Source organism: Diabrotica virgifera, chromosome 9, assembly GCF_917563875.1.
Source record: "Diabrotica virgifera virgifera chromosome 9, PGI_DIABVI_V3a".
In the NCBI taxonomy this organism is placed as follows: Eukaryota; Metazoa; Arthropoda; class Insecta; order Coleoptera; family Chrysomelidae; genus Diabrotica; species Diabrotica virgifera.
This window is the reverse complement of record NC_065451.1, coordinates 192,939,575-193,207,395: the sequence shown is the minus strand read 5'-3', so window position 1 is coordinate 193,207,395 and position 267,821 is coordinate 192,939,575. Positions and strand designations below refer to the sequence as shown.

The following is a 267,821-nucleotide window of genomic DNA, read 5'->3' as shown; positions in this document are numbered from 1 at the left end:
ACGCTGGAATTCGGCCGTTCAAAGATTTCAGAACCCAGTTCAGATGATTTCGTGGATTACGCATACGTTATATTAACACGAAACGCTGTCATAATATAAATATAACCTATTTTATTGTATAAGCCTAACGATAATTAAACGATAACATTATTTTTGTTTTTATAACATTTATTTATAATTATTAAAATCACTATTTGACTATAAATACCTAAATTTAACTTTATTCAAAAACAGCATAAAAAAGGTCGTACACAATGGCGATAGTTTTTTACCTTTTACCATCCATTGACATATCTCGAAAGCTGTAGAAAGGTGCACGGACAATGAGAAATGCATTCCAAACAAAACCGAAGTTCACCGATGAACCTCGGTCAACTGAACCATCGCAGGTATGAGAAATCGACCAGAATAAACTGTCCGCGTGAAGTATCGTGAGGGTAACCATAACGAACACGGCAAAAGAAGAAAGAAGGAAGAGACCCAGATAGAAATATAAACTTGTTTCAAACTTGCAACAAGTTTGATACATCAAACATGAAAGCTTGCTGCAGGTTTGCCATGGCAACTTTGCAAACTTGCAGCAAACTTAAATCAAACTTGCTAGTTGGAGTGTGACAAACTTGCGTGAAGTTTGTTTTTTCAAACTTGATACAAACTTGATGTAACAAACTTGCTGAAGGTTTGTTTTTGTTTTGTTGCATGAAGTTTGTTTTTTCAAATTTGATACAAACTTCCTTAAGGTTTGTTTTGGCATACTAGCCACAATTTGAATAAAACAATGTGAATAAAAAATACAATACCATTTTATATAACTTCAGTAATCACTCAACTAAAATACAATCTATTGTCTAAAATTATTTATTGGAACTTACATTAAACTCGCTAGCTTCAGATTCCGATGATGTTTTGTCTATCGAGATAGACAATAGCGAAATGAGAGCGAAACGTATTACCTATGAACCAGCTGGAAGAAAAGAAAGTAGAAGTAATATCGAGATGTGGGAAAAAAGTTGCTCAGAAAAATCTTCGCAGGAATACAGATGGCGTAGAATATTTTTTTGTTGAATAGCTACAAATAAAGAATTGGGATGTATGGAAAAACAATAATTAGGTACAGCAAAAATACGAGCCCAAGAGCTTGCATGACGCTCCTTATACGAATGCCAGAGAGAACCGGAATGTTAAAAAACAATACTGTAGTGGGGGGAAAAGAGGACATCCAATGAAGAAATGGTTGAAAGCAGTAAAGCAAAACTTGTCAGAATTAGACGCGAGAGATTGGAGAGAAAAATGCAAGGGAGGCAAATGGAAATGCAAGTAAGGGACAAAGTTTTTGGAAGCAGTGGCCTACAAGTCTTGTAGCGCTGTTGGATACATAGGGTGATCAATTTTTATATGTTACTTTCGAATATATATTTACCAAAAAAGTTATTTGCAAAAATAGTATAGGTAGAGGTAGGCAAGTGAAATAAAGAAAATATAAATATACTCACTACTTTTTAAGAATGAATTTAGTTTACATGCAAACAATTTATGGTATTGTATTCATTTACAATATATTTATTTCAATTTGTAACAAATTTAAAAATGGCGGCATTTTGTGAATACCATTTTTTATGAATAACTGTGAATAACACCAAAGATAACACGTTATGACCTCATGACTCATGACATTTGACAGTTACAAATTTTTAAATGTCACTTTTCTTTTGTGATTGTGTGTAGGAGTTAATTTTTTTATAGCTTTATTTATAAAATTAAAATTAAGATAAGATCTTTTATAATTATCGAGAACTCTAGATCTCGATAGTTTTAGCTGGCAAGAAATTAATTCGTAGAAAATGGTAGATACGGAGAGACTTAGGACTTGGCTAACTGCTGTAAGTTTTAAATTTATGTTCAAGGTTTGTTTTACTCCCAAAAAGTTTATAGGTTTTATATCATATTTATATTTAAAATAAATGACTTCATATTTGTGTTTTCAACTGTGTAATAATGTTATTCTGTGTTTCACCTTTATTGTTTATAAATATGTCTGCAAGGAATGCAATGTAGTTACATTGTTAACTAAATTATTTAGATATATTTAACTAGAAAAAGACAATATTTCTACTTAAAACTACATCAATGATAAGTATATCCACTTAACAAAGCAGTACAAGTAAAAATCAATCAATCAATAGTTATAAAAAAAGTAGGTAAATAAAGTTACTAAATGTGATTCCACAGAATATCAAATGTGTCTCCTTTTCCTCCAATAAAAATATTCAGAATTGATTATAAATACAATATTTGAAGGCTATAGATGAATCATTCAAGGATTCTTACTTCTTCCAGTTTACCAGTATCAAGTAATTTACTCCAGTATTTAATCCAGTTTACCAGTATCAAGTAACAAACATCTTGGCACTATTTGAATAGAGGACTTTTGGCATACTTAACCCTTTGACTGCGGGAACCTCATCCCGCTCGAGGCACTTTAGGTGGGCGGTTCACGCCCATTTATTCAGAAACCATCTGATGACATTATATTTTATATTTTGTTTACGTTATATTTTGTCTATACGCAAATAATCGCTAACCGCAGCGAAGCGGTTAGCCCTGTTGCATATATATGTGTTTCCCGCACATCTTGTGCACTACTGAAATTACGCAAATATGCAGTTCCCGCAGTCAAAGGGTTAAGTAGTGCATTATTCTGTAATATTTCCATTAAATTTAAGAGGCCTCTAAAATTTAACTTTTAACTGCCTCTTAAATTTTTAGGCAACAAATGTTGACATTTTATAAACACATATTAACACAATGCCCATCTTGAACAAGCGCCATTTGGTGGGTACCACATACTTAAATTGTTCAGTTAGTAACACACTAATACTGACTCCACTTATGCGTCATCGGCACCTTTGATAAAACCTTCGTGATGCTACTTGTGCATCATGGGCACCAAATGTGCTAAAGAGGACCACTTTTTAGTTTACTTAATCCTTTAACCCGGCATTGGTCACTAGCTAGATTATTATGCGAGTGGTCGCGCATGAGATTTTCTCTCATATATCCAAATTTTGCCTTTTTTTACAAAATAAAATTTTTAAAGCAGATTTTAAACTTTTTTTATTAACTAATAATAAGAATATAATAATGTAACATAATATATATAATAATATGATGAAATACAAAAAAATAATCAGAATTAAACCAATATTAATCAATCTCCGTATCTTCACAATTTACGGCACAGCACACAAGTATAACAAGAATCCTCTGGAAAATTGGTTGATGACAATAATTACAATTTTTTTTACATTATTTCAGGTTTTAAGTGAGAAAATAAAATAAATTTTTTACACAGTTGGTGGCGCTGGTGGTCGCTCGATAAGAGAATCTCACATGAAGCGCATTGACTCAGCAATCTGGTAATACTATGTCAACTGAGTCACTATCTGAGAGGACGAGTCTATTAGAGTGTCGAGAATTGATAGATAGGAGACTAGAAGGAACCTCAGCACATAGAATTTCCCAGAAAAAAGTTGAGCTCAATTTTCATAAACCGTGAGAGAAAATCTCATATAGCGACCACTGCCGGGTTAAAAAGTTTTCAATTAAATATGGCAATGTCGCAGGCTGATGGTGTTTAACCCACTCACTGCCGGTCACACCACTGTGGGGTGCTTAACTATGTACACCAAGTGCCGACCAATTCATAGGTGTGTGGTGTACAGGTTTGTGGACAACTATGTTTTTAACTAGTTGTCACCGAGGTTCTATTCAAATTTTACACCGGCAGTGAACAGGTTAAACTACTTTTAACATAAAAATTGAGAAAGAAAAAGAGATTTTAGGTTAGCTGAAAATAATATTTCATTTTAATTTTGTTCGTTGTTTATTGATATTCGTCTTCTTCTTTCGGTGATAACATTGTATTATGTCTTTTGCTCCAAGAACCACGAAATCCCAAAAAGAATTTTTATCAAGTTAAGGTAAATGCACTAGTACTTGACACTGTACCAGTAGTTGACATTTTCCATTTTAAACATAAATAATAAGCTTTTCCAATTATTTTTAATATAATTACTTCCATCATAGTTAACTAGTGTCATCTATACACCTTCTCTGTAACTATAGAATTATTTAACCTTGAAACAGAAAATTCCCACCAAATTTTTGTCAGAGTGTTGTGTGAACTTCAAGTGGCAACAAGTTTTCTAAACAAAAGTATTAAGAAGGTAAGTTTAAAAAAAATCTATTTATTGATTAAATTATGAATGACTAGTTTTAGTTATATCGATACATTTTTGGCAAAGTAACGTAAGTGATATTTTATGTTTTTCCATTAAACTAAAGCTATTATTGTTTACAAGGTACTGCCAAAGTGTAGTAAGCCTAGAATTAATTCAAACATAATATGTCTAGGCTTACAACACTCCGGCAGTACCTTCTAAACAATAAGAGCGTTTGTTTAATGGAAAAACATGATTCGCCAAAAATGTCACTTACGTTACTTTGCCAAAAATGTATCGATATCACTATGTTATATGAATATTAAGGTAACACCTTGCTAATGTTTTAAGTGTGTTTTATTCTCAAAACAAAATTTAGGCTTGGTGTCAATTACTAACACACAAATACACAACAATACTAGTAGTTGACATAGGTGTCAACTACTAACCATTTTATACTGAGACTGTAAAAACATAATATTTTATTGTGATTTTCATTGTATATAATGTGTATACTTATATTTTAAATATCACGTTAATGTATCCACCCTATCTAGTAGTTGACACTATGTCAACTACTGGAACACTTTGGATGTCAACTACTAAAACAAAAATTTTCAGTTAAAAACATGCCTCCCATAAAAGGACAAATGTTCCGATATACAGAAGAAGCTATGGAGAAAGCTATCGAGGAAATACTATGTGGAAAGCCAGTTTCAACAACAGCAAAGAAGTATGGTATACCCAGAGTGACTTTGTTGTACAAGTCAAAAGGCAAAACTCCACGCAAAAGAAAAATGGGCCCAGAACCATACCTGAAGGAAGATCAGGAGAAGATTTTAGTGAAGTGGATTACTCATGTATCCAGAGCCGGTTTTCCTATACAACAACAGCAGCTTATGAGCAGTGTTCAGGTACTAAAAGTTTTAATATTATTTCAAAGAAGAAAATTTTTAGTTTTCTTCTTGTTTCAGGTGCTTATGAAGGAATTGAATAAACAGAATCCCTTTAAAGATGACAAGCCAGGAAGAACATGGTTTACTGGATTCTTAAAAAGAAATCCCGAAATAAGTAACAGAGTTGCTCAAAATCTAACATCCACAAGGTCAGCGGTAACAAAAGAACACATTCAAAAATGGTTCAGAGAAGTTTATAATTATTTTAGAGAGAACAACTATGAAGAGATTCTTAATGACCCAAATCGAGTATTTAATGCAGATGAAAGTGCATTTTTCCTTAACCCCAAAGGAAACAAAGTATTGGCAAGAAAGGGTGACAAAACTGTTTACCAACAAGTTAATCCCGATGAGAAAGAATGCCTAACAGTACTTATAACAGGTAATGTTGCTGGTAAACTAGCACCACCAATGGTCATATTTAAATATGAGAGAATTCCAAAAGAACTGGCACTTAGTGTTCCTGAAGAATGGGGTATTGGTAGGTCAGAAAGTGGATGGATGACAGGAGCTACTTTTTATGAGTTCATTACAAATATTTTTGATAAGTGGTTGACACTAAGCAAAATCTCTCGCCCTGTATTTCTATTCATTGATGGACATTCATCCCATTTAACATTACACACTAGTAGATTTTGCGCTGAACATGGTATTATATTGGTAGCCCTTCATCCAAATGCAACACAGTTGCTTCAACCAATGGATGTGGCTGTATTTCGTTCTTTGAAAGGGGGTTGGAAAAATGCAGTACACCAGTGGCGGATTGAGAATAAGGCTTTCCCAATTTTAAGGAAAATTCACTTCTGTCCTCTTTTGAAAAAAGTTCTAGAGGAAAGATTAATGCCATCAATTTTAAAAAATGGTTTTTTCGAAAATGTCGCTTGGTTCCCTGGGATGTTGGTGCGATTAGGTTTCACAATGAGAAAATAGACATTTCAAAGAAAATACAGGAACTACAGGAAATGGAACAAGGGAAAAACTTTATAGAGAAACATATTGATAAAGAAAAACTAGCTCTTTTCAAAATAAGCCTAGAATGGAACAATGACAATGAAGATTTATCTCTTTTTCACTTTTACAAAAACATTTGCATAAAATACAGTCTTTTAGAAGAAGAAATAAACAATTTGAAAGTGAAACAAGGTGCCAAAGAACCAGATGATGAAGACAACATTATGGACGATGCCACTTATATTGAGGACATACCAAATGATGAAGACAACCCTAATGTTGAAGGTGATAAACCAGCCGAAGAACAGTATGAAATAGGTGAGTTATTAAACCAATCTGAGGCTGAAAGAGATATAAATATTTCGGATATTTTGGAAGGTCACACTAGTCCAACTTGTGCTTCTTCATCAACACAATCACAAGTTCCTTCTTCAGCAATGGAAGAATTACCTACTCCTTCTACATCAAATGAAATTATACCCTCTCCTTTTAAACGAATACTGTTTTGGCCTGAACCCAGAGTATCCTCAGTAAAAAAAAGAAGACTGGAAAAAGTGCCTTCAGTGGCTAGTTCAAAAGAATGGCAAACTTATCACGAAAATAAAGAAAATAAGAAGATCAAGCTACTTGAAGAAAAAAAGAAAAGAGCAGAAGAGAGGCAAAAGAAAAGAGAAGAAAAAAACTTTGCTAAAAATCAGAAACCGAAATTGATTAAGAAAAAAAATAAAGTTACTAACAAAAAGGAAGAATCATCATCAAGTGATGATAATGAATCTGGTAGCAGTCTTGATGATATATCTTTTGAAACAGGTGATTGCAGTGATAAAGATAATAGTGATCATGTAAATTATATGGAGGGGGATTATGTACTTGCAAAATTCCCTGGAAAGAAAAGAGACTATAAGTTTGTATGTGTAATACAAAAAAATTTCAATAATTGTGAAGCTGAAGTTGTGGGTATGAATTATTGTGATGACAGCAAAACTTCATTTCGAATTAATGATAAAGATGTAAGTGTAGTAACATTTCATCAAATCATAAAAAGGTTGCCCCAACCTCAGATACTCATTTCAGGAGAAAGAATAAAGTATCAGTTTCCAGATTCAGTAGATGTAGATGGTTGAATTTCTGAATTTAAATATTTTATTATACTATAATTACATAACATTAATAAAGTTCATCTCTTATAATTACATATTCTTAATAAAGTTCTCAATACATATTTAAGTGTCAATTACTAAACCTTCGACGTGTCTACTACTAATTTTTTTTCATTTTGTTGTGTCAACTACTGACACTTTTGCAACAATTTTTGTAAAATTTATAAAAAATATTTAGAAAGCACAATTGTCTAAAAATTTATTTGTTAAATATTCAGGAAGGATTAGATTACCTGAATATACATATATTTTTTAGTAAAGTTCAACCACATCGGTTTGAGGCTAAATAATGGTTTTTTTTCTTCTTATAATGTCAACTACTAGTACATTTACCTTATTATGAATTATTTCAGTATCTTCGTCAATGCAACAACTCATGCTTGGTTGACTTAAAGCAAAATTGTATCCTTGTCCAGAGGATAATTGATAGCTCCCAGTACCATAAAAGTTCAAAGCTGCTAAAAGGTTTATTTCTTTAGGAATTGCAAATAAGCTGTGCCCTTCTTGTATATATGAACTAATCACAGCAATGATGATCCTTGAATGTTAAAGTGGTTGGCTGGAAAAGGATTGCTCATATCTCAGATTATCCCTTTTTGCAATCTGAAATGAGGTCTACAAAAAGAAACAAAAATTTGAATTTTGTTATGGATGTAGTATGCTGATTGTACAGCAAACTGAGACTTACTTTTCATTATTATTTATTATTTCTTCAACTAAAGCCTTGCTAATACATCCTAAAAATTCATTGAAAAACTGTACTACATTCGTTCCCAAGATAAGATTGAGGTCACACTTATTGGTGGGTTGTCATGTTGTGATAGCTAGTCATTGGTTTGAAATTAATTTCTAACCCATCGCAAGCTGCAAAGACATGACACACCCACTGATCATATGTCTCTTGAGCTTATTTTAGTAACAAAAGTTTGTAGTATATTTCAGTAAAGAGTGCCTTCAAATATCAGAAGACAATTAACACTAACAAATAGGATTACAAGGATCAAATAAGAAAAATGAAAAGAATAATATTCTTGTATCCTTCTATTTACATACATATTATGTAGATAGAAGGAAAGGAAATATCTGGACCTCAGAGGTAAACTACTGTGACGCCTCACAACCCGGCCTAGTTATTCTTGAATCTTCTCGGCGTTACGAGTAAAGGCCAGACCTTCCACGGCGATTCGAGACGACCGCTGTCAGAGTATTTAAGAACAGGAATTCGAGCACAGGCATCAGTCAATGAACGAGCCGCGACGCGTGATATAATTGTATTCGAATCGGATTTAGTGAAATGTATTTATTAGTTATCGTAATTATTATGTTTAGTTAATTAAATCATAAATTTGAGTTTGTAAATAAATTAGATGTGTTAGTTGGTGTTATTTGTAATTATTAAAATAAATAAGTGATGTAAATAAAATAATATAAGTAAGTCTTCCTTTATTTAAATTAAACTTAGTGCCTAAAGATATAAATAAATAAAATAGTAGAGTCAATCGCGTAACAAATGGTGCAGAAGTGAGGATACTTTAAAAATAAATAAAATATAAATCGTAATAAATAAAGTGTGTGATCATGTCTACCTTGTGTAAGCTAAAAATTGCAGACCAGAGACTTGAATTGGAAGAAAGGGACCTGAGTTCTACTGGAAAAAAGGCTGATCTGGTCGAACGTCTAAAGAACGCTCTTCAGGAAGAGGATAAAGATCCAGAAACCTACTTGTTTGAAGACAAGCATGCTGCTTTAATTTCGTCAATAACATCGTTAGAGAGCAAAGTTTCTAGTGAAATCTCCCAAGTTTCGACAGACATTACATTGTTAGAGAACAAAGTTTCTAGTGAAATCTCCCAAGTTTCCTCGGATGTTTCGAAAGTTTCCTCGGATGTTTCGAAAGTTTCCTCCGATGTTTCTAAAGTTTCGACAGACATTACATCGTTAGAAAAAAAAGTTTCTGGTGAAATCTCCCAAGTTTCCTCGGATGTTTTGAAAATTTCGACAGACATTATATCGTTAAAGAACAAAGTTTCTAGTGAAATTTCGAAAGTTTCGGGTGATATTTCATCCCTTGACAGCAAAATGACTAACGAGATCTCTAAAGTCACTTCGGATTTTGACGACAAGATATCGTCCATAAAATCTACTTTTGAAGAAAAGATCAAGGAAATAGAAAAGAAAATAGAGGAAACGGAAAAAGTAGACAAAGGTATGGAACCCATCTTAACAGACATTAAAAATGATGAAACCAAATACAAATTGGAGCCACAGTCGATAGTTGAAGGGAGTGTGAGTCTTGCTCGTGTTAAGGTGCCAAATTTCGACGGAAAGTCGTCATGGAACAGTTATAAGGAACAGTTTGAAACAGTTTCAAGAGCGAACGGATGGTCTGAAAAAGACAAAGCTGTAAATCTGGTTATTGCTCTTCGAGGAGAGGCTTTGGATGTACTCCAGACCATAGCTGTAGAGGAGACGAATGATTTTGAACAACTCATGAAGAGACTAAACATGCGTTATGGGCACGAACATTTGGAGTATGTCTATCAGGCGCAGCTTAAAAACCGACGACAAAAGAAAGATGAAGCTCTTCAAGAATATGAGCTAGATATTGCCAGGTTGGTACGATATGCATATCCAACAGCTCCCGAAGACATGATGGAAATATTGGCTGTTCAAACATTTATGGATGGTCTTCGTGATGTTGAAATGCAGAGAACACTGCGATTAGCTCGTCACAAGACGCTGGTCGATGTATTGTCCGCGGCCCTCGAGTTCGAATCAGCTACGCAGGCCTCTGGTGAGTACAGTGCAGTTCGAACTGTGAAAGAAGAAGAGGATGAAGACAAACTTGACCAGCTGGTAAATATGGTGAAAGGCTTTACATCGAAGAAAACAAAGACCATGAATTGCTGCAATTGTGGTGAAAAGGGGTACGCACGGAGTTTAAGGAAGAACGCAAATCAAGAAACTCGCCAGCAGGAAATAAGAGAACGCACAGACCTTAGGGGGGCAGCCTCGACTCAGAACTCCTCTAAAGACCATCTAATACTAATAGCTTCTTTGAAATGTCGTGAAGATAATGTATATGTACATGGAGAAATAAATGGTAAAAAGTATACATTGTTGGTGGATACCGGAGCGACCAGGACCATTATACGACCGTTAGTTAAAGATATAAATATATCTATAATTAGCTAAAGATATAAATAAATAAAATAGTAGAGTCAATCGCGTAACACTACACTATGTCGACATGGTGTTGTTTTGAATAAGTTTCTTTAGTCGACTTCTTTTATTAGTTGGATTATACAAATTGTTTATATTATTATCATTAAAATATGGTCATATTGTCTTTCAACCAATTATGGGATATCTTCTTCTACTTCACTACAGCCCAAATTGAGCCTTGCCTCCTTTATTTTTTGCCTCCACCCTTGCTTGTCTGTGGCTGCTCTTCTCCATACACGGACTCCTAAAAGGGCTTGTGCATCGCTGTTTACTGTGTCTTCCCAGCACTTTCTTTGCTTTCCAACCAGTCTCTTTCCCTGCATTCTAGCATTCAGTGCTCTTTTTGGTAGCCTATCCTCTCCCATTATTATCACATGCCCGGCCCATTGCAATCTTTGTATTCTAATGAAGTCTGACAGGGGTGTTTCCTTATAGAGTTGATAAAGCTCGTTGTTCGTTGTGGGATATATCAGATTTTTATTAACATCTTAAGTGCTCTAAACTTTGTTGCAAACACACGCTAAACACAGTTGCTCTAAATGACATAGTGTAGTTTATCTCCGAGGTCCAGATATGTACTATCAAAAAGTATTTCACAAGCTTCAGATATACCCTTCATGATATGGTGCCCTACATAGTGACTTCTTTTAACAAACAATACAGCAACAGTTAAAAACGAATAAAATAGGTAAAAAATGAGGCAAATAAGCAAATAAACTAAATAAATAAAGGCAGAGAGGGAGACCCTTTATCCACAGGGCTTTTTAATTTGTTACTGGAAGGCATTATCCAGTTGTTAAGCAAAGAGATCATTCAAAAAGCTACTTGAAGGAAAGTATAAAAGAGAGAGTGGCAGATTTTTCACAAAATACACTAACCACATTATTCTTAACTAGTGTTCTGACAGATATCATGATACCTATAATAGATTAGCAACTAAAAAGATACAAAATTTATCTAAAGATGTACACAGAATCTAAAAATACAATAATATACAAAATGGTCAATTAAAAATAAAGTTGATCGTAGCTTTAAGTTATAATATCAAATGATTGCTGTAAAATTTTTAGGTGTGTAGATTAGCTAACTAATGTCGAAGAACTAGTTTTTGGATTTCACATGAAAATTACCTTTTTAAGTAAATTATTATCATTATCAGTTGCCTTCGTGGGTCTAGGCATGCCTCAAGATATCCTTACCTTTATCATCATCAGCAGCAGCAGCAGTCCATAGTCGTCCACTGCTGAACATAGGCCTCCCCGAAAAACTTCCATTCAGATCTATCCTGCGCTGCTGCAATCCAGTTGGTACAAATCCTCTTTATGTCGTCAGTCCATCTTGTGGGTGGTCTTCCAGGGTTTCGTCTATCCGCTCTCGGTCTCCACTCCGAGATTTTTTTGGTCCACCTATCATCTCTCATTCTAGCAACGTGTCCTTCCCACTTCCATTTAATTTTGGCTATGTGCCTTATAATGTCTTCTACACCATTTCTTCTTATCCTTACCTTATTTCATTATAAAATAACCTTCTCTCCTTACCTGTCGAGTGTCTGTCTTCTCTAGACCCTGTTCGTTAAATTATTATTATATACATACTTAGTAAATTAAAAAGAAAATCCTTATGAAACACATGTCTTTGTTGAAATAAATGTGTTTAACCATAAAAATTATTACACATTATAAGAAGAGACCAATACACTTCACTCAAATCACTAATTTTTCCATATCAAAATGACTAATACATAAAATTTTATTACCAAAAAAATCAGATGGTTTAAAATGTAGATTACATATAAACATCTCTTTTTATTATCATAGTTGACATGTGTGTAATTATAATTCAAATAAAATATACTTATTATCGAGATAAGAAACATTTAAATAAAAAATACAAGGAGGTGATAGTGATGAAGTTTTATTCAGACTGGTTATTCATCCTATATTTTTAGTAATAATTATGGCGACATCAAAATTAATGGTGTATCTGAAGAAAAAGGTATACATACTTGTTCAAATTATTTTATATATGATAGGATATACCCTCTATATTATTATTTTAATACAAATTTAAGATCGAATGGAATATGATAAATTGATAAATTATTTGTTTGTCATTCTTGTCTAATTTTTTAATGTTTATAATAATATAGTTTTCCATTGGAACTGGATTTAATTTTTTTTAATTATATATAAATACATATTATTATAAAAACAGTCAATTTTTTTTCAAATAGATAATTATACATTTTTTAAAATTACAATAAATGAATTATAGAAATATATTTTACCGGGACCTTTCCCAGTAGGCTGGTAGGGTAAAATGGTATATAATGTATAGTAGATGGCCGATATAGAGAGGGCTGATCGGTCCTCCCTCTTAACATTACGGGATCTGGTGCTGCTAGTATATGCTAGCTACAAACTTATAGGATAGTTACTTACATTTTTAGAAATAACATTAATTTTTTTTTTCAGTATCACAATCCTGATGTAGCTTATAGAGAAATAATCAACATCACCACACAATACAGAGGTTTACATCCAGAACAGAGTGTCTACAGTAAGTTACTACTTCACTTTAATAAACTTTTTAATGCACTGAGATATGACAGGAAAAAAGGTATTCTTCATTAAAAGTTCTTAGACTAAAAGTTAAAATGTAGCCAAAGGTTTTCAAATTATTTTAGTCATATTCGAGGTTTGTCAAAAAATATGAACCTTTACATGTTTCTCATGTTATTACCGTGCCATTAACACATTTTTGAATAGCACATACTGATGTAGACGATTTTCTGTACCATTGTCTTTTTTTCAGCTATAATGTTATTCTTCTACCAGAACCTAGAATCTTTCCCTGAATCATCAGATCCAAAAGTTCTTATTTTCAGAGTGGCTTATAATGTTACCGAAGTATTCCAACGTCTCTTCATTATATTGATCAGTTGTCTTGTTTGGTTCCGCTATCTAAGGACCTCCTCATTTCTAACTCAGCCTACGAGTCCACGCTTCGACTCCATACAGTAGCACTGGAAATATATAGCAATATATCATTCGAATGTGAAGGTCAATAATAAAATCGTAACTGTAAAGTATGTTCCCCGTTTTTACAAAAGTAGATTGGGCTCGTTTTATTCGGTTTTTAGTTTCTAGGGTTGGATCCCAGCTCTCATTGATATTACTGCAGAGATAAAAGAAGTTTCTCTACTCTGTCCAGTACAGTATTGACTTTTATACTGTCATCCTATATAAAATTTCGTTTGCTAACTATAATGTATTTAGTATTTTAATGTTTAGTTTTAATCCATACTGCTCACAGGTTTGTTTTATTTTGTTTATTAGATTTTGAAGGTCTTCTCCACAATTAGCCAGCACAACGTATCATCGGCATATCTAATATTGTTTACCATTCACAATAATATCTTCTGTTGTCTCCATTAAGGCTTCCTTAAATATTTCCTCTAAATACAATTATAAAGGAGATAGTATACAGCCTTGTATTACTCTTCTTTTTATATTTATTTTATCTGACAGTTCTTGTTCAACTTTTATTCTTGCCACTTGATGCCAGTAAAGATTTGTAATTATTCGTAAACCTTTATCGTCCAGCCCAGCTGTTTTCAATATTTCTAACATTTCGTTATGTTTGAGCTTGTCAAAAGCCTTTTCAAAATCGATTGCACTAATGTACACATTTTTATTTATATCTTTGCATCCCTGAATCAGTACTTGGATACTGAACTTAATGGTGGTTTAATCCCATATAAACATAATATTTAACTTTGACATGTCACAAGAAAACAATTTCATAACCTTGTTACACTAGCGAATGGGCACCAGGGCGCCATTTGTATAATAGTCCCACGAATGGAAGCCGTTAGTATAACACCATTATTATTAATACGTTAAATGCCAAATTAAACAAAATATAAAAATATACTTGGTGCTATTTAACTTTTTGATGTACCTCGGTAGCTCTAAGTCTTCAGAGACCTAGGGGTGTGGATTCTTAATAGATGTTAAATAAAATTGAAACTCAAATGCTCGGGGGGCGCCATAATTAAAAAAAGAAGATATGATTATATGCTTACTTATAAAAAAAATATAAAACTAAAAAGGCCATCATTCATTCTCTCTTTGCCTTATCCCTATGCGGGGTCGGCTTCCCTAATTGCATTTCTCCACACAATTCTATCTTGGGTCATATCAATGTTAATCCCCTTTACCAACATGTCCTGCCTTATCGTCTCCCCAGGTCTTCTTTGGTCTTCCTCTCCTACTCCTTCCAGGAATCTGCCCTTCGGCTATTCTTCGTATTGGGTGATTAACGTCTCGACGTTGAACATGACCAAACCATGTTAACCTATGATCTCTCATTTTGGCATCAATTGGTGCCACACCTAGACTTCCCCTAATATACTCATTTCTAATTTTATCCTTCTTTGTCACTCCACTCATCCATCTAAGCATTCTCATTTCCGCCACATGCATTCGTTGTTTCTCTTTCTTTTTCACTGCCCAACATTCAGTTCCGTACATCATAGCCGGTCTTATGGCTGTTTTATAGAATTTTCCCTTCAGCTTCATTGGAATTTTTCTGTCACACAATACACCATTCGCTTCTTTCCACTTCATCCATCCAGTCCTAATTCTACTGCATGCATATCCATCTATTTCTCCATTACTCTGTAATACCGATCCTAGGTACTTAAAACTATTGCTTTTCACAATCATTTCACCATCCAAAGATACCATTTTATTTGTAGTAGCTCCATCTTTAAATGAACATTCCAAATACTCTGTTTTTGTCCTACTAAGTTTTAAACCTTTTTCCTCCAGAGTTTGTCTCCACTGTTCCAGTTTTTGTTCTAAGTCTCTTTCACTATTTCCTACTAACACGACATCATCAGCATACATTAAGCACCATGGAATGTTACCCTGTAGTTTCGCTGTTATCTGGTCCAAAACTAATGAGAATAAATACGGACTAAGCACAGAGCCTTGGTGCAATCCTACTTTCACATGAAATTTATCAGTCTCTCCCACACCTGTCCTAACACTAGTCGTTACTCCCTCATACATATCCCTCACAATCTTTACATATTCACCAGGGACTCCTTCCTTATTGAGTGCCCACCACAGAATCTCTCGAGGAACTCTATCATATGCTTTCTCAAGATCAATGAATACCATATGAGCGTTTGTTTCTTTACTCCTGTATTTTTCCATCAACTGCCTTATAATGAAAATTGCATCTGTTGTTGATCTACCCTGCATAAAGCCAAATTGATTCTCGGATATTTCGGTCTCTTCACGTATCCGTCTATCAATTACTCTTTCCCATATTTTCATGGTGTGGCTAAGCAGTTTTATAGCCCTGTAGTTTGTACATTGTTGTATATCTCCCTCGTTTTTGTAAACAGGTACCAGTATACTGCTTCTCCATTCGTCTGGCATTTGTCCAACTTCCATAATTCTATTAAATAGACCTGCTAGCCACCTTGTTCCTGTCTCTCCCAATGCTCTCCATACTTCCCCAGGAATATCATCTGGCCCTACCGCTTTTCCTTTCTTTATTGTTTGAAGCGAGGAAGTGGCTCAAGCGGAACCAGATGATATATATAAAACTAAAAAGGCCGGTTACTTGAAATATCTGTACTTACCATAGGCTACTTTCATGCGTGATTACTTTATAAGGATAGAGATTGGTACAGAAAATCTAATAATTAAACACAATTCTTACTTTATTGAAACAAATAAAAATTTAGCAAAGTTGTTAAAAAAAAGTCTAACCATTTTACCGATTGGTGAGAAAACGTAAGAGTTCAACAATTAAAAATAGCGCAAGTACCTTGTTGTGTTCTTTATCCGTGGGTGATCCATAGTCCATGCATGCGGCAGTTAAGGTGTTAAACATTGTCCTGATGTTATGGCCCATTTGTTGTCACGGCACATAACGACACTCATTTTGACAGATAAAGTACAGCTATTAATTATATTAGAGATGAAATTCCATTGTTCGTTTATTGTATGCAACACTTGGATACTATTATTATTGATTAAACTTATTAAAAAAAACGAAAAACTTTTCGACAAAAGGAAACCAATGATCAGTTTAATCCATCACTAGAAATACAAAATACGGTCGAGAAATTACATTCTCTACGACCACAGCAGCCACTTAAGCCTACTTCGGCTCTTCGTCAGCAAGGCAAAGAGCCTGCTGACGGAAAGGCACCAGCTTCTTACTCTAGACTCTAGACTCTCAGAACTGATCTCGAATATCTCCAGAACTCCCTCACAACCCAAAACTCATTCCATCTCCCCATCCTTCTATCCTACTCAACAATGTCTGGTTTTATTAATCAAGAAATTCGCCAATTTCCACTCTTCATTTCAAAACGAATAGAAAAGATTTAAGCAAATTTCAACCACGCACGCCTTCAAAGACAGTAACTCTTTCTCTCGCAAATAGGATTAAACCAAACGAAATTCTGATAGCTATATCTCAGCTCAATATTTTCCCAAGCTTTTTCGCAACGTTGGCAATATTGCACGTGCGAACTTGTTATTTTACATAAAGAACTCAGAACCACTTAGTCTCTATAAGATAAACATTTCAGCGACATCCTGGCACCTTCTCACGAAATAGCTCTTTGAAGTTAACACCGCATCCTCTGTAGAATATAATAAATAATTTGAGGTATTTACTTATGATATCTACGCCAAATTTCAGAGAACATAAGTTCGATAAACAGCACAATATTCGATGTCCTGAGAAACGGAAAGAACCACAGATGATCTAACTCGACAGTCCCTCAACGAAAAAACATTATATGTATCTGCCATACTGGGAACGATAAATGTATCGAATACCAAGGGCGTACTCATAAAACCAAAAAAATAAAAGTTAAACATTAATGGTTTCGGCACCGTTTCAACCTTTATAAAATTATTAATGATGAAGATATCCTTATAATTTAAACATTACATTTTTTTAGCCTTCAACGATGGCACAAGAATGGATCTCATTAACTTAACTGGTACAATTCCTGTGCGTTACAAAGGCAATATTTATAATATTCCAATTTGTATATGGTTAATTGACACACATCCAGAGAATGCTCCCATTTGCTATGTTAAACCGACTTCCGACATGTCCATAAAAGTTTCCATGTTTGTAGATCAAAATGGAAAAGTTTATCTGCCATATTTGCACGATTGGGTGCCGGTAAGTATATTAAACCACTTTTTTTTTCTTAACTGCTCTAACAACACAAATGCACATGCTATTTTTGACGTATCAAGGAAACTTAATCTTCATCATGTAATAGTTTTTGTAACTCACATGAGTTAGGGAACATTTAGTTAAACTTGTCATTTTATTTAGCAGACTTTTACTTAATAGCAAAATACTTCTTTGATGCAACAGTAGGTACTCCTCCTCATAAGTGCCTTCTCTATTGAGGCGACCAATATGGCAAATCTCTATCTGTTCTGGGCTTAATACATTAAGTCATTCCCTGTTGTCTAATCTGTGATGTTTCGGAGCCAGGAATTTTTTCTTTCTTCCTATACCTCTTTTACCTTCTATTTTGCTTTCTAATATTACCTGGAGCTGTTCAAATTCCTTATGGCGCATTATGTGTCCTAGATATGACGTCTTTCTAATTTTGATTATTCTTATGCATACTCTATGCTTATTCTTAGCATTCGGCGGTACAGCTACATTTCAAATGAATTCAGTTTGTTGAACGTGATACTGTTTTAATGTTCGAGTCTCAAATCCATATACATACTAATAGAGACCACACATAACACTTTAGTGTTCTCATTCTTATTGTGATTGATAGCTTGGGGTTACAGACCATTTTATGCATGTTCATGAAACCAGACCTTTCTATTTCAATGCGTCTTCTAATTTCTTGTGAGTGCTCTAGCTGACTATTTAGCTCTCTGTCCAGGTATATGAAGCTTAGCTTTGGGAACTCTGAAGGGTGATACCATTTATTTGTATGTTGGGTGTAATTTGTTCATGGGGGTTCTTGAGGATTCGTAAATCATTACATGTAACATCATGGACGTCATATGAATGTCCATAAGACATCCATATGACGTCCATGATGTTACATGTAATGATTTACGAATCCTCAAGAACCCCGATGGACAAATATATATGATCAGATTTAAGAACAATGGGACTATCCATTGACCCAAGTATCATGGACAACCATTCGAGATGGAAGGGAGTTGTGCAGACCCGCCCCTGTGTGGGTCTTGGCCAGTATGTAACTGAGAAATATTCAGCTGGGAATCCCATATAATTACAACATATGATATAAAAACTCCTGATTCAAATCATGTCCCAGTGATAATTTATGCCTTCATAATTATTCACATGGCTTCTCTCGAATGTCAACTCAGGCATCTTCTCATATTTTGTCTGTTTTTGAAAGGAAATAAAATATATTATTGCTAGTATCTAATTTATGTTGTCAAGTATATGTTTGAGGAATACATAAGAGAACAAGTCCGCACGAAAATAAATAGAAAAGATAATGCAAATTAAAACACCTTGGCGCTTCTCAGGTGCTGTGTGAATACTTAAGTGTCAATATATACATAGTGGGCCAAAGAAAACAGTCCATCTCGTTATTTGTCAGTAGGTATTTATTAAATTTTAAGGAAATGACGAAACAAATCGATTTTTGATCTAAGTGGGACACATTTTTACGTTACATACATTTGTCATTTGTCAACCCCCTCTCGTCCACTTCCCCCACCCCTTATTTTTAAACGGGGAATAGGGGTCGTGTGCTAGCTCATTTGAAAGGTGCCTAATTCAATTCTCTATTTAGTAATATAAACATTAACATAATTATTTATACAGGGTGTCTAAGAAAAAAATATTTTAATTAAATTAATTGACACAAAAAGAAGAATGTACTTATGTAATTTATAAAATACATTCTACTGCTGTCACAAAACAGAAAAAAATGTTTTTTGATAAATAAACATTGCTTTTCGCTTAATTTCAATGTTCAAGCTGCCACCCATCTGCCTTTTGGTAGGTTGAATATTGAATTTAAGCGAAAAACAATATTTATTTGTCAAAGAAACATTTTTCTCTGTTTTCTGTCAGTAGTAGAATCTATTTTGAGTTAAATACATTGAATACATTCTTCTTTTTGTGTCAATTAATTTAATTCAAAATAATTTTTCTTGGACACCCTGTATAAATAATTATGTCAATAAGAGGGAAAAGAAAAAAGAAGTTTTCACTCTAATGGCACATAAAACAACATAATGCTATTCTACATCCCACCAGAATGAAAACAATGGGAACCTTCTCTGGTTACACCTCTGAGGCTTCTACAATTTGCAAGCCATACGGATGCTGAGACTAAGGAAGATGAGGGAATTCTACAATTTACAATTCACGTCCCATCTGCTCAGCGCGGTAAAGTTCCAACGCGAATGGTTCCCTTTGTACTCTAATCAGAGTAAATGTAAATAAAAAATGAATAACCATTTTCAATTTCGTTGCAAAACGAAAATACAGCCAAACCATATTCTAGTCTAATCATAGAGTGCATCAAGCACCTCTACCGGTTTCGAAACTTATTAGTCTCTCATCAGGAGGCACATATGCTGCTTTCCCTGATCCAACCAAAACAAACCCCAGTGTGCAGTCCCGGACTGCAAATGGTTATTCATTTTTAATTATGTCAATGTTAACATTACTCGATAGAGAATTGAATAACTTTTCAAATGAGGTAGCACACGATCCCTATTCCCTATGTAAAAATAAGGGGTGGGAGAAATGGACGGGAAGGGTAGAGTATGTATCGTAAAAATGTGTCCCCCTTAGATAAAAAACCGACCTGTTTCGTCATTTCCTTAAAATCTAATAAATACTGCCAAATATCGAGGTGGCCTGTTTTCTTTGGCCCACTCTGTATATGATAATACTTGTTATTTTTGTTATCATAGTCATAGTGCCTGTTTTTTTTATTTTATATTTCTGTATTGCTTATTTTTCAGAATGAATCAGATTTGCTAGGATTAATCCAAGTTATGATTGTTACATTTGGCGAACAACCTCCAGTGTTTGCTAGGGCCAAAGACAATGAATCGTATCCGTCAAATTGTAAGTATCACAGTTCTAATCATATAAAAAACAATTGTCGGATTTTTTCGGACTTAATTATATCTTTTCATCGTCTAAGTTACATGTAAATGGCAACAAGTGAGGTTTAATTCTCCAAAAAATTCCAACCACGTGGGAAGAGGCCTGTGATGCCCTGGATAATATCCAGGCATATTTGTAACATCTTTAAACTTTTATTTTAACATGTAACATAACATTTAAAGGGTTTTTACCCAATACATTTTGGTGGCTTAGGCATGCTATTTTTTGGCTTTTAGAAACACTGATGATAAATTTATTAATCCTAAAACGTTTTGTTTTAATGTGACCCTTATTTGGGGTATTTTAATATATACCTTTTACAAAAAACTTGGTATTTTTGTGATTTATGGTATACAGCCAGATACAGGAAGTTTATTTTCCTCGTGGATTTTTTAAAATATATGATAGTTTTTGTAACATCTAACTAATAAATAAATAATAAAATTCCTTTATACAATGTTAAAAATATTATAACGTACCTCTATAATATAATTTGTTTAAAATATTTATACTTAATAAAATTATTAGAGAGATATCGCAAAGGCATTTTTACCGCACGCTACTAGCGGAATACGCTATTTTGACATGTACGCAAGCGCAGAGTGAATGTTACGCTAATACCGGATAACGTGTCCCGCTATTTAGGTCGAAATAAGGGACGGTAATAATGTTAACGGCAATTTGACATTTAGGATGAAACATAAAAATAATTTGTAGAATACAAATTTTATAAACTAAAACTTGTGAATCATCTTATTTCCTGTTTGACAAATACTTGTGTTCTTATTTTGTGTACAATATACTACTTTTTGTGCTTAGGATATTAGTTATTCAGATATTTTATTTTATTTTTATACTGATTATTTATATTTATTGTTGGTTAAATCATTAAAATTAAAATGCATGTCAACCTGCTCAATATCCAAATTCATTTTTCAATAAAAAAACATTTACAGTATTCCTCAACATTATTTTCTAGGTTACATTTAATTTCAAACGTCGGTTGTCATAATAACGTTTAGCCTCATAGGCGTAACCAGGATAATCCTAAGAGGGGGTTATAACTACTGGAAAGGGGGGTTACAACTACTGGAAGGTCTCCGACGGGTATGGTGTTAAGCGTATCGAGCTCACCCAATGGGGGGGGGGGTTATAACCCCCAAACCCCCCTGGTTATGCCTATGTTTAGCCTCGCCCCAAAACATTTGCGATAACTCTCTTGATGCCTGTGTTGAAATAGACCGTTATCCATTATTTACGTCTTGACCCGTTATTAACGTTAACCTTTGCGATATCTCTCTATTATCCGGGATATAAAAAATAAAATGACGTTTATTAAACGTCATTTAATGTTTACATATCTTTAAAAGCACCGGACAGATTGCGTGACTTCTCGCATTAGGGGTTTTTTTAAGATTCGATTATTAGACGACCACTTACGTAGCCGTAACCAACTACTTTACGTGCCTCCAAAGCATAAAGCAACTGTATAAAGATGAAAATAAATAGTGTATATAAATAGAACGGTGTAAATTAAATATAATTATTACAATACACTTATTCTGTTTCAGCATTCATGCCTCAACCATCTGGTGGTTACATGCCTCCGTATCCTACCCCCTACCCACCAGCATCAGGAGGTTTCGGCGGGTATCCTCCATATCCTCCAACCAGCAACAATTCTTTCCAAGGATATCCACCCTACCCTTCTTCGCAACCGCAGTATCCATTTAATTTCCCCCCTGGACCTCAGGCCGGAACAGGTACTATAAAAGAAGAACATATCAGGGAATCTCTGATGACAGCTTTGGAAGAGAAGCTGCTTAGAAGAATGAAGGAACAATTCCAGCAGAATCAAGCTGAACTAGAGACGCTCAAGAGGACACAGGAGGAGTTGAAGCAAGGAAAATTGAAGTTGGACGGTATATTGAGCCGATTAGAAAAAGAAAAGGTATGTATGTTTTTTTATTTTTATGCTTTGGTATTGAATAAGTTATTCCTTCATAAGCATAATTACTCCAGGGGAATAAGGCAAAAATATACCATGTTCGGGACACATAACTAGCGCCATTTTGAAACGCAAGGTATATAGTTTATGTTCAAAAGTTTAAGTAAACTTTGAACTTCAACAGAGCGGTTAATAAATCTTTAAAAATGAAGTCCTAAAGAAATCGGCTCTGGTCGAGTGGAGGGGAATTGTAACATCCGTTTACTCAAAAATTAAATTAGTTCTTCACACATATACTGCGGTCAATATCTCCGGAACTTGTTGATGCATTTTAATCATTATTTTTTAAATTTTTATGTACTCTTACTCTCGTAGAGTCATTATGTACATATATTTCCAACTAACATTGCAAAATGGGGGAACCCCTCTTATCACTCAGTCCCCTTAAGTGAGAAAATATTGCATGAGTGAAGTATATCAGTATAGACCATTGAAGGTCGCTGTTTCGTGTATACAACACTGTGTATCAGGAATGGACCAAGAGCTAGCAACGTCGAAAAAAAATCATTTTAAGATGGCTGATTCTTTCATATAGTGTTCCCTATGCTTCCTCGAACACCGTACCGGCCATCTGGTTACTGATACAGGTTGCGTTCATTACTGAGCAGCACACTTGTACAGGTAAACATATCGAATTTAAAATTATTGTAAGACGAAAAATTTTTTTGTCATTACTTTTTAAACATTATTAGAAATATAAACTGTAATTGCCAGTCATTTCTGTGGTTTAAAAAGTAATGACAAAAAATTTTTCGTCCTAAAATAATTTAAATTCAATATACAGGGTGATTGATGAATGTGATAAAGCTCAGTAGATCCGCTATAGTAATAGATAGCAATAAAAGTTAATAATAAAAATTGTGGCCAACTTTCAGCTTCACATTACGAAATAAGTTAGATTGTTACAGGGTGTTCGATAACATAATGGCAGACCAAACTTATGTTTTTTTTAAATGGAACATCCTATATTTTCTTTTATATTCGAAATCCTCTTAACTTCCCCATCACAAAAATATAAAGGTTTGTTATGTTATATAGGGCTTTTACAAAGTTATAACCAATTTTTTATGAAAATCGTAACAAGTTCAGCTCCCTGTATAAATAAAAAAAGAACAACAGCGATGGTTTATTGGTGCCATATTTTTTTGTCGATTGTGAAAATTTTTAAGAATTGTTGATATTGGTAGTTTTCCTTATATCGAATACAGGGTGAATCAAAACGCAAGTACATTCTTTTCTCAGAAATTTTAAATGGAACACCCTTTATTTTATATTACTATCGAAAAATATCATTACCGTACTTTAATTTTTGTATAATATTCCCTATGCCTAAATTTGTCAGTTTTCGAGATATTTTCATTTTTCAGAGCAAGTTATTAATTAGGGTGTTCTATTTAAAATTACTGTGAAAATAATGTACTTGCGTTTTGACTCACCCTGTATTCGATATAAAGAAAATTAGCAATATCAACCATTTTTATAAATTTTGACAATCAACAAAAAAAATATGGCACCAATAAACCATTGCTGTTGTGCTTATTTTTATTTATACAGAGAGCTGAACTTATTGCGATTTTCATAGAACATTGGTTATAACTTTGTAAATACCCTGTATAACATAACAAACCTTTATATTTTTGTGATGGAGAAGTTAAGAAAATTTCGAATATGAAATAAAATATGGGGTGTTCCATTTAAAAAACAAAAGTTTGGTCTGCCACTATGTTATCGAACACCCTGTAACATTCTAACTAATTTTGTAATGTGAAGCGCAAAGTTAGCTACAATTTTTGTTTTTAACTTTTATTGCTATTTATTACTATAGCGGATCTACTAAGCTTTTTCACACTAATCAATCACCCTGATTTTGTGTTTACCTGTACAGGTGTGCTGCGCAGTAATGAACGCAACCTGTATCAGCAGCCAGATGGCCGGCACGGTGTTCGAGGAAGCATAGGGAACAATATATGAAAGAATCAGCCGTCTTAAAATTATTTCTCGAAAACGTTTCTAGCTCTTAGACCAGAACTCAGGATAGATGCCAACAAATCCAGATGCTTTACCTGATTTTATTTCTTTCAGCTCATGTGTGATTTCATAACGTTACTCTTATTTGTTTTTTGCTAACTTAAATAATAAATTCAGTATCACCTTTGTCCTTTTCTCTATGTCACTTAGTATACAGAGTTGGGATAAAGTATGGAACCAAGCAAATATCTTTGAAATGAAAAGAACAATATTTACCTATATAACTCTGCATGCAAGTACAGTGACGCAAAAGGCATCTGATGCCATATTTTTTTACTACTCCACTTCCGGTTTCACCGCAAATACCCTTAACTTATTTACTTTAAATGGGACACCCTGCATATTTTTGCAGATTTTAAAAGAACTTGTTATTTTTAATTCCAAATACATACCAAATTTGGAAGAAAAAACTATTAAAACAAGAAATACATCTCCTTACAGTTAAAAAATAGGTTAATTTATTTACGTTACACCAATGATATTAAAAATAAAAAAAAAATAATTTCAAATGTTGAAAATGTTTGCTGTTCACCTCCTGACAACGTGCAAACCCATAAATAAATTCGTGAGTCACTTTTTGCAAGAATTCTCCACATATTAGTTCACGTTCATCAATTATTCTTTGTCTCAAATCCTGTAAGCATGTTGGTCGCCTAACGTAAACACGTGATTTTAGATAACCCAAAGAAAAAAATTTAACGGGTTGAGGTCCGGAGAACGAGCGGGCCACTCTATGAATCCTCTACGTCTAATCCATCGATTTGGAAAATTCACTTCCAAAAAATGAAAATTCACCATAACCGATTATCATTAATATTTCAATACGACCTTTTTCACTTAAATGAACCATTTTTAATACAACTTATTTCTGTCTATTAGTTCAGTAACAGTTTTACCTACTATACTAAATTCAAATAAGTCATGCAGTGCATAAAATCAACTATTTTAGTCTACAGTACAATATATAGATGGCAATCGTTTATTTCCTACTACGTTGTATTAATACAAAAAATTATCTACAGACACTTTTTAACAAATTTTTTCTTAAAGTTTGGTATGTATAAATTAAAAATAACAAGTTCTTTTAAAATCCGCAAAAATGTACAGGGTGTCCCATTTAAAATAAATAAGTTAAGGATATTTCCGGTGAAACCGGAAGTGGAGTAGTAACAAAAAATATGGCAACATATGCCTTTTGCGTCACTGTACTTGCATGCAAAGTTTCATAAATATTGTTCTTTTCGTTTCAAAGATATTTGCTTGATTCCATACTTTATCCCAACCCAGTATACAGTCATGAGCGCGCTAATAACCGGCAAAATCACACAAAAGGTGAAAAACATAATACATTGTGCAGTAAAAAGAGATGAAATTAGTATAGGTGGAAATTATCGATATAAACGTATAATTTAACATTACATTACATAGTTTCCCACCTTCAGACGTGACACTGTGACAGGAGAATTTTATAAAATACTCCTGTCACATACGTCTAAAGGTGGGGAACTATGTAGTGTAATGTGAATGTATACGTTTATATCGATAATTTCCACCTCTACTAGTTTATTAGTTATTAGCACGGTCATCACTGTATAAGTATTCACGGTATGTTGTTTATTAATTGTTTTTTCACATTTTTAGAATGATCTAGACAAAAATATTACAATGCTACAAGACAAAGAACAAGAACTAAATAAGGCCATAGAACGAATAAGTAATCAAGAATCTATAGATGTAGATGATGCGGTAACAACGACAGCTCCTTTATATAAACAGTAAGTACTTATTTATATAGTCCTCTATCTTCTAAAAGCATGTTTTTATGCAATAGGTTTAGAAATAAAAAGAGTCAGTATAACTGACAACATTTCCTTTTTTCACACAATCTACTACTTCGAGTTTTTGATGTGATATTCTCATAATAATGCTTATCGAAGAACGCCATGGTGGCTCTGGTATCTACTTATAGATATTCGAACCTTTCCCCATAAATATTTTGTTTGCATGTACCATAAATCCCATCTTTTGACAGAATGAAATATAGGGTTGTACATTTATAAAATGTGAGAAAAACGTAATTTTCTTTTGTAGTTCAGCCTATTACTTGTCAATAATTTCTGTTAAACTTACTTTTGAAAACTAGAACATATTGTTTACCTTATATAAAATGAATACTTATTTATTTATTTCTTCTCTATATAAAGTGTGTTCATTTCATAGCGATTTCTTTATAAAAATGGTCATAACTCGTCAAATACCTTGTATCGTAGTGTCAACCCCATATTGTAAGCCAGTGACCATGATAAGAATCTTCATACGAAAAAATATACAGGGTATCCTATTTAAAACATTTTATGTTTGCTTTTACCACATAGTTATTAATCACTCTGTAAATTTCGTCAAATTATCCAAGCCTGAAGAATATCATTGCCTACATTTTTTCTAAATAACTTTTTTGGATATTCTGTACCAAAATGGAATTATTGAGCAATGTCGCAGTAAAAGCTCACTCTGTATACTTTACGCTTTTTTCATCCTTTTTTGTGAATATTTCCTTTCTTAGTGCGTTTCTGTGAAAAATAAGTGTTAAAACAGTTGTCTTGAAAACTGCTATGGTCGAGAGTGCCGTCGAACTTCAGCATTCATCAAATTTAAATAGGCAGCAGTTTATACAGTGTGTCTACGTAACTTGGAACCATATGGGAAATTTCTTTATTATTAATTTTATGAAAAAAGTGAATGATCTAAAACCTAAGATGCAACCATCAAATATCAAATTTTATCAATCTAGGAGGTATGCCAAAAAATAAGAATTTCACTCAAGAATCAAATACATACCTTTATATTTCACAATATCGAAAATTATTGTTATGAAAAGTTGTTTAGAATTAAAAACGATGCTATATGCAATGCCATCCATTCAATGACACTACAGCCCACACTGGGCCATGGCCTCCTTCAGCATGCTTCTCCAGTCATCTCGATTTACAGCTGTTCTTTTCCATGAACGCGTTTTAGGCGGTTTTTGGCATCCTCATCTACTTCGTCCTCCAATCTCTTTTTTGGCCTTCCAACAGGTCTTTTTCCTTGCATTCTTGCATTTAGTAATTTTCTGGGGATTTTGTTCTCATGCACGCAGACCATGTGCCCTGCCGCATATTTACAGATGCTCCTATACTACGGCACCAGAGTGCTGAAATCGCTTAGCCTTTGATATACACTATTACACTACAAACCCTCATTGATTTTGGCACCTATTAAATTATAAGACATCTATTCAATTTTGGTGTCTAAGTTTTTATTGCAATTAATATTATTGTAATTATTGTATATTTATATTTCAATTTATTGCTTGAAAAACAGGAATAAAAATATCTTTTCTTTTCTGAAAAATGTCTTTGGCAGAGCCAATTAGCCAGACTTGTTTGTGATTGATAACCTAGCATATTTTAGAATGTGTTTTTTTGACCCTAACCCGAGAAACAAATCAAACAAAAATTATAAAAAAACGCCACTGAATAAAAAAGAAATAAATATTTTTCAATCGTATACAGTGCGTCCATAAAGTATCGCATAAATTCATTATTAGCTAAATAATCAAAAAATTATTAGAAATTACCGAAACAGGTCGAGTTTTGATTTTACTTTATGATATTTGGCATATATATCATACTAGTGTCGTCATCGGTCTGAACGTGATGACGTAATCGATGATTTTTTAAAGAAGAATAGGGGTCGTGTGCTAGCTCATTTGAAAGGCAATTCAATTCTCTATTCAATAATATAAACATTAACATAATTATTTATACAGTGTGTCCAAATTTTTTTCTATTAATTAATTGACCCAAAAAGACGAATGTGCGTAATTTATTTAATTCAAAATACATTTTACTGCTGTCATAAAACAGAAATAAAATTTTTATTTGTCAAATAAACATTGATTTTCGCTTAAATTAAATGTTCAAACTGTCAAGAGGCAGGTGGGTAAAAAATAAAGTTTATATTTGAAATAAATAATTTATTTCTGTTTTTTGACAGCAGTAAAATGTATTTTGAATTAAATAAACTACGCAAGTTCTTCTTTTTGTGCCAATCAATTTAATTAAAAATTGTTTTTGTACACCCTGTATAAATAATTATGTTAATGTTTGTATTACTGAATAGAAAATTGAATTGCCTTTCAAATGAGCTATCACACGATCCCTGTTCTTATTGAAAAAATCATCGATTACGTCATCACGTCCAGACGAATTACGTCACTGGTCTGATATATATGCCAAAAAATCATAAATTCAAATCAAAAATCGACCTGTTTCGATAATTTCGAATAATGTTTATTTAGTTAATAATGAATTTATGCGTTACTTTATGGACGCACTGTATACGAGTAATTATATAATCTGTACTTATAAATAAATAATAATAAAAAAAGAATGTGTGTGTACTTTGTACGCACGTAAGAAGTTACACTTCTATTATAATATAATTTCATCGAAATAAATATACCTACTTAACAGTTACAATACAAAAAATTAACAATAGTTACCAAAAATGAACCAAAACTTAACAATGCCAAATATTAAAAAAAAAAGAAAAAAATATGAATCGTCCGGGATTTGAACCCGCAATCTCGCGATTTTTTTATCTCTGGTCCAATGCTCTACCAACAAGGCCATCAAGCCACATGGTACTTACCTTTCAGATATACATAATTATACATCACGGTGACAAGTGAAATATAAAAATAGATATTTTATTATTTTACGCCCAAGGAAGACAAATCCAAAGACACAAAATTATAATAAAAAACCTTTTAAACCACCTTTTTCAAATTGCGCAAGTTGTATTATTAATATTAATGTTAATAAATGAAATATAAATATTTTGACGTTTCACAATTTGACAATTCACTTTTAACTGCAGTGCCTTAAAAATTTTAAAGCACTAGTGCCTTAAAGTAGCATTTTTAACGCTCCTATGGAGTCCTAAAAATTGCATTTTTAACACGTTTGTAGAAAAATATATTTAAAAACACTAATATATTCTTTCCACACCTTTTCTGGACTGATACATACATAAATTAAAACATTTTGAAGTATAACTTCAAAAATATAATATGAAAACTATTTAAAAAGGCAGTATAACTATTAACTAACCTTTGTTTGTTGTTTCTCTTCCCACAAATTTTAAAACGCAACAACCATACATAACCAAACCGTCAACCGTCCAAACCACATCTGCGCTACAGCTGCCATATTGGATAATTTTTGACATGTCATTTGAACATTAAATCGGAACAAAGTTATATTGCGCATGCGCCCGGATCATAGGTTTTAACATATAAAAATTCACCCTCATATCGCGCGTAAAGAAGTATAACTTCAAAAATATTTATTTGTTTCTTATTCATTGGCGTTTTTGTTTTAATTTTTGTTTTATTTGTTTCTCGGGTTAGAGTCAAAAAACACATTCTGAAGTACCTATGCTAGGTTTATTGCAGGTTCGACATTTCTATTTAAATAGAATAAATTGAAGTATACAATACTTACAATAATATTAATTGCAATAAAAACTTAGGCATCATAATTTAATAGATGTCTTATAATTTAATTTTATGGACAACTTCGATAGAATGGACTGTAATAATAATCAAAATTTCTTATATTTAACTAAAAAAATTACTTACAATTGCTAAAAATTAAAATTATACTTGGGCGTTACAATCGAAAATAATGGAAGGCAGGACAAAGATGTTGAAGAGAGGATAAGTAAAACATCAAAACTATTTCATGCAATAAAAAATAGCTTCTTAAACAAAAAGGAAATCACAAGAAAAACCAAACTAACTGTATTCAACACCATATATAGACCAGTGCTCACATACGGCTGTGAATCATGGATACTAACTAGAAAACTAAAAAGCAAGATACAAGCCCTAGAAATGAAGTATTTACGAAGAGTTAGAGGAGTGACAATGAGAGACAGAATAAGAAGCACAGATATACGCACAGATCTTAAGACGAAATCTGTACTTGAGTATATTGAAGAAAAACAACTAAGTTGGTGGGGACACATGAAAAGAATGAAAGACAACATACCGGTGAAGAAAATATGGGAAGCCAGGATACAAAAGAAAAGAAGTAGAGGAAGACCTAGAGAAGATTGGGATACAGTAGTCGCTAAAATCATCCAAAGGAAGGGGAAAACAATAGCAGAAGCAAGCCGATTAGCATACAATAAGAAACAATGGTCAACATTTGTACACACGTGAAAGGATGTGCCAGTCCCGACACTGAAAAGTAAAAGGGACTCAAAAGACTATATATATATATATATATATATATATATATATATATATATATATATATATATATATAACAGGTATATAATCTTTGCTGAACAGTTAGGAAACAAGGTTGAAATATTGGGGTAGCAGCAATCTCAAAGAAAACTCTTTATAATAATTCCAAGCTTTCGATAATGTTTATTATCATCTTCAGGAAACTACAAATATAAATATACAGTATTTAACAATTAGTCTAACTAAAATCAATAAAAATTGAAAATAAATAAAATAACTAAAATCAATAAAAATGAGAGTATTAGCTCTGCATTTCTCAGAGCAATATTTTGTTATTTTTGTGTTTCTGGGGATCCTAGACACCTAGTTTAGTGAGAGAAAACTATGGTGTTTTGGATTTTTGATGGCACAAAGATAACAATTTTTATTGATTTTAGTTAGACTAATTGTTAAATACTGTATATTTATATTTGTAGTTTCCTGAAGATGATAATAAACATTATCGAAAGCTTGGAATTATTATAAAGAGTTTTCTTTGAGATTGCTGCTACCCCAATATTTCAACCTTGTTTTATATATATATATATATATATATATATATATATATATTTATTTTTAGCATCTTATGACGTCCCCCCATGTTAAACCGTAGTATCTCGTGGCTTCCAGGTCTTCGTGAACTCCGATATACGGTTGCCACGAGGACTTTCCCTAAAATGTATCGCAAATGAAAGGTACCACTTCCTACAATGCTTACGCAAAATATTGGCCGGACGTCCTCAGTCACGTTATCTGTATAATAATATACACATTACTTGGAGCAATTGCCGTCAGGCGCGCCATGTTCGCTTGCTGTATATCTAAAACCACTTTAACGGTTTTGATGGCATCCAAATATATATTTATTCAGTTTGCGGTTGTAGTGGTCTCCGTATATTTGAGTTTATGTCCTCATGGCTTCCACTGCGCTGTTGTCACCTCAAATGTTGGAATTTAGACTTCGGATATTTTTATAATTGATTATTTTAGTATGTTGAAAAAAATATTGTTGTGATATATTAATGATATTTTTTTGTATAATTAACAATGTATTAATAAAATATTTAAAATATAGTAGTAAGTCTTAAATTTCACATTACATAAAGTAGTTAAGTCTGCTAGTCTACAAAATTAAAAACAAATAGAATACATACTTAAAAAAAATTAAAGCACTCATGCCATACCAAACGAACTACATTCTTACATATTTTAAAAAGAAAAATCTTTAATTTTGCCCAACCCGACTAAACTATCGGCAGGTAAAAAGTCTGCAGTATGCGGGGGCCCTACTGTTGAAATAGATTAGAAAATTAAAATAAACTTATCTACCATTATGAAATTCTAATTTGACACAAAAAACTGTATCCTGGATTAAGAACAAGTGTGTAGAATACTCTCGTGAATTAAGAAGCGTTTCTACTGTAGGGTGACCATATCATAAATTAGAAAAAACGGGACACATCCAAGCAGCAGTAGCGCACTTATAATTTTTCTCTGGGGGGAAGGGGGTTGGCTTGGGCGTCGAAATTTTTTTCTATATTTTGTGAAAGACAAGTTACATTTTCCTGCTATTATTTATATATTTTTCATATGCCCTGGGGGAGAGGGGGTTTAACTCCCAAACCCCCCCCTGGGTGCGCTACTGCCAAGAAGGGTTTGGAGCGATAATACACAAACAGGGATTGAAACACCGTCTTTTAGCTAATTTGGAACCTATAAATCCTTTTCAATTTTAAATGTGTAATTTACGTACGATCAAGACTGCGAAACGCAGAAAACTAAAAAACTACGCTAGAATGACGTGGATAAACAACCAATCCGTCAAAACAAAACAGGGAAGAATAAAAAATAGCGAGAAACACAGCAAACTCAACAAATAAAAAGAAGAAAAATGACGGGTTTCGCTGGAGGACATTAAAAAAAGACAGAAAACCATCAAATATAACAATTTTACAAAAAAGTCAGATAAAAAAATACGTCCAGGATTAAAACAAGAGTACTAAAAAACAAAAAAAAAGAGAAACCCTGTTTGAAGACAAACAGATCGGCAGAATATGAGAAGAATATTACGAAAAAATGCTATTCGGTATGAAGGAAACAGATGAAGAAGAACAAGATAACAACGAAGTAGAAATTTTCACAGAAGAAAACGTACAAAAACAAATATTAAAAACATAGAAAACGGAAAAGCAGAAGAAGAAAATGAAATAACAGTGGAAAAAAATACAGAGGAAGAGAATTACATTAGGAAATAAACCAGCTAATACAACAAAAAATATGAACAAAACAGACTACCAGCCGATTGGAACGCAAATATTATAGTAGGTACCTATATACAGTAAAACCCCGCAAATCCTAACTAATTGGGGGGACAGCCTGTTCGGATTCCGAAAAGGTCGGATTATCCGAAAGTTAGCCTAACTTATAAATTGAAAGTTTACTTTGTCGTTGATTTTGAGTCGCTGTGCCTGTCTCTCTCCCTCTTCCACCCATCTCAGATTGATGTCACTGATGCAGAGCCAGTGTCATCATTTGTGCTTAGTCGTTAACTCCATGGCTTGATTTCTAATTTGAATAAGCTCCATTTTTCCCCGTTCCCCTATACAAGATGGATCAGAAAACTAAGAAGAAAGTGTAATTACAGAATGGATTGAAGCTGACGACAAAGGAAGCGAAGAATTTACGGATGAATACATTGTAGACTTGGTTCAACCTCAAGGCAACCCTAATGACTAATGAAGATGAAGAAAGCGAGGAAGAAGTTTCCCTGTCATATTGAGTGTCACACGCAGATGCCACTAAAGCTCTGGGTGTGGCTCTACGTTACGTGGAGCATAACTCTGCTGCATTACCAGTAGATGTAATGTTTATGTGTAAATAGAATTAGAATTAAACAATGGTTTCGAATTCACCTGTATAAGTTGCAAGTTGGGAGGGTCAGGTAATAAAAAAGTTACGAATTGGCCGGTGTACATTTTGATTTGAAAAAGTTTGTCATTAAGAGTTACGAGTTGGCGCGTGTCCATTGGAAGAAGGAGAATGTCACGGTTAAAGAATTTAAGGGACTGGTTTAGATGCAGTTCTATAGAACTCTTTAGAGCAGAGGTGGATAGATTAAAGATAGTGATGATGATATCCAACCTCCGATTAGGAGACGGCACTTAAAGAAGAAGAAGATAATAGATTTTACTGATTATGCCGCCCCCTTGTGATGCCGCCTGATGCGGCTGCCTCACCGCATCATAGAACGGCACGGCCCTGAAAATTACAGTCTTTTCGTTTAAGTCGCTGCAGGTAAAAATAAGTAATTAAATATCTTATATCAGATAGAGTATTCATTTTTAGTAGATGAACAAAGGTTTAAAATGGCAGTTTTTGAATTTTGGTACGATTATTTGTTGCTTCGAAAGTTGCAAAAATAAACTTTTGCAAAAATATACTTAAGACTGATATTACATGAAAAATTGGGTCAAACAGTCCATGTTCAGTCCAGATATAACAAAAAATTTCAAGGTGATTCGTCAATTAGTTTACATTTTATTCAATTTGTTTAATAAAAAATCCTTTTCTTTGCAATGATAAAGCATGCTTTTCTTCATAAAATAATAATGATACAGCAATTTTGTGGAAACTACATGAAAGAAGAATACTTATGTTTTCAAAGTTTTTTAAAAAATAATAAAAACTCATTTTTATTATTCCGAAAATATTTTAGTAAAGTAGAGTCATTTTTGGCTTATAAACAATTTGAATAACTTTGTTAGTATTGACTGCAAACTAAATTAATCGACTAAGGGATGGAAAAAACCTACCGGTTATAACCTAAACCCAGTTTTTTTAATTCGAAACAACCGGTTTTACCGGTTGTTTTTTTGTCCCGGTTATAACTAGTTTTTTTCTTTTTAAAGTAATAAGCATTGAAAAACCGAATAAGTTGCCTGTGGAAAAAAATTAATTTAGAGAAAAATGAAGAAATTTCTATATATTTTCGATCTTAATCATATAATATTATAAATAATAAATGCGAAGTAATTAACCCAAACAACCATAATTCAACTTTTATTTACTAATAGAGAACTGGACGAAAGTGTCACATCAGCTTTTATGAAACAATTTTGAGAATAGTTATTTATAGATTAATAAATGTTTCAAAGACTGGTGAAATGGTGCATGTGATGATAATATTTACATAAAAGTATGTGATCTGCTTGAAATCGATATTCCAACCATCATCAGCTAAAAAATTGTTTATACTTGAGTACTTGAGACTTGAGACTCTTGTATAATGTGAATACCGAAATACGATTAGGAATCTCCATTATGTAATTTTTAAACAATAAATAATTCTTACGAAATAAATGGTAGGTATTATACAAACGTATTAAAAAATATTACCTACTGAAATTTTTTGATGGCAATAGAGAAGTAAATACTGAATTGGTTTATCGAATTTATTTTGTAAAATACCTATAAGTCATTTGGACATTTTTTAAAACTTGATAGATCCAAGGGACATTTTGATAGATCGATAGGATCATCACTTTTGGGAATATCCCAATTATTGACAACGCAATATACGCCGACGCCGTCTACAACGAGCGACGAATCAGAGATTGGGGTACTCTGGCCCATTTTTAGGGTAACTTGAAAGCGCCTGGGAAAATTTTTATAGGTTGAATTGGTTGGGGAATTTTTCGGGAGGAAAATTGAGCAAACTAAAGTGCAATATAAATGTAACATTATAACTTATTGAGTATTTGCTTTTGATTAAAAAAAACCGAAAACCTGTTTTTGGAACAACCGATTTTTTGACCGCTTATAACCGCCAGGATAAACCGTAAGTTAAAAAAACCGGTATAACCAAAAACCGGTTTTTTGTTCAACAAGCGCCATCCCTAGACTTTAGGATTTAAAAAGCTGGTACTTTTACATTATTATTATATTATCGGTTTATAACGTTCTTCGTCTTCCGATACCCGTTCGCCATTCCTCTCTGTCCGTACATTGATCTACTTGCAGACCTCTTTCATCCATGGCTTTGTTTATTCCTGCCTGCCAACTTTTCCTCGGTCTACCTCATCTTCTTCTATCTTGCAGTTTCCATTTTTGCCCTTGTTTTGGGATTCTGTCTTCATGCATTCTTTATACGTGACCAAACCATCGTAGTTGTATTTCGTTGGTTTCGTCATTTATTGTATGTGTGACCTTCATTATTTCTCGTATCCGTTCATTGGTGACATGTTCTCTTCTTGATCTTCCTGCAGCCCTTCTCCAGAAATCCATTTCGGTGACCTCTAACATTCGTTTTGATTTTTCCTTCATATGCCATACTTCGCAGCTGTATGTTATAACGCTTTTCACTACGGCGTTATAGATCTTTTTCTTGTTTTGGTTGTTTACCTGCTTGTCCCAGAGTACTGAGTTTAGGAGCCTAATTGCTTTCCTGCCCTGAGTGTTTCGTTCTTTAACGGCTCCGTCTAGTGTTCCATCATTCGTGATTTTCATATTCATACCCAGGTATTTATATTCGTTACATTTACTGATTGTTTCTCCTCCTTCTATAGTCGAGGAAATGAAGCATTTTGACTCGCAATTTTTTCGTCCAGCATGGATTTACTTGAAATTTTCACAGAAGGTAGGGCGTAGGGAATAGGCCAAGGATCATTTTCTATATCATGCCGCTGTACGCTAAAAGCTTGGGGTGGTTGCCACCCCATCTCGGGGACGGGAAATTTTTATTGCATTTTAACCATGTAAATCGATGTAAAAAGTAATTCTAAGAAAGAAATGTTTTTTACATTTTCTTCGTAAAACTAATATTTTTCGAGTTATTCGCGCTTGAAAGTAACAGTTTTTCGACGAAAAAATCGACTTTTTTAGAGGGTTTTTTGAGAATACCTCGAAAAATATGCATTTTATCAAAAAATACTGTAGATATGAAAAATTTATCTTTTAGTAACACAAATTACCCCTGTAGTTATCACATTGTTTTCGATGTGTACTATTACATAAATGTCAAAAAAAACTTTTACCTTGATTAATTACGGTCAAAGTTAGGCACTTTTTTTTATTTAATTCACAACTAGTTTCTTTATAACAATTAAGAAACCTAACTAGCGCTATTTTAAAGTTCAAGGTATGTATATAGTTTATGTGTAAAAGTTTGAGTAAACTTGAACAGAGTTGTTAATATATCTTTAAAAATGACGTCCTAACGAAATCGACTCGTGGTCTGTGGAGCGGAATTATTAAAATCCGTGCACTCAAAAAATGAAATTAACTTTTCAAAGATATGTTGCGCTTAATATCTCCGGAGTTTGTTGATGGACTTTGATCATTATTTTTTAAATTTATATATACCTGTAGTTTTGTAGAGTATGTTATGTACACATATACCCACCTAACAATACAAAATGTTATGTATACATATACAAGTATATGTATACCTACATATATAATTTCATAAAAATCGTTCAAGCGGTATCGGAGGATTATGGCAACTAACATTACGACAGGAGAATTTTATAGATGTAAATAAATAGATAACTATTAAAAAATAGGGGTTGGTGGTAGAAAGGTGAAAATTAAGGGTTGTATATATTTTTAATGGTACATAATATAAAATGAAGGTAGACAATTTTCTCCAAAACAATAAAAAAGTGGCAGGGGGCAACCCCCCTTATAACGTATGGGTGTAAATAATAGATTACCACCTATTTTCAGTCCTACAGAATATACGTGTAAAATTTCATAAAAATCGGTCAAGCCGTTTCGGAGGAATATGATAACTAACACTGTTACAGGAGAATTTTATGTACATAGAAGTAACTGTGAGTTAAATAAGTAATAAAAGTGGCTAACTTTGCTCGTAATTAACCTAGGCGAAAAATTTTTTTTTGGAAAATTCTTATAAAAATATCAGCTTTTCAAATCCCAACGCAGATTTAGTCAATATGTTAATATGGTTATTAAAATTGTTTAGAAGCCAAAAATGATTCTACTTTCGTAAAATGTTTTCAGAATGCTAAAAATGACTTCTTATTGATTTTTTAAATAAGTTAAAAATATAAGTATTCTTCTTTCCTGTGGTTTCCACAGAATTGCTGTATTATTATAATTTTCTGAACAATAACATTGCAAAAATCTCTTTGTGATAAGCAAATCGAATAAAATTTAAACTAATTGACAAATCGTCTTGAAATTTATTGTGCATTATGGACTGTTTGACTCAACATTTCATGCAATATCAAAGTCTTAATTTTATTTTTATAACAATTTTTTTATAAGTTATAACAATTTTTTTATTTTCGAAATTTAGTTTTATTTTGCAATTTCCGAAGTAACAAATAATCGGATCAAAATTTAAAAAATTTTAAACCTTTGCTTATCTACTAAAAGGTGAATAATCTAAATAAGATATTTAATTACCTTATTTTTACCTGTAGCGATTTAAACGAAAAACTGTCATATTTGACCCTTATTTGTTAATTACTAAAATTCTCGTCCGAACTGTGACGGGCATTGTTGTATTTATAATGTAATAGGTATAACTCCAAAAAACCCATTTGCAACCTGGCTGGTCAAGTGTCCCGACAAAAACCTTATTTTTCTGGACTATTGCAACTAAGAGAAGAAAGAAAGAAACTTAAAAAAAAATGTTACAAAAAGAAGCAACCGAAGAAGGAAAAAGCAGTAGAAAGGAAATACAAAGAAAAAATATAGCGGTTAAAAAGCAAGCCAGGAAAGACAAAAGATACTATGTATATGATATGGTAAAAATGTCAGAAAAAGCTGCGCAAAAAAACGACCTGAAGATACAGTACAATATCATCCGAAATTTGACAGGGAAAACACTAAACAGTAATAAACAAATCAAAGATAAACAAGGGAATATAATTAAATCAGAACATAAAATAATACAAAGATGAAAACAACACTGCGAGGAAATATACTCCAAACACCAGATATAGACGAAGATAACGTAATACAGGAAATAAACATTAGAACAATTGAAATTACGAAAGAAGAAATACAAAACACACTGAATCAACTAAAAAAATGGCAAAGCCGCTGAAAGCGACAACCTACCGATAAATTTAATAAAGGCCGGCGCAAACAAATTAGTAGAAATGTTACACAAACTCAAGATATGGGCCGACCAGGAGCTCCCACAGAAATGGAACGAGGGTGTAACCATTAAGACACCAAAAAAGGGCGATTTAAATAAATGCGAGAATTGGCGAGCAATAACACTGCTAAGTGCCACATTCAAAATAATGTCAAATATCATATTGAATAGACTGAAGCCAGAAATAGACAAGAAACTAAGACTAAGAAGCAACCAAGAAGGCTTTCGCGCAAAACGCTCCACTATCGACCACATTTGTACTCTATCAGCACCTCTGTATCTTGTACCTGTACCGCTGTATCTCCTGTACTCTACAATTATCTTGGAACAAGCTAGTGAATGGCAAAAAAATATAAACATAATGTTTACTTTGACTTTGACTTTGAAAAGGCATTCGATAGTATAAACAGAGAACAAATGTGGAAGATTCTAAAACTATATGGACTACCGATAAAATACATCAACTTAATCAGACTATTTGACAAGAAATATACAGCCAGACTAGAACATGCGGGAAAAATGGTAGTAGATGTAGTTATACAAAGCGGAGTTAAGCAAGGATGTGTGCTATCCCCGACATTATTTCTAATAATAACGGACTGGATCATGCAGAAAGTAAGCAATAATAAAACAGGTATTAGATTGAAATTGCATGACTAGTTGGAGGATTTGTAGTTCCCAGATGACATTTTTCCCCTAACCGAACATAGCAGCCATAAGCAAAAGAAGCTTGCAAAATACTCCAGGGTAATGAACCTGAAGATAAAGACAAAAAAAAACAAAACTTAAAAAACAGCAACCAAGAAACTAAAATTAAAATACAAGGAAGACAAATACAGGAGGTAGATAACTACATATTATCTGGGATCAACCATGGAAAAAAAGGCGCTAGTAGATCAGATGTAGAAAAAAGGATAGTAAAGGCACAATATGCACTCATTATATATTCATAATGCATTAAGGAAAATCTTGAACACACGCGATATATCAGAATTAACCAAAATCAAAATATTTACAGGAAGAGACAGGAAGAAACAACTAGCAAAAAATTAAAAACCTTTATAAATAAATCGTTGAGGAAAATCCTAAAAATATACTGGCCAGATAAAATAAAAAACATAGATCTACGGAGAAGAACAAAACAAGAGAAAATAACAGTCACGATTAAAAATAGGAAATGGAAATGAATTACACGGACTCTGAGGAAGGATCGAAATAATATAACCAAACAAGCACTCGAATACCAACCAGACGAAAGAAGAAGAAGAGGAAGACCTGATAATAGCTGGAGAAGAACTGTAATAAGAGATCATGAAAGAATTGGCCTGAGATGGAGATAAGTCAAACAGAGAGCGAGAAACAGAGAGCAATGGAAAATACTTGTATAGCAAATTTCGAAAGAATAAAACAGATAAGGATGCGCTGGGAAGGGATTACAGGAAGAGAGAGAGAGAGAGAGAGAGAGAGAGAGAGAGAGAGAGAGAGAGAGAGAAACAGTACCGATTATTATCAAAATAAAATTTAATAATATACCTAACCTAACTTATCGAAAGGCCCATCAAACAATTATTAACTTTAAAAAATAAAAATTTGTCAAGGGTATATAGTGGTATTGTTAAGTATATTACAATATAACTTATTCCATCGAAATCTTCCGAAATCCATAATCTTCTTCCGTCGAAATAAAATAGAAAATCTAAAAGTTTAGAAAATACATCATTCATAACTACACCCAAGAAATAAGTTTTTCTAACCTGATTTAAGAGTATAAAAAAACGAAAACAAACAATTTACAGCAAATCCTTATCGTATATCCGAGCAAAACCACCTAATTGGCAAAAGTTATAAATAGAATTTGTCTGGGTTCTACAACTAAATTTGCACTTAAACACGACCAAGGTTAAATATTTTACTTGATATTATAAGTACGTTGTTGCCAGTATAACGGATGCCAAAGCGAGCGCTAACTGTATGAAATTATTCTTGTTAATATACACGCTGTATATTGATCGGAAGTCACGAAGAGTCAAAACTATACAGAAGCCACGAGGGACGCAAATACAATATATATATATATATATATATATATATATATATATATATATATATATATATATATATATAATATAATGACAATCAATTTGACAAAAATTATAATTTAATAGGTGCCTAAATCAATGAGGGTTTGTAGCGAAATAGTGTATTTCAAAGGCTAACCGATTTCAGCACTTGCACAGTGCAGTGGTATAGGAGCATTTGTAAATATGCTGCCCTTCCAACCGTAATTTCTGCAGCCTAGTGTATTGTGCTAGTGTTGGTTTGCTATATTGTGCGTAGATTTTTTTATTACACATATCTAATTCGTCAGTTTTTGCTTTCACTTATTGTGCCCAGTATGCTATGTAATATTTTTCTTTCGAATATATCTAATACATTGACAGATTTCTGTGTTATAACCCATGTTTCACACCCTTAACTTACTATGGGCTTGATTATATTTTATAGACACGGAGGTTTGTTTTCCGGTGTACGTCTCGTTAATGTACTTCTAATTAAAAAAAAAAAATTGGAAATCTTTCTCAAATTACGGATACCCAAACATTATTTTTATTCATTACAAATGATAAATCTTCTTTTCCCATAAAAAATGATAAGGACATTTTTACAAAACAAATTAGGTAAGTTAAAAATCTAATGAACATCATCATCATCATTCTCTTTGCCTTTATCCCTACGCGGGATCGGCTTCCCTAATTGCATTTCTCCATACAATTCTGTCTTGGGTCATATCAATATTAATCCCCTTTACCAACATGTCCTGCCTAATCGTCTCCCCCACGTCTTCTTTGGTCTTCCTCTTCAACTTCTTCCAGGAATCTGCACTTCAGCAATTCTTCGTATTGGATGATTAGCGTCTCGACGTTGAACATGACCAAACCATCTCAACCTATGCTCTTTCATTTTGGCATCAATTGGTGCCACACCTAGACTTCCCCTAATATTTTTTATTTTTAATTTTATCCTTTTTTGTCACTCCACTCATCCATCTAAGCATTCTCATTTCCGCCACATGCATTTGTTGTTCCTCTTTCTTTTTCACTGCACAACATTCAGTTCTGTACATCACAGCCGGTCTTATGGCTGTTTTATAGAATTTTTCCTTCAACTTCATTGGAATTTTCCTGTCACACAGCACACCACTCGCTTCCTTCCACTTCATCCATCCAGCCCTAATTCTACTGCGTGCATCTCCATCTATTTCTCCATTACTCTGTAATACCGATCTCAGGTACTTAAAACTATTGCTTTTTTACAATCAGTTCACCATCCAAAATCATTTTATTTGTAGTAACTCCAAATCTAATGAACATCGAAGAGTTAAATAACCTTTTTTCTATCGGAACCGAAGAGTTATCATATTTGTAATAAATAAAAGTTGTGATCGGTATCAGTAACTTGAGAAAAATTTGCAATATTTTTTTTTCAACCGGAAGGATGTAATTGCATATTAGTATAGTTTTTAATTTCAAACAACTTTTCATAATAGCAATTTTCGATATTGTGAAATATAAATGTACTTAAATATTGAGCGACATTCATATTTTTTGGCATACCTACCTCGTATAAGATTGATAAAATTCGATATTTGATGGTTGCATGTTAAGGTACGTATCAGGGTCTAGGACGTTTCATCGCCGCCGTTTCGATGCCGCCAGTTCGATGCCGATGCCGGCCGATTCATCGCCAGTCAATTAATCGCTATCTGATATATTTCCGGATTTTCGACAGTTACAATTATTAGTTATTTTGAGTATTAATTAGAAATTCTAGGAAATGCGAGATATGACGGCGATGAAATGGACTGGCGATGAACCGGCGGCATCGAAACGGCCGGCGATGAACCGGCGGCATCGAAACGTCCCATTCCGTACGTATCCATACGTTGGTGTTCCGTGGTCCGTGTAGCAGCTCCACATAGTGGATACGTTGGTGCTCGCCGCTCGACACTCACCCTCTTCGATTCAACCGGTTTCCCGTTTATATGTAGGGGAGCGCATGCCGTATCCATTTTAGCAGCTACACGGAGCACGAAGCATCAACGTATGAATACGTGCCTTTAGATTTTAGACCGTAGAGAGCTTTTTATTAGGAATCACTATTTTTCAAAAAATTAATAATAAAGTTTCCCATATGGTTCCAAATTACGTAGACATACTGTATCTTGTGTGTAAGAAGGTGTAAAAAGGTTAATATTTTTTAATTTATAATTCAAAGAGTCTTCACGTTTTTTTTAATTTTAGATTATTGAATGCATTCGCTGAAGAAGCTGCCTTAGAAGACACTATTTATTACATGGGAGAGGCATTGAGATGTGGAGTCATCGATTTAGAGGTGTTTTTGAGACAAGTGCGAACCTTGTCCAGGAAACAGTTCATGCTCAGAGCTTTAATGCAAAGATGTCGCCAAAAGGCCGGTTTGTCCGTCTGAAAAATGAATCCGAACGCGCCATAGTTTGGAGAGATATGATTGATGTTTTTACTCAAAGTGTAATATATATTTTAGTTTTATGCGCAAAATTAAGGTTTTTATTGATTTGTACACTGTTTATCGGCGATATGTAATCACAAATAAATATAAAGTAAATGTTAATTCGTTCATTTATCTACCCTGTCTAAAAAAATAACGAGTTACAATATAGCTTACAACATAGGTATTTCGATAGAAAATGCAGAACTCAACTGTCAGGTTTATGCAAATCGAAATACTAGCTCTACCTGCTAACTATCAATTCGAGTCACAGAGCTCTCCAACTAATAGGGAACTTACATAAAATTTTAAATTCGAAGAAAATGTTATAAATCACAACAGAACATAATTTGAAACATGTATCAAAGATAAAAAAGTTTTGTTTTGTCTTTCGTTTGGCCCCTAAAGACGATTAAAAATTCAACTTATACCAGCCAGCCCAAAACGCGTCGTGACGTCATCCGGTTATATGTTTACATTCGTAAACAAAATTGTATATATAATTTTAAATCAGACATTATAAACATCAGTAGAAAATACAGTTATGTGACGTTACAAGTGTTTTTGATCGTTTGAACTATTCATAGAAAACTTGTACTTCTACAAAATGGTTTTATTTTCCATAGTAAACCTTCTTTCCTTTCCTTCAAAAACTGTATCAAACTCCAATCTCAACAAACTGGTATATATTATTACAATGACATACGATAAATGTCATTAGAATATAAATATTTTCCTTTATTACGCGACGACGGGCTGGACAAATACCCAAGTAGCTGGAGGCCAATAAACTAAAGAAGAAGAAGAAGAAGAATATACCCAAATATAACCATAAACGGAACCATATAGTTAAACTCTGTGACGCACGGGTCATTTGAACTATTTTAAGATACAGAAGACTTTAAATTTGTACTTCTAAGTTATTATGAGTTTTTGAAGCGTGAAATTTTTAAAATCTCATTTTTATACAAAACTGAACATTATTATGTAATAAAAAAAATTTGCAAGTTCCCTATTCTGAAAGTGACAGGTGCTACGAACTGTACTGATATCTCTTTAAGGTCAGCACACAAATGTGCCTTCTGCGGTGGATCAATACATCAAAGGAAGAACTGTCTTACTCATCTGTAAATCCTGTGATAAAAGGGACTCTTTGCAGAGATTGGCCGCTTCAAGTACACTAGTGCGTCTATCAACGCATATTTATTTTAAGGCTAAGGACTGTTTCACATTATAAGAATTTTGAACGTGCGAGCGTTTTCCGTGCGGTAGTTTTGACGCACCTATCCTTTTCACAAAATAAGAATTGAGTCGCACGAAGATATTTTGCTTTGTTGTTTGGCATATTATTTTTATTTACACTTTGTGGCTGAGGTAGGTACATGATACGATGTCTGATATGTACCATTACGATGTATCATTACAAATGGTTATTTTTTGTCCTAATGTACTGTAATGCGTATTTAATTCATTTGCAATTTCTATTTTGTCAGTTATTATTTCTTACGTTTTTAATTAAAAGTCTTAATTTGTTTTTATAATCGTTGTTCTACTAAGTTATTTGTGGGATCTTGGATTAGCTCATCTAATTAGGTCATACAATATATGTAATAAACTATTCTAAATGGGAAATAAGCCACAATTGAACTAAAAAAATGATTTTATTAACGTTTCGACATCCGATTTGGGCGTCGAAACGTTAGTAAAATTATTTTTTAAGTTAAATTGTGGCTTATTTCTTATTTAGAATAGTTTATTACAAAAATTCCACAAGGAACAGCTTCAGAACAACAATACAATCTATGTTTTTCATGTACAGAATTTAAAAGACCCTCTGTCATCCACTCTTTTTTAAATATTGTTCCCTTCGTTTTAAATGTTGTTTTTAGATAATTTCACACAAGACGTGACCGCCGCCCTACTCCAGTCTTCACCGAGTCGTTTACCCTATAAAACTAAATATAATTTCGTAGAATAAAAGGTATAGTTATATCACATGGAGCGAAATCAAATTATAGCGTTGTGGTGACTTTATCGTCGAAGAAAGAGAAATAAGAGGAACCGAATTCATTGGGTCCATCCTATTAAAAAAGATACGATTTATATATTTTTATATTGACACATATTGATGGAACACCCTCTATACTCAACGTTAATTGCAACTAAGTAAAATAAAGTTTATTATAATATACTTAGCAGTTTTAATTATTGTTGTTAGCAGTAACATATAAATAATTTTGCTGTACTTACCAAATGCGTTTTTTATCACCTAATTCGTCAAATTTACTGTTAAGTGCACGGCATACACCATTCCGAGCATTTTTTGTCAAATTTCTATCTTAATATATTTCTATTGTTTTGCCCCAAAGAACAGGTCTCGCTTCAATTAATGTTATTCATATTTCACTATCAATCTAAGACATCATAATATAAAATATATGCACCTACTTCAAACAGCCACAAAGTGTAAATGAAAATAATGTACCAAACAACCAAGGAAACTACCTTCGTGCGATTGAACGGCAGTATCATATGAAAGAATGCATTAAGTCCGCTATATTGCTGGGTGCGTAAAGACGGCACGGCTGCCGTCTGTTGTTGTAAGCGAGGGACGGCGACTTCACCGAACGTTCCAACCACCGTTTAGTGAGAAAGGCTCCATATGATTACATGAGCCACCATTGGAATGTCGTCGTGCGTTCTAACCCTCGCACGCTTAAATTCTTATAATGTGAAACAGCGCTACGACCACTGCACAGTCTGCATTATTGCTGCTACTCCTGCTTCATTAAAGAAATATATGATGTCTGCGTTTATGAAAGGCCTTTGTGCTGATGCTCTTATAGGTACTGATAGCTCCGTCAGTTTTGTCATGGAAGACTTCGCTAATTAGTGCAGTCCCTAAGAAGCCCTATATGCAAACTGTTTCTATGGCTTCATTATCACACACCTCTCAAAACAAAGGTGCAACAAGTCAGAATATTAAAATTAGTGACCCTCCTACGACAACATTAACGTAGTTATAGTGAAAAATCTCTGCGCTGATATGATATAATTGGTCATGATGTTCTCTCTAATCACTCAAGTCTAGTTTCGATTTGGATAACCTATTGGATTCAAGGTATGTAGTGTAGGTGAAGACTCAATTTCTGCAGTTCCTTTATTTTATAACCTGGCGTCGAACTGTAAACCGATCGCAGTAGAATTACGCAGGCACAGTGCTAAGGATCAGATTTTTATTACAAATGATGCGAAGAAACGATGGCATTATTGAAGAAAGTCAATTCCCTTGGAGAGCGCAAGTTCTTATCGCTAGAAACGAAACTACCAAGAAGTCACTCAAAGCCTTTTACAGTCATCACTGATTAAAAGCTTGTAACATGTATCTTCAACGCCAAGCATTCCAGCAAGATCAAGAATGAAAAAATACCAAAATGGTTTTTCGAGCCATTTAAATATTGAATTGGAAAAGACTGCAAGACTTATACACACTTCTAAATAGGTCAAAACGGCAAACAGGTGTATGTTTTCAAAAAAACTTTTGATAGTGTGTAAAAAATATTTTATTATCAGCTAATAAATATGCTGATAATAAAATATTTTTTACACACTATCAAAAGTTTTTTTGAAAACATACACCTGTTTGCCGTTTTGACCTATTTAAATATTGAATTAATTGTCTTGTCCGAGGGTTCACCCTGTATTCGGAAATCGTTAATGTATTAGGAGTTTAAGGCGCTAAATAGACACATTCTTCTGCTCACATATATATATATATATATATATATATATATATATATATATATATATATATATATATATATATATATATATATATATATATATATATATATATATATATATATATATATATACGTTTTGTTTTGATGAAAATTTTTTGCTCAATTAGAAATCCAATGAAATTAATTAATTTGTGGTCATCTGATTGAATACAACCAATAAAACCAACATTATACTGAAAACAGATCCCATGGGCTGTTTTCACTCAAGATACCTACATTTCGTTTCATTTCGATTTTGACATTTCAAATATTCAATATTTCAAAATGTCACGATTTGGTTGTAATACTGATGAGAATATTAATGAAATTATCGAATCAAATATACCAAAGAATATTGTTTACAGTAAAAAATTTGTATGGAAAGCGTTTATGGACTTTTGCAATGATAGAAAATATGAATTAGATGGAAATCGGACGGTGGAAGAATTGTTAATTGCACATTTAAATAAATTGTTTCTGCTCTGTATTTTTTTTTCATAACCAGCAAAAAATTTTCTATCCGAATAACCCTCGAACATTGATAAATGCTCAAAAATTTTTTAACAACTTTCTCAAGCTTGTTGCTTACAGGCAACAGACCTCCGCCTACGGCGTCGGTCTGTTTCCAAGCAACAAGCTTTCGAAATCTGTTATAAAATTTTTTCGAACAATTATCAATGTCCTTGGGTTATTACTACTGATAATTATCTACTTCAGACGGAGATCATGTCATGATAAGTGTTTTGCTGCGTTAGCGCAAACTTTGCCATATAGGGCTGGGAAGATTTTAACCTGGATGTAACGAGAATTTCGGTCAGAGAGTATCGTGAAAGATTTTTTATTAAGACCTATTTAAGATACCGAATGAACAGCATCGGCCGGAGTAGAAGCTTTTTAAAGTAGAAAGACTTTTATTTAATTTTCCGAACCGGGGGTGTTGTTAACAGCGGGTAGCTTTTCAAAGCGCCCCCACAATGGTCAGTTGAATTGGCACCTTATAATTATGACGTAGTATATCAACCAGAAAAAAAGCAAGCAGCGGATGATTTGTCGCGCATCTGTTCTTGCGCTGCTATCACAAAGGCAGGTGCATCAAAACTTGTCACGTCATACAGCACTTTGTCACCCAGGTATGTTTCACTGGAGTATGTTTCACTGGATAATATCAAAGAATTTATCTTTCATCCTCGATGAAGTCGAAATACTGGATAAACCAGGTAAAGGATCAGTGTTGCTAGAGGACTCACATGAGTTAGATTCGACCTTCAATGATCTACAAAGGATTTTCACAGTTTTCATTGTATTCCTTCACTCGAGCGTTCTCTCCACTTCTTTCTGTTTTGCCAGTCCCATTCCTGCAGATTTTTTCTTTCCATTGCGGTGGTAAAATATATTAGACTGCATCTGGATCAAAAACTAACTTGGAGAGATAAACAGCTGGAGAGAAACAACAGCTATTAAAACTATACAAATGAACTGGATAATCTGAAGACAATCACAGTTATCAACCGAAAGTAGAATAATCATATAGAAAGCGATTCTAAAGCCTATCTGGACAAATGGTAACAAATGGAACTATGGGGCTGTACAAAGCCAACAAACATAAAAATACTACAAAACATATCAGTCTAAAACACTGAGTTCTATGATCAATGCACCATGGTGCGTTACGTCTCAAATAATTTCTTTTTGATATTCATATCGATTTTTTCAGTGCGTTCCTTTAAGGTATGGATTTAATACACAATTTAGAACAAAAAAGTCCTATAACATTTTTTTCTAAAGTTAACCGTTTCCAAGAAAAAAGTTACATTGTTCTTCATATAGGTGAATTTTTATTTTCATACATTTGAATGACGTGGCAACGTAGCCTAGAAGAACTTGCTGTGACTGTGGAAATTTAACCTAATAACCCCTTGTTTATTTACTTTGAGGTGTGATTTTTGGGGTTCTTGACATCGTAGGTACCTACCTGCAAAATAATGGATATGGGTTTGGTTGATATTTACATTATTTTACTTACCAGATGCAACTGATCTAAAAACCTACTTCTTTAATCTTTAGATTTTTGAGTTGCGCGTTGTTGCCAGACTTCAATTTGCATATCAAAATGTATTTTCGTTTTTTGGTCAAACGAATGAATTTAGAAAAAAATGTTACAAGACTTTTTTGCTCTACATTGTGCCTTCTACTTGTACCTTTAAGGAACGCACTATTTTCGGGGACACCCTGTATAATAAGCATCCCATTTCTATTTTTTTGGCATTCAAAAATCTAAAAACAGCGGCACCCATTATTTTTGTGAAGAATAATTTTAACGTGCTATGTACTAAGGGCCGGTTGTTCGAACGCTAATCAAAACTGATCATTATCAAATATTTAATTACAATTATATTTGATTAAGCGTACTTCTGACAGATGTCGCATTTTGAGGTTATGTTGACTGATTTATTTTATTATTTTGGTTTTAATTTAAAATAAAACATAATTAAACTCTTTCTGATGTTAATTTCTTGTTTTTACTTACACATGAATAATAATAATAAGCAATTTTTAATGATTTAAGAGCTGCGTCTATATTTTAATTACTGATTTACCTACAATCAATAACTGATTAGTGTTTTACATGTATTTTTCATGTCGCGATTTGATTCCCATCAAGAAAATTGATTACAATAAATGATTGATTATAATCAACTTCTTGATTAGCGTTCGAACAACCGGCCCTTAGAGTATAAGTCATAAAAAAGATTTTTCGGGATTCTTCTATATTTTGAATTATATAATTAATAAGGTATTACCAAAGTAGAAAGTAAAATAGTTAATTACTAATTTATTAATCATATTTAGTCACCATTTTCATATTTAGTTGTAATCGTTATTTCATCAGTGGCAAAAAAGACTGAAAAGTCCTAATAAAAAATGTTCATTTTTGACTTATACTCTTAATACATAGCACTCTAGAATTGTTCTTTTCCCTTTTCTTTTTGTATTATTTTGTATATGTTTTTTAGCTTGTTTCTCACCTCACTAAACGACCCCGCCCAAATAAAAGACTCAAATCATTCAATAATCGTTTATTCAGTTAAGTCGGTCCAATGAAGTCATTTACATGGACTTGTTTTGCACCTATATTTTCTCTCTGTACATTGAATGACTTCATTAAACCTTTTTTTTATAATTAACAATAAAATATTAAATCTGAATAGCGCACAGCATAAACAATATAAACATTAATCATATATAACCAAACAAAAACAACTGCCCATAAAATATTTTACTGAAAATAACAAAAGTATTTCAAAATTTTTTAAATAATAGTCGTCTTAGGTTGTTTGTAGATTCATTATCAGTATCACAGTATCCTCATGTAGCTCAAGGTAAAATTTGTGCTGAGTTTCGTTCTTAGGTCTTAGGTTTACTTAGCTCGCAATTTACAAAGTAATATCAGCACAAATCTAAGTGAGCTCTTTTTTTTACATATGTATAATCGAAAAAGTCATCATCAGTATCAAAATTCTAAAAATAAATGTCCTAAAATCAGTGAATATGTACATCTCTAAGAAGAACCGAAATTCTTCTCGTTTACTTAAATAGTTTTGTCGCGTAACACCATATACGGAAGAAATATTCGTCTTTCTTCAGTAAAGTTCCCTTGGAGTAGGAATGGATGTCGGCGTCCATGCTGTTGTCCCGTAACCAAGATGTAGAGGTTTCAGTACTGTAAGACGTTGGCTCTTTGTCTGTTGCTTCTTTGAAGTCGTCTTGATCAGTATCTAAAACAGAAAGTTTTATAAGTGAAAATCACATCAAAATTTTGCACAACAGTTCTTGATTCTTTAAAAATACTCGATAGCGGAAAAAGGTCTTAAGATAAAAGGACCACTTTAATATAAATGCAAACTTCAACAAACATTGAACATTGAACAAATTTTGGAATAAGAAACGAGATAACCAGATACAATTAAAGTTGGTCTGGTTACTAGCTATCATTTTCTTTCTTCGACCAAAGCAATTATTATCATTATCAATGGCGTTACAACTATTCGTGAGTTTTTGCCGCTTGCCTTCCATTCTTGCCGGTCCTGTGTTGCTATTTCTCATTGTCTCACTCCCATTTTCTCCAGATCTTCTCGGACAACATCTTTCCACCCTTTCTAGACCGTCCTTATAGATCTGATCTGATCTGAAAAAACATATTGTTTATATGGGGATTGTCATTACTGCGTATCACATTTCCTGCCCATTTTAGTCTATTGGCCTTTGTATATCTCACTCAACAATGTAGACAGCGGATCTTCCTGTCTCAGTTCAGCATTAACGCAGAAAGCAATTTATGTTATTCCTCCTATTCTCATTTGTACAAAGCAGTTAATTACACAAATTCGCCTTAACACAGCTAGTTTCTTACTAGCTCTTCACTCCGTAATTTTAGACGACTAATTGAATCATACGCCAAGCATTTGCCTTATAGTGAATATTTGATGAATACTCGATCTTCCAAGCCTGAAGCACTGGTAGTCACCAACTATTTCTTCGGCGTATGATAGTAATCTTTTTAGCAATACCGAAGCCAATATTTTATACGTAGTATTGATTAGTGAAATTCCTCTATAGTTCATCCATGAGTCCTTTTTTCTTTCGTATGCATTGGTACAATAATACTGCCTATTACTTCCAGAAATATATCTAGAGGTTCTACATTAGACAAATCTCTTATCATTCCTTGTACATCTTCCCAATGTTTGGATCTTTTGCGATCTTTTACGTCATTATATATTTCTTAATGTTGTTCCGAAGCTACTTCTTTGTGGCATCTTTGTTATTAACTATTCTAAGTGGGAAATAAGCCCCAATTTAAATTGAGGCTTATTTCCCACATAATATAGTTAATAATATATTTCTTCCAGCATTAAGCTATTAATTTCTGCAAAAGGTGTTGGTCCTCTAAAAGTTGTGTAATTCGTCATCAGTTTCGTTTCCCTATACTCCGGTATATTCAGAAATCCGTAGGTGGGTAACTTAATGTTCCCTTTACTTCACTTAATTTCTCTAAGCATTGTTGTACTACTTTAGTGCTGATAACATGTGATTTCAGTGCTTTGATTAGCTATCTATTGGACTTTATGGAAATCTCTTGTCCATGATTTTGTGGAATTAGAGCATGGAGAAGAGTTGCCAGAGACAGGGGCGAATGGAGGATTGGTCTGAAGAAGGCTTTGGCTCATAAAGAGCCTTAGCGCCACTGATGATGATATTTTTTTTGTCCAATTTTAACTGGCCGCATGTTCCAATAGCGTGAGTTTTTGCTTGGAAGACGCTTGGCATTTGGCCAGGTTTTTTGAGTGCTTAGTTCCATTACAGCTCCTTCTGATGTTTTAGAGCAGTCTAATTATCATTTTTTGATAGCATTTTTTTAGATTATCAATGGTGTATTTGCCCTATTTATCATTGAAATTTATTTTTGTAGTAAATTAATTCACAAAGTTATACTTCTTTGCCATATCATCATGGGTCATGCACCTGTGTTGTGCACATATGCACTATTTACCCAGAACAGTATCATGTAAGTGATGATTGATCTAACTATTGCTGTATTTGTATTGCTTATTATCTCAAGATTTTGGGTTCCATCTCCAATTTTTTCTGCCAAATGTCTGCACATTATTAAGGCTTTTGTGATCTTGCCTATTATCTCTTTCTCAAGCTTGTTCTAGATGAATTTATATGTAAGATGAGGCCTAAGATGAGGAACTGTTTTCCTGTTTTTTACTCAACTGTGCTCCTATCTATTGTGATAGTTTTAGGTTGAATTTTCTTTTGTTTGTAAAAGCTATCAAGGTGGCTTTGGTGTGGGAGCTCTTAAGTAGCATCTTTTTGCTCGATGTATTTGGAACATTACTGAATTCTGCTATCAGTACCGTTAGGACACATCCCTGTGTAACTGTAGGTATATTCATTCGGATACGGATTGCCATTGTAGGATCTGATGAGACATTCCTCCACTAAATGCTTAACCGTTTGTCTTTCAGCGCCACAATCGCAATTTGGAGAGGGTATTTTTCCCCATTTAAAAAGTGAGCCAGCTCACCTACCACAGTTTGTTCTAATTCTATTCAGCGTTGCCCAGATTCGCCTTGGTTGGTTGAAACCCTCTGGCTTTCTTGTAATACATGACATATTCGGGGTGTCAGGCGGAGCATTCTTCTCCCAATCTTCTCGCCAACAACGGTCGGTGATCTTTAAATTCCTTTCAATTAGTATTTTTGCAGCATCTAGAGGGTTTTTTCTTGAACGAAGCCTACTTATGTCTCTGTCGTTGATACCAACGTGAGAGCGGAGCACAGGATCGGCTCCGGCGTTAATTTTTCTATACGTTTTCAGTACGTTGGCGTGGCCACAGTTAATATAGGTTCCATAGTAAAATCACTCTTCTGTCGGCGCTTTGACCTAAGGAAGTAACACCGGCAGTACGCAATTGGTAATTCACCAGTGGTGGATGCGGGTTTTCCCTGTTAAATACCGTACGTTTCTATGCGAATAGCAATGCGAGAGTGGGGCAAAAGCGACTGCTAACATTGCGCGGTCGCCATGCGCGACTACAGATTTTACTTCCAATTTTTCGGAGAGTGGTTCTACTGTCCCTCTTTATACTGTGGCGTGGCCTTGATTATGTCTGATATAATACACAAAGCCTGGAGCCTGATTTAGTTGGGCATCAACACGTTTGGTGTGTGGGCTGTTAAGCCATACCGGTGCACAGTACCTCGCAACAGGATGCAGGAGTGTCAGCGCTGTCGACCTAAATGTAGTCACTGAGGAACCCCATGTGGTACTGCATAACTTTTGTAGAATATTATTTCATGTGCCAAGTTTTGCAGTCGGCTTTGTAAGATTTTCTTTAAAGCTTAGCGTTATGATTATAATTCGGCAATGAAATCTCGACTTTATGTTGTGTAACGAGAAGTTTTCATGGATAAAATGATTAAAGAATCAAACTAATAGTTGTGATTTCGAACCTTTACAAGCTCATGTAGGAGGCCAATTTCAATATTATTGGTCGTCTCAAAGACCTTTTAAAAGATAAGAAAAAAATACAGATTGGAAGTGCGGTTCTGAGAATAGTGTAAGATTACTCCTAAAAGATTAAAATTATAAATTTTAAACAAAAAATATTTACCTCCGGATGGAAGGACCTTAAACGGTTCATCGGATTCTAAAGGATCACTCAATCCAATTTCGTTCTTGGCAAATATCCTAATCATATACTCGTGGTCTTCTTGTAAATCTCTGATTGTGAATTTCTGTACGCCCTTTTGGACCCTTCCGATCTCCATCCACATGGTCTTTTTGGTGTCTCTGATGGCAATGTTGTAACCTAGAAGCGGTGAGCCTCCGTCTGATTCTGGGATTCCCCATTCCACAACGATTGCGTTGGGTCCTATGGTTCTTATTTCTAGTGGCGGTGTTGGTGGAGAAGGTACAGCTATAAATAAATGGTAGTTCATTAAGTTACTTGAAATGAAATAATTTGTGGAATAAATTGTATCAACATATTTTAGATCTTGTAATGTTAGTGTTCCGACAGTTCCGTGAGATTTAGAAAAGTACCTTGACGAAAAAGAAGAAGTATTAAAAATTAATGAATTTATTAATGAAAACTACGACATTTTTGAATCCGAGAAATCTAAAGGGCGTATAGTCCAAGAGGTAGCGCTGAAAAATCTCTTTGAATTTACTAAAGCTAAATTTTTCACAGTTGATTACTGTGAGTGTGTAGAGAAACATACTGCGGTCGGTCAAGCGAAACGTAGAACAGGGCTTACTGAGAGGGTATCAAAGTTGCTTTCCTGCGAAGGTAATTAAATCCATTTACTAAATCAATACACACATTTTAAATTAAATATAAATAAAAGTTATTATAGTCGGTCAGCTGTATGACGGGACAGAGCCGGTCGGTCGGCCCCAGTGAATGTACAGGGTTATTCACTATATTTTGACCCCCTTGTAAACTGCTTTATTTACAGAATTAGAAAAAAATGAAAAATACAAAAGTTATTCGATTTTTAAATTATGATTTTTTGACATATATATATCTTACTAGTGACGTCATCCATTTGGGCGTGATGACGTAATCGACTATTTTTTTAAATGGGAATAGGGGTCGAGTGCTAGCTCGTTTAAAAGGTTATTCAATTTCCTATTCAGTAATATAAACATTAACATGATTAATTATACAGGGTGTCCAAAAAAATTTTTTTAATTAAATTAATTGTTTAATTAATAATTCAAAAAAAAATTTTGGACACCCTGTATAAATAATGATCTTAACGTTTATAGTACTGTATAGAGAATTGAATAACCTTTCAAATGAGCTAGAGCACGACCCCTATTCTCATTTAAAAAAAGTCGATTACGTCATCAAGCCCAGATGGATGACGTCACTAGTACGATATATATGCCAAAAAATCATAATTAAAAAATCGAATAACTTTTGTATTTTACATTTTTTCTAATTCTGTAAATAAAGCAGTTTACAAGGGGGTCAAAATATAGTGAATAACCCTGTACGTTCATTGGGGCCGACCGACCGGCTCTGTCCCGTCATACAGCTGACCGACTATAATAACTTTTATTTATATTCAATTAAGAATGTGTGTACTGATTTTCAGCCTTAGTAAATGGATTTAATTACCTTCGTAGGAAAGCAACTTTGATACCCTCTCAGTAACCCCTGTTCTACGTTTCGTTTGACCGACCGCAGTATGTTTCTCTACACAATCACAGTAATCAACTGTGAAAACTTTAGCTTTAGTAAATTCAAAGAGATTTTTCAGCGCTGCCTCTCCGTCTAGTACTAGTCTAGTTCAACATAGAATTTATACTGGAGATGCAAAACCAATTCGGCAAGCCACGGAGATTACCATGTGCTAGACAAATAGATGTTGAAAATATAATAAAAGACATGACAGATGCAGATATCATCTAAGAAGCTTCGGGCACTTGGTGTTCACCAATAGTCTTAGTAGTTAAGAAAGACGGATCTAATTCAGGTTACAGAAAAAGACAGTTATCCATTGCCATAAATAGATGATTATAAGTGCTAAACGGTTTGCGACTCTAGATTTAGAAAGCGGCTACTGGCAAGTAAAAGTGCATCCTGATGATAACGACAAAACAGCTTTTCCAATTGGTCGTAGTCTCTACAGGTGCCAGATTCTACGATTTGGTCTTTGTTGTAAAGCTTCAGCTCCATATGAGTGGATGCGATTGGTTATATAAGAGAAAGTGGAATATATTATCATGATAATAAAATGAGTATGTCCTAAACCTTTGATGAGCATCTGAAAAACTTAAGAGAGGTATTTGACAGATTGAGAAATGCCAATTTAAAGCCAAGTAAATAAATTGCTGGTGTGGGAACGTAAAATCCTTCGACTGATATATGGCCCTTGCAGAGACAGCGTGACAAACGAATGGAGGCGCAGATACAATAACGAGATAGAGTCTCTATTCGGAAAAGAAAATCTAGTCAGATATAATATAAAGGCTAATAGACTCAGATGGGCAGGGCATGTGATACGCAGTAACGACAATCGCCTTATAAACAATGTGTTCTGGGAAAGGCCAGATGGAAGAAGGTCTGTAGGGCGGCCTAGAAAAAGGTGGAAAGATGTAGTCAAAGAAGATCTAGAGAAAATGGGAGTGCGACAATGGGAATTAGTGGCACAGGACCGACAAACATGGAAGGCAATAGTAAACACGGCAAAGACTCACGAAGAGTTATAGCGCCAATGATGATGATGATGAATTTAAAGCTAAAAGAAATATTCACTATTTCAAAGAGTGGCGTACTATCTACGACATATCGTTTCAGTAGAAAGAATTAAAATTGATCCAGAGAAGATTTCAAAACCTTCCAGTAACAATGAAAGAAGCAGGATAAAGGAAGAATAAACGTTTCAACCTTAGAAGGGAGAGTAGCCATAAACAATTTCTTATTCAGAATAAGACTTTAAACTGAAACCCCACATTATTAGGAAGGAAAAACAGTTTAAATAGAAGACAGTTTGTTTTATTATTATAATATTAAGATTATTAGCAATGCTTAAAAGAAATAAATACTCACTGGCATGTGTTCGCATTTGCACAATCTCAGAAGTAGCTGGCGGACTGAGTCCAACGCTATTTTCTGCGAACACCCTGAACAGATAATCACTCTTTTCTTTCAAGTTCTCGAAGGTGTATTCCAAGGAGAAGGCTTCCAATGTGAACACTTTTTCCCATTTAGGCATGTATTCAAGTTTCTTTTCGACGATGTAGCCCGTAATTTCGGTTCCACCATCGTTTTCTGGTGGTTCCCAAGTTAGCGTTGCGCTTCTGCTGGTCAAATCTTTGACCTTGAGGTTGATTGGAGGTGATGGTGGTGCTATGGAAAAAGTTAATATGTTATTAGATGTTTCTAAACTTGTGTAGGTAATATGTTAGTTTGATTTTAGCTACACTAGCAACTAAAATGTTACTTGCATGGTTTAAAAGTGAAATGTTACAATCTAGTACAAAAAATAGTAGCATTTTATTTTATATCTTTCTTTTTATCAGAATATTTTCGAAGTTTTGCAGAATACTTACTTTTATGTTCGAGTTTAGCTGGTGGGAAAATACCTAGCAAGCAATATAGTGTCTCATCGGTTTTTGCAAACTGATAGTTAATTCCTAAAGCAAAAGCAAAGCGTAAGCAACAAAACTAAAAATAAAATGCAAATAAAAAATATTTATGTGAGCGGTATTGAAGCCGTTAATGTACACAATAAAGAAATCAAATTAATTGAAACAGTTCTCATACTTCTTTACAAAACAAACAGTAAAGTTTAGTCTTTATTATTTAAAACTTTTTGCATTTTATGGGTAGCATATTTTATGTCCCTTGCTTATGATTATGGTAGAGATATCATTCGACCAACGGTGTAACCAGGATGATTCTAAGGGGGGGTTACAACTACTGGAGGGTCTCCAGGGGGTATGGAATAGTAATGGTGTTAAGCGTATAGAGCTCAAAGTACATCACAATCACATCTTTTAATCCAGCATTACTTTAGTTCCAGCACTAGCTAATTTTGATAAATATTCCAAAATCGTGCAAAAACTAAACATTGATTATGGTAGGGGAGCCCAAGCGGGGATTTTTGCAGTAACTCGAGCGCGTCAGATTATCATATGGGGAGAAACCTGGTAGATGTACCTCGACCATATATTGGCTGTAAACACAGGGGCATTCGTTAAGGGGGGGGGCCGAAAAAAAAATCTATCCTTAGAAAAACTCGAAATCGTCAGATTAAGATAAGGTAAGTTAAGTAGGTACATGCAAAACAGTGTATATTTCAAAAATCTGACGATTTGGGCGGGGCGTAAGGAGTGGGGGGTAAATTTAAAATTTTAAATACGAATCCCGCGATATTTCGCGAAATGAACATCAGATCGAAAAACTGAAAAATACACTTATTCAATATGTTTAAAAAATCTATTGGATGGCACCAAACATGACCCCCACGGAGGTGGCGTGGGGGGTTACTTTAAAATTTTAATTAGGAGCCCCCATTTTTTATTGCAGATTCAGATTCCTTACGTAAAAATAAGTAACTTTTATTTGAAACATTTTTTCGAATTATGTATATGGCGCTATAATCCAAAAAAACGTGTTGGAAATGGAAAATTAAATTAAAAATGGAAAGTCCCCACTAAAATGGGAAACTTTACTTAACTTTTTTTGGTTTTAGAACCTTCTCTTCACAGCCCAATAGGTCCCCAAAGCGCAGTGACTGCACATTTAACATACTTTCCTCCCCTACTATTATCAATAATTAAGATCTTCAAATAATAAAGATTAGGGATATTTGGGTCAAACGGCAAGAATAAAACGCGAAGACTCTTTGTCAGAAGACTGTCAGAAAAAAGAAGTATTCAGAGGTGTGTACAACAGGAATATATTCCCTCGCCAAGGCTGTTCAATTTAGACAATTTATAGTCCGAATATATTTTCCGTGAAGCATCGGAAGATGAGTCAGCTGATTTTTTTTTATTAAAAAAACATCTGAGCGGTGCCTTGGTTATTTACAACAGCAGATAAAGTAATGCACCTAAAACACTGCCTTTGGCTGCTCCAGTACTTATTGTTCTCAAGTTAGAGTAACAGTCTTCATATTTTATTCCTAACAATCTTTCACTATTATACGATTTTATTAATTCTACGTTCTTTAGGCCAAAACAATTTCAGTTCCTATTCTAATCCATCATGCCAGACTTTATCAAAAGCCTGGGTAATATCCAGAAAAACTGCCGAACATACTTATTTTTTTCTCTAGAACTTTTTCTATTTGATCAGTGATTCTGTGGACCTGACCTAGTGCTGCGTGATTATTTCTAAACCCAAATTGATGTACAGAGATAATGAATTTTGATTATATTATAGGTTTTAATCTTTTTAACAAGAGTTTTTAAAAATTTTTTTAAATCTCTGGCAACAACGATATTGGTCGATATGATGTTACCGAAACCATCAGATGATACTCATGTGATGACTTCCCAGGTTCATAGGTTTATAGTTATTTCCGCTATCTTTTAGCATTAGACTTGATAGCGTGACTATTGCTTTTCTGGGCAGCTTTTTCCAGATTTCTCCTGTTATAAGATCATACCCCGGTGTCTTTTTTGGATCCTCCGCATATAACCTCCACAGAAGACGCTGAATACAAGAAGAGGATTCCAGGATGAAATTCTAAATGATAATTTAGGAAGACGAAACATTCTTCTTCATGTCTTTTTGTCTAGTTTGTTCTAGGATGTTCTTTGTTAAGTTTTTATAACATATATCTAATTGGTCTTTTGGTAATTTAATGAACGAGCAAGACCAGCAAGTAGGAAAGTAGAAAAAATATAACCTTTACTAATTTCTCACTGATCATTTCAGAATATAGAAGGCCAAAGACCAAGAGGAATCTCCAACTCGATAGGCAGACCAAATGAAGGCTCTGGTGGGACATGGGACAATCCCTATATAAAGCCGTATATCTGGCACAGGTTAGCAGCCAACAGAGAAGCTAACAATATTTAGAGTGTCACTAGGCTCTGACGACTGCTCAAGAAATGAGGAGTAGGTGGAGACTAGAACATTTTGTTCTTTAGTCCACCATATAATAAAACGCGATTTGTTTACCCCGAATCGTGTAATTGAACCTGTTTCAAATAATTTGGAAATAATAATAAAAAAAGACTTACTCATTCTGGATCCTGCAATGATCGTTTCTGATGGAAGATAAGGATCGCTCACACCAATAGCATTCCTGGCAGTAATTCTGTAGTTGTAGCCATGTCCCTTTTCCAAGTAGTTAATGGCGAAGTTGGTTATGCTACCTTTAGTAGCACCTAGTTTCTTAAAGACCTTCTTGGTCTTGGCTTCTTTCATCTCAACTATATACTCGATGATTTCAGAACCACCGTCACTTTCCGATGGCTGCCATTGAATTGTAAATGATGTATCTGACATTCCCGATATTTCCAGAGGACCTCTTGGAGGAGAAGGTTTATCTAGAACAGTAACAACATGTTAAACGTAAGTTAGTTATCAATTTGTGGAATTTATTTATTTGACTACTCAGACTAGATTATTATTACTCTGGGCTAATTACCAAAATACAAGCAAAAGTTATTTACCAGCAATTTCATTGCTGGAATCGAATTATAAGATCCTATATATTAATAATATAGGTATGCAAAGTCCGCAGTTAGTGTGCTACTTTTTTCTGGCAAAGATATTCAAGAATATCGAGACTAAAAAGAGCAGGAATGTAGTACAGACGTTAATCAGAATCAGTAAAGAGCATTTACTAAATCAATAGTGAGCCGAAAGAGGTATAAAGAATGAAGTCACTAATAGAAACGAAGATATATTGGGAGATATCTGAATCAAACAATTTATTAAGAAAATAAAGAAAATTAGTACTTACCGCCAATTTTAAGTTTGGATGAAGTCTTCAGTTGGTACTTTTCAACCGTACAAGAATATTCGTATTCATCTTCTATAGTAGTTTTATGTACAACCAATCTTCTTACCCTACGATCTTCAAAGATAGAGTACCTGGAAGATTTTTCTATGCGTTCATTCTTTCTGTACCACGTAACTTCAACGTCTTCCTTGGAAAGTTCAACTTCAAATTCAGCGTCGGTATTAATTGGAACGATGGTGTATTCTGGTAAAGATCTGATGAAGGTACAACTGGGTACTTCCACCGTAAGTCTAGCTTTGGATGATTGAGTTCCAACTTCACAAGAATATACACCTTCATCTTCAGGTTCCGTTTTGTAGATTTTCAGTTTTTGCCTCTTTCCATCAATAGACAGTTGAACGTGTTCTGAAAATTGGATTTCTTTACCATCCTTATACCATCTAGCCAAGGCGTCGCCTTTAGAGAGTTCTATTTCGAAGACAGTCTTGTCGCCTTTGTTAACCACTTGGTCTCTTAGTGGTGTTATAATTTCTGGAGGTAATTCTATCACTGTTACATCAGCTCTACATTCTTCGTCTACAAGTTTACAGCTGTACTCTCCTTCGTCATGGATTGAAGTACTACGGATTAGAAGTCTTCGTAATCCACCGTACCTCTCAGTATCAAATTTGTCTTCTGTTTCTCTCAGAGGAGTACCATCTTTGAACCACTCTACATTAGCTGTGTCAGAAGTGATTTCTACTTCAAGCACAGCTGTATCTTTTTCTGTTATTTCTAAATCTTGTAATTTCTTAACGAATTCTAGTTTGCATTGTTGAACCTTAACCGTGGTTTCCGTCTTTTGGTTCTTTACTGTACACTTATAGCTGCCTTGATCATTTTGAGTAATATTTTTGATGATGAGTTTGTGGGTACGTCCATCTTGTACTACAACGCGATGGTCCATACCACTAATTTCCGTGTTGTTGTACCACCATTTTGTTCTAACTGAGTGGGATGTTTCACATTCTAATTCGATGGTCTTTCTTTCTATTGTTTCGTAAACTTCTTTCAGTTCTTTAGTAAATTTGACAGTATCTACCTCAATAGATACCTTGGCACCATGCGAGGCTTTGCCTGCTGGATTCACAGCAATACATTTGTAGTCTCCAGAGTCAAGTTCAGAATTGGTTTCTTTAATAGTTAGTTCAATGTTTTCTCCATCGAAGGTGATCTTTACCCTATCGGATGGTTCCAAAGGCTCATTATTTCTAAGCCAGTATACTTCAGGAGTAGGATTGCCAACCACTTTGGCTTTGAGGGTGAGAGGAGACTTTTGTGGTACAGTTTGCTCTTCAAATCGTTTGACGAACAATGGTGGTTCCTGGTTTTCTGGGAATTCTGGAAATTATAAAGTATATATGAGTAACAATTTCTATTGTTTTCAACGATAATTATACAGGGTGTGCCAAAAGCAGCGGGATGGTCAACTATTTCGTGAAATGAACATCGGATCGAAAAACTGAAAAATACGTATTCAATATTTTTCAAAAATCTATCGAATGATACCCCAAACACGACCCTACACTCCCTCCCTAGATGTGGGGAGGGGGTTAAACTTAAAAATGTTAATAGGAACCCCCATTTTTTATTACAGATTTGGATTTCTTACATACAAATAAGTAACTTTTATTCGAGACATTTCTTAGAATTGTTATTGATAGATGGCGCTAATAAATAGTATTTTTCCAATTACAGCAATTTCCATCTATCAACGATTCTAAAAAATGTCTTGAATAAATGTTATCTACTTATTTTTTCATGAGAAATACAAATCTGCAATAAAAATGTTAAGATTTTATAGCTACCACCAGAGGGTGGAATGGGGGTCGTGTTTAGTCACATTCCATAGGTTTTTGAAAAGTACTATACCTACACGTGTTTTTAGTTTTTGATTTGGAGGTGTATTTATCGAGATATTAGATCATTTCTATAATTTACCTAGAGTATCACGATAATTCTTTTTTCCGATTGTAGCGCCATCTATCCACAATTCGAAAAAAAGTTACTTATTTTTACGTAAATAATCCAAATCTCCAATAAAACATGGGGGTTTCAATTTAAGATTTTAAAGTTACTCCCACCCCACATCCAGGGGATGGAGTGGGAGTGTCATTCGATAGATTTTTGAAAAGCATTGAAAACGTATTTTTCAGTTTTTCGATCCGATGTTCATTTCGCGAAATATTCGACAATCCTGCTACTTTTCTAACACCCCATATAAAAAAAATAATAGTCCACTGAAAAGTTACATTTAGGCTTGCATTTTTAGAGGGGGTTGGTGTAGGCTTAATTACAAGTTTCTGGGGTGTCACCCTTTTGTCCCTCGGCTGCCATCTTGAAAAAATGGGTGCAAAGAGTCTTGCGCTGTATCACATAGACTAGCAACCCCATAGAAAATTTTATCAGACCTTATTTTTAGTAGATTAAATTGTCTACCAACTTTATTCATATTACTATTTTTATCCTAAAATGAAAAATAAAAAGTTATATATAACATTAACTGAATAGTTGGAACAAATTTGCTTTTTATTGTTCTAAATTTTCTTTTGGGACTTAAAAACTTTTTTTCTGGTCATTTCAACAAATAATTGTCAGTTTACGAGATATAGCGCGAAAACCCTTTACTCATTTCTCCAAGATGGCGACCGGGGGACAAAGATGACGATCCCACAAACTTAAAATTAAGTTTATATTAACCCCCCTACACTTCAAAAAATTTAACTGCGTCCTAACTGTAAATGTAACTTTTCAATGGACTAGCACTTTCGTTAAATTTTTGTATTTAAATGAAACAGCTATTACTAAATTACAAAATATATAGTTAAAATTTTCGCAAAGCTTATTTTGAGATAAATAGTTCCTTAACAGCACAAGCTATATTATTAAAATCTAATATTAAAATGTTATGCAAGCCTTTACTTAATATTAGGTACTACTTAGCCTATCTATAAAGCGAATTAAATAAGTTAGCTTGATCAAAATTTTATATTTTCTCAGATATAATCAAAATAATGTTAAAGTTGGTTCTGCAAAGCCATTGGTAATCTATCCTATTCGCATACTCTAATGAATTGGTTCTGTTAAGCCTTGGCATGTGTTAACTAAGCATATAACTGCTGCATCCAATTCTTCTTCAGGTATCTATAAGCAAAAGCCATCTATTCTATTTCATTGCAGTTCTCCATTTTAAAATTGGCTAAAGCATCATGGTGGAACTAGAACATTATTAAACTATAAAGCAAAAGCAAAAATTGTTTTCTATGATACATACCTTCAACAGTTAGGTTTGCACTTGTTTCTATTGTACCCATAGAATTGGTAGCTCGAACTGTATATGTAGCAGTGTCATCTGTAGATGTCTTGGGAATAGTTAAAGTGTATGTGTTTCCGTCTTTTTTGAATTTTGGTCTGGTTAAAGGTTTACCATCCTTCAACCATTCGATAGTAGGTTCCGGGTTTCCAAATATAGTAGTGGAAAGTGTAACTGGTTCTCCTTTCCTTACGGTAATAGATTCTAGAGGTGATAAGACCTCAGGTGCTTCTTTCTCTGAAGTAATTACTTTCAGAGTAAATGTTACTGAGGCTTCTCCTTCCCTGTTCCTGGCGACTATCTTAAACTTGCCTTCCTGAGTCTTCTTGATTTTCTTGATTTTTAGAGTGGTTTTGTAAGTATATAGCTCAGAAGTTGACACAATACTGACGTTTTCAGTTACACGTCTACCATTACAGAACCATTTTATTTCAGGTTGTGGTACTCCTACTAATGTACTTTCAACTACGACGTCTGTTTCTTCAGGAACACACTGTGGTAGAGGCTTCTTAGCGAATGTTGGTGGTATACCTTCTAATATATCAGCCAAGGAAGATGTTCTTGATAGACTCTTCCTTGAAATGGAAGTCAATTCGGATCCATGAGATGACAACGGACCTTCTACTATGAGTTCTGTTGTACTGGAGGCGAATCCTGCTGAGTTTTTAGCAACGCAAGTGAAAGTTCCAGCATCTTCTGGGAATACTTCCCTTATAATAAGGGTAGCGACGTTATCTTCATCGTAGTAGATTTGGAAATCTTTGGAAGTTTTGATTATGTGAGTTTGTCTGAACCACGTAATTTGGGGACGAGGGAATCCTTCTACTTTGCATTCGAATTGGACAGTGTAACCATCTGGGGTTATAATAGGCTTCAACTTCTTGATGAATTTTGGCGCAGAAGCTTTATCTTTGGATTTTGGTTCTGAAATCGCATAAAAATAATTATTAAATATAGAAACGAGAAACAGCTTAATATTTAATTTGCTTCAGGGACTACCACCATCCGTTGACGACACAATATCCCTAACAACACAAAGCATTCCAGGAATGTACTATCAAAGTTCTATTAATGTTTGAATGTCAAGGAACATTCGGTGAACATCTGATTAAATTATTGGTGGAATATTACCACAAGACATTCTATGAACATACTACCAATGTCCTATATTTTAAGAGAGGCCATTTACTATTCAATTTGCGTTCATTTTCAAATTTGTCGCGCGTTTTTCTATGTAGGGTCGTGTGTTCATCACATTTCATGATAACCTAAAAATTTCTGATTGGAAAATGCATAGATAGATAAAAAATATTAGGAAAATGGAAATTAGTGGCTTTTTTGCTGTTCTGTCTGTTGGTTTTGCTCTGGCTGGATCTCTTTTGTTTAAACAATTATGTAAGTACATATAAAATCCGTTTTAAATTTTCTTTATTCTTTATGAAACGAATTATTTATGCATTATTATTATTACCTGTAAATAGTACCTATTTCTTTTGATTTTTAATTGTAAAGAATAGAAAAATTACCATTCATTTTAATTTTTTTTAGAATCAGCTCAAAGTGGTCTACAAAAAAACCAGGAAGGAAACTTATATCCTTTTGCCTATGAAAGGCAAAAGAAAGATATAAAAAGTGTATTGACTAGTTGGAAGAAACTCCACATTGTCGATGCATAATAAGTTATTACTTTATAAACAAATATTAAGACCTGTATGGATTTATGGATGCCCACTATGGGGGTGTACTATAGACCAAGTAATATAAAAGTTATACAAAGATTCCAGAACAAAATACTGAGAAATATTGTAGATGCTCCTTGGTATGTGACAAACAGTGATCTCCATAAGGACCTAGGAATGGAATCTGGATATAATCATCAAGTAGATGGCAGGAAGTCACGAGCAACAACTTCATAAGTACGAGAATATTGAGGAAATCCAGCTCCTCGATACTACTGGGCAAACTAGAAGATTGAAGAGGACAAAGCCTTTTGAACTAGTTTGAGTGATAGGTGATAGTGAAAAGCAGAGCATAGTGCTTGTGTGCCTGTATATGTTAGAATAGTGCAGGATCTTGTTAGATTAGATAAGAGACGCTATAGGGTAAGCTCTTCATTTTAAGGAACAGTAGTAATTTAGGTTAAATTAAAATTGCTCATTGGTCAGTTATGACCAGATTGTAATTGTAATGTACAATTCAATACAATGAATCATCATCGTAATGATGATTATGGAAAAAATATATGACAAGATTTTGTGCAATAAAAATGTTTATATTTATCAAGGATGTATTATTTGGTATGGCCACATATACTTCTGGTATATCGTCGGTAATGTGACCATACCTCCTATCTGCTTTTTCATAAATTTTGTAGGAGACGAAAAACCATTTTTAGGGTCATCTCCTGATTTCACATGTAAATTTTGACATGTTTTGTAGTAAATAGATAATTGAATATCATATGAAAACAGGAGGTGACTAAAAAAAAGTTTTTAATCTCTTACAAATCTCAAATCAAAACAAATCGGATGTCACATCAGCGACTATATCCAGGGAATGTCTAAAAAATATACTGTGAATGTCCAAAGAACATTCGTAGACATTCATGTAATGTTCCAACAAGACATTCAAGGAATGTTTAAAATGCTGACACAGAACTTTCCGGGGACATTAGGAGACGTTCTTGTGCTTTTTAGGATATTCCAGGAATGTTTTAAATGTCCTGTGTGTACATTCTAGGAACATACATGTAATGTTTGGTGTTATTAGGGATGTTTCTTCCTTTTTGAGTCCTCAGAACGATCTGTGGTGTACCCTGAACCAAAATGAAATCCAGCTGTCTAGTAAGCCAAATGATACATAATTATTTGCTATTACGCATTAGCGCATATATTTAAACAAAGAGAAGTTTAAAGTACAGAAGTACTATAGATCTCTTAAAAGCAAATTTTTGGTAACAAACTTTAATCTGAGCCTACTACAATTTGCAAGACGTGTAGACCGATAAATATTAGATATGGGAGAATCTAACAATATGCATTCTACACCTGTCTACTTCTTCTTCTTCAGATGCAAATCCAGTAATGGATGTTAGTGATCACATTTTCCATTAAGTCTCTGTTTCTTGCAATGTGTATCAGAGATTGTATGTCGTTAATCCCTGTCCATTGCCTTATATTTCGGATCCAGGACATTTTGTCCTGGATCCGAAATAGTTGAAGGATCTGCTATTTTTCGTTTGGTATGATGTGACCCAGATATGCCGTTTTTCTTTTCTTGATGGTTTCGAAAAGTTGGCGTTCTTGGTTGATTCTCTTAAGAACATATACATTTGTGACTTTCGCCGTCCATGGTATCTTTAAGATACGGCGATAAAGCCACATCTCGAAGGCTTCTAATCTTTTATATCCCTCGTTTTGAGTGTCCAGCCCTCTACGCCACATAGCAGCACCGACCATACGTAGCACTTAGTAAACCTTAGTCTCAGTTGAAGATCGAATTCTAAACAGGTAAGTACCTTCCTGAATTTTACGAAAGCTTGTCGAGCTTGCTCAATGCGACATTTTACTTCCCAGTCTTCAAAAAGCCACATTCACAGGTATTTAAATTTGCTCACTCTTTCAATGGATTTGGTATTATGTGAAGTTCAGTGTTATGGTGAAGTTTTAAAGTTCATCCAAGTTTCTGGAGATGATCATGCATTTTTTTTTTGGTATTAATCTCTAATCCCATTCTCATTCCCAATACAGTAAGACCTGTCTATTTCTCTAGGTAAAAATTGAACAAAATTTATGCTTCCTAGTGCTCAGAATATGATTAAAACTGAGGTAACGAGAGACACGATTTAATTTGTTTCAGGAGCTACCACCATCCGTTGACATATGTTTCTTCCTTTTGGAGTCCTCAGAATGATCTGTGGTGTACTCTGAACCAAAATTAAATCCAGCTATCCAGTGTCTTTATTATTTTGCTTACTAGAAGTTCTTTTGTCAGTTTTCAATTAATCTTTCACCACTTTCATCATTTAATATTAAATAGTTTACACGTAATATTAAAAAAACACAATAAATACCAAAATAGATATATAAAAAGTCACTTACTTTCAAATACAGGAAGTTTGTCAATCTTCTCGTTCAATTTCTTTTGTACATACTGCGCATACTGTTCTTCATTCATCAAAATTTTCGCAGGCACCCAGCCCGTTTCCTCAGTCAAATGTTTTTTCACCAGCCACCATCCAGAATCTGGATTTTCCATAACATAAACCTTTTCTCCTTCAACCATATCTATAGCTTGATCTGCTTCGGCATCATATATAGTAATAGAATAGTATACATCTCCAACTTCCACTTCTTCTTCATGAATGACGTCTTCTACGACCTCCCTTTCTTTTGTAATGCTGAGAGATACTGGTTCTAAGAAAAAAGTAAATAAAGAGGTTATATTTTTGCACATAAAACTTAAAATAATAACAAACCTGCGTCAAAAGTAACAGATGGCTTCCTCTTTGGTTTAACCGTGAAGCTTCCTTCTTCTTCAAAATCAACTTGTTTAATAGGTTTCTTGAAGCTGATTTCTTCTTCATTCTCTTCGACGACTGAGTATTTTCTGGATGGTCGTCGTTTAAATGCAATGTGGAAACTCTCTGAGACATCATCATCTACAGGAACAACTTCATCGTCCTCATCAATAATTTCTTCGATGACTGGTCCGTCGTCATCGAATTCTTCAGTAATTTTTACAGTATCTTCAGCAGTTTCTTCCGAATAAGTCAAAGGTTTTTGTTTCTTAAGTTTGACTTTTGTAGAAAGATTGATTTCCTCTTCTGCGTATTGATCCAAAGATATCTTAAATTCTGTTTCGACGTCTTCTTTTGTTTTTGTCGTTTTTGGTCTAAATGTAACAGTTTCAATAACTTCTTCCTCTGGAATTTCTGGTTTGGACGCTTTTCTTACAGGTTTTAGCCTTTGAACGGTAATTTCTTCAGATTGCTCTTCAACAGAAGGCTCTTTAGCTAGTGGTTTTTTAACGATTATCTCAGCTGTTTCTTCTGTCTCTTCAGGTTCTTTTTTCGGTTTTAATCTAATTTCTGCTTCGACATCTTCCAACTCAGGTGATTTTTCTTTTGGTTTCTTCTTTATAGTTACTTCAGCTGTTTCCTCAGTCTCTTCTTCAGGTTTATCGTCAATAATTTCATATTTTTTCACTGTTGCCTCTGCTTCATCCTCATTTACAGGTGGCTTTTTAGTAGGCTTTAATGTTAACTCGACGTCTTCCTCTGTCTCTTCTCTTATTTTAACTTCATCTTCATCGTCTTTTACTGGTACGTGTTTTTTAATTGTGATTGCGTCCTCACCTTCATCCTCAACTTTGGGTATATCTTTAGTTTTCTTAATAGTGACCTCTGCTTCTTCTTCCACCTTTGGCTTTACTTCTACTGTAGCTTCAACCTCTTCGTCTTTTTGTACCTTCGGTTTCTTTTTTGTTTTGGGTTTCTTAATTTCGACCTTTACTTCCTCTTGAGTTTCAACTTCGGGTTCAGGGACAAATTTCTTGATAGTTATTTCTGCTTCTTCTTCCTCTTCCACTTTTGGTTTCGGTTTTGGCTTTTTAATAGAGACTTCAGCTTCTTCCTCAGTTTTAGGTTTTATTGTTACTTCAGCTTCAACTTCCGTATCTTCTTCCTTATCTTCTTTAGGCACAGGGACTAATTTTTTAATTGTAATTTGGTCCTCACCTTCATCTTCTGGTTTCGGTTTAGCTTTGGTCTTAGTAATAGTAACCTCTTCTTCTTCTTCGGGTTTGGGCTTTATTGTTACTTCAGCCTCAACTTCCGTATCCTCTTTATCGTCTTCCTTGGGCATAGGGACTATTTTTTTAATTGTGATTTCAGCTTCACCTTCATCCTCTTTTTTCGGTTTAGTTTTGGGCTTTTTAATTGTAACTTCCTCTTTCTCTTCAGGTTTAGGCTTTATTGTTACTTCAGCCTCAACTTCTGTATCTTCTTTCTCATCTTCCTTTGGCACAGGGACTATTTTTTTAATAGTAATTTCATCTTCCCCTTCATCCTCTTTTTTCGGTTTAGTTTTGGGCTTTTTAATTGTAACTTCCTCTTTCTCTTCAGGTTTAGGCTTTATTGTTACTTCAGCCTCAACTTCTGTATCTTCTTTCTCATCTTCCTTTGGCACAGGGACTACCTTTTTAATCGTAATTTCATCTTCAACTTCATCTTCTGGTTTCGGTTTTGCTTTGGGCTTGGTAATGGTAACCTCTTCCTTTTCTTCAGGCTTAGGTTTAAGCACAACCTCTGCTTCTACATCTACTTCTGACTTTTCATTTTCATCCTTCTTTTCTTCTGGTTTGGGCTTTATCGTTACTTCAGCTTCAACTGCTTCTTCATCACCTTCTTTGTCAACAGGGATAGGTTTTTTAATGGTTATTTCTACCTTCTCCTCATCTTCCTGCTTAGGTTTTGGTTTACGCTTTTTAATTTTAAGAGTCTCCTCTTCGACTGTTTCCTTTGGTTTAGGCTTTAGTGTAACTTCTGCCTCCACTTCTTCCTCCTCCTTTTTATCTTCTGGGACAGGTATAATCTTTTTGACGGTAATTTCAACGCTTTCTTCTTCTTCTTCTTTAGGTTTAGGCTTTTGTTTCTTGATGCTAACAGTCTCCTGTTCCTCTTTTTCTTCAGGCTTGGGTTTAATTACAATTTCTGCTTCAACTTCAGTCTCTTCTTTTTGTTCTTCTGTTGGAACAGGAATAATTTTCTTAACTGTCACTTCCGCTTCATCTTCCTCCTCCTTTTTAGGTTTTGGCTTAGGTTTTTTAATTGTAACTTCTTCCTCATCCTCAGGTTTAGGTTTAATTATGGTTTCAGTTTCTTCGACTTCTTCAACTTTAGGTGTGGGCTGTACCTCTTCCTCAGTTGGAGGTACTTCAGGTTCTTTAACTTTGTCTTTAGGCTTAACTTTCTTTTTAATTTTAACCGAAATTTCTTCTCTTTCTTTTGTTTCGGTTTCCTCTGTAACTTTGGTTCCAGGAATAGTGATTTCAATTTCTGGTTCATCTGTGACTTTACTGTCCTCTGGTTTTTTACTTATCTTCACTTCTTGTACAACTTCTTCTTCAGGTTCAGGTTTGTCTTTTACAGGTATTTTGAATTTGACTTCTGGTTGCTCTTCTGGAATAGGTTCTTTAGGCTTTCCTTTAACCAAAACTATTTCTTCCTGCTCAACTTCAGGTTTCTCTTGTTCTTTTGGTTTTGGTTTTGTTTTCTGCTTTTTAGGTTTCTCTGGCTTTTCTTTTTCGATTTCAGGAAGTTCTAACTGTTCTTTTTCTGGAGATTCTCTTTCTATATCAAACGGTTCAAAAGGTATTCTTTCGGGAGATGATTCTTTTCTCTTCTCATCGACTTTGCTATCTTCAGGGGTGGGTTTGACTTCTTTAACAGTTTCTTCAACAACATCTTCTTTTTGTACAGAAGGTTTGCGCTTAAGTTTAATTTCCTCCACCTCTTCCTCCTTTTCTGGTACTTTGCCTTTTTGTTTTTTAAGCGGAATCACAGTTTCTGGTACTTCAGGTTTCTCTTTCTCTTTCTTTTCATATTTGTATAAATCATCCACTTCTTCTAGCTTCTGCTTCTTTAATTCATCAAATTCCAAATCAAGTTTTTCTAAATCAGGCATTTCTTCTTTGGTGTCTTTTAACTTCCTTCTCTTAGTTTTAATTATTTTCTCAGCTTCTTTAATGTTTCGAGATATTTCTCCATTACCTCTGATCGTATTCATTTCAGTAACTTTGGGAATATGTAATGTAGGTGGAAAATCTACATAGTTTATTCTACTCTTTAGTCTAGGCTTAAAGTCCTTCTTTGCCTTAGGTTTTTCGACAGGCTTTGGTTTAGGTTTAGGCTTTGTCAGCTTAATTTCATCTAGTTTTTCTGGTTTTTTAGGAGTTTCTTCTGTTTCCGGTTTCAGGTCTTCTTTTTTATCTTCCGGTTTGACAGGTTCTATAGGCTTTTCTTCCTCAACAACTTTTTCCGGTTCTTCAGGTAGTATTTCTTCTTCTTCTTTTTCAATAACTTCTTCAGGTTCTTCTGTAGCTAAAGGCTCTTCATCAATTTCCTCAACCGAAGTCTTTTCTGTATCTACAGGCCCCTCCTTTCTCTTCTTTATTTTCTTTACAGTTTTCTTTTTGGGTTTTTCTAGTTCTAGTTCTACGTCACTTTCTTCATCGTCGTCTTTAATGTATATTACCTTTTGTGTCGGTTTCTCCGGTATATATTCAGTGATGGTGAAAACTTCTTGTTCGTTTTGTTTTTGGAATGGTTTCAACTTAATACCATCTGTAATATCTTCTGGTTTATCTTTTTTAGGTATTCTAAATTTAACATCTTCAGGCTCTTCTTCTTGGGGTTTCTTGGGTTCACCTTTCTGTAAAATAGTTTCTTCAGTTTCTGGAAGAGGTTTGGTTTTCTTTTTCTTGACATATTTTGGTTTATCTTTTTCTGGTTTTTCTGGTTCTTCGTCTTCTTCCTCAGGTTTGACGTATTCTTCTTTTTCGATGTCATCGCGATCGATATCAAATGGTTTAAAGTCGATTTTATCTTTAATTTCTTTTGGTTCTATTTTTTCTGGTACCAGCTCTTCTTTTTCAAGTTTCGGTTTACGTTTTTCTGTTGCTACTTCTTCTTCTGGTGTAGGTTTCTTTGGTGTTTTCTTTAAAGTAACATTTTCTTCGGGAGTTTCGGGGACAGGAACTTTACCTTTACCGATTTTAATAGTAATAGGTGTTTCCTCTTCTTGTTCCACAGGTTCTTTAGGTGTTCTGGTAAATTTAACCTGTTCTGGAAGTTCTTCAGGTTTAGGTTGTTCAGGTTCGTCAATTTCGAAATCAACTTTCTCAAGTTCGATTTTCTCAGGAGATTCTTCTTTTGTTTTAGGTTTGCGTTTGATTTTCTTTAATTTCTTAGCTTCTTCGATGTTTCTAGAAAGTATTCCATTTTCTCTTATAGAGCCAATTGATGTAATTTGTAATTGTTGTAAGATTTCGGATAAAGGAGGAAACTCTATCCAGTTTATTCTGCTTTTCAGCTTTAGTTTTGGTATTTTTACCGATTTTTCTTCTTTCTTTTCGGGCACTCTGGACTTCTTCAATTTGATATCCGCAAGGTTAATAGGTTCTTCTTTTATTTCGATTATTTTCGGTTTTTGTGCTACCTGCTCTACTTTAACTATTTTCATTAAGACAGGTTTAGATTTTTTCTTCGACTTTGGTTTTTCTTTGAATGCATCGTCAACTTTTTCAAGTTCAGATTTCTTCAATTCTTCGAATTCCTTGTCTAATTTCTCTAACTCTTTGATTCTTGTAACTTTCTTCTTTTTAGGTTTAACCTTTGCTGCTTCTTCCATAGTTCTAGATAATACCCCATTTTCTCTATAAACAGGCTCTAACTCCGTTATTATCGCTTTCTTTTCTGTTTCTGATAATGGTGGAAAATCGACGTAATTAATTCTACTCTTGAGCATAAATTTAGGCATTACTTTTTCTTGTTTTTTCTCCAGCTTAACCGGTTTTGGTTTTTTCAGTTTTATCTCAGCAAATTCTGGAACTGTTTCAGTTATTACAGGTTGTTGAGGTTTGCTAGCTTTATTACGTTTTATCATCAACTTTATTGGTTTTTCTTCTACAGGCGCTTCTGTAATTTCAGCAGTCTCAGGTGCTGGTTTTTTCGTTTTGGGTTTCTTTACCTTTACTGTCTCCTTTTTAACGACTTCAACAGTCTCTTCTGTAAGTGTAGGTGTTGGCACTTCCTCTTCTAATTTTTCAGGTTCCTCTTCTTGCTCAATTTTCGGTTCTTCTGAAATTTCTTCGGTTTCTTTAGGTGTTTCAATTTCACTTTCTGTAGGAACGTCTTCTATTTCCTCAGTACTGTCAACTTTCACATCTTTAGATTTCGGTTTCTTAATCTTTTTAATCTTCTTTTTGATTGTAGTAACTTTTTCTTCTTCTTCATCTTCCTCTTCGTCAATCAGTAGTACTGTGGATTTTAAGGGTTCTTTTGGTTCTTCAACAATTACTGTATATGTCTCGTTATCATCTTCTTTTTTGAACGGCTTGAGTCCAGGTTTTTCAACAACTTCCTCCGGTTTTGGCTTCTGTTTATATTTCTTTTTAATTTCAGGGGTTTCTTCTTCTTCCTTTGGTTTGCCTTTACCCAATTCTAAAGTGATTTCTTCAGTTTCAGGTTTTGGTTTTACTTTGGGCTTTTTAGGTTTCTTAGTAACTTCTTCAGGCAGTTTTTCATCTGGTTTTTCTTCGTCTTCTGCAGGTACATACTTTTCAAGTTCTACATCATCCTTTTCGAAATCTTGAAGTTGATATGGTTCTAGTGTCGGACTTTCCTCATCTTCAATTTTGACGGACTTTGGTTTGTCTTCTTTCTTTTTAGGCACTTTTTCTGGCTCCGACTTTTCCTCCTCAGAAGGCTTCTTAGGGATTTTCTTAAGTTTTACTGGTTTTTCTTGTTCTTCTTCTTCAGGTAATTTTCCTTTTCCAATTTTTAGTGGTTTTGCTTCTTCTTCAATTATTTCTGGCTTTTCTTTTGGTTTCTTAGGTGCTTTATATTCATCATCAACCTTTTCGAGTCCCTTTTTAGAATCTTCGAAATCTTTGTCCAGTTTTTCCAGTGATTTAATTTCCCTTTCAATATCTTTAACCCTGATCTTCTTCTTTTTGGGAACCTTTTCAGATTCTTTTAGATTTCTAGATAGAACTCCATTGTCCCTGTATACAGGAGGAAGTTCCTTGATTACAGGAATAGAATTGGCTTCATTTTCTGGTGGGAATGGAACGTGAACTATCCTGCTCTTTAATAAAAATTTGGGAGCTTTGGTTGTTTTTGGTTCAATCTTTCTTGGTGCTTTTGGTTTCTTTAATTTAATTTCAGCTAGATTGACGGGCTCTTCCACTACAGTTACAGTAGACTGTTGAAGTTTACTTGTGGTTTCATCAGCTACAAGTTCTACTTTTTCTTCTGTAATGATTTCTTCTTCTTCGACTTCTTGAACTATTCCTTCGGAAGGTTCTATGTCTTCCTCAGTTGATTTTAAAACATCTTTCTGTTTCCTCTTTTTGATAATGGTCTTTTTCTTTATTTTGTCTATTTGGGTATTTTGATCTTCGACTGGAACTTCTTGTTCCTCAGGCTTAAGCACTTCTGCGACTTCTTCGGTAATTTCTGTTTCTAGTTTTTCTATAGTAACTTCTTCAATAACTTCCGGTACCGTATCTTTCTCTTCCTCTTCTTGTTCTTCTTCCTCAACAATTATCTCCTCTGGTTGATCCCCTGGAACATCAGACGTGGGTTCTTTTGATTTAGGCTTGATCTTTTTAACCTTCTTTTTGGTTGGTTGTTTAATTTTTACCGTATCATCAGTTATTTCTTCAGTTGTGGGCATTTTAGGAAGATGGATTGTATCATCTGTTTCTGGTTTTAATACTTCTTGTTCTTCCTGTTTTTTAAATGGTTTTAAAGTAATATCTTCTGGAGCTGGTTCAGGCTTAGGTTTTTGTTTGTATTTAAGATTAATATCTTCTTCTTCAGGTTCTTCCTTTGGCTTTGGAATTCCTTTTATAATTGTGATCTCTTCTGTTTCTGGAGTAGGTTTAACCTTTTTCTTTTTAGGAATCTTTTTGGGCTCAGGTACAGGTTTTTCGCCATCTTCTTTTTCGAATTCTATTGGCTCTGGTTTTTCTAATTCTACCTCTTCTCTATCAATGTCGAATGGTTCAAATTTAATTTTGTCTGGTTCGTCTGTCTCCTTTTTCACCTTAGGCACACTCTCCTTTGGTGGTTTCTTAATCTTCGGCTTTTCTGGTTGTTCTTCCTCTTCTACCGGTTTCTCTGGAACAGCCTTTAGTTTAATTACCTCGTCAACTTCTTGTTTTTCGGGTATTTTTCCTTTCTGTTTAGTAATCTTTTTCGGTTCTTCTTCAGCGACTGATTTTTTTCGTGGTTTACCTTCATATTTGAAAGCATCATCAACTTTTTCTAATTCTTTTTTCTTCAAATCATCTAATTCAAGATCCAGCTGTTCTAGATTCTTAAAATCGTAATCTTTGTCTTTAAGCCTTCTCTTCTTAGTCTTTGGAGCCTTTTCAGCTTCTTTGACATTCCTTGATAACACACCGTTGTCTCTATAGACAGGTTCCAGTAGTGAAATTCTTGGTAGTCTTTCACTTTCAGTTTGAGGAGGGAATTCAATCAAGTTTATCCTGCTCTTAAGTAAGAACTTTTGTTTTTTGACTTTTTGTTCTTTTCTTTGCACTACTTTTGGTTTTTTCAATTTAATATCTCCAAATAGTGGTACATCTTTACTTTCAACTATCTTAACTTTTTGTGGTTTAATCTCTTTTCTTTCTATAGGCATAAGAACCGAAAGCTCTCTTCTTAGCTTTTTCTTTTCTGTAGGTACTTTGTCTACTGGTTGCTCTTCTTCGGGTTTTTGTTCTTCAGGCTTATCCTCTTCGGCTTTTTCCTTGGGTTTCTTTTTAATTTTTTTGATTTTTACTGTTCTTTTCTCTTTAGTTTCTTCTCCCTCTATTATTTCTTCATCTTCGGGAATTTCTTTATCTATTTCTTCTTCTTTAACTTCCTCTATTTGTACATCTTCTTCCTCTTCTACAGGTGTTTCTTTTTTATCGGGTTTCTCTTCACTCGGTACTTTCTTCTTCACTTTTCTGGGTTTAGGTTTTTCCTGTTCCTCTATTACCTCTTCTTCCTCAACAGGTTTTATTTCTTCGGGCTTCTCCTTTTTCTTAATCTTCTTAATTTTGGGTTTTTCTTCTTCTTCGACCGGTATTTCTTCTTCTAATTTTTCTTCCTTGGGTTTCTTTTTCTTTATTTTCTTTACCTTAGGTGTTTCCGGTTCCTCAAATTCTTCCTCAATTACTATGCTATATTGTGGCGTTTTACCTTCCTCTTCAATACATAAAATTTCAATTATCTCGTCTTTATCTCCTTTAGGTTTCTTAAATTTCCTTTTTACTATTTTTGTAATTTGTTCTCCTTCTTGAACCTGTGCTTTGGTTACAATAACTTCTTCGGGAAGTTCTTCTATGTATGATGGTAGTACAGGTGCTATCGAAGGAATTGTTTCCACCATCTCACTCGTTATTTCATGCTCCTCAGTGATCACTGTTGTTTTTGGCAATTCTCCTTCTTCTATCACAGTAAATATTTCAGTTGTTTGTTCTTTATTGCCTGTTCTCTTCTTGATAACTTTCTTTTTAGAAATTTGTTTTTTAGGTACACCTTTCTTGTCAATATGTTCTATCACTGTTACTTCCTCAGGAGTATCTTCGATGTAAGTGGGTTCTAAAGGTAAAGTTGTTTCTTCAGTATCTATTTCTTCAATTGTTACTGAACCTTGAGGCTTTCGGTCTTCTTCCTGTACTATTTCAATCTTAATAATTTCTTCCTTACTGCCTTTCCGTTTTTTAAGAGTTCTTTTTTCTACGACCTGTTTCTTAGGTTTTCCGCGTTTATCGATTGTTTCTACAATCTTCACTTCAGTTGGTAATTCCTCAATTACTACCTCTGGTATAACCAAAGGTGCTTTTGGAATTTCTTCAAATATATCGTCTTCTTCAATAACAACAGATGTTTGTGGTTCCTTTCCTTCTTCTTCTGTAGTTATTAAGGTTGTCGTTTGCAACTTACTACCTCTACGATGTTTAACAGTTCTTTGTTTGACCGTACTCTTTTCTACACCTACTGGTGTGACCTTTTCTATCAGTTTTACATCCTCAGGCAGTTCTACAATGTACTCTAATTCATCTTCAGTTAAGTTTTCTTCTGGAACAACTATCTCTTGAATTACAACTGATGTCTGTGGTTTCTTGCCTTCTTCTTCTCTAGTTACTATTTCAGTAACTTCTTCTTTATGACCTTTACGTTTTTTCATGACTTTCTTTTTCACGATTATTGTCTTGTTATCCTCTATTTTAGTTTCGATTTCTTCTGGCATTTCAATAACTGTTGCCACTGGCATATACTCTGGTTGTTCTTCTTCGACAAGATATTCATCGTTTGGAATTTCTTCGATCACAACAGAGGTTTGAGGTTCTTTGCCTTGTTCTTCCACGGTACGTATTTCAGTTATTTCAGTTGTATCGCCCTTCTTCTTTCTTAAGATTCTCTTTTTAACAGTTGTCTTTTGAGGTCTGCCTCGTTTGTCTTCGGTTTCTATTATCTGGATGTGTTCTGGCAATTCTTCAAGCACTTCTGGCTGTCCTATAATTACTACTCCTTCCCTTTCATCTCGGGTAACTTCTACTGTTGGTAGAGCTAAAGCCTTTTTCAAAAGTTCAATTTGAATCAATTCTTCCACCCCTTCAGTGGTATCTTTTTTAGCAAGTGTAGGAACAAACAAGATATTGTCTTCCGTTATAAGTTTTACCTCTGGTTCTTTTGGTTTCTTCTTAATTTTCTTCTTTGTCTTTACTTCCTTTATTTCTTCTTCATGTACGACCACTGATACTTGAGGCTCTTTGCCTTCTTCTTCAACAACCAAAATTTCTGTCGTAATTTCTTTGTCATCCTTTTTCTTCTTTAACGTTTTCTTTTTTATTGTTTGTTTCTTTGTACCTTCTTCGGTGGTAATTTGGGCTGTTGTTATTTCTTCCGGAGTTTCTTCCACAACAACGGTTTCTGTTATATCATCCAAAGGAATTTCACTTGGAGCTATTATTTCAGTTACAGTAATGCTAGTTTGCGGTTGTTTATCTTCTTCTTCAACAGTTAAAATTTCTGTTACTTCCTGTTTTTTGCCCTTTTGTTTCTTTATTATACGCTTTTTGGCAATTGTTTTCTTAGGAATTCCGTCTTCTATCGTTTCAGTTACAGTTATCTCCTCTGGTAGTTCGATAATTATGGGTTTAGTTTCTTCTTCAGCAACAGGTTCTTCGGTAATAGTTACTGAAGTTTGTGGTGCTTTGCCCTCTTCTTCTACCGTTAATATTTCTGTTAATTCTTGTTTATCTCCTTTTTGTTTGCGCAATACTTTCTTTTTAATTATTTTCTTTCTAGATCCTTCTTGCGTAACTGTAATTTCTTCGGGGAGTGCTTCTATTATGGCTGCTTCTGGTTTTTCTTCTAGCAACTCTTCTTCTGGTACTTCCTCTTCTACAACTGTGACGATAGGTTCTAAGATCTTACCATCTTCTTCAACAGTCACAATTTCAGTAGTTTCTTGTTTCTTGCCCTTTTGTTTTTTGATTATACGTTTACTAACCTTAGTTTTCTTTAATTTTCCGTCTTCAATGGATTCAACTACCTGAACTTCTTCTGGTAGTTCGATAATTATTGGTTTAGTTTCCTCTTCAATAACAGGTTCTTCCGTAATAGTTACTGAAGTTTGCGGTGCTTTGCCCTCTTCTTCTACTGTCAATATTTCTGTTAATTCTTGTTTATCGCCTTTTTGTTTGCGCAAAACTTTCTTTTTAATTACTTTCTTTCTAGGTCCTTCTTTAGTGTCTACTTGCGTAACTGTAATTTCCTCGGGAAGTGCTTCTATTATAGCTGTCTCTGGTTTTTCTACTAGTAATTGCTCTTCTGGTACTTCCTCTTCTACAACTGTGACGATAGGTTCTAAGATCTTACCGTCTTCTTCAACAGTCACGATTTCAGTAGTTTCTTGTTTCTTGCCCTTTTGTTTTTTAATTATACGTTTACTAACCTTAGTTTTCTTTAGTTTTCCGTCTTCAATGGATTCAACTACCTGAACTTCTTCTGGTAGTTCGATGATCATTGGTTTAGTTTCTTCTTCAACAACAGGTTCTTCGGTAATAGTGACTGAAGTTTGTGGAGCTTTGCCCTCTTCTTCTACCGTTAATATTTCTGTTAATTCTTGTTTATCTCCTTTTTGTTTTCGCAATACTTTCTTTTTAATTATTTTCTTTCTAGATCCTTCTTGCGTAACTGTAATTTCTTCAGGAAGTGCTTCTATTATGACTGTCTCTGGTTTCTCTTCTAGTAACTCTTCTTCTGGTACTTCCTCTTCTACAACTGTGACGGTAGGTTCTAAGATCTTACCGTCTTCTTCAACAGTCACAATTTCAGTAGTTTCTTGTTTCTTACCCTTTTGTTTTTTGATTATACGTTTACTAACCTTAGTTTTCTTTAATTTTCCGTCTTCAACGGATTCAACTACCTGAACTTCTTCTGGCAATTCTTGCATGTAAGTAATTTCTTCCGTTGGTTTTTCTTCTTCATATACAGTAATTGATGTTTGCGGTTCTTTCCCTTCTTCTTCCACTGTCAAAATTTCTGTTGTTTCTTTCTTTCCCTTTTTGTCTTTTTTGATAACACGTTTCTTTACAACGGTTTTCTTTGTTACACCATCTTCAACCTTTTCTATAACCTTTACTTCTTCTGATTCTTCGACTTCTTCTGGAAGTACGACAGATTCTTGAGATTCAATTTCTTCTTCTTCGACGAAAAGAATCTCTGTCGTTCCATGTGTATCTCCTTTCGGCTTTTTGACTATTTTCTTCTTTACAACCCTTTTCTTTGGAGCTTCTTCTTCTATAGTTTCAACAACCTCATCTGCTTCGATAGTTTGTTCTGTGGCTGCAAAAAATAGTTCATATATTATTAGTTAGATTATTTATAACAATATTCGGTATGAAATCCTATTATAGTTTATCTTCATGTATGAAAAAATGTAATACAGGATAAAGAAAGAGGAAGAAGATGACAGAAAAATTATAGTAATGTAATAAGTTCTAATATCAGAAAATTTGCTTTTGGTGTGAATAGTACTTACCATCTTCTGGTTTTGGAATTTTCGGAATTGGTTTCTGTGTTTGTACTGTTTCAATAACTACAGATTCTTGAATATCTTGTATAACCTTAGCCTTTTCTGTAGTTAAGTCTGTTGAGTCTTCTAAAATGTTAATGATTATGTTAAAATTTGTTTCAGGAGGACCATTACTGACACATTCGCCATCTTAGAAAATTGAGTTTCCAAAAATGCATACATATACCAACCTTAAGGTGAGTATAGAAATAAAGCAAAACAGCAAAAAGAACGTCATCGTGTAACTTAGTAACACACAACTAGGCGGGGCAATGAAGCTTTAAACCCACTAAATTTTTGCAGTTGGAATTTCAATGAAACTTGATGCATTCAATTCGTAAGAGCCTTAGGAAATTTTGTGAACTAAAGTGATGATGACGAAATGAAAATTGCATTATTGAACAAGGAAAATGCATTTTCCAATAGCGTTTCGAAGGGATGAAAAATGATAAATTTATAATTTGGAAATATTTGTTGGAAAAGGGTTCAATATTACTACTCTGGAGTTTTTGGGCTCGCTGGACTCATTACTCGGAAGATTTTGGGATCGCTGAACACGAATATTATATCGACGATGGTCTTCGAGACACCTGGTCCTGGACTCCAGGTACCTCAGATACCATCGCCGACATGATATTCGTGTTGAGAGACCACGAAAACCCTCGTGTAACCATCTTGCATTGATTTTGTAATGAATTTTCACAACACTCAAGGAGACGAGGCCAGTCGTGGGTACCAGGTGCTTTGAAGACTATCGTCATCATGATACCTGTGTTTAGTGAGCCCAGAACCCCCGAATAGTAATATTGAACTAATTTCCGTCAATTATTTCTGAATTACTAATTAATTATCATTAATAATAATAATATCTTATGGCATTTTTGCCGGGGAGATCTTTTCGGATTGTTCCGGCGCCATTTACATCTTTAACCCTGTTTCAAGTAGCTAGTGTCGATGTACACTAGCTCAGGGGGACCGACGGCTTAACGTGCTCTCCGAGGCACGGTGAAACGGCTCGTATCATTTTTAGAAATGAAAAATTGATTGTCGTTGGCAGGGCTCGAACCCGCGGCTCTGGCGTATGAGACACAGTGATCATGCCGTTGAGCTACGGCCGTTTACACAAATTTATCATTTTTTTTTGCACCCAACCGCAAAAATTTAGTAGGTATTGGGGCTTTTTAATGCTTCATTGCTTCGCCTAGTAGAAGAGTGTTGGTTTTCTGTAATCGTGTTGGGAAAATTGACAAACTGGTTAAAGTGACGTTTGTTTCACTTGTTTGTTGCATTCTTGTATGTACGTTTTATTTTATTATGTATAATCAAAATATTCAGTTATTTTTAATCTAAAAAGGTCGTAACAGACTCTTAAAAATCATTCTTGTTTTCTACGTTTCAAATAAAAAAAAACAGAACAGAAAGAGAAAGAAAACTGGCAAATTTGTAGTTGTACAATAATTACAGTAGGAAGAATGAAAGAATACCCATGAACGAACATATAAAAGACGCTGTATTTTCCTACCACCGTGTCACACACAAAATTGGCCAGCGCAAGTACATGTAATATTTATTATTACATGTACTTGCGCTGGGCAATTTTCTTTGTGACACGGTGACAGGAAAATACAGCGTGTTTTATATGTTCTTTCATGGGTATTCTTTAATTTTTCCGACTGTACATATTATGTATAATATCTCTTGTACAGTCGTTCCAGAAATAAGCCTTAAACAGAAGTAAAGATAAAAATATTTATAACGAGGTCAATGAACAACAACTCCAAGAAGAGACTAGTTCAGCAGTGAAATGGTTTAAAAATTAATTGCTGTATCTACTTATATCACTATAAATATTAATGCACGATCAAATATAAAGGAAATAAGTAAGAAAATACATAAAAAACAAATTATGTTGAATAAACTATTCGATATCCACTTCAGAAATCGTTATCAAAATACAAAACATTAATAAATGAAACAAATTTTATTCAGACAATGCAGACATACACTCCTGGTCAAAAAAATCGGGACACCTTAAAAATGGGTCATTTTTTATGTCTCGAATCTCCTAAACCTGTTGTCCGATTTTAGTGATTTTTTTAATATGTTACAGCCTTATTCTCTAAGAATATGGATTTAGTAATAGTGTTGCTGAACAGGTAAATGTCATTGTATACCGGGTGTAACAATAATACTATGTTTTTTCCTAAAAGTTCGTAACACCATGTGGAAAATTCTAGCAATTAAAAAATATTGAAATTAAAATTCAATTGTAGCCTTAGCCTTTCTTAACATTCTGCTTTATGACTCATTCACTTATGTTGGATAATGAAAAAGTTAGGTACTTTGACAATTAGCCACGTTCTTCATCAATACAGGGTGTTTCTAAATAAGTGCGACAAACTTTAAGGGGTAATTCTTAAATCAAAATGCTTCGTTTCCGTGATACCGGATGTTGAATCTTTTCTTACACACTGACGATTTATTTTTTGCTCTAAAATCGGTTGAGATATGCAAATTAAATTTGGTGAGTTTTAAGATACAGTTAATGCGCATTTTTTGACATACCATGATGTAGTTTATATTCACCATTGGCGTGCATACGGGTCATATTACCCGGTCATATTGCCTGTATGCACGCCAATGGTGAATACAAAATTTTTATGTGTATATCAAAAAATGTGAAATAACTACCTTTTAAAACCTACCAAATTTCATTTGCATATCTCAACCGGTTTTATAGCAATAAATAAATCATCAGTTTATAAGAAAAAATTTAACATCCCGTATCTTGGAAACGAAGCATTTGCAGACATATGTTTATACAGCAAACTGTCATTATTTTTTCCTGCAAAATTAACCCTTAAAGTTTGTCGCACTTATTTAGAAACACCCTTTATTGATGAAGAACATGGATAGTTGTCAAAGTACCTAACTTTTTCATTATCCAACATAAGTGAATAAGTCAAAAAGCACAATGTTAAGAAAGGCTAAGGCTACAATTGAATTTTAATTTCAACATTTTTTTGATACTAGAATATTCCACAGAGTGTTACGAACTTTCAGAAAAAAACACAGTATTTATGTTATACCCGGTATACAATGGCATTTACCTTTTCAGCAACACTATTACTACATCCATATTCTTAGGGAATAAGGCTATAACGTATTAAAAAAATCACTAAAATCGGACAACAGGTTTGGGAGATTCGAGACATCAAAAATGACTCATTTTTAAGGTGTCCCGATTTTTTGGCCAGGAGTGTATATTAAACATTTTAAAGTAGGTGAGTTTAAAATGATATTGCTAATATTTATGAGTTGCCTTTCTGTGACGACTTTATTGGAAGATAGTTCATTCGAATATACAATTCATACATAATATATTATGTATGAATTGTCAACACGAAGGGGTTAAAAAAAATAAATTAATAGAAGAATTTTTACCAGGTAAAAAAATAAACTTTGTTTAGTTTATTAATTTTTTGTATTTTGATAATGATCAAACGTCAAATAAAATCAATTTTTAAATAAAATTGTGGTGTATTACCACCAAAAATAGTAATTGTATCAAGATGACAATAAAATAGCTTCAGAACAATAATATGTGTAGTAGGCCACTAGGTTTACCTAAACATATAAATTCAAGAATTATTTTTAAGATTATTTCAGATTGAGGCGATTGTGTCCTTACTGATCCTTAAACAAAAAATAGAAAATATTAGCTTACCTACTCCCACCTCCTGTGTATTTTCGGAAGTGTATACCTCAGTGATAGTTTTAGATGTGAATGGTGTTATTTTTGGTGTTAAATACTCTTGAACTACAAGTTCAGGTTCCAGAGTACTGACATCAGTATACTCGTGTACGTACACATTTTGTATTGGTTCCTTGCCGTCTTCCAAAATGGTCACAATCTCTGTAGCTTCTATAGTAGGTCCAGCTTTTTTCAAGAGGGTTCTCTTTTTGGTGATCTTCTTCGAAGGCTTTTTACCTTTGGTGGTTATTTCAATAATGCTTACATCTTCTGGTAGCTCAATAAGAGCAGCAACTGGGTGATGCAAATCTTCTGTTTTTGGACCTTCAGTTATTTCAACCTCAGTTTCAGGTTTCTCTTCATCTACTTCATGAGTTGTTATCTCAATTACTTCTTGTTTACGGCCCTTTGGTTTTTTCAATGGTCTCTTTCTTATTACTTCTTTCTCTCCAGTTGGTAAGACATGCGTAACTACCTCTTCCGGGTATTCGTAAACAACTGCACAAGTACTCAAAGATACATTGAGCTGTAACGGTAACTGTGGTAGAGGGTGAGCTAAATGTTTCTTAATTAGTTCTATTTTCAGTATATTCAAAATTTCTTCATCTGTAAAATCGCTCTTTGCTTCGTAAAGTGTAGGCACAAACAGAATTTTTTCCTTCGGACTTTCTTCAACAGTGACTGTTGTTTTTGGTCTTTTACCTTCTTCTTCTATAGTAACTATTTCCGTTTTTTCCTCTTTGCCGTCCTTATTTTTCTTAATGACGCGTTTCTTGATGACTTTTCTCCTTTTATCTCCCTCCTTGGTAACAACTTCAGTTACCTGGATCTCTTCTGGCAATTCTTCGACAATACTAACAGGCTTATCGGGTTCAATTTCTTCAGGTGTTTCAATTTCTTCAACGGTAACTGTCGTTTGTGGTTCTTTACCTTCTTCTTCAACTGTACAAATTTCAGTTTTTTCTTGTATTTGACCTTTTGGTTTTTTAATAATCCTCTTCTTTATAATAGTCTTTTTTCGTTTTCCTTCTGGAGTAACTGTTTCTACAACTTCATCGTCCAGTACTTCCTCTGTGACTAATTGAGAAGGTTTAAATATATCCTCAACCTCAGGTTTGAATTCCTTCGATTTTTTGTCCTTTTTAAACGGTTTAAGATGGATTTCCTCTGGAACATCTTCAGGCTTAGGTTTTTGTTTGTATTTTAAAGATATTTCTTCATCCTCTTCTTCTGGCTTAGGTTTAGGAATTCCCTTAACTAGACCTATAGTTTCAGTCTCGGGTGTAACTTTTGTCTTCTTCTTTTTAGGCCTTTTCACCTTCTCTTCTTTAGGCTGGACGCCACTTTCTTGATCAGTAGGTACAATTTCAGGTTCCGATTCCTCAGATTCCTCTCTTTCATACTCAAATGGTTTAAATTTAAGTTTGTCATTGTCATCTTGTTCATCTGTACTTTCTGGTCTCGATGGCTTTGGCATAGTTTGTTCACCAGTTTCATCAATCACACCTTCATCTACCTTTTTAGGAATAGGTTTTAATTTTATTTGTTCGTCCGTTTCTTCCTCTTTTGGAATCTTTCCTTTCTTAATAGATAATTTCTTTGGTTGTTCTTCAGGCGAAGGCTTCTTCTTTGGTTTTCCTTTATGCTTAAATGCGTCATCAACAGCTTCCAATTTATTCGCCTTCAAATCGTCCATTTCAAGGTCAAGCTTTTCAAGTTCTGATAAATCAATATCTTTGTCCCTCAATCTCCTCCTCTTAGTTTTAACAACCTTCTCAGCTTCTTTAGCATTTCTAGATATTATTCCAGTTTCTCTGTAAACTGGTTCCAGCAGTGAAATACGAGGTAGTTTTTCTTGTTCGGGTTGAGGAGGGAATTGAACAAATGTTATTCTACTCTTCAATAAGAATTTAGGCAACTTTCCAGCCTTTTCTTTCTTTGGTAAAATTTTGGGTTTTCTTAGTTTAACATCAGATAAAAGGGCTACTTTGTTGCCCTCAACTATTTTCACCTTTTGCGGCTTGATTTCTTTGCGCTCAATAGGCATTAGTACAGAAACCTCTTTTCGGCCTGCCACTTTGGGTTTAGTTGGTTCAGCCTCAACATCGGAAAGTTCTTCGACAGTAACGGTTGTTTCCGGTTTTTTACCTTCTTCCTCAACGGTCACAATTTCGGTCTTTTCTTGTTTTCCATCTTTATGTTTTTTAATTACTCTCTTTTTAATGACCTTTTTCTTTTTGTCTCCATCTTTGGTCACTACCTCCGTCACTTGAACTTCTTCTGGCAATTCTTCAACAGTGTATGTTGGCTTTTCGGGTTCTTCGAGTTCTTCGACAGTAACTGTTGTTTCTGGTTTCTTACCTTCTTCCTCAACGGTCACAATTTCGGTCTTTTCTTGTTTTCCGTCTTTTTGTTTTTTAATTACTCTCTTTTTGATGACCTTTCTCTTTTTGTCTCCTTCTTTGGTTACTACTTCTGTCACCTGTACTTCTTCTGGCAATTCTTCCACGGTGTATGTGGGCTTTTCCGGTAAAATTTCTTCGGGTTCCTCAAGTTCCTCGACAGTAACTGTGGTTTCCGGTTTTTTACCTTCTTCCTCAATGGTAACAATTTCGGTCTTTTCTTGTTTTCCATCTTTGTGCTTTTTAATTACTCTCTTTTTAATGACCTTTTTCTTTTTGTCTCCTTCTTTGGTCACTACCTCCGTCACTTGAACTTCTTCTGGCAATTCTTCAACAGTGTATGTTGGCTTTTCTGGTTCTTCGAGTTCTTCGACAGTAACTGTTGTTTCTGGTTTCTTACCTTCTTCCTCAACGGTAACAATTTCGGTCTTTTCTTGTTTTCCGTCTTTTTGTTTTTTAATTACTCTCTTTTTAATGATCTTTTTCTTTTTGTCTCCTTCTTTGGTTACTACTTCTGTCACCTGTACTTCTTCTGGCAATTCTTCCACAGTGTATGTGGGCCTTTCAGGTAAAACTTCTTCGGGTTCCTCAAGTTCTTCAACAGTAACTGTAGTTTCCGGTTTTTTACCTTCTTCCTCGACAGTTACAATTTCGGTCTTTTCTTGTTTTCCATCTATATGCTTTTTAATTACTCTCCTTTTAATGACCTTTTTCTTTTTGCCTCCTTCTTTAGTGACTACTTCGGTCACCTGAACTTCTTCTGGCAATTCTTCAACAGTGTATGTTGGCTTTTCTGGTTCCTCGAGTTCTTCAACAGTAACTGTGGTTTCCGGTTTCTTACCTTCTTCCTCAACGGTTACAATTTCGGTCTTTTCTTGCTTTCCGTCTTTTTGTTTCTTAATTACTCTCTTCTTAATGACCTTTCTCTTCTTGTCACCTTCTTTGGTTACTACTTCTGTCACTTGTACTTCTTCTGGCAATTCTTCAACAGTGTATGTAGGCTTTTCCGGTAAAACTTCTTCGGGTTCCTCAAGTTCTTCGACAGTAACTGTTGTTTCCGGTTTTCTACCTTCTTCCTCGACAGTTACAATTTCGGTCTTTTCTTGTTTTCCATCTTTATGCTTTTTAATTACTCTCTTTTTAATGACCTTTTTCTTTTTGTCTCCTTCTTTAGTGACTACTTCGGTCACCTGAACTTCTTCTGGCAATTCTTCAACAGTGTATGTTGGCTTTTCTGGTTCGTCGAGTTCTTCAACAGTAACTGTGGTTTCCGGTTTCTTACCTTCTTCCTCAACGGTCACAATTTCGGTCTTTTCTTGTTTTCCGTCTTTTTGTTTCTTAATTACTCTCTTCTTAATGACCTTTCTCTTCTTGTCACCTTCTTTGGTTACTACTTCTGTCACTTGTACTTCTTCTGGCAATTCTTCAACAGTGTATGAAGGCTTTTCCGGTAAAACTTCTTCGGCTTCCTCAAGTTCTTCGACAGTAACTGTGGTTTCCGGTTTCTTACCTTCTTCCTCAACGGTTACAATTTCGGTCTTTTCTTGCTTTCCGTCTTTTTGTTTCTTAATTACTCTCTTCTTAATGACCTTTCTCTTCTTGTCACCTTCTTTGGTTACTACTTCTGTCACTTGTACTTCTTCTGGCAATTCTTCAACAGTGTATGTAGGCTTTTCCGGTAAAACTTCTTCGGGTTCCTCAAGTTCTTCGACAGTAACTGTTGTTTCCGGTTTTCTACCTTCTTCCTCGACAGTTACAATTTCGGTCTTTTCTTGTTTTCCATCTTTATGCTTTTTAATTACTCTCTTTTTAATGACCTTTTTCTTTTTGTCTCCTTCTTTAGTGACTACTTCGGTCACCTGAACTTCTTCTGGCAATTCTTCAACAGTGTATGTAGGCTTTTCTGGTTCCTCGAGTTCTTCGACAGTAACTGTTGTTTCCGGTTTCTTACCTTCTTCCTCAATGGTCACAATTTCGATCTTTTCTTGTTTTCCGTCTTTTTGTTTCTTAATTACTCTCTTCTTAATGACCTTTCTCTTCTTGTCACCTTCTTTGGTTACTATTTCTGTCACCTGTACTTCTTCTGGCAATTCTTCAACAACGTACGTTGGCTTTTCGGGTGCAACCTCTTCAGGTTCCTCAAGTTCTTGGACAGTGACTGTGGTTTCCGGTTTTCTACCTTCTTCCTCAACAGTTACAATTTCGGTCTTTTCTTGTTTTCCATCTTTGTGCTTTTTAATTACTCTCTTTTTAATGACCTTTTTCTTTTTGTCTCCTTCTTTGGTGACAACTTCGGTCACCTGAACTTCTTCTGGCAACTCTTCAACAGTGTATGCTGGCTTTTCTGGTTCTTCAAGTTCTTCGACAGTAACTGTTGTTTCCGGTTTCTTACCTTCTTCCTCGACTGTTACTATCTCCGTTTTTTCTTGTTTTCCATCTTTCTGCTTTTTAATTACTCTCTTTTTGATGACCTTTCTCTTCTTGTCACCTTCTTTGGTTACAACTTCTGTCACCTGTACTTCTTCTGGCAATTCTTCAACAGTGTATGTTGGCTTTTCGGGTTCCTCAAGTTCTTCGACAGTGACAGTTGTCTCCGGTTTTTTACCTTCTTCTTCAACGGTCACAATTTCTGTCTTTTCTTGTTTTCCATCTTTGTGCTTTTTAATAACTCTCTTTTTAATGACCTTTTTCTTTTTGTCTCCTTCTTTAGTGACTACTTCAATAACCTGAACTTCTTCTGGCAATTCTTCTACAGTGTATGTTGGCTTTTCTGGTTCGTCAAGTTCTTCGACAGTAACTGTTGTTTCCGGTTTCCTACCTTCTTCCTCAACGGTCACAATTTCGGTCTTTTCTTGTTTTCCGTCTTTTTGTTTCTTAATTACTCTCTTCTTAATGACCTTTCTTTTCTTGTCACCTTCTTTGGTGACTACTTCTGTCACCTGTACTTCTTCTGGCAATTCTTCAACAATGTATGTTGGCTTTTCCGGTGCGACCTCTTCGAGTTCCTCAAGTTCTTCAACAGTAACTGTTGTTTCCGGTTTTCTACCTTCTTCCTCAATGGTCACAATTTCAGTCTTTTCTTGTTTTCCATCTTTGTGCTTTTTAATTACTCTCTTTTTAATCACCTTTTTCTTTTTGTCTCCTTCTTTGGTTACTACTTCTGTCACCTGCACTTCTTCTGGCAATTCTTCAACAGTGTATGTTGGCTGTTCTGGTTCCTCAAGTTCTTCGACAGTAACTGTTGTTTCCGGTTTCTTACCTTCTTCCTCAACAGTCACAATTTCGGTTTTTTCTTGTTTTCCATCTTTGTGCTTTTTAATGATTCTCTTTTTAATGACCTTTTTCTTTTTGTCTCCTTCTTTGGTTACGACTTCCGTCACCTGAACTTCTTCTGGCAATTCTTCAACAGTGTATGTTGGCTTTTCGGGTTCCTCAAGTTCTTCGACAGTAACTGTGGTTTCTGGTTTTTTACCTTCTTCCTCTACAGTCACAATTTCAGTCTTTTGTTGTTTTCCATCTTTTTGTTTCTTAATTACTCTTTTCTTAATGACCTTTCTCTTTTTGCCACCTTCTTTGGTTACTACTTCTGTCACTTGAACTTCTTCGGGCAATTCTTCAATGATGTATGTTGGCCTTTCGGGTACAACTTCTTCGGGTTCTTCAAGTTCTTCGACAGTAACTGTTGTTTCTGGTTGTTTACCTTCTTCTAATACAGTAACAATTTCAGTTTTTTCAATATGTTTACCCTTTGGTTTTCTGATAATTCTTTTCTTGATTGTTTTTCGTTTTATACCTTCAGGTGTTATTTCTTCTAATATATCATCATCAGGTATTTCTTCGCTTAGTAATTGTACTGGTCTCAATATGCTATCTATGTCAGGTTTCATATCTTTAGATTTTTTATCCTTTTTAAAGGGTTTTAGTTCTATTTTTTCAGAAGGCTCATCAGGTTTAGGTTTTTGTTTATACTTTAATGATATATCATCACTATCCGGTACATCTTGTTTTTTCGGAACTCCTTTTTCAAGAATTCGTTCGTCAGTTGGGAGTTGAACTTTAGATTTTTTCTTTTTAGGAGTCTTTTTCTGCTTCGGCGTTATGCTTTCCTTATCTTCTTTTTCAGATGGAACTGATTCACTTTCGGATTCCTCAGATTTGTCAGTGGTATCTGGGAATGGTTTAAAGGCAAGTTTCGATTCATCTTCGCCCAAATCGATCTCTTTGGGTTTAGATAATTGTGGCATTTCTTCTTCGGTCGCTTGATCTGTTAATATTTCTTTCGGTTTAGAAGGAATTGGTTTTAATTTAACTTCCTCGCGCTCATCTATTTCCTCAGGTAGTTTTCCTTTCTTGATCTTTAGTTTTTTAGGTTCATCAGGAGCCTTGGACTTGTCTTTAGGCTTTCGTTTATATTTAAATGCATCATCCAATTCTTCTAATTTGGATTTCTTCAAATCATCCATATCAATATCTAGCTGTTCTAATGCGCTCATGTCAATATCTTTATCCCTTAGTCTCCTTCTTTTAGTCTTTGTAATCTTTTCTGCTTCCTTTGCATTTCTGGACAATATTCCATTTTCTCTATATATTGGTTCTAGGATTGATATACGAGGTAACTGCTCATGTTCCGTTAGTGGAGGGAATTTCTTGAAGGTAATTCTACTTTTCAATAAGAATTTAGGTAGTTCTTTCCTCTTTCTGACTCTTTCCTCTTTCTTGGGTAACACTTTACGTTTTTTAAGTTTTATATCTGATAAAAGTGGTACGGTTTTACTATCCACCACTTTCACTTTTTGAGGTTTGATTTCTTTTATTTCGATTGGCATTAAAACTGATACTTCCTTCCGTGTCTTTTGGCGATCTTCTTCAGAAACAGTTACAGATATTTGCGGTTCATTGCCTTCTTCTTCAACTGTAAGAATTTCTGTCTTCTCTTTCTTATCTCCTTTATCTCTCTTTATGACGCGTTTCCTAATTGTTCGCTTTTTCTTTCCCTTTGGAGTAGTAATTTCTACAACCTCGACTTCTTCAGGTAATTCCTCAACAACAGAGGATATTTGTTTTGGTTCTACGTCATCGGGAGTTTCAATTTCTTCCACGGTCACCGTAGTTTCTGGCAGTTTGCCTTCCTCCTCCACGGTAACGATTTCTGTTTTTTCTTGTTTTCCGTCTTTATTTTTCTTAATAACGCGTTTCTTAGTACGTTTCTTAATTTTCTTTCCATCTGGTGCAGTAATTTCCACTACTTGTATTTCCTCGGGCATTTCTTCCACTAAACATGGCCTTTGCACCGGTAATTCTTCTTCAGGCTCTTCAGCTTCTTCAACGATTACAGTAGTTTCAGGCTTTTCACCTTCTATTTCAGTGGTTATTATTTTGGTCTCTTCTTCCTTTCCATCTTTAACTTTTTTAATTGTTCGTTTTTTAACCACCTTTTTCTTTTTACGCCCCTCATCATCAGTAACCTCTGTAATTTTTATTTGTTCGGGAAGCTCAACGATTTCATAAGGAGAATATTCAGTTGATATCTCATCTAATTTTTCGTTTTCCTCTACTGTTACGGTAAGTTGAGGTGTTTCTCCTTCTATTTCAACCGTGACTATTTCAGTTTTTTCTTCCTTTCCGTCCTTTTGCCTTTTCAGTATTCTCTTTTTAGTGGTCTTTTTCTTCTTTTGTCCATCTGGTGTAATGATCTCTGTAACGCTTTCTTCTGGAATTTCTTCTACAACGCTTGACAACTCTTCAGAAGGTTCTTCAGAAGGTATGTCGTCGTCTTTTTGTTTGGGCTTCTTTTTGATTTTCGGCTTCTTTTTTAATTTGTCTGGTTTATCTTCATCTGGTTTTACTGAAATTTCGTATTCGTATACGATAACTGATAGTATGGGCTTTTTGGAATCTTCAGTAATAATTGTTATTTCTGTTGCCTCTATCTTGTTACCCATTTTCTTTAACAGCTTTCGTTTTCTTGTTATTTTCTTAGATGGCTTTCTTCCTGTTCTAACATCTTCTACGGTAATATCTTCCGGCAGTTCAATTAGAGCAGCTATAGGATGACGCATCTCATCTGTTTTGGGCCTTTCAGTTATCTCTACAGTTCTTTCTGGATTTTTCTCTGGTATTTCCTTGGTATCAATTTCTATTATTTCCTGTTTGCGCCCAAATTTCTTCTTTAACTGCCTCCTTGTAACCACTTCATCATCATTATCTTTAAGTACTTGTTCGGGATACTCAAACACCACTGCACATTTACCCAATGAAACATTAAGTTCACGTGGCATTTGTGGTAATGGATGTCCTAAATATTTCTTAATCATTTCAATCTTTAAAATGCTTAGTATTTCCTCATCTGTAAAATCACTCTTATCTTCATGTAAAGTAGGAACAAATAAGTACTTTTCTTCAGGAACACTTTCACTAGGGGTGTCAAATTCTTCTACATTAACCGTTGTTTCTGGCTCCTTGCCTTCTTCTTCAACAGTTACAATTTCCGTTTTTTCTTCTTTGCCATCCTTAACTTTCTTTATAATTCGTTTTCTAATAACTTTCTTCTTTTTCTTACCATCGACTGTGACTACTTCGGTTTCCCGGATATCTTCAGGCAGTTCTTCGACTACATATGTCAGTTTCTCAGAAGTTACCTCCTCGGGTGCTTCTAGTTCTTGTACTGTAACAGTGGTTTTTGGTTTCTTGCCTTCTTCTTCGACAGTGACAATTTCAGTTTTTTCTTGTTTTCCATCCTTAATCTTTTTGATAACTCGTTTTTTAATAACCTTCTTCTTCTTTTTACCATCGATTGTGACTACTTCGGTTTCTTGGATATCTTCAGGCAATTCTACGACTACGTATGTCGGTTTCTGAGGAGTCATTTCCTCGGGTGATTCTATTTCTTGTACAGTCACAGTTGTTTCTGGTTTCTTGCCTTCTTCTTCAACAGTTACAATTTCTGTTTTCTCCTCTTTGCCATCCTTAATCTTTTTAATAATTCGTTTCTTAATAACTTTCTTTTTCTTTTTACCATCGATTGTGACTACTTCAGTTTCTTGTATATCTTCAGGCAATTCTTCGACTACGTATGTCGGTTTTTCAGGAGTTATTTCCTCGGGTGCCTCGAGTTCTTGTACAGTAACTGTTGTTTCTGGTTTCTTGCCTTCTTCTTCAACAGTTACAATTTCTGTTTTTTCCTCTTTGCCATCCTTAATCTTTTTGATAATTCGTTTTTTAATAACCTTCTTCTTTTTCTTACCGTCAATTGTGACTACTTCGGTTTCCTGAATATCTTCAGGCAATTCTTCAACTACGTATGTTGGTTTCTGAGGAGTCTTTTCCTCGGGTGCCTCTAGTTCATGTACAGTCACAGTTGTTTCTGGCTTCTTGCCTTCTTCTTCAACAGTTACAATTTCTGTTTTCTCTTCTTTGCCATCCTTAATCTTTTTAATAATTCGTTTCTTAATAACTTTCCTTTTCTTTTTACCATCGATTGTGACTACTTCAGTTTCTTGTATATCTTCAGGCAATTCTTCGACTACGTATGTCGGTTTTTCAGGAGTTATTTCCTCGGGTGCCTCGAGTTCTTGTACAGTTACTGTTGTTTCTGGTTTCTTGCCTTCTTCTTCAACAGTTACAATTTCTGTTTTTTCCTCTTTGCCATCCTTAATCTTTTTGATAATTCGTTTTTTAATAACCTTCTTCTTTTTCTTACCGTCAATTGTGACTACTTCGGTTTCCTGAATATCTTCAGGCAATTCTTCAACTACGTATGTTGGTTTCTGAGGAGTCTTTTCCTCGGGTGCCTCTAGTTCATGTACAGTCACAGTTGTTTCTGGCTTCTTGCCTTCTTCTTCAACAGTTACAATTTCTGTTTTCTCTTCTTTGCCATCCTTAATCTTTTTAATAATTCGTTTCTTAATTACCTTCTTCTTCTTTTTGCCGTCGATTGTGACTACTTCAGTTTCTTGTATATCTTCAGGCAATTCTTCGACTACGTATGTCGGTTTTTCAGGAGTTATTTCCTCGGGTGCCTCGAGTTCTTGTACAGTTACTGTTGTTTCTGGTTTCTTGCCTTCTTCTTCAACAGTTACAATTTCTGTTTTTTCCTCTTTGCCATCCTTAATCTTTTTGATAATTCGTTTTTTAATAACCTTCTTCTTTTTCTTACCGTCAACTGTGACTACTTCGGTTTCCTGAATATCTTCAGGCAATTCTTCAACTACGTATGTTGGTTTCTGAGGAGTCTCTTCCTCGGGTGCCTCTAGTTCATGTACAGTCACAGTTGTTTCTGGCTTCTTGCCTTCTTCTTCAACAGTTACAATTTCTGTTTTCTCTTCTTTGCCATCCTTAATCTTTTTAATAATTCGTTTCTTAATTACCTTCTTCTTCTTTTTGCCATCGATTGTGACTACTTCAGTTTCTTGTATATCTTCAGGCAATTCTTCGACTACGTATGTCGGTTTTTCAGGAGTTATTTCCTCGGGTGCCTCGAGTTCTTGTACAGTTACTGTTGTTTCTGGTTTCTTGCCTTCTTCTTCAACAGTTACAATTTCTGTTTTTTCCTCTTTGCCATCTTTAATCTTTTTGATAATTCGTTTTTTAATAACCTTCTTCTTTTTCTTACCGTCAATTGTGACTACTTCGGTTTCCTGAACATCTTCAGGCAATTCTTCAACTACGTATGTTGGTTTCTGAGGTGTCTTTTCCTCGGGTGCCTCTAGTTCATGTACAGTCACAGTTGTTTCTGGCTTCTTGCCTTCTTCTTCAACAGTTACAATTTCTGTTTTCTCTTCTTTGCCATCCTTAATCTTTTTAATAATTCTTTTCTTAATTACCTTCTTCTTCTTTTTGCCGTCGATTGTGACTACTTTAGTTTCTTGTATATCTTCAGGCAATTCTTCGACTACGTATGTCGGTTTTTCAGGAGTTATTTCCTCGGGTGCCTCGAGTTCTTGTACAGTTACTGTTGTTTCTGGTTTCTTGCCTTCTTCTTCAACAGTTACAATTTCTGTTTTTTCCTCTTTGCCATCCTTAATCTTTTTGATAATTCGTTTTTTAATAACCTTCTTCTTTTTCTTACCGTCAGCTGTGACTACTTCGGTTTCCTGAATATCTTCAGGCAATTCTTCAACTACGTATGTTGGTTTCTGAGGAGTCTCTTCCTCGGGTGCCTCTAGTTCATGTACAGTCACAGTTGTTTCTGGCTTCTTGCCTTCTTCTTCAACAGTTACAATTTCTGTTTTCTCTTCTTTGCCATCCTTAATCTTTTTAATAATTCGTTTCTTAATTACCTTCTTCTTCTTTTTGCCGTCGATTGTGACTTCTTCAGTTTCTTGTATATCTTCAGGCAATTCTTCGACTACGTATGTCGGTTTTTCAGGAGTTATTTCCTCGGTTGCCTCGAGTTCTTGTACAGTTACTGTTGTTTCTGGTTTCTTGCCTTCTTCTTCAACAGTTACAATTTCTGTTTTTTCCTCTTTGCCATCCTTAATCTTTTTGATAATTCGTTTTTTAATAACCTTCTTCTTTTTCTTACCGTCAATTGTGACTACTTCGGTTTCCTGAACATCTTCAGGCAATTCTTCAACTACGTATGTTGGTTTCTGAGGTGTCTTTTCCTCGGGTGCCTCTAGTTCATGTACAGTCACAGTTGTTTCTGGCTTCTTGCCTTCTTCTTCAACAGTTACAATTTCTGTTTTCTCTTCCTTGCCATCCTTAATCTTTTTAATAATTCGTTTCTTAATTACCTTCTTCTTCTTTTTGCCATCGATTGTGACTACTTCAGTTTCTTGTATATCTTCAGGCAATTCTTCGACTACGTATGTCGGTTTTTCAGGAGTTATTTCCTCGGGTGCCTCGAGTTCTTGTACAGTTACTGTTGTTTCTGGTTTCTTGCCTTCCTCTTCAACAGTTACAATTTCTGTTTTTTCCTCTTTGCCATCCTTAATCTTTTTGATAATTCGTTTTTTAATAACCTTCTTCTTTTTCTTACCGTCAATTGTGACTACTTCGGTTTCCTGAATATCTTCAGGCAATTCTTCAACTACGTATGTTAGTTTCTGAGGAGTCTTTTCCTCGGGTGCCTCTAGTTCATGTACAGTCACAGTTGTTTCTGGCTTCTTGCCTTCTTCTTCAACAGTTACAATTTCTGTTTTCTCTTCTTTGCCATCCTTAATCTTTTTAATAATTCGTTTCTTAATTACCTTCTTCTTCTTTTTGCCATCAATTGTGACTACTTCAGTTTCTTGTATATCTTCAGGCAATTCTTCGACTACGTATGTCTGTCTTTCAGGAGATACTTCCTCGGGTGCTTCGAGTTCTTGTACAGTCACCGTTGTTTCTGGTTTCTTGCCTTCCTCTTCAACAGTTACAATTTCTGTTTTTTCCTCTTTGCCATCCTTAATCTTTTTGATAATTCGTTTCTTAATTACCTTCTTCTTCTTTTTGCCATCGATTGTGACTACTTCAGTTTCTTGTATATCTTCAGGCAATTCCTCGACTACGTATGTCGGTTTTTTAGGAGACACTTCCTCGGGTGCTTCGAGTTCTTGTACAGTTACTGTTGTTTCTGGTTTTTTGCCTTCCTCTTCAACAGTTACAATTTCTGTTTTTTCCTCTCTGCCATCCTTAATCTTTTTGATAATTCGTTTCTTAATCACCTTCTTCTTCTTTTTGCCATCGATTGTGACTACTTCAGTCTCTTGTATATCTTCAGGCAATTCTTCGACTACATATGTCGGTTTTTCAGGAGATACTTCCTCGGGTGCTTCGAGTTCTTGTACAGTTACTGTTGTTTCTGGTTTTTTGCCTTCCTCTTCAACAGTTACAATTTCTGTTTTTTCCTCTCTGCCATCCTTAATCTTTTTGATAATTCGTTTCTTAATCACCTTCTTCTTCTTTTTGCCATCGATTGTGACTACTTCAGTCTCTTGTATATCTTCAGGCAATTCTTCGACTACATATGTCGGTTTTTCAGGAGATACTTCCTCGGGTGCTTCGAGTTCTTGTACAGTTACTGTTGTTTCTGGTTTCTTGCCTTCTTCTTCAACAGTTACAATTTCTGTTTTTTCCTCTTTGCCATCCTTGATCTTTTTAATAATTCGTTTCTTAGTTATCTTCTTCTTCTTTTTGCCATCGATTGTGACTACTTCAGTCTCTTGTATATCTTCAGGCAATTCTTCGACTACGTATGTCGGTTTTTCAGGAGTTATTTCTTCGGGTGCCTCGAGTTCTTGTACAGTCACCGTTGTTTCTGGTTTCTTGCCTTCCTCTTGAACAGTTACAATTTCTGTTTTTTCCTCTTTGCCATCCTTAATCTTTTTGATAATTCGTTTCTTAATTACCTTCTTCTTCTTTTTGCCATCGATTGTGACTACTTCAGTTTCTTGTATATCTTCAGGCAATTCTTCGACTACGTATGTCGGTTTTTCAGGAGATACTTCCTCGGGTGCTTCGAGTTCTTGTACAGTTACTGTTGTTTCTGGTTTTTTGCCTTCCTCTTCAACAGTTACAATTTCTGTTTTTTCCTCTTTGCCATCCTTAATCTTTTTGATAATTCGTTTCTTAATTACCTTCTTCTTCTTTTTGCCATCGATTGTGACTACTTCAGTTTCTTGTATATCTTCAGGCAGTTCTTCGACTACGTATGTTGGTTTTTCAGGAGATACTTCCTCGGGTGCTTCGAGTTCTTGTACAGTTACTGTTGTTTCTGGTTTTTTGCCTTCCTCTTCAACAGTTACAATTTCTGTTTTTTCCTCTTTGCCATCCTTAATCTTTTTGATAATTCGTTTCCTAATTACCTTCTTCTTCTTTTTGCCATCGATTGTAACTACTTCAGTCTCTTGTATATCTTCAGGCAATTCTTCGACTGCGTATGTTGGTTTTTCAGGAGATACTTCCTCGGGTGCTTCGAGTTCTTGTACAGTTACTGTTGTTTCTGGTTTTTTGCCTTCCTCTTCAACAGTTACAATTTCTGTTTTTTCCTCTTTGCCATCCTTAATCTTTTTGATAATTCGTTTCTTAATTACCTTCTTCTTCTTTTTGCCATCGATTGTAACTACTTCAGTTTCTTGTATATCTTCAGGCATTTCTTCGACTACGTATGTCGGTTTTTCAGGAGATACTTCCTCGGGTGCTTCGAGTTCTTGTACAGTTACTGTTGTTTCTGGTTTTTTGCCTTCCTCTTCAACAGTTACAATTTCTGTTTTTTCCTCTTTGCCATCCTTAATCTTTTTGATAATTCGTTTCTTAATTACTTTCTTCTTCTTTTTGCCATCGATTGTAACTACTTCAGTTTCTTGTATATCTTCAGGCAATTCTTCGACTACGTATGTCGGTTTCTCAGGAGATACTTCCTCGGGTGCTTCGAGTTCTTGTACAGTTACTGTTGTTTCTGGTTTCTTGCCTTCTTCTTCAACAGTTACAATTTCGGTTTTCTCCTCTTTGCCATCCTTAATCTTTTTGATGATGCGTTTCCTAATAACCTTCTTCTTCTTTTTACCATCGATTGTGACTACTTCAGTCTCTTGTATATCTTCAGGCAGTTCTTCCACTACGTATGTCGGTTTTTCAGGAGATACTTCCTCGGGTGCTTCGAGTTCTTGTACAGTCACTGTTGTTTCTGGTTTCTTGCCTTCTTCTTCAACAGTTACAATTTCTGTTTTCTCCTCTTTGCCATCCTTAGTCTTTTTGATAATGCGTTTCTTAATAACCTTCTTCTTCTTTTTGCCATCGATTGTGACTACTTCAGTCTCTTGTATATCTTCAGGCAATTCTTCGACTACGTATGTCGGTTTTTTAGGAGTTATTTCTTCGGGTGCCTCGAGTTCTTGTACAGTCACCGTTGTTTCTGGTTTCTTGCCTTCCTCTTCAACAGTTACAATTTCTGTTTTCTCCTCTTTGCCATCCTTAATCTTTTTAATAATTCGTTTCTTAATTACCTTCTTCTTCTTTTTGCCATCGATTGTGACTACTTCAGTTTCTTGTATATCTTCAGGCAGTTCTTCGACTACGTATGTTGGTTTTTCAGGAGATACTTCCTCGGGTGCTTCGAATTCTTGTACAGTTACTGTTGTTTCTGGTTTCTTGCCTTCTTCTTCAACAGTTACAATTTCTGTTTTCTCCTCTTTGCCATCCTTAATCTTTTTAATAATTCGTTTCTTAATAACCTTCTTCTTCTTTTTGCCATCGATTGTGACTACTTCAGTCTCTTGTATATCTTCAGGCAATTCTTCGACTACGTATGTCGGTTTTTTAGGAGTTATTTCTTCGAGTGCCTCGAGTTCTTGTACAGTCACCGTTGTTTCTGGTTTCTTGCCTTCCTCTTCAACAGTTACAATTTCTGTTTTCTCCTCTTTGCCATCCTTAATCTTTTTAATAATTCGTTTCTTAATTACCTTCTTCTTCTTTTTGCCATCGATTGTGACTACTTCAGTTTCTTGTATATCTTCAGGTAGTTCTTCGACTACGTATGTCGGTTTTTCAGGAGATACTTCGTCGGGTGCTTCGAGTTCTTGTACAGTTACTGTCGTTTCTGGTTTCTTGCCTTCTTCTTCAACAGTTACAATTTCTGTTTTCTCCTCTTTGCCATCCTTAATCTTTTTGATAATTCGTTTCTTAATTACCTTCTTCTTCTTTTTGCCATCGATTGTGACTACTTCAGTTTCTTGTACATCTTCAGGCAGTTCTTCGACTACGTATGTCGGTTTTTCAGGAGTTACTTCCTCGGGTGCTTCGAGTTCTTGTACAGTCACCGTTGTTTCTGGTTTCTTGCCTTCCTCTTCAACAGTTACAATTTCTGTTTTCTCCTCTTTGCCATCCTTAATCTTTTTTATAATGCGTTTCCTAATAACCTTCTTCTTCTTTTTACCATCGATTGTGACTACTTCAGTCTCTTGTATATCTTCAGGCAGTTCTTCGACTACGTATGTCGGTTTTTCAGGAGATACTTCCTCGAGTGCTTCGAGTTCTTTTACAGTTACTGTTGTTTCTGGTTTCTTGCCTTCTTCTTCAACAGTTACAATTTCTGTTTTCTCCTCTTTGCCATCCTTAATCTTTTTGATGATGCGTTTCCTAATAACCTTCTTCTTCTTTTTACCATCGATTGTGACTACTTCAGTCTCTTGTATATCTTCAGGCAGTTCTTCCACTACGTATGTCGGTTTTTCAGGAGATACTTCCTCGAGTGCTTCGAGTTCTTGTACAGTTACTGTTGTTTCTGGTTTCTTGCCTTCTTCTTCAACAGTTACAATTTCTGTTTTCTCCTCTTTGCCATCCTTAATCTTTTTGATGATGCGTTTCCTAATAACCTTCTTCTTCTTTTTACCATCGATTGTGACTACTTCAGTCTCTTGTATATCTTCAGGCAGTTCTTCGACTACGTATGTAGGTTTTTCAGGAGTTACTTCCTCGGGTGCTTGGAGTTCTTGTACAGTCACCGTTGTTTCTGGTTCCTTGCCTTCCTCTTCAACAGTTACAATTTCTGTTTTTTCCTCTTTGCCACCCTTAATCTTTTTGATAATTCGTTTCCTAATTACCTTCTTCTTCTTTTTGCCATCGATTGTGACTACGTCAGTTTCTTGTATATCTTCAGGCAATTCTTCGATTACGTATGTCGGTTTTTCAGGAGTTATTTCCTCGGGTGCCTCGAGTTCTTGTACAGTCACCGTTGTTTCTGGTTTCTTGCCTTCCTCTTCAACAGTTACTATTTCAGTTTTTTCTTCTTTTCCATCCCTGATCTTCTTGATAATTCGTTTTTTAATAACCTTCTTCTTCTTTTTGCCATCGATTGTGACTACTTCGGTTTCTTGTATATCTTCAGGCAATTCCTCTACCACGTATGTCGGTTTTTCAGGAGTTATTTCTTCGGGTGCGTCTAGTTCTTGTACAGTCACCGTTGTTTCTGGTTTCTTGCCCTCTTGTTTAGTGGGATGAATTTCGTCTAGTACTTCTTCAATTATGACATCACCCTCACCACTCTCTTGTTTAATTTTTTTGTTTCTTATTACTGTTTTACGCTCTACCACCGTAATATGTTCTGAACCCTCTGGTGCTGACCTAAATTTGGTAATGATTTCTTGTGTCTCTTCAGTGTCTGTATGTTGTTGAATGTTTGGTGTCAGATGTTCAACAACATTATCCTCTCCTCTTACAAATGTGTGTCTAGCTTGTGTTTTGTGTATATCGGATGCCTCCAGTGTTCCTGTAATTTTTATGTGTATATAGTAACATGTATTAAAAGAAAGTGTTTTAAGTGTTTTGTGTATGATATGACGAACCTATTAATGGTCTGTTGTGCAAACTTACCCTCATGTTCGTGAAGTACTACTTCGCTTATCTGTAGGCTAGGAGATACTTCATCCATTACAATTTTCACAGTTTTTGAGGTAGGCTGTGTACTTTCAATGTAGCCTATATCATCTGAAGAAACTTGGTCCGTTACAATAAGTTCATGTTGAGGAAAATCGGTATAGTTTAAGTGACCTTTATGGAAAATAGGTTTCATTGAATCTATTGTATCATGAGACTGATACGAAGTAACTTCTTCAGTTATTATAGATCTTTTGTGCTCGATATCTTTGGTAGCGGTTGTTTCGGTTGCAGAAGATTCTACAATTTCTTGGCCTGTTTGTCCATGAGTTGTTACTTCTGTTATAGTTATTCCTTCATGCAAACTTAATGTCTCACTAGCAATTTTAGATTCTGGTAATTTAGTTGCAATGTCATCAGTATTTGCATGTGTTAACACAGTTGTTTCCGTAACACCATGTACAACATCTCGATGCGAAGTAGCTTGTTGGAATATTACTTTTTCCTCTACCGGCAGATCTGATATATTTTCTAGTGTTTTGATGCTTCTTCCTTCCGCTACGGTTTGTTCAATTATAGAAGATGATGCACGTGTTTCATTGTATTTATCATGAGTTAGAGGTGCTTCACTTTGACTTGTTAAAACTTGTAAAACTTCAGCTGTCTTGCCAGGTTTCTCTAAAGTTATATCTATAGACTGCTCATAATCAGGTTTACTGACTTCCAAACGAGATTCCGTTTCTGTAATAACGGTTTCTGTAATGTTAAGGGTATTTAGTGGAATATGATCTTTGGAAGCATATTTTTCCTCCGCACTAGGAACATCTAACTTGTTTATTCCCATATCTGTTCTTACTTCAGTAATTTGAGCAGCTTCCTGCGGAACAAAAGATTTTTCAGCTGCCGATGTTATAGCTGGCTTATCTGTAAACGTTTCTTCACTTTCATTCACTACTATTTCACTTACTGAAACGTGCTCTCCTGGTACTAATTCGACATTGGCAGTTTTATTATCTACCTCCTCTCTACCAAAAGTTGTCTCAGATTCTTGAACAACATTCTCAGAAATAGTAATACTTTCGAAATTATCTTGGGAAGGTACTGCAGTATCTACAAGGGTACTTCCAGAGTCAAATTTATTTGCTGTATCACCAGTTACAACTTCTGTCTGTGTTAGAGGTTTCATGGGTACTATACTAACTTCAGATTTTTTCTCGTCGAGTTCTTTAGGTTGCAGAGGTACTTCTGTTTCACGAATCATTACTTCAGATACAGCTATACTATCTACTTCCGGAAGTGTTTTGCTAGCTGTTTTATAATCAACTACAGGAGCATCAGTGAATTCTTTTTCGGCTTCGTGCACGATATTTTCTTGTAAAATAATACTTTCATGCTCATCATGTCTAACTTGTCCTATAGATTTTGTTACTTCTGGTACATGTAAGTCTGTTATATTTTCAGAGGTTTGCACTTCTGATGCTTGTAGATGTTTAACGGCATCTAAAAGAGGTTCAGCCTTACCGGTAGGCATATCTGTTCCAACCTTGAATTCTGAAGCTACAGCCTCTGTATGTGTCTCACTTACTGATACTTCTGAAAATACGTCGAGTTTTTCTTGAGCACTGACAGTATTTAGCTTTAGTGTACCAGTGAAGTCATCGATGCTTTCAACCACTATAGGTTCAATTCTGGTAAGTCCTTCTGAAGGACTATATTCTGGTAAAGCTGTTGCCGTTACAATAACATCGGACTTAACTTCACCAGTTACTTGGTGTGTTAGTACTTCTGTAGTTTCAGCAGTTTTCTTCTCCAGAATTGAAGGTATAGCTGTAACGGTTTCAGGTCCCTTAAATTTGTCTAAAGTCTGTTCAGTTTCAGCTGCTATAATTTGCGTTGCTGATACCGCTGACTCTGTATCTATTTTGGCTTCAGCTTGTTTTCCTAACAATTCAATTTTTTGATATTCTCCTTCTTTTTCTTGTACTTGATGAACTGTTTCAACTAGACCTTTATACGGTATAGTTTCTACATTTGCAATTGACGAATCATCTGATACAGTTACTAGCTTCTTAAACGTATCTTCCGTATATGTTTCTGATTGTTCAGGAACTGTCATTAAATTATATTCAAGATTTGCTATTTGGCCTGATTTGGCAGCAAAATTCTCTAAAATGTCCTCGCTATCTTGAGGAATAATTTCAGTTACAGTCAAACCTTGTGATTTTTCTTCTAAACCAATAGTAGCTTCACTTGTAAATGGCTTAAATTCTCCTGTAAATTCCGTTTCTTTTTCTTGAGAAAGGTTTTCGCTAACCACAAGAGAATTCAAAACTTCTTCTTTTTCTTTGGCAACTAATTCCTCTAATACTGGAGTTTTGTGCAAACCAGTACTTTCCACAACATCACTTAAGTTTTGCTCAACGACTTTATGTACAACGTCAATATATGGTTGTGCCTGTTTCAATTCTGGTAAACTGAATTGGCTAAGTACATCTTCTTTTAGACCTACTATTTCTTCCCTTGTAGAAATTGATTCTTTTGTCTCGAAGTCTACTGAAGCCAAAGCTTCAAGTGCTTTTTTAGGTAATACAAGTTCCTCTTCGTTATCAACCGTTATCTGTTCTTGTACTGTTACGTAATCCAGAGGAATTGAAAGTTCGGCAGCTTTACCATGTTGCGATAACTCTGTAACAAGATCATCTAATGCTTCTTGAGCAAGAGGTTGTGATTGAGATACTATGCTCTTCGCGTCAGTAATATTCGCAGCTGCAAATTTCTCATTTAGATCTAGTTTGGACAATTCTGTTTCATTTTCATGAACTGTCACTGTTTCTACGGTAACAGACTCACCTTCTCTTATAGATATGGAGACCTCTTGGCTATCAGGTTTCTGTAGAACGGGTGAATCACTTTCCAACTCAGAAACTATAGTTTCAGATTGTACTGCAGTGGGTAATGTGGACAGTTCAGTAGTAGCACTGACTGTTATAGGCTCTTCTACATCAATATTTTTTATACTATCCATTATCTTGTGTTCGGTTTTCAAAGGAATACTATGAGTTTCCCAATCGGTAGATGCCAACATTGCATCTGGTTGAGATAGTGGTTCCAACGAAGATTCAGCTTCATTGGTAACAGTCTGGGTAACAGTGACACTTTGATCGGTAATAAAAGTCACTTCCGCACTTTTAGAAGCAAGCTCTGGTTTATCGAAATATGTCTCTGATTCTTGAACCAAAGTTTTTGTTTGTACCACAGCTTCAACAGTGGTTTGCTCAATATCTGCTTTCATTGGAATACTTTCCTCTGTTTTAACACTGCTCACCGATTCTTCAATCTCCGTAACTGTAGTTTCTGCCACTGGTTGAACATCTATTGCTGACGTTGCTGTCTTCCCTTCGCTAGGTTTGACAGATTCGTACGAATCTTCCTTTTCAGATGGAATTATCTCGGAAATTTGAGATATTGTCAAATTTTCAAATTGAACATCCGCTATGTGTTTTAACGGTTCTTCTTTTTCTGCTAAAACATTTTCACTTTCACCAATAACAGCTTCTGTACTAATTAAGCTTTGGTGCTCTAATTGTACTTTGGTGGCCGAATGAACATCAGTAATTTCCTTAACAAACTCACTGACGTTATCGTGTGCTATAGTTTCTTGAACCTGAATGATATCTTGAGGAATTAAAGAAGAATCAGCCGCTTTTAAGTCAAGCGCTTCTTTTACCAAGGGTTCTTCTTTCTGTTCCGATATAACGGTAGTAACTGCCAGACCTTCTGCTGGCTGAAACTCAGAATGAGCTTGTTTGGTGGATGGTTGAATTTCAGTAAGCTGGTTTTCCGTTTCAAAGGTAATAGCTTCTGTAGTAATTAAGCTGTCGACTGCTGAAAAGTCTTCTTGTGCCTTTTCTGTAGTGAAAGATTTATCGTCAAGTTGACTCATAGTTTCCCCAGATAAAATTTGTTCCGTCATAGCACTTACATATGGAACAATACTTGGCTTTCCTTCAACACCTTGTGGCGATTGTGTTTCATCCAAGACATTTTCCTTGTCTTCTGCTGTAACCTCTGTAACATTCACACTTGTCGTTTCTGAAATTTCTACATGTGCATGTTTCTTATCAGGTACGATATCGTGAAGCTTGTCACTTTCTTTCTCTCCAATTGTAATTTCCGTTTGTATCAAAGAAACTGCTAAATCCTGAGTAGTAGCTGCAATAACAGACTCTGGTGTTTCTTGTTTTAAAAGACCTGGTTCAACTCCTGTGAACAATTCTTCTTTAACTGCTAATTTCTGTTCGTCAAAATTAACAAGAGCCGAAGATGATTCAACTTCGGGAATTTTTAAATCGCTTTCTTTCTGGTCCACTATTGTTTCAGTGACAGATATCGCTTGTCCTGGCAAAATATCTACATTGGCCTGCTTTGAGTAAGGTAACATATCAGGGGCAAATACTTTTTCCACATCTGTTATGTTAGTTTCTGTAACTATGAGCTCAGTGAAGGGTTTAGTGTATTTTTTAGCGCGACCTGTTGGAATTTCTTCGTCTTCTATAAAGTCAGCATGGACGACACTTTCTATTTCTGAAGTTACAATTACTTCTTGAAGCTCCAACGCTTTAGAAGCTAAAACTTGTAACGGCTTTGGTTGTTCATCACATAATTCTTCTTTTTCATTTAGTAGAACCTGTGATACATTGGCTCCTGTAAGCAATTCTGTTAAGTCAACAGTAATATTTTTAGTTTCTGGTTTAGTTTCGACATATTCCTTTTCTTTTTCTGCCGTCTCGTACTCAGTAACTTGCAAAGTACTTAAACTCTCTTGTTCTGTATTAGCTGTAGCTGGCAGAGATTCAACGATCTTTAAATCACTTGGTAATTCGTGAGTCTCCGTTATCAGATGACTAGCAACTTGTTGGAAAGAAATATCAAGTGAAGCTTGAACACCAGCTGGTAGTTCTTCTGGCAAATATTGTTTTTCACTATCTTCCACTCTTACTTCAGTTATATTTATAGCCTCATTTGGCAAAAGAGTTTGTAAGGCTTGCTTAGAATCAGTATCAACTGATTTTATGGCTTCTATATCTTCAGAAGCAACTGCTTCAGAAATAACAACTTCTTTATGTAAAGCTTGAATACATTCTGCTCGGCCTTCATCAGTTTTAAGAGCCTTCAGAATGTCGATACTATCATCTGTTATTGTTTCTTCTGTTATTCCTGTCGGTAGAAGATTTGTTGGGACTTGTTTGACATGATGAGAATCTGGTAATTCGAATTTACTTAGTTCTTTCTCACTTTCTAAAGATTGAGATTCTGTAACTTCAACTTGTTGATGTGGTGATGTTAAGGAAGCTTCCACAGTAAAACTTTCTTTTGGAGAAGTTTCATATAGAGCCTCAGATTCAATTATATTAGCTTCTGTAATTTTAGTAGCTTCGCTGGTTTCAATATCAACTAAAGCTACATCTGTGGTGAACTTAGGATAGTCTTTAAATGTATCAGGCAATTCGCTTGTTTCTACTTCTTCAATATTTAGAGGTTGATTTGGAGAAATATATTGTTCTGCCTGTATTTTCGTTGGTTTAGATTCTGTTGGTAATTCAGCTTCAGATTCGTGAACAGTTGTAACCGTTTTGCTGGTAGTTTCTATTAAACTGAATGAAGAATCGGCAGTTTTACCTGCAGGTTGTTCTCCTTCATATTTATTTTCACTTTCATTATAGAAAGTGGTTTGCGATACAATTGACTCTAGCGGAGAAATCTCTACAGTACTCTTTTGATAATTAAATTCTTCAACAGTAAGATCTCTTTGTGGTTGTTGCGAATCTGTCACACTTACTGTTACTCCTTCTGAAAGAATGATATTCTCTAGTGCTTGTACACTTTCTTCTGGTTTAAATTTGTCTAATTCTTTTTCTTTCTCTGATATTTCAGTTTGTGAAACAATTACTCCTTCTTCACTGGAAACATTCAATAGAGCTGTTTGAGCAGGGGGTAATCTGCCAGGTATATACTCTCCTTCCAATTCAGGAGCCACGGTTTGATGTTGAGATAGTGATTTTTGTGGAATGATCGTTTGAGCAGCAATTTCAGTTGCTACGAAAGCTTCTGGAAGATGTTTACCGGGTTTATCTTCAGCCAAAACTTCTTCTATTGTCAAAGGCTCTCTGACGTCAATGTTATATTTTGGTTTAACGCCAGTTGGTTTAGGCAAAGATAAACCTTCTTCTGCCATACCTTGTTGGACTTCCTCTACAGTTATACTTTCTTTAGTCGAAAATGCAGTTTCAGCATAAACTCCTTTTGGTTTAGAATACTCATCAAGATCTACTTCTTTTTGAGACACCTGTACATCAGATACATATTTAGCCTCTTGAGGTATTATTCCAACGTTGGCTGACTCTTTCATAGTTTCCGCTGTTTGTAAGTCACTTGGTACATCTCCTAAATGGTGTTCTTGTACCAAAATTCCTTCCTTAGAAATAATTTCAGACGAAGCAGTTGACATGGAAGGTTTTTGTTCAGTAGTGTAATCTTGAGTTGTGTTTTGAATAGTTGTTTCTGTAATTTCAAACGCTTCTACGCTGTCTATTGCTTGAGTAGCAACTGATGCGTTTGGCTGGAAATCTTTACCAGATCTTTCTTTTTCTTCTGCTAGTACAGTTTGTTCTTGAATTGCATTCAGTGGTAACAGATCCATAGTAGCTTGTAAATGCTCAACTTTTTCATTAGTTTGAGCCACTTCACTTGTGGATACAGCTTCAGAATACATAACAGAAGTATTTATCTCCAAAGGTTTGGCTGTTTCTGCGCCAGGAGTTTCAAAATGTTTTTCCTTCTGAGATACTTGCGTTTCTGTAACTGTCTGAGCTTCTTGGGGAAGAATGGACAGGACAGCTTTGTTTTGGGGAACAAAATGCTCATCAAATTTATCAGAAGTATCTCCTAAAGTCACTTGCTCGACTTGGATTCCTTCATGTGGTTGTAGGGTTTCCCGTGCACTTGAACCAACAGGTTGAAATTTACCTTCAATATGTTCTGGAGTATCGTGAATACTTTGTTCTGATATTTGGACAGCTTCGTTGCTATCGATAAGAGGGACAGCTGTAGCAGACAAATCTGCTATTTTTTCATAACCCTTTTCACTCTCATTACTAATAATTTCTTTATTAATAATTGCTGAGTGGGGCACAATGTCAACGTCTGCTTTCAATGCATTGATTTTGTCATCCAAATGAGCTATTTCCCCTACTGTTACAGCTTCTTGGACAATTTTAGAAGAACTTATTGGAATTTCTTTTTGTCTTGGGGTTTCTTCTTCTTCGAGTGTTTGTATTTTTTCCTCTTCCATGTCATATTCACTAGTTCTTGGTTTATACATAGTAATCTTCTTTTTAATGTCTTTGGTTTCGTCGACGATTTCTTCTATTTCTATTTCTACTTTCTCTTCTCTTTGCTGATCTTTTATTTTAGCCGCTTTTCCTTTAACATCGATTTCTTTTTCAATAATTTCTTCGATCACAACTTTTTCATCTTCGCTATCTTTCTTTTTAAGTCTCTTTTTAATAACTTTTTTCTTAATATCTCGATTTTCCTCAACATTTTCTTCAGTCTTGACTTCCTCGATGCTTGGTTTCTCCTCTTCTTCTGTGATCTCCGTAATTTCTACGGAGTGCTGCTTCTCGGGGCGTCCTCCTTTTATTACTCTCTCAATGTCCTCCTCGACTTCAAGGGTTTCTGTGAAAGTGTAGTATGATAGTATGTGTTTTGTGACACTTATAGATAGAATATAGACTAGGCTACAGCTAGGCTCCACCGTGGCCTTTTTAATTCGGATGGGTTTACCGAAGTTTTTTTTTTGTGTATTTTTGGCTGCTGATTACGAATTTCGAGGGTGGATTTCGATCAGAGTGGTCAAAAATTGTTACCAATAATTGTTTGACTGCTCGGATCGAAATCCACTCTCGAAATTCGTAATCAGCGGCCAAAAATACATAAGAAATATCCACTGGGAAGAATTTCTTGTAGCTGGCTGTACACCATTAATTACAAGTAAATTTAATAAAAAAAATTTTTTTAGTAAAAGGCATATTTATTTAAAAACTCTTAAAAGGGCCAAAAATGTCACAGAACGTTTTAGCTCTCTAAAGAGAGCATCATCAGTGTTACCTAAAATAAGTATAACCGTAGGTATTAGTGAAGACAAAAGTTAAAGTTAAAATGTTGACAAGGGTGAAAAACATGCTGAGTCATCCAAAAATACAAAGGTTAAAACCTTTTAAATGTTGACTAAATGTCTTACATAGTTAAATCAATTATGAAATCCAAAGGATGGATATAACCCCTAAGGATAAGGCCCTGAGGCACTATGTGACTCTCACGAGGCATGTGAGTTGCTAGGTGAAAATTAAGTCTTCACATTGGGAGTGGTGAATGGCAACTAAAGTAAAAGTTTAAGAGCATTTCCGTCTTATGCTAGAACCAAATTGTCAGTACAACGTGAAGTTTTGTGAAATGATTTAGTTACACTAGCCACTATATTATTTAAATGTTGTTTATGGTAAAAAAAACAATAATAACAACAAACATCAGTGTGTCGGGATTATAAACATTCAAAAATTAGTAACAATAACTTATGTAAGATGTAAAATTAACGAAGTTGAACATTTTTATAATTATAGTAATAGGCCAGGAACCAAAGCTTTTCACCTCGCAATTTTTACAGAATGGATCGATTTGCTTGAAAATTTGAGAATAAGTAGTGGATAGTCCAAGGATCAAAATCTCTATGATTCCGAAAGGCGCTTTTACCATGGGGGTGGTTGCCACCCCATCTCGGGGGTGGAAATTTTGTATTATATTTTGACTGCAAAAGTTGATAAAAACATTCATTCTAAGCAAAAAATGTTCTATACATTTTTTTGATAAAATTAATAGTTTTTGATTTATTCGCTATCGAAAGCGTTAGTTTTTTCTAGAAAAAATCAATGTTTTTCCATATACTCATTTATGATTCACTCAATTTTTTTCGTAGAAAAAAATTTTTCAAACCAAGTTGTTGGGAATTAAATAACCTACAATTTTATATTGAAACATTTTTTCGTATCTCTGATACTAATCTTACTATTCTGAAGAAAATGGCATTTTGTACCAAACTACAAAAATTCGTTATTCGCTTTTAACTCCAGTTTTTTAAAAACTCATCATTCTAAGCCAGTCAAAGCTATTAATAATACACAAATAAATAAGAATGAATAAGGTCAATGACTAAAAACACCGCTAACTTACATTATTATGCTTCCAATTTCATTTCTCCTTTTTTTTTCAAAAAAATATATTGATTTTTTAACCGTAACTTTTTTTATTTTTTATCTATAAGCCTATTAATATTAAATATTTTTAAAATCCTCAGTCGCAAAAAGAGGTGACTTTGAAAAGGTTGTTAAAGCTGGTTTTAGCATGTTATTACAAATTTTAATTGTCAATAGCTCACTCAAGTTCTGTCGTAGAAAAAATTTTTGCAAACCAGGTTCTTGAGAATTAAATATGCTAAATTTTCATATTTAAACATTTTTTCGCATCTCTGATGATATTCTTACTATTCTGAAGAAAAGGCCTTTTTTTCCAAACTACAAAAATTCGTTATTCGCTTTTAACTCCAGTTTTCTAAAAACTCATCATTCTAAGCCAGTCAAACTTCTACAACCCATTAATAATACTTAAATAAAAAAGACCAAATAAGGTCAATGACTAATTTTAATTAGGGTGGTGATTAGGGGGTTGCTTGCGATCACTTTTTCGCTGAAAAAAATAGGGACTGACATTATTTTCATTGTAAGTCACTTAATTTTTGAGCTAGAGACTTTTTTTATTTCTGCAGATAGATATTTTTAAGTACTTTAAATTAGTTTGAACAAGTTGTCTTCGAAAAATGCATAGTTTTCCCGTATTTTGACTTTGAAACTACAATATTTAGCATTTAACGAAGAAGAGCCAACATATAATAAAGTATAGCTCGATTACTATTGGTCTTGAAGAGAATTTAAAAAAAAACGGATTTGTTTATTTTTTCAAAGCGTATATTTTTGTTAAGTAAAGTTGTTTTGATAAAACGAAAACTTTTGGAGTTATTAGCAGAAAACTTGATTTTTTCGATATAGCAAATAAATCGAAAACTATCAATTGTATCAAAAAAAGTATGGAACGTGTTTTGCTTAGCATGAACGTTTTTACCAACTTTTGCGACTAAAATATAATGAAAAATTTCCACTTGCGAGATGGGGTGGCAACCACCCCCATGGTAAAAGCGCCTTTCGGCATGATATAGATTTTGATCCCTGGACTATCCACTACTTATTCTCAAATTTTCAAACAAATCGATCCATTCTGTAAAAATTGCGAGGTTTTGTTCTATTTTAAACTTCATTACTTGGACTATAAGGTACACATGAGTATAGATAGACAAACAACAATACGTGCTTCGAAATTTATCAGATGAAGATTTTATTGTTAGTTATAGAAAAATAATAATATGACCATCTGTTCTAAAATGCATAAGGGACAGGCAAAATAAACGTGATTTTTTTCTAAATTTTTAAGTTTTGATAGGAACGAAGTATAGGTTGTAGTTGAAATTTTCTTTTAAGATAATTATTTGTGATCCAACACAAATGATGACTGATGAAACTGGTTAAAATAAAGAAAGTGTGTAATCAATGACACTTGACTACACACTTTCTTCATTTTAACCAGTTTTATCAGTCGTCATTTGTGTTGGGTCACAAATAATTATCTTATAAGAAAAATTCAACTACAACCTATACTTCGCTTCTACCAAAACTTAATAGTTTACAAAAATTCACATTTATTTTGCCTGTTCCTGATGCATTTTAGTATAGGTGGACATAATGTTATTATTTTTCTATAACTATAACATTAAAATATCCTTCATTTGCTAAATTTTGAAGCATGCATTGTTCTTTGCCTATCCATACTAATGTTTACATTACTGATAATTATAAAAATTTTCAACTTCGTTAATTTTACATCCTACATAATTTATTGTTACTAATTTTTGAATGTTTATAATCCCGACACATTGATGTTTGTTGTTATTATTGTTTTTTTACCATAAACAACTTTTAAATTAGTGGCTAGTGTAATTTTAAATCATTTCACAAAACTTCACGTTGCATTGACAGTTTCGTTCTAGCATCAGACGGAACTGCTCTTAAACTTTCACTTTAGTTGCCATTCACCGCTATCAATGTGAAGACTTAATTTTCACCTAGCAACCCACTGCCTCGTGGGAGTCATCCTTAGAGATTATATCCATCCTTTTTATTTCATAATTGATTTAACTATGTAAGACATTTAGTCTACATTTAAAAGGTTTTAACCTTTGTATTTTTGGGTGACTCAGCATGTTAAGCCTGTAAGTATAACCAAACATTGTTTTTATCCTGATAAACATTTAAACTTTAACTTTTGTCTTCACTAATACGGTAATACTTATTTTAGGTAACATTGATGATGCTCTTTTTAGAGATCGAAAACGTTTTGTGATATTTGTGGCCCTTTTAAGGCTTTTTAAACGAATATACATTTCACTAAGAAAATTTTTTCATTAAATTTACACATAAGAAATACTTGGTTTTGCCTATCAGAATTGAAAAGGCCACGCTGACCTCTATTTGGCGCCTAGACTAATAATGATAACTGTGCGAATAGGCTAAGCGTTAAGCTAAAGCCTAAGTTTATGTTTATGGCGAAAAGTTTATATGATAGCGTTAATGACTAAGAGTAATTTTGTTGTGAGTGAGAGGATCCTAATACTAGTATTTTATTAACTATTAGAAAACTCACCTTAGCTGAGCAGTTAACACTAGTTAAGCCATGCGCCACTTTTTTTAACTTCTTCTTACAGCGTCTAGCGGAAGCACCTAAATTCACTAATATTTGCGCAAAAAACTAAGTAAAGAAAGAGTACTACAAATGGACTGCTAAAGTTTGACACAACACGATAATAAAATTTACTTCAAAAGTTTTTGAAGTTATACTTCTTTACGCGCGATATGAGGGTGAATTTTAATAGGATTAAAACCTTTGATCCCGGCGCAGTCGCATTACAACTTTGTTCTGATTGGATGTTCAAATGACATGACAAAAATCATCCAATATGGCAGCTGAGGCAAACTGTGGATAACAACAATCAACCGGGACGATCTACCATCTCGCTTATTCAAAGCTAAAGAATCTTACACTGGTAAGTGTTTTAAAAATAGTTGATCAAATTTTGTTATGATATATTTGAACATAACCACTTTGCACGATGCAAGTGATTGCGAAATTTATTAGTCGTTATACGGGCTCTGATTGGGTGTTGAAATGATCTGTCAATAATAAATAATTGTTCAATATGAAGGTAAACAAATGTATAATACATTAGTTTTATTGTTGTGAGGACAGAAACAAAAGAGTTTATAATTGTAGTGAGTTTTAAATAGTTTTTAAAGCAACAGGTACGTAATAATTGTAAATGTATCATAGGTATTTCTACCAAAATACATAGTATGTAATACTTTTATTTACATAATTTGATTACCATCAAAATTTCTATCAATATTCACCTAATATATTGTTTTCTTACTCTATGTTTTGTTGTATTTTTTCAATTCTAAATCATTTCAATTCAAAATCAAAATAATTTGATTTACATAATTCAAAAATGTCAAAAGTTTAATCCGTTTAGTTAGTCGATCTTCGCACATAATGACACACTGTCTCCGTGGCGAAGCGTTTAATGCGAGTGAACCCCAATACAACGCCAATACCAGCCGCGGTGGTAAGTTGGTTAGAATCCCAATAGAAACTTTTATTTTTTTATTTTTTGAAGTTATACTTCTTTAGGCGCGATTGAGAGTAAAATTTCGTAATACTGCGCGCATGCGCACACAGACAGTATGGCTTTAGTTGCTAAATCTTTCAAGTTATGTATAAATATATCAGTGCAAGAAAAGGTGTGAAAAGAATATATTAGTGTTTTTAGTAAATATATTTATTATAATTTTTGTGTCTTTGGATTTGTCTTCCTCAGGAGTAAGATGAGTATTATTAAAACATTCTATTGTATATTTATTATACTTCACCTTGTCTGTTTGTTACCGTGAATTGTCATTTAGGTACGTCCGAACAGATACAGACACAGTCCTCGTAGCGTATTTGGTATAGCATTCGGCCAGAGATCGAGAGGTCTTAAGTTCGAATCCGGAGCAATCCTATACTTTTTTTTATTTTTTTGAAAGCGGTAAGCACAAAATTAGTTTGGTATTTAAAAAAAATTAAAACAAACTGTTTAAAGTATATTTATTTTTAAGAAATCATATACAGTAGAACCCCGATTATCCGTGCTCGGGACCGAAGGGTGGCACGGATAATTGAAAAGCACGGATTATCCGAACATGTATTTCTTATGTATAATACATATGTACGTATACACATACATATGTACCAACCATAAAAAGTAAGAGAAAAAAATAAATCTTTCATTATGAGTCTCTCTTTCGTCATATAGAGTTTCCGTCAAGTGATTTACGATGGCGCTATTTTGATAAAAACTCAAAAAAGCAACTTGAGTAATAGAAAACCATAGCACGGATAATCCGCAGCACGGATAATCCGCACCCGGATAATCGGGGTTCTACTGTAATAGAAGTATAACTTCTTACGTGCGTACAAAGTACACACACATTCTTTTTTTATATACATTTTATGATTGTAAGTATACTTATTATATCATTTTATTTTCAGAAAATACGTATTTAGTTAAAAAATTTTCCGACAATTAATGTTCAAAAGTCATTTGTGGCATTTTTAATGTGTTTGTGTGTGTTTTATTCTTTTATTATTTTAATTTTTGGCACTGTTTTAATAAAAATGTTTGAGAAGTAGTAAGTATAAATTAGTTTAATATTTAAATAAAATTGATTATAAACGAAATTAATATACTTTTTATTTATATTTTATTATAATCATATATAAGTTTATATATGAAGTTATACTTCTATTATAATCATATAATAGAAGTATAACTTCTTACGTGCGTACAAAGTACACACACACATTCTTTTTTTTATTAAAAAATACTTTAAAAAAGGTTACTGTAACAAAAATTATATTTGGTAACCTTGTCGCCCAATGACGTAGGATCCGGTCAACGGACAACGGCTGTCACACAGAGAGAAACATTCGTGATTCAGCCATCATTAGACTGCTATGTATAATAGTAGTTATAGCCCTTGGGCCAACATATAAAATTATTAGGTTTGTTCTAGCAAACAGTCAATCTAGTCAGAAACCGTCAGCAAACAGCTGGTCAGTGAGAGAACATAATACAGTCATCAGTGCTATCCCCTCTACTCGCGCTGGTCGACTATTCGCTGATGGTTTCAAACCGTTTGAAACTGATGCTAGAACAAACTTATTATTTATGACCACACCATCGAAACTTTTTGTACTTGTTATTTAGGTGGAGTCGGACAAATTTGGAGCTTGGTGCATTATGGTAGTGGGGCATTTGTCTGTCAAGCTGTCACGAAGTTGTCAGTTTTATGCAAGAAAAAAATTTATAACCACATTGGTCATTTTATTTTAATCAATGGTTTTATCATATAAAAGCGAAAACAATTTTGTCGGACAAAAATATTGGGCCATATGACGCGTCGGACACGCTAAATATGTCAAATTTATGAAAATAGTAAATTTATTACCACATGGCTAATTTTAACAGAATCTACCATAAAACCTTTTTACAAGAATGTGGTAACCTTGTCGGACAATTTTTACGGGGCATATGCGCAGTCGGATGCGCCGAAGATGTCAATTTCCTGGATTTTTTTTATTTATTACCACAGATGTCATTTTTATTTTGTACTGTTTTTTTACATGTGTAATGCATATTGGATCACTTGCCGGACAAAAATAAGGGGTCCAAAATTTTCAAAAAATGTTCCGATATTTTCCCTCTTGTCGGAATTTTTTTTTTTTGAAAATTCGAGAAAAAAAACTACAGAACGATGTTTGTCATTGTTCAAGGAGTATGTACACAAATTTTCAGATCAAAATTTTTCCAAAATTTTTCTTCTTGTCGGAAAATTTTGGGTACGTCACGCCCTTTTAAATGTTGTAATAATTAGTGTGTGTACCAATTATTTTTAGCTAAATCGATTCAAAAGTAACCGAGAAATACTGTTTTAAATTTTTTTTGTCAATGCCTTCTCTTAAGGACGTCGATAACCTTAAAAAATTTAATTTTCTGTTCGTTTGACCCAACATTTTTGCCAGACAATTACATTGTTTGTTTAAGAATATAATTACTTGTAACCTACTACTTTTGTCGGAAAAATGGTTGTGAAGACAAGGGATGCACGAACCCAGCATAGTTTAAAAGTATAGTTTACTAATAAAAATTAAATTTTTTGTCCGACTGTCGATTTGCCCTAATATGTTTGTCGAGCACTTAGATTTTTTTATTTAGAATATAATTACTAATATCCTCCTATTTTTGTCGGAAAAATGGTTATAAATAAAAAAATTCCAGGAAAGTGACATCTTCGGCGCATCCGACTACGCATAAGCTCCGTGAAAATTGTCCGACAAGGTAACCACAGTATTATAAAAAGGTTTTATGGTAGATTCTGAAAAAATTAACCACGTGGTAATAAATTTATCATTTTCATAAATTTGACATATTTAGCGTGTCCGACGCGTCATATGGTCCAATATTTTTGTCCGACAAAATTGTTTTCGCTGTTTATATGATAAAACCCATTGATTAAAATAAAATGACCAATGTGGTTATAAATTTTTTTTCATGACAGCTTGACAAACAAACGCCCCACTACCATAATCCGCCAAGCTCCAAAGTTGTCTGACTCCCTCAAATAACAAATACAAAAAGTTTCGACGGTGTGGTCATCAATAATAATTTTACATGTGGGCCCAAGGACTATTATGATATTAGTTAATTTGATTGATCTGTCGTTTTCGGTAATTAATATACCGCTCACACAGTGATGTGCTTATTTATTTTTATCTCAACCTGCACGTTGCATATTTACAGTTGAAGTTAAAAGTACGAAACACCGAATCAAACCCTTATTATCAAGTACCTACTCCTTACATCCCTTACAATTTGGCGCCCAACGTGGGCTCCAGATTATAAGGGATGTTAGGTGGGAATGGGTACATGAGTATAAGGGTTTATTTTGGTGTTTCGTACTTCAACTGCAATTGTAAATGGAATGCAACTCGCAGGTTAGATAAATAAAAAGAACAAAAAGAACAGAACAATACAATTAATTAATATTATCGAATCGAATGTCTCTGTGTGACAGCCGTTCACAGGTTCCTACGTCAGTGGGCGACAGGGTTGTCAAATATAATTTTTGTTACAATATTTATTTTAAAGAACCATTTTGGGCTAAAATCACAGATCGTTTTCGGAATAAATATTCCATCTTCAGTGCTGCTACTAGGTATACACATTTAAACACATTTACGCGACAAGGGGAGTCCGTTATACAAAATGTAAACTTTTTGAATTTTAATAAAATCCATAAAAAATGTACATACAAAAAATAAAAAAAGTAATAAGTAAAATAACTGTATTCAATTTTAAAAATACAGAAAACGTAGTATGAAACTTTGCGCTCGTCTAGAGTACCGTGTACTGTATCTACCATTTTTTGTATTGTTTTTGATAAGAAATATGTATGTATACCTAAGTATCCCAGGAAACGAAGTAGGTAATTAAAAACCGAAAAATTACTGGCTGCTATTTTTCAAGTGAAATATTTTGGAAAATTAATAGGAAAGGCCTACCATCTCGTGGATATCAAAATTTTTACTGTCATAGTTTATTAATAACATTTAAGCAAAAATAGCGAAAAAACGCATTGTAGAAGAAAACGTACAATAGACGACTTTCTTAAAAATACTTGCTCTTTAAAATTAGATTTTCTAAATTAAAAAATCTTTATAAATAAAAAAATGTATGGCAATTTAAACCTGAAATTAAGCATTTTTAAATCGTTGATAATTATTAAAAAAACAATTAAAATATTTAAAACACATTTCACAATGTCAGTTTTTATAAATTTACTGTAATGTGCAAAGGATGGGCCCGATCGGTCAAGTAGTTTTTAAACAATTCGATTGTTTGAAAACATAAAATATTGAAATGAATGAAAAAAGGCTTTTTAAAGGTTAATAAAAACCATGACGCTGTAAAGATTTCGATACTCACGAGATGGCACGCGTTTTCTATTAACTTCCCCCTCATATTTCAGTTGAAAACGAGGGACCAGTAGTTTTTATATTTTTTAAGTCCTTTTTATTCTTCGTTTCCTGGTGTTAAGCTGCGTGTGACGTGTGGTTAAACTTTTACAGTCCATTCTAATTATTAAACTACAGTTTTGACAACTAGGCTTGCATTATATTGATCTATTGAAGATATATTAATAGTCTATAGTGCTGTTAGCGCGTGCATCTTTAAAATATAATCATATTCATTTTCAAAATAAAAAAGGTCATTCATTTTTTTTTCTCTCACATAAGCTACTTCTTTTGCACTACGTGTACTTACTCTCCAGTAGTGCAAAACTTATGATAGCTTTAACAATTTAACAAATAGCATAACATACAAGTGATCAAGTTATCTTACCTTCGATGTCCCCTTTCTTTCTAACTTCCTTTCGTATTATCTTTCCGGAATCTAGAGAAAATAATAAATGTGTGATAATAGAACTGTTATCGTATTAAAAAAAATAGCGTGGCACTTGGAAAGAGCTGCCAGAAGTGAATACTTCTCAGGGCCGCCGCTGAGATGTTGGCCGCCCGTGTGCAACTTAATATTTGCCGCCCCCCTTCCAACATTTTAGAAATATGTACATACTAGTATTTAAAGAAATGTGCAGAAGATGCATAACAATAATAAGTTGTAAATAGATAAATACTTAAACAATTTGAGTAATATCCATGATCCAACGCCCATTAGGTATATGTATATCGTATATCCCAATTTAAACTTCCATTTATTTAAAATAAACCGTGAATAATATAACATAAACACATAAAGAAACTAAAAACAAACTTTTCTGGCTTCCGTTTCGGGAAAATTTTTTGACAATGTCTTTGTTTTTAATATCCAATGTCGCACACATTTCATGTTCGATAAATAACATTGCTAAAGCAGAAAGTCTATCTTGCTTCATTGAAAATCGCAAATAATTTTTAATAATTTTAAGTTTTGAAACGACTGCTCACCCTTAGCTACAGTAAAGGGTAGAGTACGGAATATACGTACGATTATAGTTAAGTTTGGAAATGTTGATATAATATTATTTCGTAAATGTAAATGTATTCAAGAATATCACCAGGACGTTTTTCTGCGGTAACATAATATGGTTGAATAGCTTTAATTTCTTCATATAAATCGGTTGCACTAATGTCAGTCTCCGAGCTGTTTATGTCTGTAAGGGCTTTATACACTTTCTCACAATTGAATATGTTTATCCATTGAATTTCCAATTTCATATCCCTTTTGTTATCATTTTGCAATTCTTCTAAAGCATCATATATTTTACTTATCTGGGTTTTTAGTGGTGCGATTAGATCGATAAAACTCTCCCATCGCATGTCCAACAATGCTTTTAAGGTCCACTTTGGAAGGTGCTTTAATAAAATTTCACTTAAAATATTCGAAGAAGAAAAAAATACATATAGTTCCTGTACCTACAGTATTAAAAAATTCCACCCACTCAAAACTTAATTTTACTGCATCATTCACCACCAGATTTAAACTATGTGCAGAAAAGGGAATAAAAAATGATCGAGGATATTTCTTTCGAGGATTTTCTGCAATCCAATGTGTCTACCACGCATATTGGCTCCATTATCGTAACCCTGTCCACGCATATTATCCATAATATTTATATTTAATTCTTCAAGTTTATTCTCTATAAATTCAAAGAGACCTTGTCCAGTTACGTCAGTTTCAGGAGAAAAAATATCCGAACTGGCGTTGAAGTTGAAACACATCTTACTACAATAGTTTATTGTTATTTATTTGTTCTACGTGCGTTATATCTGTGCTACAATCTACTCTAATAGAAAAATATTTAGATTCGCGAAAAAAGCACTATAAATGTTAAATGAAGCGCATTTTAGTATTATCAGGTAATACTAATAATTATTGTTTGGAATACTAGACTTTAGAATTAGAATTATCTGAAACATTACTATTTAATTATTTGAACTTATTTGCGTTTTAAAAAAAGTAGTATCATCAGTGGCCTGCTTTTGGCCGCCCATATTGTTGGCCGCCTGTGTGCGATGCACACTTTGCACACATGGTAGCGGCGGCCCTGAACTTCTTATAGCCCGTTATTACTATAATCATGAAGGTTAATGAAATTTTGAATGTCAATTCGATTTGGTTCGATTCTATTTAATTTTATTTATTTTATTTATTTTATTTATTTTATTTATTTTATTTATTTTATTTATTTTATTTATTTTATTTATTTTATTTATTTTATTTATTTTATTTATTTTATTTATTATCTTTAATTTTATTTAATTCTGTATAATTCTATTTACATATTTTTATTTTTATTTAATTTAATTTAATTTATTTTATTTTATACAAATATTAAAATATCAAAATTAGCCGAATCGAACCAGTCGTTTTCAAATTGTTATAAAAAATACACCGCAAGCGTATCGATTTTGCGAATGACGCTAAATAGACTTTCGGGTCCGTGCAAATACATAATACCGAGCGATAAGAAGTATTCACTTCAAAAGTAATGACATTTACTTACCTTCAATAATTTCGATCTTTTCACCAAAAGTAACAGTTTCTGTGATTGATTTGGAAGTTACCTGCAACAATTATAATGTATTTTTAAAATAGAACAACAAAAAACATTTATTTCGGAATAGCAAAGGCGGGCGTTCAAAAAAGAACATAACATCATATAGAAAAATAGACAAAGAAACCAAAAAAGCAATTAGAATAGCTACGGACGAAGTCCCCCGGTACAACAGGCTGCCATAATATACAAGGGGACAATTCAAATTAATAGAAAACGAAACAGTAGCAATAATCAAAAAGATTTTCAACAACAAATACAACTCTGGAGAAATACCAACATAATGGCTGAAGTCTGAGTTTATTGCACTTCCATAACAACCAATGATCAAAAAATGCAAAGAATACCGGACGATAATCCTAATGAATCATCTTAGAAAAATGGTTCCTCGAGATAATCCATAAACAACTTAAAATAATTTGCTATGCGGACGATGCAATACTAATCTCTCAAAGTGAAGATGATTTACAACGTATGCTGCACCGATTCAACATAATCGCCAGAAAATTTAACATGTTAATTTCCTCCCAAAAGACAAAATGCATGGTTATAACAGCAGATCCAATAAGATGTAAATTGGAGCTTGAAGGTCAGATAATAGAACAAGTAATGGAGTTTAAATACCTAGGCATCACACTATCTAGCTACGGAAGGCTCGAATGAGAAGTGGAAGATCTAGTGAATAGAGCAAACAGAGCCGCAGGTTGCCTGAATGACACAATATGGAGAAATAAAAATATCGAAAAAGAAATGAAAGGCAGAATTTACAAAACAGTCATCAGACCAATAATGGCATACGCGGCAGAAACACTACCCGACACAGAGAGGACAAAAAGATTGCTCGAAACAGCGGAGATGAAAACCCTTCGAAAAATCGATGGTAAGACTCTATGGGACAGAGCTAGAAGTACAGATATACGACGGAGATGCAAGGTATATAACATTAATAACTGGGTAAGAAACAGAAGAATAGAATGTAATGGCCACATAAACCGAATGACAACAAATAGGGTAGTCAGGACAGCGAGAGACGGTTCCCCAATAGGAAGACGATCAGTGGGAAAACCACGAAAACGATGGAACGACAACTTACTAGAGGCACATTGAAAAAACAGGCAGAGTCACGTCTATACAAAAAGAAGAAGAAGAGAAGATAATCCATAAGAGAATTTATTTTACAAGCTCGAAAGTCCCATTTTTCCCAACAAGTTCGGGTTCATAAATCCTGTTGGTACGAGAGATAATTTGTTCTCAATAGAAGTCTTATTCCAGAGATGCAGAGACGTCAATTGCTGGCCTGTTTGATTACGAGAAAGCGTTTGATCAAGTACAGCACACCAAGATGATGCAAAACTAAAATAAACAGGAATTAACAACAAAGATCTGAAAATAATTAGAAACCTTTACTGGAATCAAACCAAAAATCCCATAGTTGAAGGTGGACACACCGAATCTGTGAAAATCATTCGAGGAATTAGTCCTGTCGCCAGGGGGGGTACAACGGCCTCCTTTATTCAGATGGACTTACCCAAATTTTTTTTATGTATTTTGGCCCGTAGAAGACGAATTTTTTGGGTAACAGTTGATCCGGATGTCGATAAGATCGTTATAAACAAAGAAGTTGAGGAATTTCATAACAGCGATTTCCCGCAAAACAAAACATTTTTTTGTATTTTTGGGCCATTCTAACCATAAAATATTCCTACAAGTTTTTTCGTAGGATGCATAATTTTCGAGATAAACGCGGTTGAACTTCAAAAAATCTAAAAATTGCAATTTTTAAACCCGAATAACTTTTGATTAAAAAATAAAATAGCAATTCTGCTTAGCGCATTTGAAAGTTTAAGTCAAATTATATCAGTTTTGAATCTTTGCATTAATAAAAATTTATTTTTTTATTGTTAAAAAAAGCTATAAACACATAGTGTTTCCCGTGCCTAATACATGCGTTTTATACATGCTACGTAGAAATCGCCTCGCTTGCACTTGTACCCCACTCTACCTACTCGTTCGATTTTAAATGGGAAATCATTGAAAACATCACTCAAGCACTAGCTATTTATAGCTTTGTTTAACAATAAAATAATAAATTTTTAGCAATGCAAATCATTAAAACCGATATAATTTGACTAGAACTTTCAAATGCGGTAAGCAGAATTGCTATTTTATTTTTTAATCAAAAGTTACTCGGGTTCAAAAATTACAATTTTTCGATTTTTTGAAAGTTCAACCGCGTTTATCTCGAAAACTATGCATCATACGAAAAAATTTGTAGGAACATTTTTTGGTTAGAATGGCCCAAAAAATACAAAAAAATGTTTTGTTTTGCGATAAATCGCTGTTATGTAATTCCTCAACTTCTTTGTTTATAACAATCTTATCGACATTCGGATCAACTGTTACCCAAAAAATTCGTGTTCTACGGGTCAAAATACATAAAAAAAACTTGGGTAAGTCCATCTGAATACAGGAGGCCGTTGTACCCCCCCTGGCGACAGGACTAAATGAGGCAAGGCTGTATTTTGTCTCCTCTGATGTTCAATCTCTAATCTGAAAGAATATTTATCTAAGCTTTGCACGAAACTGAAAAAAGTATTTTACTAAACAAATACCGGCTAAAAAACATCAGATATGCTGATGAAACCATAGTATTTGCCGACAACCTAGAAGACCTTATGAACAAAATCACTTATTACAGTCAACAATATGGACTTAATATAAATGTAAAGAAGACAAAGCTTATGATAATTAGAAAGAGAAAGATCAGTAGGTAACTCGTCAACCAAACCTCATAAGAAAAAGTGACACTATAACTACCTAGGTACCAGAGTAAATGTAGAATGAAGACCAATAAGCAAGAGATAAGAGGCTGCAGTACGGCCGATTTATTACAAACAGCTTCCCAAAAAACTATCTTACTAGAACTACACTTGAAAAATAAAGAATTTTTTAATTACCTCAGTAACTTCAGCTGTTTCCCATAGCCTTTGGAGAAAATCTTGGGGTGTAAAACTAGTAATAACTTCTTCGATAGTAACATAATTAGCTTCTATCATCTTCATAAAAGCCCTAAATCCTACAGTGGCTGCGAGTTTGGTTTCATCTACAGTACTCTCTTCAGTTAGCACTTCCGATACTAAAGGTCCATACCCTTTACGTTCCACTACGTTTACCATAGCAGATTGCGCTTGGGGTGATTTTAGAGATGGGAATCTGTCTTCATCGTAAAGAACAGTAACCTCTTTCACGGTTATTCCGTTCTTCAGCAAGTAACCAATTTCAGCGATTTCCCTGAGAGGATTTTCACCAGGTCCAAACTGCTTTGGACTCTTGAACTTCAACATCTCACTAACTTCTTTGGCCATTTTGAGCTCACTCTTGCGAATGATTTTCTCGCACCGTTCTATAATTTGTTCCAAATTGATTTCTGTTATGTCCGCTATTTCAGTAACTCCAGACTGAGTGGTTCTTGTTGCCTTGGTGGTCTTCGGAAGAATCTTTTCGATGTCCTTTATAATCTCTTCCGTAAGGATTTCTTCGGCGTAAGTTGCCTCAGCTGGGGAAAGTAACTCAGTTGCTTTTTCTTCGGGTATATCTTCTGTGTAATCATCGATCTTCTTAGCTGTTGCTATTGCTTCAGTCTTAAGTGGTTCCTGTATGTCTAATATAGGCTTAGCTTTAGCTGGTTTATCAGCTTCTGGAATTTCTTTGGTAGATTCTATTGCTTGTACTTCAGTAACGCCTAAAGATTCTTGATCTTCAGTCATCTTCGTGGTAACACGTCTCCTTACTTCCTTCTTCTTCTCGATTGTGACTCGTTCCTTCTTCACCTTTTCTTCCTGTTCCTTTGCTTTGCGTATTTTTATCTCCTCCTTTTTATATTCTGGTATTTCTTGAACATTGAGATTGGCTTTGGTGATGGCTTCGCCAATCGTGCTGACAGCTTTACAAACATAAGTTCCAACATCTTCGGGTGTTACATCTGTTATTGTCACACTAGTTGTTTGGTCATCAATTAAAACCTTGACTCGGTCAGTGTTACGGATTATTTTGTCATTGTGATACCATATCACATCTGAAAAAGAACAATAATTGATAATATATATCATAAAAAGCAAACCAAACCCTTTCTTCAGTGCGTGATAAATTTTAATTTTATACATATAGGATTTTAAGAATATCTTGAAACATTGTATGATATTTTAGTTAAATCTAACAATTTGTTAGAATATTTATATTTATATACATCTTTGCCAGAATATTAATATTTAAAATATTTTAATGGAGAAATAAATTAATAAATATAAAATAAAATTTTCACTGTACAATGTCGGAAAATACTAACCGAATGACAATTGTCATTTAACCTGTTGACATTTTAAAAGTGCTATCACGATCGAGTACTTTTGCGTCAAATTATCTTTATTCGCATCATTGATTGGTTACCTATTTAGCATATCCTAAACGTGAACCAAACGTCCATAAGTAGAAGTAACAACCACAATTGACCGGTTTGAGGTTGTGAGTTAATACTTATATCTGGGATCATTAATCACAAACACAGGGTCACTACAGGAAAAAATAAAACGTAGATGCGATCTAGCAAAAGCACAGTAAAAATGAACACAATACGGAAGGACTGTCAAATTTCAAGAGCGTTAAAGATGAGGTTAATCAACTGCTTATATATAATCGATCAAATTACAGGAATATGCAAAAGACCTATACATGAGTTAAAAGAAATGACCAGAGCCAGAGATCTTTGAAGACGGACACGACATCAGGTCGACTACTACACTCCCTGCAGGGTGTCAGGATTGAACCGTCGACGAATACATAATTTTTTAATTTCTGTGTATAATAATCACGGACGTACCTTTGTTTCGGTCACTTCCTCCTTAATGCGTTAAAGAGAATTCGATAAACTGTGACGCACTGAAAGAAGGTTTTGGTTTGAACTATACATACATATTCAAATTGATTATATACCATTATTATGTACATAAGTACATATTTTCCTTGTTAGAGGTCGCTATATGCATACTTTGGAATATTATTTTACTAAATATAATTACCAACCAGACAGTTTTGATTCAGTTCAGCCTTCTCACAAGTCCCTCTGATGATAAGTAGACCTTGAAATACGTATAAGAGAATGGTGAGAGACTTAAATTGAATCAGATCGCAACCGTCTATACATAGAGTCTGTCTCTACGTTTATATTTCTATAGTTATACATTACTTTACATTATCAAATGGCGTAAAAGAACAGATAAATACAAAAGTTCTGCCATGAGAACCACGTATAGAAGAAATATCTATCTGTTTGTCTTATGTAACTAATGAGGTTTTATCTACTACTACTACTACTATCGGTTTACAGCGTTCTTCGACGCCTTCCGATTTCAAACCGCCATTTTTCTCTGTTTAACCATAAACCTGGAGGAATTTCTCCGATCTCTTCTTGATTAGCCTGCTGCTCTTCTCCAGAAGTCCATTTCTGTTCTTAGTAACATTGTCTCTGTTCTTTGTTTCATTGGCCAAACTTCATTGCCAATATGTGATGACACTTTTAAGTATGGTATTGTATATGAGCTGTTTGTTCGTTTTATATATTATTGTTTGGTACCACAGAATGCCGTTCATCATGGATATTACTTTTCTACCCTGTATGTTTCTATCTTTTATAGTCCTCAAGTGTTCCATCATGAGTTATCTTCATGCCCATGTACTTGTATTCATCACAGTGTTTAATTTATAACCCATGCGCGCCATGGTCTAATGTAATGGACTGCTTTGTTCCTCATGGCTTCAGTTTTCTTTATGTGGAATGAGGATTTATCTTATTTAAAAAAATGGTTTGTGGTTAAATGCCTCCTTCACAATTTTCTTATATCTTCTTTGCTTACATTTGTATAAAGCAATTTTATTCATAGGCATATCAATTTTTTACATTTATTTGTTGTGTAAATATTTACTAATACTTTACTTACCTGGTTGAGGTGTTCCAGAAACGAAAGCTTCAAATTTAATAGTTTCTGCTTCTGTCGTGAAAATATTTGTAATTTCATGTATAAATGTTGGAGGACTTTGTGCAGCTGAAATCATAAAAAATCATTGATTAGTTAAATTCTGTCATAGTTTTTTTTTAAATTGTAATTTATTTATAGTTGTTACAGTTTTGGTCGTTTCCAGCTACAGAATCTGGACAGAATTGGATATATGTAGTTAGAGTCATATAACTATCGTCAACAACTCTACCTAGGCTTCCTGGAGATATTTTAGAGATGCTAAACAATTAAACTGGACTCGGTGTATAAACCAGATGGTTCCATGTAGAGAATGAATTGTAATTGGACGAAGATGAAGGAGGAAAGAGGTATGAATCAGATTGCTCAAATATGTTAATCTTTACATCTCATCCTAAAAATACGGGAAGTTAGAGATTTGGGATTATTCCTTTCCTCACAATCGAGGGATCTGCAAGTTGCAACAATTATCTGCATTTTGGGAGGTTTATGGAATGTTGTATAAAAGAATCATCATTTTAGTTAGTCAAATCTGGGATCAATAGAATTTGTTGACCTTTTACAACGTGAATAACAATCAGCATACAATTTGGAAATGCAGAATAATGCAAAGATAAGACTACAGTACAGAAAACATTATTATTGGCAAAACAAAATATTTTGCCTAAAATAGAAACAGAAAGTTATTGCATGCTATAAAAATAATAATGGGATTTTCATAACAATGCAGTATCCATTCCTTTTTTGTTCATAGCATTAGTTATTAGTTGTCAATGACTATTTCTTTTAGTGAAATGATTAGATTTAAAATCATATGGAAGTTGGAAAAAAGTAAAAACTTCAGTATACCGATGGGCATATAGTCAAAAATGCATCGGGGTAAAAACAAGATAAAAATCAAATTAAATATCAAATATTCCATTAAAAATATACTGGAAATTAATCCATACAGTATGTTATATTCGATTTTTAAACGTCTTTGTTCACAAAATCTTAACTATTTGACACATTTACTAAGTATATCCTAAAGGTATCCTTAAAACAAATTACAAACCATTGCTTCTGAGAAAGAATTCTTTAAATATTTTAGTAGTTGTTACGCAATTTATAAACACCCAGTGGTGTCTGCAGATGAACGAAAATCTGTCCTTTGTTTATACCTGCTAAATATGACTTCTTCTAATGCTGGGGCCACAGTAACGTCAAATGCCGTTAATTAACGCGTTATTTGCCATCTCTGCAATGCAAATAATGCGTTAATTAACGGCATTAGACGTACTGTGGCCCCAGCATAAATGTTTCCCATGGAAGTAGTTAGAACAGGTTTGTTGGTCTTTCGTGTTTGATTTTCCATTTAACCCCGTGTCTGATGAGGCAATGGGAGGCCAAAATGACGTCATAAAGCGGTGTTAACTACCAATTCCAAACACATATGTACTAATAAATCGTGCTATTACGATATATACTGTCTTAAATACATACTGTTTTGCTAGAAGATGTAAACTTCGTGGTATGCTGCCCCAGAGTGATAGTAACCGGTGGTGCTCTCTATTTGCTCGAGTTATTGTACAATCCTCTTTTATTTAAACTACCAATATTTCCATACCGTTCCCTGGTTCGGCTTTGTGAATTGTATTGAGACTTGTATTGAGAATAAAGATTCTTGTACCAACAGCATGTATGAACCCGAACTGGTTGGAGGAAAGGGTACCCCCCATTAAGATAGGCAAAATGCCCTCACTCTCAGAATTCAATATTTTTAATTTTTTTACGTTCTGTGCAATTAAAAAATGAGATAACGCGGATTTTTAGCTCGCCACCCCCCTTACCCCTCCCCCCACAGCCTAAAACGTAGATTTTTAGATTTAATTTTTTTTAGTTGGGTTGTAATTGATCTAAAAATTTCAAAAAATTCACACGTGTAACTGAGGCTTTTACAAAACATGTCCATTTTTTACGGACCCTTAGGTCGAGTGTACATAACCTCAAATTTTTTTTTAACTTTTTTAAAACCTATAACTTTTTTTTGGAGGGGGCTGCAGGTCCAATTTTTTTTGCATTTTGTGTATTTTATCAAAAGCTATCTCTCTGATTTTTTTCAGATTTTTCCGTCAGGTGCGCCATCTTGAAAAATCCGGAAAACTGTTTTTTATGGGGTTTTTAGGGATTTTCTCCATTTTATAGACTGCAACATAGATCAACTCAAGGTTTTGTTAATAGATTATGTATAATTTGAAATAAATGAGTATTTTAGGATTATCAAAAATTGGGCAAAATACCTTTAAACCCCCCAAAAACCATGTTTTTTTAAGTTACGTAAGGGTTTTTGCGGGCTTAATGATATTATTTTTTGAGATCGATACAGCCTAAATATTTTTTTTTTCATTTTTTTACGTTATATGTGAATAAAAAATAAGACTAATCGCATTTTTAGCACACCCCCCCCCTACCCCCACAAAACGTCAATTTTTCTATTTTTTTTTTGTTTAAAGTTGCAATTAATTTAAAATTTTTATGAGACGTCTACAAAACATATCTATTTTTTATAGACCCGTGTAGGTCGAGTGTACAATACATATAACCTCAAAATTCCTTTTTTATTTTTTTAAAACGTATTTTTGACTTCCACTCGATATTTTTTTAAAACGGCCGCTCTCTCTCTCTCGCGGACGGCCGCTTCAATACATGCTTAGCGCTCATTTTTAATTATTAAAAATAATAGTTAGCAATAAAATAATGACAAAAATTTCTTTAGGCTATTGCAGGGGGGCTTTAAACTTTGAGTTGGTCACTTTATGACTTTCATAATAATAATTTTTAATCGAGTTATTAAGCCTTGAATATGGCCATTTTCGCGTTTTTCAAATTTGAAATTGCATGTAACTCGACAACAGTCAATTTTATAGAAAAATCACAAGATACCTTTTTTGCTCAGCTTGATCCAGAGAATCTAAAACAAATTTGTCCGAAGTGAAAAAATTGATTTTTTGAATTCGTTTAAAAAAATGTTTAAACAATTTTCCGATCGCGGTACTGCCTGGCGCCTTGTGGATTTGTTATAAGGACCTGTTTTTGAGTAAGTTTGTGCAAAAAAATTAATCGGAATAATTTACCTAACGGGACAAGCATACAGCGTGGACTATTTGCATTAGGAGCCAAACGTAGATGGTCTGTAAAATACACAAAAGACAAAAAAAAATTAGCAGCCATCGCCAAAAAAAGTTATACGTACCTACAGTTATACTAAAGTTATACAAAAAAAATGAGGTTATAATATGTACACTCGACCTTCGGGTCCATAAAAATAGACGTAACAGCCTCAGCTCTGCGTGTGAATTTTTTGTAATTTATAATTTAATAATTAGGTACTAACTATTCTAAATGCGACATAAGCCACAATTTAACTAAAAAATGATTTTATTAACGTTTCGACGTCCACCACAGACGTCGTTGTCAAAATACAAAATATTAATAAATTAAACAAAAAGGTTGCTTGGCAAAAAAAAATCTTCTAATAATTTAATTTAATCTGACTTATTTATATAGATCGTCCCAAACCATTTTTTCAGTGCGTCACAGATTATCGAATTTTCTCTATCGCATTACAGATGGAAAATAAAATCATTTTTTAGTTAAATTGTGGCTTATTTCCCATTTAGAATAGTTAATTACAAAAATTCCACAAAGAAATAGCTTCAGAACAACATTTTTAATCTAATTGCAAACCAACTTAAAAAAAAAATCGAAAAATTGACATTTTTGGCTGTGGGGGAGGGGCAATAGGGGAAGTGGGCTAAAATTGCGGTGAGTCCTAATTTTTTAAAATCATATAGAACGTAAAAAAATAAAAAATATATTCAGGCTGTATCGACCTCAAAAAATATCATTAAGCCCGCAAAAATCCTTACATAACTTTAAAAAACATGGTTTTTGGGGGGTTTAAAGGTATTTTGCCCAATTTTTGATAATCCTAAAATACTCATTTATTTCAAATTATACATAATCTATTAACAAAACCTTGAGTTGATCTATGTTGCAGTCTATAAAATGGAGAAAATCCCTAAAAACCCCCTAAAAAACAGTTTTCCGGATTTTTCAAGATGGCGCACCTGACGGAAAAATCTGAAAAAAATCAGAGAGATAGCTTTTGATAAAATACACAAAATGCAAAAAAAATTGGACCTGTAGCCCCCTCCAAAAAAAAGTTATAGGTTTTAAAAAAGTTAAAAAAAAATTTGAGGTTATGTACACTCGACCTAAGGGTTTATAAAAAATGGACATGTTTTGTAAAAGTCTCATTTACACGTGTGAATGTTTTAAAATTTTTAAATCAATTGCAACCCAACTAAAAAAAATTAAATCTAAAAATCTATGTTTTAGGCTGTGGGGGGAGGCGTAACGGGGGTGGCGAGCTAAAAATCCGCGTTATCTCATTTTTTAATTGCACAGAACGTAAAAAAATTATAAAAAGATTAAATTCTGAGAGTGAGGGCATTTTGCCTATCTTAACGGGGGGTACCCTTTGATTTTCGCACTGCTCGTAAATTCTGTTTTCTTATGTGTTATTTACTACTGCTATAATAACCTATTTAAAAATCGAATTCTTAACATAAAGACTATTAGTATTTACCTGTCTTTAAAATGTTCATTGTCTGGCCATGCTGGAGGGTGGATTTACTGGTCTAAACAAAATGCAGAAAAAAAAAAACAACAACAAAAAATTAGTATGCGGCACACAAAATAGGTTAGGAGTTACCTTGAGAAGAATTAGGGTCTTCAAAAGTCGAGTCGGCAGTTAGAAACGCTGAAGCTAAACCTTTATCATTATCCCCCATACATTCGCTCTCCAACAGGAGGAATTCCTGAAGCTCTTCCTGACTATCAGCTGTGTGCAGTTGGAAGAAAGCACTGGGATCTATTTCTCGTGGTTCTAGCGGATACATAGGATTGTTATCAGTATCGTAGTCTTCTTCGTCTTTTAGGTAACTTTCTTTACTGACTCTGGGAAACGTTTGGTACTTTTCTGGTAAATACTTAGCATCTATGGGCTCTGAGGATATCACATTACAAGAACTAGAGTGCTTTCCTAAGGAATCGTATGTGTACCTTCGTTTATCTGAGCCGTTACTACCTTTTAAACTGCTACTTCTTGTTGAGGGTTCACTTTTTTCTTCAATTGGAGATAATATATAAAAAGGTTCTGCATGAGCTTCGTCCACCAGAATGTCTTTGCTCGAAGTATTGTCTTCTGCATCAAAAAACTCTTCCGAGTCAAAATTAAACCTTTTATCTGGTTTGTCTGAGAAACTGGTGGAGTTAATTAGTTCCATTACCGAACTTAAAGAATGTCTATGAGAATTTAGATAGTCACTCATTGCCGCACTAATAAAGTCTGTGTTTTGTTTAGGTTTGGTGGTGGTAGGCTCACTTTGTACAGAAGTATGCGATACTGATTTCGACAGTGATACGTCAGTTACTGAAGCCTTGAGGTAAAACGGTTTGCTGCCTCTGATGTTCTCTGCCGTATCGGTTCTGCTGATTACCTTACCTTTCTTCGGGATGTTTTCTAGACTGTCGGCTGAAAGCTCTGAAGATAACGCATGCTGCAAGCTAGTTCCACTTTTTGTATTACCTTTTAATGCTGCAGACAGCTCTTCCATGTGGGTCACCCATTCGGGCTTGCGGTACTCCTTGGTACCTACAATACCTGTTTAAAACGGTATAGACGTTAGAATCTCTATTTTTAGGCTGGTACCTTAGAAAGATGTCCATGAAATAGTATTTGATATTATTGAACATATTAAGAACTATATAAAAGATATTAAAACAAGCATATTGACTGAAGCTGAAAACCTGAATTGAGCACCGAAGCTGAAAATCCATATAAATTCGGCGACAGCTTCCATCTCCACAAGAAAATTAAGGAAAGTGCTGGTATCTTTAACACAAAACAAGTGACTGATATACTTAATATTTGGAAAATAAACGCAGCCAAATAGTCCAGAAAGCGACTGCGCATCCGCTAGGAAAAATATTCTAATTCGGATTTTTTGCACAATCTTACTCATAAAGGACTCCTTTTAACAAATTTGCATGTTGCCAGGACCAAAAGGTGGTCAAAAATTTTTTAAACGTTTTTTTTTGTTTTTATCCTAAAATTATTTTTTTTATATGGAAAAAAGTTTTTTTAGGTTTTTTGGATCATTCCAAACAGAAAAGGTCTTTAGTGACTTTTCTCTAAAAATGATAGTTTTTGACATATAAGCGATTGAAAATTGAAAAATTGCGAAATCAGTCATTTTTAACCCTCAAAAACTATGTGAAAAACTGAAAATTTTAATGTTGCCAAGGTAGGTAGATATTCTATAAACATCGATTGATGAAATCCCGAAGAGATTTTTGCAATACAGTATTCAAAACTCCTTTGTTTTTTAATTGCTAATCAAGTGTGCGCGACACTATTTTCCACCGACAGTATGGTGCAAATGAAAGGAATAAATTCGTTATTTCGTAAACCGGCGACTTTACGAAAAAATCCCGAAACAGGTCGATTTTTATTTTTAAGTTATGATATTGTGGCATATATGGTATACTAATGACGTCATCCATCTGGACGTGATGACGTAATCGATGATTTTTTTAAATGAGAATAGGGGTCATGTGCTAGTTCATTTGAAAGGTTCTTCAATTCTCTATTCAGTAATATAAACATTTACATCATTATTTATACAGGGTGTCCAAAAAATTTTTATTAAATTAAATTATTTGACAAAAAAAAAGTAGAAGGACACCCTGTATAAATAATTATGTAAATGTTTACATTACTGAATAGAGAATTGAAGAACCTTTCAAATGACCTACCACACGGCCCCTATTCTCATTTAAAAAAATCATCGATTACGTCATCACGCCTAGACGGATGACGTCACTAGTATACCATATATGCCACAATATCATAACTTAAAAATAAAAATCGACCTGTTTCGGGATTTTTCCTTAAAGTCGCCAGTTTACGAAATAACGAATTTATTCCTTTCATTTGCACCATAATGTCGGTGGAAAATAGTGTCGCGCACGCTTGATTAGCAATTAAAAAACAAAGGAGTTTTGAATATTGTATTGCAAAAAACTCTTCGGGATTTCATCAATCGATGTTTAAAGAATATCTACCTACCTTGGCAACATTCACATTTTCAGTTTTTCACATAGTTTTTGAGGGTTAAAAATGGCCGATTTCGCAATTTTTCAATTTTTAATCGCTTATATGTCAAAAACTATCATTTTTAGAGAAAAGTCACTAAAGACCTTTTCTGTTTGGAATGATCCAAAAAACCTAAAAAAACTTTTTTCCATGCAAAAATAATAATTTTAGGAAAAAAACAAAAAAAAAAACGTTTAAAAAATTTTTGACCACCTTTTGGTCCTGGCAACATGCAAATTTGTTAAAAGGAGTCCTTTTTGAGTAAGATTGTGCAAAAAATCCGAATTAGAATATTTTTCCTAGCGGATGCGCAGTGGCTTTCTGGACTAAAATACATGAACGTTAACAAGAAAAAGACAAATGACAGAATTGACAATAGACGCACACAGCTTCCAAGAGGTTGAAAGTTCAAATGTTTGGGAGTATTAGTCAACAGATTCAATTCGGTTTCAGAGAAGGTTAGGTAACGAGAGAACGCTTTTTTCTCAGTGCTAACATTTCTTCAACGATCACGGGAAGTACAGAAACCAATTTACGTCTGCTTTATAGATTTTGAAACTCAGGATGTTGGATAAACGAGACACTAAATATTGGTGAAGAAATTAAAACTCGTATAGAAATTGCAACATGAACATTTACGAAACTTGGATCTATTCTGAGCAATCATCAGCTGAACTTACAACTAAGAATCAAGTTCCTAAAATGTTATGTCTGTTCTGTATAACTACATGGCTCCGAAACTTTCGTCAATGGACTGGCTTATCAGCAGGTGAATTGTTACATGCCTCGCAAGATTGAAAACGATTTCGTCAAATTGTCATAGAAGCTACCCACGCCTAAAATTTGGGCACGGTACTCAAAGAGAAAGAAGAAGAAAGCAACAGAAGAAATGAATGTGTGAATTCAAGCGGGATATAGAGCGTTATATAGAAATAAGAAAAATGTTTAGAAATAAGAAGATAAGCCGAAACACAAAAACGAAAATAAATTTGCAAAACAACCATGAGACCAATAGTGGTAAATGCTTCAGACAAATTTACATTAACAGCAAGAAAAGAAGAACAACTGAAAGTTTTTGAGAGGAAGATTATGAGAAAAATACTGGGACCAAAGGGAGAAAACAAAGTCGATGAAAGACCATGGATCTTCTTCTTGATATACCATGTTCTTTCAGAATGTTGGTTACCATCATGGCTATCTTAATTTTATTCAAAAATTGAGGGTTCACGAAATACAAGATTGGATAGGTCAAGAGAACATACCTAGTTAGAGAAATAAAAGCACAGAGAATTAGATGGTGATACATAATGTAAAGAGAGAAGAGTAATCCGTTAAGAGTTATAACTGAATGGATACCACTAGGTAAAAAAAGCAGAGGCAGACCTAAACTGCGATGGAAACAACAAGTGGAAGAAAATTTGAAGAATATGGAAATTACAGATATAGGAAGGACAATCAAAGAGACAGAACAATGAAGAAAAGTAGTGGAAACGACGAAGTCACACCAGCAACTGTAAAACCAAACCCAGAATGGGATAATCGCCACACAAAAATGATCTTCAAGTGAAAACAACTTCAGCTTCCTCGGGGGCATATGGCTTGTATATATTACAATGTACTATTTTTGGACAGCTTTCAATAATGTAGATGTAAAACATGTGAATTGTAATTTTGGTTGCGTTAATCTGCGTGAAATTGGTAAGGATTTAAGGAAGAGGGTTAAAGCCTTTTTTGCTGAAATGAAAAAATATTATTTTTATCACAAACCTCTAAGCAAACTGATAATATTTACCTTCAACGCTTTCGACGAGTAGTTGAGAACTTGTTACTGCGACTCCAAGTGGATTTGTAGCTTCGTACACAATATCACCAGTATCATCAGGATAAACTTCTGAAATGGTTAAGATTGAAGTTCCATCATCGAAGTTTTCTATCATGAATTCGTGCGAAGGGATTATTTCTTCGCCGTGTTTGAGCCATTTACCTTCTGGTTTAGGTTTTCCTACTGCTTGGACTTCAAACCTATAAAAAATCAAGATTTTTACATACGATTTATTCCTTTCATTGATAAGCGAATTTACATGTATGAGGGGGTAACAACGAGTGATACAACAGATGTAGGAGAGACTGATACATTGCAAGTGAAAATGGGATTACACCAGGGCTCGATGCTTAGTGCTTATTGATTCTCATTAATCTTGAATCAACAAAACTAGAGGGTAACGTTCCCTGGTTCTTGATGTATGCTGATGATGTAGTAGAAAGTAGTGAAACTCGAACAGTGGAGACAAGAAAAATAAAGAATATATTTGGAATGTTCATTTAAAGATGGAGTTGCTACAAAAGATACAACGATATCTTTGGATTGTGAAGTCGTTGTGAAAAGTCATAGTTTTAACTACCTAGGATCGTTATTACAGAATAATAATCTATAGAATTAGGATTGGATGAATGAAGCGAAACGATTTGAGTGGTTATGATGTACGGAACTGAATGTTGGGCAGTTAAAAAGAAGAAGGAACATCGAGTGCATGTGGCTAAAATTACAATGCTTATATGGATGAGTATAGTGACAAAAAAGAATAAAACTAAGAATAAGTATGTTAGGGGAAGTCTAAGGGTAGCACCAAATGCCCAAATGAGTGAGCAGTGGTTAAGATGGTTTGATCATGTTCACCGTCAAGATGCTAATCACCCAATATGCAGAATTGCTGAAATGCGGGTTTCTGGAAGGAGTAGGAGAGAAAAAATAAAGAAGGCTTGGGTGAGACGTTCAGGCACGACATGCCGTTAAAGAGTTTTGATATTGGTATGGCATAGGATAGAAACTTATGGAGGCATGTAATTAGGGAAGTCGATCCTGCATAGCGATAAAGACAAAGAGACTAATGGTGATCTAAATGTAATAAAGCACGACAACTTTTATACGTCTTCTATGTTTTATTTTGATTTTTTTCCCTGAAATTCCATGTTTGTTTCACATTCTAGGTGTATGATTATGATTATGAACATTATAAAATAAATCAACCAATTAATGTAATTTGACTTTTAGTTTTAGTTCATAAAGCTTTCTTTGTTTTAGATATACGTCATACTTACTTGGTAACTTCTCCGTCTTTCACTGTAAGTACCTGAGGCAACTTCTTGATAATCTTGGGGGCACATTCTACGTCACTGTCTGATGGGAAGTAATCAGTCTCACTTATAGTCTACAAGTAAAAAAGAAAGTAAGTATGTTGATTTCGATTGTAATGAAAAATATTTATCATAACAAACACAAACATTTAATGAGGTAAAATAAAAGAAATGTTGAAATCTAGAACGGTGAGCAACTGTTTTCCTGCGGGTATAGAAAGACATCAATGTTTTCCCCCGTTTTGGAGAGCAGGGCAATGCGTTTCGCTATATCTTCTGGGCTTGGTGATGAACAGTTAGTTGTCGAGATATTAAGGCCTATTTCCAGTCTTCTAAGTAGGTTCCAGACAATGTGATTACTATATTAAGATTTTCGAGAGTTTTCCTCCACCTGGTGGTTCTTGCAGAATTCAGAGACTCTAGAAGTTGTTCACCTACGTCTAGGTCTCTGGTTTGCTCTTATTGGTCGTACAGGTCTTTACATTCTTCGGTTCAGCATCAAGGATTTGGTTAGGTCGCGTGGAATGTGTTTTTGGCACAGCCGATTGTAAGTTTAGCAAATCTTTCGTCTGTAGTTGTCTACTTTCTACTATAGGTTCAATATGTCTGACATCTTCATTGGACGTGATACTTATCTGAGTTTGCTTTAAGTAAGTTCCATATCGACAGAGGAATTCAGCTTATAATGGGAATAAATGAAAGAAGTGAAAGAAGTATATTAGGGAATAGTAATGCCCATAGTTGTTGTTCAATCTCAAATTAATCCCTTAATTTGTAATCTCACATTATTCTTAACTTCTTAAACTTTTATAGTTTCACCGTGTATAATTGAAACATTTGGGAAATATATATCGAGTAATATTTTAATTATTAGAGTCCAGTGAACATTTTGCAACCTAAATAAATTGCCAAATCGTGGTATTTCCAATTGTACTTCCTAGTACATGTTGCAATAGTTTCCTCAATAAACTGTAGTTGTAAGCTTTCAAAAGATTTCAAAGTTCGTTGCTGTTGTCATGCAACTTATTGATGAATTGTACATTTTGACGAGATTATAAATTAGCCAAAGGGACTATTTTGGGTCGCAGTCTATTTTAGAAAGTTACCTGAACAATCTAGTGTAATACTCAGTAGCTGTCAATAAAACCATATGTTTACTCCACACTTCCAACATTTATTTACCATCGTCGATCGAGAAGAATCGGACAAAGACTATTCATTAGAAAACAATTCGATCCTGATATTTACATCGAATTGTCCATTTGGTCCTTCGAGCCGGATTCTGGCCTAAGCTGTGCTTTTGGGTAATTTTCAAGAACTTCTCTGGTGGCAAGGTTATGGCAGTCATCTTTGGTGAATATAAATGTGAGATGTGTGTTGTAGCATTTTGACATCACATCTATCAGAAAAAAGGTAGGTTTCTGTTTTGCATCGTGTAAAAGTCAAGATGCTTAACCTCCGCCCACTCAATGATTTGTTGGCTGTAGAGGTTATATTGGTTATAGCCCCATGCAATGTAATGACTGTTGAAATCTCCTATGCATATTGATGGATGCGGGAATGAAGGAAGCTTACCTGGTAGCCATATTATATTTGATCGTTTGTATGAAATAATATTACGTCAAAAAAATCGCGTCCCTAGAGTGGAATTGGGCAGGACACGTCACCAGATTGTCAGACGATCGATGGACAAAACGTATTGTCGAGTGGAAGCCACGAAAAGAAGCACTACGGAGCAGAGGACGCCCATTAACCAGATAGTTCGATCCGAAGCATGCTATCGCTAACTGGATGCAAGCCGCACAAAGCAGAGATACATGGAAAAAGCTGAGGGAAACCTATGTCCAGAAGTGGATGCGTACTGGTTTATGATGATGATATAATAATATTAACTGTTGTGATTCTATCTATTACGTTTAGAGTTCTTAAGATGAGAAAGAGTATATGGTGATGGTGCTAACATTTTTTGTGTTTGTTCTACAGTAAGTAGCAATCACATGTTGTTGGTGATTAAGTGAGGATACTAATCTATATCCTCAATGATACATCATTATACCATTAAAAAGTATTTCTAAATGAAGTAAAAAATTATATGTTTCTGACATGATAAAGCGTATGGTCTTTATAAGCAAGATTATAAACACAAAGAAGGAATATTCATCATAGGTAAACATAGGAAACAGCCTTAAGAACAATAATAAATGCCAATTTTATAATAATAGAAGATAAAGCCACGTTTCTGATGTAAATGGTGAACAGAAATATTTCGAATTTATTTATAAACCAACGTACCTTATCTGCCAAAAGATCCTCTTCGGAACCGGTCATGTGGCCCAATTCAGAATCAGGAACATACTCATAAGCTTCTACAATCAAAGAGGATTTGCAAATAGCTTCACCGATTCGATTAGCTGCAACACAAGTGTATTCTCCAGCATTTTCTGGGAACACTTCAGTTATGGCCAACGTACATAAACCTTCGGTGTCTTGATAAATGACAACATCTTTGGCTTCCTTAACTGGAATGTTATTGTGGAACCATTCAACCTTTGGAACGGGCTTACCGATGACTACACAACTAAACTCGACCTTTTCGCCATCCATAACTCTTACAGGAGATAGTCGTTTGACGAATCTGGGATATTCCAATTCGTTGGTTTCTTCGTATTCAGTCTCTTCAATAATTCTTATCGACGCAGTACATGTCACTGAGCCTGCTACGTTCTCAGCTCTACAAGTGATTGATCCGGCAAGTTCTGGAGTCACTTGTGATATTAATAAAACTGATTTATTACCTTTAGTAACGATACGACTGGTTTCTAAGGTTTCTAGAGGTAAGGTCTCGTGGAACCACTGGAATGTTGCTTCTGGAATAGCTTCGACTGTAGCTTCTAATATTATTATATCTCCTAAAGTGGCTTTTTGTGGTTTAATAAGTTCAACAAACCTGGGTGGTTGTGCGTCGTAAGGCTGCTCAACCACTTGTACTGATCCAGAGGATCTAGCTTCACCTCTTGGATTCTTAGCTCGCACTTCATACTTTCCTCCTTTTTGTTTCTTATTCAAATTCTTCTTTATTGTTAATTTCGTTGTATTTTCCTTTGTTTCTATAATATAGTCTTTAGTAGGTTTAATCTCAGTGCCGTTTCTTAACCAAGTAATTTCAGGTGTTGGTGTTCCTTCGAAGCTTGCTTCTAGAACAATTTCTTCATCTGGTTTAGCTAAAACTGCTTGCACTGGTTTTGTTATTTTTGGAGCATACATCACGACTGGTTGGGAAACCACTACTGATTTAGATATTACCAAATTAGCTCTACATTCTGCTTTACCGAATTTGTTTTCAGCTTTTACACTGTAAACTTTCTCGTCCAGTGGTGTTGGTTTCAGGATTTCTAATGTAGATACACCAGTCTCAGGGTTGAAGGATATTTTTTGTTCTGGGCTTGGTTTGACAGGTTTTCCTTCTTTGAACCAAGACACTTTAGGCGTTGGTTGACCTGTAACGACACATTCCAGCTTGGCCACCTCAGTTTCTTCAATTATTTGAGGTTGTAAGGGTTTGACGAAGTGTGGAGCTTCCCCAGTTTCTTCTTTTTCTGTAAAATGAACATAAAATAAATTATTTGATTTCGACTGATATCAATATTAACACACACAAATTGTAAAAGCATTAGCAGCTTGAACATTTATTTTAAAGTATAGAATTAGCTGCCACAAAATCACTAGCAAAGCTTGGTAAAAATTAGAGCCTTTAGTTGCATATTTTTGTCATAATTATAAATTTTTTATTTATTAAAAATAATTGCTAGCAAAATGTAAACTGTTATATGCAACACACATTGAGCCACACATTTTTATACCTAAGATAACAAGATTGGCAGTAGATGTGGCTGCACCAGCTGAATTCGTTGCTTTGCAAGAATAAATGGCTACATCTTGAGGCTCAACTTTAGCAAATTCCAAGGTGACGGTATTTTCCACAATATTAACGTATGCTCTTTCGGTGGCTTGGAACACTTTTTCGTTTTTGTACCATGTAATATCAGGGAATGGACTTCCATCCACTTTACAGATTATGGTAGCTGGCTTGCCTTCTTCGGCAACCACAGGCTCAACTCTTTGAATAAATCTAGGAGCGATAGTTTTCTTTTTGACCCGTTTTTCGATTGTTTTTTGTGTAACAGTCTTTTGAACAGTCTTTTCTTGCACTTCTACATCATCTCGCACAGTTTCTTCGGGTACTTTGTCTATTATCTCGGTGATACGTTTTTGAGATATAATTTCTAGTTCTGGAATTGGTTGACTGTCGTCAAATGAAACTGTTTTCTGTTTATCCTTCTTGACTTTCTTTGACGTAATTTGAACAGTCATATCTTTTTGGTATGTGACCTGTTCAGCCTCTTCTGTTGGCTGCTTCTCTTCAACTTCCTTTGGTTTAACAGGAGCTTTCTTTTCCACTAGTGTAATCTCAGTTTCAGAAACTACTTTTGTTTCTTCTGGAACTTCAATTACTTCTTCCTTAGCCTTTTCAGGAACCAACTCCTGTATTTTTTCTTCTAAGATTTCCTCGACTGTAGTTGTTTGGAAATCCTTAGTTTCTTCATCGGCTGTAAATTCTGGTTTATCTTCTTCCTTTGGTTTAGGCCGTGTTTTCTTATCTTTCTTTGTTTTCTTGTCAATTGGTTGTATTTTAATTTGATCATCATATTCCTTTATTTCTATAACCTCTGCTGATTCTCGCTTTACTTCTTCTACCTCTGTTTTATACTCTGGAACTTCTGGTTTTTCTTTAGAGATTGGCTTAAGTTTGATTTCTTCCTTTTCTTCTTCAGGAAGAGGCTTCCTTTTACCCTTTGGCATTTCTTTTGTTTCTACAGTTTCTACCGGTTTTTCTTTTGGAGTTCTCCTCCAAGGAGCTTTAGGCTCTTCTGGCACAGGTTCTGCTTCGCGAATTTCTTCTGATATAGTGACTGGTGTCATATCTACAATTTGTGGTTTTTCCTCAGTTACTTTAGGAGTAACATCAAAATCTATCTTCTCGTATTCTTTAGGCTGAATGTCAGATTTTGGTATTTGTTTTGGTTGAGATACTTCAGAAATATCTTCAGTTTCTTTTGGAGTCTTTTTAATAGGTTTAAGTGTAACTTCCTCTTTGATTTCCTCTTCTTTTGGTATTTTACCCTTTCCAATCTTCAATGTAATCTTTTCTTCTTCTATCTCTTCTTTCTTTGGTTTTTCTTGACGACGCCAAGGTGTAGGTTGTGTTTCAGTAACCTCTTTTGGTTTTTCTTCAAACTCAATTTTTTCAGCAACTTCAGGAACATATTTTTCTCCTTCTTCAATTTCTGGCATATCCTCATATTTTACTGGCTTCTTAGGTTTTACCTTCTTTTCACGTTTTTCTTCAACGTGTATCTCTTGGTGAGGTATTGGTTTCAGGCTAATTTGATCCATTTCACTTACTTCCTTTTGTTCTGGAATTTCTCGCCTTTGAACAGGTTTCAGTTTAACTTCCTCAGGTGTAATTTCTTCTTTTTGGAATTTCTTAGGAGTCTTTGGTTTGGGTTTTTCCTTGTCATCTACTTTTAAGACTACGGTATCTTCAACTTCAGTAACGGTTTCGATAATGATTGATTCTGGAGATTTAATTTCTTCTGGTTTTATCTCCTCAGGTTGCGTTTCCTCTTTCTCGGGAACCTCAACTGTTTCCGCCTTAGGTTTTTCTGCCTTGGGTTTTCTCCTTCTTTTCTCTTTGGTTTTACGTATCTTTTGATCAACTTGTTGCTCTAATTCCTCTTCCTTTTCTTCTTCTGATGAAGATGACTTAATAATTTCTTCGACAGGTTTTTTCTTAAGTGGTTTAAGCTCAACTTTTTCCAATTCATCTTTAACAGCTTCTTTTCTATCTACTTTTGTACGTTTTAGTTTAATCGCTTCTTTATTCCATGGAATAATTTCTTCTTGTGTCTCTTTCAAAAGAGATTCTTCTTCTTTTACTTGATAAATTTCTGATGGTTTGGTTTCTGATATTTCTGGCTTTACTGGAGCAACTTCTTCGTGTGTTTCTGTCTTTTTAGATTTGCGCCAAGGTTTTGTTTCAGTTTCTTTTGATTCTGGTATTTCCACAACTGTTGCTTCCTCGGGTTTATGTGTAACTTCTTCGGCTATTTCTGTTGGTTTCTCGATCTCCTTAGTTTCATCACGTTTATCTTTAGCTTTCTTTTCTTTCTTAACCTTTTTAACGCCCTTTTCCTTTTCTGATTCAATTTCTTGTTCGGGTGTTTCTAATATCACTGCTTCTTCTTTGACAACTTCCTCTTCTTCAGGTTTTTTGATAGCTTTTAATTCAACAGTTTCTAACTCATCCTTAACTTGTTCTTTCTTTTCTTTCTTTGTTCTCTTTAGTGTAATCTGTTGCTTATTCCAAGGAATTACTTCTTCTTTGGGCTTTTCGAAGACGGTCTCTTCTTCCGTTACCTCATAAACTTCCTTTGGTTGTTCGGTAGTGCCACTTTCAGGTTTTTGTTCTTCAATTTCTGGTTGAACTGGTTTCTTTGGTTTTCGCCAAGATTTAGTATCCGGTTGTTTGACTTCTTCAACTTTTTCGAATGTTGAATCTTCAGGTTTAACATCTAGTTCTTTCGCTACATATTGGGTTTTTTCTTCTTCTTCTATTTTTATGTCTTTCTCTTCGAATTTTTTGTCTTTCTTAACCTTTTTAATCACCTTCTTGTCTGTAGTGACTTTTACATCCTCGTCTTTGTCTTCAATAATATCTTTTATAATAGTTTCTTCTTCTACGTGTTGTTTCTTATGCGGTTTTAATTCAACAGTTTCTATCTCATCCTTAACTTGTTCTTTCTTTTCTTTCTTTGTTCTTTTTAGTGTAATCTGTTGCTTATTCCAAGGAATGACTTCTTCTTTGGACTTTTCGAAGACGGTCTCTTCTTCCGTTACCTCATAAACTTCCTTTGGCTGTTCGGTAGTGCCACTTTCAGGTTTTTGTTCTTCAACTTCTGGTTGAATTGGTTTCTTTGGTTTTCGCCAAGATCTAGTATCAGTTTGCTTGACTTCCTCAACTGTTTCGGTTGTTGAATCTTCAGGTTTAACATCTACTTCTTTCGCTACATATTGCGGTTTTTCTTCTTCTTCTATTTTTACATCTTTCTCTTCGAACGTTTTGTCTTTCTTAACCTTTTTAATCACTTTCTTGTCTGTAGTGACTTTTACATCCTCGTCTTTGTCTTCAATAATATCTTTTATAATAGTTTCTTCTTCTACGTGTTGTTTCTTATGCGGTTTTAATTCAACAGTTTCTATCTCATCCTTAACTTGTTCTTTCTTTTCTTTCTTTGTCCTTTTTAGTGTAATCTGTTGCTTATTCCAAGGAATGACTTCTTCTTTGGACTTTTCGAAGACGGTCTCTTCTTCCGTTACCTCATAAACTTCCTTTGGTTGTTCGGTAGTGCCACTTTCAGGTTTTTGTTCTTCAACTTCTGGTTGAATTGGTTTCTTTGGTTTTCGCCAAGATCTAGTATCAGTTTGCTTGACTTCCTCAACTGTTTCGGTTGTTGAATCTTCAGGTTTAACATCTACTTCTTTCGCTAGATATTGCGGTTTTTCTTCTTCTTCTATTTTTATATCTTTCTCTTCGAACTTTTTGTCTTTCTTAACCTTTTTAATCACTTTCTTGCCTGTAGTGACATCCACAACCTCTTCTTTGTCTTCAGTAACATCCTTTATAATAGTTTCTTCTTCTACGTGTTGTTTCTTATGCGGTTTTAATTCAACAGTTTCTATCTCATCCTTAACTTGTTCTTTCTTTTCTTTCTTTGTCCTTTTTAGTGTAATCTGTTGCTTATTCCAAGGAATAACTTCTTCTTTGGACTTTTCGAAGACGGTCTCTTCTTCCGTTACCTCATAAACTTCCTTTGGCTGTTCGGTAGTGCCACTTTCAGGTTTTTGTTCTTCAACTTCTGGTTGAATTAATTTCTTTGGTTTTCGCCAAGATCTAGTATCGGTTTGCTTGACTTCCTCCACTGTTTCGGTTGTTGAATCTTCAGGTTTAACATCTACTTCTTTCGCTACATATTGCGGTTTTTCTTCTTCTATTTTTACATCTTTCTCTTCGAACTTTTTGTCTTTCTTAACCTTTTTAATCACCTTCTTGTCTGTAATGACTTTTACGTCTTCTTCTTTGTCTTCAATAATATCCTTTATAATAGTTTCTTCTTCTACGTGTTGTTTTTTATGCGGTTTTAATTCAACAGTTTCTATCTCATCCTTAACTTGTTCTTTCTTTTCTTTTTTTGTTCTTTTTAGTGTAATCTGTTGCTTATTCCAAGGAATGACTTCTTCTTTGGACTTTTCGAAGACGGTATCTTCTTCCGTTACCTCATAAACTTCCTTTGGTTGTTCGGTAGTGCCACTTTCAGGTTTTTGTTCTTCAACTTCTGGTTGAATTGGTTTCTTTGGTTTTCGCCAAGATCTAGTATCAGTTTGTTTCACTTCTTCAACTTTTTCGATTGTTGAGTCTTCAGGTTTAACATCTATTTCTTTCGCCACATATTGCGGTTTTTCTTCTTCTTCTATTTTTACATCTCTCTCTTCAACCTTCTTGTCCTTTTTAACCTTTTTAATTACTTGTTTTTGTGTAATTATTTCTATATTTTCTTCTGCTTTTTCCGGAGTATCTTTTACAATTGATTCTTCTTCTACATGTTTCTTATGTGGTTTTAATTCTACTTGTTCTATTTCTTCCTTAACTTGCTCTTTCTTAGATACCTTAGTTCGTTTTAAAGTAATTTCTTGTTTATTCCATGGAATAATTTCTTCTTTTGGTTTTTGAATAACTGTTTCCTCTTCTTTGGCCTCATAAATTTCTTGTGGGCTAGTTTCAGGTTTTTCTTCTGTAGTTTCTGGTTTTAGTGGCTTTGGTTTACGCCATGATTTTGTTTCAGGTACTTCTTCTATTTTCGCAGTGTCAGTTTTTATGGTTTCTTCTTTAGCGATTTGTTCAGGCTTTTCCTGTTCTTCTTTTTCTATGTGTTCTTCTTTATGTTTCCTCTCCTTTCTTACTTTTCTAATAGCTTCTTTTTGTTTAATTGTTTCAGTCTCTTCTTGATCTTTGTCTGTGATATCCTCTATTAGAGTTTCTTCTTCAGTATGCTGCTTTTTAAATGGCTTTAATTCAACCTTTTCTATATCTTCCTTCACTTGTTCCTTTCTTTCAACCTTAGTTCTTTTTAATACAATCTCCTGTTTGTTCCATGGAATCATCTCTTCTTTAGGCTTTTGTGGAATTACGTCTTCCTCTGTTGCTTGATATACTTGGCTGGGCTTATCTTCTACACCCTCTGCTTCTGGCTTTTCGTCCTTAATTTCTGGTTTAAGAGGTTGTCTTTGTCTACGCCAACCTTTAGTTTCAACTACTTGTGTTTCTACAATTTCCTCTTTCTGTTCCTCTACTGGTCTTGTTTGTTCTTTCTCTTGATCGACACTAATGAATTCTTCATCTTCGATATGTTGTTTCTTAAACGGTTTAAGTTCTACTTTTTCCACTTCATCTTTTTTCTGTTCTTTCCTCTCGATTTTGGTCTTCTTAAGAACAATAGCTCGATTTTTCCATGGTACTATCTCCTCTTCCGCTTCCTGCAGTATAATCTCTTCTTCTCTAACTTTATAAATGGGTTTTTCTGGTTGATCTTCTGTTTCTTCGGGTTTTTGTTTTCTTGGTTGTCGCCAGGATTTAGTTTCAGATATTACTTGAGTTACTTCTGAAGATTCTGTTACTTCTTCATCTGGTTTTAAACTTTCTATTGTTTTTGTTTCATCTTTTTCTATATGTTTTTGATCCTTAATTACACTCTTTTTAATGATTTTCTGCTTACCGTCTTGATCTTGGATTTCTTCAGTAATAATTTCTTCTTCTTCCGTATGAATCTTTCGAGTTGGTTTCAGTTGCACTTCTTCAATTTTATCTTCCTGTATATGTTTTACTTCCCTTCGAGTTTTCTTTAATTCAATTTTTTGCTTATTCCAGGGGATAAGCTCCTCTCCTGGAACTTGTTGTTCTGGCATAGTTTCTTCCTTGGCGGTCAGTACATCTTTATCTTCTATTATAGGCTTTTCTTCAAGTTGTTTTGGTTTTCTCCATTGTTGTGTTTCAGGTTGTTTAACTTGTTTCTCCTCTACGTTGTCTTTAAGAGTCAAAATTTGTTTGTCTTCTACGTGCTCTTCTGGCACTGTTTTCCTCGTTGGTTTTAAGCCTACTTGTTCTAAGGTTTCCTTGGTTTGTTCTTTTCTAGCAATCTGAGTTTTCTTAAGAGTGATTTGCTCTTTATTCCATGGCACTGGTTCAGGCTTTTGCTCATCTACTTTGGGCTTTTCTTCTTCTGATTGTTCGCTTGGTTTTGCTTCCTTAGGTTTCCTCCAACCACGAGATTCAGCCTGTTGCACCTCTACTACGTTCTGGTTTTCATCTATTCTTAAGATAGTTGCATCTTCAGTAACCAGCTGTTTCTCCACTGGTTTAATTTCTTCTCTAGGTTTACGCCAACCCTTCGTTTCTTGTTTTTTAGTTTCTTCAATGCTTTCAGCTGCAGTTAACTTTAACAGACTTGATTCTTCAGTGTGTACTTTATCAGGTTTTATTTGTGTAGTAACAGTAGTTGTTTCTTCAACCGTCTGACTAGTTGCAGATGATTTTCTGAATGGTTTAAGGGTTACTTCTTCCAAAGTCTCTTTTTGAACTTCCTTACGTTGTCGAGGTGTTTTCTTTAATGTAATTTCTTGCTGATTCCAAGGAACTGGTTCCTGTGGAACTTTCTCTTCAGTTTCCAGAGTTTGAGTTTCCTCTTTTAAATCTTCTTTAATTTTTTCGTCTCCTCTATCTCTGCGTTTACGCCAATCTTTGATTGCTGTATCTTGTTGACTCGTTTCCGTTGTTCGTTCGTCTAATTTTAATAGTGTTGAGTCTTCTTCGTGTACTTTCCTTTCAAGAGTTTGTTTCTGACGTCTCCAGTCTCGTTGCGTGAGCGTTTGATCGGCTTGTACTTTTTCATGTTCGCTTAAGGACAGCGTAGTACTATCTTCAGTTTCCAGGTGTTGTTGCAAATGTTGTTCAGGTCTACGTTCTTTACGCCAGTCTTTCTTAACTAATGCTTCCTGTTGACTAATTTTTTCCCTTTCAATTTCTGATAGGGATAATAGAGATGTATCGTCAGTTTCGGTAAATGGCTGCAATAAAGGTTTTAATGTTACATCTTCTAATTTTTCTCTTTGTATCTCTTTTCTTTCTATTTTGGTTTTCTTCAAAACTATCTGTTCCTCAGTCCAAGGTTGAGCCTGCGTTTTTTGTTCCACCAATATTTTCTGTAAACTTGTTGAGTCTTTTCGGTATGTTTTACGAATTCCTTTTTGCCTCCAAGGTAATGATTCATCACCTACAGGGAGCTCGTTTGCGTCCAGTGGTTGTTGAGGACCACCTTTTGAGCCGAGTGTAGCTTGCTGGTGAGTAACTCCAGGTCCTCCTGTTGTGTAGCCATCTTTAGTAATGATTTGTTGATCATCTCGATCGGTAACATCGGTTTTGGCAGATTTTCTGTACGTTCCAACTCGTCCTGAAATAGTTGGGAGATGATGACTTTTATACTTTTTTTAAGAACACAATTAAAAGTTTCTTTGCATTGTTTCCTTGTATTGCAAGCAAAATGATTAATATCGTTTTGAATAAACTTATGCTTAGGTTATAGATTTACGGAAACTACATTAAATAACCCTGTTCATGGGAAGTTTTTATATTTATGGAATTAATGGTTATTTAATGGAAATTCAAAATAAATAATAACATGAAAAATATAAACACAATCAGGAGCGTCATTTGAAATTTTGATAGGGGGGGGAGCAAGCATTATTTATACAATACCTTAATGCAAACATAATACAAAACTGATCTATTTTTTGTAAATTTCAGTAATTTTCAGGGTCAGGAGGAGGTCAAATGCCCCCCCCCCTGATCCTATCAAATGACGCCCCTGAACACAACACTGTCTTTTGCAGTGAGTATCTACCAACTTCTTAATGCACGGTATGTTTTTGCACGGACCTGAAATACTATTCAGCGTGACGCGAAATATTGAGACGCGTGCAGTAACCTTGCAATCATATACATATGTATACACTTATTACAAAAATAAAATGACGTTTACAAAAACATCGTTTTACTTTTTAATAATTTGGCTAATTTTGATTTTGAAATATTTGTGGAAGGCTTAAAAGGTGAGAAAATATGATTAAGGATAATAGTAAAAACAACAATTTGTTTTCATATATAAACAGTTATATTACTAATATAATATAATATTAGTATATCCTAAAGATAGTTTAACATTTAATATTATTTCAGAGATTACCACCATCTGTTTAGACCTCATGGATTTTCACAAGAGACCTTGTAAATAACCCGGTCATGTGTAGTGTTACGTCATGAACCTTGTCATACATAACTCTTAACAAAATCCATTACTTCTACTCTGAATCAAAATCAAATCTAAGTGTCATGTAAGCAAATTAATACGAAATAACTTGTCAAAGGACTTATAGCGACATCTATTAAAACAACTACAAATCTAAAGAACAGGAGAACTAAAAATTTCTAACGCTGGTCAATCCTTCTACAATTTACAAGGCTACGGAACGCTAAATGAACATGTAGAAGAAATAAATGAATTAATGCTGTTGTTATATTGGTGACATCCTATTCAGAGTTGTATCTAATAGGTTTCGAATCAGATACAATTATGAGAGAAAGAACCACCTTTATCTTCAAGTTTGCCTACATCGTCTTCAATTGACAGGACATGTATTTAGGATGGAAGGGAACAGGTTTCCAAAAAACTGTTGAATGCAAGTATGCAGGGGAAGAGAGCCATTGGTAGACCAAGAAAGTGATGGGAGAATAATGTGGATGAGGAGGCAAGAAATCTCATTGGTAGTCGATCATGGAGAAGAATGGCTACAGATTGTAAACAATGGAGAACTTCGCTGAGGATGGCTAGGGTTTGAATTGGGCTCTAGAGCTATAGGATGATAAAATATGAAAGATATACAGGGTGTCCAGAAACTCCCTGTATCCGACAAACACGGTTTGTCGGATATTTGTCCGACAAACGAAGACAGGAAATTCCTCAGATAATTTTAAGAGAATTTAACCAAATTCACTTAGTCCGAAAATGCTTCCGAAGGGAGCTAGAGCTCTTTGAAGATGGCGTCTTTTAATTAGTTTTTCTTAAATTCCTCCAGAACGCTTCTAGTTAGAAAAACGAAAATTGGTACACATATTTATCTTGCAGAGATAAATGGATTCCATCCATTGGGAATTTCTAGTACCAGTCATAGGCGTCCGTTTTGGGTGGGGTAACGGTTATTTTATCGCATAACTTTTTTGTCTTTAACTTTTAAGTATTTTTGATACTGGATTATTAAATTATGAGGTATTCTAGTACTAAAAGATGCTCTTGCTTTAAGTCGGTAGGACACACCGTTTTCTAGAAAAATCGATTTGAACATTTTTCGTTTCCTGAATTTGAAAAACAATTTATAAAAATTAATAATCTAGTGTCAAAAATTCTTAAAATTTAAAGACCAAAAAGTTATGCGATAAAATAACCGTTGACCTACCCAAAACGGACACATATGACCGGTACTAGAAATTCGCAATTAATGAAATCGATTCATCCCTGGAGTATAAATAAACGTACCAGTTTTCGTTTTTTTAAATAGTTTTTTTTTATTTTTTTTTTGATATTCAAAAAACGAAAAATTTTCAAATCGATTTTTCTAGAAAACAGTGTATCCTATCGGCTTAAAGCAAGAGTACCATTTAGTACTATAATACCTTACATTTTAATAATCCAGACTCAAAAATGCTTAAAAATTAAAAACAAAAAAGGTATGCGATAATATAACTGTTGCCCTACCCAAAACGGACGCCTATGACCGGTACTAGAAATTTGCGATGGATTGAGTCGATTTATCTCTGGAAGATAAATATGTTTACCAATTTTCGTTTTTCTAAATAGAAGCGTTCTGGAGATATTTAAGAAAAACTAATTACCAGACGCCATCTTCAAATAGCTCTAGCTCCTTTAGGAAGCATTTTCGGACTAGATGACTTGGGTTAAATTGTCTTAAAATTATCTAAACTAAGAAATCTCCTGTCTTCGTTTGTAGGTAGAGTTTCTGGACACCCTGTAAATGTACATTGCAAATAATAAGAGAACAGCAGAATGGAAGAGCTATTACAAGAGTAAGACGATAAAGCAGATTCTACTTTATTCCTGAGTGAGAGTAGAGATGGTCAGTTGCATTAAACACGGATAGAACAGAAGAACCAGAAATGAAATTGAAAGGAGAATAGTAAAGGAAAACAAAGCTTATTTGTGTACAAAGCAAAAGGAAGGCCTCGGAAAAGTTGGGAGGATGAAGTGACAGTGAGCACCTGGAGGAGATCGGCGCGGGACTGACTAGGTTGGAGGCACAGTTTGGTGGAGGCCCATTCTCGATTTGGTCTGTAACGCTATCGGAGGGGGTAGAGATGAAGAAAATTCTAGTCTACTCCAGAGTAACAAAAAAGCTTAATATATTTGCTCTAAATGTGCCTATTTATTAAATCCATTTACAAGTCCTCCTCACCACATTCCATTATAATTCTGACCCTTTTGACATTGTAACTGATTGAAACAAATTTTATGGTACATATATTAAATATTTGCAAAATACAAGAATGATTTAAGTATGTAATAAAATACATGTGTGTTTTCGCTCACATAACACATTAAAATGTTCTGGGTTTATTTTCAGGAGTGTATATCATACAAGTGTGTTTCATTTCAATATATTTCATAATAATGTTGATCGTTTTTCACACAAAGATTAAGTTTAGTTTACTGTGGTTTTAAACAAAAATTACGATTGTTCGCAATTTGGCGATGGGCCAATTGTAATACACATGGAAGATATAAAATGATTGTGGGTGATACAAAAGAATGGTTTTTTAATGTTCCGCTAAGATATCCAGATGTTCTCCATATATCTTAAATTTAGCTGTTAAATTAAACATAAACTTCTCTACTCCATTCATTTATTTTTTCTTTGATAATAGCGACACAAATATAGCTATTTTATTACAAAAAAACCCACAAGTTTGCATAAAATACCCACATAACAAAATAACCAAATGAGCAGCACCGAAATGAGCAGTATCAGCATTCAATAGTGGTAGATATTGTCAGAGGTGTAACGAAAGAAGTAGCAGACCGACCGAAGATACCCTTTTTATAGTCACCAGACTCAAACCAAGTAGACTAATATCTCACAAAAGCTTTCTAAAAAAAAATTGGAAAAAAATCCTTTGTAAAAGGTATAAAATTTTTTATTAAAAATCCCTTTAAAGGGCTACATCACAACAAAACGTTTTCGATTTTTTATAAAATCATCATCAGTGTTAAGATCTAAAAATAAATATAACCGAATTAATAAATGCAAAGTTGGTATTTAAATTTTGACTAGGGTTATAATAGCAAGTTGGTTATACTTACAAACTTGATGCTAGCTGAGCCACAAAAGAAAAATATTAGGGTAAACACCCTTTAAATATCACATTGATGCGTTATAAGTGCATACTTTGAAAAATTGCCTTGTGATGGTTACATGGCAACTGGGATAATGCCCTAAGGTAATGTATATCCCAACACGTGGGATCCAAAATTTACTTGTTTACATACCGATGACTTAATGGCAAATGAATGCAAAATGAAATGAGTGATGTTTCTGAAAGGTGTCAAAGGACAGACCTTCAACGTGACGTATAAGTTACCCTGTATTACCATAGCCAGCTAATTGTAATAAAAGACTTAAAAATTTTTTTTTCCTTTTTTCTTTTTTTTTTCTTTTAAAAAATATTTTATTACAATTAGCTGGCTGTGGTAATACAGGGTAACTTATACGTCACGTTGCCGGTCTGTCCTTTGACACCTTTCAGAAACATCACTCATTTCATTTTGCATTCATTTGCCATTAAGTCATCGGTATGTAAACAAGAAAATTTTGGATCCCACGTGTTGGGATATACATTACCTTAGGGCATTATCCCAGTTGCCATGTAACCATCACAAGGCAATTTTTCCAAAGTATGCACTTATAACGCATCAATGTGATATTTAAAGGGTGTTTACCCTAATATTTTTCTTTTGTGGCTCAGCTAGCATCAAGTTTGTAAGTATAACCAACTTGCTATTATAACCCTAGTCAAAATTTAAATACCAACTTTGCATTTATTAATTCGTTTATACTTATTTTTAGATCTTAACACTGATGATGATTTTATAAAAAATCGAAAACGTTTTGTTGTGATTTAGCCCTTTAAAAGGATTTTTAATAAAAAATTGTATACCTTTTACAAAAGATTTTTTTCCAATTTTGTGATTGATGGTATACAGCCAACTACAGGAAAAACATTTCTTTTTCTTTGTGGACTTTCTGAAAAAATCAAAATTCCTCCCCGAAGCGCCAGAGATGCCTTGATAATACCGATGGCAAACGTCAGTTATCACAGCACATTTTGCCCCCTCAGAGGAAATGGCTGCTTGATACAATTTGCAGTATTCGACAAGGAAAGCGCTAAACGAACTAAAAACCTGATGTTAAATTTTCACATGTCAAAAATATTATATTTTTTACTGTGTTTAATCTCTTATTAAAACACTTAACTTTAAATAAATCTCAAGCCAGCCCTTGCATTTCATCCCTCCTATTTCTTACCCTCTCTCCTCACCCTTACATATAAACAATATTTGGACAATTTGCGATTGAGAATTTCTCTCTTCTCCTACGCCGGTAAAACGTGTACCACTCGCCACGAGGGTGCAACCTCTTTCTTTTTCTTTACGATCTTTCGACGGATCAAGTCGGTACCGCTCATCTCTTGAGGGTACAGCCTTTCTTTTGGGCTGAAACGAACAATCAAACGTCGGGCACGAACGCCATACACGATTTCGCAGCAGTAAAAACGCGAGGCACTTGGAACGAGAACAGTCAACTCGTGTGTGTGACCGGCTCTAGTGTTAAACAAGGCTTCACAACTTGGTAAGACTCCTATCTACATATTAATATTATCTGTATAAAACCTTTATACTCCGACTTGAACCAGCAAACTAGCAATCCTCATACAGTCCAATCCTAAGATTGTATTCACAATCTCACCTATGTACAAGTTATCGTACACCTGAGTTTCACGCTGTTCTAACATTTAATGACGTATTCAAGCCTTAGGTTTAAACGTTAGCAGAAGCTATTATTCTATTTGGAAACCAATAAAATCCAAAAATATGACTTATTCGATGTTCGATGAATCCACTTGTACCTTACTCCTCAAATCCTTCCGCTAGATTTACAAAAAGTGGCAACTTAAAGACTTCACCACTTGGTGAATACTTTCTTAGCCTTGTTAGTTTAAAAAATACTATTCGAACTTTGTAAATTTTTAGAAAGCATTTGACTCAGTCTAACAAAACTCCATGTTAAGAGCTGTTACAGAGTGTAGTAGTGATCATAGGTACAAAACTCTTTTGTACATTGATCTTTGTCTTTGTGATCATTTTCTTTGGTGAGGGGTATGAGGCAAGGAGTCAAGGAGACGTCATCTCCCCTAAACTATTTGCCACCTTATTACAGAATGAGAAACCATAATTGGGAAAATATTGGACTCAACATAAATAAACTCAAGTTTCTGAACAACTTGAGGTTTGCAGACGACATAGTCGTTACTGCAGACCGAGTAGTTGATACTTGTCTGCCAACTGTTTCAAGACCTTCAGGACTCCTATACAGGAGACTTAAAATGAACTTTTCCAAAACATAATACACGACCAACCTTGTATTGGCCAAAAACATCTCAACTAATGCCACGCAAATTGAACAAGTAGATACCTATAAGTACCTGTAAGTATCTGTAAGTACCAATCACAGAAATGAGTTTAACAGGAAAATAGGACTAACATGGACAGCCTACGGAAAACTGAGTGAAGTCTTTAGATTAGAGATTCCATATTCCCATGTGCTTGAAAAGGAAGGTCTTTGATCCGTGTGTATACCCAGTTCTAATGTCTGGAGCAGAAATATTGACCCTTACTGGAAAAGTAATCAATAAAATACAAGTGGCGCAGAGAGCAATGGAGAGGTAAATGTTGAATATTTCAAATCAAATAGTTACGTATAAAGGAACCGAAACCAATTGACGGAACCAAGGGAACTTTTAAGAAAGAAAGACCAATCATAAACAGGAATTGAATAGACCAGTATGGATGTGCTTTATAGATTTAATAAACCTTAGAAATACAGCTACATCAGCAAACATAGAGAATGTTAAAAAACAGAAATTTTTAGAAAAATCGATCAAATATGGTAAGCGCTATTATAAGAATAAATTGGGCAATACTTTGGACAACAATTGTTGAAATACTGGTACACTCTTTCTAGACGAAATGTGAAAAGAGGAAAGATTTATGTTAAGACTTATTTTCTTTCTTGTGCTTGTCCCAATACTTGCATCAGAGGTTAAGATAATGTTAGCAGCACATATCTATCACATATCTATATGTCTAAAATATTTGTAGCATATTGTTAACCATTCTTTCAATTTCTTGTTCTATCTTTTACAATTTTCATATAACAGAAATATTTTGTTGCAGATTGCATTCTTTGCAGCATCTGTCCTGCGAGTTAGACTGTCTAAACTGTTCTATACATAACTCAACAAGCTCAGTGCCAGGCAGGTACCAAGAAAATAGATTAATGAGTCAAAATAACCTGTGATGGCATTGGAGATATGATTAATTAAGATTATCAAGAGTGCGTGTAACAGTGGAGGCGTGATTATGTACGACTGTGCCAATAAACATAAATATTATGAGCTGGCCGGAACGCCACATTATCAAAATTTACGTTGGGAAAATGAAGTAAATATATTTACTTGACGTGAAATTTGGAAAAACTTAGGTTAATAAACAATTTGTACAATCAACTGTTAATAAAGATACCTACTGTTATTTTATTATTAATAGAGAATTAATAATATAAGGTAAAACTTTAAAAAGGGTAAACCCTGTAGTTGGCTGTATACTAGGGTGGATCGAAAAATCGAAGTTTCAAAAACTGTTTTGGAATAGTGCGCAAAAGTTACCAATTGGTATTACAAACCTAATCTTTATTTGCGATTTTTCAAAAAAATTGCATCTTCTGCCCTCTACCGGGGGTTGAAAAATAAAAAAAAATAAAAAATACGAACATATGATTTTAAATGAAAAGTTAAGTAATAAGTACATGTTATTATTATAAAAATGATATCCAATCTAAATATTTTTTAAATATGTCATATTTATTCTTCTACCCACTCCCTACCCTCCCCCTTAATTTTGATTATCTATTGTTTATAGTCTTTTTTAGACTCAAATTTTGGCATATCTTTGCCCGAATCAATTTTTGCCTTGATAAAATTGTCTCTTTTTGTCCAAGAACCGATGAAGATACTTCAGTTACGATCTTCACCATTCTCTCTACAGATTGGGTGTGATAGGGAAATGTAGCGATGTTAATGATTTTCTCAGGAGATCCGGAAATAATATTTTTCAAATCCTTTACTTTCAAACCTTGAAGCAATGGAGGGCAAGATATTTTATTGTTTTGTCAATCAATAAGATCAATATTATCTGCTTCAAAATTAATTTGTGGGATAATAAAAGGTCGGATGTTAGATGAATCATTATTGAATGTAAAGACTGAAATAGTTTTGTACACACTTACGAATACAGGTAAATAGGGAGAAGTGTACTTTTGAAGTGTGTAAATTAAATAATTCCTAGCTGAGCGCTTTCGGCTTATAAAGCCATCTTTAGAGCTATGGTCAAAAGATTAAAAAATACCACTATGAAGAGAGATGGATCCCATGTACGATATAAAAGTACTTCTAATTTTCTTATGCAGTTTTTTTAATTAATTAAAAAAAACCTTTTCTGACTGTTGAAAAATGCTCAACTTTGCTGTTGCTTTTGAGGTCGGAAAAGTCAGAACATCTATTACAAGCACAAAGGATTTTCACACGAAAAATTACATTACATAAAACGAATATTTGATCATGGTAAGGTCAAGAAAACTTACCATCTGAAGTCTACGATGTCAGCATGCAGAATGGCGGCATGTGGCATGGATGCTTTTAATGACAGCCTCCTATAAAAGCCTCCATGCCACATGCCGCCATTCTGCATGCTGACACCGTAGACTTCAGATGGTAAGGTTTCTTGACCTTACCATGATCAAATATTCGTTTTATGTAATGTAATTTTTCGTGCGAAAGCTCTTTGTGCTTGGAATAGATATTTTTAACTTTTCCGACCTCAAAAACAACAGCCAAGTTCAGCATTTTTCAACAGTCAGACAAGGTTTTTTTACATCAATTAAAAAAACGTCCATCCGTTTTCCATAAAAAAAATTTCTTGAAAGTCCAAAGTCGCAGCATTTCATTTTGTCAATTTTTTTTTATTTTGTGATTATTACTCCAACATTTTTTTTTTCGTTTTTCAAAGGCCGGTAGAGGGCAGAAGATGTAATTTTATCAAAAAGTTGTAATAACACTTTTTTATTGTCGTCACTAAAGGAAACTTTTGGTGGGTATTCCAAATCAATGTGTCAATTTTTTTAAAAATATTGCGATAATCGATCCACCCTACTGTATACCTTCGTTAAAACAACGTGGAATGAAGTAAACACTTCTGTTGTATGTAGGTATATGAATTTATTAAAATTCTTAAAATTTATCCACAGTGGTGTGGAAGTACAAAACGTTTTCGGTCAAACTGACCATCATCAGTGTAAACGTCCAGTGTACAAGTAATTGAAACTAGCCACTTCAATAGGTGTAAAAACCTCTAAATAACATTATTGCTACATTATATGCTATATAGTAGTCGACATTAAGTCGATGCCTTAAGATTATAAATATCACATGTGGATGTATGTCATCCTTGCTCGGAAATTGCACAAGGTTGTTGTGATCAGGTGAGAGGTTTACAACCAACTGATAATATAAGTTCTTTTTGTGTCTTAGTATATTATTGTATCCTAAAAAGTAGTCCAGATATTTTTTTAAGCCCTCTAGGTGCCAATGGGCTTGAGATATGCCCCTTGAAGGGGTCAAAACTAGCCCTCTGTACTCTATATTTGCTCTATCACTAAGTCCAATGGACCGATTTTAGCGCGCAAGGTCTCATTTTTTTTGTATAATGTCAACTTTTTGACGATATAATTTGCAAAACTGCAAAAGATATGATTTATTTTATAGGATAAGAAGAACAAAAAGAAAACTTACAAAATTTTATGATTTTCATTTTCATTTAATTGTCAAAATTTAACGAAATGAGACCAGTACTCGCCTATGGATGTGAATCCTGGGTGTTAACAAAAAGAATAAAAAGTCAAATGGATAAGTCGAAGAGTCACTAAAATGGATAAAATGAGAAATCAGCAAATAATAAATGATTTAAAAATATAGTTTTAGAATTTATAGAAGAGAGACAGCTTAGTTGGTGGAGGTATCTCCAAAGAATGGACGGCAAGCGACCAACAAGAACAATATCGGAAGCAAGAAGCGACTCACGAAGAAGAAGAGAAACAGAAGAAGAGAAAACGGAGAAGAAGAGATAACCAAAAGAAACATGGGATGATGCGATAGCAAAAATATTGAAGAATCGTGATAAGCCCTGGAGAGAAGCCAAGATGTTAGCTAGGAACAAAAGGAATGGAGCAGATTTGTACATAAGAATTAAAGAGTTGTTTGTTATCCCTACACCTTATGGTAGAAGGGATTATGATTATATACTCGTATACCTTTCAAATGAGCATTTGTAAATTAAAATCCATCGAGTATATTCGAGGATACAACTTTTTAAAAATAGTCAGTTTTTCGAAAATCAAAGTTTTTGTCATTTTTAAACTGATAGTACTTTTCACTGTCATGCTCAAATTGGCTAAAAATTTAGGTGAAGATAGTTATATATGTATAAAATAATCCATACTTATTTGGATTTCTTAGCCTAAGCCATTAACTATTTTTTGGCCGCCTAAAAATTGAGTTTTTTGCTTCATAAGTAAGCCAACCTACGATAGCTTTAATAACTTCTCTATCTGTTTGATTATTCTGCAATATTAGAAATCAACTAATTATTAAAATCGATACTACTATGCATATGTCGGTTTATAACGTTTCCGCCTTTTCCGACTTCCAATCGCCACTTCGTTCGGTTGTTCCATAGGTCCTTTTCTATATCTCTTTCTCTCAGTTCTTTGTTTATTCCTTCGTTCCAACTTTTTCTCCGTCTACCTCGTTTTCTCTTTCCTTCTGATTGCCATTTTTCTAGATCTTCCTGCTGCTCTCCTCTAAAAATCATTTCCGTTGCTCTCAGCGTTGCCAGTATGTTAAAATAGATAACAAAACCTAAATTTTAAGCGTTTAGCAAGCCTTTAGGTGGCCGAGAACCAAAGTTATGGCACTTTTAATTTTAACTTTAATCTGGCGTTTAAAATAGGAGCATTCGTTATTTAATCCTCTGGAAGTGTAATAGTGTTGACGTATTTGATCATCATCATCAACCCGTGCGCGTCCACTGCTGAACATAGGTCTCCCTCACCTCTTTCCATCTGACTCTGGCATCCAGTTACCGATAGCACGATTCAGATCGTCGGCCCATCTGGTCGGTGGGCCGTAGCACTACGGAGCCCTCTGCTCCGTAGAGCTTCTTCTCGTGGCCTCCACTCGACAATACGTTTTGTCCATCGGTTGTCTGACAATCTGGCGACGTGTCCTGCCCAATTCCACTTTAGCGACGTGATTTTTTCGATAGCGTCTGTTGTTTTTGTTCTACGACGTATTTCTTCGTTTGGGATTCGGTCCCGTAGGAGGCACCCAACATCTGGCGCTCCATAGCCCTCTAAGTTATGCGAATCTTGTTCACTACCTTTTTTGTGAGTGTTAATGTTTCCGCTCCATAAGTGAGTACAGGCAATACACACTGGTCAAAGATTTTCCTTTTCAGGCATATGTTTAAGTCCGATTTAAATACATAACTCAGTTTACCAAACGCTGCCCAGGCTAATCCTATGCGGTAGGCGGGAGCTCGCACGTCTGGTTATCTTTTCCCAACCGAATTTCATGTCCCAAGTAGGTACTTATAAGATGCAGTCTGCTTAATATCCAAAATGACGTTTTTGATTCGTCTGAAGAAAAATATAAAAGGAAAATGAGACCTTGTGAGCTAAAATCGGCCCACGGGACTCAGGGATACAAATCGTCAAATATAAGGTAAAATGGTTTTTTTACCCTTTCGAGGGCATATCTCAGGCCTGGAGCTTGTCTTTAACTCGACTACGTTTAATATTTACTAATTTAATTTTTTGGTTTCTTTTGGATGATCGACTTCCTTGCAAATATGATTAAATCTCATAAAATATTATTTAGCTATTGAAATTTGATTAGATTTACATTATAAGTATGAACGAAAAAATTATATTCATCTAAGAAGAATGTACCTAAATACTAATTCTAATAATAATTAATTAATAACGTTTAAATATAAAACATCTTGCGAAACTTTAAGACGGTTAATAGCCACTACCAAATAAGTTTGTAAATCATCCGCTAGGTGGCAGTACGTGCAACGATCGAATTTGACTTTTCAAAATTTAATAATAATATTTATATTTTATATTTAACTAAATATGGAATTGATTACTTAGGTACGTCACAAATTTTTAATTATTTACAAGTATTTTCTTTTATTATGCAATACCTATAGAAACTGCACAATAATGTTGTTTCAATTGTCATTACTATTTTCAATGGCAACACCGGTAACAACAAACTGATTTATTCTTATTTTTTGTAGTCGGCTTTGTCTGTTTTTTTCGAGAAATATTTCAGTGCACCTTCTAAGCAAATTGACAATGCATTGGTTGTGAATCTGTTTAACAGGTAGGTAAGTAGTAAAACTTTTATCAACTTTAGTGTTTAGTTTTGATGTAATAATCATTTATTCTTGTTCATAATTATATTATTATCGCAGCAAAACATAAATAATAAATCTAGTAATCCTATTTGTTTCTGGCGTCCTTATTTAAGGACCTTTGTCCAAGGTTTCAACCAAATTTTAGTAGTATGTAGGTATGTGCATGAGAATCAGAATGCTTTGATTTAGTAATTATTATCTACAGACTATGTCATATTTGTGAATTATCTCTGTAAATTAAATTATACACAGACTCCAACGTACATAATTTAGCTGTTTCTTTGTTCTTTGCCAATTTATTCGAGACATTGGCAACTGTTGTTAAGTTTCTAATGGTAATAATAATAAAACACCACTCAAAAATTTCGTCTTAATAGATATTTCTACAATTCCTAAATCAGCTTTGCATCAAGAAACGCCAAAATAATGGTAATATGTAGTCCGTTTAAAAAGATCAACAGGTTGTATGTGTACCTAAGTAACTTAAATAGATATCTACGTTATCGACCTGTTTAATTTCATCTTTATTATTTTAATTTTAATTCACGATTTTTTACAACCTGTTTGTGTTCTTAAGTGATTATTTGTTCACGTTTTTCTTTAAGAGCTATTTAAGCATCTTTAAGTTCATATATCTCTTAACTACAGATTACTTGTTACTCGGATTATTACATCTTCTTCTTCACGTGTCATGTTAGAATTATCCGACGTTGGCGATCATCATTGCGACGACATCTCGATCTTCTGTAATGTGCAATAAATTGTCCTGCATTTGATATCCGAGTCCATTCACAAATGTGTTTCAACCAAGAAACTTCCTACACATCTACGGCCCTCTATTTTGCCTTTAAGGATAAGTTGTAATATTTTATATCGACTTCCCCTCACTATATGTCCCAGATAAGACATTTTTCGATGTTTACCAGTCTTTAGCAGCTCTCTATCTTTGTTGACCCTCCCTAGTACTTGCGCATTACTTTTTCTTGCTGTCCAGGGTATCTTTAGCATCCATCTATGAATCCACATTTCCAACGCTTTGATTTTGTTCATGGTCAATATTTTTAGTGTCCACAGTTCTGCATCATACAAAAGTATAGACCAAACAGCAATTAACCATTCTTGTTCTTAGTATTAAACTGAGATGATTTGGTTTTGTTTGATTTTATTTAATGCCCATTTCCTCTCTTACTTCATGAATACAAGCAGAATTTAGAGTCCTTCAATATTTCTTGGCAGAATTAATATAGTGTCCACGTATCTAATTACATTAAGTAGTTCCCCTTGATTTTTGTTCCATATGATCGTCTCTCAAGTGCCTTTAATAACTGGTCCGAGTAAACATTGAACAAGGTTGGGGACAAAATGTAACCTTGTCTGACGCCTCGTTTTGAGGATATCAGGTTTTCCGCAGCTCTTCCTATATTTTTGAGCATCTGTATTAATTTTACATGCGTAGGTACTTTATCGAATGCCTTTTCGAAGTCCATGAAGCTTACAAATACATATTTTTTATTGTTACGTATCTGTTTTTATTATTTTATCTGGTGACATATCACAACTTTTATGTTTTTCATTTCATGTCACATCAATATACAGGGTGCGCCAAACCTCTGGTTTTCTTTGATTACGGCTAAACTATGAGATATACAAGAAACGTTTATAACAAAACTAATGTGTATCGAAGAGTTCTATAATATAAAATTATTTTTGATTATACAGGGTGAGTCAGAACGACGGTATGAACCAAAGTTGTATTTTTTTAAATAGAACACCCTGTATATTAAATCATTTTTGAATATAATATTTAAAAATATGAAAAAATTGTATAACGTCTTATAGGCCTAAAGTTAATAATTTTCGAAATATTTACATTTTTATTGAGAAAAATGGTAATATTTATAGGGTTGTGGATTATGTTTCCAAGGAAATAAAAATTTAAGTGATAGGTCAAAGTTTTTATAATATATTGTTATTTTTAAATAATTTAATATCTTTTACTTTTATCCATAAAATATACAGTGTGATCACTATTTGCAAATACAAAATTTTCTCAATTTTTTTAAATGGGACACACTGTATATTAATTTTGCATTTTGTAGTAAATATTACAACCTTTCTTTTGGTATAAGGTTTTATGTACCTAGCATGTTTCGTTTTGTAGATATTTAAAAAAAAACTATAGATGTTATGTTTTTGAGGATTTTTTATTAAAAAATTTTTAGTTTTAGAATTTATAGAAGAGAGACAGCTTAGTTGGTGGAGGTATCTCCAAAGAATGGACGGCAAGCGACCAACAAGAACAATATCGGAAGCAAGAAGCGACTCACGAAGAAGAAGAGAAACAGAAGAAGAGAAAACGGAGAAGAAGAGAAAACCAAAAGAAACATGGGATGATGCGATAGCAAAAATATTGAAGAATCGTGATAAGCCCTGGAGAGAAGCCAAGATGTTAGCTAGGAACAAAAAGGAATGGAGCAGATTTGTACATAAGAATTAAAGAGTTGTTTGTTATTCCTACACCTTATGGTAGAAGGGATTATGATTATATACTCGTATACCTTTCAAATGAGCATTTGTAAATTAAAATCCATCGAGTATATTCGAGGATACAACTTTTTAAAAATAGTCAGTTTTTCGAAAATCAAAGTTTTTGTCATTTTTAAACTGATAGTACTTTTCACTGTCATGCTCAAATTGGCTAAAAATTTAGGTGAAGATAGTTATATATGTATAAAATAATCCATACTTATTTGGATTTCTTAGCCTAAGCCATTAACTATTTTTTGGTCGCCTAAAAATTAAGTTTTTTGCTTCATAAGTAAGCCAACCTACGATAGCTTTAATAATTTCTCTATCTGTTTGATTATTCTGCAATATTAGAAATCAACTAATTATTAAAATCGATACTACTATGCATATGTCGGTTTATAACGTTTCCGCCTTTTCCGACTTCCAATCGCCACTTCGTTCGGTTGTTCCATAGGTCCTTTTCTATATCTCTTTCTCTCAGTTCTTTGTTTATTCCTTCGTTCCAACTTTTTCTCCGTCTACCTCGTTTTCTCTTTCCTTCTGATTGCCATTTTTCTAGATCTTCCTGCTGCTCTTCTCTAAAAATCATTTCCGTTGCTCTCAGCGTTGCCAGTATGTTAAAATAGATAACAAAACCTAATCTTTTACTTTTATCCATAAAATATACAGTGTGATCACTATTTGCAAATACAAAATTTTCTCAATTTTTTTAAATGGGACACACTGTATATTAATTTTGCATTTTGTAGTAAATATTACAACCTTTCTTTTGGTATAAGGTTTTATGTAGGTACCTAGCATGTTTCGTTTTGTAGATATTTAAAAAAAAAACTATAGATGTTATATTTTTGCGGATTTTTTATTAAAAAATTTTTTGCAAAAAAAAATAAATATAATCTGGTTTTAGAAACATACACTAAAATATCAAATATGAAGATAAAAACGTAATTAAAGATTAAAATATATCGTATGCTAGTACAATTCAATTGAATTTAATAACTTTAAATTATTTTACAAAAAATATTTTACCATACTAATGAATGCACAAATTAGTTACTACATTAAATAAATAACCAAATTTTAAATCTACCTTAGTAATTTTTCTACCACAGCAACTTTGCTGTACCAAATTAATTGTTAGTTATATTGTATTTAGTTAAACTTTTAATTTATCTTTTAAATTTACTTACATACATCTTGAGAATATAATAATTATTATAAAGTATGCTTTGAAACAAATGAATGTTAAATGTATCAGCCAAATTATTTATTAATATAAAGAGTATTTACGGGTGTCACAAAAGCTGGTAATACTTTTGTAGTTGAAATTTTTGTAACAATTTTTTATATTTTAAATTTTAATTTTTCAACCGAACAATTGGTGGATATCACATTGGTTTTGGGCGAAACCATTAGAAATTATTACCAGCTTTTGTGACACGAGTAGGTACATAGATACTATTTACTTCTTAATATACTTCCATAACGTTCATTTTTTTCAAAGCATACTTTATACGTTCTCAAGATGTAGGTAAATTAAAAAGTTATTAACTGATCTTACTCGTAAATACAATATAACTAACAATTAATTTGGTACATCAAAGTTGCTGCGGTAGAAAAATTACTACGGTTTATTTAAAATTTGGTTGTTTATTTAATTTAGTAACTAATTTATGCATTCATTAATATGGTAAAATATTTTTTGGAAAATAATTTAAAGTTATTATAATCAATTGAATTGTACTAGCATACGATTTATTTTAATCTTTAATTACGTTTTTATTTTTATATTTTATATTTTCGTGTATGTTTCTAAAACCAGATTATAATTATTTTTTTTGCAAAAAAATTTTTAAATAAAAAATCCGCAAAAATGTAAAATCTATAGTTTTTTTAAGATATCTACAAAACGAAACATGCTAGGTACTAGTGATGTAACGAATATTCGTATTCGCATTCGCATTCGCGAATATTCGCATATTTTTGCATATTCGCATTCGTATTCGCATTCGAGAAATTTGTGCGAACGTTTTGCGAATATAAATATCAGAAAAAAATAATTGGAAGATAATATTAGGTTGATAACATCAAAATCTGTTAAATTCTCATCTTTTTTTTTATTAAGAAATAGTAACTTTACCTTATATAATCACATTATCAGCCTTCACTTTATTTTATTATTTGGTATTATGTAGTAAAGCTTAAGATTCAGATTTATTTACACTAAATATCCATTAACTTTTCATTATAAATTTAGAAAACATGTCAAAAATAGACACAAATTAGAAAAAAACAGAATATTCGCATTCGCATCCGCATTCGCGAATGTCGGTAGCAGATATTCGCATTCGCATTCGTATTCGCGAATGTTCAAAAAATGACATTCGTTACATCACTACTAGGTACATACAACCCTATACCAAAAGAAAGGTTGTAATATTTATTACAAAATGCAACACTAATATACAGGGTGTCCCATTTAAAAAAAATGAGAAAATTTGGTTTTTGCAAATAGTGATCACACTGTATATTTTATGGCTAAAAGTAAAAAATATTAGATTATTTAAAAATAACACTATATTCTAAAAGCTTTGACCTATAACTTAAATTTTTATTTCCTTGGAAACATAATCCACAACCCTATAAATATTACCATTTGTCTCAATAAAAATGTAAATATTTCGAAAATTATTAACTTTAGACCTATAAGATCTTATACAGATTTTTCATATTTTTAAATAATATATTCAAAAATGATTTAATATACAGGGTGTTCCATTTAAAAAAATAAAACTTTGGTTCATACCGTCGTCCTGACTCATCCAGTATAATTGAAAATAATTTTAGATACACATTTTGATACACATTACTTTTGTTATAAACATTTTTTTGTATATCTCATAGTTTAGCCGTAATCAAAGAAAACCAGAGGTTTGGCGCACCCTGTATAGGGTGCTTATGGAATAAAATTATTTCTGTCCCTGTTTAAAGAGTTTTAAAAAACGCTAATATCCGTCCATTTTTAAATATAAATATACGCTTTTTAAACCTAAATTTGAATGTACAAGATGATTCACGCAAGCCTAACAAAGTCCATAAGCTTTATTTTTAATGGAATACCCTATATTTTTAAAAGCTGCTTAACAGCCTGATTTCAACGAACCATATCATGTATGGTGTATTATGAATAATATAGGGTGAAATTTTGAAATTATAGTGTGTGGAAACCGCTTACGGAATAAAATTGTTTGTGCCCTTATTTTACAAAACTATAAAAAATACTAGGATATGTCAACTTTTAAATTCAAATATGCACTGTTTAAAAATAAATTTAAATCTACAGGGTGATTCACACAAGTCTAGCATAGTCCATCATCTTTAATTTTAATGAAACACCCTGTATCTTTTTATGTTTTTAGAATCTGCTAAACAACCTCCCAACAAATAAGTGTATTATGTAGGGCCTATTATGAACAATACAAGGTGAAATTATAAAATTATATATAATTTTCGTCAAGATATTAAATAATACCTACATAAAATTTTGAAATTAGTAATTTATCATACTTTAGATTAGATAATGGTATTATTTTTTAAATTAGCCCAATAAAGACATACCTTTTCTAAACTAAGTGTAAATCTATTAGGTTTTGTATTATTTAATGTCTTGACGACAGTTAAAAATAATTTCAAAATTTCACCTTGTGTTATTCCTAATGGCCCTTACATAATACACTTTTTTGAGATGAGACTGTGACGTAGCTTCCAAGGATACAAAAATATACAGGGTGATCCATTAAAACTAGTTATCATGGACTATACTGAACTTGCGTGAATTACCCTGTATATTTAGATTTACGTTTGTAAAGCGCCCATTTGAATTTAAAAGTTGACTAGTCTCAGTATTTTTTATAATTTTCTAATATAAGGACATAAACAATTTTATTCCGTAAGTGGTTTCCATACTTTATAATTTCAAAATTTCACCCTGTATTATTCATAATACATCATATAGTTCGTTGAAATCAGGTTATTAAGCAGATTTTAAAAATATAAAAATATACCGGTGTTCTATTAAAACACCCGGTATAGTGCACATTTTTATTTAAAACTCGACGTGTTTCAGCGTTTTTTATAATTTTTTGGAGCAAGGGCAGAAATAATTTTATTCCATAAAGTGCATTCCACACTGTATATTCAAAATTAACTTAGAATTTAAGAAATATTATAAATTTTCTCAATTCAGTGGCGTATCAAAAGATGGCTGTGTCAAAATATTGCACTCTACAAAAACGCATTGCTGACCAAATTTGAAAAAAATAAGTGTTTTTGTATTATAATCAATTTTTAATTTTGTTTTTAAACTTTCGACCCTCTGGGCCTTTTGACCATCATTGCACATTGTATATATTAAAGCAAAACAATAAAATAAGACTTACAGGATCTTAAGATTATAGTCAACCCAACCGAGAGAGATTAATTTATGTTTTTTTACAGTGCGGATTGAACATTTTCGGGGTGAACACGTCGTTATACTTGAAAAAGTGTTGAACATTGGTGAGGTGGAGCAGAATGAGAAGAAAGCAGCTGAGTGCTTTGGTAAGTAACTATTTAAATCAGAAAATATTTAAGCGATAATAGATATTTATGTACCAAGTCAGTAAAGTTACTCTTTATCGAACGAGTCTGATATTATGAGCCGAGCGAGCCTAGCGAGCGAGGCGAATAACAGACGAGTTCGATAAAGAGTCTTTACTGACGTGGTGCATAAAAAATTTTATCGCCAGCAATTTGATATTGGTTTTAATACTTACTTACAATTTACAATTTAAGAATTTTTTAAAATTTTAGACGTAATAAAAATTTCATGACAGTGATGACAGGTGACTTCTGCATGATGGCCGCTTTCGATTTTTAATCGATAGTTATCAATATTGAATAATTCTAAATCGGTAAAGTGTTGATTTATTTTATATGAATGTAATTACAAAATACTAGAGTATTTCACTTTTTGACATAAATTTAATTAACAATGTCTTAAATTTTGTACAATATTTTTAATAATTAAAGTAAATAAATTGTAAGTTAACTCAAATAAATAATCGATTACTGCCGTCGACCACTTGCATTAAATTGCGATTAATCGCGGCAGGTAAAGTAAAATTCTTCTTTCAGTACAATAAAGTGTTACTTTACTGCCGCAAATGGCGGCAAATGAGTACAATAATGAATGACTTTAGTGACGGTTGGCGATAAAACATATTACAATCATATCTTTTTATTGGTTTTACTTTAAATTTTTATGGTGAAATAATTTTTTGAGATATTTTGATATTTTTAAATGATTTGTCTGTTTCATCTACCATCTTTGAGTCTACTGTTGTAGCCCACAAATTTTCATTTAGGTCTAGTTATTGTTTATATATACTGTTTTCCGTAACTCTTTCTGTGTTAGCTATTTTTCCATATTCATGGTCAAATATTTTAATTCAGAAGAGATATTGCGGGTATCAGTTGTTTTTCAGTATGTAGCTCAGCTTTCCAAAAACTCATGCTAGTTATATTAGGCAGATATAGGTACGCATTCTTCTATTTGCTCTATTGTTTCTTCTGCTATTTTAATTTTGTATCTTCTGCTGTTTTAGTTATTATCTTTCTTTTGTTTTAGGTCATTTTTAGTCCTATATGGCTTTGCTACCAAGTTCCTGATCATACTTTAAACATCTTTGTCATTTTCTGCTGCGTACAATATCATCTACCTATCGCCAAGTGGTTGAAATATTGTTAATTTTATTTGTGCCTTTACGTTTAACAGTTTTCTAATGTTTTAGTAAACAAATTTGGGGATAGTGCGTGTCTTTGTCTGATCTCTAATTTAATTTTTACTGGTTTTGTATCTTCATATTATTTTGATTTTTGTGTTTGCTTTTTCGTAGATATTCATATTCAATAATAAAACTGCGTCTCTTTGTTCTATTCCGTCTGATCTTATTGAATTGGTTATTGCCCAATGCTCAATACTTTATTCCCCAATGGTCAATACTGTCGAATGATTTTCCAAAGTTAATAATAGCGATACTATAATGGCATGGTACTTATTCGATTTTTTTATTAATATGTTCATGGTTTTCAAATGGTCTATTGTACTATTATATTGTATAATATATAGAAAAAGCTATACATATTATAGCTTGTTTTCTGGTTAGTATTTATTCATTTTTCTTGTTAATATTTTTTACTTTTTTTTTTCAGTAATTGAGATATTATAATTAAGTAAGGTAATAGGACGTAATTTTTTAGATTGCTTTTGTCTCCTTCCGTATGATTTGCAACATTACTGATTATATTATTTTCTCCCCACTTTACCATTTCTATAGTAAGTAAATATTTTCGTGGTGACTACATTGATCTACAGTTGTCGAAAAAAGTAGAGATTTCCTCATTTGGCATTACCGCCTCGTTCTCGAGGTCTCAATCCCATGGGTCATGCTTTGGACAAGTCAAGCAATAATTGATGCCAGTGGTAAATACGAGTATACGACTTATTAGGTATTAGGGCCTAGGGCCTAATTAATGTTATGTATTAGGACCGTTTATTAATGCAAAATATAATTTTTAATTTTTATGGCAATTGTATCAATAATATGTTTTCAACATAAATATAAAATATGTTTAATTTAAGAAATAATAATACTCAAATTTATAAGTTGTTTATGGTTTATTGACAATGTCCCTAACTTATGTCGCGCAGTAGGTATATTTGAATATCTGCTTTAAATAATAATTGTTTTATCTTGCATTATTAATTTGGATATAATAATTAAACGCAATACGCATTACTTCAAAATATAATGCAAGGAAAAATAGAAGGAAAACGGAATCCAGGCCGTAGAAGAATGTCGTGGATGCGGAATTTGAGAGAGTGGTTTGGCTGCACCACTAATGAACTTTTTAGGTCAGCTGTAAACAAAGTCAGGGTAGCCTTGATGATTTCCAATCTCCGATAGGAGTGGCACAAGAAGAAGAAGAAGAAGATTAATTTGGATATGATTTTTGATTCTTATTATAGACCTTGATGTAATAAAGGCAAAGGCACCACGATTATGATTCACCAAGTCTCAAATTTTTTAAAGTAAAAAAATCTATTTTTGCCGCATGAATAATATTCTAAACGCGAAGGTATTACCGCTAGTGAAAATAAACTTACAGTACAGAGTAAATCAGTAATATTCTATTTATACGCCTCCTCGAGTTCACATTCTACTCAGAAAAACGACCAACTCCACCATAATTTAAAAATAGTGGCATGACATGTGCATGAACTTTCTTACCTTTACCCTACTTTGAGATTTATTTTAGAAGCGTTACCCCGTAATAGCCAAGTTTGGCCTACTCTTAGAAACTAAATATAGACCAGTGAGTCAAGTAAAAAAAACAATACAAATTAAAACAACACGGTGCACACGGAGCGTAAGCTTAGCCCCGCCCCACCACAGGTTTTACTCATTTATGTTAACTTACAACCGGCTAAAGTTTTGTAGATTTATTTTGGCTTTGCAGTCGATTTTTGAGAACCTAAGAGTGCGGTTAGTGATGACACAGTGATAGTGATAGTTTTGTGTAGTGTTTGTGTTGTGAACGTTGTAAATTTTATTGTACTACAGCCACATAATATTGCAGATATTTCTAGAGTTTTTAAATACATCTAAAATACTTTTTTATTCAAAAAATTACGAAAATCCTTTATAAAAGGTATATCTTTATTAAAATCCTTAAAAGAGCCACATCACAGAAGGTTTTCGGAGTAACAATTACATCAGTATTCAGACAACCTTCAGTGATGTATTTTTTTGTGATTACAGCATTTTTTATTCGTTATTTTGTCGAATAGACTTTACATAAAAATTTGTTGTGAGCTCCAAAAGATAAAAACTCTGTATTGAATCATTTTTCTAACTTTTTTTCGTTGAAAATGTTCTTAAAATCAATATTTTAGATTATTTGCTGCAAAACTGTCTTTAATGTAAGAATTTATTGAATCAAGGTAGCCAAAATAGTGTTTTTTGATCGCTGCTCGATCAAAAACATGCATTATTGTCCACAAACGTGGACATGATGCAATTTTGTCCACGTTGGTCCAAAAATCTACAAAATTCCTTCAATTAAAACAGTTTTTCATCTAAAAAGTCTAGAAGGTGTCTCCAATATTATGTGGCTTGTATTGAACCGGCTAGACCGAATGGCAACATAAATATTTTGTTCAAATTCCAAGTCTTATGTATCAAAAACAATATGTATTGTAAAAAACGTGTTTTATGTAATTCTATTTTCGAATTTTATCCAATAAAATGTTAAATCTTGGTGTCCGATCATTCTTTCAATTTGCTTTACATTTTACAGGTACACGAGATGTTTGGCTGAGTCCCAAAAGATTTTTTTTTTTTTTGAGTAAAGGAGTGAGTCACTATACGTAAGTGACCGTTGAAAGATTTATAGCAGATTTGTAGTAAAAATACGTTGATAGCAAATAGTATTGGCAGAAATCGTATCTAGAGCCAATTAATTGTGTTTTTCCTCCTCTATTAATTTGTTTTCACTTTTATTGCACAGCTTGCAGCATAAAATCCATTTTTTTTTCAATAAATCCGAGTAAGCCGTGGAAAAGGTGTAATAACTTGGCATCTGGTATCGTCTGTCCAAATTTAGAACCGAAAGTTAAGAAATATACACAGTTCAAAAATAGTTTCACTGTGTGTCATGTTGCACACGGCTTTAAAGCTCCTCTTACTATGAAATGACTAGTTTCTTGGCTTCTGATATAGAACATTTGGTAGTATTCACACATGAAAATAATTCTGCTTGTCTCTTGTTTTTAGATTTATGTTTGACAGTCGCAGGTGAGAGATAGGTAGGTAGTTTTGTAATGGAAGCAGATAAAAATAATCTTGATAATTTTAGAATAAAATTTGAGTATGACTGATTTTTTAAAGATTTTATAGAGTTTCTCGTTTTATTTCATTGCCAAGCTTAGGTATAATGTTTCAGTTCACTGAGATTGATTAAAAAAAATGTATTTTCGTCTTGTGCCTAATATAGGAAGGAAAATGGTGACAGCAATGATCAGTTTTGGTCAACTTAGAAAGTATTGGGAAGAAGAATGTGGAAAGCATTTTTGTGTTCGATAACATAAATATATTGAAGATTATTACAATTATTTACTATTTTTACTGGAAATAAGCCAAAATTTTACTTTAAAATAAGTTTATTTGGCCTTTTCGATTTCCAATTTGGAAATCGCTCGTTTTTAAAACGTTAAATGCACTTAATTGAAAGTAAAATTGTAGTTTGTTTCCAACAAAAATAGTAAATTGTATTGATATGCCACAAGAAAATAGTCTCAGAACAACTATTATTCCAGTTATCCTCTGCAATACCTTTTTCTTTTACTCTTGTCATTCATATCTAGTTTTAACAGGTATTCATCTGCTTGATTTCTCCTTATGGAGAAAGCTTACACTATATGCTTTTGGACTTTTCTTAGATATCCGTGCCACTTTAGCCTTTACTTCTTTACTCTTTCTTTTTTATTTCTTTTTTATTTCTTTCTTTCTCTCTCTCTCTCTCTCTTCAATCCTAACCACCCAAAGGGGCTGTAGTGGTCATCGTGAGGTCGTGTATTGTACGTCTCCAAAGATCTCTATCTCTGGTCATTTCTTTTAACTCACGCATAGGTCTTTCCCATATTCTTGTAATTTTGTCGGTCCATCTCTCTGGGGATCTTCCTCGTGATCTTCAACCTTATGCCTTTTCTTGGATAACAAGTCTTTCCATGTTTTCTGTGTCTGTCTTAGGGTGCAAGATTCACATCCGTCAGTATTGAGAATATTAAGCAGTTGATCAACCTCATTTCTAGAGTTCGTAAAGTTTGAGAATCCTTCCATATTTTGGCCATCCTTTCTACTACGATGACTTTTGCTAGATCATCTACGTTTTATTTCTTCCTGTAATGACCCTGTGTTTGCGAGTAATGATCCCAGATATAGCTGACAACCTCAAACCAGTCAATCGTTGGTTTTTGTACCGGTCAATCGTGGATACGTATTAGGTCTATTCAGTATCCATTTGTTTATACACTGTACATTACATTTTCTTCTAATGTCTTTACTCTTCTTTCGATTTCCCAGCGTATTTTCCGTAATTCTTCTCAGTACTCTTATCTCTGCCGTTTACAGTAGTATTTGTGTTGTGGCTGTATCAGGTCTTGTTTCTGATGCATATGTCATTATTGGCTTCTTACACTGGCTTTACAAATTCTTGAATTCATCTCATTGGTAATATGTATGTCGATTTGGCCATATAGTGTTATTAAGGCATTCTGCCAGTCTATTTGCTTTTTGTACTTGCTTATCCTGTCTCCTTATTTTTTGTTATGTAAATTATTTTTATTCGACTGATCTTCTAAGGTGTTCCTTGTCGTTATTAACGCAGAAAAATATGTAGCAAGCCCATCAATAAAATGCAGCAGGCTTTGGTTGGCAATACTAAAAGAAGTAAACGAGAAGAACATACCAATAATAGCGGAGTAAAGGAACTCGAAGAACAAATTTCAAAATCACATACACAATACATCTCCAACATAAAATAAAACACACTCCAAGCACAAATTTTTTTAAAAAACTTAATGTGGTTCAATCCCATATAAACATAATACATAAATTAGACATGCTGTAAGGAAATAGTTTCAGTAGTTATCTCCTCTACTTAATGGGAATTAGCTATAGTTTTAATTAAAAATAGTTAGTTCATTTTCGCGTTTCGATTTCCATATAACGATTTTAGAAATGAAAAACGCCAAAAGAAATGTATTTTCAATTAAAATGTTTGTTAATTTTCCTTAAATCAAGTAGATAACATAGAAATGCCACAAGAAAATTGTTTCAAAAATATTCCATAAAAGAAAGAAATGAAATATTTATCTGCTCATCAGAAAATATGGACTAATAAAGTTTGAAATACAATTTATTACGCTTTTATGTTTTTTTCTTCTTCAATACTTTGTCAAAAAAATGTTTATACTTTGCCAGTAATTATCGGGTAATTGAACAATTGGTTCTTATTTGTATGGACAAAAATGAGCATCCATTAATCATGAGACTACTTTAATCATTAGCCATGCGACAACCATTAACAATATGAGGACTACAGACATTTTTTCTTCGTTGTAAGGACCACAGATTAAGAATCTTTAAAAAGTCAGCCAAGTTCAGTGACATAATATGACAACTGTTCTAAAACTGTATGCTTGTGACATGTGGAAGTTAAACATTGTGTTTATATGAGATTAGCCGTAATAGGCCTGGATCCCGCGTATAAAAAAAAGTTGATTAATAGCAAGCTGAAAATTTGTTAATAGCTTAAGGGTGTCTATTCGGACAAACTTTGATATATGAGAACACTGGAACAGGGGAAGTTTTAATTGTGTAACAGGTTAAAAATTTAAAACGGTCAGACCACGAAAACGTCACATGTATTTTGTCCGACAGAACTTCCAATTGATTTGTTACTCTTTCATTAAACTCTCATGCAAAAATCAGACTGCTATTTATCACCTGTCATAATTCCTGTCATTTGACATATTCTGCGTGTTCCACTCATTATAATTCCCATTTGGTGATAAATAGCAGCCTGAGTTTTGCATGAGAGTTTAATGAAAGGATAACAAATCAATTGGAAGTTCTGTCTGACAAAATACATATGACGTTTTCGTGGTCTGACCGTTCCAAATTTTTAACCTGTTCCACAATTAAAACTTCCCCTGTTCCAGTATTCCTATATATCAAAGTTTGTCCGACTAGACACCCTTAAGCTATTAACAAATTTTCAGCTTGCTATTAATCAACTTTTTTTTCATACGCGGGATCCAGACCTATAAGGGCAACATTATTTTTCCTTACAAGTTTTCATCGACGTTTTTGTGAAGGTTCTTTGGGTATGTGTATAAAAATTATTTTTATCTGCCCATATATCAGTTTGGGTCACTTGAAACTCAGTTGGTTTTTAACAATAGCCTTTTATTAAATAAATTATGCATTTATACAGATTTATTAACATAAATTTATAACTAAGCCAGCGTTTAGCGAATTAGAGCCAAAGCTGTATTCATTCCAAAACATATTATCACTGTGGAACTTGAACAAAATTTTGGAAATCGCCATCACTAACCTAACTATGCGTATAGAACTTTTCTTGAATGGATTCGATCCAGTGATTCATTGTTAACAAAACAAGTAAAAAGGTCACAGTATAATAAATACCAGTGCTCTAACCTGCTGTACAGTTTTTCCTTTCGCACACCTTAGATCTTATCCGGTTCGAAGGACCATGATTAAAATTTGAATTTGAACTGGTACCTTGGTACAGGTACCAATTCCAAGTCAAATTTTATTCACCAGTTCTGAAACCACCACCAATAAGGAATCGGATTATAATCTCAAACCATTAGTCCAATATCATTGACTATCTTCAAGAGTTCTGCTAACTGATCACTTATTATACTGTGTTGAATAACCAGCTTGAAGCTGTCATAACTAACAATAACTACATGGATGGACATTAACAAATTGAGAATTAGAAAAGAATATTTTTATAGTAATCATTTCTTACTTTTTACGGTTAGTTTCGCAGATTGTTCAACTTGACCGGCTGATGAAGTTGCTCTGCAGGTGAATAAGCCAGTGTCTTCTTCGTAGGTTGAGGAAATCAATAGAATAGCGTTGTTTCCTTCTTGGATCATCTGTAACAAAGGAGAGAGTGTTTAGTTTGTTTCTCCAATATAAATTGGATGTATAATATGTCAATTGAAAGCCCTCAAATTATAGGATCAACAATTATAGACGGATCCTGAAGTTTTTCCAATGAGCGGTTCCCGGGATAACCGAAAGAGTGTTAAGGGTTCTGTCTGTATATATGTAATGGCACATAATGATGATTCAAATTCATCATAATTCACTGCAAAGTCAACCAATAAATCGTTTACTTTTCTATCAAAAGACGAGCCAATGGTTGAAACATTGACTAGTTTTGTATCTGTAAAGTAGGGAGTAAGTCCCACAGCACTTAGTCCACAATTGTGCATTGTGCGTCCTCCCAGGGGGTTGTCGTATTTAGCTCATTGTCCATCCTGCCATTTCCAGGAAGGTGGACAAATCACCAGGGGACATGTCTACAGGTGTAGACTAAGGCTCTTCTTCTTCTTCTTCTTCTTCTTCTTCTTCTACGGCACTACAGCCCAAATTGAGCCTTGCCTTTATTTTTGCCTCCACCCTTGCTTGTCTGTGGCTGCTCTTCTCCATACACGGATTCCTAAGAGGGCTTGTGCGTCGCTGTTTACTGTGTCTTCCCAGCGCTTTCTTGGCTTTCCAACCGGTCTCTTTCCCTGCATTCTAGCATTCAGTGCTCTTTTTGGTAGCCTATCCAAAGACCCATTCTTATCACATGTCCGGCCCATTGCAATCTTTGTATTCTAATGAAGTCTGACTGGGGTGCTTCCTTATAGAGTTGATCCAGTTCGTTGTTGTATCGACTTCTGAAGATTCCGTTTTCCTTCACAGGTCCTAGTATTCTCCTCAGTACTTTCCTTTCGAATGCGTCGAGTTTGTTTTTGGATGTTTCTTTCAGGACCCAGGCTTCGCTGCCATAGCATCTTATTGGTCGAATTAAAGTTTTATAGATTCTCATCTTTGTATTTCGGTGGACACTTTTAGACCGAAATATATGGGAGAGGGTAAAATAAGCTCTGTTTGCCTGCGTTATTCTCTTTCGTATTTCTCCATCTTCTGATCCGTCGGCATATATTTCTACTCCCAGGTATGTAAACTTTCCAACCGTTCGGCCGTTTCAAAATTCGGCGAGGCCAAGGCTCGCCGAATGCATACGATAATGCATAATGACGATAACTCTTGACATTCACATAGGACACGCCCGACAGTTTCATCATCTCGTTCACACTTCCTGTACAGAGGTGTGTCTACTAGCCCCAGTGTGTGGAGGGTTTTGCTAAGTTAACAATGATCAGTTGAAAAACGTAGATTTTCAAAGATGTCAAGCGTAGATTTTCCTGGTCATTCTCAAGTACCTACTTTTCTAATGCTGACTTCCCGAAGATTCCTTAGTGTTACCTTGGCAAGTCTACATCCTGGCCCTTCTTCCCATTATTTTACGGTTTGCACGTGGGAGTGACATTTGGCAATTTTCACGATTGTTGGAGTTGACCAGCCAAAAAGATCAATAAGTCCTAAATTTCTTAGTCCTGCTACCTTCCTAGCTAGCTGGCCAGCAATGCGGTTGCCTACTCACCTCAGGATGATGTTGTTACCATCCGAAGTTTGGGCTAGTGACTCATAACACTCAATTACTAGCCCTGATATGACACGTGGTCTATCCAGGGTTGGAAGCGCTTGTCTGGTGTCTGTGCAGATTATTATGGTTTTAACAGCTATACCTTTCCGGGTTATCTCTTTTGCGGCTATGCAGATACCACGATACCAGTCTGAACTACGCTGGTCCATACCCAATTTTAAACTAAGGTTCAGTGATCTAGAGTATATCCCGCATTCTGAGCCTTTTTCCATTTTGGAGCAATCGTTGTAGATGCAATAAATATGGCTGGTTCAAAAAACATTGGTTGCACTGATTGAAAGAGTTCTGTTCTGATTATAATGAGAACATTCAAAGAAAATATTTTATGACTCATCTTATTGTCAACTAAAATTTTGCAAGAGCAAATAAATCAGCTCCTAAACTTAGCAGACGGGCAGGAACGTTTCCCTACAGGAAGGTCGTGTACAGAAGCAATATTCCTCAGAAAACAAATTGCAGAGAAAGCATTTGATAGAGTAAGACTTAAAGATGTACTGAATGTCTTGTAGAATAGACATATCCTTAATCATGATTTTTGTCTCTTGCACTTAGTTTTAAGAACTCTATCACGCTACTATAGAAGCTGTAGGATACGGGGAATAACACGACAGAATAATGTAGAATGGTGGAACGAGAACCTCAAAGGTAAAATTATAGAGAAAAAGAGCTTGTGAGCTTGGTTAATGAAAAATAACAATGAGGATCATAAAGAATATAAACAATGTAATAGAAAAATAAAGAAGGAGGTAGCAAAATTAAAAAACGAAGCATGGGAGAATAGAATGTGCTTAAATCGAAACATACGTAGATCAAACACATGTTTCAGAAGCCTGGAAAGTATTCAACCTGGAATCTCAGGAAGAATACGAAATAGGAATAGGTACATATACCCATAATATTAGGGTCTACATATTTATATAATGGTTAAATGATGTTCCAGATATGCCTGGGTAACATCCAGGCATATCTGGAACATCATTTAACCATTATATAAATATGTAACGAAACACAACCGTTCACATTTAAAGGGTTTTTACCCAACACATTTTGGTGGCTCAGGCATGCTATTTTTTGGCTTTTAGAACACTGATGATGGATTTCTTAATCCGAAAACGTTTTGTATTAATGTGACCCTTATTTCGGGTGTTTTAAAATATACCTTTTACAACAAATCTAGTATTTTTGTTTTTAAATACTTTTCAAACGAGCATTGCCATATTAAAATTCATCTAGTATATTAAAAGATACAGCGGTTCTTCGAAAATCGCATTTTTTATCATTTATAAACTTATAGTACTTTTTCTTGACAATCTCAAATTGCATTAAAATTTAGATGTACGTAGCTCTGTATGTACATAATTTATTTAGCGTATGGCTTAAGTACATCACAGAATATATTTAGATTTATGCATTATACAATGCATCACAAACAGATGTCCAATTTTTTTTATATATTAGATTGCCCCTTCGGTTGCCATTACAAAGTCTATAGGGTCGCCTGTGTATGCTCTGCGTGGGCAGTCCTGAACAATGTGACTGATCGTCTGTCTTGCAGCGCCGCAGTCACAAGAAGGCGAGCGGAGTTTACCCAACTGTAGAGGGAGTCGGCGCACCTTCCACAGTTTGTTCGAATTCGATTAAGGGGTACCCAAATCTTACGGGGACGTTCAAATTCGCCAGGTTTCTCTATGATGTCCGGTAGACTATGGTAATGCGGATCTGTCCTACTTTCCCAGTCTTCTCTCCATCGGGTATTTAAGTCAAAGTTGGATTGATGCAGCGCTTGAGCAGATTGTAGAGGGGGGTAACCTGGATCGGAGACGGTTTCCAAGAATATCGGGGATGTGGTTGTGGACTAGAAGCAGGCGACTGTCCATTATTTTGTTATATTCTTTAATTAATGCATGTTCGCGGCGTAGGTTGGGTGGTGCTATATTACTAAGGGTAGGTAGCCACATTGTAGGGGTGGGCTTAATTGTGCCTGTTATCATACGCATAGCACAGTTTAGTCGGGTGTCGACTAGGCGGGTATGCCTGCTATTTAGCCACACTGGAGCACAGTATTCTGCCACCGGATATATCAGGCCAAGAGCCGAGGATCTTAATATTGATGCTGTGGACCCCCATGTAGTGCCGCAGAGTTTCTGTATTATATTGTTGCGTGTTTTCAATTTTGCTGCTGTTTTCGTCAGGTGTTCTCTGAATGTGAGCGTTCTGTCTAGAGTAACCCCAAGGTATTTCGGGTATTTATTGTGTTTTAACATCTTGTTATTAAAATACACTCGCAATTCTCTGTTTGCCAGCTTGTTGTTGAGATGAAAAGCTGATACTTCAGTTTTTGTAGTACTTGGCTGTAGTCTCCATTTCTTAAGGTATTCGCTGAGGATGGATAAGTCATTCGTGAGAGTGATTTCTGTAGTTTCTAAAGATTGGTGGCTTGTTGCAAGGGTCCAGTCGTCAGCATATCCAAACTTCCGAGACTCGGTTTCAGGCATGCCAGCAATATAGAAGCTGAAAAGTAAAGGGGCAAGGACAGAACCCAGTGGAAGACCATTGTTAAGTTTCATCTGTCTACTCGTCTCCTTTCCAATTATAACCTGGAAGGGTCTGTTTGTCAGCATGTTGTCAATGAGGTTAATTATCTTTCTGCAGGGGATAATACGGGCCAGTTTATATATTAATCCCTGTCTCCAAACAGTATCATATGCTGCTGTTAGATCTATAAATACTGTTGCTGTCTTTTGTTTCTTTTGAAAACTAGCTTCTATAAAAGTTGTGACAGCACTTGGTCCGTACAGCTTCGATGAGGGCGGAAGCCAGCTTGTTCAATGGGGACGTTTTCTAGTATCCTGTGACTAATTCTGTTGAGGAGAAGCTTTTCTAATAGTTTATATACCATGCTGAGTAGAGCTCTGGGGTGGTATTTTTCTGGCTTATCGTTTGATTTGCCCGGTTTCGGAACTGCAATTATCTTTGTTCGCTTAAGTGAGAAAGGAATGTTACCTGACTGAAGTACATCATTAAAGAACAATGCAAGCCACTGTTTCGTGTATGCACCACTGTGTATCAAGAACTCTGGATGGATACCATCAAACCCAGGTGCTTTACCTGATTTCATTTCTTTCAGCGCATGTGTGATTTCAGAAATAAGTATTCTTGCTGAATATTCGGAGTTCGTTCTGTTCATTTGTTTTAATGTCCTTAAGTCTCTTTTCACGTTGGTAGTATGTGTTTGATCTCGTGGAGCTCTGGATAGAGATACTATATGGGAGGCAACCTTGTTAGGAGACATTTTAGACTCTCTGGATTCCAGCTGGTTAGCTCCTTCAATTTTCCGCAACAGGGACCATGCCTGCCGGCTCAATTTTTTGAAGTCAAGGTTTTCGACAGTCTTTATCCATTTTTGGCGGCTAGCTGTATCGATGTTTTGTAAAAGCTCATCGGCTATTTCTCGGTCACCACTTTCGCGAAACTTCGTGTATAAGTCTTCACATGTTTCAGTCCATCCGGGCACATATTCTTTGCGAAACCCCCTAAGGATGGTTTCCTTGGCAGCGCTTATTACTGCACCCACAAACCTCTCATAATGTTTGCTGGTTGGAGGGACCCAGCTCAAGGTCTGTTATAGTTGTTCAGAGAACTTCTTCCAGTTTGCTTTTCTAAGGTTCCACCTGGGTCGGGGATATGATCTAATTATTGGAATTGATATTCCGATGGTGATAAGCACAGGACGATGTTGAGTATATGAGAAGTCTGCAAGGACACTTCTCGCAGTTGTTAGTGGTCTGTCATTGTATCTTTTGAGACAAAACATAGGCCTGGGTTATATTCTTTTCTCCATGCAGCTGATTTAAATGTTCCTCTGTCTTTGGCATCAAAAACTAGATATGTGTTTTGCTCTTCGGACCGTTCTGCTATGTACATAATTATCCCTACTTATTGGATTTATTGGCCTAAGCTTTTAACTATTTTTTACCGCCTAAAACTTGAGCTTTTTTTGCTATAGAATAAGTAAGACAACACACATTGTCGTTAATAATTTTTCTCATATGTTTAATTATTCTGCAATATTAGAACTCAACGAATTATTAAAATATGATAATAAAACCCAAATTTTAAGCGTTTAAGAAAGCCTTTCGATGGTCGAGAACTAAAGTTATGGCAGTTGTAATTTTAACTTTAATCTGACAAATCGAATACATGCATTCGTTTGTCCCTCCAGAGGTGACCTTATGCAGTGACGCATAGTTTGTCGCTATATTGCCAGCAGTACTAGCGTTTACGTATTTGATACGTTAGATTTAACTTAAAAATAAAACTGCCAGAACTTTGGTTCTCGACTATCGAAGGCTTCCTTAAACTCTTAAAATTTAGGTTTTTTATCAATTTTAATAATTTGTTGAGTTCTAATTATAGAATAATCAATCAGTTGAAAGAATAATTCATAACAACGTGGTTGGCTTACCTACGAAGCAAAAAACTCAATATTTAGGAGCAAAAAAATGGTTAAAACAATGGTTAAGCACAGGCCAAGAACACCAATAAGTAGATATTTTTGTATACACATACAAATCTACCTTCACCTCAATTTTTATGTGATTTGATTGCCAGGAAACGTACTATCTTTTTACAAAGGATAAAAAATGCGATTTTCGAAAAATTGGCTATATTTAAACAGCTGCATCTTCGCATTTATAGATGAATTTTAATACACAAATGCTCGTTTGAAAGATACCTATTTAAAAACGCTTTCATCGGTCGGTTTGTATATTTTTTCCTCGTTTAGTTCAATTTTGACAATTAGTAGAAAATTATAAAAAATTTTCTTTTCATAAGAAAGTTGACGTTATAACAAGATAAATGAGACCTTGTCCGCTAAAAACCGGTTCACTGGGCTCGGATATATAGCTTCAAATATTGGGTGAAAAGGGCTACTTTTGACACGCTCGAGGAGCATATCTCAGGCCCAGGGGCACCTAGAGGGCTCAGAAATAGCTATAGGCGATATTTTTAAGGTACAACAATATACTAAAATTTGGTAACAATCCGCGGACACCCCCTACAAAAGTGGTCGAAAAGTAAAAATATTTCTCATATTATATAATATATACATATCTATTTAGTTTGATGAGACGGATTTAACTTTTACGTATTTAAATTTGTCTAATTAGCTTGTTAAGTTAAACGTTTTCAGACCCCTTAAAAACACATGATTATAGAAACTGAAGCTTTCAGAGTTTGTTTTCTTTGAAAGCTAAACTCGAGCCAAGATCTATATAATTATAAACGATTTATTTTTAGACGAACCTCCCAAGAAATTGTGAAATAGTCTTTCGACTGTAACGAATATAATTAAAGCTTTAACATATTGTATATAGGGCGTCCCGTTTCTTTAAATCATTTAGTTTAAGAATTGATCTATTAGACTTAAGCTAATATTCAATTATTGTTGTATTCTACCAGTTATTATGACCAGTCTTAATTTCCTTTAATTTTATTTTCTTCTTTCTATCTGAAAAATCTTTCTATAAAAACGCGAAGATTACAGTTTTTACTGCTTATATCTACTGTTACTGACTGTTGTTGCATGTCCGCGTCTCTTATTCATCATCTTCTTCTTCAACCAAATGCCTCCTCATGGGTTCTCCACCCATTTTCTCAGCACTTTTGCTTTGATGCCGTCTAGCCATCGTTTTTGTAGTCTTCCTCTACTACAACTGTGCTCGCGTCGTCTCCAATGTACAATGTTTCTCGTCCACCTTTCGTTATCGTGCAACATATCCTACTCAGTTGCATTTCATTTGCGCAATTCTTCCAATTACATCTTCCGTCTTCATCCTGCTTTGCACATCCTCGTTTCGTATATGTTCTCTCAGAGATACTCCCAACATAACTCGTTTGATGGCCCTCTATGTTGTTCTTAATCTAATGGCAGATACCTCTGTAAATGTCACGGTCTCCATTCCATAACTGGTAGAATACAATGTTGAATACCCTGATCTTTAGATTTATTGGCAACATTTTTTTTTCAACATAACATTGACTCTCCTTACTGCTGTCCAAGTCATTCGGATTCTTCTATTCTAGTTATCTCTGCCTTTGATTCTGTGTACCTAGTTTGATCATGTAACCTAGTACACTCTTCGACACTTTCGATATCACTTTTATCTAAGTCTACTGTGATATTTTGATTTGTCATCACTATTGTTTTATTTAAATTTATTTTTATCAATCAACACACAAGGCAAGTGAAATACAAAAGCCGAAGAAAAGTTAAACATAGAAAGCTTAGAAGAAGAAGGGACACAAAACTTGTATAGAAACAAACTAACAGAAAAGCTAAACAGCCATAACCTAGAGACTAAAAAGGATATAGATGAAACCTGGGAAATTATTAGAAAATGTATCCTACAAGCAGCAGAAGAAGCTTTAGGTAAAAGAAAAGTCAACAGAAATAAACGGTAATACAAAACTCCATGGTACAACGAAAAGGTCAAAGCACTAGCAAATCAAAAGGAACAAGCATTCCTAACATACAAAAGAGTGAAGACGCCGGAGGTACGAGAAGACTACGAAAGAATCAGGAATAGAGTAAACCAAGAAATAGATAACATCAAAAAAGAACAGTGGGAGAAATTTACCAAAGATATGGAATACGACCTCTATGGATCTCAGAAAAAGGTGTGGTAGATTATAAGAAGACAAAAAACAAAAATGAATGAATTTGTGCGGAGGATTACGAAGGAACAATGGACTGAGCATTTCACGAAATTATATGGAGAAGGAAAAGAAGAGAACAGAGAAAGAAACATTAACGAAACTCACGATAGAGTACTAATATCACAAGAAGAGCTGCAAGAACGAATACAAAAATTTAAAAATAGAAAAGCACTTGGTCCTGATAAGATAAACAATAAGCTGCTAAAATATGGAGGATTAACAGTACTCAAATGGCTCCTAAAATTATTCGTCGATATAATAAATATCGGAGTAGTACCAGCGGAATGGAAGGAAAGTCTCCTGCTACCGATACTTAAAAGGGAGACTCAACAAATCCTAAAAATTATAAAGGCATTAGTCTGATGAATAGTACATTAAAATTGTTGACGGCAGTCATAAAAGATAAAATCCAGGAAAAAGCGAACATGGCACAAGGTTTACGGAAGAACCGCAGAACAATAGACGCAATTTTTATTATCATACAAATATAGACAAGGCGAAAACGGCGGGTTCGAAGGGAAAAATATTCCCATGAGATTTTTTTGCATAATCACATCGTGAGATATCCCAGAATAAGGTTCAAGAAGTCGCCCACGTGAAAAGTGGGCCAATTTTTTTTTACAATTTTTTTTTAATCAAATTGTAAGAATCAATATTTTTGGCCCAAACAGTTTTTTCTTTAATTTTTTGGACCATTCTGGACAAAAAAGGTCTGTTATAATTTTTCTCTAAAGTTGATCGTTTTCGACTTATAAGCAATTTAAAATTGAAAAAAACGAAAAATGGCGATTTTCAAGGCTTAATAACTCGGCTAAAAGTTATTATTATGAAAGTCAATATATGACTAAATCAAAGTTTGAAGCCCTCACTACAAGATCCTGAAGAAATTTTTGTCATTATTTTATTACTAAGCTGTTATTTTTAAGTAATAATAATAAGCGCCATGCACGTGTGCGGCCGCTGTAAATTCTGAGTGCGAGAGAGAAGCCATTCCAGCAGTCTAATTGTGCATCTTACTCGCACTCACATTTTACAGCAGCGTCAATACGATCTAACCACTCAATGTTATTAATTAAAAATAACAGCTTAGTAGTAAATTAATGACACAGATTTCTTCAGGATCATGTAGCGGCGACTTTAAACTTTAATTTAGTCACTTTCTGACTTTCATAATAATAATTTTTAACCGAGTTATTAAGTCTTAAAAATGGCCATTTTCGCGTTTTTCAAATTTTAAATTGCTTATAACTCGAAAAAGATCAACTTTGGACAAAAATTATAAGATACCTTTTTTGTCCAGAATGTTCCAAAAAACCTAAAAAAAATTAGTCCGGTCCAAAAATATTGATTTTTGCAATTTGATTTAAAAAATTGTTAAAAAAAAATTGGCCCACTTTTCACGTGGGCGACTTCTTGAACCTTATTCTGGGATGTCTCACTAATGTGATTATGCAAAAATATCTCATGGGAATATTTTCCCCAACGAACCCGCCGTTTCCGCCTTGTCTAATAATAGAAAAGTCTATTGAATATACCAGCATACATGTGCTTTGTAGATTTAAAAAGTGCTTTTGACAGTAGAAAACTTTTTTTCATAGGGAAAAAATAAACCAAATATCTAATCAAATCAGTTAAATTTGCTAATATTTCTATAATATTTATCTATACTGAAATTGAAATCTTACCTGGAAATCTGGCGATTCTGGAATAAGGAATCCCTCCCTCAACCATTGGATGGTGGGCTTAGGTTTTCCAGAAATAGTAGTCTTGAATTGAGCAGGGCTACCTTCAGGTACAGTAACGTCTTTCATTGGGGTTAGTGATGGTGCAACTTCTTGCGTTTCTGGTGCAATAACCTTCAACTTAGCTTGAGTACTAACAGCGCCTGCAGGATTTTCAGCGACGCATTTGTAGACTCCTTCATCTTCAGGGAAAGCTTCTGAGATCTTTAATGTGCAGAAGTCCCCTTCTTTGGTCATTTGGAAGTATTTAGATGGCTTGATGACCTTATCAGCCTTTTGCCACTTAATAACTGGAGTTGGTTTAGCTGAAATCTTACATCTGAACACGACAGCTTGTCCTTCTTTAATAGTCTGATCTTTGAGAGGTTCTAGAAGGGCAGGAGCCTTTTCCGCACCGGGAGTTGTGGGTTTGGCGGGTTTCTGGGCAGCAGATGGTGAAGTAACTACACATTCAGCTTCACATCTAGCTTCTCCAGAGTTGTTGATAGCGACACATTCATATTTACCGGTATCTTCTGGAACAACTTCAATAATGAGAAGAGTATAGATTTCGTCTTCTTCCAAAGTTTTGTATCTTATATCAGACACAATTTTCTTTCCGTTTTTCAACCAGTACACATCAATAGGTTTGGTACCGTCTATTTTAGCATCGAATCTTACTAGTTGTCCTACGTTAGCTTTGGTACTTTGAATTGTGGCTGTGAAGCTAGGTGGAACAGCACCACGTGTACCATGTCTTCGTCTTTCTTGTACTACCAAGTTGGCACTGCATTTAGCAGTACCTCCTCTATTTTCAGCAACCACACTGAACACACCAGAATCCTCCATAAACACTTGTCTCATTTGAAGGATGGACTTAGTACTGAAGGTATAAACTTTAAGATCTGGTGAACTGGTAATGGGGAAATCTTCCCTGAACCAGGTAATTTTAGGTAACGGATCACCATCAAATTCAACCTCAAATTTGGCAGAATCATTTTCGAACGCTCTTACTGGCTTAATCTTCTTGGTAAATACTGGAGGATTGGATGGTAGTACTTGGCCTTGGACTACTCTTTCTGTGGTCTTTGCTTTGTGTTCAACATCAGTCGTTTCAGTAGCTGTGATATTTCTAGTAATTTCTAGATCTCCCTTTTGTTCTTTTTGAACCTGTTTTTGTTTAGTAACGTGGATTTCTCTACCGTGTACTCCAGTTTCGGTTGGATCTGGTGGATAGGCTCCTTGTTTAGAGTCGATGTCTACTTCGTGCTGGATGAACTCCTGACCTTTGTCGGTCTTTCTCAACTGTACTTGGTCTTTGTGTGGCACAGGCTTGGCTTGTTCCGCTTTTGGTAGTCGGGGAACAGGTGCTAAGTTGATGTCATAGTTTGGTTTTTCATCACTGGAATAAAAAAATTAAATAAGTAAATGGCTGTATATATTATAAAAATAATAAAGATAGACAATTCAAAGTTTTATTTCCGAAGAAATAAACTTTTAATGAGACCTACTTTCTGGAGTGGTTACGCCTTCGTGGTTTCAATTACTTGCAAACCATATGAATGTTGGATTAAAGAAGACTAAAGGGGAGATCTAAGATTTGCATCTCCCTACCTGTCTAATCCAACGTTGCAAAATTCCAACACAAAGTAGGTCTTCATAATCAGATTACAGACTACGTTTATTACCAAGATAAGCTCTATCGTGTCGTCGGAGCTTGTAATTGGCTAGAAATTAATAGAAATTATGGCACCGATGGGTAAGCTTATCTTGGAAATGAACGTAGTATAGATAGTAAAGATACATTATACAGTACGTAAATCGTTCAGCTGGACATAGGGAACATACATTGTATATATTTAGATACATAAATACATACATTGTATTATATTGAGATAATTGTGGCAACTGAGCTCTCTCGATGACAATATGGTTGTTAGCATTAAGGGGCATTAACCTCAAAATTGATAACTCATTTCGACTGACACAAATTTACGTCAAAATATGACAATGTAGTAGCTAAATATTTTTGACCTAAGGGAATGGGAAAACTGTTTAGTTTTGAAATTATGTAGTTTTTAAATAAAGAATATTTTAAAAATCAAAGAAAATTATTAACTCATTAATCATAAACTTTGCTTTTGATTTATTTATGGACAGTCTTGCTTCAAAACTCAATCATTCTATTCGTTCTAACAGCTCTATTGCACCAAAAACTCGTACTCGAACAGAAGCTTCAACTAATACAGGTTAGCGCAGTTGCCACAATTCTCTCAATGTATATTCCCTATGTCCAGCTGGACGATTTACGTACTGTACTATAAAAAAATATATGCATATACTATTGTGTTTCAATTTATCAATCAAAGATAGAATAAAAATTTTAATTTTTTTAATATAACGCGGGCACATAAATTTGATACACCCTGTATATTGATTTGTAAATATTTATTAGAAGTTAGCTTTCAACGCAAAGTGGTTTCTCCTTAATGAATTTTTCCATGAAGAATATTAAAAACATTTTTGTAAATAAAAGTGAAGTGAAAGTTATTTAGGATTAGTATTTTAAACCGATTGTTTATTACGGGAAATATAGAAGCCATAGGTAATTAGTTCTTAGAAAATTAAGGTAAAGAAAGTTTGGAATTTTAAATATGTTTGTTTAATGACAGGAATATTTAGATAATTTCCGAAAAGTCATTAGTTTTGAGTAGAAGTATTGTTTGAAAGAATGACTGGGTTTTTCGATTGAAACAGGGAGGTGGAGAGAGAAATGTTTCTGATTGGCTTGGAAATTTGGAATGGGGAAAGTTTTGTTTGAATGTTGAGATAGTTTTGGAAAGAGGAATTCATTGTGTTACCGGCAGCCGAAAGGAGCAGTCAAAAGTTTTCGTAAGTAGTTCAGAAGCAAGTACTAGTGGTTGTGTTTGATAGTGAGAGTAGCTAAAAAGTGGAACGAGAGACAAATCAAATCGAGAAGAAATACCTCTTTGATTCTGTAAAGTCCAAAAGAGTAAGTTACAAGAATTATCGTTATTAAAATTATTTGTAACACCAAGTAAAAAAGATACTTGGGTCTCAGGAGATTATTGTTGAGAGAAAGAGAGGAGAGAGATTTGGAGTTTATTGAACGAGTCCTGGTCAAAGGAAGCCTGGCTTGTGTTTTTGGAGAAATAGTTGCTGGTATCCTGCTGGATTGTTTGCTGAGAACGGAGAGGGCTTTGATTGGTAGCCTAACATAATCAACAAGGAGGAGCTGTTTGGGTCAAGAGGAGACATCATTGTGTGTGAATCAAAAAGGTCAGTCAATAACCTATGTGATAGATTTTCTTTGTAATCAGAAGTTAAATTTTTTTACGTAAAAGCATATGCATTTAAGATTCCAACATTTCAAAAATTTAATAGGAAGTATAAGTAATTTGCGAATACCAAATTTGTTTGTTTAGCTTGTTTTTTATTAATGGTATCAAGAACAAAGCGATAAATATTTGTTTTGAATTAGATTAATTTATATGGTAAAAGTTTCTTTTGGACAGTTATGCCCACAGAATTTAATTGATAAATTTACAGAACATTGCTTTTGATAATAAAGGTAATTGTATGTGTTTATTTATGATTTTTCTATTTATTTCCTTTTCCTATTTTATCCCGATAAGGATCAACTAAGAGATACTGAAACCACGAGAGAAGATAAGTATAACCTGAGGTTTTTTCTTAATTTTTATGTATGATTTGCGTTAATTAAATTATTGATCAAGTAAATAATAATTAATATAAAAGTAATAAGAAAGCAGATCATAACAATACTTACAGATTTTCTTCATATTGCTGAGCCATTCCTCTAGCCATAGAACTGCTAAGAATCTTCTCTCCGGGAATAGCGAACTGGTGGGATGATTCCCGAAGTCTGATCTCCTTGGAGACCTGTTGGTTTTCAAGTTCCTGTATCTTATCATAATACTCTTGTCCCTTCTTATCTTTCACGCTGCGCTGCCATTCCGTCTCGGTTTCTCTGAATTCTTTGGGTTGGACGTGTTCGCCGGTGACGTTCACGCCACCTTCTCTAAGGGCAGTATTTCGCTCGTCGAATACTCGTTCGAGTTCGGTTTCTGCGCGTTCTTTTTGGTATTCAGTTAGTTCTAGATCGTACCAAGCTAAAGAAATAAAATTTACGTGAGATATTTGTAGTATGTTTCAAAGACTTCTCCTATAGCAATTCACAACAAAATATTAGAATAGGACGAGAAGTATCGTGCTGACGAAAATTGTCGAGGCGATGAACGCTTAATATGTATACTTGAAGCCCCTCTCCTATGTATACACCCGAATCAGCGTGACGCATAAAACTATTGTTTTATTGATTTCCAAAAGGCATTTGATAGTGTTAAGCATCCTATATTGATCGAAGTTCTAATAGACATCGGCTTGGACGGCAGAGCCGTTCGCATAATTGCAAATTTGTATTGGAATCAAACAACATTAGTTTTAGTAAATGGTTTGGAATCACATGCTCTTGATATTAAAAGGGGAGTGAGGCAGGCATGCTTCTTGTCTTGTCTTCTTTCAACCAATTATGGGATATATCAGATTTTTGTTAACATCCTAAGTGCTCTAAACTTTGTTGCAAACACAGGCTAAACACAGTTGCTCGAAATGACATAGTGTAGTTTACCTCCGAGGTCCAGATATGTAAATAATACCAAACTTGAGCAAGTTGATAAAAATCTCTACCTTGGATATTAGTTAAATTGTAACGCAGAGAGTCACGGTGAAATTAGATCCAGAATAGAGCAAGCCAGAGTCGCTTTTAGAAGAATGCCCAAGGTATTATGTAACAGCGACCTAAAATTGGCATTGAGTATCCACCTACTTCGCTGCCACGTATTCTCGGTCTTACTTTTTGGTGTCGAGTCTTGGACTATGAATAAAATTGATCTAAATCGCCTCGAGGCTTTCGAAATGCGGTGCTATAGAAGAACTTTTAAAAGTTTCTAAAGTTTCTTGGGTGGAGAAGATTCGAAACTTCACAATACTAGAACTACTACCAACAAAACAAGAGAAGAAATTAAAAGATGAATAAACCTTGCAAGTAGAGCATATGAACCCCAAAACAATTCCACTCAAGAAACATCCAAAGAAGAACTAAAATTATTATATAAAAAACACTGCTAATGTCGGATCTCACATGTGGGGTAGAACCATGGACCCTGATACAGAGTAATGAAATATTTTTGTGAATATTCGAGCGTAAAATACTCCGCAAAATATTTGGAGCCATAAGCAACTATGGACAGTGGCTCAAATGATATAACTTTGAATTATACCAGCCCTTTACTGAACATGGAGAAATTTCGTTTTATTGTGAATACTAAAGGAGAGTCTATGTTTTACATAACATTTAAACAAATACAGACAATAAACATTTTGCAAATATCGTTATTTTGGAACAAGACCATCTTGTTTTCTTAATAGTTTCTCAATTTTGAATATTTTTTAGACATGGCAGTCTTATTCCAAAGTAGCGGTATCTAGTAACAATGAAATATCATATTTTCAATCCTCTAATTGGTTTTCAAATTTTTTTGATTATTTAATATATTTTACTGGATATAATTGTTTCCCATAATGTCCAATCCCATTAGTTTTTTGTTGATCCATTTACCAGTAAGACTTTCAAACTAAATGAATTACATTTGCAGGACCAGCAAAGTATTTAATCAAAGCAAGACAAGGAAACATTTTTCCGTCAATGCCTGCCATATATTGTGATCAAATCATTTGATTTGATCTGTATTTAGATCATCGTTCTAGGGTTCATCGCTCTTTCGCCTCGATGTCTTCGAGATTTATTTCTCATCCCAGAGTTTTTTTTATTTTGTTAATATGTGAGGTTCACTCTCTTCTATTTTTATCACCTGCTACTTCTTGGGGCGCCAAATATATGCCCCACGTTGGGCGCCAAAAATATATAACATGCTTTTAATTATTCTCAGGGATTTTTGGATTTTTACAAGACAATTATGACGATGACTTATATGGTACAAAATCTTTTAGACGCAACTAAAGCACGTCCATTGATGGAGTAGATTATAAGATGTGATTTTAAAATTGTTATGTATAAAAACTATTTTCCTTATAAAAATTGTATAAACCACTTGGTCCATTGCTATTATAATATTTAATTGTTACATCTATATTGAACTTCGGACAATAAACACAATGCTTATATGGCAGGAGTCATGCAAAAATTACAAAAGCTCACATATATTAATGCATACCTGTTTAGACCTTCTTCAGCACAAAGCTTTTTCCTTAGGTTGATAAATGCTCTAAAGCGATAGGTGCTTTAAAGCAGTAATATTCTTGGCTGTTCGAGAAAAATAGGACTTACGGGAAAAGGATCATGGTGGACGGTATCGGGAGATGGATCAAGATGTTGAAGTTAGTGTAATGTGCGATTATGCGATCTATGCTTGTAGTTAATCGTGGTAGGTGCATTGTGTAAAGTTCAGAGTAATTTTAGTTAAAAAGAACACGATTCAACAAAGAGCGTACAAGAAAGTAAATTTCAATCTTTAAGTAAAGATAAAAGGAAAGGAAAGACGAAAGACATCAAGAATTTGGTGCAGTTGTATTAAGAATGTGTTTTGTTTCATGTTAGCCCTTTGGTAAACCGTGCGTTTCTTAACTCGTGTACCCTCTAAATTTGTAAGTATACTGAGTTGATATATTTGTGTGTTTAACTTACGTCTTGGCGAATTCTTAAGAACTCCTCTGTAGTCATCGTGTCTGGGGATAATTTTGAGCTCAGTTTCGGCGATAGCCTCTCCCACTGAGCTGCGAGCAATCACTTCTACCTTACCAGTGTCGTACTGGCGAGTTTTTGGGATATCCATGTGGTACATGCCATCGTAGGTGAGCTTGTAGCGGGAGCCGCTGACAACAGTGTGTCCGTTGATAAGCCACATGACACGCGGACGAGGATGGCCTGTAACTCTGCAGCAGAATCTCGCCCATTCTCCTTCCTCTACTGAAACTGGTTCAGGTCTACTGACAAACACTGGTGCTTGGCGTGGTTTAGTGTCTTCGACTGCTTCTTCAGGTACCCTATAATAAACGAAGTACACAGTTAAATTAAAATAACACACTAAAAATAAAAAAACTCGACAAGAATATATTAACATAGTGAGAAATCTCTATTGGAACTAACATGCTGTGGTAACATTAGATGGAAATAGCGCGGATGCTCAACTGATAAGTAGAGGAGTGAGACAAGGCTCTGTACTTTTACAGTAATATATACTTCGAAGAGTTATTTACACAAGCATTTGAAAACTGTACAGAAGGAATGAAGAAAAATGATGAAAATATAAATAACATTCGTTATGCCGACGATACAGTCATTATTACTGAAAGTGAGAAAGACCTGCAGACGCTACTAAGCACAATTTTTGATACTAGGGAACAGTTTGGTTTAACAATGAACATAAATGAAACAAAAATCATTGTTATCAGTAAGAGGAAGGATCCATATAAAAACTGAAGATACTGAACAAGTGAACAAAATGAAATACTTAGAAGTCTGGATTACTGAAGATCTTATTCCGAAATCAGAAATTCGATTAAGAATAGAGCAGTCAAGAGCAGCCTTTTTGAAGATGAGGAAATTTCTGAGTCATCAAAGACTCAATTTGCAAATCCGATATCGGATGGTAAAATTATGTTATATCCACTCTAGTCTTTTTTATGGTGTCGAAGCTTGGACTATTAATGTTGACTTAATGAGGAAGCTGGTGGAAGCTTTTGCGATGCGGCTTTTTAGGAGAATTTTAAAAATACCTTGGACCGATAATCTTACGAACGGAATGGTGTTTCACAGAATGGGAAGAGACAGAACTTTTGACTACCATTAAAAGGAGAATAAGAGCATATTTGGGACACATACTTAGAAATACTAAGTACTAGTTGTTGCAGCTGATTATGAAGGGCAAAATCGAAGGACAAAGGGGTCCTGGTAGACGACAGATATCCTTACTGAAAAACATTCGCGACTGGACTGGGTTAAACACACAGACGCTTTTAAAGAAAAGCTAAAGATAGAGATGAATCTGCAATGGTTATAACCAACTTTCATTAGTGGAGTCGGCACTAGAAGAAGAAGAAGACACCAAAAGTATACTTACACTTGCCAAGCAGCTTCAAGTTCTCTAATCTTTTCGATACTCTTCATTCCTTTGGGTAGCTGAGAGTCGTAGATAATGCCTGGTTTACCAGTTGTTTTGATAACGGCTCTAGTTTCATCCATGCCATACAAATTAGTAGCTCTACACAAGTATTCACCGCTGTCTTCTGGATATACCCATCCAAAGTTCATAGCCACGTAACCAAAGTCATAGATTGGTGTAAATCTATTTTCTATAAAAAAAATATGTCATTAGTTATTGTTTACTGTGCATTTTTGTGTTTCATGGACCTTGAGAAGGCGTTTGACAAGTAATATATCAAGGAAATAAAGCAAACAGAGCCGCAGGTTGCCTGAATGAAACAATATGGATAAATAAAAATATCAGAAAGGAAATGAAAGGCAGCATATATAAAACATTTATCAGACCAATCATTATACATGCGGCAGAAACAGGACCTGATACAGAGAGGAAAAAAAGAATGCCACAGACAGCAGAGATAAAAACCCTTAGAATAATCGATGGTAAGACATTATAAAAGTTGGATGACTGACGAAATCCTGGCGATGTTCGAAGAAAGAAGAAAACATAAAACCAAGGGAACCGAAACAAATATCGAGAACAACAACGCATAAGAAGAGAGATAAGAACGGCAAAAAATAAGTGGCTAAAGAAACAGTGTGAGGAAATGGAACAGTTACAAAAACAACATGATGACCACAATCTACATAAGAAACTAAAGGAGGTAGCTGGAATATACAGAAAAAAGAAGTTTTCTAACTTAGAAAATGAACAAGGAAAATGGTACAAGATGATAGAGAGAGGAAACTCATATGGGAAAAATACATCAAAAATCTCTTTGCAGACGAGAGGCCTGAGATAGAAGTCGTTCAGGAACAAGTGATAGATATTAACAACCTATCTGGTCCCGAGATCACAATTGAAGAAATTACTAGAGCAATAAATACCTCGAAAGACGGGAAAGCAGTTGGACCTGATCAAATTCCTGTTGAGTTACTCAGATTGTTAGATGAAGAGGGAACTATGATACTCCAAAGATTTTTCAACCAAATCTATAAAAAAGGAAAATTCCCTGTCTAATGGCTTCTATCTACCTTTATCCCTTTGCCAAAAAAGAACAACGCAACAAAGTGTCAAGACCACCGACTAATAAGTCTGATGAGCCATTCTTTAAAAATATTCCTCAAAGTTCTTCACTACAGAATCTCCACAAAATGCGATAAGGTTATTGATTGCTCACAATTTGGATTTCGAAAAGGCCTGGGTACCAGGGAAGCACTAGGTGCAACCCAAGTGCTAGCTCAGAACTGCTACGATCAAAGGAAATATGTAATGATGTGCTTTATAGATTATGAAAAAGCCTTCGATCGAGTATAACATCACAAACTCGTACATATACTAAAACAACTCAACATAGATCAAAAATACATTCGTTGCATAGAAGCTCTTTACTGGAATCAAACAGCTGCCGTCAAGGTGGTTAATGAAACAACGCAAGCTCAAAATATTCTCAGAGGTGTAAGACAGGGATGCATTCTCTCCCCACTACTGTTAAATTTATATTCAGAAAGTATCTTTCATGAAGCTCTTGAGGAATGCGAAAGCGGCATCAAAGTAAATGGTACCTGGGTCAATAATATACGATATGCGGATGACTCGGTCTTAATAGCAGACAATATAGAAGACCTGCAAAACCTTCTTAATAAAATTGGAGAGCATAGCGAGAACATGGGACTTAGTATCAACATAAAAAAAGACGAAGTTCCTTATAATCAGTCGTCAATTATGTCAACATCAAAATGCAAGACTAGCATATAACAACCAAGATGTAGAGCGCGTAAGAAAGTTTAAGTACCTGGAAACCTGGCTATGTGAAGACTGGATGTCGGATATGGAAATTAAATGTCGGATAGAAAGGGCCAGAAGTGCATTCATGAAATTCAGAAACGTCTTTACGAACTCTGACTTTGACCTAAACCTAAGACTGAGATTCACAAAATGCTATATATGGTCGGTGCTCCTATATGGCATGGAAGGATTGACTTTAAAAATAAACACAATGAATAAGCTAGAGGCATTTGAGATGTGAATCTATCGACGGATCCTTAAAGCTCCCTGGACTACAAGAATAACAAATCAAGAAATCCTGAGAAGAATTGGTACAGAACGACAATTGCTATGCACAATTAAACAGAGAAAAACGGCATACCCGGATACATTCTACAAAATACATACTGCAAGGGATAGAGAAAAATGGTCAAACGTGATCGCGAACATCCATTAGTGGATTGCATAAGAAGAAGAAGAAGACATTATAGGAAGAGGTAGAAGTACAGATTTTCGACGGAGATGCAACATAGAGTACATCACGAAGTGGTTAAAAATCAAGAGTAGAATGGAACGATACACATAAGCTGAATGACATCAAATAGAAAAGAAGGACGAGAGACGGTTCCTCAATAGGAAGACGATCAATGGGAAGACCACGAAAGCCATGGAACGACAACTTACTAAAGGCACATTGAAAAACTGACAGACTTATGTCTACACAAAAAGAAGAAGAAGAAGAACCCTTGAACAATATCAATTAATCAGATAAAGATCCAAATATCTAATTGAGATTACAGATTCTGCAGATCTAAGATTTAAATCTTTATTTTTACCTCAGTGCTTAAATGGACATTGGAAAATTCTTTGACGATGTTAAAGATGAACATTTAAAGTCTCCACTCTTGAAATGAATCAATGGAAAAATTGAAGTACTTATAGAAATAATAGCAGATACTGATACAGTTAGTGAATAAAAATAGACATATGACAAAATACTTACTATGTGGTAGAGGTTTTCCGTTGAGGAACCATTCAACTTTCATGTTTGGATCACCAACAGGAGCCAACTGACATTCAAATTTAGTGGTCTGCATCTCAACCAAATCAGTTTGATCTTTAATTTGGGTTACAAACCGTGGAGGCTGTCTCTTTTCCACGTCATACAAGTCGTCTTCTGTAAGATGGATTTCGGAAGTGTACTTCTTAATAGCAGCTTCCATTTGCATGAGAGTTTCAGACTTCTTCATTCCTTTTGGTACTTGGTTCTGTAGGATAATGTTAGGAAGTTTTTTACAAGACACACTGGCCTTGGTAAAGTCCTCTCCATAATCATTGACTGCTCTACATACATATTCTCCCGAATCTTCAGCGTAAACGTACAAGATATCAAGAGAAACAAATCCAAGATCAAAAACGGTTCTGTAACGGTGTCCTGAAGGTAACAATTTACCATTTCTATACCACTCGACCCTAAGCTTAGGATCATCTTTTGGTTCAACGGTGCATTCGAAGTGAACCGATTCAGATTCTTCAACAGTTGAAGATTCAATTTGTGTGACAAATCTGGGAGGAGAGTAAGTCTTTTCTTTTTCGGGTGCTTGAGAAACTGGACCTTTTTCGAGTTCCTTAAGTTTCTCGGCGCTCATTCCAGAAGGAAGTTGACTTTCAGTATCAATACTCTTCTTGGTCTTTGACGTAACAGTAGCTTTAGTGGTAGCTGTTCCCCATTTGTTAGAAGCTCTACATATGTATTCACCAGCATCTCTGGAATACGAATAGTCAATATCCAAGGAAATAAAGCCAAAATCGTTGATTTGATGGACTCTGGAACCAGTAGCGAATGGTCTGCCATTATGGAACCAGTCAATTCTCATCGTTGGATCATTTACGGGTTCAACTCTACAATCAAAATGAATTGGTCCACCTTCTGGTACATCAATGTTATCCTTGACTTCCACTGTAAATCTGGGTGGATTAGGTTGTTCTTCTTCAGTGAGTAACTCTTCTTTCTTGTGTAGCATTTCTTCAAGTTTTTGAATGCTTTGGGTACCAGTGCGGAAGTTAGAAGGCAATTGTGGTTCCATTATAATTCCTTGTCTGCCTTTAACCTGTAATTGACAAGATACAGTAGCTTCTCCATGTCTGTTTGTTGCTTTGCAAGTGTATAAACCGGAGTCTCTTTGGTAAACTCCCGATACTTCTAATATGACGAAACCAAAGTCGTTAATTGTCTTAATTCTTGAACCAGCCCATAATGGTTTACCATTGTGGAACCATTCAACCCTCATACTTTGGTCATTAACAGGTATTAATCTGCATTCGAAGTGAGCGAGTCCATTTTCGTTCAATATTAAATCTGAAGGAGATGTGATGAATTCTGGTGGTCTGCCGGTATCGTCATCTGGTGTAAGTTGAGAAGGAGCAACACCAAGTCCTTCAAGTTCAGCAATCTTATCAATTGTTCCCTCCATACCTTTAGGTAATTGAGATTCGAGAATAATACTTCTTTTACCCGATACCTTCATTGATGCTGTTGTAACAGCCTCACCATATTCGTTAATAGCTCTGCAAGAGTATTCTCCTGAGTCTTCTGGATAAACTGGCGAAATTTCAAGAATAACAAAACCAAAGTCACAGAAAGTACGGAATCTTGATCCAGTTCTGAGAGGTTTGCCATTCCAGAACCATTCAACTTTGAGTTTGGGATCGTCGGTTGGTATGAGTCTGGCTTCAAAGTGAGCGTTTTCACCTTCTCTGAGACTATCGATGTTTGATAGAGGAACAGTGAATACGGGAGCTTTGCCAACCCTTGTGTCTTCCTTTTCGTCTCGTGTTCGTATCATAGCATCTTCTAGAGTTTGTATTTTCTCTAGACCACCTTCCATGCCCTGAAATAAAAGATATGTTTTAATACAAAAAACCATAACTTAATTCATTATTTTTTGATAACATAAGTGATGAGTAAAGGTCGGTATATATGCAATGCCTCAATACACACGTTTACTCTGTTTGAAGCGAAAACCATCAATGAAACTAACGTGAATTTCGAAGAATCATATGGCTACTTATTCCTGAAAGGTTCACTGACACATCCGCCTCTTTTGGATTTCGGAAAACCCGTCCCACTAAGTGTTTATGTATGTTTCATTTTGTCGGTATATTAGGGTTGTTATTTGTTTACTAGTTTACCTAAAACCTTTTATTACAATAGACGGTACTACCGAAATGATTTAAACAAACAGATTATATTACTCGGGAAATTTAAATCAAAAATTTCGAGCAAAGGTTGACACATTCAGTAAACATTTTCATTATTGTTTGTACAAAAATATGCAGATATATGCAATTTCTTGTAAAATAGAAATTTATGCAAAATATGGCATATATGCAAGAAGATGCATTTTGCATATATTCCGGTTTCTAGTCTTCATGGACTTTTTTTACAAATATATGCAGATATATGCAATTTCTTGTAAAATTATGAAATTTATGGAAAATATGCCAGATATGCAAGATGCATTTTGCATATATTCCGGTCTCCAGTATTGAGGGTCTTTTTCTACAAGAATATGCATATATATTGTTATATTCCTATTTGACATGTGAAATAAAAGACTATATTTATATTTAAAATCCAAGTTAAAATAACAATTTTCATATTTCTCAACCACGAGCATATAAATTTTGAACACCCTGTATAAGACAAATTTTGTAAAAATAGTTATAGCTAGTTTTTAAGAAAGTGTTTTCGCAGAAGTGTTTACTAGCCCCATGAACAATGCATTTTAAGTAAGCAGTTCGGGTGCTGGTTTAAGAAAGTGTTCTTTGAACTGTTTATCAAAACCACAGACAATATATTTTATTAAACAAAAGAGTAGGTCATTAAGTTTTTCAAAAAATGCGGGTAGGTAATTCATTAGCCGCACGGTACATAAGAGATAGTTAAAATATACCTGTGTATTAAGATTCTTAAACATAGATAAAAATATGATTAGTGTAGAAAATAGAATTAAAATAGTCGGAATATTATTTTTTCTTGGAAATCCATAAAGACATGTTTAGAAAAAGGAAAGAGTTTTTTTGGTAAATACGTCATGATTGAAAGTTGTTTTGATTGGGAGGAAAAGTAATTCTGAAGGGGAATGATTTGGAAGAATGAGAATGAATGAAGAGAGAGAGTCAGTGTGTTTTGTTAGATCGAAAGGAAGAGTCCAGTTTGAGGATAGTGTACAAAGAAAGTAAAACGCCGGTTGGTTTTTGGAAAAGTGACAAGCAGCATATCGTGGAACGAGTAATAGGCCAAGTCGAGAGATCATATAACTCCTTGAGTCTAAAGTATCCAGTGTTTGTTTAAGTGTTACAAAAAGTTGGAATACTGCATCAGGAGAAAGCCGGAACGAGTACTGTACGAGGCATAGTGAGGAAAGGGAGAACGAGTTTGCAGAGGAGCAGGGACATTATTGGAAAACGTGGACGAGTTTCTTTGGATCGCAACCCCAGCAAAGAAGGAAACGTGTTGTGTGTGAAGACATTGTCGAATCATCAGCAAAAGTCAGTTTTATTTTTTTTTTTGTTGAGACATGAATGTATGGTTTTGCGTATTAAATACCAAAGTGCATATTGAACTACACATTTCACTATTATAAAATCATCAAACCTCAATCAATTTTGTTACTTGTAAATCATTATAGTTGATTTTTTTTATATACAATAATATTGATAAAATAAAAATTTTTTTTATATCAAAAAAATTTTGAACAGGAAGAACATCCTGTATAGCAGAGGTAGAGAGATTCATAGTTAATTATTTAAAAAAACAAATTTGGAGACAAAAAGAAATAAGATTCCTATTTTCATAATTGTTAGATAAAATAAAGATAGAAGAGTAAATAAACTTTACAATATTAAACATTTATTTCCGTTTGATAAAATAAACGACTTTTATAATTTCTAATTGAAATTCATATGTGTATTATTTTATTCTCTTTTATCTATCCCTATTAGGAATCCACTAAGAAATATTTTGAAGCCACGAAAGTAAGTATTGATAGCATAATTTAGCCCTGAGATTTACAATTTATTTATGTTTGATTTGTTTGATTAATGAGATAATTAATTGATTAATTAATCCAAGTAGATCACAACAATATATATATATATATATATATATATATATATATATATATGCAATTTTTTGTAAAAATATGAAATTTATGCAAAATGTGCCAGATATGTTATGTTATGAGAAAAAAGTAAAAGACACTTACCCGCGGGAGTTGCGAGTCCAGGATTAAATTCGTCTTTGATACGCATTTCAAATTGGCTTTGGTCGAGTCCTGGCCATATTTATTGTAAGCTCTGCATTCGTATTCTCCTGAGTTTTCTTCGTAACAGTAAAGAATGTCAAGAATAACAATACCGAAATCATGGAAGGTGCGGTATCTATGGCCATGAGGTAGTTTTTTACCATTATAATACCATTCGACTACCAAATCTGGATCAGTAACTGGAGTAAGTCGGGCTTCAAAGTGAGCGCTCTGTCCTTCAACAAGTTTTGTGACGTCTTGAATCTGTGTGATGAATTTAGGAGGTTCAGTAACCGGAGTGCTTGGTGCTTGTGCATGTTGACCTTGCATGCTTTCTAATTCTCTAATCTTAGCCAAAGATTCTGGTTGAAGACTGTCTGTAAATACTCCACCTCTTCCGTGAGCAGCAATTGTAGCTTTAGTAAAGTCTTCACCATATTTGTTATAAGCTCTGCACACATATTCTCCTGAATCATGGTTTTGAATGTACGAGATATCCATAACAACGAAACCAAAATCGGACACAGATTTGATTCTGTTTTTATCTAAAATTGGTTGTCCGTTGTGGTACCATTCAACTTTAAGATCTGGGTCGTTGACTGGTATTAAAGTACACTCGAAATGAGCAGATTGTCCATCTTTAAGACCAACAATATCTTTAATGTGAGTAGTAAACTTGGGTGGTTGACCACCAGTTCGTTCTGTACAATTTAATGTGACGCTTTGTTCAGCTCTTCCCCATTTGTTGGTTGCAACACAGGTATAGGTTCCAGAATCTTCAATCTTAGTACCAAGAATTTCTAATACCACCATTCCAAAGGCATGTACTGTTCTGAATCGGTGGGACGCTTCTATGGTCTTTCGATTGTAGAACCATTCTACTTTCATAGTCTGGTCACCTACTGGAGTTAAACCAGCTTCGAAGTGAGCAATTTCTCCCTCTTTAACATTATTAAGAGGAGTAAATTCGGAAGTGAATACAGGAGCGTGTCCTTCGTCAGATTCTGCTTGTGGTAGGTCTGGTCTGTTAAGAGAATCTTCCAAATCTTGGATCTTTTCAAGACCCTCTTGTCCTTTAGGATGTTGGGTTCTTTCGATGAGATTTGATTTACTAGTGCAATAAATTGTTGTAGACGTGAAAGCTTCTCCAGATTTGTTGGAAGCCTTACAAGTGTAAATACCTTGATCTCTTTCATATACGTCAGTGACATCTAATGTTACGAAACCAAACTCTTGAGTAAACTTGAATCTGCTACCATGGTCAATAGATTTTCCGTTAAAGAACCATTCGATCTTCATGTTAGGATCTTCTTTTGGTTCTACGGTACCTTCCAAATGCAATGGTTGTCCTTCTGCTAAATGGAATTCGGGATTGAGTGGTATTATCCAAACTGGTTTACCGTAATCTTTTTCAGGAGCTGAAGGTTGTCTTCTGTATTTGCCAGCAATTGCATCTTCTACATCTTCGATGGCCTCTAGACCAGCTTTACCTTGAGGATGTTGCGTATCTAGATATATATTTTGTTTAGCAATGCAACGTAATGATCCAGAAGTTGTTGCAGATCCCTTGCTGTTGCTGGCCTTGCAAGTGTATATTCCAGAATCGGACTCATAAGCATAGGTGATATCTAAAGCAACATATCCAAAGTCATAGGTTGACTTATATTTGGAACCAGTAGGCAAAGGTTTGCCATTAACGAACCATTCAATTTTAAGAGTGGGATCTTTAGATGGTTCTACGTTACATTCGAAGTGAACATTATCTCCTTCCATGCATTCTACATTATTAAGATGAGTAATAAATATAGGTAGTTCATACACTGGTTCAGGAGTATCTTTCTTAACGTCTGCTGGTCTTTCAAGAGCTTCAAGTTTAGGTATAGCATCTGGATGAAGAGTTTGTCCCAACAACCAATGCCTGTCTTCAATCTTTAGAGAACATGTAGATATTGCTTCTCCAAGTTTGTTAGTTGCTTTGCAAGTATAGATTGCAGAGTCATCTTCCCTCAAACCGTTGATAGATAGAGTTACCAATCCAAAGTCAAAAGTACTACGTAGTCTGGTACCAGTAGCAAGAGAGATACCATTTTTGAACCATTCAATACGAAGATTAGGATCTGCTCTGGGTTCTACTTGAGCTTCAAGGTAAACATGTTGACCTTCTACTAATTTATCGTAGCTCTTTAAGTGGGTAGTAAACACTGGTGGTTGTTGTGGTGTAGTGTCAACAAACATTTGAGGAACTTTGTTCATTTCAGCTTCTTTAAGTTGAATCTTCTGCCAGGCATCAGGTTGCAATGGTTCACCAACAATACTGGATTTAGGCTTAACTTTCATAGATATAGAAGAAACAGCCTCGCCTGATTTGTTGATAGCTTTACACATGTATACTCCTGAATCCTCTTTAACGGTAGACATGATATCCAATGTAACAAATCCGAAGTCGTGGGTTACTTTAAATCTTGAACCAAGTTTTAGTTCTACTCCATTAACATACCACTCGAATTTCAAATCAGGATCACCAACTGGTACGACTCTAGCTTCAAAGTGAGCATGCTGGCCTTCCCAAAGTTCAGTTGGTCCAGTAAGGAGTTGTGTAAATATTGGTTTTTCGAATAGACGATCAGGCTCATCTGGCCTGGAAGCCAAGGGTTGTTCAAGCTGAGCAATTCTTCTCTGAGCTTCGGGATGTTGGGTTTCCAATAGGATGCTGGCTTCAGCTGGAAAAGAAATATTTGAATATTAATGTAAGGTCTCAGAAGCTAAATCAGGCAAATAAATATCGTTTTTTTTTTGTCGATGTTATTAGGTAGATTAAATACTTACTTCTAATTTTCATAGATGCAGTCGTAACAGCTTCTCCAAGTGGATTAGTAGCTCTGCAAATGTAAACGCCTTCGTCTTCGGCTCTAACATGAGAAATATCCAAAGAAACGAAACCAAAATCGTGTATTTTGGTAATACGAGAGCTATCTTCCAGTGGTTTCTCATTTCTGAACCACTCCACTTTAAGAGTTGGGTCACCAACAGGAATAAGTCTGCATTCAAAGTGGGCTGTTTGACCCTCCTTGATAAAGTCAATGTTTTGAAGAGGTTGTGTGAATACTGGTCTCTGTCTAGTAACAGGTTCATCTATATCTGGTCGCTTGTAAGGTTGGTGTTCTTCAAGCTGTCTTATTTTGTCCAAACCTTCAGGTCTTTGTGATTCGAGGATGATATTGCTCTTTGCAATAACTTTCAGATTTATGGAAGAAACGCATTGTCCTAAGTTGTTAATAGCTTTCACGGAGTATTCTCCAGCATCTTCTGGAACTGCGTGTCCAATGTCTAAAGCTATATAGCCAAAGTCGAATGTAATGTGGAATCTAGAAGCTGATGGTAATGGTTTTCCATTGTGATAGAATTCTATTCTTAAGTTAGGATCGTGGATAGGCTGAACCTGCGCTTCAAAGTGAGCTGTTTGGCCTTCGTAAATTTCGGTCGTTCCTCTTAATTCAGTAACAAACATAGGAGGAGTTGGAGCTGGTTCTTCAATTTCAAGGCGTGCATGATGGCCTTGTGCTTCCAATTCCCTGATCTTCTCAAGACCTTCTGGATGTTGAGTATCGAAAATAATACTCTTTCTGCTACCGCATTTGATAGTACAGGTGTTAACAGCTTCACCAACCAAGTTAGTAGCTTTGCACATGTATGTTCCGCTATCTTCAGCGTAAGTGTATAAGACATCAAGAGCTACATATCCGAAGTCGTGAGTTGTTCTGAACCTATGACCAGCACGTAATTTAACACCATTGACGTACCATTCAATTTTCAAGTTAGGATCATTAACAGGTTCTACTCTACATTCCAAATGAGCGTGTTCTCCTTCTTTAAGATTTTCTAAACTAATTAATGGTGTAAGGAAAACTGGTTTTTGTGGAACAGCTTCAATTTCCTCCTTTTTGGGTCTTTCATAACTCTCAAGCTGTCTGATCTTGGAAAGACGTTGTTCATCGAGAGTATCTAAGTATAATCCAGATTTAGCTACCACTGAAATACCAGCTGTAGTAACAGCTTCACCAACAGCATTTCTTGCTCTGCACATGTATGTGCCAGTATCTTCGGCATAAGCGTAGAGAATATCTAGAGCTACATAACCGAAGTCATAAGTTGTTTTGAATCTATGACCAGTTTGAATGGGTCGTCCGTTGCAGAACCATTCTACTCTCATTGTTGGATCATTAACTGGTGTAAGCGTGGCTTCCAAATGAGCCGTTGCTCCTTCTGGAAGATTTTCAATGGTCTTGAGTCCTCTTCCAAATTGTGGTTTTTCTAAAACGATAGCATCTTCATGTGACACACGTTTGTATTTTGAATCATCTTCCAAATGTTGGATCTTCTGAAGAGCTCCTTGATGTTGAGTATCTCTTATGATGGAAGATTTTGCTAAAAAAAGTAATATATTAGTATTAATTATTAAAAAGTTATTGCTCTATTTTTATTGCCCTGATGAAACAGGGAATTGAATGCCAAAAAGTTGATCTATTATATCTAATGGTAGTTAGCCCAAGCGGGGATTTTTGCAGTTACTCGAGCGCATCAGATTATCATATGGGGAGAAACCTGGTACCCTGCAGATATACCTCTACCATATAATGGCTCTTAACACAGAAGAGTTCGTTCAGGGGGGCCCGAAATCTATCCTTAAAAATACTCGAAATTGTCAGATTAAGATAAGGTAAGTTAAGTACATGCAAACGAGTGAATATTTCAAAAAATCTGACGATTTGAGCGCGGCGTAAGGAAATGGGCGAATCAAAAAGTTTCACAAAAAAGCGAATGTTTCGCGAAATGAACGTCAGATCGAAAAAATAAGAACTACGTTTTCAATATTTTTCAAAAATCTATCGAATGATACCAAACATGACCCCCCACGGAAAGGGGTGGGGATAAATTTAAAATTTTAAATACAAATCTCGCGATATTTCGCAAAATAAACATCAGATCGAAAAACTGCAAAATACACTTACCAAATACAAATACACGATACCAAACACGACCCCCCAAGTAGGTGGGGTGGGGTGTTACTTTAAAATCTTAAATAGGAGCCCCAAATTTTTATTCCAGATTTGGATTCTTTACGTAAAAATAAGCAACTTTTATTCGCAACATTTTTTCGAATTATGGATAGATAGCGCTATAATCGGAAAAAACGATTGATGGAAATGGAAAATTAAATTAAAAATTGGCAAGTTCCCACTAAAATGGAAAATTTTACTTAACTTTTTTTGGTTTTAGGATCTAATAATCACAACCCAATTGGTCTCCACAGCGCTCGAGTGACTGCACATTTAGCATACTCTGCTCCCCTACCATAAAGTATCTTCTCTATATTATCAAAAATATATTCTATACATATAAGTCTTTTATAGGAGATAGAATCTAGATATGAATTAGGAAGCATATGCCTGTTTCATTGATTTTTAGAAGGCATTTGACAAAGTTCAGCATAATTGTCTTAAAGAAATTTTATTAAATAAAAACATGGACAGTAGATACATTAGAATTATATGTAACCTCTATTGAAATCAAACAGCGAAAGTGAAGAACTGACTGAGGATATCCAGATTCTGCGTGGGGTGCATCAAGGGTGTTTTTATCGCCATTATTGTTTAATTTACACAGTGAAACCATCTTAGAATTAATTAACGTTGGTCGAATTCAGTGAGTGCCTAATAATAAACGGTAAGCCAATTAATAACATAAGATATGCTGATGAGACCGTCCTTCCGGCGAAAACACTAGAAGAACTTTAACCTTGCTCAACAATTAAATATACATTGCAACGATTATGGACTAATGGATTATGAACTAATGCACAGTTATGGATATACAGAGGCGGAAGTTGCCCAACAAATAAACAAAGCTAACAGAATAGCAGGATGTCTTAAACACACTATCTGGCGCAACACACATCTACGGACAGAAACAAAGGCCAAGATCTATAGGACAGTAGTTAGGCCAATTATGACTTACACTGCGGAAACAAGACCTGACACCACAAGGACAAAAATACTGATGGAAACGTGTGAAATGAACTTAGACAACGTAGCACAGACCTTAGGCAAAGCTGTAATATAGAGAACATAAATGACTGGACACATAAAAGGAAAAGAAAAAAAGAATGGTATAGCCATATAAGCAGAATGGGAGAAGGAATACTGGTAAAGATAGCAGGAGACAGATCACCAAACGGTCGAAGGAGTAAAGGAAGGTCAAGGAAGAGATGGAGTGACAACCTGGATATCTGATGAGGAGGCATCCGAAAATGGAACAGGCGCGAGCCTATTAAGGAAGCAGGAAGAAGAAGAAGATTATGAACTAAACATAAATTTGAAGAAACCCAGTCCATAGTATCTACAAAAGCACAAAATACCAAAGATACTAGATAATATAGAAATTGAGCAAATATCTTCGTACAAATATCTTAGAGCATGGACCATAGAAGATACTGATCAGATAAAAGAAATAAGATGCTACATTGAACTTGCATGGTCAATTTTTAACAGAATGAGAAAACCTTTCTATGCTCCGATGTTTTCTTCACCCTTTTGTATGGTATTGAGGCCTGCGCACTAAAACAATTCAATGGTCAAAACCTGGAAGCATTCGAAATGTTGTGCTACCGACGTATTCTGAAAACATCATGAATAGATCGCAAAACCAACGCATAAGTTGTCGAACAACTAGGAAAACAACGCGAAGTTTCAAATTTCATAAAAATCAGGAAGTTGGAATACTTGTGACACATTATGAGAGGTGAAACATACGAATTATTAAGGAATATAATACAGGACAAAATCAAAGGCAGAAGAAGTGTAGGAAGACGCAAAATCTGTTTGAGAACGAATGATTTTGATGCAGTTCAAATGAACTATTCAGCGGAACTTGAAGAAGAAAAAACTTAGCGTTTCAGTTCCATTTTAAAGTTTCACCACATTTTAAAATAATAAAATACTTACATTTTACGGTGGTTACAACAGAAGATGTAGCTTGTCCAAGTCTGTTGGTAGCTCTGCAGGTATATTCACCAGAATCTTCAGCATACGCAGTAAGAATGTCAAGACTGGCGAAACCAAAGTCATAGGCAGTTCTAAATCTGTGGCCAGTCGTTAATGGTTTGCCGTTGTGGAACCACTCAACCTTCAGGTTGGAATCCATGTATGGTTCAATACGACATTCGTAATGGGCGCTCTGGCCTTCGAATAGCTCTGCAGGTCCATTGAGTTTGGTCGTAAATACAGGCGCTGAAGTTATAGTTATTTCTTCTTCCTCGCGACGTTGGTATCTGCTCGAGTCTTCTAGTTGTCTAAGTTTGTTGAGTGCACCTTCGTGTTGGGATTCGAGCTGAAGGGATGCTTTGGCTAAAAGAAAAACGTTTATATGTTGAATATGTTGCCTATGTGAGTCCATTTTAATTTAAGTGAAGAGAAGTAAATAAAAAGAATTACAATCAATTTATTCTACCATGGACGACCTGTTTCGGATACTATGCATCCTCAGGTCTCCGGTACGGCGAAATTAAATGCTAACATTACAATAACTAATATTTGGGTTCCGTCTTGTACAAAATATATAACAATTAAACAATTATGCCAATATTAGTACATTCTTTCACGGTTTTTGCGGTAAATTTTAAAGAACCGCTTGGATTGACATGAAATTTGGCATAGGCATAGCTAACATGTCAAAGAAAAAAAGTGATATGGTGCCGATGTGTGCTTTTGACCTGGGGGTGAGTTTCACCCCACTCGGGACTGAAAAAATATATGTCCAAGATAAGTCCCGAAATGGATAAACTAACTTATTTTAAGCAACTTTTGTTCTATAGAGTTTTTTCGCCAAATTAATACTTTTTGAGTTATTTGCAAGTGAAAATGTTCATTTTTCAACAAAATAACCACGATTTTAGACGGTTTTTCGCAAATAACTCAAAACGTAAGCATTTTGTCGAAAAAAACATTCTTAGCAAACCTATAGCCTATAAAAAGTGAAAAAAATGATGCATATATTAGGTCACTATACCTAGCATAGAATAATTCAATGTGAAATATCAAAATAATGAAGCATTCTTGGGGAAAACACATTACAACTTTCTGAAAGTGTTTAAAAAAATATTTATTTCTGTTTTTATAAAAAAAATTTCTAGCATCAAATGTAAGCAAGTTACGCTCAAAATAAAGTTGGTCCCTTTTGTTTTGGCAAAAAAAAACAGGAAGATCACCCCCAAATTAGCAACTTACATGAAATTAATCGTTACCGCTTTACAAGTTACTTTACTTATGTTGTGTTTATATGATCTGTAAGTTTCATCGATTCAAAGTGCTTATTTTTGAAAAAATTTAGTTTTAAAGTAAAATTTTTAAAAATTTTAATTTTGAAAAAAATGTTTTTGTTTCAAAATAACTAGAGATACCAAAAATCTTAAATAATAAAAAAGCCGACTTTTTTTCTGAATATTTCCTATGTTTTGTTTTTCTGTAAGACAAAAATTGGTTAATATCCGGTGTTTCTAAATTTTCATACACTCGTGATAAGTTCAAGCCCTTTTAACTACAGCTCTTTCAAAAATAAGGACTTCAAACCGATGAAACTTACAAATCATATGATCAATATATACGCGAGTAAAAAACTTGTGAAGTGGTAACAATTAAGTTCATTTAAATTGCTAATTAGGGGGTGATTTTCTCCATTTCTTACCAAAAAAAGGGACCAACTTTATTTTGAGCGTAACTTGTTTACTTTTTAGGTTAATTTTTTTTTTAAACAAAAATGAACATTTTTAAACACTTTAAAAAAGCTAAAATGAGTTTTCCACAAAAAAGTGCTTCGTTTTTTGGTTATGGCACGTTAAAATATACGATTTGGAATTTGACGAATATGAACCTATTTTTCATTAGCTATAAATCTGCTTCTACTAGGTATATTGACCTAATATATACACCATATTTTTCACTTTTTTACGTGCTATATTTTAGATTAAATTTTTTTTTCGGCCAAATACTTATTTTTTGAGTTATTTACGAAGAACCGTCTGAAAACGTGGTTATTTTGTAAAAAAATTAACATATTCACTCGCAAATAACTCGTAAAGTATTAACTTAATGAAAAAACTTTATAGAACAAAAGTTGCTTAGAATCAGTCATTTTATCCATTTCAGGACTTATTCCGAACACATTATGTTCACCCCCAAAAGGAGGTAAAACTCACCCCTAAGGCAAAAGCACACATCGGCACAATATCACTTTTTTTCTTTGACTTGTTAGCTATGTCTATGCCAAATTTCATGTCAATCCAAGCAATTCTTTAAAATTTAGAGGTTTTGCAATATTTTACCTTTAAGAACGTACTATATTATATATGTGTGTACAGTTTTTATGGTGTACCATTTTATGATTTTTACTTACATGTCAATACAAAGAATATTTTTAAATATATGTGGAACCATACTTAAAGCTACATTATGGTTAGCTGGAAGCTAATGGTCATCGGCTTTACTGCTCTAATTGACAAATATTTGGAAAGTTCTTGCGAAGAAGAGTAATTAATAATCAAGGATTACAAAAAGGAATTATTGATGTAATTGTTTGTCGAAAAATAGTTGTGATGTTATATTATTAAAATAATAATTAAATAAAAATATTTAATAATACAGGGTGTTCCAAAAGTATCGAACGGTCGAATACTTCGCAAGAGCAACATCGGATTAGAAAACTGAAAAATACGTGTTCAATATTTTTCAAAAATCTATCGAATGACATTAAATACGACCTTCCATTCCACCACCTGGAGGTGAAGTGGGAAGATAACTTTAAAATCTTAAGTAGGAACCCACATTTTTAATGCAGATTTGAATTTCTCACGTAAAAATAACAACTTTTATTCGAGACATATTTTGGAATTGTGCATAGATGGCGCTATAATCGGTAAAAACGATTTACCGTGATACCGTAGATTAGATAAATTATAGAAACGGTCTAATATCTTGATCATACTTCCAAATGAAAAACCAAAAAACACGTGTTTAGTAAACTGCTCGTCAAAAGTTAGGGATATAGAAAATTATGCTGATTTTCATAGTTGATTTTTTCGCGAATAGACTGATTTCGCTATTTTTTCTATTTTAGATTTTTCTTTAGAATTTACACAGTTGTGCAAAAGTTTACTCAAACTTATGTTTTGTACTTATACCGGGTGGAAGAAAAGAAATGTTTTTCTTACGTTTAGTTTGAGACACCCTGTAGGGAGAACGAGGTACAAATGTGAGTATACATCAGAACCATATTGTAGTCTTATGTTTTGTGAACATGTTGTTGTTTGAATGTCCCTGATATCTTTAGAAACAAAAAAAAATAGACGGTTTTGTAATTTAACATGTGTTTTAACCGAAACAAAAGTTTGAGACACCTTGCAGGGAGAAAAAGGCACAAAGGTGAGTATACCTCGATATTATGTTGTAGTCTCATATTTTGTGAATATTTTATTTTTTTAATTTCTCTTATATCTTTAATAACAAAGAAACTAGACGGTATTACTCTTTAATATGTGTTTCTATGTTTCACATGTGTGATGTGGCACAAGTCATCAGTTAAAACACATATTAAAGCGTAATACCGTCTAGTTTCTTTGTTATTCAAGATATCAGAGAAATTAAAGAAATAAAACATTTACAAAATATGAGACTACAACATAATATCGAGGTATACTCACCTTTGTGCCCTTTTCTCAATACAAGGTGTCTCAAACTTTTGTTTCGGTTAAAACACATGTTAAGTTACAAAACCGTCTATTTTTTTTTTGTTTTTAAAGATATCAGGGACATTCAAAAATCAAAATGTTCACAAAACACAAGACTACAATACGATTTCGATGTATACTCACATTTGTACCTCTTCCTCCCTACAGCGCATCTCAAACTTAATATAAGAAAAACATTTCTTTTCTTCCACCCGGTATAAGTACAAAAAAAAAAGTTTGAGTAAACCTTTGCATAAATGTTTAAACACTAAAGAAAAACTAAAATAATAAAAAAAATTTAGCGGAATCCGTTAATCTGTTTACGAAAAAATCTACTATGAAAATTCAGCAGAATTTTCTATATCCCTAACTTTTGACGAGCAGTTTATTTTTCAAAAACCTATCGAATGACACCAAACACGACCGCCACTCCACACCCTAGAGGTGGGGTGGGGGGTAACTTTAAAATCTTAAATAGGAACCCCCATTTTTATTACAGATTTGGATTCCTTATGAAAAAATAAGTAATATTTATTCGAGACATTTTATAGATGACGCTATAATCGGAAAAATGCGATTTATTAGCGTCATCTATCAACAATTCTAAAAAGTGTTTCGAATAAATATTACTTATTCTTTCATGAGGAATCTAAAACTGCAATAAAAACAGGGGTTCTTATTTAAGATTCTAGAGTTACCCCCACCTCACCTCCAGGGTGTGGAGTGGGGGTCGTGTTAGGTGTCATTCGATAGATTTTTGAAAAATATTAAACACGTATTTTTTGGTTTTTCATTTGGAAGTGTATTTCTCGAGATATTAGACCGTTTATATAATTTACCTAGGGTGTGAGGATAAATCGTTTTTTCCTATTATAGCGCCATCTATCCACAATTCGAAAAAATGTCTCGATTAAAAGTTGCTTATTTTTACGAGAAGAATCCAAATCTGCAATAAAAAAATGTGGGTTTCTATTTAAGATTTTAAAGTTACCCCCGCCTAGCGTTACCAGGTGTCCCGATTTGCGCGGGACGTCCCGATTTTCAGGGATCTGGGGACGCGTACCGATTTGTACCTGATCGGGACACTAAATGTTCCGATTTTCACCCACAAAAACCAATTTCACTAGGACTTGCAGTAAATTTTATAACTATGTTATAAAAACAAGGCACTCCTAAAAGCGGCAAAATCGAATGAAAAATATAATTTTAATAAAAAATAAATAATTTACTTAATCTACGATTTTTTCTTGTAATTTCGTCCGGTTATTATTATTATGTAGGATTAAATACAGATTCTAGAAACACCTTGTAGTCCAGTAAATGAACGAGAAATACGGCGATACAGTGTAATTTTCAGGATCAACTCCGAATTGCATGAACATTTAGACGGTTTGTGCGCCGTTGGTTGCTTTTACAAGGGGGTGACAGTCACCCCTGTTTGGGGGTGAAAAACTGCGCGTTTAAAATAAGTCCGGAGATGGATAAATTGACTAATTCTGAGCAATTTTAGTTCTATAGAATTTAACTTAGTTAATACTTTTTGAGTTATTTACGATTGAAAATGTTTATTTTTCGACAAAAAAATCACGTTTTTAGTAGATTTTCACAAATAACTCAAAAAGTAAGTATTTGGTCGAAAAAATATTCTTAGCAAAAATGTAGCATAATATAAAAAAATGAAAAAAAAATGTGAACTCGTAAAGTCTATAGAACCAGCAAAATCAAAGTTGTAGCTCATGAAAAATACGTCCTTATTCGTCAAATTCCAAATCAAATATTTCAACGTGAAATAACCAAGAAATTAAGCACTTTTCGGGAAAACCAATTAAAACTTTTTTAATAAAGCTTTATTTTTATGTTTTAAAAAAGATTCTAACATCAAAACTAAGCGAGTTATGCTCAAAATCAAGTTGACTCCTTTTTTTTGGTAAAAAAATTGTGAAAATCTCCCCCTATTTAGCACCCCAAATGAAATTAATCGTTACCGCTTTACAAACAATTTACTTTACTTACATATTTTTTGCATGATTGAAAGGGCCGTTCGAGTCACTAATCACGAGTGTATGCAAAATATGAACAACCAATTTCAACCAATTTTGGTCTTACAGAAAAACAAAATGAATCTATCATATTTATAAAAGCAAAACCTACCTACTTTTTACTCCTTGAGATTTTTAATATCCCTAATACTTTTTAAGTTATTTTGAAAAAAGGGCATTTTCCAATATTTTAGGAAAATTTATTTTTACTAAAAAACCAATTTTTTTTCAAATCTAAGCACTCCCAACCGGTAAACCTTACAGATCGTATAAGCAATACACACATATAAAGTAAATGGTAAAGGAGTAACGATTAATTTTATTTACGGTGCTAAATAGGGGAAGATTTTCACGATTTTTTTTTACCAAGAAAGGAGAAAACTTTAATTTGAGCGTAACTCGCTTAGTTTTAATGCTAGAGACTTTTATATACAACAAAATTAAAGATTTTTTTAAACACTTTAAAAAATGTTAATAGGTTTTGCCCGAAAATTGCTTAACTTTTTGGTTATTTCAAGTTGAAAAATTCGATTTTGAATTTGACGAATAAGAACGTATTTTTGATGAGCTACAACTTTGCTTTTACTGGTTTTATAGACTTTCTGAACATACAATTTTTTTTGCTTTTTTAAAAGCAACATTTTTCTAAAAATATTTTTTTCGATAAAATTACCCGAAAAGTATTGACTTAGTTTAAAAATTATATAGAACAAAAGATTTTTAGAGTTAGTCAGTTAATCCATTTTGAGACTTACTTTAAACGCGCGTTTTTTTGCCCCTGAGAAGGGGTAACTGTAACTGTCACCCCCCAAGTAAAAGCAACCAACGCGCAACGGTACAAGTTCAACTTTGAAGTAGACAGTAAGTAGAACCTAAAACCAGATTTTCATGCAATTCGGAGTTGATTCTGAAAATTACACTCCAAAACGGTCATTTACTGGGCTATTGTTGTTTATTTGTCCCGATCTACAACCTTAAATCCCGATCTGTTTTTGCTTATGCACCGATTAAAAACAAATCGGACCTGGCAACACTACCCCCGCCCCACCTCCACAGGGTGAAGTGGGGGGTAATGTTTGGTGATAGATTTTTGAAAAATTTTGAACGCGTATTTTTCAGTTTTTCGATCCAATGTTCATTTCGCAAAACATTCGCGAAACAACTACATCAATAATTCTCTTTTCTAATCCTTGATTGTTAACATTACTCTTCTCCACAAGAATTTTCTTAATAGTTATCAATTAGTGCAGTAAAGCCCAAGGGCGGATCCAGGAAGGGGGCCATGGGGGCCATGGCCCCCTCCGAGAATTAAAAAAATATATAAATTTAAATACATATTTGCAGTTCAAATGTTTTTAGTTTCAAACACGTATATGTACATAACAGGGGATAAATATGTCTTCTTGACTAGAATTGAACAAACTCAGTAATGGTAGTTCAAGAATGACATAGGATGTTTTGTAAATCAAAATGTTGATAATTTTACAGAGTGCCGATTGTTAGAACGATCTCGGCAGCCATTAAAATCGTGTAAATTTCCACATTCTGTACACATACAGAATTAAAAAGAAATGAAGCGTTACTTGGGTCACCAGCGCTTAGAACAAAGGAGTTGGATGCTACTTTGCGCATATTCAAAAGATATTGTTTTGTAAGTATTGCGTTTTATTTTTCTAATGGAAAATATGGTCACAATAAAGGGATGACAGCCCAAAAGCTTGTCACTAAACCTTTATCAACTTTCGCCAAACTCATGGGCAATGACGGAGGCATACAAACTCATGAAAAAACATCCTACCAAAATAAATTAGTTCAGGTTGAGCTGAATTTTCTACAAAGTTATCGCAACCCGCAAAAGTCAGTCATTAACCAGATAGACTCTCAGATATCTTAAGAGATACAAGAAAATTGAGAAAGACTATGACCAAAAGTAGAGTCTATAGGGTTCTTAGGTCGACAAAATAATCCTCTAAGAGGCCATCGTGATAATGGCCTTCTGCTTCTGGACGAAGATGCTGGACGTAGCAATGAGGAGAATTATTAAGGTTTAAAGTCGCATCAGGAGATAAGACTCTTAAGCAACACCTATCCACAGCATCTTATTATGAATCTGGTTCTCATCTCAACAAATTATGAATCTGGTTCAGAGTGCAAATTATTACTCTGTCATATTTGACGAAACGACCGACGACGTATCCCAATGGAACAGCTTTCTCTTAATTTTGACATACATACACAATAACAACATTCCTGAAGACTTGGTCAGGTTCATTGACGCTTATGAGAACATAAAAATAATTAGTGAAAATCAAGAACTGCACTTGTATCCGAAGAAATGTGTAGGAGTCCGTACTGACTTTAATAACGTTAAGTTTTGAATGTCTTTATGGCCCTCAAAAGTGTGTGAAAAGTGCCCTAAAACTCGCCATTGTAACCCCAATTTTTAAAAATTACCCCCAGACCCCCTCTTACTCCTCCCCAAAAAACGTTCATGGCCCCTCCCGAAAATCGGTCCTGGATCCGCCCTTGGTAAAGCCAATGACCACCAGGTTCCTGCTAGTCATAACGGAGCTTTCAGTATGGTTCTACATACATTTAAGAATATTCCTTGCTTCAACATGTAAGTAAAAATCATTTAATTTAAAATGGTACACCATAAAAACAATACACATATAATATTGGCATAATTGTTATATATTTTTGTACCTTGCAGCACCCTAATACTGGTTATTGATTTTTAAGGATTTAATTTTGCCGTACCGGAGAGCTGAGGATGCACAGTAAATTATACATAGTATGCGAAACCGGTCGTCCTTGCCAAAAAAGATTAATTATGAGTAATTCCTCATCTTTTTATTTATAGTCGAGGAAATGAAGCTGGAAAAAAGGCAAAACCTCGCAATTTTTTCGTCCAGCATCGATTTGTACAAAAATTTGGGATTAGGCTCATTTCACCGTCTAGTTAATTTTCTATATTGAGCCGTTGTACGCTTTTGGTTTTTTAAGGGTGAAAACCACCCCTAATTGTAAAAAATTATAAAATAACATTTTAAACTATAATATTGTCAACATTTGCTTCTTCTTAGTTACATAATTATTATTTTGTGCTTTAAGATATAATATCAATATTTCAACCCTTAAAACCATCCTTGTTGGAGCTATATATGAAAAGTTTACTTATCCTAAAAGAATAATTTCGGTTTGCATCAATTTACATAAAAATTTGGGGATAGGATCAACTTACCCTGTACTTCATATTCTATATCATGCTCAAGGACGTTGATTATTTTTAGGGGTGTAAACTACCCTTATTGTCAAAAATTATATAACAACATTGTAAACTTTAATGTAGATAAAATTTGGTTTTGACTGGTTAAATAATGATTGTTTTATGCTTTAGGATATAATATCATAATATTTCAACCCTTAAAAGCCACCCTTAATAACAATGAAATTTTTATAAGTTGACAATTTAATAAATCTATACAGAAAAAAAGTAGAATTAAAGAATTACAAAAACATTTATTTACACAAAAATACGAATTTACAAATATATAAAAATACACATACAAATAGTTTTTTAGTCATCCAGTATACGAATCGGCTCTGTGGTATTATATAGGTTCATTGAAAATGCTCTATAAGGGGACTATTCGAATTTTTCGAAAAAAAAATTAGTTTTATAAATATAGCTCCTTTATTTTTGGCGTTAAAAAGTTTTTTCAATAATAGTCTTGTAGGATTTTTGAGGAGTAATAAGACTGTGTAAATTAAATTCCGTAAGATCCCTGAATTTTTAATTGAGGTGGGTTTAAAGGGCTCGAATAAGGGGATGTTTGCTCGTAAATAGATGTTTTGAACAGATATATCTCGCTAACTCTTCACTGTAGTGAAAATCTATGTATAAGGAAATTTTAGATATTAAAAAAGCTACAATTTAGTTATCTATCATTTTTTTCGTATCTACAGTATTTTCGGAGATATTTTGAAGAAAATGATAAAAAATGCAAAATTGCAAAAAATCTTTTTCTTTAAACTCCAATTTTTCTAAAATTAGGCTTTTTAAATATGTCAGACTTCTTGGGTGTATTGATAATATAAATATAAAAGGAATTACAGAAAGGCGAAGACCAATTTTTAGTTACAAGGGTAGTTAGGGGGTTGTTTTCACTGTTTTTTCAGTAGAGAAAAATAGGTACCGACGTTTTTTTGATCATAAGTTGCTCAATTTTTATGCTAGAAACTTTTTGTTATTTTTTTGAAAGATCTTAGTGTATGCTTGAAAAAACGTCATGTAAGTTTTCCTGGAAAAATGCAAATTTTTACCGATATTTGGCTTTGATTATTTCAAATTATGCATTTGACGAAAAAAGTTAACTTTTAACATGCCGTATCTCGGTTTGTATTGGTCGTAAAAATATTATAAAAAAAACAGTTTCGTTTGTGTTACTAAAAGATACAATTTTGATATGTACAGTTTTTTTGATTAAATGCATATTTTTCGAGTTATTCTCAAAAAACCCTCTAAAAAAGTCATTTTTCCGTCGAAAAACTGTTACTTTCAACCACGAATAACTCGAAAAATATTAGTTTTACGAAGAAAATGTAAAAAACATTTTTTTCTTAAAATTACTGTTAACATCAATTTACATGGTCAAAATGTAATAAAAAATTCCCACCCCCAAGATGGGGTGGCAACTACCCCCAAGGTTTTAGCGTACAGCAGCATGATATAGAAAATGATCCTTGGACTATTTACTACCTTCTGTGAAAATTTCAAGTAAATACATGCTGGATGAAAAAATTGCGAGCGAAAATGCTTCATTTCCTCGACTATTATTTCTCTTTATCTAAATTAAAAAGAGTTGTTTTCTATATATCTGGTGCTTTTACTTTCAAATACTTACATTGAACAAACAATGTAGCTGATGTTACTGCTTCACCTAAATCGTTGACGGCTCTGCAGGTATATGTACTAGAATCTTCTGGATTGACATACTTCATATTTAGTGCTACATATCCAAAGTCATGCATGGTTGTCAAGCGATTAGCTGAAAAATACAGAAAATATGATGAGTCAATAACTCTAGAGTTAATGATACTTACATAATTTTTAAAAACGAGATGTCACTCTGGAAGTGACTGATGAGGGGAAGTATAGCTTTCTTATCGCTACGCACGGAGCGATGGATCCATATATATCTTTATTTTATGCTATTTATTTTTATTTTAATTTATTTTATTTTAATTTATTGAAGTTATACTTCTTTACCGGCGATATGAGAGTGAATTTTTATATGTTAAAACCTATGATCCCGGCGCATGCGCATTATAACTTTGTTCTGAATGGATGTTCAAATGACATGTCAAAAATTATTCAATATGGCGGCTGTGGCACAGCTGTAGTTAGATTATTTATGGTTGTTGCGTTTTAAAATTTGTGTGAAAAGAAACAACAAACAAAAGTTAAATACTAGTTATACTGCCTTTTTAAATAGTTTTCATATACCTATATTTTTGGACTTTTGGACTATTTTGGACAAGGAAAACTCATTCTAATATGGTAAGTAGTTTTTATTATAATCATATTGTAATTATACATTTGGATTAGGTTGAAATACAGTAGAGCGTCGATTATCCGAACTAATTGGCGGACATAGGTGTTCGGAAAACCGATTTGTTCGGATAATCGAACTACAATATATTGATACATATTTATAGTCATACATATTTATCCACAATTGAATAAAAGCCACATTTATATACCTACATATTTATTTATATCTTGATAACGACAACTAGCAACTAAACAAAAAAGTGCAGTCTTTGCAACAGCATAATTATTTTTGGATACAATATTGAAGAAAATTGAAGATATTTTAAGCGTCAATTACTAACGCTTGCCCGGTATTCGAGTGCGGGACGCGGGAGTCGATAGTTCGAATAAGCGGTCGTTCGGTTGATCGACGTTCGGATAATCGACGCTCTACTGTACATTTATTTTCTCAAAAATGGGGATTTTAGAGAGAAATCCCAAATTAGGTCCGATTTTTATTTTTAAATTATGATTTTTTGGCGTAGATTTATTTATCTAGTAGGTATGTAATGCTTTGATTTACATACTTAATTTGATGACCAACAAAAGTTCTACCAATCTTCATCTAATATATTGTTTTCTTACTGTTTTGTTATATTTTAATATTTTCTTCCACGAAATTTAAACTACATAATTTAATTATATTCAAAACAACTGTCAAACAGTAAAACGTTCAGTTACCCTATTTTTCCACATGACAAATAATGTGGAATTGGACGAGTGAGTCTAGGCTTCGATTACGAATCAAAGCACCCCGAAATACACGGGTTCGATTCCCGATGCAAGTTTTTATTTTTTTTATTTTTTTAAGCATTTTATGATTGTAAGTATATTTGTTATATAATTTTTTTTTCAGAAAATGCGTATTTAAAATTTTTGCCAACAATTATTATCGTTCAGAAATCATTTTTTCTTTTTGGCATTTTTCAATGTGTTTGTGTGCGTTTTATTCTTTTATTTTTTTAAATTTTTGGTATTGTCTTAAAAATCACATAATATGTAGTAGAAGTATAACTGCAAAGTACACACACACATTCTTTTTTTATATTTTATTTTAATTTATTATATTTTATTTTAATTTAATTTTTTTTATTTTAGTTTATTTTATATTTTATTTTATTAAGAAACACATATTGGACTACGTTTACTACTCTACATAATGTGGTCGTGCGATTTTTCGTTACATTACATTTCATTCCATTTCTCTATTGTTTTTATTTTTGCACACTACGATAGCAGCAATCAATGAATCGTGTCCGTAGCACACGATAAGAAAGTTATGCTTCCAAAAGTCATATTATTTAAAATAATTCTAGAATCATACACTATAGAACCAAAATGGTAAAAGTAAAATGAGAAGAACACAGTTTAAGTGTGAAACTACATAATATAGTGATGATTATTTCATGGACTGTCATAAAATTTTAACATTATTTAACATAAAACTTTAAGATTAACCTGAATATTCATGTAAATAAATACATAATGTCTGCACAAAGAGAGGAATTTTTTTAAAGTCTACAAATACATCAACTGAAATATCTCTATTGAGGTACCATATAATAGTCCTAGGTGGTTAATTCTTTATAATGAAATCAGTGAGAAAAATGAACAATTTTTTAATTAAATTTTGATATAATCAATGTTTAGGTACTTACAGGCTTGTATTGGCACTCCATTGCGTAGCCATTCAACTTTCAATCGGGGATCTCCAACAGGAATAAGTCTTGCTTCAAAGTGAGCTGCTTGATTTTCTGCTACTCTCAAGTCTTTGATTGGCATTGTAAAGCAAGGAGCTTGGCTAACTGTTTCTTCTTGTACGGTCTTTCGTTGGTACCTAGAAGAATCTTCGAGCTCAGTGATGCGTTCCATGGCGCCTTCATGGACTGATTCCAAATAAATCGATTTTTTGGTTTGTACATTGCAAACGGCTGAAGTTACGGCTTCACCCAAAGCATTAGTGGCTCTACATGTATAAGTACCAGAGTCTTCTGGGTAAGTGTAGAGAATATCCAAAGCAACAAAACCGAAATTGTTGGTTTCGGTGAATCTAGAACCAGATTTTAGAGGTCTGCCGTTATGGAACCATTCTACTCTCATAGTTGGGTCAGATACTGGAATTAGTCTGCATTCAAAGTGGGCTCTTTGGCCTTCCTTAATGTCAATGTTTTTAAGAGATGTCGTAAATATTGGAGCTTGAGTAGTAAGCTCTTCAACTTGCTCCTTTCTTTGGTATCTAGACCGGTCTTCCAAATGTTGTATTTGTTGAAGACCAGTTTCGTTCTGAGTCGAGGTAATGATCTGGCCAGATGGTCTGCAACGCAAGACACAGTTAACTTCGTCAGTACCTACTAAGTTAGTTGCTCTGCAAGTGTAAGTTCCTGAATCTTCTGAAATCAAATCTACTACATCGAGTGCTACATAACCGAAATCGTGAATTGGTCTAAATCTGTGTCCGACAGTGACTGGACGACCATTTTTGTACCACTCTACTTTAAGATTTGGGTCAGTAACAGGCTCAATTTTACATTCAAAATGAGCATGTTTTCCCTCTGTCATACTTTCTAAGTTCTTTGGTTTTGTAATGAACCTCGGTTTGACAGTAACTTGTTCGTCAACAAATTCAGTTCTCTTGTACCTCGAGGAATCCTCCAAGTACTGAATTTTTTCAAGGCCGGCGGGATGCTGACTTTCGAACAATAAGTCCTTCTTTGCGATAACTTTAACCGAACACGATGTAACTGCTTCTCCCAACTGGTTCCTTGCTTGGCAAGTATAAACACCAGAGTCTACTGGGTAGACACTGAGTAAGTCAAGTGCTACGTAGTCGAAATCATAAGCAGGTCTGAAACGATGTCCAGTTTTGACTGGTACTCCATTAACAAACCACTCGACTCTCATAGTTGGGTCTCCAACAGGTTGAAGACGGCATTCCATATGAACGTTAGTTCCTTCGACGGTTTCGATGTTGTGGAGAGATCTGGTAAATTGGGGGGCTTGTAATACAGTTACGTCTTCAGCTATATGTTTACGATAACGTGAAGAATCTTCCAAGTGTTGGATTTGTTCTAGAGATTGCTCGTGTTGAGTGTCAGTGATAATGTCATTTCTAGAAATTACTCTAACGCATGATGATGTATGTGCAGATCCTAACTGGTTAACTGCACGAACAGTATATTCTCCGGAATCTGAAGCGTTAGCGTGGATGATATCGAGAGCAACGAATCCAAAATCGTTGTATGTTCTGAATCGTGAACCGACAGTAACTGGTCTTCCGTTACAGTACCATTCGACCCTCATAGTAGGATCACCCATAGGTTCCAAACGGCACTCTAAATGGATATTTTTTCCTTCTGATACTGGTGGTGGATCAGAAAGAGGTACCACGAAGACTGGCTTAGATTTGCAAAGCTCTTCGATGTGATATTGCGGTTCGACAAATTTGGATTCTTCTATGTGTTTTGTTTTATCGTATGCACCACGGTGCATGCTTCTGGTGTCGATGCTGGCACGTGCTAAAACGAAAATAATCATTAAGAATGAAGAAAATGAAGTGAAAAAAGTGAAAATATAAAAAACATTCGTTGTCCCGACGATACAGGTCATTTCTCTGAAAATGAGAAAGACCTGCGCAGACGATACTAAATAATATAATTGGTGATACTGGGGAACAATTTGGTTTCACAATAAACATAAAGAAAACAAAAAGCATGGTTATCAGTAAAAGGAGGTAAGGCGTAACAAGGATCCAGATAAAAATTGGGATATTGAACAAGTGGACAAACCGAAATACTTTTTAGGAGTCTAATGACTGAAGATATAAATCTGAAATTAGAAATTCGATCAGGAATAGAGCAATCAAAAATAGCCGTTTTGAAGATGAGGAAATGTCTCAGTTTCTGAGTAACCAGACTAAATCTGCAAATCCTATATCGGATGGTAAAATGCTATATCCACTGTATTCTTCTTTATGGTACCGAAGTTTGGACTGTTAATGTTGGTTTAGTGAGAAAGCTAGAAGCCTTTGAGATGCTTTTTAGGAAAATTTTGAAAATAAATATAAAATATTTAAATTTTGTATTGGAAGGGAGATTATACATAATAATATGTAGAGTAGATCTGCCGAATCTACAATAAACTGCAATTGGCAGCAATACAACAGGTTTATAATAAACCACTTACAGAAAAGCCACTAAAAAAAAAACCACTTACTTACTGAAATATACAGGGTGTTTCATTAATAATTGAAAATATTTTAACTGTGGATTCCTAGGTTCAAAATATTAGGGTTTAACCTAAATCACCTAGTCCGAAAATGCTTCCTAAGGGAGCTAGAGCTCTTTGAAGATGGCGACTTGTAATTAGTTTTTTTAAATGCCTCCACAACGCTTCTATTTAGTTAGACAATAGGATGGGCCGAAAAAAACTTTTTTTTATTTCGTGTTGCTATACTTCGGAAAAGTTGTTACTAGGATAGAGTTTTAAATTACAAACATTTTTTTTCAAATTGGTTGATATCTTTCGGTTGCGCGTTGGTCGTATATTTAAAAAAATTTGTCATTTTTGAAATTTTTTTAAAAACACAAAAATATTTTAGTAAGTTTTTTATTTAAGTCTTGTGCCTGGAACATGAAAAGTAGGGCCGTTAAATTGGTTTTATGTTATCAAAAGCGTTATTTTTTAGAAACGCTAAAAGCGTAAAGAAACGATATTTTTTAATATTTCATGGACGATGCGCGACCGAAATATGTCAATATATCTTTTTTTATTTGCTTCATTTTAATCCTGACCCCTCAAGGAAAGTATATTAGTTCTACATCATCTTGACCATCTCAGAGTGGTTGGGGGTAGTTACCCCCTACGATAGGGGTTGATGAGGTAAACACTACTCACAGTATATTCATTTATTATCAACTCGGAGTACGACTGTAAAGAGTTGGTGTGCTAATGTACGTTCACCCTCTGGTGTATCTCAATTATCAATGATGATTGATCACGCAATGAAATTAGGATGCCTCCCGATGTTTCCTGTGTATATAAATAAAAGAGAAAGTGTTGATATTATTTATGCTGAGTCGGCTTTGGCCATGAATTAGGAATATGTAATATTGAATCGCTGACACCGCAGGATTGACAACTGGTACACTTGTGTGGAGTAATCTGGGTCACGTAATATGTATAATAAACAAACGTGTGTTTGTTTACCAAGGACATTTAAATTTTAAAAGAGTGTGTCTTTTTCTTAATTGGATGCTTAATAATGGATGCTGTGAATCCCAATACAAAAGATATACGCGGTATAGCAAAAAGGATAAAATATTTTTGTGTTTTTAAAAAAATTTCAAAACAACCAATTTTTTAAACTTTACGACCAATGCGCGACCGGAAGATATCTAACTCTATCCTAGTAGCAACTTTTCCGCGGTATAGCAACACGAAATAAAAAAAAGTTTTTTTTTCGGCCCACCCTATTAGACAAACGAAAACTGGTTGACTTAATTATTATACAGAGATAAATCGATTTCAAAAACTGCGAATTTCTAGTACCGGTCATAAGCGTCCGTTTTGGGTAGGGCGACGGTTATTTTATCGCACAACTTTTTTGTCTTTAAATTTTAAATATTCTTGATACTGAATTATTAAATTGTAAGATATTCTAGTACTAATAGGTACTCCTGATTTAAGTCAGTAGAATACACCGTTTTGTAGAAACACCGATTTGAAAATTTTGCGTTTTTTTTAATTTGAAAAATATTTAAAAAACTCTTTAGAAAAACGAAACCTGGTACGATTATTTAACTTCCTTAGATGAATCGATTTCATTAATTGCGAATTTCTAGTACCGGTCATATGCGTCCGTTTTGGGTAGGTCAACGGTTATTTTATCGCATTTTTTTTATGTCTTTAATTTTTAAGCATTTTTGAAACTAGAATATTAAATTATCAAGTATTCTAGTACTAAAAGTTGCTCTTGCTTTAAGTCGATAAAATACACCGACTTTTTTGAATTTTTTTTGTAATTTCGTTCAAATTCAAAAACCGAAAAATTTTCAAATCGATTTTTCTAGAAAACGGTGTATTCGACCGACTTAAAGCAAGAGTACCTTTTAGTACTATACTACCTCACAATGTAATAATCCAGTGTCAGAAATGCTTAAGAGTTAAAGACAAAAAAGTTATGTGATAAAATATCCGTTGCCCTACCCAAAAGGGACGCCTATGACCGGTACTAGAAATTCGCAATTTATGGAATCGATTTACCTCTGGAAGATAAACAGACATATTTACCAGTTTTTGTTTTTATAAATAGAAGCGTTCTAGAGGTATTAAAAAAAACTAATTAAAAGACGCCAGCTTCAAAGAGTTCTAGTTCCCTTAGGAAGCATTTTCGGACTAGGTGATCTGGGTTAAACCACTATATTTTGAGTCCAGGAATCTACTGTTAAAATATTTTCAGTTATTAATGAAGCACCCTGTATGGTAACTTCGTGGTACTTGCTGATCTAGTTACAAGGGTTAATGGTACTTAAATTCAATCAAATAGGACAGTTAAAATTAAGAATAAAAGTTTTGAGTAAATAATACTTACTTTCTACAACCATGCTTGCTGAAAGTTGGGCTTCTCCCAAAGCATTTCTTGCAACAACTGTGTAGGTTCCAGCATCTTCTTCTCTTACACTCAAAATATCCAAAGCAACGTATCCAAAGTCATGATATGTCTGTATTCTGTTAGCTGGTTGAATAGGTTTGCCGTTGAAGTACCATTCAATCTTAAGTGTAATGTCACTTTGGGGTTCCACTCTGGCTTCAAAGTGCCCCCGTTGGCCTTCAACGATCTTGTTTGTTCCTTTTAATGGTCCCAAAAACCTTGGTTTTTGTGTAACTTGTACTTCCTCTTTGGAAGTTCGGTTAAATCGACTAGAGTCTTCCAGATGTTGGATCTTCTCCAAACCACCTGGGTGTTGTGAATCAAAGCTAATATCTTTCTTACTGACTACACTAAGTTGTGCAGTGGTAGTAGCCTGTCCCATAGCGTTAGACGCACGGCAAATGTAGTGGCCGACATCGTGAATGGTAACATCTTTGATTGTCAGTGCTACATAGCCAAAATTGAAGAAGCTAGTAATTCTTGAACTAGCTTCCAAAGGACGGTTGTCTTTGAACCATTCGACTTTCAACGTAGAGTCTCCAACTGGTTCTAAGCGAGCTTCAAAGTGAGCAAAACCTCCTTCGCGTATCTCATTCTGGTCTTTAATAGGTGTCTTGAACACAGGAGGCTGAGTACTTTCAGGTGACTCCAAAATGTACTTTTGGTTTTGCTGTTGTTGATATGCTTCGAGTCTTTCGACTTCTTCAATGTACTTTTGCTGTTCGGGAATACCCAAATCGCCTGTAACTGAAGATCTTGCGTAAACTCTAATACTAGCTGTACTGATAGCTTCTCCTAAATGGTTAACGGCTCGCACAGTATACGATCCTGCATCTTCGGCCCGTAGGTGCATGATGTTGAGAGAAACGTAGCCGAAGTTGAAGATGGTGGTGATTCGCGAACTGGCGGTGATAGGTCGGCCATCTTTGTACCACTCCACTTTCATCGTTGGATCACTTACAGGGGTCAGTTGAGCCTCGAAATGAGCGTTGCGACCTTCTTGCAGTTCTCCAAGATCCTGGAGTGGACGGATGAAATGAGGCTTCTGGTTCGATCGTTCTTCTAAACTGTCAGTTCTTTGGTATTTAGAATAATCCTCTAAGTGCTGGATATATTGTAAGCTATCAGGGTGCTGACTACTTTGTTCAATCGAAGTTCTAGGGTTAATGCTAAGCAAAGCGCGGGATTCGACGCATCCCGTTGCACTGGTTACACGACATACATATTCGCCGCTGTCGTTCATTATTAAGCTAAGTATATCTAAAGCAATAAATCCAAAGCGGAATATTGATGTAGTTCTAGAACCTGAAACAAAAAAGAAACAAAACATTAATACGAGTTTATTTAAAAATACCAGGATAAAATTAGGTTTACAACAAAATCTACAACATTGCAGTTTCCGACTGCGTGGCGGCTACAGCTCAGTGGCTAAGTACTAGCTTATCCAGCCTCTAATGGCTCGGGTTCGCTCCCAGACGGACAACAGTTTGTCAATAATTTCTAATTTAACTGAGCCGAATAAAGCCATCAGTACCAGCTACGTAAGCAATCGTTAACACTAAAACTTACATGAGGACTTCTGAAAAAATGTGCCCGATTGCAAAAAAGACCTGTTTCTATCAAACATATTAGATATGCTTTAATGCTGTTTATGATGCATTTCTTAGAAAATTAGATTATCGTTTCTTGTTCTTGTTAGCCTTCTGTCGTCCATTTTTGGACATAGAAGGACATCAATTCCTTTTATCGATCTCTATATCATACATACTTCCAATTTGTAAAGGCTATTTTTTTTGATATCATCTACCCATCTCATCTGTGGTCTTCCTCTTGGTCGTCTACCTTTGTAAGGTCTTCAATGTTGTAATGTGGCGTTAGAACGTTGGTCTTTTTGTTTAGCTGTATGGTTAAGGTTCCTTTTTGAAAGTCGTATACCTAACACTGCCCTTTTCGTTGCTTCTTCTGTTGTTGTTGTGGCTAGTTTGTTAATATTTGCCTTGATTTTGGTTCAGGTTTGGCATCGATATATCATGATAGACAGGGTGCACTAGTTGAACACTTTGCTCGTCCAGTATTGAGGTATTTTCCGGTTCTTAATTATTTAACTGAGTGTTACGAATCCTCTCCATACCAGTCTTGCTCTTCTCGTGATTCCCGCCCTTTGATTATCTTTGTCAAGTTTCAGCATTTGGCCTAGGTAGATAATATTATATCCATGAACTTGTTATATCAATTGCTATTCATAGTTATATAACTGGAGTCGTCTGTATTTGTCATTGTTTTCGTCATATTCATTTTTAGTCCGACGTATTATATTGGGAGCTGTCTGAGAGTTCCTCCATCATATGTAGTTTGTAGTTTTGCTAGTTTGTTTCACGAATGTGCCCTCTATAATAACGATGTGGTTAGCGAATCTAAGATAGTTTAACTTGTTACCAATTAGTAATTTTGAACATGTCTTTTAGGACTTAATCGCCTAGTCGCCTAGTAGCCTTGTCGAACTCCTCTCTTAATGAGGATGGGATTTATATTTTTGTCTGGTTGTACTATTGCATGGTTGCGTTTTCACGTATATTATGTATTAGTTGCCTATATCTCGAAATGTCAATAAAATAATTTTTCAAGTTAAATTGTGGCTTATATAAAGAAATAGCTTCAGAACTATATCTCGAATCTATCCTACAGTTATTAATACATTGTTTTACGGTCCACATCTCGATACTGTTGAAAGCCTTTTCATAGTCTACGAAGTCAAGCAATTCTCTATCAATGTTGTGATCGTCAACAGATGGTCTGATATACCATATCACTTGCTGAAGCAAGCCTGTTCTACCGGTTGGTAATTATCCATTTTTTAAGTCAATATGTTTTTAATAATTCTCGTAAAGAGTTTTTATAGTTGACCGAGCAACAATAGAGGTCTATAGTTCTTTAGGTCACATTTGTCCCCTTTTTTGTGTAGCTGTATTACCAGATTCTCATTCCAGCCTTTAGGGATTTTGCTATTATGGAGACATCTGTTAATATTAAATAACTGTTAGTATTGGGATCATCACTGTTTTCAAAAGCTCGCCAATTATACCATCGTGCCCTAGGGCTATTTTTAGCTCTTTTAAAGCTTTCTATTACGTATCCCTCTGTATTTGGTAGTACCTCTGATCCTATGTTTTTTATGTTTCTTGTGACGTTTTCTCTAAATGGTCCATTAAGCTAGAGTTGAACCTACAAGGTTTTATGGAAGTCTTCAGCTATTTTTGATATTTTATATTTGTCCTTCTCTTCCTTATGATTGGTGTCTTTAATTTTGATCATTTTCTAAACACGCAGTGTTGATCTTAGACATTTTAAGCGTCTGTTGTTTTGTACGACTTGCTTTGTTCCATTTTTTGATGTTACATTCTAATTCTTTTCTAATTGTTTTATTTAGTTCTACGTATTCTTGAGTTTGGTATTATTAAAATTCTGTACTTATGGCATATTTAGAAGAAAATCTAGATACCGTTTCGACTAGATACTGAGAAAAAGTACTTGTTCAAATTACCTAATCTAAAAAACAAATACTTACTAGCTGCTAAAGGTTTTCCATTCAAAAACCATTCTACACGCATGGTTGGATCTCCAACAGGTTCTATTCTAGCTTCGAAATGTACTCTACCTCCCTCAAATTGAACCGCGTCCCTCAGAGGAATGATAAATTGCGGTGGAGGATACACACGATCCTCTTCACCTGGTGGTGCGTGAGGACGAGCTCGTTCAACGTGACGAAGATAAATTACTTCTGGGCCAGGTTCGGGTCTGAAAAATTAAATTCAATATATAAATAAATTCTATATAATCGCAAGATATTAGATAATTAAATATAACATAGAAGACCAATACCTGACATAGGAAGAAGTACATAGGCAATTAAAAAACAAACTTAAAAATAATAAGGCACGAGGTAGCGATGGTGGCAGATGAATAGAAAGAAGGGGTTATTGTACCAATCAAGAAGAAAGGAAACAAGAAGCTATATATTAACTATCAGGGAATAATGCTTCTACATACCACTTAAAAAGTCCATGTAAACGTCAATAAATAAAACGGGATAATACCCGAAGGTTGGCTATATACCATCTAGTTAAATAAAATTTAACCTGAAGTAAAACACTCCCTGGTGTAGTTGGTATATTTTAATAAAAATTTTAAAAAAATTTTAATAATCCAAAAGGATTACGTTCAGAACGTTTTCGGACTTATCAGTCCATCATCAGTGAACTCCCTGTCCTTGCTAAATAGCCACAATGCCCAACACTGGTTAAGTTGTACGTTCCAACTACATAGTAAAAATTATAAAAGAATTTGGCTTAAATTGGATGCCAATGGATTACTTCCAGCAACATGATGCTCTACTGCATTACATTGAAAAAATTTTTTTGTGATTAGTTCTTCATTGAACCACGTTTAGTCTGTATGTTTAGTTTTTTACTAATTTTTCAATGTAATGCAGTAGAGCATCATGTTGCTGGAAGTAATCCATTGGCATCCAATTTAGGCCAAATTCTTTTATAATTCTTACTATGTAGTTGGAACATACAACTTAACCAGTGTTTGGCATTGTGGCTATTTAGCAAGGACAGGGAGTTCACTGATGATGGACTGATAAGTCCGAAAACGTTCTGAACGTAATCCTTTTGGATTTTTTAAATTTTTTTAAATTTTTATTAAAATATACCAACCACAAATAAATACTATAAACAACTATAAACCAAATATACCAAGGCTCATAGAAAACAACACCATCGATGGCTTTAACTTTAAGCGCGTCAGAGAATTTAGGTACTCTTTAAACATCAATAACCGAAGATAATAATGGATCACAAGAGCGACTACGTGTTTGGGAAAGAAAAATCCTAAGGAAGATATTTGCTCCGGTGGACCAGCAGTACAATATACATAAGATAAGAAATAGCAAACAGCTCAAAAAACTATATCGAGACTAACACAATAAAAGAAATAGTCCAGAAGACTAAAATGGGCAGACACCTCATAAGACATTCTGATGAAAGAATATTATGGCTAATATTTGAAGAAGTCACAATTGGAAGAAGATAATGTCAATGACCTCGACTCTGGTGGTGAGATAATATATCAAGAGACCTTAAAGCTATGGCTGTGGAGAATTGTATGGAGCTTTCTCACCACGCGACAGAGAGGAATGTACGCATGTTGTCTAGTTGGCTAAACCCACGAAGGCCTGTAATGGCATGGAGTAAGTAAGCAAGCAAGCTAGAAACTCTTTGAAGGGAAAGTCATTGATAAAAAAAAATAAAAAGAACATATTTATACTCACTCAGGTTCGATGACTTTCGTAGGCCTGGGTAGATGTAGGCGTCTTGGTTCTGGAGTAGTACTTTGAGGTGTTTGGACGAATAGTCGGGCACGAGTAGCGGTGGAGCCAGCTACGTTTTGAGCAGTACATTGGTACCAAGCAGCATCAGATGCTTTGGCCCTGGGAATATCCAAAGTCGTGGCTCCACCGTCAATCGCTATCCTAACATCGGGGCTACTCACTAGCGGTACACCGTCCTTCTGCCAAGTGATTCTTGGGATAGGAGTACCCACAGCTCTGGCATGGAGTCTCACTGGTTCTCCCTCGGCGACGTTTACCGTTGCGAATCTTTCGACGAATTTGGGAGCTACTACTTGCTCCCGTTCTATGACATTGAGGTTACATTGGAAGGAGGTTTCTCCGGTTTTGTTTCTAGCAACACAGGTTACAACACCAGAGTCGTTTCTACTAACTGTTGTGATCATGAGGGCGTGGTTACCGGATTCGTTGACTAATATCTTATGGTTATGGTCGTCTACTACTTGTCTTCCATTAATATACCATGTCACTTCAGGATATGGCCTGCCAGTGACTCTACAGTCAAAGCGAGTCATTTTACCTTCAGTAACATCTCTATCGTTGCAAACTCTTACAAAGTTGGGAGCTAAAGTCTTGTTTGAATCGGTTTGTTCAATTTCTGTTTGTTGTTGCTTGAAAGTAGATTCGTGAATAAGACCCTCTTGGGTGGTGACTGGTTCTATAGCTAAATACGCAGATGACACTACGCAACCTTGAGGATTTTCAGCAAGGAGAGTGTAATGACCAGAATCATCAGAAGTAGTTTGCTTAACTCGTAAAGATGCTTGATTATTAGAGAAAGTTGTTTCGTATTTCTGAGTATCTGTAATCCTTTGGCCGTTTTTGAACCACGTGATTCTAGGTCTAGGATTAGCTGATAGCTTAGACGTAAAAACAGCATCAGAGCCCTCTAGTAGTTTGGAATTTCGAGGTTTTTGGGCAAATTGAGGTGGTGCTGGGGGTCCCAAAGATCGTTCGACTGTAGTAGAAATTTGACAGTCTTGTTCGTAATTAGTCCTTCTCGTTATAGATTCCCTAAAGGAAACTTCTCTTAAAATTCTATATTCAAAAGTATCTATTTTAAAGTCTTCGGTAATAGTGGTGGTGGTTCCATTCGAATAACTAGTTGATTGATCAAATTTCGAGAAGGCTTGCCTTTGTGGCATTTGCATACCTTCAGGTGAAATATATACCGAACAAATAGCTGCTCCGTATTGGTTCTTAGCGTTACAAACGTACTCTCCTTCATCTCCAGGTCCTATTTGGTTGATCTGGAAGACAATGTCACCAGTTTGTTCGTTGTAGGTTAATCGGTGTTTCTGGGAGCTAAGAAGAGGGGCCCCGTTTCTTGTCCATGTCACGGTGGGTTGAGGTTTTCCTGTGACTCGGCCTTCAAACGTCGCTGTTCCTCCCTGCGCGAATCGAGCATTACTGAATACCTTTTCGAATACGGGTGGTTGGGCGTTAGGGCCAAAGCCGGGGATCTGCTGAATCTGTTGTTGTGTCATTTGACCACCTGGAACACAAAACAATATCTTTAAAGATTTGAAAGCAATAATTAATCCAAATAAATTTATTAACGTTAGCGATTATGATATATGGATGAAAGCTAGGAATTATCTTTCAGATTAAAGGAAGTTAAAACAGATGAAAGATATGTTTAGTTATAAATAATGTTAAAAAGTTAAAATAATAAAGCTGTTACTGTGTTAATGCCCTTTGTTTGTCGTTTATGGCGAAGAATATTTGCTTCGGAAATATCTTTTAGCCTTCCCTTGCTATTCTTTATTTTATTCTTAGTATCTAGTCATTAAGCGTTTTATTAAGCTGTTTCCATTTTCAATATAATTTATGTATCAGAAAATATAAAAAGAAAAGATGTGATAAAACAGTTGAATATAGGAAGAGTTAATCTCTTCAACAAATAAATAAATCAAAACAGATTGCCGCCTACGTCGAAGACATCAGCATTTTGTCTCGCAGAAACTTTTATTTTAAAGAATGAAGAAGGCCTAAAAGCATAAGCTTATAATATAGTAGTTCCAAATTAATGGTTCTTGTTAATTGATATTATATAATGGTTCAGTAAAATGGCACAAGAAAATAAAATCAATATTAGCAATGTATCTATCTAGGTAAATTCTAGGTTTCTAATAAGTCGATCAGCAATAGATCTTTCCACACTGCGGTCTTGTGATGGATCTTTTATGGATAATCTATATAACTTGTGCGTTGTGAGTTATCATTTGCTTAACTGCGTGCAGTTCTCAGCTGTTATGGACGGATAAGTTGTAGAAATTTGAGTCTTTTTGCATCTTGGTTTGTCAGAGGCAATTAAGGCGATTACATACTTCTAATTCATCTTTAATAGCTCTATAAATAGGAACATTAGTATGATCCGAGCAAAGCAAGGAGTTCCAGGCAGTATTTTACCTGGCTTTTATATATTTTGAGAAAGTTTTCGATTATGTGAAACATGAGGTACTCGTATTATGAGATGCTTTGGAGCAGTATGCTATGTTTCTAAAGTTAATTAACATTTTATAAGGGACGTATATGAAGGATTTCACTGTCCAAGCACACATCAGGGCAAGCTGTCAAATGTCATCACCAAGAATATTGGATTCAGATAAGGCTGCGTTATTTCACCTATTTTGTTCCTGTTAATGAGGAAGGAACGTCCTCCGGGAAATACCGGGGTACGGGAATTCAGTGAGATTTTTACCAGCCTTTGCATATTAGAAATAAGGCGCTAGAAGCAGTTGTCTTCTTCGTATATCTAAGAAGTGTTGTAACAACGAATGGAGGTATCCTGAATGATGTTAAAAGTGGTATTAGGCGAACACTGTATTTCTTAAGTTCTAGCCTATCTGAATAAACAAATACATCTTCCTAAATACCAAGTTTGGTTTATTTAACATCAACGTTTGTTCCGTTGCATGCTTGTGGAATTTATAAAGTAGATAGAAAAATAATATCACAGCTTTAGGTGCAGATAAGAGAATAAGAGAACAGAACTGATGATGGCACTGATACACTCCTTATAAATCATACGCTGCTGTTAAAAAAAACATTTAAGCTGGAATCTCCAAAGAGCGAGGATATGAGGTAGCTATGTGTATGAACGCACCTAATGCCTCTCCCCCATTAACAGTGTATTTTCGCATTCCTATTTTTCTTCATCAACCCCCTCTATCCAAGGCATCCCCTTTCCTATAGATTTCGGTGCCATTCATCGCTTTTCTGATGTTTCGTTAACTAACTATTACCTAATTGAATTTATATAATCCATGCAACATGGTACCCCAAATTAAAAAAAAATAAATCTATTATTATATATTATTAATTAATTAAATTAAATAAAAAAAAACAAAAATAGAGAAATAAAAAAAGGCTAACTCGGGTCCTAAGTGTCGTAGGACGTTGTGTTTTTTTAATTCGTGTAAAAATGCCATCACTTCCTACATTTTGATGCACCTCAGTTATTTTCTATATTTATAGGCGTAAATTCATGGTACAAAGCTATTTTACAATAATTAGTATGAACTTTTTAATCGTCAGATTATTTAATTTGATAATATAAGCATTTCTCTTCAATTTGGTGCTTTCAGAATTCATGTAGACCCAATAGTTTACGTATAATAAAATTGTAGATAAAAGTTGCCCGGGATAAACAATTTCAATTTTGCAAAACTATTAAGTGAATCTTCTTGAAGTTTTTACAAGTGAATACTTATAATATTGTCCCTATCCACATGTAATACTAAAGTTTTTTTGTGTATTTTTTGAACAGTTATAAATAATGTTCAAAAAATCGACGTTTGAAGCAATTTTTCCAGTAGGAAGCAACAAATTAACAAAATTACCTTTACAAACTCTCGTTAAAAGGATGTTATAAGCTTTTTCTGTAAAATTATGCCAGTTTTCCAAATGATTTATCGGTCTTCACCTTAATATTTAAAATCAAATAGCGGTCTTACATTTTTTATATATTGTTTATAAGTAAAAAAGTAGTTTAATCTTTTTTGTTTATTACATATTGTTTTACCGAATTTAGTAAAATCATCACAGGTTACTTGGTGACCACCAAAATCAAGGAGACAAGATGAAATATACTAAGAACCATAACCCTCTCACTGCCCTAGTTCATCGCCATCTGGCAAGTGGTGAAAAGAAAGGAAAGGAGAACATTCTTTTAAAATAAAGATCTGCTGCCAGAGGAGCAAAACTCTTACATGAAAGATAAACAAATCTTCATGTAAGCTGAAACGACAGGAAAAATATAATCTAATAAATTTACTTAACTGAAAAGCTTTATTGAAAAACATTAATTCAATTTTTTCTAATTCTTCTGTATATATTCAAAATTAATATTCTGAATCATAATAATTTAACAGAAAAAATTATTATTATTTTTTTTTTTTCTAGAGATTCGATCCTTTTTGAGTATTTCGGCGCGCCAATGGTATAGCGTAAGGCATTTTCGAAAATGACAGTGAGAAAACATCCCAGAGTGGACCGCCGCCGATACTATTTTAGCTCTTGGATCGCGTTTCAACGTTTCGAGCATCCATTTCGGGAGCAACTATTTTTACTGCACCAATCAACATCTCAAAGTATTAAATACAGAGTGCTCGGTTCATAAACGACGACGTGAAAATATAATTTAGCATCGCCGTTTCAGGCATTTTTTTAACTAGTTGGTCAATGATTCTTACTCTCACCTGTTTCTTCTTATTACATCTTTACGATTATTCTTGGGAATATTTTTTTCTGTAAGTTAATAGCTTTTGACGAATGTTGCCATTCGTCAGTAGGTATTTTGTATATTATATTCCTCTATTGGTCTTATGATGGTCTTATATATATTTTCATTTTACTTCCCTATGGATGTCTTTTGAAACAAGTACCTGCCACAGAGAGAAGTATGCTTTTTTGGCAATCATTATCATTTTCCTAATTTCTTCCTCCTCGCTGCCACCATCAGTTATCTGTACGCCTAGTGTCGAGTTGCAGGGTTGTCATATGGAGTTGTCGTGTTGGATCCTCAATGGAACGGAAGGGTAGCCAACTATCGGAACTTAGGAAAACACTGACTCTAACTTAAAACTTTATTTAAAGTTTACAACATACATACACGTAAAGTTACGAAGATGTTGTTTCGCGGGGTAGTCTTTCAGACACCCATCTCGCGCGACGGCTAACTAGAATAGTAACGATCTTAATCTTAATATGAATATTAATGTTTCTATTTTACTCTTCTGCGGGCTTTTTATATCTTCCTATAATTTGGACTTTAAAAGTAAACGGTACGTGAGTATCCAAGCGGTACGCGAGGTTGCCCAAACAAGCTCCTTCAATCAACATCCGCTTTGTTAGTGATTGTAGAAACAACATCTTCTGTAACGACCTAATTATGCTTAAATTATATACATTTTTTTAAAAACATATTATATTATACAGTAAGGGTTTTTTCCCTTACTGTACACCAGTTATATGAGCTGTTTTACAACTTCAATTGTATTGAATCCAACTTCGTTGGATTTGATGCTTCAACTGCTCCCTCCATCATCTGTATAGCATTCATGAGGCGAATAGAAGGGCTAGAGCGAATGCCGATACTCCCAACAATTCTAGTACTTCCTTCTTTTTCGATATGAGCCGTGATTCCTCCGCTGTTTCCTGCCTGGTTTATAAATATTTGCCCTTCTTTTCCTTTATTTTGATTGTTCTCCATTCTCAACTTATATTTTCCATTTTATATTTTCTTCTTAGATCAGATGGTTCCTACTCCAAAGGGCAGTGATCGCTATGTCGAGTTTTTATTCAGACATGTAAAGTTCGGATTTCCAATGTCTCCCGAACTGGATCCAAACTCGAATCATCCCCAAAACAACACAGGTAATGGCACACTGGCAATAAACGAACTACATACATTTTTACAATTGAGATAGGCTGCTTAGTATAACGACCTGTCAGCAATTACTTTCGAGTTCACCCTCTCTCTTTCTGTATTGTTTATCGTTCGCCCTATATTATATCATATTCGTTTGCTTGTGTTAGAGCGTTAGTTATATCCCTACTTTTTTCACACTGTCTTCAAGCTCCTTTAAAGTTCTGTGATGTCTCTTACAATTGTTCCTACCAAGTTTACATCGTCTGCACAATCTGATTAGAGTTCTTCTTTTTCTTCTTGTTCTTCGTCTAGCCATTCACGTCCACATCTGAACATAAGCCTCTTCAAGTCTTCCTTTCCATTGTTTTTTGTTGTACGCTACTACAATTTTTCCCGGCAGTGCGTATCAGATCATCTGTTCATCTCATAGGAGGTCTGCCTCTGGTTCTTTTGTGTTGGTATGGTCTCCAGGTTAGAATTGTTCTGTGCTATTTGTTTAGATCGCTCCTAGCTACATCTCCAGCGTATTCTCATTTCAATTTTAATGATTTTTGTACCACATCGGTGACTGGTTTTCTGTCTTATCCATGTGTTTGTTTTCCTGTCCTTAAGTGATATGCCAAGCAATGCTCTTTCCATCGCGTGTTGAGTGACTGAGTATGTTCATATTCTTTTTTGTAATTGTCCATGTTTGTGCCCCATATGTTAATATCGGAATAATGCATTGCATCAAAAACTTTAGATCTAAGATGTAGTTGAATTTGCTGATTTCTGAGTATATAGTTCAGTTTGCCGAATGCTGCCCATGCTAACTTTCTTCTTCATTTTATTTCTTCCGTTTGAATTTACCTATTTAGTATTATTTTTTGTGCTAAGTATATAATATATTCTTCAACATTTTCTATAACTTTGTCGTTTATTTAGAGTTATTAACATATAATACACAACAAGCCAATAGAACAAGTAACAACATTTAAATTCTTGGGCTATTGAATAACAGCCAACCAGGAGTCAGACTTGGAAATAAATAAGGACAAAAATAAAAATGACATAAACACTCCTTAAAATGTAGACATTGCTGAGTAACCCTATCTTACACTATCTTACCCTAAATTCTATGTGTACTCAGTGTTGTATGGAAACTTGGACCACGAGAATCGATACAATGGACTTCCCTGTAGTCCTCAAAATGCGTATATGTTAGAACAACGTATATATGCGTATATGTTGAGTGAATCATTTCACAGATGACAAGGTTTTAGTGGGCGCTTAAGCATCCTTCAATGCTACAAGAAATCCATTGCGTCTCATCCCTAGGTTCAAGTAGTTTCCCTTTCAGCCCAGCCTTTAAAGTCTATTATGGCCTTTGGTGACAGTTCTACGAAGTAGAAGGCATTATCAGCTCTAGCTGATAATGCCTAAATATTATCAGCTCTAGCTGATAATGCCTAAATATATTGAGCCTCATACTATTCAACCCGGGCAGTTGTAGTATTGAGTATAGGGTCCGCCACCTTATCTTCAGAGTCCTCCAGAAATTCCTATCCCGGAAAGAGTATGGATGGATGCACGGATGTAAAGTTGTTATAAAACTGCCTAATTCTCAAAAACCAAAGCCATTTTTGTCAGATCCAAACTGTTTACGAAGTGTCTCCAATGAACTCGATTTCTCGCTAGTGCTTTGATTTCATGCCAGGATTTTCTTATTTTTTTCTTTTGTCCATTACTGTCTTTTTTACAAATTTTCTTTGTCTTATTTTTTTATGACATTTTCTTAGTTGGTTTGGTTCCATAAATTTTTTTACAGTTGTGTTAAAGATTTTTAATTTAGTTTCATTTGGGTAAATTCTGGATTTCCACATTAAGCATATTGTACGCATCATAAGCGTAATTGGAAAACGTCAGGAAAGAAGTTTGAGGATAAAGAGACTTGGTGGTGGTCAAATGAAGTACAAGGAAAAATAAAAGAGAAGGGAAAATTATATAAAAAGTGGCAAGAAACCAGATCGAACATAGATCTTCAAAACTATATGGTCGCCAAAAAGGAAGATAAAGTAGCAGGAACAAAAGCTAAAGCAGAAGCGTATTCAAACCTATACGATCAACTTGATACCAGGGAAGGCGAAGCAAATATATATAAAATAACCAAAGAAAGAGCAAAGAAAGCAAGAGATTTTAATCAGATTAGATGTAGCCTAGATGAAAAGAATAAAATACTAATTCACGAAAAGGATGTCAAAAAGAGATGGAGAAAGTATTTTGACAGTTTATTAAATAAAGAATTTGACAGACAGCCTGTGGAGTTAACGGAGACAGTAACAGCAATGGTTACCAGAATAACAAACGAGGAAGTGGCTCCAGCGCTTCAAAAAATAAAGAAAGAAAAAACAGTCGGACCAGATGACATTCCTGGAGAAGTATGGAGAGCATTGGGAGAGACAGCAATAAGTTGGCTAGCAGGTCTATTTAATAGAATTATGGAAGTTGGACAAATGCCACACGAATGGAGAAGCAGTATATTAGTACTTGTCTACAAAAACAAGGGAGACATACAACAATGTACAAAGTACATGGCTATAAAACTAGTTAGCCACACCATGCAAATATGGGAGAGAGTAATTGATAGACGGATACGTGAAGAAACCGAAATATCCGATAATCAATTTGGCTTTAAGCAGGGCAGATCAACAACAGATGCAATTTTCATTGTAAGGCAACTGATGGAAAAATACAGGAATAAAGAGACCAACGCTCATACATTGATCTTGAGAAAGCATATGATAGAGTTCCTCGAGAGATTCTGTGGTGGGCACTCAATAAGAAAGGAGTCCCTGGCGAATATGTAAAGATTGTGAGAGGTATGTATGAGGGAGTAACGACTAGTGTTAGGACATGTGTGGGAGAGACTGATAAATTTCAGATGAAAGTAGGATTGCACCAAGGCTCGGTGCTTAGCCTTATTTATTCTCATTAGTTTTGGACCAGTTAACAGCGAAACTACAGGGTAGCATTCCATGGTGTCTAATGTATGCTGATGATATAGTGTTAATAGGAAATAGTGAAAGAGACTTGGAACAAAAACTGGAACAGTGGAGACAAGCTCTGGAGGAAAAAGGTTTAAAACTTAGTAGGACAAAAACAGAGTATTTAGAATGTTCAGTTAAAGGTGGAGTTACTACAAATAAAATGGTATCTTTGGATGGTGAAATGCTTGTGAAAAGCAATAGTTTTAAGTACCTAGGATCGGTATTACAGAGTAATGGAGAAATAAATGGAGATGCATGCAGTAGAATTAGGGCTGGATGGATGAATTGGAAAGAAGCGGGTGGTGTGTTGTGTGACAGAAAAATTCCAATGAAGCTGAAGGGAAAATTATATAAAACAGCATAAGGCCGGCTATGATGTACGGAATTGAATGTTAAGTAGTGAAAAAGAAAGAGGAACAACGAATGCATGTGGCGGAAATGAGAATGCTTAGGTGGATGAGTGGAGTGACAAAGAAGGATAAAATTAGAAATGAGTATATTAGGGGAAGTCTAGGTGTGGCACCAACTGATGCCAAAATGAGAGAGCATAGGTTAAGATGGTCTGGCCATGTTCTACATTGAGACGTTAATCACCCAATACGAAGAATAGCTGAAGTGCAGACTCCTAGAAGGAGTAGGAGAGGAAGACCAAAGAAGATATGGGGGGAGACAAAGAAGGATAAAATTAGAAATGAGTATATTAGGGGAAGTCTAGGTGTGGCATCAATTGGTGCCAAAATGAGAGAGCATAGGTTAAGATGGTTTGGTCTTTGGTCATGTTCAACGTCGAGACGTTAATCACCCAATACGAAGAATAGCTGAAGTGCAGATTCCTGGAAGGAGTAGGAGAGGAAGATCAAAGAAGACCTGAGGGGAGACGATAAGGCAGGACATGTTGGTAAAGGGGATTAACATTGATATGACCCAAGATAGAATTGTGTGGAGAAATGCAATTAGGGAAGCCGACCCCGCATAGGGATAAGGCAAAGAGAGAATGATGATGTACGCATCATAAGCCTTACTAATTCTTCCCTGCACATCACACTCTGTGCCACCGTTACAGTCCATTGATCCCAACTGTACTGTATCTTTTTTGATATATTTCTATTTCTAATAGAAAAATAAAAATTTTATTACACTTAAATTTATATAATTTAGTAGAAATACTAAGCTGAATGCGTGGATTCTAATAATTGTGATTCTGTTGATTCTATGGCCTTGATAGTTATTTTGATTGGTTTAAAATATAGGTCAAAATTTTTAAGTAAACTATGAATAAAATTTAAACGTAATGAGGACGGTACAAACTTGAAATGCCAGAAAACTAATTGGTTATACTTTTCGATTAGGTATATTATAATAAATCTCTGTATTTAAAAATATCTACGGTACATTCCATGTCAAATCACTCAGGCAAAAAATTTTGGATCTCCGATTTGTCTGAAAATTGGTATATAGCTTCTGCGGGACGTAAAAATAAGATATTTAAGGTCAAAAATCTTCTCCTTCTTTTTTTCTCAAAATGTTATTTTATGCGATTTTACAGTGATACGTTATCATCAATTTGGCTGAAAATTTGCCCACAGATAACCAAAAGATAGGACTTTAAGTGGATAGAAGGATTTCAATTATATTATAATACCAAAAAAGTTACATGCAGTAATATCAGACTCAAAAGTATATATTAGTCCAGTCGGGATAGCATTTGACCTTGAATGCCGAGCTGCCCAAAATTTTATTTTTCCGATCTTTAGGGGAGTCAACAGTAGCCTAAATTTAAAATCACGAATGAATTCCTCCGTTACGTTAGCCGCAATCTTGATTTTAAAGGAGAACCTGTTTTGCTCAATATCTCCGCCATTTTTAACTTTTCGACAAAAATGGTAGGAACTGAAATTGTTCCAAATAAATCGTATTTACAATTATTATAATTTCTTTTTAACAATTTTTGTCGTGAGGTCGATATTTTCGAGTTAATTGTACTTACAGTAGACGCCTATATTTTTGACTATAATATTGCATGTAACTTTTTTGGTATTGTAATATAATTCAAATCCTTCTCACCACTTAAAGTCCTATATTTTGTCTATCTGTGGGCAAATTTTCAGCCAAATCGATTATGATGTATTTTGAGAATGGAGAAAAATGTAAAAAACAATATTTTAACGTTTTCTACACTATAAAATTTGTTCAAAAGCTTGTTTTGAATCAAAGTAACTTGTTATAATGCCATATAATGACATTTTTGAGTCCCTTCTATTAAAATATTATGTTTTCCATTGATACTCTACGATAGAAAATGCAAATTTGTATAAATAAACACCAAATCACTGTAAAATCGCATAAAATAACATTTTGAGAAAAAAAGAAGAAGAAGATTTTTTGACCTTAAATATCTTATTTTTACGTCGCGCAGAAGCTATATACCAATTTTCAGACAAATCGGAGGTCCAAAAATTTTTTTGCTCCCAAATTGAGTGATTTGAAATGGAATGACCCCTACATATACTTTTAAGAGAAAAGCGAAGAGTCCCAGATACAAAATTTATTAAAATAATAGTAAATAATTATTTAAATCTGAAAACTTTTCTTGTTGGAACTTCTTTCTGGTAACAACCCTAATCTCTGACTTTTACAATTTATAAGACAAGAGACGACGAATAAAGAAAGCGAAAATGACTCTACAATATGCAGTCACATTCCGCTTTCATTCATATAGGTGTGGCACACGTTTCAATTATTATTTTACTATTTTTTTTAATTGCTAATTTTAAATATTAACTTTATTTTCTAAACGAAAATAATATGAGTCATTTAAGATTCACATGTGTTTCGCTCCTAAATACAAAACCAGAATGTATAAAATTAATGGCTTTTTCATGGGAAACACAAATTCATAGATTAAGGTATCAGATAAAGGGCCAGCCTCTTTATGTCAACTTCTTAAAAACCACAGAAATGTTTTCAGCTTTTAAAACGCCAGATCTAATAAATTATTGTCGCCTATATGACCATATGGTAGAACACCAGACAGATTAAAGTGTTTGTGGTCTCGTTCAATATAGTGACAGCGGGCACCCGGGGCAGTCACACCACCACACTCGCAAAGAATAACAAACCCTCTTTCGAGAAATATTCACGCTATTTTACCGACACAAATAAATATATTATTGACAGTTTGTTGTGTTTACATTTATTTTAATTTAATTTGTTTCCGTAAACCACCAACGGAACATTGGTGACCCCTACGTGATCTGAACACGCAACCTTCTGATAACGGTCCGAAAAGCAAAAACGGTCGGAAAGAAAGTTCCTAGTACTCAAAATCTGAGTAAAAATATAAGTGAAAAACACAGTATGTTTCCTTTCGATTCAGAGGCGATACACAATCTCCAGACAGATGTTTCTGCCTTACGACGTCCTCAATGGAGCTGCGTGCACACCTCTGAAGCAAAACAAAACCAAACTGTCTATTTATGTGGAATTTCAAAAATAGGTTAAAATACACTTTTGGGACGCTGCAGTGACATCTCTTAAACACAATAGAAAATTCCCAGATACAAAATTTATTAAAATAATAATAATAGTCTCCCGTTTTATACCGCTGTGGCTTTGGGAGTATAGCAGGGTAGTCTGCTATATCTAGGGCCTACGGTATACAAGGAGGGTAACAGGGCCAGTGCTACGCTTCAACCGCCTATTATTACCCCTGGTTTTACCCAAGGTACTCATTTTATTCAGGCTGAGCCGACCTGGGGCCTATAAACATTTTTAAAAATGTCTAGTTGTTCTTGCGGGCGGTAGGATTTGAACTCCGGACCGCCGGCAAATATAATAATAAATAATTATTTAAATCTGAAAACTTTTCTTGTTGGAACTTCTTTCTGGTAACATCCTTAGTTTCTGACTTTAACAATTTATAAGACAAGAGACGACGAATAAAGAAAGCGAAATGGATTCTACAATATGCAGTCACATTCCGCTTTAATTCGTCTAGGAAAAACGGTCCGAAAGAAAGTTCCTACTACTCAAAATCCGAGTAAAGATAGAAGTGAAAAATACAAAAATCCACAAGGAAAAAAGTTTTCCTGTAGTTGGCTGTATACCATGTGATACAAAAACAATAAATGCTGTATAAAAGGTATATTTACCTTTTTTATATTTTAGGTATATTTTAGGTATATTTTAATATACCTTTTATACAGCATTTATTGTTTTTGAAAAATACAGTTTACGTTTCCTTTCGATTCAGAGACAATACACAATCTCCAGACAGCCGTTTCTGCATTACGACGTCATCGGTGAAGCTGCATCTGAAGCAAAACGAAATATCCATCAGCAAAGAAAATAAAAAGAGAATATATGAGACTATTGTGAAAAGTATCACTCTATACAGCTGTGAGGTATGGCCACTGAAAGAAAGGATACTGGCAACGGAAATGGATTTTTAGAGAAAAGTAGCAGAAAGATCTAGAAGAGAAAGGATTTAATTACAAACGAATACATTAGATAAATAATGGGAATCAAGCGAACAATCACGGATGACTTATCAACAATAGGGAAATACTAAGATGGCAACCAGAAGGAAAGGGACAACGAGGTAGACCAAGAAAAAGTTGGAGCAAAGAAACATAGAAGAGGACTTATGGAATAACCGGACAAAATGGCGGTTGTAGTCGGAAAATGGCGGAGAACGTTATGAACCGACATGTAGTAGTAGGATAAGTTTAAATATAACTTCGTGGGAAAGAGCTCTTCGTATTTTTGTTTTATCTTAATTTATAGACTATAAATAACTTGATACTGAAAGCTAACACCTTTCCCAACAATAAAATATCAGGTGTAGAACTTTCCTAAATTATCAAGAGCCATAAATGCCTCAGCTGTTTATTTTTTAAACCACCCACGAAAAATTGCGATCCAAAAAATCGGGATAATAACGTAGGTGCCAAAACGATTTGCTAAGATGAGCGATATTTGGACGCAGCTGTTTCTCACACATCTCGGTGTTTGGTAATTAATGAAAATTAATTAGCATGGAATTTTTGCATGAATTGCAGACAACCTACGGAAAATGAAGGTTATCGTAATAAAAAAAATGAAAATTTGAATTTAAGGTTAATAGTCTAGAAAGGAGGATAATCAAAACATTAAGAAATTTCCTTCTGAATAAAGACGATGGTTACTTTTATCGTATCCGAGCAGTATCGGGCACGTTGGATGGCTGCACAAATGAGGAAAATTTCTGCATATGAAAAAATGTTCCATATTTTGTGTTTCTCTGCAGTAACAGTGTGCATCGTCTTTGTCTATTTCCCCCCATTTTACCGTGTTTGATCTTATTGGAGCGACTTCTTTTGAACCTGGGAAGAGGAACATTTTCGGGAATTGTATCCTGCACTTTTCCAAGACAGCTTTTTTTTATTTTAGGTGCTTTCGTGGTGTCCGATCTCTGTATAGGGCTATAGGGCATGCCACTCGTCCGCGATTTATACGAATATACGAAATAAAGTGCGCCTACGTTGGTCAAGAGCGTAAGCTGAGAAATCTACTCTCTGAAATGGACAGACTAAACATTACTATCATGGGGACGAGTGAAACAAGATGGCCAAACACAGGAAATTTCTTAGCAAACGGATACGCCGTTTATTTTTCTGGAAATCAAGACCATATGCATCAAAACTAAGTAGCAATAATTATGAAACAGCATATTAGTAAATATGTGACTAACTTCATCCCAATGTCAGACAGAGTAATTTTAATACAGCTGAATGCTAAACCTGTAAATATAAATATCATCCAACTTTATGCTCCCACTACAGATGCAGATGAACAGAAAATTGAAGAATTCTACCATCAAATATGAGAAGTGCTAAAAACTACAAAGAAACACGAAACAACAATATTTATGGGAGACTTTAACGCTAAAGTCGGACAAAAGATGACACAAACATCATCGGAAAAATGACTGGATGAACCAAGAAATTCTAGACATGATGGAAGTTCGACGAAAATACAAAAATAGAAATATTATCAAATACCGTGAAATTAACAAACTCACAAAAAGAAAAATTAAACAGGCCAAAGAATCCTGGCTCGAGAATTCATGTAAAGAAATAGAAGATCTACAAAAAACGCATGACAGTTTCAACCTCCACAAGAAACTTAAATATACCTCCGGAATTAAAAAACAGAAAAATACTCACGTATTAAAACCGCAGATGGAAAAATTTGTGATCACGAACAACAGTGCCAAGAATGGGAGAGACACATCAGTGACCTTTTTGACGATGCTTCTCGAGAAAATGCTCCAAATACAACCTGTGACAACCAATTAGACAGAGGTCCCAGTATACTGAAGTCGGAAGTCATAAAAGCAATACAACAAGCCAAAAACAATAAAATACCTGGACCAGATCAAATCCCTGTTGAGCTACTTAAACTTTTAGATGAGGAAAACATTAAATACATACCTACTTGACTACTTTCTTCAACAAAATTTACAACGAAGGAAAAATACCAGATGATTGGTTGGAGTCAGTGTTTATAACATTACCAAAGAAAAGCAGGCCCACCAAATGTAGCGATTTTAGACTAATCAGTTTGATGAGTCACACACTTAAGATACTTTTACGTATTATACAAAACCGAGTATTCCTTCTGTGCGAAACTAGAATGGGTAATAAGCAATTTGGATTTAGAAATGGTCTAGGAACTAGAGAAGCACTATTTTGTATGCGCGTTCTCTTACAAAAAAGTTGTGAATTCCGAAAGAACATTTATGTTTGTTTCATCGACTTCAAGAAGGCATTCGACCGAGTACAACATGATACACTTTTCGATTGCCTGCAGGCAGCAGGACTTGACCACTACGATATAAGACTTCTGAAATATTTATATTACAATCAAGTAGTTTCTATCCAAATTGGAGACAGTCGTACTGAAGAACTACCGATAAAACGTGGAGTACGACAAGGTTGTGTTTTATCACCCACCCTTTTTAATCTGTACTCTGAAGAAATCGTTAGGGAGGCTTTGGATGACAGACAAGAAGGAGTAAGGCCAGGCGGAGAAGTAATCAACAATATTAGATACGCTGACGATACAGCCATTCTTGCTGAAAATTACAAGATCTTCAGACAGTACTAAATCCAGTCAGTGGAGCAAGTTATCGGAGAGACCTTAAAATCAACATTTCAAAAACAAAGTGGATGGTAGTTGGAAAGATTAATATAGATCACGGTCAGGTTTCTTTTGATGGAGAGGAGTTAGAACGGGTGAATCATTTCAAGTACCTTGGCAGCTGGTTAAATGTAAATTGTGACTCTGATGAAGAGATAATAACTAGGATCGAAATATCACGGAAGGCTTTTATGACCTGGAAACCAGTTTTATGTAACAGAAACCTGTCGATGAATATTCGAAAGAAGGTCCTGAAGTGTTATGTGTGGTCTATCTTATTGTATGGTTGTGAGACATGGACGTTAAAAACCTCAATGCTAAACAAAATAGAAGCATTAGAATTGTGGTGCTATCGACGAAGCCTAAAGATATCGTGGGTTTCGCACACGTCCGATGAAGATGTTCTTCAAATGAGATTAATTCAGGAGCGTCTGCTCATAAGCATCATAAATAGGAGAAAACAGAATAATTCGGCCATATAATTCGAAGACCTAAATACCATCTGCTTCGCCTTATAATACAAGGAAAAGTGGAGGGAAAGAGATGGATTGGTCGAAAGAAACTTTCATGGCTGCGTAATATTAGACAATGGTGTGGCTGCACAGTAGAAGAATTATTTCGCGCAGCAGCCGATAGAGAGAGGTTTCAGAAAATTGTAAACATGATGACGGCCAACGTCTGAATACAGACACGGTACCTAAAGAAGAAGAAGACGTTGTCCAAATACTATAACAGCAGAGATCATTGAATTAAAGAAAGAGAAGACAAACACGATGAAACAACTTCACGAATATGTTTTCATATAATTGTCTTAACTCTTATGTATTAGGCAGGCCGCACATCAAAGAAACATGAAACGTAAATTACGTTTCATGGAAATAAACCACTGCTAAACAAATATACGTCCGGCCATTTATGAAAATCTCCGAAAATAAAAATGTGTCATGAGCATGAATCACACTCGTTTCATTGGTAGGTGGACTTTGAGATTTGTTTAGCAGTGTTTTAGTTTCATGAAACATGTTTTTCGTTTCATGTTTCTTTGGTGTGCGGCTTGGCTTAAACTACACATGTGGTAAAACAATGACTGCATAGATATGAAATTAGAAGTCTTATGAGGGGAGGGGGAACTTCCAAAAAAACACCAACCAAAAGACAAAAAAAATAAACCCAAAAACAGCAACTTATTATATGCCTTCTTCTTCTTAAACTGCCAAGACCGCTTGTCGATCGTTGGCTCTCATGTTGCCCAGCATATTAACAATCATTGTGTTATTTACAGCCGCATGATATAGTTCGCTTAGTTAGTTTATGCTTAGTTAGGTTAGCTTAGTTATATGCGTAAGTTCCTATAATTTTGGACCTTGATGGTGGGGGGGATTTCCACATTTTCCCTCCTCGTAGATCCACCACTGAATGATCATAATTAAGTATATGACTAATGTGTGGGACGATAAATGATAAGTAGTAGCCGTAGAAGAGCCTTTGAATGAAGAGTTATTAAAAAACACAAAAATATCAACGTTAGTCATATAGTGATAAGAAATAGTATACAAAAATATAACAATTAAATTTTACGATCCAATCTTAAAAAATGAAAAGAACAAGAAATTAAATTTAAAGTATGTAGATAAAGAATAACTTGATTTTAATAAAGAAGAAAATATTGGATGGTTTCTGTCAACATTTTTCGTGTTGATTTTTCACTGATGTTGGTAAAATTTCGCATTACACCTTTTTTATTTAGTTTCCCGTTTGCGTTTGCTCCAAAAAGTATTGAATGGCATCCAAGAGTTATTATAAAATGTATTAAATTATAAATGACTCATATGATTTTAATTATCACACACACGTGTTATTTTTGGTAACCGATTATCCGTTGGAATTCCGACTGAATTTCTAATCTTAAATTTTCTGTGAAGTAAATATTTGGAATTAACATTTTCCACATTTTTGACCAAGAGCCAAAATCAATTTTCACAAGGCAGTAAATAATTTATTTTATTAGTATTGGGTATTTCAATTGTAGATGTCTATAAAACGGTGAAGAATTTCTGTTACCAGAATCAATTATATATCAATACACCAGTTCCAAAGAGGAACAAGTCTGAATTTTGGTGATTTGAAGTCAAGTATTGGAAGGTGCTTCAATAACCCATATTTACGAGTTCCAAAGGGTATCAACTCTATAATAACTTTCTGTGAAATATTTTGGTCATACTTTGATGGTTTCTCAGCCAAGAAGCTTGATTTCTACCTATACTTATTCAACCTTCTATTTTTTCTTTGAGAATTAACTGCAGTATTATATATGTATATCTATCTCCTCTCAACATATCGACTCGTCCAATGAAGACTGTACTAACTCAATTTTTGGCGTTTTTGAGTTACACCACTGAAAAATTAGATAACCATGATGCCTTTCAACGAACAAAGTTCTAAGTTAATTTGTTCACGTTTAGGCAACCAATTTTGCACTTCGATATTGTACTAACTTGTATATCTATACATTATAAAAGAAAACTATCCTATCTCGAAAGTTAGTATAGTCTTCCTCGGCATTCCGAACGGAAGCGTCGTTGTCTCGTGAGTTAGTATAGTTTTGGCATTTTAAGGTTAAGTAAAGTACGCCTACATGAACAACATTTTTTACGTTATAAAAGTTGTACAGCCTATAAATTTCTATTAAAAATAATACGTGTGAATAGAAGGTGTATTTTATAAGTATAAATAAGTATCCAGGATTTTCCCGATTTTTTCCAGCGAATACTGTACTGACTCTTCAAAAACCATATAAATAAAAAAAATTGACATGCTCAAAAGCACAAGTGGAACAATACGGTAAACACAATGGAAAAATATAAAATCAATTTAGTAAATAAGAACCCCTGATTTTTTGCATCAATCAAAACTTTATCTTGCTGTATTCGAAAACTTAAAAAAATGAGTTAGTACAGTCTTCGCTGGATGAGTCGATATGTCACGAACATGATATTTTTCTATATGTAAGTTTATATAAATATATATACTTAGGTCATGAAATCCATATTGCTAAGGACAATCAAGCCGATGAGCTGCAAAGAAGAATACTTTAGCATGGGCCACATATGGAAATCTGTTAGACCTCTGCAAGAGCAAAGTAGCAAATTATTTGAAAACGGATAAGTTCGACCAAAGAAGAATGGAACGGTCATTGCTTGGACTGACTCTCAAAGATAGTCAAAGTGGGCATAGTATGGCCGAAGTTGAACTGGGTGGGTCATGAGGCAGAAAGAATGACGGGCTGTGAACCCAAAAAGTTACAGTGTGGAAACCTCGAGCACACAGAAGAAGCAGAAGTAGACCACCTATACGATGGCAGAACTGGAAGAAATTAGGAGAGGCTTATGTTCATTTTTGGACGCAGAAGGCTGCATAATGAGCAGTCTTTAGTAACTATCTATCCTTTCTGGTTCTTCTTAGTATTAGTCATGTGTACTCTCCAAAGAATCTTAAACAGTCTTCTATGTATCCGTATTTGTAATGCTTCAATGCGGCTGATCATTGGTTATTTTAGCATCCATGCTTCTACTCAATTCAACAGTACTGGCCAAAAATTGCACCTGTTCATTTTCTGTTTAAGTTCTACTCTGACATGTTGATTATAGAAAGTGCACAAAACACGTAAAACGTCTTTCCTGTGATCACATCACTCCTTCTACAGAACGTTCAGCGAAAATATTGTTTCCTTGGTCCTGAGCGCGTTTCTAAACTTAACTGCGTCTGTTCAAATTTTTTTTTCTCATTTGTGTCTGATTCTGCTCTGAAATATTCTCAAAGCAGTGGCTCATTAGGCTAGTTAATCGGTATTCTAAGCATTTAGATAGATAGATTCAATGATAGGCCTATTCCACTGCGACCATTTTAGATCTATTGTGGTCCTCAAATCCTAGATTACATTCTCTAGACTGATCATTTTTAAAAGATCTAATAGCTTCGAGACTGAACCTTCCATGTGGCTTTTTTTCTCTTCTTCGCCTAATGTAAAGAACCGCACATTTGCCAGGCTATCACACTGACACAAAATGAACTCTCCGGTTTCTTCCTCTAGGTGACAGTCTGCATAGTCATCATATGCCAATTCCATCAGCTTTAACTGCCTATTCAGCTTTAAGTGCCCTGTTAACAAACCTACTAAGGCTTTGACTATTTTCCTATCTTTGCTTATTAGGTCTGCTGTAAATTTTGGCGAATGCTCGATAATGAAATGTTTCAACTACTGCCTTTGCCCTGGTGAATTCCTCCACCATTCTACAGATTTGTGAGCATTCTAAGCATTTACTTGCTTATGAATTATTATCTCTATGAATTTGGTCATTTCTGGATCTATAAGGATTCCAGACCTGAACTGCAACAACAATAAAAAGGCTGAAATAATTTAAGAACCAGTGCTGTAGTAGAATTATGAAGATATATTGAACACACACCAAAAACGAGAAGGTGCCTAGGCTGATGAATAGGTACAGAGAAAGAACTATTGAACATAATTTAAAGAATTACAAATCAGTTTGGTCATATCATTAAAGGACCTAAATACCATGAAAGGACCATGAGTAGAAACGGTTATTCTTGAAATCGGGTCTCTCTGTGCACTCTTGAGGGAAGAGTTCTATACTAGAATCACAATAAAGATGCACTAAAAATAAACAAACCCAACCAAACAAAACCAAGACTCGTTGAATATTACGAGGAGCACTCTCAAATTATAATTTACAATGTATATACTGTTGTAGAATGTTTTTTTGGAAAATTCAGAAAATAAATTTATATCAGGGACCACGAGATCGTAGATTTTCTTCACCCTGTATATGACCAAAAATTGTATAGAGTCTAATTTAGTTAATAAACAGTGCTTTTTCGGGGAAGGTGAAATTGTTAATGTGGTTTTCGTTAATGGGTTTTTTGAAAGGATTTACAGACAATGGTTCGAAAATATTGGAAAGTGCATGTTATTTCGTTTTGTGAACATCAATAGGATTTTTGTAAATATTTTGTAGAAGGTTTAAACGATAAACAAATTTTATTGAGTTTAGAATGTAAGGCCTTTTGTTTAGTTTTTTGAAAAAACGATAGTAATTTGATGTCTCTTAGAATTTTAACAAAATGGAAAGTTGGATACAAATTAAGTTAGTTTTCTTAAGAAAGGAAAGTAATGTTGTTTTTGATTGGTAGAGAAAGATCGATGGAAGGGATGAGAATGTGGAGTCGGAATTTCAGAGAGAAAAGATAGAGACTGTGTGATGAATATCGGAAGAGAGCAGTCCAGTTTTTGAAAAGTGAGAAGTCAGTGTAAAGTGGTGAAATCGGCCTTTGCGAGCAGAATCAAGTTGAAACGAAATTGTTGACCGGTTGAGAAGTAAAATTCTCCTGTGTCCGAGGAAGATTCCTTTGTTCTGTCTAGAACGAGTAGCTGCTTGGTATCTATTTGCACAAGATATTGAGTAAGAAGAAAACTGAGTGGAGAATTCGAGCGAGTCCTGGTTTTGTTTGTTTTTGAAGCAGTTTGGACGAGAGGGACCTTTTCGCAACATCAAAAGAGTACGTGTGGGAGAATAAAGGACAACGCAATCTGGGAAACGAAGGAGTGAAGAAACAAAAAGGTTAATCAAATCATTTGTCGAAACGGAGAGAGCTTGTTTATATCCACACCATATAATATGCTCATTATTTTTTTTGTATTGAACAGTTCTATAACTCAGTTAGTCATTCCAACTTTAAGTAATCAATTCAAAAGGAGAAAAGTAAATTTTATTAAATTTAGTATGAATAAACAATAATTTATTTAAATAATTTTTTTCAAGGATTATTGTTTTGTTAAAACAAGGACACATCAGAATTAAAGCTTGATTTATTAAGTAAGAAATTGTTGCAAGAAATTTAGATTTTAGTATTTTTTTCAAATCTTATTTATACAGCATATTGGATAAATAAATAATAAATTACATTTATATGATATTGAATGTGTTTAATTTCCCTGTTTTATCCTGGAAGGAGTAAGCAACCAGAAATACTAGAAGCCACAAATCAAAGGTAGAGGCCACAAATCAAAGGCCACATCGAATACAAAATTAGCCCTAAGAATAAAGTTTATTAGAAAATTTAATTTGAATTTGGTTTTGTTTTTACATAGGCAGAAATTAAAATAATTGAGTAATTAATTAAATTAAGAATTTGCTAATCAATCTAATAAAAGAGATAAAGTAGAAAAAGAGCATAACAATACATTGTAAATCCCAAATCATGATTTACAAAGTTTATACATTATAAATTATGATTCGGGAGTGCCTCTAGTAGCATTTAACGTGTCTTGGTTTGTTTATTTCTTGTGCATCCTTATTGGGATTTTAGTAGAGGTTATAAATAAATAAGTAAGTTTATTATTTATTTATTTATTTATTATCTGTAAATGTCTTCGCTTGTTGGTTTTTTGAGCTGCAAAACTTTACTGGCACTTGTTACTACGGCGCAGGTCGCAATCAAAACTCACGGTATTAGTCAGTGGAAATGAGGTAATTCTAACCGAGAAAACATTTTTCGCAAGTTATTTTTAAAACCGAAAACGTTGGCTGGACCAATGGCAAAGCTCAAAACTATGCAATTTTGTACTTTTGCCAGTCAGTAGCGGAGGAAATAAATTTGATGGGGATACGTGTAATAAATATACAAAAAGTTCATCGTTGTTGTCAACTGAATACGTACAATTTGTCGATTTATAACAGGTTGGAACTTCAAACAGTTCCTTAGCAACATGTTAAGCATAAAAAAGTAAATTTGTTATGGGTGTCAGGGCATAAGAATTGTTGATATTTTGCTAAAGGAGTTGATACTCTGTTTATCGAACCAGAACTATTCTAAGGTATGCAAAAAGACAGCATCGCGGAAGATGCTCGAATATGGAACAGCATATGCTACACAAAAATATTCTTCAGAGTTTCAGAAAACTGCAATCAGATTAATCATTATGTGTTCTCCCTGGATACTGCCTACACAATGTAATCTTCAAATACATATATGTCTTCGTTCATAATTTTATCCCGGATGGTGCTTATAGGCATTCAAATTGATGGAGTCTTTTTAGAAAGTAGCATATTATTTAATATTTTTTATGTAATGTTATACAGCTGAACCAGTTCCTCATCATAAGAATCAAATTATTTAACTTACTTTTTTAATTCATTTAATGATTCATTGCCAACCGGTAAAATAGAGTGGCTTCCGCAAAGGATATAGTATCTACATTATATAAACCATCTGCTGATAATGGGGACATTGATAAAGAAGGCAAATGAATACCAACTGCCCGTATTTCTTGCCTTTATAAACTATGAAAAGACATTTGACAGCGTCGAAATGTGGGTCCTAAAACAAGCTATTATTAAGGATATATTTTAGATGCAGGAAGCTAAGGAATTAGTTAACATTTGCATCAATGTCAATGGCAACAAGTTAAACCACCTCAGATTATACCGAACACATTCGAGGAAGTATTTACAAACTATGGTGGAGGAACTTGCAGACAGCTCCCAATAAGTCGGACTAAAAATGAATATGATAAAAACAAAGACAAACATAGACAACAGAAGATACATATCTATAAATGGCAAAGAGATAGAATAAGTCCAAGAATACCAGAACCTAGGCCAAATTTTGAAACTTGACAAAGAGAGTTAAAGCGCGGAAATTACTAGAAGAATAAGACTGTCATAGGCAGGATTTGGAAAACTCAGTTGGGAAACTTACTTAAGAAACGCAAAGTACCTGATACTTGGGGAGCAAAGTGTTCAACCAGTGGACTCTTCCTCATGATATATGGATGTCAAACTTCTTAACTTGTAAACTCTAGTTAAGGCAAATATAAACAAACTGGACGCAACAAAGAGAGCAATGAAAAGTGCAATGTTAAGTATACGACTGCCAGATAAAAAGGGGAATTGCTGGTTAAGAACAAAGATTGCCAAACTGGAGTGGAACTTCACAGGCCACAGTTCTAACTAAACAAAAAGAACAACGTTGGAACGCCACAGTATAATTAATATTAGAGACCGTTCCACAGGGTAGACGATCAAGAAAAAGACCACAGATTAGATGAGTAGATGACATAAAAAATAGCCGGGACAAATTTAAAGTATGTTGCTCAGGGTAGAAATCGATGGAAGAAGTTGGGAGAGTCATGTCTAAAAATGGACGATAGAAATCTAAGAAGAAGAATTTAATTTATTTATTGTTAGCTTTACTTGTCATATTTTACAATATTCTTCTTTTCTTGCTACTAGTAGATTGTAGTTTTGATTATTGTGTCATTCTAGTTTCCACGATGTTTATATGCAGCTATCTAAGAGACTCATTCATATTCAGCTCAGCGGGGTACCATTGTTCGCGGTGTGAAATGCTATAAACAAGGGATCTACCCGTTTTATTAGTCCCCCCAACATCAATGAGTCCCTTAAAAAGCTGGTAGTACTAGAAATACCATTTTTCTCAGAAGCAGTGTGGTATTCACCAGTCATACTGCAAACAATTGGATTACTTTTCTCTTGATATGTTTTTATTTTCCGCATAAAAATTAAAGTATTTTTTTCTATTTTGTTGTTTTCGTTATGTTATGTTATGTTCGTCTTGTATGGTCATCATTTTACTAATTAATAAAATACAAATAGATGTAACACATAAACACTACTACAGATTATCATTACTGACTTATTGTCTTTTATAATGATGTGCAAACTGCAAAGGAATGTAGTATTATAGATAAAAAATAGATTATTATATTAAATGACTAACCACCTTACCATTCGATTAATATTTGCGTGCCATTTAGGTCGTATGGAGATTAAATATTAATGTCATTAGTAATGATACTTAAAAAATATAACCTATCACAGAAGTCCTTTCATTTAGAATATTGTTATTAAAAAAATAATTATTTAACCATTAAAATACAGATTAAACATTACCCCATTTTACCTAGTGTGAAAATCTAGTTAATTAATACAATCTACATTGGCGTTACAACAGGGTATATTATTCCATACAGAAATGGAGAAAGGTAATATTAATAATAATTATTGGTTGTTTCCAAAAACTGAAAGGAATAGTTCAAATATCAATTGATTGATTTTTTGGAAAAACTGACTGCTGATTATCTGCTGATTGTCATTAATTTGGTTTTTGTGTTGTTAATGTACAGACCAATGTACAGTACGGGGAGGGGAGAGGATGCAGTCCTGTCTCACGCCGTTACTTATGTTTATTTGTTCTGTTTAGAAACTGTTTGTAATCCTTAATTCTGCCTTTGAATTCCAGTACAGGCCGTTAAATCCCCTTCATATCTATCTTGCCACAATTAGAGGTAGATATTGGAGCATGGACCCAGACACTGGTGTGCAAGGGGGTGTCCCCCCTCCCAGAAAGTACATAGCTATGCATGTACAGTTCTATATTTTATATTGGTTAATAGTATGCATAAATTCATATGCACCCCCCTGAAAATAATCCTGACGGCGCGGCGTGAGGTAAAGCCACATTAGATACGTGAAAACCATACTCAAAGACCACAAAAGCTAAATGTACGGTCGGGTATAGTAGGTACTCACTTCATTGGGCCGTTTTTTAACGGTCCTACCCTGAAAAATATATGAATTCAGCAAGATGGAGCTTCAGCTCATTTTGGTGTAAATGTACGACGTTATTTCTAGCAGACATTTTCCGTACGATGGATTGATAGATTTGGTAGTATTGAATAGCCTCTTCGTTCACCCGATTTGAATCCTAAAGATTATTTTTATTTGGGATACTTGAAAAGCAGAATTTAGAAAACTAGAGCAGTAAGTGTTGCAGAGCTAAGGCAAACAATTATGGATAAATTCATATTAATTTCTAGAAAAACATGGAAAAATGTAAAAGACACATTCAACCATCGTTTAGGATACTTTCAAATTAACAACAAAGCACAATTTAAACACTAGATTAGGTAGACATTAATTTAGCAAAATATGTTCAAATTTAGTTATGCACAGTGGCGGATCTACAGCATTTGGCAGATAACAAGGTACAAAATTAAAGAGAAAAATTATTCAAACATAAAAATATATTAGCTGACTTGACATTTAAACCATAGACATACAAATTTAATCCAAAAAACACTAGATACGAAAATCATGTAAAATGGATAAAATGGGCCATGATGATCGCCAATGTTCTTAAAGGATGACGCACATGAAGAAGAAGAAGAAAAATGAAGAAAAATGAAGAGAACTTAATGTATAAGTTAATATTTATCTATTTTATATAGTTTTGGTTTATCTTTTTTATGTATTTTGGTTTGTGTTTCATTGGAATTTGAAATCCCCCGCCCCCACGGTAAATTTCCCGCCCCCAGACAAATGTCTAGATCCGCTACTGGTTGTACATAGTTTGAAACAAAAAATTTATCGAGGCGATTAGCTTTTTTATTATCTTTTTAAGATGTTGCTGACTACATAAAATCGAAAATATTGTATACGGTTGAACTGGTATTGAAGTTAAGATTTCAATACAGGTACAATATACAGGGTGTTGCTTTTAAAAAACCAAAGTGACTAAGAATCCTACCAGAAATCCTACCAGAAGAAGTAACCACAGCCATCAGACAAATGAAGGATGGAAAGGCACCGGGACTTGATGAAATACCTGCAGAACTGCTAAAGCTATTAGATGGAGCACAAATAAAAATAATAGCTGAAATATTTAATGACATATACAAGGCAGGAAAAATACCAGCAGAGTGGCTCAAATCTGAGTTTGTACCGTTGCCCAAAAAACCAGGGGCAAAAGTTTGTGAAGACTATAGGACCATAAGCCTAATGAGCCATCTTCTCAAGCTGTTTTTAAAGGTCATCCATAATAGAATTTACCGAAAATGCGAAGAACAAATTGCCCCCAATCAGTTTGGATTTGTGAACGCCGTTGGTACGAGGGAGGCTTTACTTAGCGTGCAGGTGTTGTTTCAGAAATGTAGAGATGTCAGCTGTGATGTTTTTGCATGCCTGATTGACTACAAAAAGGCTTTCGATAGAGTCCGACATGAACAAATGATGGAAGTGCTGAAGAGGACAGGGATTGACGGAAGAGACCTGAAAATAATAGCTAACCGGTATTGGAATCAATCAGCAGTGCTCCGAATAGATGGAGAATATACAGATCAGGTCAAAATCTTAAGGGGAGTGAGACAGGGATACATAATTTCACCGCTGATATTCAATCTGTACTCAGAGCACATTTTTGAAGAGGCTATAAAAGATATTAATGAAGGCATCTCAATAAATGGAGTCAAGCTCAGTAACCTGCGATTTGCAGATGATACAATAGTGTTTTCCAATACCATAGAAGGACTGCAAAACTTAATGAATAAAATAACTGAAACCAGTAGAACATATGGACTAGATATAAACACCAGCAAAACCAAGCTGATAATCATCAGCAAGCAAAACATAACTGGAGTAAATCTGTATGTGAACCAAATGAGAATTGAACGTGTCTCACAATACAATCATTTGGGAACTATAATCAATGAGTCATGGGACAATACTCAAGAGATTAAATGTCGCATCGGAAAGGCAAAGAGTGCATTCTTGACAATGAGCTCTGTGTTCAAGAGCCACGACATCACTCTAAAAACAATAATAAGGCTCCTTAAATGTTACGTGTACTCAGTGTTTCTATACGGAGTAGAAACGTGGACATTGAAGGCGGAAACTCTATCAAAACTTCAAACTTTTGAGCTATGGTTACAGAAGGATCCTGAAGATACCATGGACAGACAAAGTCACCAATGAAGAAGTACTACGGAGGATGAACACAACCGCAGATTTAGTCAACATCGTGAAGGGCCGTACGCTGCAGTACTTGGGGCATATAATGAGAAATCAAGGCAAATACGAGCTACTCCAGTGCATTTTACAAAGTAAAATTGAAAGAAAAGGGCCCCAGGACGAAGAACAATAATCCTGGCTTGCTAACCTGAGAGCATGGTACAGAAAGACCTCAACACAACTATTCCGTGTAGCAACTAACAAAGTCATCATAGCCAGAATGATCGCCAACGTTAGGAACGGACAGGCACCCTAAGAAGAAGAAGAAAGTGACTAATGACATCAGAAAAATGGTAAATCTGGCAACCTTACAAACGTCAAATTTCAAATCATCATATATTGCAAAATAGGTGTATCCCTGGTTTTGTATAATTGGGCTATCCATTTAAGAGATAGATGTGCATTTTCAGACTTCAATCCACTCTGTATGTATACATGTCTGGAATATATACAAAATTCTGGAATATATTACATTGTGTAGTTTTTAAAAAAATTAGTATGCGCAACATTTTGCCAATAAAAAAATTTATCTGAATGAGATTTAGCATTGTCCAAAGTTATTAAGTTATCCCTTGAGTTCAATTCTGGTAAAAGAGTTGGTTCCATTTTTTTATGTTTTCTTTATAATTAAATGTAACTACAACAGGCATAAGATACGTTAGTGTTAGCTTTTATATGTACAAGAGCTTAAATTAGTAGGTAGTTAGAAGGTATGATACATTTGTCTGACAGTAGGCTTTATTTTTGATACTTTTTTTTTGTATAGGTACTATATTTTTGTCTTAAAAACATAAATTTAAAAAGAAATGTATTGCAAAACTTCAGTCTCAAGGTATAAACATATAGTAGTACTATCTATCTAAGAGACTCATTATTTAGCTCAGCTGGGTGCTATTGTTCAAGGTGTGAAATTAAATCAACAAGGGATCATTTTTTAAAGCAGGTAGATTCCTTGTTAATCGTAATCCCTTGATTCTTAGATAGCTGGTAGTACTATACATAAACGTGCGATTAAATGGATTTGATAGCACATTCTCGCTTTAAGGGTAGGTATCGGAAATGCTGACAATGAACTATGGATGAAAGGCAAGCGATGGATCATTAGAGTATGCTCAAAAAGCCAGAAAATAATGTAAAAGCTTCTGACCTGATATATGTCCGGTAACTTGCCGAGTGACATGTTGTTCCGTTCGAGTCATCCTTTGAGTGTGCTGGGTCTGACTCTGTTGCATTTGACTCTGACTCTGTTGAGTCTGGGAACCTTGCTGTTGCTGCCGATTCATCTCGTTTCACCACAAAATCACACAAATCGAAGAAAAATTAAGAAAATCACAAAAAACACAAAAATCACAACGCGCTAAAAGAGTCTACTATTATCTCTTTTTGGGTTTCGTTTGCCTTCCACTGGCTCATTTAGCAGAAGTTCAAGTCATCATACCCGATATCTCTACCAAGACGTCGGTCGTTTGCAAATTGCGAGCGAAGAATGGCTGTGCGGACGTCTCCCGCCTCGGGCGCCCCTGAAATTTTTGGTGGGGGGGCTGAAATGTTTCCAGCGTCTTAAAATAGCCCCTAGAGTGTTATGTGGGTATTCGGGATGGGACAGTTATACAGATTGGAAATAACGATATTAACGGTATTCGAAGTAAATTATATACACAATATTTTACTTCATGTACAGGGTGTAACAAAAAGGAAGTCATAAATTAAATCACATATTCTGGGACTAAAAATAGTTCGATTAAACCTAAATTACCTTAGTACAAATGTGTATATAATAAAGGTATAGCCCTTTGAAGTTACAAAATGAAAATCGAGTTTTTCCAATTTATCGGAAAAGTGTTACAGATTTCATATTGTGAAGGACATGTAGCATTCTTAAGACAGGAACATCTAAAAAAAAAGAATAGTGGAATTTGTGCACCCCCTAAAAATTTATGGGGGTTTTGTTCCCTTAAGCCCCCCCCCAAATGTTTGTGTACGTTCCAATTAAATTATTATTGTGGTGCCATTAATCACAATGTTTTTAAAAAAAGTTTCCAGGCCTCTATAATATTATTTACCTAATCATTTAAAATATGTGGTGGATTTTTTCGATATTTCTTGATAAAAACTGGCTTATCGAAAAAGAACTAAGAGACACAATTGTGCTGTTTAACTAATGATACTACAATAATAATTTAATTGGAACTTACACAAGCATTTGGGGGGGGGGGGGTGGGGTTTAAGAGATCAAAATCACCATAACATTTTTATGGGCGCACAAATTTCTCTGTTATTTTTTTAAGACGTTTCTGCCATAAGAATGCCGCATGTCTATTTTCAATATGAAATCTCTAACAGCTTTCCAATTTTGTAAATTCAAAGGACTGTAACTTTTTTATGTGTACATTTGTATTGAGGTAAGTTGGGTTCAATTAAACTATTTATGGTCCCAGAAGATGTGATTTTTTTAATTTATGACTTAGCTTTTTGTTACACCCTGTATTTATTATAAAGGATAAGTTATAACTGTTGGAACATCGATTGAGATTAGGTTATTGGGACCAAAATATACTGATGAGTTGATGACCAAAAAAATGCAACACTTTGTATACAGTTATTTATTTGGATCAAAAATATTTCTTTGTAGGTTTCATCCAAAAATACACTGTAGGCCGAAATAAAGGAGTACATTTTTTAGTTAAAAATAACTTTTTTGTTTTTTTGGTGATTTAATTTCTTTTTCTAGGCCTAATTGCCTAACATGTCCTCAATGTGACTGCAAATTTGGAAGAAAAAATAACGTACAGAGTCGGACTTATAAAAAATCTATATAACGGTGCATTTGAGCTCGGTGCAAATGAAACTGTCGTAGCTAAAATTGAACTGATATGCTCTTTTGGTAGGTTCACTATCCAGAACAGTTCAGTAAAAAGGAAATTTTTCAAAATTACCAGATTCGCAAAATATCATTTTTTTATTTAATTAGGAAAATATAACATTTTAACAAATAACACATTTATGAAAACAGTTTAATAATTTTAAAACTTTGACTAAAATATTATGAATGTGGCCACCATTATTGTTTACCACTTCTTGAAGTCGTCTGCGCCATAAGTTGATAACCCCATTTATTACACCCTATTCAAAATTATTCCAAACAAACTGCATTCTTTTTTTGAGCTGTTCGATGGTTTCAAATTGTTGTCCGTCATACAAATTTTGTTTGAAAATTTCCCAAATTGAATAGTCAACCGGATTTAATTCTGAGCTGTTAGGTGGCCACATGTCTGGCTCAATATAGTGCGGGCAATTTTCACTCAAGAATATCCTTGTATTATGGGAAGTGTGCGAAGGACACTTTCCTGCTGGAAAGTTTAATCATAACATACTTCTTCAATTCCAGGTAATGTGGTGCAATATTTGTTCTTGATATGTTTTTGAATTAAGTTTGACCCCGTCATCAACGGAAACCAGACGAGATTTTCCCAACATGGATACTGCAAAAGATACCATTACAGCTTTTGAGAAATGACTTTTTTTAATTAAAAGATGCTCTGGAGCTAGAGGAGTTTCTCTCTTAAATTGTACGTCAGAATACACCCTATTATTTTGGGTATTTTTAGGAGGTCGTAAATAAAACATTTTTTCATCTGAAAACCAGATTTTTCTAATGTCTTCACGAGAGCGGAATCTTCTTAGTAGCAGATTACACCTTTTCAGTCGTTTTTCTCTTACATTGGCAGTAAGTCTTTGAAAGTAAACTTTTTTAAATACTTTAAGATGGCAATCTTCTTTAATGATTCTTCGAACTAATGTGCGGGAAATCCTAGTATCTTTTGCGATTTTTCAACAGATTGGCCAGGTTGCAAATTTCTTAAAACGACCCCTACTCTAGCAATATTTTCTTCAGTTCTTGAGCTTCGCTTCCGTTCTCTTCCACATTTATGTTCAATAGACCCAGGTTCATCCCTTAGATGTCGTTCTTTCCTATCGTTCCAATATGCCAATTTTTCTTAGGAAATGCATTTACAATTTTTCTTGCATCATAATTATATTTTTCACGGTAATATTTAACTAACATTCTGTTCTCTTTGCTTAAAAGTGGCATTATGAACTGGCCAGTTTAAAAGTAAACGGTAGCGCGTCATCAATATTTTTGTTTTTCGAAAGTTCTGCAAACTTTCAACAGTGAGGCAACAGTGCGTCGGTAATTCGACACTGACAGTGACATTTATACTATCAAAAACAATGATTTTTATACTCATATGCGCGAAATGTTGCCGAGTCAGTCACGTTCGATTTCTTGTTATAGAAAATCGATTTTTAGTAGTTCCAATGTGACACAAAATCTAGGCATGGGATAAAAAAGTTTATTTGTGAAAGTGTATTTTTTTTCTTTCTTAATGGCGGTACAGGCTCCTTTTTGCAATATTTTATTTAGTTATAGAGTAATTTCGACAAACTAACATATTTCTGAAATTGGGCTCTGTACCGCCATTCTTTATATTATTATATTACGAATATGTGTGCCAAATATCTCGAGAAAATATTCAAAATTACAGCCGAAATCTTGGACCGCGTTTGTTGCTACCTGTTGATCGCTACGGTATGCTCTTAAATATAAATGTCAAATAAATTCCATGGCAACCTAAGCAGTCATGGCTTTACTAAGTAAAATTGACATATTTGAGCGTTTGAGAAATTCTTTTAAGACATTTAACAAAAATTACTGCTAATATGAGGCAAAACGATGGAAAAGATGTAATTTAGTGTTAAGAGGGTTTCGTTCTGGTGAACATATTAGAAAAGTACTCGAATAAGATTTCCTAATTTAAATAAAAAATTATATTTTACATATTATTCGGGATTTTTTTAAATTTCATGGCAAAGGCGTGTTCTGAACATGATTTAAATAAAAAAATAATATTTTGCGAATCCGACAATTTTGAAAAATTTCCTTTTTACTGAAGTGTTCTGAATAGTTAACCTACCAAAAGAGCATATCCGTTCAGTTTTAGCTAAGATTTGGAACGAGCTGAAAACCGTTACATAAATTTTTTTATAAGTCTGACCC

General features: G+C 34.4%; 2 protein-coding genes and 1 long non-coding RNA gene across 53 annotated transcripts; 2 read left to right on the top strand and 1 right to left on the bottom strand.

Moving 5' to 3' along the window:
• Positions 1-1,674: 1,674 nt before the first annotated feature.
• LOC126892919 (tumor susceptibility gene 101 protein) lies at positions 1,675-43,854 on the top strand. Of its 2 annotated transcripts, none has more exons than XM_050662834.1 (7): positions 1,675-1,880; positions 12,987-13,071; positions 17,510-17,739; positions 20,553-20,658; positions 22,272-22,651; positions 26,378-26,511; positions 43,506-43,854. In XM_050662834.1, exons 1-7 carry the CDS (start codon positions 1,842-1,844, stop codon positions 43,690-43,692), a joined length of 1,161 nt encoding a protein of 386 aa, XP_050518791.1. In that variant the 5' UTR covers positions 1,675-1,841; the 3' UTR covers positions 43,693-43,854. The 2 variants fall into 2 exon arrangements, with proteins under 2 accessions (XP_050518791.1, XP_050518792.1); XM_050662835.1 differs by lacking the exon at positions 1,675-1,880 and adding an exon at positions 12,200-12,507.
• Positions 43,855-50,575: 6,721 nt separating this feature from the next.
• On the bottom strand, positions 50,576-264,263 carry LOC114337907 (titin). 50 transcript variants are annotated; one of them, XM_050662775.1, is made up of 42 exons: positions 263,910-264,263; positions 234,714-236,286; positions 232,947-233,176; positions 229,322-230,686; positions 224,391-226,247; positions 222,044-222,187; positions 211,322-211,723; positions 207,147-208,745; positions 204,282-207,040; positions 200,015-201,902; positions 197,164-197,395; positions 195,729-196,087; positions 192,792-193,134; positions 188,945-190,382; positions 178,785-178,914; positions 143,340-151,100; positions 141,772-143,075; positions 139,444-139,553; positions 138,137-138,366; positions 134,776-134,850; positions 129,108-129,212; positions 126,072-127,189; positions 123,064-123,124; positions 120,903-120,953; positions 103,178-110,917; positions 100,585-103,073; positions 99,673-100,356; positions 97,998-99,447; positions 97,165-97,769; positions 96,709-96,936; positions 96,174-96,252; positions 85,458-95,945; positions 81,698-81,817; positions 69,346-81,501; positions 68,969-69,283; positions 64,830-65,792; positions 61,517-62,896; positions 60,789-61,097; positions 58,146-58,229; positions 57,643-57,942; positions 54,694-54,999; positions 50,576-51,289 (listed from the first exon to the last, which is right to left on the bottom strand). In XM_050662775.1, the coding sequence occupies exons 1-42, from the start codon at positions 264,043-264,045 to the stop codon at positions 51,099-51,101; spliced, it is 65,157 nt and encodes a 21,718-aa protein (XP_050518732.1). In that variant the 5' UTR covers positions 264,046-264,263; the 3' UTR covers positions 50,576-51,098. The 50 variants fall into 50 exon arrangements, with proteins under 50 accessions (XP_050518732.1, XP_050518742.1, XP_050518730.1 ...); XM_050662785.1 differs by having other exon boundaries at positions 85,458-95,489; XM_050662773.1 differs by adding an exon at positions 97,086-97,164 and having other exon boundaries at positions 85,458-96,252; positions 96,709-96,857; positions 97,621-99,447.
• Positions 81,854-158,893, top strand: LOC126892918 (uncharacterized). Its single transcript, XR_007701043.1, has 4 exons — positions 81,854-81,927; positions 129,285-129,493; positions 139,427-139,571; positions 158,229-158,893. It is a non-coding gene; the product is annotated as an uncharacterized LOC126892918 (long non-coding RNA).
• Positions 264,264-267,821: the final 3,558 nt, after the last annotated feature.

Coding starts and splice junctions, on each gene's coding strand:
- LOC126892919 (XM_050662834.1), top strand. CDS start 1,842: ATGGTAGATACGGAGAGACTTAGGACTTGGCTAACTGCT. Junction 1,881..12,986: donor TTAGGACTTGGCTAACTGCT/GTAAGTTTTAAA, acceptor TTTTTTTTTCAG/TATCACAATCCTGATGTAGC. Junction 26,512..43,505: donor ACAGCTCCTTTATATAAACA/GTAAGTACTTAT, acceptor TTTTAATTTTAG/ATTATTGAATGCATTCGCTG.
- LOC114337907 (XM_050662769.1), bottom strand. CDS start 264,045: ATGAATCGGCAGCAACAGCAAGGTTCCCAGACTCAACAGAGTCAGAGT. Junction 230,687..232,946: donor TGGAAAACCTTTAGCAGCTA/GTAAGTATTTGT, acceptor TTTTTGTTTCAG/GTTCTAGAACTACATCAATA. Junction 222,188..224,390: donor TGGAGTGCCAATACAAGCCT/GTAAGTACCTAA, acceptor TGTATTTTTCAG/CTAATCGCTTGACAACCATG.